General features: G+C 36.7%; 2 protein-coding genes across 4 annotated transcripts; one reads left to right on the top strand and one right to left on the bottom strand.

Moving 5' to 3' along the window:
• Positions 1-2,302: 2,302 nt before the first annotated feature.
• On the top strand, positions 2,303-6,019 carry LOC137247179 (uncharacterized). Of its 2 annotated transcripts, XR_010951787.1 has the most exons (5): positions 2,303-2,520; positions 2,575-2,823; positions 2,884-3,001; positions 4,954-5,290; positions 5,376-6,019. XR_010951787.1 is itself a non-coding variant. In XM_067778277.1 (4 exons), exons 1-4 carry the CDS (start codon positions 2,439-2,441, stop codon positions 5,135-5,137), a joined length of 633 nt encoding a protein of 210 aa, XP_067634378.1. In that variant the 5' UTR covers positions 2,303-2,438; the 3' UTR covers positions 5,138-6,019. The 2 variants fall into 2 exon arrangements, 1 of the variants encoding a protein (XP_067634378.1); XM_067778277.1 differs by having other exon boundaries at positions 4,954-6,019.
• Positions 6,020-8,000: 1,981 nt separating this feature from the next.
• On the bottom strand, positions 8,001-227,569 carry LOC137247178 (uncharacterized). 2 transcript variants are annotated; one of them, XM_067778275.1, is made up of 5 exons: positions 227,407-227,569; positions 11,434-11,972; positions 11,201-11,372; positions 8,652-8,795; positions 8,001-8,562 (listed from the first exon to the last, which is right to left on the bottom strand). In XM_067778275.1, exons 1-5 carry the CDS (start codon positions 227,422-227,424, stop codon positions 8,215-8,217), a joined length of 1,221 nt encoding a protein of 406 aa, XP_067634376.1. In that variant the 5' UTR covers positions 227,425-227,569; the 3' UTR covers positions 8,001-8,214. The 2 variants fall into 2 exon arrangements, with proteins under 2 accessions (XP_067634376.1, XP_067634377.1); XM_067778276.1 differs by having other exon boundaries at positions 11,201-11,369.
• Between the last annotated feature and the right edge of the window lie 7,163 nt (positions 227,570-234,732).

Below are 234,732 nucleotides of genomic sequence, written 5' to 3'. Positions count from 1 at the left end.
GCAGCAACGATAGTTCGATGTTTCGATGACATTTTTACCATTCCATAATATCAGTTCTTATTTTGCAAGTTATAAACATACATAAAGCGCCAAATACACGACACGAACATTTCCGCGAACATTCCGCAATCTTGTTCGCAGCTTTGGCCATACACCATACGAACTTTTCGCCGAACATTAGTTCTCTTTCAGACAGCGATGAATACGGACAACAATTGTGCTGCAGCAATATTGCTCGCTGTGGCAATTAAGCGTAAAAAAAAAGAGAAGATCGCAAAAAAAGAATTTGGTGCAGAGAATGGTTTAAAAAACTAGCAGTTCTTGGACAAAGTGAGCTTATTAAAGAACTGGAATTCACGTCACAAAATGATTTTAAAAATTACGTTCGTATGAGCAAGGCAACATTTGACCAACTTTTCAAAAATTTTTTTAATTTTTCGATTAAAGTCGCATAATCTTTATTCTTTTTAATTCTATTACACTAATCTTTGCTTTTTACTTGCCACAATAATGGCAAAGATTTATACATTTCAATAAATTAACTCAGAAATTTTTTATTGTCCATTTTACTTTTCCGCGCACGTCTGTTCCGTTCAGAAATTACTACGATTATGAGCTATTTCGCCATACACGCACGAACAGTTCGCGCAAATGTTCGCCAAAAATTAAAATATTTTGATTTTTGGCGAACATTTGCGCGAACTGGCAAACACCACCATACACGACAGAAAAGGGATTCAAGGGGTTGTGTAGCGCAATATATAGCTTCTCCAACCCAATTGTCAACCTCACCTTCGAGCGGCGAATCCCGTTTCACTAACAGACGAGGCTCTGGCGACCCCAAGCTCCTCATTGAACTTGGTGGTGGGGAGGGAGGGATGGCCTGAAGGTTTAATGTGGCCATATAAATCGTTCCCGAGATGGTTGGGCCAGCACCTTAATGGTGCTGTGTTACCGGAGCGTATCGGATCTGTATCCGACAAAGGACCATCACATCGATAACACTCCCCAAAGCCTTCGGGGAGTAACCTAATCGCTACAACAACAACAACAGAAAAGGTCGCAGAAACATGACATAACGGTAATGTTCGTGGAAATATTCGTGTCGTGTATTTGGCGCTTAAGTATATATAAATGTATTGAGCAAATATCGAGTTGTGTACAAACATATCTGTCAACTGCCTCACAGGATGTTTAAGATGGGTACTTTTAAGTGTTTCGGCATCGTTTTGACAGGAAGTTCAATATAGCGGTACAGAGGGCTATCTTCGGCGGGTGATAGAAAGAGATACAGAATAGCTATCATCCGGTGGCAAAATCCGGAGCCAGATAAATAATTTTGCATGCAAATGCAACAACAGCCAGACTGAGCCAGATAAATGCAGATAGAAGTCTGGTTCAATTTGTGAGTCACATAATTTGTTAATTACTTCTTTTTAGGTTGGCAACGCGGCCTTTAATATACCTATTTTTTCAAAAATAGATGTCGCTGCTTAGCCTTTCGCCGTATGAGTTAAATGAAAAACAGCGGCGACATCTGCCTATCACATTTCACGTGTGCGAAAATTTCACGACATCTGCTTCTCAAGTTTCTCAATGATCCAGAGCATTCCCGTGAGAATTGAGCGTGAGCCGGAGCTGTAAAACTCACTGAAAGACAGCAAATGACACCAAGTTAGTCACTTAAAAATTAGGTGATCGGTTTTATTTGTAATTTCGACGTTTACGGAGAAGTATTGTTTTATCCACAATGAAATTTCGTTTTCAAGCATATGATATTGGCCAAGGCGAATCCATTCCAGGTGGTGGCAAGGCGAATTCAACCCATTCGCCGTACAGAAGAATCTCAAGTCAAAAGAAAATTTTAATTAATTTCAATTACCTGACATATGTTTATAGACCTATTGTTGTACAACGCTTTTATGCAAAATTAGCAAGAAGAAGCAGTCAGCTGTTGGGATAACAACACCTGGTACTGAATTCGCCTTGGGTAATGGCATTTTGCATTTTTAAATCAAGGCGAATCCATACAAGGTGGTGGCAAAGCGAATTCAACCAATTCGCCGTGCAGAAGAACGTCAAGTCAAAAGAAAATTTTCATAGATTTTGATTAACTGACAATTTGTTGTACAAGGCTTTGTATGGAAAATTATCAAGAAGAAGCAATCAGCGGATGGGATAACATCACCTGTAATGAATTCGCCTTTTTAAATGAAATTGGCAAAGTTTACTATATCGATGGAATAAATCGATCTTCACTAATACTATCGACATTTTATAAATTCTATGAATAGCTTCCATCCTTAATTTTACCGGCAATACATTTCATGTGTCCTGTTTGCTCTCATCTAAAATAAGTTAATACCATTAAATATAAATAGTTGCTGAATTCAAAAAATACAGTTTTCTTTTTACATAAAATACTTATCCTATAAATCATGACATCAATTCAGCGTGGAGCACTCATAGTCTTGGAGGGCTGTGACCGTAGTGGGAAGTCTTCACAAACACGTTTATTATGTAGGTTTTAATTAGAATAAAAAGTTTACTAAAAGTAATTCACATAATCTACAGACGACTTTTTATGTACTCACGGTGTGTCAGCTAAACACATGGTTTTCCCCAATCGAAATTCCGACATTGGTAGCTCAATAAATGCATACTTGAAAAATTGCAAAGACCTAAGCGATGAAGTGATACATCTTCTATTCACTGCTAATCGATGGGAGTACAAAAAGGAAATGGAAGATTTATTAAATAGTGGAACAACGCTAGTAGTCGATAGATATTCGTATTCCGGTGTAGCATATAGCGTCGCTAAAGGTAATATAATTTATTGTCATTGTATAAAATCATCCTGATTTTCTTCTATACCTATTTAAGGTTTAGACTTTGATTGGTGCATGGCACCCGAAAGAGGTCTCATACGGCCGGATGCAGTTTTCTATCTTAAGGCGCCATTTGAGCACTTGATGAATCGTGGTAATTTTGGCGGCGAAAGGTACATGTCGTTCTCAATACTTTGACAACCGACTGCCAAAATATGACCAAAAATTTTGGGAAATGTTTCGTAAAACGCGTTTCAAACATCGGTGTCAATTCTAGAGTGAATATTAAAAATTCTGTTTGTGCATTGACCGTCACTGTTCGTCCAATCTATATGTATATAAAAATCAAATTGTGTGTGTGTGTGTATTCGCTATGGAAACGTATATCCCACACTTCAATCATCACCACATTTTGGTTATAGGTTTCTTCGATCAACGGGAAGGTTTTAGGCTAAAAATAATTTCGATATATAAAAGGGATTGGCACCTCTGATATAGATGGAATCTTTGGTACTGCATAACTTTGAAGGTATACACGCCAGAACATTGAAATTCAGTAAGGAGTTATATGAGGTCAATCTCTAACACCACCAAGAAAAAGCGAAATGGAATATTTTGTACTGCATAACTTTGAAGGTATACATGCCAGAACATTGAAATTCAGTAAGGAGTTATATGAGGTCAATCCCGAACACCTCCAAGAAAATATGGAATTGGGAAAAAAGGAGCGTGGCACCTCCCATACAAATGGAATATATTATACTGCATATATCTGGATGTCGTAATGGTAGGATAAAGGAAATTGGTAAGGAGTTATGTGACGTATGGCTGCCGTACAAACTTAAGTTATTTTAACACCTAAAGTGTGACTGCATTGTTGAGTTTGGCTGTTATGCCTTTTGGATGTTTAGTAATCTACCGCCGTTAAAAAAATTGTTTAGCTTCAGTCTATCTACATCTTCTATAAATATGAAATTCTGTGTGTGTGTTCCCTATGAAAACGTGTTTGCCATACTTCAATCATCGCCAAATTTTGGCTCTAGGTTCCTTCGATCAAGACGAAAGTTTTTCATATTTCATATTTCAGAATTAAGAATTTTAAATTAGCTCCCAAAAATGATCATGTTAACAAAATCAATGATCGCATTGAAACCAATTTCCTGGTGAAGTGACGAAATATAAATCGATCGACACAGTTACAGATGAAGATAAAATTGTGAATTATCCAAATGAATTTCTAAACTTCTTAGAACCAAAAGGGATGCCTGCGCATATATCAACTTTGAACATTAGCTCACCAATCATGCTTCTTCGGAATTTAAACCCACCAAAATTATGCAATGGAACCAGATTTTGCATTTAGAAGTTAAGGCCGAATGTAACCGAAGCAACTATCATCAGCGGCAAAATCAAAGGTGAAGATGTGCTCATACCACGAATCTCAATGATTCCTGCAGATTTGCCATTCAATTTTAAGCGCTTACAGTTTCCTGTACGCCTTGCTTTTGCAACTACAATTAACAAAGCACAAGGACAATCGCTTGCTGTTGCAGGCTTAAATTTAGAGAGTTTGTGCTTTTCCCATGGCCTATATGTTGCTTGCTCTAGAGTTGGAACACCAAAAAAATTTGTTTATCTTTGCACCGAACGAATAAACCAAAACTATTATGCACCCACATGCATTACAATAAGATGCAAGAATAAAATGTTTTAACAGAAAGTTTCACCAAATATGCGTACAAAATTAAATTCCATAAATTAATAATAAAATAAATCAACAAACAAAACAGAAAAAATAACGCAACATTCATTCGATCTCGGGCGTTACAACGTACGACGGGTAAAGCTAGTAAAGAAATAACCATGGCTGGGTTAACACCGAATACGCTACTCACAGTGTTTTTATGCCTTTCTGCTTAGGCAGTCATAGTAAGTGTGCATTTACGATTACAGGAGATTGTAACTGCAGAAACAAACCTCTAAACCTATTATTTGCACCGAAGTAAAAACGCTTCTTTCGATACCACTCCCAACGTTTTTGGGCTTGTTGTAAATGCCGGCCAACGAAGTAAAAAAAGTAAATGGTTAAAGATAAAGAAAAATTATTACTATGCTCTCTTTTTAGATATGAAGTCAAAGACATGCAGTTAAAAGTAGCGAACGTATTTGATCATATTTCTGAGTCGCAAAAAGATTTTTGGCATATAATCGACGCTAGTCAAACGAAAGATGCAGTATTTGAGAATTTAAGCACAAAGGTTTTGGAAATTGTGGAGCAAATCAAGGAAACACCTCTAAGAAACCTCTAACAACTAACGAATTTAAGAATAAAGTTGGAAAATGTCTAGTGATTACAACTAATTTATTAAGGACAACAATTGGCTACTACTTTTAACCTTACACACGACTTTTGATTTCGCAATGACTCGGGTTATTTATTAATATGAAGAATGGTATACAAGGTATTGAGCATCAATATCGTCCGAGTGTATAATTATTATACCCTAAATTTGGTTTTTGTTCTGTTATTCCAAAATACGTCTGTAGATGTTCTCCATAGCTTCTGGAAATCGCAGTGACAGAGACGTAACTACACAAAATCATAGAAGAAACTTTTGGGGATCCAGGTTTAATATAACTGTTACAAGGTTGTCGGGTTTTGTATCATAAATGTATGACCTATCATATTATATAAATCCTCAGCACTGCAGCACTCTGGAAGGCTCACCCAAAAATCTGCAAGCAGCCATAAAATTATTTGTTTGCAGACAATGTCATAAATACCTTGTTACCTAAATAATAATTTTTCACACACAAGGCACAGTTTTGTAGGTGTTTACACCTTCACTGATAATACTTGGTAAAATCAGAATCATAAATCGTTGCATGATTTTAGGCGCAATTTAATGAAAGTCGTTCCCCAATATACATATCCATACGATATTCATACATCCGGACGACGATACATTCTAAATTACTTATAAATTTTAAATTTTTTGACTGTTCAAGTACCTAGAAGGCTTTACATTGCTTTGCATCTACTTTTAACTAGTTCTGTGAGGGTAGTGAAAAGTTGATAATGCTATTTTCAAAATTATAATTTAGAAAGTAAGTGAAAAAAACCTGACTTATGTATGTTTGTACAGTTTTTAATAAATAAACTCATTATAAATTTTTGTTAAATTGTACAATGCCCTGTCTTACTCAGATCAGACTTCTTAATAGTTCAATAGCTAGTGTCGAAAAATAGAAATAGTTTTCCGAAGAAGCTAAGCCGACGTACCGGAACTGCTCATGTTTTACTTTGCCAATATGCCGCTTTAAAGTTTCATGTTTCATTACCAAATTGTCACGCTCCATGATTTATATAACACACTGCCAACGATTAACATAAATGCTGAACAGCAAGAAGTATCAAACGACGGCATAGGAGCTCAAAGGCCCTGTAAGGTGTTGGTGAAGGGATAAAGGCACTTCTCGAGGGCGGTGTTATCGATGGACCTTTGTCGCATATAGATCTGGTACGTGGCGGTAACAGGCATCCTAATAGCTCATATGTGGGCCCCATCTAGAGTGCCCTTTATTCTTTTCGCACTTCTAGATGCTCCAGTAGGGTGTTTTCTGGCATAAAAGTCCGACGCCTGTTTGTGGGGTTCACTGAGGACCTGCTTGTGTTTTTTGGCTTCATACGGCTGAGTTCTCAGGTGCCGTATTTCCTCATAATGCTTACGGAGATGATTCCTTAAGCCCCTGCGCCGTGTTGGCTCATCAATGAGCCAGCAAGAGATTGCATGCTCACCAAAATGTAGATCCTGATCAAACGTCACACCCAAGATTTCGGGGTGTAGGACAGTCGGTAGCGTAGTGCCATCGACGTGGATGTTCAAAATGGTCGACATTTGGAACGTCCATGTTGTAAATAAGGTCGCGGAGGATTTAGTCGGTGATAATGCCAGGTTTCGCGAGGCGAAAAAAACGGGAGAGATCAGGGAGGTAGCCGTTTATTCTGTTGCAAAGCTCATCGATATGTGGGCCTGGGCCTGTGGCCAGGATATTGCCATTCTACCGTGTTTTTCTTCATCAGCGATTAGTGTATCGTGTTCGTCTAGCTGGCAATGAGAAGTGATTCCTCCACAACTTAAGTACATTATTAAAGTCAGTTGCCATAATCAGTCCTGCAGTTGTCATAATCATTCCGCCGGATTTCCTAGTAGAATTTTCGGGCGTTATTTTATGATGGCCACCGTGGTGTGATGGTAGCGTGCTCCGCCTACCACACCGCCCCAAGTTCACACCCCGGGCAAAGCAACATCAAACTTTTAGAAATAAGGTTTTTCAATTAGAAGAAAATTTGTCTAAGCGGGGTCGCCCCTCGGCAGTGATTGGCAAGCGCTCCGGCTGTATTTCTGCCATGAAAAGCTCTCAGTGAAAACTCATCTTCCTTGCAGATGAAGTTCGGAGTCGGCATAAAACATGTAGGTCCCGTCCGGCCAATTTGTAGGGAAAATCAAGAGCACGACGCAAATTGGAAGAGAAGATCGGCCTTAGATCTCTTCGGAGGTTATTGCGCCTTACATTTATTTATTTTTATTTATTTTATGAGCCACCGTCTAATGCTCCACGCAATCACATCGTCGATTTTCCAGCTTCGCCTCATGCTCCAATATAACGTGCGCTTTCGTGCCCGTAAGCAGAGTGGTCCTAAGAGCAGTGTCTTAAATGTTACATTGGACCAAAGAGGCCTTCATTGCCCACCATTGCGTTTAAGTCATCCAATGTCTCTTTTAGTCTCCCATAGGACTCCTTATTCTTGCCGAAAACGTTATGTATATTGAAAAAATCTCGTCTCTATGTGGAGCACGGAAAGTACTCGGCGGTTAAGTTGATTTCTTACCATAAAGCCAAGACATCGGCTGCGAACTGAGCGCTGGTTCAAATGGCCACAGCCCATGACCTTACATCCTTCAGCTTTGCCCTTTCCTGTATGGCGGTTATTAGCGATTATCGCTCAATGATCCGCTATTTACTGCCAACGACAGGTTTGATTAAGACCACTTACCTATGCTACTCCTCCAAATATTCATCGATCTAATAATAAAATCAGTACACAAATTTTCAATTATCTTTATTATTTCAATGTTCTATAGTTAGTATTAGTTCTTGCATAGTAAATTGCACTTGCAGCTCAGTTTTGTTTTCAAAAAAAATGCATTAAACTTATGATCTAAATGATCTCCGGTATTCAAGACCAATTTGCAAAATACTGTTACCAAAATATATTTATTTTTATTTTTTGTACCACATTCGTTATCACCATTGTCTGTAGAAGTTTGCCAGCGTTGTAAAATGAAGAGAAAGCCCGAAAAAATCTATATATGAATTTAAATTAATTGGGATATTCGAACACTTCAAAACCCACGCCATCAGCATTTTCATTGCGAGTCAAACCATTTACATCGTAAGGTTCGTTTTGTTGTGGTCGAATCTGCCGGTAGCCCTCACCTTCTTCATAATCAGAATTTGCTTGTTCATTGGCATAACCGCCAAAACGTTTCTGTAAACGATGATAAACCGTTATATCCCCATGATCATGTTTCGGCCACATACATTCGCAGCCCGACGGCACGATACGAATTTCCAATTCCCAACATTCACTGATTGCTAACTTATTACGTCGAATAAGATGTATGGTCCGATTCAATTGGATGCAAGAGAAACCCGCTTCGGAACAAACCTACAGATTATTAAATTAAAAATAGGAAAAAAATAATATATGTGCATTAGAGCATGATAAGAATTCATGAGTTCTTTGTTCATATTTACCCTATTTGGACTAAGATCGTAGGTGTTCGAATTCTTTTGATGTGCACATGTGACCTCGATGTATTGGTTGGGGCGGTATTCATAGCGCGATGTTTCCAACGGTATTGACGTACGTTTGGTGGGACACAGAGACTGATAGATAATCTGTGGATGAAATATAAAACATAAACTGGTTTTATTTAGCGTGACTTTTTCAAATTAAATTATTTTCGTTCATTGTTACATATGTATGTAATTTTATAATTGGACTGACGATACAAGAATCTCAGTATTATCAGAGAGACCTACATTCGGCTCGGAAAGCATTCCGAAATCTGCTCGTAAATTTTTTGTTTGTTTTGTCCTGTTTTCTGGCCAAAATATACGATTTAACGTCCACAAATTTGATTCCGACTTTGTGGGAATGAAGGGGTTGTTGAACGCAAGAGCTCCAAAGCCAATTGGCAACCTCACGTACGCTAGTCGAATTGTGTTATTAATATTGTAACGAATTTTTGGAAATTCCGTTTATTAGAAATCTTCTGTTAACGTTCGAATCGCTAAACTGTTGAATAAATCACTCCAATACTCTGTATTTCAAAATGTTCTTTATTAGCCTACTTTGGGAGTAGTACAATTATACTTCACTTCGCAACTGATAGCGTGACAAATCAAACTGATTGCGTGCGTTAAATCAAACTGATTACTGAATACTCAGCTTGCGCTGTTTTCATACTCTCCATTGCTTCATTCGCATATGTATTTATACTAAAGTATAGACGTTTCGCCTTCCAGAACTGCTGTATTTCCTGCTTGGTAATTGAGCTACATATATGCGTGTGTATGTGTAAGTAAGAACTTCGGCTGATGACTACATCTGTGTGTGTGAGGTATCTCTTTGTTGCCTTGTACATAAGAGTGGCTGCTTCATGTTTTTGTTGTTGCGTGATTATTAACTAGCCTAGTGATGTCGACATTCGCCACAATATGCAAATTTTATAACGACGTGGATGTTGGGGAAAACCAAGAAAGTTGGTTGGTCCTGAAACCTCTTGTCAGCACTAAGATATATATCATACCGGCTTTCGAGGATCTATACATGAGTGGTTCAAATCGTATCTTACTGGAAGAGTACAACGCGTTAAAGTTTGCGGAACCCTCATTAGCTCTAAACCAATTACAGTTGGCGTTCCACAAGGTTCTGTCCTCGGTTCTATTTTATTTCTGGTTTACGTAAATTCAATTTTCGATATGCCATTCTTGGGGAAGGCCACTGCATTTGCAGATGATCTAGCGATAGCTGATGGCTCATCAAATACGTTCGACTTGATCATGATGTGCATATTTTAAGAACGTGGTTCGCTAAACACAAGCTCATTGTTAGCAATAAAGCATCCTTCAACAAAATTCAGTCTATCCTAGTTTAAAAAAATTGGTTATTCGTAGAATATCTAATGTAAATCGACTGCATCCCTCAATAGAGCTTTTTAGAGGTCTAGAGATTCTTCCAATAAGAGACCTTTATTATTTTAAAGTTTTAAAAATCTTTTTCATTAGGTGTGGTTATCTGCATAGTATGAGGGCGGAAACTTATAACCTTAGGATAATCTTTCATCCTACAGTTATTGTACCTCCTTCCAGAACCACACATTCAACAAAGTTTTATACAATTGTATCCAGGAAACCCTTCAACATACTACCCTCCGAAATTCGTGCCATGAGGAAGATTCTACAATTTGCAAAATGTGTGAAATCCTTTCTTCCGAGTTTCTCATATAATGAAATCGAAGTTAAGCTACGAACTATTCAATAAGCAGCTTAACAGAGACCAAAAGAAAATAATAGTAGTAATTTTCTTTACTTTATTTTATATATGTACATACACCATTATTTCTTTCACTTACTTTTAGCTTTTCCAATAGTAGCATCTTGTAATTAGGCTAAAAATCATATGTACGTTTTAAAAAAATTATAACTTAATTTCAATATTTAGCAGTCACCCCACTGCACTAATGCACTAATGTTTTAATATTTTTGATAGATATGACATTTGTTACTATGTTAAGCTTAACATAAAAAATGTCTTACCTTTCTCTTACACGCAGTATTTCCAGATGTAAGACTGTCGGTAGCGTAATGCCAATTTAAAAAAAATGGAAAGAGTAGGGGCAAAGTCGTTGATTTTATAGTATAGCTCATCGATGGACGGGCCGAGACCTGTTGCTATAATGATGATGTTATCTAGTGCTACTTTGTTAGACAATTCGACACCTATGCGGACATCTAAACGGAAATTAAGGCATTGAGCTCGTCTTTTGTGCGATATACGCAAGTCTGTGAGTACCTGACCTCGATTTTTTAGGATTAAAACCATCTGGGTTTGGTGTCATCATAATATTTCGTGCAACTGTTACTGAAATGGGTAAAATTGAACCAGAAGGGGTTGGCTATGATGATGAGGTTACAAATAATGGTAATTATGAAATTTTTGGAGTTCCTCTGGCATGAATAGCAGACCAAAAAAGGTATTAAGTTGTTTCATGGTAGCCACATTTCTTCACGTTACATACCGATCTAGTAAAATCCAGGCCATGTCGCGAGTGGCGCTTGCGTACATTTTGTATGCCATAAGGTAAGTCCATGTCAAGCTCTTCAGCATCTTTGGATGCCGCAGAAATACCGTGCAATATGCTTGGTGGAGAACGACGAATTAAATTTACTTGATTCGGATTTTCTGCGCTGCTATTAATGAAGAAATGAATAAATTTGAGAACTAATTAAAAACAGAAAGTAAATGTCTTACTTGTGTTCCTGTGTGGGCTCAAAGTCTTTGGAAGGATTACGCAGTTCTGCTTTACCACATTTATCGCATACACCGTCATCAAAAGAACGTTTCCCTTCTTGAAAGCCAGCGAATATTTCAGTCAAATCCGAATGAATTTTGCTATGCACTTCGCTTGTCCTATATTCCTGTTGTGGGCGCTGAAGGTTTAGGACTGATTTATGCTTTGCAATAGCTTTTGATTTATCATCCTCCACTCTTACGAGTGAATTCTGTAAGTTTTGTTGTTGGAAGTATTTTTTGTACTTGGGGTTATTGTCATTGTCATTGTTGTTGTCATTTGAATTATAAGATTTTGTTGCTCTAAAATTGCCATCATAATTGATTGTTTCGAATCCTTGCTGATCGTCGTGTTGTTTTCGTTGTAGTTGCTGTTGTTGGCTGAGTCGTTGCCGCGCGGCGTAGTAAATATTTTTGTTGTTGACATCATTTGCTGCATCATATGCATCATTTATGGTATTTGATATGCAGATGGCTGTGGAGGCAATGAGGAACAATATCTGAGAGTAAAAAAATCCCATTATTTTAATCTTCCCAGCTTTTAACTCTTACAAATAAGAAAGTTTGTTGCTGAAGGCATACTATCTTCAAAGTTAGCGGTAATATGATAGCTTGAAGTGTTCTGTAAGGCAGATTATAAGAGATGTTAAACTCTCTATAGCAATTCATGTGAGACCATTTCAGATCTAAGACTAAAGTACTAAGTCTAATGCATCCGAGCTCCCGATAAGCAGTGCCAAAGGTTTGCAGAAGGGGGAATGAAAGTTTTACTTGAACGTTTATGTAGCGAGTCGCTTGATTCAAGATAGACGCCCACTTGCAGCCGCACCTTATGGTGATCACACGCTGCCAATGAAGGTCCCCAGCTAGCCACTAACCGTTTGTCGGTCCCGTGCGTGAAATCACGTTCGCTGTCGCTTGGGGTCAACATGACCCCAATGAATATTCAATACAAAATAAAGGAAATCTGTACAAATACTGGCCGTTTTAAATTTAAACTTGAACGGGGATTCCCCGAAATGTGACTTTTCTTCTTCTTATAATTCAGTAATTGCTACCGCCGGTATAGTAAAAAATGGAAGTTTTCAGTGAAGATGTGCCTCAAGATATTGAGGAAGTGTTTTCTGAGTGTGACGATTGCGATTATATTGAAGTGATACATTTCTCAGAGGTGGAAGAGGATGACACCCAAGAAGAAAAAGGTAATATATCTGCAATAGAAACTCATGCCGATCAGCTATATGGTAAGAATGGACGTGCTTGGAGTACTCGATGCAGCCCAGTGACTCAGTCAAGAATAGCAGATATCGTACGTGAAAAACAGTGAATACCCAGCCGATATGCTCAAGATATTCTGAATCCAGTAGATGCTTTTCAGCAAATAATCAGTTTCGATATAATTGATATTATTTATTGTACGCTCCACAAATCGCAAAGCCGTAGATTTTTTCGATCCTGTTTCTGGTTGCCGACCATAGAGGAACACAAATTCAACAGAGATGTATGCTTTTATTGGTTTGCTAATACAATAATACCTGTAAATCATGGGAAAATCGTTGCTTTTTGGAAGCCTGACAATCGTCCAATTTACCGAGCAACAATGTCTTGGAAGCGTTTCCAGCAGTTACTGCGATTTTTACGATTCGACGTTTTTCGCACATGACAAGAGAGACTTTCTTTCGATAAAATTGCTGCTGTTCGAGATATTTGGGATATGTTTCAGTCTCGGCTAAAGGACATATATAAACCTTCTGCCTATTTAAGACGGTTATGGTGAAGTGGCCTAACTAGGTTGTAACCTTCTCACGTTAGCTCACTACCAAACGGAAGTTCACCCTGGTCTGAGTGTATAATAGCCTCATGTTGTGGTTGCCATCTACCGGTTCAAGAAGGTACTTAGAATAAAGGGGTATGATTAAGATTTTTTTCTTCTAAGAATTCGCAACAGCGGCCATTACGTCGCAATTGTCATACAAAATTGGGACTAAATTCATTGATCCAGGTATCGTCCGTGCTCAAAAAACATGCAAAAAATTTTTATTGTCAGCAGTAAACTCTACGAGATTTGCTTATCAAATGCGACCAAACACCTTTCTTATATACAAGCCCAACGCTCCAGCTATTAGGGCGCAGAGTTGCCAGATCTCGAGGCAGCAATTAAATAATGGCCTAGAAAGCTTCTAATATTTGCAAGGAGAACGGATTTAATCTATTACATAAGTCCTGGCGCCTAACTGGGGTTCTTCCGTTTGATCTTCAAACAAATTCTGGTAGCACTATAGACACCATTCAGTATATGTGTCGTCTTTATTGACCAACCACTTCAAACTAACTTAACCTAATATTTTTTGTTCGATTATTTATTTTTCATCATATTTTTTTCCGAACGGACTGGAACGTCTACCGTCTACTTGGCGAGTTCTGCACCCTCCTTTGCCAGCTCATCAGCATTTTCGTCACTTTCTTTCTTCGCTGGAGCGAAGTATTTCCAATACTTCTTTGCATTCCAGAACACTTTTTGATGAAATATTGTGTGAGATAATTGCTTTTATCGCCGCCTGACTGTGGCTTAAGCACGCTTTTTCCAGAACTTCCGCTGCAGGCAGCCTGTGGGATCTATTTCCCACTTCCATTAGCTACTACTTCCGTTAATTGAGAACCATAGGTATACACGTGTTTAGTATGGTCTGCCATTTCTACACCTTGGCACCAATTCTTCTGATCAATTGTGGCCCCAAGATCTCTTTCGAAGCTCAGGCATAGGCCCATATAATCCGGTTGCCCGATATTGGATGGCGCTATACTATGGTCATATGGCCTGAACTCAAACTGCCCCGAGGCCTTAAGACTTGTTGCAGTTGGCGTGCATGTTTATGTTGGTGTAGTTCTTATGGCTCTCGTTATGCTAATTATTGATAAACCCCCTCAAGTTATTTGGTACATGTACCTTTTTGGTGTGGCTGTCCACCAAACAAGGACCATATATTATGGTATGGGTTTTTCAAAATACAAGACAAGATATCTCAAAAATTGAGAGATGAGTTTGTGTTCAAACAAGCAGAGGGACAAGGCTAAATCAACAGCTCGCCACGCTGATTATTATATACACTTGTTGGCGGATCTACCTCTTCTGCTCAAAGGACTTAGGATGCGGTAAGATTTCTGCACATGGTTGTTAAAAAAAAACATGTTTCAGTATTCAGAACCGCTAAAAATTACGAAATATAAAACCTGCTAGCTCCAACAAAAATATGAGGTCTGCCAAAGTCGTCGACAATATACCATTTAGCTTTCATGAAATGTAACAAGAGCCATGTCCGCAAGAAGGGGCTGAAAAAAAAAGGTTTTTTGCTGCTGTAAAATTTCAAATTTGTTGCTTAGGGCCTTTATGCAAATGAAAATGGTACGTTCTTTACTTAAATTAGTAGCTTGAAAGCTTATACTAAATCACATGAGCTTAGAGCTTGCTGTTCTGAAAAGCTCTACATTTTGGTTAAAGCTTCTAACACTGCTTGAATCAAGAGCTGTTAAACAGGATTATACGTGTAAAATATCTCTTGAATTCTTTTGAAGCTTTCAGGGGTGGGAACATTCAATCCAAGTAATGTAACCAAGTCACGATTTTGAAAAGTTTAAAACTACATTCGTGAGCAGAAATCTCGGCATTGAATCGGCCTTCAATCTTCTGATGAAGAATTTTTCATGGAATATATTGTCTCATGAACAGTTGTTACAATGTGCATAACTTTATTTCGACACATTTTCCTCAAATATTTCACATTATTTATCTTATCACTTTTTTGTGTGTTTGCAAGTTCAGTTTGTAAAGAGTTTGCTGTGCATAAAGTTTGTAAGAAAATAAAATCAAAGAAACAAAAAGTTTGGTAGCAATTGCCAGTTGAGTTTATGCTTTGAAGCTTTAAAAGCAATTCAAAGGAAATGTGCAAAGTGGGGAGCAACTATTTAAAAAAGAAGTTACATAAAAGATAAAGAACAAGTACAGTGTTCTTGGCAGTGAAAGAATTTGAAAGAAATCCGGAAAGTTCTTGCTATAATGATTAAAAAAAGAACAACAAATTTTAAAAAAATTCGTAAGAAAATCTAAGCTCCGGGTAACGCTGAATGTGTCTTTTTAGAAAATTTTATTATTTCAGCTCATTCGTCAGAGGAAGACCAAAGCCGTCATGGTGGAGCAGGGCGCTGAGTATAGATAAAAGAAATGTGAAAGTGAAGCGTGTAGGGACGAGTACAGGGATCTATTGCGGATCTACAAGCGTGAAATCGAGGGGACGAAAAGGCTCTCTTGGAAATATGTTAAGGAAAGTATTGGCTAGGGGAAATATAGCCCAGGGAACACTTACATCTGACTACGGTGCTTAAGACTGAATCATGTATTCTACTTCAGCGGCAGGTATGCCTATCGTAGGAGGCCAATAAAATAACCAAATAGTTCAAAGGGGCTGTGTAGCGAAATTTTAGTTTCTACAGCCCAATTGTCAATCTCACCTACCCGTGGCGAGTCCTGTTTCTTTAGCAGCCGAGGTTCTGGCGATACCATGGAAGTGGGATGTGGTTATATGAAATCGTTATTGAGATGATCGGGCTTGTACCTTAATGTTGCTTATTACAAGAGCGTATTGGATCTATGTCCATCTAAGGACCATAAACATCGATAACACTTCCCAAAACCTTCGTGGAGTGCTTTTATCGCTACAACAATAACAACAACAAATGCATCATGTACCCAACTCCTCGATAACAGCTCGTATCATCCCTTTGTATCCCAAAGACTAGAGATCCATTAGTTTAACGCCATTTCCATTCGAAACACTTAGAGGCTGATAGATTTGTATTTAATTGCCAATATGTATGGAAAATGTTTCTCAAAAACACAGGATGCGCATACCAAAGGCAGAAGTTGCCGGGGCTTTCAAAAATGTCTCTAAACCGGTCATGGGGGTATTGAGGTCATGAGGCCCCGAAATCGTTGGACAGACGAATGGCATTGGACAGGGAAATATCGCCTTTACTGCCGCCTGCTCAGGCTGTTCGAAGTGGAAATTTCCTTCAAACAATTGTTGATTTGGGATCAGGCGCTTCGGCATATACGTAATGTTACATCTAATGCTGGGTTAAGCGCTAACGCGGAGAAGACGGATAAAGTATTGTTTTCTAGGAGGTATAAGCTCCCGAATTGGTTTAGACCTAAGCTAGTAGGTGTAATTCTACACGAGAAACCTTCTAACAAATATGTTGGAATCATTCAAGACAGTAAGTTCACAACTCAGCGTATAATGAGTGTGTGAAGGTCTCGAAGGCACTGTAGGTTACTTAAAAGTATGCCGGGGTGACGTGATGACTATCTCTCTCGTTGAATAATTACAGCGATTGTTAAGGCAATCCTATACTATGGAGTCCTTGTTTGGTGGACCCAAAGAAAGGTGCCTTAAAAAATTTAAGAGGGTGTGCAGGCTATCTAAATGGGAGTCTTGAAACCAACCCCGACAGCTGCACTGTATGCACAACATAGCATTACAAACTTCAACGAGGGTCAGTGACTGCTTGATCGCAGGCGATATGGCCATGGTAATATATCGTCATCAATTACATTACGAACAGACTGCCTGATTCCGTATCTGCGCTTCGCGCTAAGCCAAAATAGGCGTTTTTGATAATAGCAAGGATGCCCAAAATGGCAGACGAGGCGATACATGTGTACACCGATGGTTAGAATTTAATGAAAGGAGTGGAGTCTGCGGTATAGAAGTTTGATTCGAAAATCAACACATTCTATGTACAAGCTGCCAGATCACTTTAGTATTTTTCAGGCGAAGGTAGTAGCAGAAGAATAAGTATAAACAACAGCCGGAACCAAGCGCGGGACTGTAAAGTGTGGATATCATGTGTAGGTCCTACAACAAGATCTAGAAGCAGCAAGTGGCAAGAGGCATAGTGGTCCTAGATAGCTTATAGTATTTGTCAAGAGGATGACGTTATTCTATAACATAGGTTTTTGATAGATTTTTCAGTTTGATCGTTAAAAAAACCTCAGGTAGGACTATGGACTCATTCAGTCAACATGAGGTCCTCTCGAACCAGCCAGTTCGACTTAGCATAACCTAATTGTCGAATTTGATCGTTGGCTGGCAAGCTAATGAATTCATATGTGTTTCACGATAGCTGAGCCAATTGAAAGCGCAAGGGCAGATCAAATCTGCCGCGTCCTATGTCTCACAGGACAGTGGGAACATTTTTTGGTGAAAGGAAGCAATATAAATCCTTCAGCTAATTCTTGTTCAGGCTAAGACCCGTACAACCTTGCCCCGACGCCTTCCGAACCGCACAACAGATTTGGTATTACTTTTTATTTGCTTCTCAGTCCAAAGTAGCATTTGTGGGCTAGACTGATTCAGTGCATACCACTGTGCAGCTCCTTAAAAATTGGTAACAAATATTTTGAGTGCAATTTGCATTTCCTGTTGTTTTTGTGCTGCATTCTAAGTTAACGAGCGTGTCACCTCGAAATATATACATACTTAGTGAATGACCAACTTTTGGAAGAGCATGAAAAGCCTAACATTTTTGAAAGTTCACGTCAATTTGTTTGCCCTTTCAAGTAGTTACACCTAGGTAAGCGTGACATGTCTCAAGTCCAGTTAATCCTTTTGCGTAGTATTTTACTTCAAAACATTTTATTTATTCAAAAATAAAAAAAACGTTGCGTGTTTTGCATTGTTTTAAAGTTCTTCTGGCAACATGAAAATTATCACTAAGACGTACTTACGTTTACAACTTTTAAATATTTATATTTTTAAACTTTTTTGATTTTTCTTGGCGCAGTCAAGCTGGCTTGAGCCATTTACTAGTTTGATATCTATTTGCACGTTCTTTTGCATTTTACCTTGTTTGACATTTTACAAATTATGATAATTAAAATGTTTAACATAATTTCAGTTTTCTGTACAGAATTATGAAAGTTAGTATAAATACGGCCCAATCAGAAATAGAAATTAAACTGGAAATTGGCCAAACCCAAAACCGGGACCGAAATGGGAATCGAATTTCAACCGATATCAGATCAATCCGGATATGAATCTGGATCTACAACGGTGAAAAAACCGAGCCTGGACCTGCACTCGAAATTCAAATCCAAAGTGGTATTGCAGACGTCATCAAATTCAAAACCTGAATCTGCCTGAAACTGAGGCCGGGTGAATGAAAACAAAGTGTGAATGGGAGTCGACCGCCCACCGAAACGATCGAAATCTGTCAGTCTTTGCCAAACTTAAATGTTAAGTCTGAATTGAATTAAACGTCATATACAAAGCCTCAACGCATAACAAAAAGTTTCGCTAAGGGGCGCACGGATTGTGATCTTTAAAAAAATCGTACGGAACAGAGGGAATCTTACAATCGATTTTTAAGTAACTTCTTATTGAGCTACAAATCTGAACATTTACAGATGGGTTAAGACACCGTGACAAATTAACAAAAGTTGGAAAAATTCCGTTAGGTGGCGCACGTATCGAAATAATTAGAGGAGAATTTGGAAATTTGAAACCGACTTTTAAGTAACTTCTCGATGAGCTAGAGACTTGAAATTTCAAACCGAATTCAGAGGCCGATGACTGTAAAACATAATACATTTAGAACAAGTAAGGACTGGACTGTGTTCGGCTGTGCCGAAAACTTCATACCTTTCATGAATGGGGCTAAACAATAATCTTATCCCATTCGTAATATCCAAATAATCGGATGTATAGATGTGAAATATATAGTGAACAGATGTACATACCTAACCGTTTTTTAAGATATACATATATAAAATAAAAAATAGTTAGGTAGTTTGTGTTAGGATGCAAAGTTTCACGTTTTTTGTGGTCTGCATAAAAAAGCTATTACAATGAATCACTTATTTCAACAATATATGACGTAAACGCTAGTATTTGATTAAATTTTGAAGCTTCTAGGCGTTAAAAAGGGGCAGAAATTACGAAAAGTTTCTTATTGAACAATCGGTTGTATGGGATATATATTATATATACCACCGATCTATACAATTTTTTCAGACAAAAAATGTGCAATATACGAATATATGTTGAAGTTTGAAGCTTCAATCTGATAAATTGAGGAAGATATGACAAAAATTCTCTTTTCTGAAAAATCGGTTGTATGGGGGATATATTCTATAGTGGGCCGATCGACCGGTTCCGACCAATGTCTAATCGGACATCTAAATATACCCGCTCACCAAATTTTATCAAGATGTCTCAAAAAGGGACTAGTTTGCATACAAACAGACAGACGGACATACGAAAATGGCTAAATCAACTCAGCTCTTCATCCTGATTGTTTCGGTATGCTTATTGGTAAGTCTATCTATTTTCCTTTAAGGACAAGGTTATATACCATTTCATTTTCATGAAATGTATAAAAATCGCACGAAACGGTGGCAATATCGCGATTAATTTTCAAGATACTTCCCATTGAGCCACAATCTTCATACTTAGTTGGGAAGTCGGTAACAATACATAAAAGGGGAGAAAAAATTCGATAAGTGGTGCACGGATCGAGATATTTAGAAATAACGTTCGAATTTGTAAAATTTTAATTGATGGTCTACCCTCAGCAAGAGTATGTCTTTTTTATACATGGACAAATTTTTCCCTGATTTAGTCCATTAAATAAAGGAAATGCTTAAATTTTTTTTCAATTTCAATTTAAATTTATTTATTTACCAACATAGTACAGAGTAAAACTAGATATAGTCTTTTAGAAGTACTTGAACTAAGTAATCAAACAAAAATTTTATATTCTTTTTATTTGTGTTTTTACTTTCGCTCCTAAACCATTCTGTAGCAGCCCAACACTGTTGATCTATTCTACGTTGTTGTAGCATATGGTGTATCGCGCCGTATGAGTAACATAGACAGCGGGAATTCATTATTAGCTGGGCTGCTCAAAAATTTTTGTATTGAAGTGCAAATACTAACACAACTACAAAAATTATAAGTGCACTGAGTAAAACTAAAATATTTTTTTTTAAATGGAATTATTTTTTTGTAAATAATATTGTAATACAGTTCAAGTAATTTTATGTACGTATAGATCTACATATAATAATACAACAAACATAGAACAGGTATTAAGTTAAATGGAATAAACGCAGTAACAAGTTCATAATGTATATGGGGTATTCCATCCCATTTCGACCAATTTTGAACCCGACCCCTTTAGAATTGGCTGAAAGTTTTTCTTCTTTTTCTAGCTTACGAAAGACGTTTTTCACAATTTTTTAAAATTTTTTCATCCAACTCAAAAAAAGTTATGAATTTTTAAAAAAACACCGTTTTTGTTTTCAAAATGCTATAACTTTTTCAAAAATTGACCGTTTGGGATCTTTTTTTTTTTTTTAATTAGTTTTTAAATGTACTTTTCGGAAAAAAATACAAAAAAATTTTTCAAGTTTTTTTTTTAATTTTTCAGTTTTTCGAGATTTTTCGAATTTCGCCATTTTTTTCTTATAAAAAACTTCAATCAATTCTGCAATCATCCCCACTAATCCTGGAGTTGGCCGATTTTTTTTTATATTTTTTTTTATTTAATTGAAAAAAAAATTTTCAAAAATAAAATTTTTTTTTTATCAATTTTATTTATATAACAAAAAAATGTATGAAAATGATTTTTAAGTATTCTTTTCTTTATATATGTTACATTCTTTTAGAAAACTTACATGTTTACTGTGTCAGTCATTAATCCTGGTTATTTTAATCGTAGATTACCATAACATATAAAGAAAAGAATACTTAAAAATCATTTTCTTACATTTTTTTGTTATATAATTAAAATTGATAAACAAAAATTTTTATTTTTGAATTTTTTTTTTCAATTAAATAAAAAATATATAAAAAAAAAAATCGGCCCACTCCGGGATTAGTGGGGATGATTGCAGAATTGATTGAAGTTTTTTAAGAAAAAAAAAAAATGGCGAAATTCGAAAAATCTCGAAAAACTGAAAAATTAAAAAAAAACTTAAAAAAAATTTTTTGTATTTTTTCCGAAAAGTACATTTAAAAACAAATTTTTTAAAAAAAACAGATCCCAAACGGTCAATTTTTGAAAAAGTTATAGCACGGTGTTTTTTTAGAAATTCATACCTTTTTTGAGTTGGATGAAAAAATTCTGAAAAACGTCTTTCGTAAGCTAGAAAAAGAAGAAAAACTTTCAGCCAATTCTAAAGGGGTCGGGTTCAAAATTGGTCGAAATGGGATGAAATACCCCATATAGTTAATATAATTATGTTGACTGTCACAACTTTATTTGAATATTTTGATAACATCTTCAATATATATTGTTGCACTATATGTGGATAATTGTATAACGGCTTCTAAATGGGCTTGGGTCACGGAGTTTCTTAGATTCGTTTTGATTAATTTAAGGCTGGAAAATGCTTTCTCACATACATATGTACTACTAAACATAAACAAGTATTTTAATATTTCATTTCTTAAAATCGGATACTTGTCTTTGCTCGTACTTTTCCAAAAATCAATGCCTTGTAATTTTGTTTCCTTAAGGAATAAATCAGTTTGTAAATTGCACAATTCCATCTGAAACATGGACTGTAAAGTCATGGGACTGTAAAAAATTGGTAAAATTTGTTTAATTCTGTCGAAATCTTTGATTCGGCTCTGAAAACTTATTTTCAAGCTTTCTAAGCTGCTTTTCATGTAACTAAAATCAAAGTCTATATTTTCATACTCATTCAAATTTGTCCTTAAACAAGCTAAATGGAACAATTTTTCTTTTTTGTAGGTCGGCCAAAAATATGTAAATTTTATATATAAATTCACTTATAAAATCGGCCATCTCAAATATAGTTTTATTTTTTCCTCGTAACGATAAGTTTAAAATGTTTAAGTGGTTGGTAGTATCTGCTAAAAATGCTAAATCAAACTTAAAATTTTCTGAAGATATAGCTTCTATTAAGTCCGGGTCTTTTAAATTTAATATAACGAAATCTAATATTTCATTTCTTATTTCAAAAAATCGTTATAAGCATTTTCCTCTGCTCAGCCACCTTACTTGTGTAAACATTACCAAATTACCATATTGACATTCGCATTCGTCTAGAAATTTCTTAAATTTTCTATGTGTAAGTGCGTTATTATCTCCTCTTATATTTTTTAAAATTTGTACTACCACATCCATAGTTTTAGTGGCATGCTTCCTTTGAACGCATAAGTTTTCTTGGTGGATTATGCAGTGATATGCAGGTACTTTTGATTAGTTGACCAAGAAGACCATTATTCTTACTAACCATGGCTGGTGCTCCGTCTGTACATAAAGCAGATAGTTTTGCTAAAGCAAGATTCTCTTTGAACTTTTTATAAATAGCGTTGAATATATCTATTCCTCAGGTATTTTCCAAAAGTGGCATGATATCTAATATCTCCTCGCTAATTTCAAACTCATCATCAATATGCGTATTCCTAAGCATTGATAAGTGAGATGTTAGTAAAAATATATTAGCTGGGTAAAATTTTCTGAAGTATATCAGATTTTTCCGATGGTGATTTTTTCTTTGTGGTTTAAAATATACATTTTTGCCAAACTTTCATTGATAAGTACCTATCAAGAGCTGGCTAGTATCTGCTACAGATACAGAGAAATTGAATGCATCCAGTTTCCCTCTCAATTTATTATTTAAATGTTGGTGCAAATTTTCAATTCGACGTGTTACTGTTGATCGGGATAGTTTTACCCTGTTTACTTCGCTTCCCATTGCCCTTCCATTTACTCCAAAACATGAAAGTATCTCCTGGCACATTTCCTTTATTTAAGGTCCATCGGAAAAGGGCTTCAAACTTATTGTTATATGTAAGCTTGTCGTGTACAACGCTTTCAGTGCGCACCTATAATAATTACCTTTGGTCTATAAAATTCCGACATGATTTGGAGGACCTTCGTCTTCAAAAACATCAAGTATTCTTTTCGCATCATACTTAAGAAATTCTTCTTTTAAGGCTTTTACCTTTTCTAGCCTTTCTTTATCCCCTTTGACCATTTCAAAAAAGTTTTGGTGACACGTGAAGAAATGTCGTTTCAACTGGTATTTCGAAATTTTTTTCGAACTCATGCTCCCATTTTTTATTAAAGGACATTTCTATTACTCGCTATTAATTCCAAAATTCGTACACACCAAGTATATGAAAAGTTTTTGTTATACAATTTTTTTTTCAGTGCTGTCACATTTTTTATATTTTTTTCATAGTAAATTTGTTTTTGTAAATTTTTGTATCATATCCAAGTGCTCGTTCCCCACTCAGCATTTAGGTGATTCAATTTTGAATTTCCCTACATATCAATACAATTTGATTACTTTTTCTGACTAAATAATGAGTTATCATACAATTGAACAAACGAAATAATCAAATATGAATACTTTTGATGATCAAAAACTGAATATAATTCGTCAGTCACATTTTGGAATCATATTTGAATCAAATGTGTTTACTTTAGGTGATCAAAAATTTTAATCATTTTTCATTCAGCTTTCTGAATCTTTTCTGACAATCTTTGTTGACTGAATAATGAATTTTATACTTGTTAAAATTTTACTGTTGATTGAAGACCTTATTTTTTCACACACACACATTTTTTCAATCATGAAGTTCAGAAACAATATATTAAAATTTTATTCTTCAAGACAAGAAATAATGTATACATATACTGCTCCTAACAAAAGATGTCCCCAACCATTTCTCCACCATCGGCTTCCCAGAAAATACAAATTATACCATTAGACAATACAAAAGTTGTGAGCTATTTGAACCCCAGGTAATTGAAACTCTCTTGACATATGTACCTGGATATGGGTTCAACATCCCCTACCATATCGTATTTTAAGATGTTGACGATCAAAGCTGATGCTGGCTGTTGTAGTCGCAGGTATATATTGGTCTAGTTTGTTTGCGAATTACCTTTTGTTCAATAGCTCACTTCCGCATGCGTTCTTCCCCTGATGAAATAAGATTACTATGTAGTATATTATTTTGTATGGGATATGAAGAATAAATGTATGATAATCGCATTCCAAAAATTATTCAAAAATCTCAACCAAAATGATTGAAATATGTTCACGAATATGATCAGAAAATTACTGTGAAAAGCATTCAAATATTACTATAAAACAATTAAAGCCCAATTTTATAACGATATCAAATATGAACAAAAAACCTTTCGAAATATGAATCATAAATGATTGCTCAAAAATAATCACATTTATGGTACATTTTTCTCCCGACAATACGTTAATTTTCGAACAGAAAATGCTTTTAAATTTGAACGTTTTTAATCATCTTGGGGTATGATATTTGAATAATTTTTGATCATATATAACATTGCAAATATGTACCTATGTACTTATATATGAACTCAGCCTTTACTTTTGCTTTTTGCACTGTCACTTGACCTCATCATTGATTTATTGCCACATGAATGGCGCCTGATAGCACTGAAAGCGAAATAGTGCAATGCAAACCTCTGGGTCCGTAATGTAGATATACATATCTATTTGTAAGTATGTATGTGCCTGTATAGTAACTGATTGACCGACTTGTTGATTTTTGCCACAAACTCAAGCCAAAGTAACAACAGCATCAACAGCCGCAGTAAACATTGGCAGAATTATACTTGTCACTGGCATCGACAGAATAGCGTTTCCTTAGTTGAGCAGATTCGTTGCCCAATCATCAGCTTCAAACATCAACAACTTGTCCAAAACTCAGGCGGCACATGACGGATTTGTGTGCTGATAGCACTTTTGTGCTCTCTCACTTTAGAGCCGATGTAATGCCCGCTAGCTGAGCGCGAGCTCTGTGCGACATTTTGTGGCCGGACAAACGAGCGTTGGGATTTGTTGGGTAGCATTAACATGTTAGCGAATGAGGCTCGAGGGTAATTGCTTGTTACCAGCTGCGGGCAAGATGAAGGGGTGAAAAAAAGAACAAATACATGGTAAAATATGATGTTCGAATTCGACTGCAGTTATGTGAGATAGCTTACAGATATTAATTACTCTTTGTAACAAGACATATTGCAATGTATTTTTTTAAATTGAAGTTATAGTTTTTTTGAAGCTGAAGCAACTAGTTTTCAAGTGTGAGTAACAGAAAATCATTCGGAGTGTTTGGCAAACCGCTGTTGAGGGACGATTTCGTCTAAGAAAACTTGTGTAAAATAAGTTGTTAGTATTATGGCGGAGTTCCCTTCAAGAGAGGGGTGACAAGGTGCACGTACGATTCCGAAATGGACTACGGTGTGGGAGCGGGTGTATTTTGTGAACATCTTAAATTGGTCAGCCCGCTTACACGATTTTTTTTTAGAATCTTTCAAGCAGAGGTACTGTGTATAGAAACGGAGTATACGCTATTGTCGGAGGATTCAGTGCAATGGCGCGAGAGGTGAGCACTTGTTCAGATAGCGCTTAACTTTCCCACCACTTACCCTAAGGCCATCAACAGCTGCAAGAGGCCGCTTGAAGCCGCAGCTAACTTCGCGAACATAATTCGGTATATAGGTACCTGGACACAGAAACATCGAGAGCAACGAGAAGGCAGACGAACTTGCAAAGATGCCTCTGTTCTGTTGGAAACGACGGAGGCGGTTGAGATGCATCATCAATTCTTTTTTTTGCGGGAGGGCTGAAAAATGCCTAATGCACCATAATTGCTCCCGTCGCAGCAACCGTGTGTCCGTAGACTACAAAACAGCCCCGTTTTGGAACCGTCGCCCACCCCCGTACCACTTTCACATTACTTCAGGGTGGCGTTCCATATTTCTCATTTTTTTTAACACCTACTGTTGTCCCTCCTTCCAGGTTCCCGCTATTTGCTCTGAGTGTCGATTTAATCGCCACTGCTTTGCCGGCGCATTCCTCCACGATCCCTCTCAGCATCCATCCCATCAGGCGTGTTATGACTATAAATGCCATTTTGCTCACTGTAGTTCAGCACTCTTTCCTATTGCACATTTGTGATACTAAATTTCTCGTGGTAGGTCCTTCCCAAAAACTCTATTTAAGGCGAGTCTTTCTTCGTGGAAATGGGGGCAGTGGAACATGACGTGCTCTGCATTTTCCAACTCCGTGGTACACATTGGGCACAGAGGCTCTTTCTCTATCCTACGCTTAAATAAATATTCTTTGAAACCGCCGTGTCCACTTCGTATTTGCGTGAGATGGTAGTTCAGTTCGCCGTGCTTCCGCTCATTCCACTGAGCTACATTCTAAACTAGCGTGAAGATCCAACGCCTTTTACTCGAGGCCTCCCACCGTTTTTGTTCTTTTCTTATCTTCTTCAGATGGTCGCTCGATATTAGTGTTATACACATCGGCCATTTCGCTTGCCATTAAGTCCACTGGGATTTTCCGGGTTAGAACCAGGATCGCGACGTCGCACAGTGGCGCCTTTTGAGTTTTTTCTTTGCAAAAATCAACATTTGAACCAATGAAGATATTTTAAAAATTTAAAATGCAAATGAAAGCTAATTATTTGAGGTTTTATTGTGTGAAAGCTCAGAATGTCACGTAATCAATAACTACCAAATACGATAGACGTATTGTTTCTTTTAAATGGCAATACTCTTATAAAACTCAAATGTCCGTTTACATTTTTTTTTTTTTATTTACAAACCAAATATGTATTTTATTAATAACTAAAAGTTATTGAAAGTGGTTCAAAGAAATTTTATTTGAGCTAAAGATTAAACAGCCAACAAATTTTGGAAAGTTTTGGAGTGGCACTGCCCATTTATGCTAAAAAGTTTGATCTTATTAACGGCTTTACCAATTTGTACCAAACTCGATAGACGTATTGATTTCTATAAAAAGTTAATACTCGTTTGAAGGCATAAGCTTTAAAATAAACTTGATAAACTTTGAAGAAATGCAATAACGAAAAGTATATATTTATAAATTACTAAATTAATTAATTCTTTTATTTGAAATAAAAAATTAACTTCTACATAGATATCTTATTTTTCAATAAAGTAACAAAATTTATTAGTAAATCTCTTTTTCATTGTTGTGATAAGAAATGAGAAACTTATTTTATCTTAACATAGTCATCGTCACTGGAACACATATCTAACAAAGCAACCATTTCTGAGCTATACGCATCAGTAAGATCTTTTTGTGTTCTTACATACCTCATAGATGATATGACTGGATCAGAAGAGATAGCTAACATGTTGAATAGGTCTTCGTTTTGTCTAACTCGTGATACTTTGCAGGTGTTCATTCACCTATATCTTTTGTAGTCATTGTTCTTAGATTCTTGAGCTTCTTCAGACAATTCTCCTAATGTTAAGCACTGGTACTCTATTAAATCTTTTCCATGTGCTAAAATTTTATGTGCCGTTGGTGTAAGTTTCTTATCAGGATACTTTTGATGCAGCAATTCTGTAGTTTTAGATGCATATTCTCCAAATTTGGGTCCATTAACTGATTCATGGCAGTTTAAAATATTTATAATTACTCCCAATCTTTTCACAATATCTCTATCAACTCCTGTTATGCGAGCAGTCACTTCAGCGTATCTTGTTGAGGAGTTACCATCATTTGTATTTCCGTATCCATACTTTGGACAGTCAACTCTAAGGCCAATCCCTTTACAGAATGCATCCTGAATTATTTTTTTTTCCTGTTTTGTTTCTCCTTACATGTTGTATTGTCGTCGAAAACTTCTCTTTGTTGTGGTAGTGTATAAGGCAGCTTCAAAACAAATTCCATACATCTTATCCTAGCATGCAAAGGAGATATTCCATACTCATAATTTATTTCGTCAGTTATTGAATCATCAAGATTTTCAAAGTCCTTTTGGCTCTTCTTACAAATTGGACATTTCATTGTAGATGTCGTATTTGTTATTAAGTTCAAAACTTTTCCATCGACCATTGTTAGAAGAAAATCATGCTTTATTGTAATGAAATTCCCCTCTTCAATTTCAATTATTGTTGGTTCAAATTTGGCAATTTGATTTTTTATATCACTCACTGTAGCTTTTATGAGTTCCGAAGACTCCTTCTCGTATTTAAATAATATCGGGCGGCACAATATAGTTGATGACGGACGTGGATTTTTCCAATATTCTGAAGCTTCATCTTTTAGTTGTAATGGAACAATAGAAGCCATAAACATATTACTACCGGTAATTGTTTCATCGTCTACATTTATTCTTTGATTATATGCGCTTTGTCCTGATGATCCATCACATCCCCACTTAGTTAACAATGCTAGCTCTTTTGGCAGTGATTTCAACTTTTCTTCAGTAAAACTTTGAAGGAGTCGTGTAGACGTATGATCCATTAGGTTTTGTAGCTCAATTTTAGCTGATACTTCGGGTATTTTGGAACTGCTTCTTTCTTGGCTTGAGTAATTTTTTTGTATCCAGGTAAAATATCGGCATTACGTTGCAATAATGACTAACGCAATATAATATATTTTTTCTTCGTTAAACCGAGATCTATAAACAGCGCCAAAGCTTCTTCGGGAGTGTATTTCCTAGGTAGCGCATTTGGTGGTGTGGCAATGCTGTTTTTGATCCTCATCAGTCGCACTGGACTTGCTGCCGCAACTGCTTCTCTTATATGAGACTTCACGTTTTCTTCGTCTTTTTTATATTTAATAGCCAGTGCTTCTGAAAGATGAGTCGTGGCCATAGCTTTTGTGGTATCAGACAGCTTCCTTTTCCTTGTTTATGTAGAACACTCTTCTATGGGTTTTGTTGGTCTCCCTCTAGTTGGATTGGTTGACGTGCTAGGCGTTTCTTCGTCCAAAAAAGTTTTGTCAGCTAGCCACTTTTCATGCTTACTTAGAAATTTTGAATTGTTACGATAGACGTCCTTCCATTTTCTTTCTATCATAATGCATTGTAAACCAATTTTTTCTTCCAGGCCTTCCTTTTCTTTGATACTTGTTTCACTCACTAATTCTCTCATAATAGCCTCAACGAAGTCCCGTCTTGACTTTGTACATTTAAACATCGCAAATAGTTTCGAGTTTTCTAGATACATATTAGAATTGGCTTCGAGTGTATCTGACTAAATATTAAACTCTGAACTATATTTAAAAATACTATTCACTTTATTTAAGTAAACAGAATACTTAGTTCCTTAATCTCCAAAAGACGAATGATAATGTGCATTGTATGATGGATAACTTTATATACCTACTCAAATTATTAAAATGAATTTCAGGTATACAATTGGTTACTAAAAAAATTTATGTTGTTAACAAATTCCAATAACAAAAACGACCTTACGGCCGTACTGAATTACATATACCTGCTCAGGCGCGTATTTATGCCCAAGGTTGTTTGAGTTTATTTGATGTAAAAAGTGAAGTTGCAGCTGGACGCAGGTAGACTTTATGAATTTAGGTAACTGAATATTTCACAAATAACTACTGTTAATTTGACGGATCACATATTTTAACATTTAAATTTTTCCCAATGTTGAAAATTGGTCAACTTTGAGCGGCTCTTCCTGGTAAACTATAATTTTCTGTGAAAAAACAGTTGTACATTCTTGATCCCTGGAAAATTCTCTATTATAAACATGTATTAGATTTTGCGAACGCCTTTATAATTTTTTTGATTTTTGCCATGCTTTAACTGCAGAGGCGCCACTGTGCGTCGGATACCGTCCGACAAGCACTTGCTATTCTTAAAGTTGCACGTCGGCACGCTGCTAATATATCTTTTTGATGGGTCCATTTAGATCCAAACTGTGGACAATAGCTGACGTATAGCTTCGCTCGGACCACCAATGTTACGCATCATTCGCATAAGTGCTCCATTAACTTTCGTAAATTTCTCTCCCGCCGCTCTGAAGTTCTCTTTGAAAGTCTACTTCGATCTAACGTGCACTCCTAAGTATTTTAGAGAGTCCTTTGAAGTGATTTGATGATGGCTTTCTAGAGTCAGCTGTAGTCGCTCGCTAATTATATGCTTGAAAATCTTCCCTAGGGAATCCAGCATACAAAGTGGCCTATATGAGAATGGTTGCTCCGGCTGTTTACCACGTTTCAGCAAAAGGACAGGTCTTTGTCGTTTCCACGGGCGAGGGAATACGCCTTCTTGCATGCGGGCATTAAAAAGATCAGTTAGTAATGTAGCCCTAGTTGTGATCGCGGCTTTAAGGGCTATTTTTGAATGTTTGGTACTCCATCGGATCCTGGGGGTTTGTTAGGAGCAACTATTTTTGCAGGATCCAGCACCTCTTGCTTTGTAATTTGCGGAATTTCCGTACTTTTGAGATCCTCGCTTGGATAAGTCCAGCGATCTTGCGGCGGTAAAAGTGTTTCAACAATAATATTAATTAGTATCGGGCACGTAGATTGCTGTAATATCGGTCTTTTAACTTTGGCCATCACAGTTTTGTAGCCCCAAGAATCTAGGTCGACATTATCTATCAGTTCCCTAAAGCACAACTTCTTCCTTTTTTTATGGCATTTTTAAGTGTCTTTATTTGTGCAACATAGGTGCTGTGTAACTCCGAATATCGTGGTGACAAGCGTGCCCTCTGCGCTTTTATTCGTGCTTTGTGACATGTCCTTCGCTCTTCCGCAATTTCGTCATTCCACCAATATACCAGAGTGCGCTGGGCTTTTCCGAGACTTCTGGGCATTGCAGTATCATATGCCATACATAGCGCCTTAGTCATTTGAACCGACTGCTATTCCGTATGCGACCCTCGTACTATGGCATCCTTCCAGATAATATCAAATATTTGTGTCTCGAAAAAGTGCTGTTTCCATTTCCTATTTTGTCGATGTTTTGCTGCTACCCTCTATGCATCATCCATTTACATCAATCTCTACACACCAGATTCAAGTAGGTAGCAGTGGCACTCCTCGGACACCTGCAAAATAGTCAAGTAAGCCTAGCAGGAATACGATAGTGGGAGAACAGAGAACCTACTAAACATGTCAAGGAAAGAAATCTTTAGGATCACTGCCACAATCACGCGACATTGGCCGCTTGGCCTGTGCGCCAAGAGAATGGGGATTCCTTTAAACAAGGTTTGCAGAAGCTCATGCACGAATGGCAACAATGAAACAGTGATGCACTACCTGTGCGAATGGCTAGCTCTAGCACACACTATATTTCCAACTTTGGGCAGTTATATATTTCCGGAACTTTCAGAAGCAGCTTAGTTCTCTGTACAAAATATTGGCAGGTTCATAATACGCAACAAATAGTTCAAACGGAGTACTGACTAGCCATACTTAAGGGCAGCAATTGGTTTCATGTGCATCAAAAAAGCGCCCCGTGCGCTGCTTGAATCTTTGGTGTCCAAGCGCCACAGTAACCAATCAACCAAGTATTTTAATGTTTTTTCGCTGGGTTACTGTTGTTGATGTAACCACAAAAAGACTGCCCGAAAGTTCAGAAACTGTTGCCGATTTGGCCAGTATTTTTCCCTTTCAATCTAGCTCGCTCCGGCATTGGCAATTTCTGGTACTAGCCTGATTGCCTTTAAACTTTTGGTCTGTGTATTTTTGTGGCTTCTTACGACGGATGTGCCCACTGTGAATATCCTTACCCCCTTAGCTCGCTGGAGCTAGCAAGCAATTCGAAGCTACGCTGCGAAATGTTACACGAAATGTTATACATAGGTATTAGCTAAACCTATCACTGCAGCGACATCTAGCGAAGAGATAATGAAAAAGGATCTTAAAAATGACTCTCGCACAAAAAATCCCATGTTTTTAATTAATTTTTTCAGAAATGTATCTAATTATGCAATTTCGTCTGCAAGGACTTGATTAAGGATTTCACCTTAGTTATCTATTATTCTTTATAATGTTAAATACGTAAATAAAATTATTCTGTCAGTACTCATTAAATTAATTTATTTTAATAAAGTTTTTGACGCTTTTCCCACACATGAATGTTAAATATCTTGCGCAGCACTTACGGACAAACTAACTGTAAAAGCACTCAAACAAAAAATGTGTATCTCTGACCTTTATCATAGCAAATAAATGTGTCAAAGGTATTTGCGAACAGCAATGATACCCCAAAGGTCAGTGAGTTGCCCAAAATGACAAATGAGTGTGAAAAAGGATAAAATTGCTATAAAGTGAAAATGTAAAAGTGAATACATATAAATATAAAGTGTGCTTAAAATAGAATAAATAAAATAATAAAAGGATTTATAAATAAATTTTGCCGGTTTTTGAATAATAAATAAGGAAAGTCTGAGCAATTTCTACGAATTTGATGTTATAAGCTGCAGGATGTGGACCATACACTTTCGGTATGGTAAATGGCCAACATCGAAGGAATGTTTCTAATCTTCGTAAGTTATTGTGTAAGATTAACCACTATAGGTTAGGTTAGGTTAGGTTAAGCTGGCCGGTCCATGAGGACTTCACTTAGACTGATTGAGTCCGTAGTGTTACCAGAAGTTTGTATTAACGACCAAACTGAAAAAATCTATCAAAAACCAGGACCTATGTTATAAAATAACTCCGTCCTCTTAGCAAAAACTAAAAGTTTTCTAGGACTTAAGCCACTTGCTGCTTCTAGATCTGACAGCTGTATCACTCTTAATAGCTGGAGTCTTAGCCTGGCAAGTGCAGGGCACGAGCACAGAACGTGCTCGATCGTTTCCTCCTCCAACCCGAACTTCCTACATCTGCTATCACTGGCCAAGCCTAATTTAAAGGCATTTGACGGCAGAAAGCAGTGTCCAGTCATAATACTCCAGTCTCCATACCCTGTCATGAATGAAGAGAAATATTCTTATCACATTTGTAATATAGTAAACAGAATAATCGCCTGAAAAATATATTGTGACGAATATTGCTGGTAGAAAATAATCACAACTACAAAAACAGCAAGCAGTCCCACTTATTAACCTGTATGCATTAAAGCAAGCAGCCACACGTATGTGCAAGGCATCAAAGAATATTCCATACACATAACCATCAGCTTGAACAGGGAGATTATTTCTATTACATATATGTAGCCGGCAGCTAAAATCAGAAGTTGTTACCCACACATACAAACGCATATGGCTAGAAGAAAAGCATAAACTGCAAATATACATGTATATAGCTAAATAACCAAGCATGAGATACAACAGTTCTAGAAGGCATGCTCGTGAAACGTCTAGACCTAAGGAGAAATGGGTTGACGAGGTAACCGAATGAATAAAAGCAGTTTGATTAAAACGCGCTATTAGTGAATCATAATTGTGATGTACTACTCCCAAAGTAGTCTAACAAAGACCAATTTGGTAATATTGAATATTGGAGTTACTTATTCGACAGTTCAGCTATTCGAACGTTAGCAGAAGGTGTATAATTATCAGGAATTCCCAAAATGCATTACAATATGTATAGTAACACATATGCAATTTTCAGGGGACAAAAAGCTTAGCGAACAAAAACCACAATGAACTGAATTGCTCGAGGTTGACAGGTTATTTCAAAATTTTGTTAAGCAAATAAAAGATGACGTCTTAAGACGACGATTGCTAAGTTTTAAGCGCATATGCTGTCACAGATGCTTACCTCTACGATTATGACTTATTTTCTTAAAAGAAATATGTCTTTCTCTTTATCATTCACCCAGCCGACGTGTCTCACTAGACAAGTTTACATTGAAGTTTATGTTGTCCCCTTCCTTAAGTATTCTAAGGTTTGGGGAGTCACGTTTAATAGAATGTTCTAAATTGCGACTTTGTAGGTCGCTGGACGTCTGGACTACAAACAACATATTCACTGATAGTGACAGCTTAGCAGACAACAGCAACGATTACTTTTCTTATGATATCATTTGTTAGAGCCTTAGAAAAAAAAAAAATGTAAGGCGCGAACTTCTCAGTGAAAAATCATCAGCCTTACAGATATCGTTCGGTGTCGGCTTAAACATGTAGGTCCCGTCCCGCCATCTTGTAGAAAAATTAAAAGGAGCATGACGCAAATTGGAAGAGAAGCTCGGCCTGACATCTCTTCGGATATTAATCGCACAAAATATTTATTTATTAAATTTTTGTTGAATTTCCAAAGACTTTAGCACACTGTGTATAAGTAATTTCTATTAACCAAAAATTAGGCGCTGACATAAGTTAGTGTAAGCTAACCGGACTACTCGAAAAAGCCCGAAATGCTCGAGTTCAAGTTCGATAATTTTCTAGTTATGAGCACTGAGAAGGTGCGCTATTTCCGTTGCTTCAATGGCCGGGCCGTTTGAAAATGTGTTCTCAAAATGAGATAGCTACGACGATGATTTAACAATCGGTTGTAAATATGTGATATATACTATTTATACAACCGATGTATACTATTTTCCCGACAACAATAAATGCCATATGCGAAAGCATTTAATGCAATTTTAAGCTTCTAGCTGTTAAGTTGCTTGTTGTTGAAGCTTCTTTCTGATTAGTTAAGTAAGATGTGACATAAAAACTCTTTGTGAAAAATTGATTTTAGGGCGTATATATGTTTTGATTGGGCCGATCCGGTCGATTGCGGTTGATATAACATAGCAGTTAAATAACCTTCCTACAGCAATCTTCCCCTAGCATCGATCTTTGTACAAATAAAAGATAAAATTTCACTTAAAATTTTATGAAAAAAAAAAATATATATATATATTTTCTATGCTCAGCACAGCTGGGTATAAAAATCAGTACATCAACATATACATACATTGTTGTTGTTGTCCAAAAACCTCAATATCAGCTATTCATATTTCCTTGGTCCGTTGCAATAAAAATATATAAATTTACTTAGTTCCAATATTCACTGAAGCCACAAGAGGTTGTTTACCCTTCCATGAAGTTATTAGCATCATATCCTGCATACGCCGCAAAATTCACAGAATTTTTCTAAGCCAGTATTGAGCAAACAACTATTTTTTTCTATTATTTTTGTTTAAATCTTGTGTAATATGTATGTAGTTGTGGATATGTGAACAGCGATGTTAAATTGTTTCAATAGTGTTTTTTTTTGTACAAATCAGTATACATCTAAGTGATGGAACTGTGGTATCCGAACGGAGAAGAAGAGTGTATGAAGGTACGGGGAAAAGACAGTTCAGTGCATCACTTAGAATTGTCCAATACCTAGGCGACAAACCACAAGAAGATGAAAAAGCCCATCCCATGAGGCAGGCCAGCCATATTTACAATGCAAGTCGATCTATAGTTGTGAGAAAGATGGATCCCAAAAGCGCGACAGTAAGTATCTCGAGAACAAGTCAGAGTGGAGGCGTGAATAGTGGTGGTTTGCTAATAATAGAAACTCCAACCTATGGATGTGTAGATGAGAAGTTATCAGCTTTACGCTCAACCTTCGATTCGAGGGGTAGGTAAAATGATGTTAAGGGTGTTAAGTTGATAGCGTGCGAAAAAATTGCGAACTTGAAGTGGCTGGAGGAGTGGTTTTCAACCTCAAAAAGCAAAACACAAGCGCGCCGATTTAGGTGTTATACTGATCACATATTCACACGATACCCAAGGTGAAAGTATGGATCCCATGCATAATGACGTCGGAGTATACGCCTAGCCTTTTCCGGAGTCAGAGTCAGAATAAACTGACATGGGATAGGAACGTAATTAATGTAACGAAGCAAGAAAGCAATCAGAGGATATGTTGCACCTGCGGCGTAGTAAAGTATTCCTTTGCATAGGCAGAATTTATACGAGACTGAAGAAAAGAAGTCCCAAGGATAACAATCCTAACACGACAGAAGCAGGCTGAAAGAGAACTTGACAGTCTTATAACAAGAATGCAGGAGGAGCACGCCGACGTCACAACGAGATTTTTGAGTAAGAAAAACAGTCAAATGGTGCTGCGAATCTTACTGTTGAAGGCCGAAGTATCACTCAGACAATCGAGGGTCAAGTAGAGGTTCCACAAACCTCCACCGAACAAAAATACTTCAATTATGTACCAAGTGCAAATACACATAATTACACGGCCTGAGGTGATAAGAGGGCAAGAGAGTGAGGAGCGAAGAGGCGAGTGGCCTGGCAGATGGGTCGGGGGCTACTTACACGGTGAGACGATAGGCGGTTGGACAACATTCATAGAAACGGGGATACGTACTTACATGGCACAAACGGTGGTATGGTAGAGGTCGCTCATGAGTCGTAGCACCGAGGCATCAGCACGGAAACGGCAGAACGGCGGTATGGCTGCGGTCGACTAACAATTTTAGCAACAAAGTGTATAGCGATGGCAGCAGTTGGACAACAGTAGGGAGCAGGCGGCTAACGAACGTATTGCAAAATTACCAGGATGGCAACACCTGCACGGCTGCATGCATGCCGTCCGCTGGCATCAACAGCGATAGTAAGGCGGAGACACGAAATTGTCGGTGATGAGGCGAGGACTACGGAGGTTTTAGCTTTGCCTTGTTATATTGAGATTTTAGAGTAATGAAGTGAAAACATTTCCTTTCACCTTGGCACTTCAGTGAATTTTACCGTTTGGTCATCACTTGTGGTGTATTTGCTGTTGTTGCCCAACTATGAGATATTTGCCCTGTTAAGTATTTAGGGCCGTTTTAACCATCTTCCATTAGTCACGAATCTGTAAGTTATCGAAATTTTCGTTTTCTCCATGCCAACTGAAGTTGCGAAATGTTATTGTGAAGTACTTTAATAAAGGCCATTTTTGCATTATTCGATATTAGAGTTATTTATTCAACAGTTTAGTGATTCGAACGTTAGTAGAAGATTTGGAAAAAGAGGAATTGCACTAAATACGTTACAATTGGTGTCAGAAGAGGAATTGTTGAAAAAATTCCGAGTGCAACAAGGACATGGCAAAGTGGAGTGAATTGAAGATCCAGCAACTGAAGAAGGAGTTGGAGAGCTGTGATTGAATACAACCGGCATTAAACTCGAACTTTAGGCACGACTACGGGAGGCAATGGGAGCAGAAGGAATCATCGTGGAAGAGTATGTCTTTCATCTTGATGCCGACGAGACAACAACAAAAATTGAAGAGAAAAACGAAACATCGCAGGCAGTTACGAGCACAGACTTGAACATGATTTTGGCTGCAACATCTGCTCAAACATCGACAATGGCATCCCAACTTGAATCACAGGAGACACGTAAAAAATCCAAGATGGAAACTCAACTTGAATCGCAGGAGACACGCAAAACATCGAAGATTGAAGCACAAGAAACGCGTATTTCAGAAATGTCGACACAGATTACATCAAAGATGGAAGCACAACTGAAAGAACAAGAGACACGCATAACAGCACAACTCGTAGCGCAAGAGGCGCGTATATCATCAAAACTCGAAGCGCGTATGGACAAGAAAATAACGCAGTTTGAGGAAAAAATCGAAGCCGAGGTGGATGCTTTGAGAGGTCGTATAAAGGAGTTGCAATTAAATCGCCCAGCTGTTTCAACAAGCAATCCAAAGGTAAAAACACCATCCTTTGACGGTTCTGTTCCTTTCCAGGTCTTTAAGATACCGTTTGAGAAGATCGCAGCAGTGAATAACTGGAATGCGGATGATAAAGTTGCTGCACTGTTTATGGCATTGAAAGGGCCTGCAGCTGCGATTTTACAAACCATTCCAGAGGGCGAACGGAACTGTTAAGAAGCATTGATGGCCGCTCTAGAGAGACGATACGGAACTGAGCATAGGAGACAGATATACCAAATGGAGTTACTGAACCGCTTCCAGAGGCCTGGTGACACATTGCAAGAGTTTGGGATGTTGAGTGGGATGTTGAAAGGCTGGCACATTTAGAGAATGCAGACGCACCCGTGGAATACACTGAAAAGGTAAAGATTCAGAGCTTTATAAATGGCATACGGGACGTCGAAACAAAGCGAGCTACATACGCAAACCCAAAGCCAACATTCGCAGGAACGGTTTCAAAAGCTCTGATTCAGGAAACAGCGTCGCTTCTGTGTAAGCCAGTTTTCAAAGCACGCCGTGTGGAAGTAGAAAGGCCAGAGTGGGTAGACGCAATATTGGAGGCGCTGAAAGGATCGCAAAAGCGGAGTGAGAGAGTTATCGAATGCTTCAAATGCGGGAAGCCCGGTCACATTGCACGTCATTGCGATCTTGATCCTATTGGTTGCAGCAGCATGAGTGGTTTTAATAACAAAGCTGGAGGGGATGAGCAAGAGCGAGTAAGATGTAGAGATCGAGAGCTATCTCCAGCTATTAAATGTCCTGTGATACCTGTGTCGCAAATTGGAAGAAAATCGAGCAGTCTTGCCGTCAAAGGAAAGCTGGATGGCAAGGAGCGTGTACTGACTGTAGATACGGGCGCATCTCATTCCTTGATTCGATCTGATTTAGCCAACAGGAGAGTAAAACCGTTACCTGGAGCAAGGTTGAGTACGGTCACAGGCGAGTATAACCAAGTCCAGGGAGAAGTGATATGTGAAGTCCTAATTGGGAAGATCATGGCTCTGCACAAATTCATTGTGGCGGAGATTGTTTATGAAGTCATATTGGGAGTGGACTTCTTAGTTGACCATGACATCAAGATCGATATGCAGAGAAGGGTTATGCGTTATGAGAACCAGGATGTACCACTTATCTTTAGTTTGGAGAAAGGGTTCAACAGTAATCGAGTACTGGTGCAGAAGACTCGACAAAGACCACGAAAGTCCCAGGTAAAGGTTGATGGATCGAATGGGCCAAATAAATCAAAACCAAAGGTACCTGCGAGAAAAACACTGGCATTGAAAAACCCTAATGGACGCACTTAAACGACTGAAAGAATTTTACAGAAAGAATGCAAGGGTGGTTTCAAGCCAGTGCGCACTACTGTTGTGAAACGTCAAGACGATACTGATGACGCAAAGTCAATCCGTCAATATCAAGCTCTGCGAAGTAGTTCTTCATTGTCCAAACAACAGAGTGTGAGGGAACGGCCCAGGGTAATGAGAAGTAAGATGAAACACAGGTACGACAAGAAAAATAATTCGGAAGGTTTCCGGGAGGAGATTTGGTACTGCTATACAACCCTCACCGGCGGAAAGGTGTTCCATCCGGATTTTGGTGCAGTTGGGAAGGCCCGTAAAGAGTTGCGAAGAGGATCAGTGATGTCATCTACCGCATACAAACCATTGGGAAACCACGAAATAGAAGGGTGGTTCATTTGGAGATGCTAGCGGCGTTCAGATCAAGAGATTTGTCTGATCGGGACGATCAGACTTAGGTGGAGGGCAGTGTTACGAATATTAGCAACACTAAGGGATACTGTCATCTCTAAGCCGATGCTAAGCAGTGACTTGTATGCACATCAATAATTCAATCATTATGTCTACACTTATGTACGTACCCGCAGTGGAGAAGGAACGCACAAACACATGCAGACAACTTATCTGAGATGCTCCAAAAAGTATGCAATTATAATTGTGGAAGTGTCGCTCACAAAAACACGCGCATATGAGAGCTACACACGTGCATCTGAAGTTATAATAATATACCAGTAACTAAGTAAATTCTGGAAGCGCCTAGAAGATGCAACGAGGAAATCACACAGTATAAAAGCAGCAACAGTAGAGGCGCGGCAATCAGTTTGGTTTAAGCAAGCAAGCTATTAGTTGCGAAGTGTTATTGTGAAAAACTGTAATAAAGACCATTTTTGCATTATTAAATATTGGAGTTATTTATTCAATAGTTTAGTGATTCGAACGTTAGTAGAAGATTTGGAAGAAGCGGAATTGCACTATATACGTTACAATATGCTTTTAGGCGCAGGTGAAGGAACTCGAGTTATCCTTGCTCTTTCTTAGACTTGAAATTTTGCAACTTTTACAAATTATAGAAATTTTCTTTAAAATTTACGGGATTTAGTTAGCTAAAGGTTCCCAAGTTAGCATGAAATGGCCTATTGAATTTGGAGTTGGAGTGACTAAAGCGTTTTGTTGGTAGGGTAAAACCATTTAAACTCTTAAAGGCCAAATACTTTAGTAAGTAATATATTTTAATAGATAAAAATTATACTAATTCACGTTAATGCAAAGAAGCAATAAAAAGCCAGTCCCCTTCGAACAAAATAAAAAACGCTACTCACTATGATAGTCGCTTAGTCATCAGCCATTGTTCCTTATAGTTGCTCATACGCCCCGTATGCTCAACTGTCATTCATGCATTGCTGCTGATTTCATTATATTACGGTTTATTTTTGTAGTAAATAAATTATGCATATTCTATATAACATCAAATACATACATAAATATGTACGTTGTCTGAACAGTGTTATAAGAAGATAGAGAATTGAAAATCTGTGAGATTTTTCTTCATGCCACATCTCCTATTATCCTAATTGACTATTTCAATAACACAAGGACCGCACATGTACATACATACATTTATGTGGGTGTATGTATACACAAACATATGTACGCCATCGTCGTTTACACTTTTCACACTCGCAAATGTTGCCGCAGTTGTTGCTGATTTTATTTGGAATGAAAATATTCTTGGCATTTATTAGATTTTTGTGACTAGGCAGCTTATACAACGCATCCAATTGCTTGCAGCTGGTACACATTTAACAAGCTTAGCATTCGCATAAGCACGTCTTATCCATTCACCAATACATATATACCGTTGTACATAATGCGTATGAGTAAATATTTTAAATTGCAGCTTCTTATTTTATACCTTTCATGAAAACTAAATGGCGTTTTTAGTTTCTCACGAATCTGAAAATTGTAAGTCCTTAAAAGAGAAGAGTTAGACCCACCAATAAGTATACCGAATTGATTAGGTTGACAATCTGGTTTGATTAAGCCATGTCCGTCTATCTGTTTGAGCACAAACTAGTCCTTCAATTATTGAGATATCTTGATGAAATTTTGTTAGTGGGTATATTTTGGTTTCGGATTTGTTGGTGGCCACCGTGGTGTGATGGTAGCGTGCTCCGCCTACCACACCGGATGCCCTGGGTTCAAACCCCGGGCAAAGCAACATCAAAATTTTTAGAAATAAGGGGTCGCCCCTCGGCAGTGTTTGGCAAGCGCTCCGGGTGTATTTCAGCCATGAAAAGCTCTCAGTGAAAACTCATCTGCCTTGGAGATGCCGTTCGGAGTCGGCATAAAATCATGTAGGTCCCATCCGGCCAATTTGTAGGGAAAATCAAGAGGAGCACGACGCAAATTGGAAGAGAAGCTTGGCCTTAGATCTCTTCGGAGGTTATCGCGCCTTACATTTATTTATTTATTTATTTATTTTTGTTGGAACCGACCGGATTAGAACACTTTAGCAACCGATTTTTCAGAAAACAGGTTTTTTTTAATATCTTCCTCAATTTATCAGTTCCTTCAAATTTAAACAAATGGTTTCATATATGACACATATTGTTGTCTGAAAGCCGCGTAGGGATTGGTTATATATAAAGCATATATCCCATACAACCGATTGTTCAGATAAGACAATTTTCGTAATTTCTTCCCCATTTTTTCATCTATAAGCTTCACATTTCACTGAATGCTTTTCTATAGGGCTTTTTTTGGTGTCCGACAAAATTGTAGAGATCGGTCATATATATATATTTATAATTAAAATTAATAAATAAATAATATTACGGCCAGTAAGTTTTTTTTATAAAATTTTTTTTTATTATTACAGTGTTTTATCTTATAGCTAAGGTTTTACAATATTCATATAATTTTGTTAAAGACCGTTATTTGGTTGCAGCTTTTTATATCCATAGGCAGATCATTGTAATTTTTAGACCCTTGTAGAAAATATCCTCTTGATCAATTTCAGTTCTAAATAAACGGCAATTTGAAATTATGTTTGTTCTTCGTATTTATGTTGTGAGTTTGCTCAACTAATGCTATATGTTTACTTAAATACGCAGATACATTTCCATGTTTGATATTAAATATTGTAACGAATTTACTACAATTCCCCTTATTTGCAATCTTCTGCTCACGTTCGTATCGCTAAACTGCTGAATAAATAACTCCAATATTGAATAATGGAAAAATTACCTTTATTAAAGTACTTCACAATAACACTTATACTTTGCAACTAGCTTGCTTAATAACCAAACTGACTGATAGCTTAAATGAAACTGATTCTCGCCTCTACTGTTGTCGCCTTTTTATACTGTCTGATTTCCTCGTTTTATATTTCTAGCCTTTTCTAATTCCAGAACTTACTAGTTAGTTATAAATTTCTCAGCTACAACTACAGATGTATAATTTGTATAGCTTCTCTCATACCCCATGCGCTTGTATGTGTGAGCGACACTTCCACAATTATAATTGCATACCTTGAGGAGCATCTCAGATAAGATATCTGCATGTGTTTGTGCATCTCTTCTCCTCTGCGTGTACGTACATAGGTGTAGACAAAATGATTAAATTATTGATGTGCATTCACGTCACTGCTTTAGCACTGTGTTGCTAACATTCGTAACAATATGAATTTCATGGAGTGGAAAAAAATCTTTTGTTTCACACTTAATCAGTCTAAAGTCCTCAACCTCCGTTCGTATATCTCTGGGTTTCTGAAGAATAAATCTCATACATCTATTTTGAAGCTTTTGGACGGGCAGTACACGAAGTGCGGTTCTATAATTGATTTATATAAAATTTGTTTGTACTTTTTTTGAATGAATTTAGTTATTCTCTGCATGACTCCTGTTTTATTAGCAACTTTTTCAAGTGTATAATTTATATCATCTTCAAATTTGAGTTTATTATCAATTATTATTCCTAAGTATTTTATACTGTTAACGCTTTGTATAATTTCATCATTTATTTTTAGCTCGGCTATATCATCCTCATTGATGTTCCTCCTTGTTATTATCATATATTTAGTTTTTTTAATATTAATTTTCAGTCTATTACCACACAACCATGTATACAAGTTATTTAGTTCATGTTGCACTTTGGCAAGTGCAATATTAATATTATTTTCACTGGTCATAATTAATCCATCATCCGCAAAAAATCTAATTTCACAACCTTCGATAGCATTGACTACATAATTTATGTATATAAGAAATAGTATAGGTGCCAATACTGTGCCTTGAGGTAACCCTATGGGTACTCCTAATTCATCAGACGTCACAGCATTTGTAACTATTCTCTGCTTTCTCTGTTTCAAATAGTGGCGAAACCATTTAAGTTCAATATCGGTTATGCCAATCGGCTTCATTTTTTATTAATATCTCTCTATCCAATGTTTCGAAAGATCTTTTGAGGTCGGTCAAGGAAAGCTGAAACCAATACTTTTTTTATTATGTATTTCCGACCAGTTCTTATTGAATCTGAAGGTATATTATTAGGCTTTTCCGGTCTAAGTTTTTGTTTTTAAGTGCGAAATAAAATTAAATGATTCCACTTTTCTAACCCAACGTTTCGCTAATAACTTTTTAGCATCATCAGGGGTATGTGTTTATTTGTTAAATCTGTTACAAACCACAAAATACAAAAATGTTAAATTACATACAATTCTATTGAGTTTGATAAATCCGTATGAAAAATCAACTAAAAACAGATAATAATACATGAAAAACCAACTTACAATATTGCACCTTGCCGAGGGGTTTTCCTCTTTTGAAATTATTTAAAACTATTGTCTTTGAACATACAACACTTTTGAAAAACATAAAAACATTGAACATTTATGGACAGTAAATCAATACCAACTTAACGCTATGGTAATCTCGTCAATACTAAAAACTATTTTCCTAAACACGTAATGTAAGCAGATGCTATATTGTCTGTATCTTCTTTCTTGTTAATCGTCTTTTCTCTTCTTTCCATGATTCTCAGGCTTTCTAAAGTGTATCTTGTTGTTTCTTTCCGTTCCCTGTCAATAATCTTCGCATTAGTAAAGTCAGCTGAGTGTCCACTTGATATTATGTGTTGTGATAACGCTTTACTGTTCTTTTGTTTTCTTATATCCGCTTCATGTTCGCCCAGTCTAACACCTAAGGGACGCTTTGTTGTGCCAATATATATTTTGCCGCATTCTTCGTTTGGTTTTCCTTTACAAGTAATTTCGTAAATAACGTTGTTTTGTTGATGGAGATCTACAGGACACTTTGTTCTTGTAAATATCGTTGACAAAGTGCGGTTTGACTTATAGGCAAGTGTTGTGTTAGTTGTTTTTATTATGCTGTGATCAATATTTTCGGTAAGCTTGGGTATGTATGTGACGCTGTAAAACTTTTTCGCTGCTTTCGTTTCTAAATTTGTTCTTATGTTAGGTTGGTTGCTGGATTTCATGATTTCTTGGTTTATTAGCTCTCGTATTAAATTATTAGGATAATTGTTGCTGCGTAAAATATTATAAATTTTTTGTATATTGGCATTATGAAAAGTTTTGTGGCTTAAGGTCAAAATTTTATGTATGAAATTTTTGCTGTATTAATCTTATATTTGGTCGGCTGCGAGGAAAGGTAGTTTATTGGGCTTCCTGAAGAGGTAGGTTTTGAATACCAGTCAAGAAAAAGGTTGTGTTTCTCCCTATGGATGCAGACATCAAGAAAAGGTATTTTGGAGTTGGCTTCTATTTCCATTGTAAATTGCAGTTTTTTGTGATATTTATTCAGAATATCTAGAATAATGTTCGCGTCGTTACGTTTAATTATCGCCAAGAGATCGTCTACATATTTACATATAAATTTTATGTCTATATCAAATCGTTTCTTAAGTTCCAAAATAGCATTGTCAAGTAAGTCATCCATAACAATGTCAGCTATTGTAGGTGAAATTGGATTGCCCATAGGCATTCCAAACGTTTGCGTATAAAGCTTATTATCAAACATAAAATAATTATTATCTTTAAGGCATTTTCCTAGAATTATTTTCGAGGCTAACATTGTTGGTATGTTAGTGAACAATGAAACGACATCAAAGGACACTAGAACTTCATCATCACATAACCTTATATTGGCTAATCTATCTTTTAGGTTGAACGAATTCTTAACATTGTATTTTTCCGATATTAAAGCTTGTAGAATATCTCCAACGTAATTTGACAATTTGTAGCAGGGGACCATAACTGAAGAAACAATAGGACGTAAAGGCATTTCAGGCTTATGTATTTTTGGCAATCCATATATTCTAGATGCCAAAGCCGCAGAGCAAGTGAGTTGTTGTTTCTCTCTATAATTGATATGTTTGTTTTTGTAAAGCTCGTCCACTATTCTGTTGTTTTTCTTTTGTAAAGTATTTGTAGGGTCAGTTCTTGTTGCTTTATAAGTGCTTTTGTCTTTGATTATCTTACTCAATTTCTCTATATACTCAGTTTTATACATTGCTACTGTTTTCTTTCCCTTGTCAGCCTCTGTTAAAACAATTTCGTTCTTGTATTTACCGACGAACGCTTTCGCCTTATAAAGTGCCGCTAATATAAATTTTTGGGCTTCATTATGCTTAATGTTACGCTTAAATTGAAGAATTCTATTGCCCACTTTGTTACGCGCAATTTCCTTATCCTTTTCGTTTTCTAATGATTGTATAATTTGTTCAATTTCAGCTATGATGTGTATAGGTGAAAAATTTGATTTTGTTGTTGGTACTGTGAATTTTTTACCAAGTGACAATATCCATTTAACTTCGTTAGGGAAATCAATCGTTGTTTTATTTACGAACCAGTTATCGTTTGTTGTTATGTTAAGCTTCTTCATTTTTTCGTTCTTAAGTTTATTTATTTTCGACGTAAGTATAGTTCTCTTTCTTTCTGCGATCCTGTGACTGAGGAAACTTTGCTTATTGACAAATGTGTTAAATTCTACCTCATTTAAAGTATATTTTAATTGCTGTTGAGCCTGATTTAATAGATCTTTTGTAAGCTTGATGTTAATGTTGGTTTGCGTAATTTCTAAATTTAATATTTTCATTAGAAAACTTTGTTTTGACTTATCAATCTGTTGTCTTATCTTTTCAGAAGTGGTGTTAATTTCAACGTGTCTGATTGAATTTGTTAGGTGATAAGGGATAAGACCGTATCGTTTGCATTCTAAGAGAAATTTTAGATCTTCTTTATGCTTAGATAGTTTCTGTATTTGTTTGCTGTTGTTCACTAACATACCAACAATGTTAGCCTCGAAAATAATTCTAGGAAAATGGAACCAAATAAAAGAAAAAACCAATATTCCAAAGCCGAAATTCCAGGAGATACTAGATTTCTGCCTTAAAGATAATAATTATTTTATGTTTGATAATAAGCTTTATACGCAAACGTTTGGAATGCCTGTGGGCAATCCAATTTCACCTACAATAGCTGACATTGTTATGGATGACTTACTTGACAATGCTATTTTGGAACTTAAGAAACGATTTGATATAGACATAAAATAATTAAACGTAACGACGCGAACATTATTCTAGATATTCTGAATAAATATCACAAAAAACTGCAATTTACAATGGAAATAGAAGCCAACTCCAAAATACCTTTTCTTGATGTCTGCATCCATAGGGAGAAACACAACCTTTTTCTTGACTGGTATTCAAAACCTACCTCTTCAGGACGCCTAATAAACTACCTTTCCTCGCAGCCGACCAAATGTAAGATTAATACAGCAAAAAATTTCATACATAAAATTTTGACCTTAAGCCACAAAACTTTTCATAATGCCAATATACAAAAAATTTATAATATTTTACGCAGCAACAATTATCCTAATAATTTAATACGAGAGCTAATAAACCAAGAAATCATGAAATCCAACAACCAACCTAACATAAGAACAAATTTAGAAACGAAAGCAGCGAAAAAGTTTTACAGCGTCACATACATACCCAAGCTTACCGAAAATATTGATCACAGCATAATAAAAACAACTAACACAACACTTGCCTATAAGTCAAACCGCACTTTGTCAACGATATTTACAAGAACAAAGTGTCCTGTAGATCTCCATCAACAAAACAACGTTATTTACGAAATTACTTGTAAAGGAAAACCAAACGAAGAATGCGGCAAAATATATATTGGCACAACAAAGCGTCCCTTAGGTGTTAGACTGGGCGAACATGAAGCGGATATAAGAAAACAAAAGAACAGTACAGCGTTATCACAACACATAATATCAAGTGGACACTCAGCTGACTTTACTAATGCGAAGATTATTGACAGGGAACGGAAAGAAACAACAAGATACACTTTAGAAAGCCTGAGAATCATGGAAAGAAGAGAAAAGACGATTAACAAGAAAGAAGATACAGACAATATAGCATCTGCTTACATTACGTGTTTAGGAAAATAGTTTTTAGTATTGACGAGATTACCATAGCGTTAAGTTGGTATTGATTTACTGTCCATAAATGTTCAATGTTTTTATGTTTTTCAAAAGTGTTGTATGTTCAAAGACAATAGATTTAAATAATTTCAGAAGAGGAAAACCCCTCGGCAAGGTGCAATATTGTAAGTTGGTTTTTCATGTATTATTATCTGTTTTTAGTTGATTTTTCATACGGATTTATCAAACTCAATAGAATTGTATGTAATTTAACATTTTTGTATTTTGTTGTTTGTAACAGATTTAACAAATAAACACATACCCCTGATGATGCTAAAAAGTTATTAGCGAAACGTTGGGTTAGAAAAGTGGAATCATTTAATTTTATTTCGCACTTAAAAACAAAAACTTAGACCGAAAAAGCCTAATAATATACCTTCAGATTCAATACTTTTTTTGTTGTTTAGCTCTTCTTTCCAATCAGATATCACCAAGTTCAGCGCTGTCTCGCAGGAATTTTTTTCCTAAATCCTGACTGTTGGTAGACTAGTATATTATTTACTTCAAGATGATTCACCAACTGATTCTTAACAACGACTTCGAGAATTTTAGCATCACTTGGCAGGGTACCTATGGGTCTAAGTTCTTCAAGTTGCATTGTCTTTTTAACTTTTACCACAGGTATTATTGTTGACGTTTTCAACATTTCAGGTACCACACCATCTTTTAAGCTATTATTGATTATTTCAGTATAAAATATACGATATATAGCATACATCCCATAAAACGGATTGTTCAGATAAGAAACATTTCGCAATTTCCACACCGTTTTAACTGCTATAAGCCTCAAATTTCAGCAAAAGATAACGTATATAGTATTTATTGCTGTCTTAAAAAATCGTAGAGACCGGTCATATATAAAGCATATATCCCATACAACCGATTGTTTAGAAAAGTAGCCTTTCGTAATTTTTCCCCCATTTTAACAGCTAGAAGATTTAAGCGAATGTGAAACTTTGTACCCTCACACAAAATACCGATCTATTTTTATACCTTTCATGAACATGAAATGGTATATTAACTTTGGTCCGATGTTTGTAACGTTGAGAAATATAGAAGATAGACTCACCATTAAGTATACCGAATTGATAAGGGCGACGAACTGAGTTGATATAGCCATGTCCGTCTGTCCGTCCGTCTGTCTGTTTGAACGCAAACTAGTCCCTCAAATTTTGAGATATCTTAATGAAATTTGGCACAAGGATGTATTTTTGTAATATATTAGACATTTGTCGGATCCGGTAGGATCGGACCACTATAAAATATATCTCCCATACAACCGATCGTTCAGATAAGACGATTTTGGTCATTCCTGCCGCAATTTAGGAAGCATAAACGTGAAACTCGGTGATATATATTCTAATATATCATAGAATATATCCTGAAAAAATCACTTTGATCAGAGCTATATCTAGCATATATCCCATTCAACCGATCGTTCAGATAGAAAGATTTTTGACAATTTCTCCCTTAATTTCCAATATAAAAACGTTAAACTTGGTGATATTTATTCTAATATGTCATAGAAGATTTCCTGTAAAAATCATTTTGATCGGAGCTATATATAATATATATCCCATATAACCGGTCGTTCAGATAAGGGGGTTTTTTGACATTTTTTATTTTATATTTATCTTAAAAATCGTTTAGGTATGTACATCTGTTCACTATATATTTCTTATCTTATACATCCGAGTATTTGGAGATTAGGAACGGGATAAGATTATTGTTCAGCGCCATTCATAAAAGGTATGAAGTCTTCGGCACAGCCGAAAACAGTCCCGTCCTTACTTATATATTTTGTATTTATCAAAAATGTTAATCAGGTGTGTACGTCTGTTTTCTATACATTACATATCTTATACAGCCGATTATTCAGGAGAGAAGATTATTGCTCAGCTCCATTTATGAAAGGTATGAAGACTTCGGCACAGCCGAAGATGGTCCCGTCCTTAGTTGTTTTCGTTAACTTTTACATGCGTCAGCTAACAAAAGGGGGTAAGAAATTATATGAAACCCTTGCGCGTGAATCCATCTATCCTTGTTAAGTTGCGCGTAAAATTGCTACAACAAAAATCAAACATAGTGCAAACACATGCAATGATACAGAGAAATGTGGTAAAGCAACTATTGCTAGTCGCTACCATAACAACAAATAAATAAACAAATACACCAACAGCAAACATATCACTAGCAAAATTGAAAAGAAAATGAAGTGTAAACCTTCATCAAGCATATTTCATACACAAATGCTCCTGCTGCACACATTCACATACAAACTCAAGCTAAAGGTACGAGCTGAATAGTAAAAAGTGTAAGTCACAGACGGAATTTCTATTGCTCCTTCCATTGGGCTGCTGACGCTGTCACTTCGTTGGCTTGTGACATGTGGCATTTAAATTGTATTGATGGCAAAAAATACTCTATGGGGAAATTCCTATAAAATGATTGTACTAAAGGTATGTAAAAGTTATTTTTTTATTTTTAGATTGGATACATATTATTCTAAGTAAAGAATTTCTTCGGCCAACGTCAATAACAACCTTTCATTTATATTTAATTGCACTTAAAGCAAAACGTTTTAGTACGAAAACCCTTTATGTCCCTTAAGTGCTCATTAGTGTCTCCGTTATTTAACAACATATTTTTTTGTCGTTGAACTTATATGTAGGTATGTTAAGAATATACAGGGTGATCAAGAATTTCTAAAATACTTCGTATAGGTATTTCTAGCACTAAGATGAACGAAGAAAGCAGCCACATTTTTTGAGTTTCATAAAACTTTTAAAGGGAACCCCACACAAAGCACTCATGCCTGCTGATTGCCAATCATAGCATCTGGGTCAATCGCGAGCGTGCTTTTCATCGTAGAAGAGCTAGGTTTAGCACGTTTGAAATATATGAACTTCCCCTTGATTTTTGATAAAACAAGAACACAAAAAATAAATGTTTGGCATTTTTTTGACATATGTACTTATGAAAACATAGATTTTTTCGCAAAGATAAGGTGAAGGTGAAGTGGCTGCGGTGGAAGTACACAAAAAATATACTATTACTTCTCATCTTTAAACCAACTCGAAGACTTAACAAATGCTACAAGGTCCTTGTTGTCATATTCAACGACCTGGCTAGGATTATTCAGAAAGCGAGCACTCAAAGTATCGACGACAGAGCATTGATAGCCTTACTGCATGCCTACCAATAAGTGTGAAAATTTTATTCCTACTTAGGGTATAGGCTTGATTATTAACGTTAACATTCCATTTTTGCCAGGTTTTCTTGGATGTCCAACACCCTGGAGATTGTAGACATCTATCGTTGGCTTGACAGTAAATGTACCGTTTTAAAGTAAGCTTCCATGTGGCTAAGGGTAAACATAAGCGTTTTTTTTTTTTTTAGGAAGAATCAGCTTTGCCCTGACCTACCTAGCAAATATGCTTTATACGGTTCAGCTGGACCAAATCCTGAAGAGTTATCCGATAAAAATAACAATTTCCCTGCTGGTAGTTTTCTCCAGTCCAAATCACGGCTTTCATGATAGTCGATACTTCCGCCTGGAGGAACAACGAATTTGTAGTCTGAAAGAGAGTTGGAGGTCTCAGTCCTTGAAAAGACCCCTCTTCCAACCTCGCTGTTTAACTAAGCACCATTGGGATATATATAAATGTTGCCGTCAGCAGCGAAGTACCGGCTTGACGCCTACCAATAATCCCTGCTAGGAATGTTTACTATAACTGTTGTGGTCGCATGGTGGTCTGTTCTTCTAAGAAGAACACTATAACTATTTAGAATGCGACTGCTAGACGGTTCTCTTAATCGTAGTGCTGACTTGCCGCTCCTTGGTATCCTGGTAGATCTAAAGGTACAATCCCGGAAATGATGTGAAGAACTTCATGTGGCGTTGATCTTAGAGCACCCCAGTAGTATGAGTCGAATGATCGCGGTATAATGCTGTCTGCATATATAAGGGACCAATACCAATTTTTTAAAAGGCTCTTTTACATTTCATAATGCAATGTACGCTTTATTTTGACGCTGAGTTACGTAATCCTTCTAGTGCGACTTTACTCAAAGCTACTTTTTGGAATTTGGCCATATCAGCAAGGTTAAGGCGCACACCGTTTAGGTTCAGTTGATTTAACAGTGGTATTTTGTATGGAATTGGTGCTGAGCTTGCATAAAGAGACCCAATAGTGGAAGTGAAAGTGAGAGTGGCAGCGGCAGTGATTGGTAGTTGGAGTGGCAGTGACAGTGAATGCGAATGGGTGTGGGAGTGGCAAGGGCAATGAATAAATGGGAGATAGTGGAATAACGGAGATACAGGAATAAGAGGGAGAAGTATAGATCAAATAAAATGGGTAGTGAAAGAGTTTTGTCACTTAAATCCTAGTGCAAATAAGCCTATTTAGTTATTCCACATATGAGGAAGTTGGGACGAGTGAGATTAAATGAGTTAGATTGGAAGTAAACCTAAGAGTCATAGTGGAAGTAGGAATGGGAGTGGGAGTAGGACTGGCAGTTTATATCAGATAAATACTTGAATTGGAAGTGAGAAAAGGGGGGAAAGTAGGAAGGCGGTGACTGTGAATGGAAGTGGTAATAGGATGGGGATTGGATATAGGGGAATAGTAGAAACAGGAATAAGAAAAGGGTAGGGAAAGGAATAAGAAGAAGAAATGGATGATAAAGTAAAAGAGTGTGGAAAGGGAGACCTGTCAATAATTTCCAAGTGTAGGTATGCCAATTTAAGCAAAATTTTCAAAGAATATTACTTTTTCGATTTCACATCCCCTCCAATATATACTGTCGTATTACTACTGTAATCAGTCGTGGTGGCTGAATGCTTATATTTAATGATATCTTTTTTTATATTTGAAGCCTAATTATGTACCCATATTATACGGTTTAAAACAGTTTTCATCCCGAATGCGGGAAAGCACTATGTGTAACTGTTAACAAACTTTTAGGCTCATAGAGATGTGAGCCATCAAGTGACAGTGTAACCGATGCTATTGTGAAGTAAGGTAATAAACTCATCGTAACTTAATGTAGGCGCCATTATACTTAAACATTATGCAATTTCATCTGAAAGTAAACTACGATATCTTAGCTGGAAAAAAAAATTTGCAAAGGCTTTTGCAACAAAGTCAAGTATCTGGGAGTCAGCTGACTAAAATAAAAAAATATTCTGAAGAGCCACTAAAGTAGGCAAGTGATGAACGCAAAATCTTCTTCAATCCCCTGTAAGAGAAAAATTAATACATCTTATAGAAAATGCATTGGCTTTGGCTCACGGGAACAAAATGAATATTGATTACTTCCTTAAGATACATAATTTGTTTTAAGTCCAAAAAAGAAACAAGTTATTATATATCAAGCACTCTAATAAACATGCAAGTGGAATGAGGGCGCCTAAAAATATGCAATCTGACATACCTTAACAGATGTACTGGGATTTTATTTGAACAACCATTATACATTTAGGTTTAATGGTCTCTGAATATTATTATTTCGAACCTTTTCTACGCCTAGTCTAATTCAGGCAGGAATTACTTTACTATAAAGTAAATATTGTGGATTACAAAGTCATTGGTGCGTTAAGTAAAGGATATATCCTTTTGCCATTTTTTGCTTCAAGTAGCGGACAAAATGTCGTTGTGTGAAATAAATTTTCATTGATTTCGGTTTAGCACCTAAAGTTCTAGTAAAGTTATGAGGCGAAACTAATATTTAATTTGCCTACATTTAGGGTCAAAGACCTTAAGATTAAATACTTTACAAGATAGTTTGGGTAATGTGATTGATTAACTAATTTCGATAAGTATGATTTGCTTACCATTTAGGCAATTTGTGATCTATCTATTTATACTTGGGAGAATAGAACGCCATTTGTTCTGTGCTGTAGTGGGGTTTATTCTGTTAAGGCCGCGATATGTTTTATGATACATGGTTTTTCACGACTTTAGCAGAGCTAAAACCTTAACATCTTTGTATTTTTCAGGACGAAAAAAGGAGATAGTAGCATCAGGGGCGAACGTATGTACTTTGGTGGTATAAAGCTAGATCGCATGTGCTATTGCACACTGAAAACTCCAGGGTTGGTGTCGGAGTACTTGGGTTCGATGGCTGCTTATTTTGACGCAGAAAATACATTTTTCAGGAAGTCACCGTTGCCGCTGCATACTATCAAGGAATATGGCATCGTTCAGGGCCTTAAGTGTTCTAAGCCGATCTCGCAGTCATATGCAATCTATAGTGGCTAACAGAGTACACATAGTGTGAGGAAGCAGTAGATTATTGGTATTCCTCTTTTTGCATTATGATACGAAAAATGCTTGCATTCGGTATATTTATTCTGTCGCAAGATTTCACAAATACGCAATGGGTTTTTAAAGCAAACTTGAGTTATTTTTTCTTATATTTTTCGTAAATTAAAAAAAAAGTTAATTGCATAAGTGAATTTCACAAGCGTTTTGGAAAAGATAAAAAGTCAACATGTTTGACAAAAAAAGAAGAATTACATAACGAAAGCTATGCAAAAAAAGTTCAGAAAAGTTTTCTCGAAAATTCGAGAAATCAAAAAAAAAAGCGAATAAGTTGTATAGAATTTCGAAAAAAATTCGAGAAAGTAAAAAAATTGAATGCTAAAACATTCTCAAAAAAATTCGAGAACTATAGCGAAAACTATATTAACAAATTTTAGAAAAATTTACGCAAAATATCGTGCAATTAAAAAAAATTGAATGAGTTAAATAGATAAAACTACGCAAACGAATGTGTAAAACAATTTCGAAAAAAGTTCGAGAAAGTAAAATAAAATTTTATATTAAAAAGTTGCAAAAATATTTTCGAAAAATTCAAAAACTATAACGAAAACTTTTTCAAACTCTTAAAGTAAAAATAAGGAATGAAATGCTTTCAAAACAAAAAAAGCGATTAGTTAACAAGGGTTCAAAGTTCAATAGCAAACCAAGAATTTGCGTAATCTTTTTGGATGCTCTTGTATCTCTACAAAAAATTTTGATGAAATACAAAACACAAAAAGAAACTAAAAACCAGTCAGCAGTAAAGAAAATAAAAGTCACAATGAGAACTCAATAATATATATATGAAGCGCTTAATAAATATATAAATTTGCAATTAGACATGTCGCGCTCGTTTTCACCCAAAAGGATACAAAATATGTAGCATAATAAATACAAGCAACCGGATTGTTAGGATAACATTGACTTAGGACAATTGAAGCGGAGCTGCGAATAACGTTGTAAATGACAAAATCGTTTTTTTTTTTACACTTATCAATTACCTGCGACAACTGCGATCGTATCATTTTGCGTGTAACTTACAACGTTCTTCCCGGACTGACTTCTTCTAATTGCTTTTTAATTGCACTTTAGTACGTAATTTTAACTTATTTTATGCTTTAGAGATGCAAGAAAGTAACAGTAACGGAAATCTGCAAAAAAACACGTTTTGCAAAAATTGACTTTTAAAACGTTATTCGTTGTAAAAACACAGTTGTTCTGAGGGACAAATTGGTAAAGAATAATAATACTCGAGTAGGCAAATTTAAAAAAAAATAGGTACCCAAGTTCTCAAATGTTTAACAATCGCATCAACCCCAGAAGTTATGCATGTGACAAAAGTCAACAAAAAAAAAATAAAAACTTCTTCATAAATATCTGAAGATTCTGATTTTGGTGGCCCAGACGGATTATCGCATGATACACAACATCAGACAAAAATACTGCTGGAGAATATGAGAAATGCTATAGAAAAGACATGAACAACTTTTTTTTCATCCACTGTACTTTCTTTTAACCATTGGTTTAACTACTTTCACTATCCAACTACCTTTTGCTCTTGCAACAACTGCATCTACTCGATTTACTCTATATATACACAGAAAATCTCACTTTTTATGACAATGTCAAATTTCATCCGATGATGACTTTTACTATCATCTTATTCTATATGTTTTAATTTTAGTTATTCTCAAATAAAAAATAAAAAAAAACAATACTGGATCTTTGTTTATAGTTAAGGTAAGGAAATCTACATCTCCTATGTTTAGTCGGTCATACGTTAGATAGCTTCTATATGGGGCCCGCAAAGTGGACAACACCGATAGGAAAAATAATATTAGTGTAATTCCCGGGAAAGTAGTAAATATCGATAGAAAAAATATTTTTACATTTACTCCTTATAAAATAAGACATCGATAAGGAAAATATTTTCATTAACTCCGTAGAGAAACAAAAAATATCAATAGGGAAAATAAAACATTAATTCCCTCTAGACTAGAAAACATTGATAAGAAAAAATACCTTTACATAAGTTTACATAACATAATATGTAAGCCTTTGGAGTAGAAAGTATTGATAAGAAAAATAATTTTACGTTAATTCCCTAAAGATTAGAATATGTGGTACTAGTAAAAAATGAAAGAGGACATAAGTTAGATAGCAAATACAAAGGATAATATAAAGTAGAAAATGTAGATAGTAAAAATAATTACACCTTAATCCCCTATAATGTAAAAAATATAAACGAAAATAAGAAAATAATAATTCATAAATGGGGGCTTAAACTACTATAAATTTAAAAAATAATAAAATAATTTAAATAGAAAAACTTATTACAATAGCACACATTTAAATAAATAGAAGCATTCCACTTTACTCATAATCTCCATTAAGTACTCATAACATAATATGGAAAAAAAAAAATTGTAAACAAATCAAAAAGGAACATGAAGAGTACATAAACAGATAAAGTTACGTTACAAATAAACATAATAACAATGTAAGTACAAACGGATTCAAAAGTTAATTGTGCCACTCCAGTAGCCATCCATAATTGGTGCAAGTATGTATGACTACTCTTTCAAAGGCGGATGGTGTAGCATTCATTCATTCACTCATTAATTTGTTTGTACAAACGTATAGTTTGACTCGTTTTGGTATGTCTTGAAATACGTTAACTCTTACATACATATTCATTCATTTGTACATACATATTCCGACACGCGTTACAACGGTCTACGTCTCGTAACTTGAGGCTTCTTCTATTTCAATTTAAAGCTGTCTAATTGCTCACCACAAACCTTGCCTGCACACAATTTATTCCCACGACTTGTTTACACTTAAAACTGCATTTTCCATACCCTATTCCGTTTTTGCTTATTATGCATTTCCAACATTTAAAAGCATTAACTAAAATGTAAAAGAATTTCATATAGGATTTGGAAAAATTTATGAATTTTGTTTACAATGTTAACCCATTTCAAGTACATTTTTGAAAAAATTCAGGATACCAAAAAAATTTATATGCATTATGTGACGAAAAATGCATAAGCCAATTTCAAAAATGTTTTCAAAAAATTCGAAATCTCAAGAATAAAAAAGAAACATCCCAAAAATATTTTCAAAAAATTCGAAAAAGGAAAAAAATTTGATTGAAAACAAATTTCAAAAACGTTTTCGAAAATTTCGAAAACTTAAATAAAATGAACGAAGAAATGTGATGAAAACTATGTAAATGCATTTCAAAAAGGTTTTCAAAAAATTCGAAATCTCAAGAATACAAAAAAACATTTCTAAACATTTTAAAAAAATTCGAGGAAGTAAAAAGTTTTTATTCTAAACAAATTTTAAATGCGTTTTCGGAAATTTCGAAGCCTTAAATAAAAAAACGAAGAAATGTGATGAAAACTATGTTAATGCGTTTCAAAAACGTTTTCAAAAATTCGAAATCTCAAGAATAAAAAAAAATGTCTAATCATTTTAAAAAAATTCGAGAGATTAAGAAACTTTGTTAAAAAATTTCAAAAAGGTTTTCGAAAAAATTGTAAACAAATTTCAAATGCGATTTGGTAAATTTTGAAAATATGAAAAGTTAAGAAAAATGTGTGGAACTTGAAGTGTGTTTGAGCATTAGAGAAGATCAAAATTTTGAATTACTTTAATAGAAAACTTTTCTATATATGATATTCTAACGGAAAATTAGAAAAATTAAGAGCTTAGGCTGTGTTCGAGTTGACCTAAATTTCTACCTAAATAGAAAAAAAACCAGTCACTGGAAACTGTCGGTAAGGCAGTGCAAAATAAAAATTTATAATTTTTATGAGCATACTTTTCAACCTAAATTCAAATGTCAAATTTCAAAAACAAAAATATTGATTTATCAATATGGTATATGCAAATAAATGGCTCTTGTCCATTCAATTTAAGTAAATCATAGATCATAGAGCGACGATCTCTGCTGCGATTAAGGTCCGATCGATTGTAGGTGATGGGGAGCTCAATTTTTGTTCAAACTGATGTTGGCGACACAAGAATTGTATCCTTCTCAAATATTAGCCGCAATCCGAACATATTTGGCAGCCAAGTGCACTAATTGGCCTAAACAAGTTATTGGAGGCGTACCAATATCACAGTATTGAATTCGAATTGTGGAAAAGGCCATTTGGCACCTGCTCCACTATGTCCGAAAAAAAGCCACTGCGTTTTCTTGAACTGCTATCTTGGGATAGGTACTTACAGCGGACCCTAATTGACCTCTGCCCTTTTTAAGCGTGAAAACGCATCAAAAATACCAAATTTCCTGTATTGTTATTATTTTCTTAGCAGAAATAAACAATTAAGGTTTTCGAATCAACTCGCACAGTTTTGACAGCTTTTTCAATAATTATTGCAGTGCTGGAAAGTTCCAGTGGAATATTAGTTCAGATACCTAAAATTTAGGCGAACTCGCACCCAGCCTTAAAATATCTAGTGAATGAAATAACGAAAACTATGTAAACTGATTTCAAAAAAAGTTCACCAAAATATTCGCAAATGAAAAAGAACTTCATAAATTTTATAATAAAAATTATATAAGGTAATTTCAAAAACCTTTCTAACCTCTTTAAAAATCGTTTATAGTCTCAGTACAATTTTTATTACAAAGTTTTTCCAGGAATTGTTATTGGTTCCTTAAATTTTGTTTTAAAATTGCAAAAATGAAATACTGATCGAATTTTTTCAACAAATTTGCTGCTATTTTTTTACTCGCAAGTGTATGTAAATCTGCTGCAAAAATTTTGATTTTAAATGCAAGCCTGCAGCGTTTCACCAAGTTGTTGAAAAGCAGTTAAAATTTGTGCAATTTAAGTTTTTCAATACTTCATATTTCAAGTTAAAGTTCTACGTTTGTTTCTTGGTTTCGATTGCTTTGTAAAACTTATATAGTATATATGTATTGACTACATACATATGTATGTATTTCGGAAAATATCTTTTTATTTTACGCTTGTTGCTGGCTTCGTTGGTCATATTATTTTTTATCGACATTTAACTTTGCAAGTGGCCACTTGTTTTATGTTATATTTCAAATTTGCACCCTATTTTAGTTGAAAGACAAATTTACACTACATAACTACTTCCAATTGCTATTGCAATTTCAATTTAAAAGCAGTGTCTTATTTCTTTTCGATACAGGTTTTTAACAAAAATTTAAACCATTATTTATCAGTAAATAATAAATCGCGACGATTACGATTAATGATCCATGAATTGGGTGAATCTCGATCTATCTATAAGACCTAGTTTAAATTTAATATGAAATAACGAGGTTGAATATGAAGGAATTTCTAAAACCTTATCGAAAAAGTTAGTAAACACGAAAAGTTAAAAAAATTACATCAACCTTATCTACATTTTTTTTGTACTTGACTTGTAAGCAGTACTGAAATAACTAGATTTCACCTATAATTTTTTCTTCCAATTTTCGCGTGAACCTTTCTAAAATAAATTAACAAAATCTTGCGAATTTTAGGAAATTCTTCATTATTCTGCACCAAGCGTTCCAAAAGCTGAACTGTTGAATAAATAACTCAAATTGTCAGTAGAGCAAAATGTTCTTTATCAACAACACTACTATGTTAGTAATACTTCACAATTGAATTACTCGTATACTTCACTTACAACGTTTTAAAATCAACTGATTGACTGACTGTTCCGTAGCTTGTGTTGCTTTAATGTTCACAGGTGCTTCGTTCACGTACCTTTGCCAGGATCCAGATTTTGTGAACAGCCTTCTCAAATAAATGCTTATTTATTTCTCATTTTCACTCTTGCCGTCTAGGTAAATGCGTGTATATGTGCGAGTAATAACTTCTGCGATTTTGCCTGTTGTTTAAAAGTATAAACGAAGCAGCTGTCACCTTGCCCGTCCTAATGTCACATTGTTTAATTTTTTCCGAAATTGTTAAATAAAATAAATTTAAAACAAGTAAGGAAGGCTACATACTCAGCTGAGAGCTTTGGAGACAAAATAAGGGAAAATCACCATGTAGGAAAATGAACCTAGGGTAACCCTGGAATATGTTTGTATGACATGGGTATCAAATGGAAGGTATTAAAGAAGGGCCATAGTTCTATAGGTGGACGCCATTTCGGGATATCGCCATAAAGGTGGACCAGGAGTGACTCTAGAATGTGTTTTTACGATATGGAAATGAAATGAAAGGTGCTAATGACTATTTTAAAACGTAGTGGGCCTTAGTTCTATAGGTGGACGCCTTTTCGAGATATCACAATAAGGGTGTACCAGGGGTGACTCTAGAGTGTGTTTGTACGATATGGGTATCAAATTAAAAGTATTAATAAGGGTTTTAAAAGGGAGTAGCCCTTAGTTGTATATGTGAAGGCGTTTTCGAGATATCGACCAAAATGTGGAACAGGGTGACCCAGAACATCATCTGTCGGGTACCGCTAATTTATTTATATATGTCATACCACAAACAGTATTCCTGCCAAGATTCCAAGGGCTTTTGATTTCGCCCACCAGAATTTTTTAATTTTTTTCTACTTAATATGGTAGGTGTCACACCCATTTTGCAAAGTTTTTTCTAAAGTTGTATTTTGCGTCAATAAACCAATCCAATTACCATGTTTCATCCCTTTTTTCGTATTTGGTATGGAATTATGCCATTTTTTTAATTTTTCGAAATTTTCGAAATCGAAAAAGTGGGCGTGGTCATAGGCGGATTTTGGCCATTTTTATACAAAGATAAAGTGAGTTCAGATAAGTACGTGAACTGAGTTTAGTAAAGATATATCGATTTTTGCTCAAGTTATCGTGTTAACGAGCGGAAGGACAGACGGTCGACTGTGTATAAAAACTGGTCGTGGCTTCAACCGACTTCGCCCATTTTCACAGAAAACCGTTATTGTCATAGAATCTATGCCCCTACCAAATTTCACAAGTATTGGTTAATTTTTCTTCGACTTATGGCATTAAAAGTATTCTAGACAAATTAAATGAAATAGGGCGGTGCCACGCCCATTTTGAAATTTTCTGTTATTTTTGTATTTTGTTGCACCATATCATTACTGGAGTTGAATGTTGATATTATATAAAGATATTACATTTTTTGTTATAATTTGACTTAAATATTTTTTTTTTTAAGTGGGCGTGTTCGTCTTCCGATTTTGCTAATTTTTATTTAACACACATATGGGAATAGGAGTAACGTTCTTGCCAAATTTCATCATGATATCTTCAACGACTGCCTGCTTGCAAAACTTTCAAATTACCTTCTTTCGAAAGTGGGCGGTGTGACGCCCATTGTCCAAAATTGTACTAGCTTTATATTCTACGTCACAAGGTCAACCCACCTACCTAGTTTCATCGCTTTATTCGTCTTTGGTAATGAATTATCGCACTTTTTGTGTTTTTTGAAATTCTCGATATCGAAAAAGTGGGCGTGGTTATAATCCGAGGTAGTCCATTTTAAATAACGATCTGAGATGAGTGCCCAGGAACCTACATACCAAATTTCATCACGATACCTCAAAATTTACTAAATTTATCGTATTTACGGACGGACGGATATGGCTATATAAATTTCTTTTTTCGCCCAGATCATTTTGATATATAGAAGTCTATAGCTATCTCGATTAGTTTATGACGTTACGGATTACCGTAATGCGAACAGCGAACAAAGTTAATATACTCTGTGAATTCTGCTCAGCTGAGTATAAAAAATGGCCGACAGAGAGATTTGAAAGCTAATAATATAGTTTGTGGGGATAGCACATATTCACTTTTATCAAAAAGGTATCGATTTAATAATGAAAAGTTACCGATTTGTTATTGATGTGAAAAATTGGTATTTTATCGGCATTTTATGGATTTTTATAAAGTCGCGATTTTCTATCGCCGTGATATCAGTTTATTATCAGCGTGTTATAGATTTGCTTTCGATTTGTAAACGAAAAGTTATCAATTTGTATTCATATATTTGTGAATCTGCCATTGAAAAGTCATGGATTCGCTATCAAAATATATCGATTTGCTATCGAAAATCTAATACTTTGTTATATGTATATGCATTAATAATTTGTTATTGAAAAGTTATCGAATTCTCAACAAAAAATTATCGATATTTTATCGTAAGGTTTCGATTTCTTATTGAAGTTGAAAGTTCAATATAAAATCGGTAATAGTATAAAATATCGATAATAATCTGATAAGAAACTAATAAAATGCCGACGACTCGGCGATAATAATCCGCTATCGATAATGTATCGATCATAAAAGAACAACTGGTGGCAGGTATCGGTTGTTAACGAAATTACTTGATTCTGATAAAGTTGCCTCTGTTTAACTTCGACCCCTAGCCGAACTCTAGCCAACTTAAAAATATTAGTTTTCTAGAGGCACACCTGCATGTTTAAACAACAAACTTCACGAGTACTTGGTACTAAGGCTTTTTCTTTTTATACATATGGAGCGAAAATGGAAACAAGGAAAATCGCTTTAAGTTCTTTTTCAAAACAATTACTCTCATTTGTATTCTAATACCAATACCAAAATGCAAAAATTAGCACAAATTGTTGTCAGTATAATGTGAGTGCAACAGGGGTATGTTAACACAGACATACATACATATGTACACATACACATCCGAAGAATCAAGGACATGAGCATTGAAGTGCTTGGCAATCATTGTGTGCATAGTTTGAAGTTTGCAACATTGTTACAATTTTTGTTGTCATTTATTCCACATTGTTTGTACTTATCTTCTATCGTACTTTTATTTTTACTTTTGGCTTTCTATGACAATATTTGTTTCAATGACTATTATTGTGTTTATTATATGGTTTTCTATTGTATAACATTGTAACGTATGTAACGTGTGAACGTAATGGCATGCAATAAAACTCCTTCCGTTTAGCAATTCTTTGTTCCATTAGCTTTGACCGGATACCTTTTTGAAACGTTTTTGTATGAGGAGTTTTTTAGAGGTATGTTTTATTTAAAGCTGTGTTTGTTTAGCAGTGTAAGAAACGTCGATTTAAGGTAATGGCTTAGTAGATTGGTGGTCTTTGCAATATAAGACTTTGTTATCGAAGCAAGGTAGGATAATGAAACTGTTTTTAAGACAATTAAATGCATTGTTTACAGTTAGTACCTGTCAAAGATAACTTGACCCCACGTTACTAGAAACAAAACGAGCCTAATTCGTGTAGATCGCCAACCCAATGAAAGCTGCATGCCATGTCAGACATTTCACACTCCATTTTTTCCAATAGATCGGTTAGGCATACGCAATATACGTTAGTAAAGCACAAGCCTACCTCAAACCTCTGTTATTTAATGGACAATGGCAGCAGGTTGCTCCACAACTCCACAGCAAGTCCCATAACTTTAAGATAATGTTTTACTGCGAACTTCTTCAAAAGTGAGCTCTTATCGTATTTGAGGTAAAACCATGCCACCAAGAAACATCCGTTCCCATAAACTGGAGAAGAAACCTGTATAAAAGGCAAGCATTGCCGTGGATAAACTCTAACTCCTATCCGAAGGGGGAATTATTTTTGAGACACTAACACTTAACTAGAATCTGTTAAGTCGTGAAAGCGGACAATGGTTTAATCATATCGAATTGATAAAGAAGATTTATTCATTAAGCTTACCCAAACCAATTGTAAAACTTACATAAGAGAAGCGAAACACTGCTACAAAGATGAAACTACTAGCTTTTTATTTATTTATTTATTTATTTAGTCTAGTAAATGAAAACATTAGCAAAAATAATTTATATTATTACAGATTAAGTAATTTTTTAGTTTAAGTTGGAAAGCGTATTTTGAGTCCGAGAAATCAATATCCAAAACATTTGAGAAGCAATTAATTTCTGATAGAGCTCTGCTAATAGGCGCTTCTACTCAGCCCTATGAAAAAGATTTCAAATCGGCGGAGGTTTCTACAGAGAGTATTTAAGCATAGTCTTTCAAGAAGCAACGCGCAGTCAATTTTGCCCGTGAAAAGATCGAATGTGAACAACGAGGCCCAAAGAATTGTGCGGCTGTTTAGGGATAGTAAGGATAATAGTTGGCATCGAGACTCATAGAACGGGATCGGTTCAGAGAATCGTAATGAAGTAAGCGCAAAGCGCATCAAGATTTTTTGAATCCGCTCCAGGCGGTTGATGTGAACAGCGTGGTAAGGGCGCCAAATGAAAGCAACATATTCAAGTTTGGACCGCACAAAGGACGTATATAAAACTTTGAGTGTGTATGGGTCAGAGAAGTTTGCCGAATGGCGTCTGACAAATGCAAGCATTGAAAGCGCATTAGAAATTGTGAAGCTGACGTGAGTGTTAAAATTAAACTTTGAGTCGAAGTATACACTCAAGTCTTTAATTTCAAGAGTCGTTCGAAGAAAAGTGTCTGCAATATGATAGGAGGTATGGAGTGGCCTCAGCAGCCAGCTATAATGCTTATTAATCTCAGATTGAAGAACAACGACATCGTTATAACAACTGATCTCAGAATAGATCTTGAGATCATCAGCATAAAGCAGAAATTTGGTAGATGAGAAGCAAGAACTAATGTCATTAATGAACAAGATAAATAGTAAAGGGCCCAGAATACTACCCTGAGGCACTCCAGAGGTGGCCCAAAATGGTTTCGAATGAGCACCGTCAATATTTACAACATTACTTCTGTTGTACAGGTAAGATTTAATCCACTGTAGAAACGTAGAGTGGAACCCATAACAAGCTAATTTCGCAATTAAAATTTTATGAGAAATTTTATCGAATGCCTTGGAGAAGTCTAAGTATATTGTATCAACCTGAAAACCCCGCTTAAGTGTCGCGAAGCAATCCTCAAAAAAGACAGCGAGGTTCATTATTGTGGATCTGGCCGGGACAAAACTATGTTGATTGGCGCAAATCAGGTGCTTAATACTAAAATAAAGCTTGTCTTTGACAACACATTCAAAAAGCTTCGAAGTTGTAGACAATTTAGAAATAGGCCTGTAATTAGAACAGTTACTTTTGTTGCCAGACTTAAAAATGGGAGTGACGGATGCTTGTTTCCAGTCACCAATAAAAATACCCGATGCCAATGATTTATTGAATATAATCATAAACGGTCCTACTAGCGAAGGACAATTTTTTAATAGAATAATTGAAAGATGGTCAACATCAGTTCTGGAGGAAATTTTAAGTTTAATAATCCCCTCAACTATGTCTGCCTCTGTGAGAGTAAGTGACCCAATATTATTAGCGGAGGGAGACTTAATTAACTTGTGTATGTTATCTGTATCTTCCACTGTTAAATCATTATCTGTTATAAAGTTTGCCGAAAAGAAGTCAGCAAAGAGATTAGCAGCATCATTAACAGAGTTGGCAATAATATTATTGTAGCATACTGATTTCGGTATGCTAGATACGCTCTTCATGGAGTTTATGTAATTCCAAAAGTGCTTCGGATTGCTCTTGATGTATACCTCAAAATTTCTAACGTATTTAGCATATAAAGAGTAATTAAGATCGTTAAATTTTTTCTTATGAACAATAAACAAATCATAAAATCGACGTTGATTAGTCTTAATATATACAAATCACGTGTCACTATGTTTGGCGCCAATGGACTCCTAAACTACTGAACCGATTTTGAATTTGTTTTGCACCCCGTATGTAGTTTGACCTAACTTGAAATATAGGATCAGTTATGTCTCAGTTTATAGTCGCAATATTATTTTATTGCAAATTTTTTTTATTTCTTTATACGTAATAATAAAATGTTACGTATACGCAACGGCACTCACATTTTCAGGGGTGCGGATATACTTCCGTGTAATTGGTTGGTGTTTAAATTAAACAACGTGCTTAGCAATAAAAAATATTACAGCGAATGATATCAAGTATAGCAAATCCCCTGCAGAGATGAGTCAGTCGATTTTGTTCAAACTTTCACACAAGTTGCGTAAACCTCACGCGGTGGTTACTACATAGCTTTGGTTGTGAGCGACGTACAGGGTCTCGAGATATAGGCCGAAGCGTGGACCCGAGTACCCCTAGAATGAGTTTATAGAATATGGATAACAAATGAAAGCTGTTGATGAGTGCTTTAGTAGAGGGTAATTTTCATACCCCTGGGTGACTAGAGTCTCGAGATATTGGCCAGAATTTGGGCCAGTGAATGCCTAGACAGTGTTTATACAATATGGATATCAATAGAAAGCTGTTGATGAGTGCTTTATTACAGAGTAATATATTATCCAGAGACGGACTGGGACTGGGATTAGGACTAGGACTGGGACTGGGACTCGGAGCGGGACTGGGAATGGGACTGGAATAAAATACATACAACCCTCTGGGACAGGCAATAAGGGATGCAGAAGAATGAGAAGGAATTGAGAGAAGAGAAAAGAGAGAAGGAGATTGAGAAAGAGATAGAATGAGTCGAAGATGGCGATAGATGAAGCGAAAAAGACGGAGGGAGGAGTGAATAAAAGGATTAGGAAAAGGTGAAGAGGGGAGAGAGAAGAGTCAGAGTCAGATGTATGCAGATAGGCCAAATTTAGGGCAGGACAACATCTGCCGGGTCTTCTAGTAAACTTATATTTTTTAAAGAACTTGTTTCTCAAATTTTTTAGATGCTTGAGCTCACTATTGTGCCAGGGAGATTTATAAATTTTCTTTTTATATACCAGCACGACTTTTTCGCAAATCTTATGAATTTCATTTTTAAATACATTGAAAGACTTTTATCCGCTCCTCCGTCTGCGCTAAGAAAACAAAAGAAAATAACTCGAACAACTCAAAAGGGAATTGGATTCGAACCCACACTTATGTGGCGATCGATCTGTTGACTCGACCAAATCTACATCATGTTGTCGTTTAAATTCGGCTTTATAAATTACACTTTCGAACAGAACGTAACTTTGCATATTTGTATGCACCAAAGCTATGCACTGTTGTTGGCAGTTTCTTTGTGAACAGCTTTTTACATTGTCTAGAAGTCATCGACATTGAGGATGCCTTCGACAACGTTCAAACGGATGCCTTCTGAAAACACTTATACGACATGGAACCCAAGATTCTCTAGTTGCATAGTTCGAATTCCTGCAAATAACTAGAGAGCGGCGTTTTGTGGCATTTCGCGATGGACACGGCAATATGGGGTGATGATAAATCCAATAGAAACGGAGCTTGCCCTGTTCACAAGATACAAGAAATTCCCTCCTGCAACTTACTCATGCTAAAGGGCACAACGTTAAATTTTCCTTTTGAAGCCAAATAGCTTCGATATTATTTGACTCCAAATTAAGTTGGAAAAGGAACGTTAAGGTGAAATCCAAAAAAATCTACAATATCACCATACACCTACAAATGGGATATCGGGATGAATTATCAGCGTATGTTATTATGGTAAATAAAACACAGCAATTCGACCGATACTAAAGTATGGAGTTATAGTCTAGTGGAATGCACTAGTCAAAAAGAGCGAACGGGGCTCGAAAGGGGCTTATCTTTAAATCGAGTATAGAACGTGGGGTCGAAAGGATGGTCAGCAGAAACAGGGATCTTAAACTCAAACTAATGATGGGGCTGTATACGCTGTGGCCGACCATGGGCAAACTGTACAACATTAAAAAGAGTACATCGAGCAGCCCTCGGAATGGTAATAGGCGCAATAAGGTCTTGTACAACTGACGCATTAAATGTACTACTAAATCAACTACCTCTGGAGCCTCACATATGTGGTACTACAACTTGTTCGGCTGTAGGACTTTGTGAGTCTAACAGTTGGAACTCGAGGCAGAATGGCCACAATAGTATCCTCAGAATACCCTTCCGGTAAAGCTCCGTCATCAGACTGTCACACGTCCTCGCTAAGTTTTTAAAAATGTCATAAGGCGAGTCAAGAGGAGACTGGAAGGTCGACGGGGTGCAATACCGACATTTGCAAAATAGAGAGGGCGTATACATTTTTACACTCCTGTCGGAGGACCCACTGGCGGGCGCGAGGTGTGCGTTTACTCAGATAGCCAAGCAGCGCTCATGGCGCTCAGCTCCCTCATGAATTCCTCTTGGGCCGTCAGCAGCGGCAAGAGAAAGCTTAAAGCCGTTGTCAATTTTGCAAACATAACCCTGTTATGGGTACTGTGGTCCCAGGCGCATCGAGGGTAACGAAAAGCAGACGAACTTGCAAGGGAGGGGCACGGCCGGAATCAGCAGACACGATTGAGATCATCCATTTACATACATCAATTAAAAGAAACATAAAAGGCAGATTCAAGAAGTAAGTAGTTTCTAACTGGTACTACTCAGACATCTGCAAGAAAACCAAACAAAGCTGGCCGTATTCAGATGGACGGAGAGCAGAGGAATTACTAGTTATATCGAGGAAAAAAACCTTTAGAATTACTGCTACTATCACGTGACACTAGCCGATTGGCCTGTACGCCGAGAAAATAAAGATCCCTTTTAACAGCATTTGCTGGAGCTGCGGGGAAGAGCGCAAAAGAGAAACAGTTGCGCACCACTTGTGTGCATGCCCAGCTCTAACGCAAAATAGGCTTCTAGCTATGGGAAGTTGTATACTGCCGGAACTTAAGAAAGTAGGTAAATGCTCTGTAAAGGATATCAACAGGTTTATTGTCAGCACCAAATGGCTCGAGTACCAACTAGCCATACTAAACAGCAATTCTTTTCAGAAGATATGTCAAAATATCGCCCCGTAAGCTACTTGGGCTCAGATCTTTGGTGGCGGCACAGCAACCAACCAACCAACCAGCCTCAATGCTTCTTAACACCAAAACAAGACGAATAACATGAAATCCTTAAAGAAAATCTCATCTTAAACTCTCATTGAACAAGCAACTATTTTGCCAAGTCTGTCAGCAAAAAATATTTATGAGGGAAATTGACTTCAAAATTAACCATGCAGGTAATAAATGCACATAAATCGACATAGAGGAAAATGCAATTTCGTATCTCATAACGGCGATAATTGATTGATGAGCGATGATCTTTTAATTTTTACACATTATGAGCATAAAATCTCAGACTTCGACGACCTCGAGAAGGGAAAGTATGCATACACGTCGCACAACTAGCTCAAAACAGCGATTAACTAAAAAAATGGCAATGTTCAGAAAATGCGAAAAACGGACTGCTTCTTCCACATGCGCCAATGCAATTTTAATTTTTTACAAAGCCTTTTCTCGCTGATTAGTTGAGTTATTAGTAAATTGAGTATGCATGTCGGTTAGTATTGAACTGGGAAGCCCAGTGGTATTCGTCACTTCAAAATTTAAGACTTTTGAGTTAGCTCGCTGTTGATCTCGGTGTGCGATATGTTCACAAAAACAGGAAATCGCATTCACATGCAAAACTGGCAGAGTGTAAACAGTTGTCCTGCAAGTAGTGGCAGTGCTATTTTCTCTCGTATTTATGGCAGAAAATGAAATCTGTAGCGGATAAGCTGATACGAAATTCTGCATCGATAAATAAATTTCAGGCGAGCGCTGTAAGTGATGCGATAGTAAAAAAAAAGTAATAGTGAACACAAGAGGTCACTCTCCAAAATAAAATGAAGTGTAAAATTTTCCCAATAAGAATAAGCAAAATATGTAAGGCAGTTTAAGTGAAGACCGAACATAATCTATCCCACTGTGGATCTTGGAAAAATTAAAGTGAAGGAAGGGAGTGAAGTTTTCGTGAACTTTATAATTCATTTTATTAAATTTGTGCGATGGATAAAAGTTTGCGAGAAATGAAAGAGCAGGACTGCTTCAAGTGTCTTGGCTACTAGTGTCGGTCGAGACATCGCATGGTATGAGCCTCCTCGGTTCTAGTATTCAATTCATTTTTCAGGCATGATAAAAATGGAAAGGGACGACTTGAAGACAAGCGCCAATGAATCATTCATCGCCAATGTTTTTTTTTTTAGCATCGGCAAGGCAATCCCGTCCCGTCCTACTGGCTTTTATGGTTAAGCACGTTTGATGGCTTCTTGAACCGCTTTGCCGGCGATAGCACGGGAGACAGTTTATGTTTATGTGCGCATCTTTCTCCTGTCATTTAGAGTTTGCCAACGGAGCTCGCCCATTTCTTTCCGGCCGTCAGAACGTTATAACCAGAGAATATAGATATTTTGTCATTGTGGTTAAGGCTCACCCATTAGATATTGCTCATGACCAGTGTATGCCCTGATTTGAGGGTCGCCAAGGTCACGTTCTCTTGTGAAGATTGCGGTATTCATATTTGATGAAATCGGCTTACCGTTGGAGCAAGAGAGGAGTATGTGTAGGGAGTCGGTTGAAAGGGTCAGTAGTGGCTGCCGAATAACACAGTTGATGAGTTCTTGGCTAAATTTTGATATGTCTAACTAGCTATAGCAATTTCCTTCAACACGCGATAGTATATCTCAGTTCTGCAAGCATCTCTCCTGTGCTGTCTGCTTGCAGTTTCGAGTGCCACCATTCGTTATGAGCATTCAAAACGCTTCTTCGACTGTGAATAGATCACTATTGTCATGGCGGCAGCAATTCGAGCAGCAGATGGGGATGCAGATATTTATGATTTCAAAATTTGACTCGTCTGAAGGGAGAGTCATTTGGCAGCACTTTGCAACAAAAGCACGTTTTGGAGAAGTACCGTTGCATCTAGCAAAGTGGCACCATTAGGGATACAAACTGCACTCGGTACTATTGACAAACGGTGCACATGGTGGTAGAGACGGCCCTTCTCGTGTAATGGTGCAGGAAATAAGAGAAAGACAAAATACCTCTCGATCTAAACATCCGTGACATCTCAGTGTGGTCGTTCTAAATATACATTTTTTCCGGCAAACGCAGCAAACAAATTCTCTTCTGCTGCAGTATTCGCCAAAAATTATAGGTTATTCTAACCTGCCGGCCCAGTTTCGGTTCATGTTTTTTGAATCTTCCATTTCATTATTTTATAATGTTTTTTGAAGTCTGTACCACAAAGAAGTAAAACAGCCACAAAAATCTTTTAAAACTTAATTTTTCAATTAAGCTAATGGAATGGATAACTCCAAGTGCCAACGCGAAACTGATTGTGGACGGATAAGCCTGATAAATATTTTGTTTAGTCTATTTTTACATAAATAAAAAACAAATAAATGTAAGGTACGATAACCTCCGAAGAGAGAGAGCTTCTGTTTCAATTGGTGTCGTGCTTCTTTTAATTTTTCATAAAATTTGATGGAAAGGGACCTATTTTACGCCCACTCCAAACGGCACCTGCAAGGCAGCTGAGTTTTCACTGAGAAGCTTTTCAATACAGAAATACACTCGGAATGCTTGTCAAATGCGATCGCGGGCCGGCTCCGCTTGAACAATTTGTTAAAATTGAAAAACTGGTTTCTAAAATTTTGATGTTGCTTTGCCCGGACGTAAACCCAGGATCTTCGGTGTGGTAGGCAGAGTACCGGTTAGATGAAAAAAGTTTATATACTCCTATATAATCACAAAGGAGTATATGTAGGAACATAATATTTTAAATACAATCAGAATTCCTCACAACGGATTGTATATAAAAGTGTATCGCATGAAAAAGAGGATGTAACCATAGAATCATTTCGAAAACGTATACATAAGAAAAGTACTACTCATTGTAATAAACTAAGCGTGGGTGATTGGCGAGGTTAAAGGATATGAAGGCGGTGACACAGACTGCACGCAGAGCACCGTAGATAAAAAAAGAAACAAAGCTTGTTGGTGAACAATTTTACCAGAAATTACTAAAGCATGAATTCAATTAAAATGTCACATGTGTGCAAAACACCAATACAGACGAAAAACATAAAACAAAGAAAAAAAAAATGACTAGGAATGAAAACGAAAAATATAGAAAGTTGGTAAGAATGAATCATATTCATGCATGTAGTAAATTTAAAGAGTAAGGCAAATATGGTCTACACACAGTGAGTCGGAGTAAAAAGTCAGTTTCGATAAGTCACACAGACATGACCCTGGCTGACTCCTGAAAATCAAAATGAGTTGGATTTTGATGGCCAGTCAACATTTACACAGATAATTCACGAGTTAGACTCTGCATGTGTAGACCCTATACAATTGGTAGATTCAGCGCAGCATTGAAGTAAGGATAGGTAAAAAATCTGAATAAAAAAGAAGGATATTTTATATTTTAAAAAAGTTTTAAAGTGAAAAAATCAAACCGCATATTTGTGGACAGAAGATGTGGGCTACCTAAGCAAGAAATCCTTATATGGGGTAAAGTATATCAACCGTTCCACTTAAAAAGCTTCATCGCTTCGATTTGAATAAAATTTGCTGAAATTGCTGTGATATATAGTAGTGTTAATTTCACTTAAGTTCGCTCCTAAATTTTGGGTGGTTACGGAGATATAAGCGTCTGAATTCTCAATTTTTTTTGTGGAAGCCCTTTTTCTATAAATCATAAGTCATGTAATTGGCTTTATAAGAAGAAATGAATAAAATGGCTTCTAAAGTATTTTTTCCATTCTTTTCGAATATAAATATAGAAAAATTTTTTAGACAAATTTTAGTAAAAATTTTATTAAAAAGATAAAGATATAGAAAAATCTTCAAGAACTGATCTTAAAGACATTTTAAAAATTATTGTATTAAAGAAATTTTCGCGTGCCAAAAAAAAAAAAGGTATCATTTTAAAGGAAATATATCAAGCTTTTATTTAAAAATAAAAATAGAATTACGAAAAATGCCCCTCTTTGAAAAAAAAAAAATTTTTTTTTTAATAAAATGTTTACTAAAATTTGTCTAAAAAATTTGTTTATATTTATATTCGAAAAGAATGGAAAAAATACTTTAGAAACCATTTTATTCATTTCTTCTTAGAAAGCCAATTACATGACTTATGATTTATAGAAAAAAGGCTTCCACAAAAAAAATTGAGAATTCAGACGCTTATATCTCCGTAACCATCCAAAATTTAGGAGTGAACTTAAGTGAAATTAACACTACTATATATCACAGCAATTTCAGCAAATTTCATTCAAATCGAAGCGATGAAGCTTTTTAAGTGGAACGGTTGATATACTTTACCCCATATGTTCAACTAGCAAAGACAAATCCTCGCTGCCCCTGAACTGATGTTAAGGCTATACTTGATGGCGTTGAAGCCAAACTAGCTAATGAAGGAGAATCAACGTCAAAACATTCAGCCTCCTAGATATGTCTTGTAATAGGTTGGTTAGCTACATTACCATATTCTAGCGCAAAAAGAACTAACAAGCTATAAACCTGTGGTGCCCAGATAAAAAAGGCAAAACCAAATTCATCACGTTTTGATTGAAGAATCGTTATCATTTTTCTGGCAAGATACATTCAACACGGCTCCAAGCTAAACGGTAGAGCTGGAGGTGGAGTATACTCAAGGGACCTTGACCTCCAGCTCTCCTTCAAACTACCCGACCACTGCCGTATATACCAGGCAGAAGAAGAGATGGTGCACCAGAACCGTGTACACCTCACATGTTTGAGGGAACTGCATTACAGATAAAATCGCTAGGCTGGGTACAACCGGGCAGAATTTTCCCGGCTAAGAACGCTTAGGTATGCCCCTGCCAACATGCAAGATAATGCCAAAAGAACACATCCGACGGTGGATGGCTACAAAATATGAAAAAAACTTTAAAAATTATAGATGAAAAAAATTCAAAAAAATGAAATTTCGCAGGCTCGAAAATTATTTTTTTGGGTATGTGTAGTGGAACTTTTTTTCCTGAGCTCAAATTTTATCGAAAAATCGATGGCGCGATACCGGTTAACTTTCGCCCATAAAAATCAACCCACCATAGTATGCATATAGTTGTACATCTAGAAAATGTATGTCTTTAAATTAACCAGTGATTGCACAGAGGTTGAAGTTTAACTACAAAAGAGGAAAATTTTGAAAGGAGGCAGTTATTTAGCACTTTCTTTAATGCTATTGTTTTACTATCGGCTTATTATATCGCCGAAATAACAGCTCCTCGTTAGTTTCTTATCGGCTTATCGTCAATGGATTACAGACATTAAACGGATATGATATATAAGTTTTATGTATTTCTGTTTTACAACAAACCAATATGAGCAACTTTGTGAAACTCATGTTGTGGGATTTACACATGATCTTCGAATCTTGGCAGCTCCGCCCTTTTGTCCTGATTGATTGGTTTCCTGCTTGCGATTCCTATTTCCGGATGATGATAAAGACAGTTTAATGATTTACGACGATTTTTCCTAAAATATCTTTATGTTGAACCTTCATTATACTAATTTAAGGCTTTGATAATAACTTCCCACTGAATATGTTTCAGAGATCTTTCCTTACTGCTGCTGCCCTCAGATTCCAGCTGTGCCGGTTTTGAATTTCCTCGAGGGTGCCTAGTATACGCAGAGACTTTCTGAATGAATATAGCACATGTGAACAAGTAACTGTCTGATGATCGAGGCAGGAAAAGTAATACGAATCATACGTGACAAATGCGCCCCTTTATATGTTGCCAGTATAATGTTGGATCAATGAATAGTATACCGATCTGTAATGGAACATTACGCTTCTATGTCTTAAGAGGAAAGCGTTGTTGTTGTAGCAGTGCTTCACCCCATCCAATATGTGTGAACTCCCACTAATTATCACTAAATGCCCTTTAATGGGAATCTGAGAAAATTTGCAGGCTCAGTAGTGTTAAAACAGAGAGATAGTGGTGTTAGAGGCGTTGGTTCCACATTGCAATTGAAAAGATGGTTGGAGTCATACATTGAGTTTGTCAGAATTGAACTTATTAGAGTATCCAGTTCGAAGTTGAGCTATTGACGCTCTCCCTACAGAGGGTGCTTTCCTCAATTGCGAATTTAGGGTATTTGTCTGAAGAATAGGGTTAGCTGGGCAATACGATACCTTTTTATGGAGGCTTATGGGGAACTTGTATTCCTTCTCTTTTTCAAAGGGCTGAATTTTGAAGTCCCGGATTTCTTCATTTTGCTAGCGGAGATGACGCTTTAAGTCCCTGGGAGGCTGGGGCTCTTCAATGAGATGTATGCCGGTATGACCAGGTTTCGGAGTATTCAATAGAACCTATTTGTTCACCATTATATTTCTCTCCTTTATTGGGAGTATTCTCCCTTCACTGTGAAAAAGATGTTCTGGTGGCATAATAAGAAATATCGTGGTAGTTCTGAGCGCGATGTTATGACCGGCCTGACATTTCCTCCAGCGTGTTTCTTTAAGGCTCGGCGACCACATTGGGGACGCACAATAACAAACGACTGGTAAATTGCTTTAAAGGTGGTTAACAGCGTTTCTTTATCTCTGCCCCAAGTACTGCCGGCAAGAGATTTGAGGGGTTTGTTACGACTCTAGATTTTAGTTACAATTGCGAATGTATGCTCGCCATAGTGCAGATCCTGATTGAACGTCACACAAAGTATTTTTGATTGTTAGACAAGCGGTAGCGTAGCCAACGACATGGATGCCCAATTTCGTTTACATTTGCCATTTGCATGTTGCACATGTGGTCGTCGTGTATGTGTTCGGTGACAATGTTAGATTTGACGAATGAGGTGAAAAAACTGGAAAGATATAGGAGATAGTTGTTGATTTGATAGCATTGTTGATAGATGGATGAGCCGGTAACTGTGGCTGTTACAGTGCAGGTGAGCGTGGGGAAAAATGGTACTTTCTTTTGGTGGGGAAGGGAGCTTTGCTGTTTAAAAGTTAGACAAAATTGGGAGTAGGACACCTCTCTGTGTCACCCCTTGTTTAATTATTCTGGGCTTAGATGTTACGTTCCTGACCTGTATCGATGCCTTGTGACCACACATATAACTGTTTAACTGTTTAAACTCCGCAAGCAATTACCATAGATTCTCTTTTTTTGACAGCAATTTGATTTGTCACACACCAACAAATTTCATGTTTTAAGTTTTTGGTTATCAAATTTGTTTCAAGGCGTTGTTCAAATTATTTATGCATACTCATAAATCACAAACATATACTTATCTGTTCATGTATGTTAATATTTAATTATTTATACATATGTATTTCAAAAATATAATCATTCAAATATGTTTTTGCATACTCATTCACCTATTTCTATTTTATAAATATGCAAATTGGACTGTGGAAGCAATAGCAGTACACCATGTCGTATACGTTACATATCTACAATCATTATTGATAATCGGCTAAGTCCCACGTAAAATCTTCGAAATTAGGCTGCTGTTGCTTGTTCCTACAGATAAATGTGTTATGCTAAATGATGACACATATTGATGCAAGAAGTTCACTATTGACAAAAGTAAGAATAAAATAATTTAAAAAATATTTTAAGTTAAACGGTTTTATTGAAAACAATACTTACATGAAGTAATAATAATACTAAAAGCTAGAAAATAATTAGGTAGGTCCTAGGTACTAGCCATCACACTCCTCATCAATCTAGGGCGTTGATCAGACAATTAAATGAAAGCGTTGGGCGCGTGAAATTTCTAAAAATGTGAGGCGTAGCATAACCTGAATAGAGTTCAGTTGGTCTTATATATGACTATCAATAGAAATTTGACGCGTCCAACGCTTTTATTTAGTTGTGTGATCGGCGCCCTAGCTGCAAATCGTCCAATAGGCATGGTCCGCATAACACCCTGGATTAGGGGGTCCGCAATTTGTTACAATATAAGTCCTCAATACATAATCCTTACAAAGACTTTACTCGACTCAGCTTCACGTAAGTATACTTGTCCCTCCTCCAACTCCAAAATATTTTGATGTCACTTCTACTGGACTGTATGTAATATTTGCTCCAAATATGAGCCAAATCGGACATCATAAGTTGCTTTCTATTCATGTATGTAATATGTGTTCCAAATATGGACCAAATCGGACCACAAATACGATTTTTGCGAATATCTCGATCCTTACGCCACCTAGCGGCGATTTTTTCATAGGTCGATTTCTATTCATGTATGTATTATGCGTTCCAAATATGAGCCAAATCGGACCACAAATACGATTTTTGTGAATATCTCGATACTTGCGCCGCCTAGCGGCGATCTTTTTCTTATTATTGCATTTTCATCGGATTCGGAACTATATTCCAAGTTTCAAGCTTGTAGCTTATCGGGAGGTAGGTGCTTAGGTTGAACTGGCCGGTCCATGAGCACCTCACATAGACCGATTGAGTCCGTGGAGTTACCAGAAGTTTGTTTTAACGACCAAACTGAAAAACCCTATCAAAAACCAGGACCTATGTTATAAAATAACTCCGTCCTCTTGGCAAATACTAGAAGCTTCCTAGGACTGAAGCCACTGTCTGCTTCTAGATCTGACAGCTGTATCAGCTGAAGATTTAGCCTGGCAAGTGCAGGGCACGAGCACAGAACGTGCTCGATCGTTTCCTCCTCCAACCCGCACTTTCTACATCTCCTATCACTGGCCAAGCCTAATTTAAAGGCATGTGATGCCAGAAGGCAGTGTCCAGTCAGAATACCCGGCATGAGTATACAGTCCTCTCTTTTAATGATAGGAGCAACTTTGTTAGTCTAAGGTTTTAAGACTTACACATAATCTTCGACACTTTAGACTCCCTAGCTTATCGGGAAGTTACTAAAATTTCAATTACAAAGTTCGTGCCAGCCATCCAACCAGCCAACCAGCCAGCCTGTCAAGTCAACCTAAATAAAACTGTTTAAAAAGACTGGCACCAAGGATTCACGTGATTAGTTGACAGAGGGAACGTGATCATATGATATCACTTTCTCTGAAGCCTTGTTTGATTCAATGACTTGAAGCCGTTCTTTCCAATACTGGGGACGGATAGGTGGAAAGAACGTATTGCTTGTGACTGTAGATAAATATGTTATGCTAGAAGTCACGTGATTAGTTGACAAAGAGGGGACTTGATCATACGATATCATCTTCTCTGAAACCTCGTTTGATCCAGCGACTTGAAAGCGTCCTTTCCGAAACTGAGGAGCGATAGGTGGAATCCAATATAATTTGACATAGTAATACAAGTTTGCAGGCCAGCAAGTAAAGGAATAGCAGCATTAAGAGAGCGTTTTTCGACCGTGAAAAGCTTATTGCTAATCAACAAAGGGATTGTGAGCGGCGATTTGTTCATATCATCAAAGTTTTTACCGAGATGTCCCTCTACCAGTCAGGGAGGCGCAGCAACATAACTAGATAAGTTGCCTGCTAGGGTGATCAGGTTAGCCGCAATTCAGCAGAAACTACCTGTTCAGTATGCAATTTTGCTTTTGAACATTGAGCATATCCTCCTCGCTGTGTAAGTCGTGCTCTGACGTCGTAGGGTAACATTATTTCTCTATGGAAGAGTCCGGATCCGTTACCATAATTATGCAAAGGTCTGTAGAAAGTAATTGTGACTCCTTCTAGTGGAGAAAATTGTTCGACATGCAGAGATGACGCAACGCATTTAATCCTCTATAATTTTGAGCTTAAAGAGTTTAGTAGTGGATACAGTTGAGCAGCAGCTGAGCTATGGCTTAAAAGAGGGATGCACTAGCTTAGCATCGGGGTGACCAACAGCGGCAAGGAGATGGCGGAAACCATCTAAATCAGTAGACCCAGATAGTATTGTTATGCCTAAAAACTTTGGCAATAAGGAATTCAAATAACTAGGGAATGTCTTCAAAGTGTCTTTGTTCACTTTCGCCATCCCCGAAAAATGAAAAATTGCGGAGTGGTAGTTTAGTAGCTCTACCACTCCGCATATCGCCCAATATCTCTGGTATCGCCAGTAGTCAATACACTCGAAGCCATTCTGCTTCCCTATTTTACCGCAAACATGAGACTAGCCAACTATCACCACGGCTTTCGAAAACAACACAGCACCACCACTGCGCTAAACGCCACCAACACACAGATAAATTGCGCATTGAATAGAGAGCCCTACCACAGAAGAGTACTGGTTGCGCTAGTCTTATCAAAAGCCTTTGAGACAGTAAATCTCGGAACGTTATTACAAGACCAAGGTCCACCTTTCCCCCTTGTCCCAAAACGTGACTGCAAATTATCTTTCTAGATGGTAGGCATTGACGCAATTCAGGAACGCAACATCTAAACACAAAATAATTAAACAAGGGGTTCCACAGGCTGGTGTCCCATCCCCTGTGTATTTAACTTCTATAAATCGAAGCTGCCTTTACCACCTGAAGGAGTTTCAATGTATCCTATGCCAATAACTGCACGATAATGGCTACAGGTCCCAGCCCACCATCGATGAGCAGTGTAATACAATAAACAGCTATCTACAAGATCTCTCTAGCTTTTTCGCCCCACAAAACCTAATATTGTCACCGCTCAAATCATGAGCGACTTTATTTGAACATGCCAAATGTCGAACATATTGGACATCCACGTCGATTATGCTATGCCGCTGCCACTTTCGCTTCTAGATCTGATAGCTGTATCACTCCTAATAGCTGGAGTCTGAGCCTGGCAGGCTCAGAACGTGCTCGATCGTTTCCTCCTTCAACCCGCACTTCCTACATCTGCTTTCACTGACCAAGCCTAATTTAAAGGCATGTGACTCCAGAAGGCAATGTCTAGTCAGAATAGCCTTCATGAGTCTACAGTCCTCTCTTTTTAATGATTAGAAGCAACTTTGTTAGTCTAAGGTTGTGAGACCTACACATAATCTTCGACAATTTACAGCCGCGCGCTTGAACCCACGCCTTTTCTGCTTAATCGATTATGTGCACCCTTCGCCTTCACTTAATCTCGTCCAGTCTAATTTGGACGTCTACGGAGCAAGCTTCAAGGGATGCGCCGTTTTTAGCGATTTCATCTGCTTTTCCATTCCCATCTATTCCCATATGTCCTGGGACCCAATATAGCTTCTCCCTGTTCCGATTCTCTCCAGTGACTGCTTACACTCGAATACGCATTTCGATGCTGTGCTATGCGAGATTATTGCCTTAATTGCTGCTTGACTGTCAATATAAAAGTTAACACGATTGCAGCTTAGGCTATTCTCTTCCACTCACAGTTTATTAAATATTGATTTTAATTAGCATATATAAACTTAATATGAATAATGAATATTTAAAATTTTCCAATAAATAGTTCCCCCATATTTATTCTACCAATTGTTGACTTGCTTAAAGTTAAATAAAGATATTGTTTATATTTAACTACATTAGGGTGGCCTCAGCGGGTTAGGGGATCAGAATATACCCGCGGTAGATATGCCTGTCGTAAGAGGCGACTAAAATACCAGATTCAAGGGGTTGTGTAACGCAACCCTTCAGGTTGCCAGCGCAGTATATAGCTTCTCCGAACCCAATTGTCAACCACACCTATCCGCGGCGAATCCCGTTTCACTAACAGACGAGGATCTGGCGACCACAAGCTCCTCATGGAACTTGGGGGTGGGGAGGGGGGAATGGCCTGAAGGTTTAATGTGACCACATAAATCGTTCCTGAGATGGTCGGGCTAGCACCTTAATGTTGCTGTGATACCGGAGCGTACCGGATCTTTATCCGGCAAAGGACAATAACATCGATAACACTCCCCAAAGCCTTCCGGGAGCAACCTTATCGCTACAACAACAACAACAAAAACAGGGTGGCCCTTCGTTTAATACATTTTTTTTTTGGATTTTCAATTTTACGCCCAGGAAAAGTGCAAATAGCTCTTATGCCAATCTATACAGACTTTGAGGTTGCGCAAGGTGGAACTTGAAGGCTTGAAAAAGGACGCATTTTAAATATTTCAAGCGTTCTTATACTTTTATCACAGAAACGTTTACTCTTTTTCAAAGCAATTGTTATGTCTTTAATTCCTTGTTTTTTTATAAATGACTACTATCTTAGAAATCGGCCCATTAATAACAGAGCTACATACTAAAATAAAATATAAATAAAAGCAGTTTTTCTTCATTCATTTAAAGAGAAAAGTACCAACGCCGGTCACGAAAAAAATTCTCAATATTGAATAGAAGTCGATAGCGTGTTGAAACTTGTTCGCCGTTAAAGTCAAATTGATGAACTACGAGCCTGCGTACTCGAAAAATTTCTAAAAATTCATAATAAAAAGTTGAAAAGCTCTGCGCGCAATTGAAATCTTGGCAACTCCTCTTTTTCAAACCTTTTTTATTCTTTGACAAATTTTTGTCATTTTAAATGCAATTGAAAGAAAAATCTGTCGAGCTTATAAATGAATTAGGCTAGATCAAAGATATGGAAAAATTCGGCCTTAACGATTTCAAGCTCCTTGCGCAACCTCTAAAATTTTCGCGTACAAACTTCAAGGCTACTTCAATACTTCTAGGGGGTGAGATCGAGAATCGGAACTCTTTGCAAAATAAGGGCCACCCTAATTTATATAATTCTGCATGGAAATAACGAATAAAGCATCGTCGCTATTATATACAATTGCCTATAAAATATACATTGTATTATTTAAAAAAATGTACCAACAAAGCTGCATTGATTTCAACGAGCGCCTTCGCTGGTTTTTGTAGCTTAAATTATTTTTAAATAAACTTATGACAAATAAATCATATTTTTAAAATCGTATAAATTTGTGCATAAAAAAATCTACATATTTATGTATGTATGACTATACGCAGTTAAATATGTGCACAGCATTTATCTACAAATTTTTTTTGTGAATTCATGAAATTTTTATAATCCTTTAAATTGTTGCGCGAACAATAATAGTTGAAAAAATAAGCTATTGCGAAAAAATTATTTAAAAATATTATGCAAATAAAATTACTGAAATTGGACCTACGCATTTGTATAGATATTCTATAAAAGTATTTAAAAATCCTTTTTTGTCTGATGTTAAATGTATAAGTGCCTGGCTTTAATAACAAAATCAATTATACATACAACAGAGGATACGAAAAACTAGTTACAAGTTTCCATCCAATTTCTTCAACTAAATACTTCTTATTATACCTTTCATGAACATGAAATGGTATATTAACTTTGGTCCGATGTTGGTAACGTTGAGAAATATAGAAGTAAGTATACCGAATTGATCAGGGCGACGAACTGAGTTGATATAGCCATGTCCGTCTGTCCGTCCGTCCGCCTGTCTGTTTGAACGCAAACTAATCCCTCAAATTTGGAGAAATCTCAGTGAAATTTGGCACAAGGATGTATTTTTGTATTATATTAGACATTTGTCGGATCCGGTAGGATCGGACTACTATAACATATATCTCCCATACAACCGATCATTCAGATAAGACGATTTTGGTCATTCCTGCCGCAATTTAGAAAGTATAAACGTGAAACTCGGTGACATATATTCTAATATATCATAGAAGATATCCTGAAAAAATCACTTTGATCGGAGCTATATGTATATAGTATATACCTATCCCATACAACCGATCGTTCAGATAGAAAAGATTTTTGGCAATTTCTCCCTTAATTTCCAATATAAAAACGTTAAACTTGGTGATATTTATTCTAATATACCATAGAAGATTTCCTGTAAAAATCATTTCGATTGGAGCTATATATAATATATATCCCATATAACCGATCGTTCAGGTAAGGGGGTTTTTAGCCATTTTTTATTTTATATTTATCTTACAAATCGTTTAAGTATGTACATCTGTTCACTATATATTTCTTATCTTATACATCCGATTATTTGGAGATTACGAACGGGATAAGATTATTGTTCAGCCCCATTCATGAAAGGTATGAAGTCTTCGGCACAGCCGAAGACGGTCCCGTCCTTACTTGTTTTTATTTTCAATAACTTTTAGGAATGTGTGAGAGTCAGGCCCTTTTGCAGAACGGCAGGTTTTTTTTTTTGCTCAGAATTAATTAAAAAATTTTACAAAAGGTTATGAATTTGACCCCTTGAGTGCAAGTGGACCTTACTATGCAAAGCAATCACAAAATGGTTTTCGAAAATTGTGAACTTTTTATTAAGAGTTTTCGAAATTTTAGCTATGCAGTTTTGAAGCCCAGTTCATTTTAGTCCAAAAAAGTACAAGCCATATATCTCTAAAATTTTAATTGATTTTTGATAATTTTTTCTCCGAAGTTCGTTCTGTACTTTCTTTTTTGTACGAGGGGCGGATAGCTTCTTTGTTTTTATTTTAATTACTTAAAAATTTTTCGCAAGATTCCACAATTCTAAATGAACTATTTAATACCTCTTAATGACTCAATCCATGTCCCATCAGGAAAACTCATTTATGTTAAATGAAGCTTTCGTTAAAAGCTTCATGGCTCTGCTTTATCTGGAAGCTCCTTTAAAAAACTTCCTATATATGGAACGTTTCTTCATCTCAAATTCTATAACCCAATAGAGCCCAAAGTTTCTTTTATAGTTTCAGGTCTCTAGGTTATCGGGAAGTTCTTTTGAATTTGGAGGCCAAATTTCCAAGTTAGGAAAACTTTTTATATTTTCACGGTCTCTGGACCACCTAGCGAAATTTTTCCTTTATGTTGTATTGTCATAGGGTTCTTTAGTAATTTCTGAGTTTCAAAGATCTAGCTCTATAGAAAGTTACTCAAATAGCGGTCGCTGGATTTCACATGCTGTAAATGGCTAAATATCTTTAAAAGTCTTTAGAAGTCTTTTATCCTTAATATACTAACTTTATAAAATACAAATTAAAGTAATTTTCAGGTTACTGGGTTATCGGGAAATTCATGAAAGCTCGAAAGAAAATCTTCCAAATTTCGACGATTTTTTAAATTTTGACCATCCCTGGATCCCCAGCAAGTATTTTTCCCTCATGTAATGGGGTTCAGAAGCATATTCTTAGTTGCATGAATCTGGCTCTACGGGAAGTTAATCATATAGCGGTCGCAAGATTACATATGCATTAATGGGTTTTCCAAATATCGCAACCCCGTCCCATCTAAACAGTTTTATCCTAATTTAATTTTATTGGGTTATCGCGAAGTTCCTCAAAACTAAAAAGCAAAATTTCCAAGCTCGGTCTTTTTTTAGAATTAGCACGATACCTGGACCACTAAGCTAAATTTTTTTCCATCATATTATATTGTCATCGGATTCCGAGGTGCGTTCTAAGCTTAAGGATTATAGCTCTCTGTATGAAAGTTGGCGGAAAACCACCAAACGAAGCTAATGTAAAGGAAGTAAAAAAAAACTTAGAAAACTCTTACTAAAAAGGTCCAAATTTTCGAAGGCTTGCCCCGATTTCTTCAATAACAAAATTAATTGACGCTTTTCTTGTATAATCGAAATATGGTGTCATGAACATGAAAATAGAAAATAAAAGATGTTAACTTAGTGAAAGGATTTTACAATACTCCAAACAACATTTTTGAAGGTTTTCAAATCGTTACTATTTATAATATGACTTAGGACTTCATTAAAACATTTTAATCCTTTATGAAATATATTTTCCTTGTCCAGTTCCTTTTTAAAGAAAAGGTAGTCTTTCGTTGACATAGATATTTCGATACTCGCCGCCGGTATCACGGACAGGATTATAAGTCTTCGGCAGAAATTTTCTCTAGAGAACTCTTCCATCGACACTGTCCATAATTCCGAGCCACACATCAAGTCAGGTATGATGAGTGACGATTTTTGTTCATCAAGAGAGGACTTACTTTTCAATTGCCTACTCAGTTCAAAGTAGCAATCTTTGGCAAGCATTATTCTCCGTTTGATTTCTAAGCTGATATTAGTATAACTGTTAATGCTAGTTCCCACATAGGCAAAATCCTTTATAGTCTTGAATTTTTCTTATTTTGCGATTGATTTTGTAACTTAACAATTGTAGGACGAAATGCCCAATTTTGACCAAACTACTAGATGTTAGTTTTGCTGTTCCCAGCACGCTAGTCGATATTTTTGTTTTGTTTCCTAGCTTTGTTTATACTTTCTTCACTTTTACTTCATTATTATCTTTAATTTCGCTGCTCAGATATATACATTTTTTACATTTTAAAAATGAACGAAGTCAAATAATTCAACAATATGTTCCCACAGATGATTAGCACGGGGTTTACGCCGATTTCTTTATAATTGTTTATCGGTAGAAAGGTAATTAATTATTTTTCTATATGAAATATAATATTAATTAAATTATAATTTCAGTTTTAAAGAAAATCTTTCAACTACATTATTAATCATAATTTTAAGTTTAAAAAATTGAGAAGAAAAACACTCAATACACAATTATATAAAGCGATGATTTACACAATATTTACTCCAGTTATTTGTTGAACAGCTCACATTTTATATACTTTTTTACAGCATTTTGTTCAAATGTATATATTTACTCTTCTGCCCTACCTACGCAGTTTTTTGTTATTTTTAAATTATTCCTATCTAGAGAGAACACAGTTGGCTTATTATTAAAGCAAATAAAGATTTGGCCCACAAAATTCGACTTATAAATTGCCCAGGACTTAAAAGTTTTTTAATTTCAGTTTTAGATTTGGTTTTTTTTATCTGTATTTCATTAGCGAGACATACTCATGCTTTATAAAATTATTTTTGTTATTGATATTAGAGAAAAATTACAATGTTACAAACCTCAAGGGTTACTAAGACATGTTTCTGAGTTTCACTTCTCATCAGCTAGGTTTTCGGGAGCTGAAAATTGAACTCGAAATCTCCTTTACTTGCTTCTTCTCAAGTACTGCTTATAAAAGATTTGCTATAAGTCCAATTTTACAAAGCTCTTGAGAGCGCGCCTAAAAGTATTCCACAAAATTTGGATTAAAAACATATAGAATTGTACCTAATACTAAGAGACCAATTGCCAAGCGAGAATCGTGGCATTCATATCTCTGCCCTTACACTAGTATAAAGTATGAATTTCGGAGGTTTTTGCTTTTTATTTTATTAGAGTACGCTAACAAAATTACAACACTAGCTCAACAATATCTTACAACAATAAGAACTTAAACTAAATGCTCACTTTAGTGAAGCTGTTACTTAAAAAAAGGCTGCACAAATACAGATATCTTCAGAAGAATTCTTTTATTTTTTTTTATATTTCGTTGGATATTTACATTGTTGCAAAAACTTCACAGCATGTACACTGCATGGAATAATTTCAGAGCGGCATCTTTCCGCAGGTATAGCAAAGCAGTTCTACTTCAATTTTTCAAAAATTTCGTCCAAATTTTTCGCATTTCTCTTGGCTTAATGTTCTTTTTAAGTTTGCCTAAATATGCACAACTTGATACCCCCTTAAGCATGTTAATGCTATTGTCCCTAAAAAAACTGCTTGGTTATCATAGCTGCATGATTCGGATCTTGTGGGGATTTGAAATAACTTGCATATTCTCTTCATAATAAAGAAGTGCAGTCAAAGTTTCGCGGATTCTGTGAATAGGCCTCACGGCATTCAAAGAAAAACATCTCTAAATTTTTATGAGTCATCAACCGTGCTTTACAAACGTTGATGGTTAAATTGGAAACATATCGTTTTGTACTGGGAGATCTCCAAATTCTTTACATACGTCGCTTCATAGCACAAACTGCCACTGACTCGCTGTCCGTTAAGCATGAGTGGCGCGATATCTATCGGTTAATATCAGAGGAAGCCAGGCGTGGGTGAGATCTTGACTGATGTTTTACGTGATCACTTTTTCCTTGGAATGACACCAGTGACCTTATTTTTCTTAAAATATTTAACGAACATGCTAACGACATAATAGCCTCGCATTGCAATCCGCAAATGGTTTCGCATTAGCTCCAAATTAGTCTTGAAATAATCCGCAAAAATATCCCAAAATTATCCCGCTCTCAAACATGTACAAATTGCGTTCAAAGCTCATATGTGAATGTCTGAATTTTTTTCTAGAGTGACCCATAACAGATCTGTCATCATATTCTTGTTGAGTGCCGACATCTAAAAAGCCATCACAGGTCTGCTACCATAGTGATTGTCCTCCAATGAAAACTGTGTGTTATATTTACGGGCTTTTCTCATTTCATACATACAAAGCTGTGATGGTTATTGGATTAAAAAAAATGCTTAAAAACTATTCGATTCTTGCCAGTGTGGATATCAAACCAAAGCTATTTTATTGATTTAATCTCGAAAGCCGTTTAACCGATTTGGACCAAATTCAAAATGTTGGTAGCATATCTATCTAGGTGTTGCCACTACGAATGAATTTACTAGGGCGCCACATGCATGGGTTAGTACGGGTATCAAACATTAGTAATTTTACTCAATACTTCAATAAGAATATTTGAAATTAGGCTTGCCAACTGAGGTCGCCAACTATTCCTTTTTATGCCCAATTCCATTTGAGAGACAGCTAACGCGATTTAGATAAAATTTTGTACACTTATTTTCAGGGACTTGAAAAGTCATCGCTATGAAATTAAAAATTCTCTTTAACTTTTGGAGATATTGATAGAAATCTTGTCCAAGTAGCGCTACAATTGTGTGAATAAAGGCATTGCATTCGGATAATTTCGCCCACAATGATGCAGTTGGTGCGGTGTAAATGTGATATAATGCTCGGCATGTGGCTCCGCATATTTCCTCACCAATTCCATACATTTTTTTTTATTTTAACCACATCGGTGCCGCTTTTTCATTGTTTCTTATAATTGGCTACATGCATTTCAAAATAACCTTTATCAACTTAACGACTGCACCCAAAACGAATTAGAATGCATCATTTATACCCAAATGTAGCTAAATGAGATCAACTGCGGACCACTCTCTTTGGCGATTAATCGATTTGTTGCAGGGTAAGTACGCATAGATATTTAAGGTTGCCATTTGTACACCTGTTCGTTTGTTGTTTGTTTGCCTAGCCTAGTATTAATAGCGGATTTAAATTAATTATACCAATATCAATGCACATTTATTCTTATTTCTATCAATTTACATATTTTCACTCTACTCGTGCTGCAGGTGAACTTTACCGTTACAGTTCAGCGCTTGTTGTTTCCTCTATGTACATATACGCGTATATGAATGTGTATGTATTCGTTCATTTTAAATGCGTATTCAAGCGTACCGCTTGGCCCATATTCATTTGTTGTTATTGTAATGTAATTTAATTAACTTTTGGTGCTTACGTATTAATTAAAAATGGCTCAATAAATAGATATTTGCCATCGTTTCTGTTATTATGCCAGCATATGACATACATGCATACATATGTACATCTGTTCCTACAACCAAAACCAAACCCAAACCCACCTTTTCGGTTTCATTTCCGTTACGCATAGTTAGCGTTCTTGTTCGTGCCTTTTCTTTAATTCGCTGTTGTGTGTTATGAATCAAAGGCAGATAATTGAATAAATGTCACGACACTTTTATTAACATTAATTAACATATTGTTTGGTAAGGCTTTAAAATTGGCTGTGTACTTTTCGTTGTCATTGTGTGCGTGAATTATTTATTTTATACAATTTTACTTTTTGTTTTGCTTTTATTGATTCAATAATTTCCTGCTGTTTGAGTTATTATTTAAAAGTAGCTGGCGTAATTAATTTCTATCATAACTTTTACCATAACTGAATAATTACTAATGAGTTGGGCATTAAGGGACTGTCGTTGATGTGATCATAGTTAAATGATGAGTAGAGATAAATTGATATGTAAATTCACAAACGCAATTAAATAATCTGAATTTGCATGATATGATAAGAGACTGATAAAGATAATTGTACAAAATATTATAAGAACGAGGGTGTATCACAATAGGAGATGTTCAAAATCCTCCAAAATGCTATGCACAAACACAAAGCTGTGGTACAGTGAAGTCAGCGCACGTTACGGCAAGACTCCACATTTCCGCCTAGTCTCAAAAGGTGAACTACAAATTACCTGTCTTAACGGCAGGCATCGTTGCAATTCAGGAACGTAACAATTCAATCCCAGAAGAATTTAACATTGGGTGCCACAGGGTGGTGTTATATCCCCGGCTTTGTCTACCTTCTATATATAAATAGTCTGGAATCCACGATATAAATTTCATGTAGATAGACTAGAGTCAATACAGAAGCAATTTTTACTTTTTTCTTTGAGGAATTTTCATTGGGAATCTGGGTATAATATTCCACGTTATACTAGTCGGTTAAAGGTTATCAATCTTCCAACTCTCGAAAGTCGTAGAGAAATGCTAGGCGTATTATTCATGGCTAAACTACTGAATGGACTGTTATCTAGCCCCTTTCTTTTGAACGAAGTAAACTTCAATATCCCATCACGAGCGTCAAGACATTACAAACCTCTTCTTTTGAGGAAGTACAGAACTAATTTCGAATTAAATGGACCTTTTCGGTGCTTGTGTCATGATTTTAACTCTCACTCGAACTCATTTGATATAACTGATTCAGTTTTTACTATAAAGAAAACTGTCCTATCCTATCTTAACTCCTAAAAAAAAAAAAAAAAAAAATTTAATAAAAATTTTAAAAAATATTAATATAAAATGTTCACTTATTTAACAATTAATTATATGTATTATTTTCAACTGTTGTGTATAATACACAGCTGGTGATTTTTATTCTGTAGCTGAGTAGTTCAAGATCTCGACGCTTAACAAACCTCCGCTTATCAACAACTCGGCAAAAACAAAATCCGTGCCTCATGCGGATGCGCCTCTCGTGTCGGTTGTTGAAGCTCACTTCGCCACCTGAAAGATTTACCACTGCATCCTACGCCGATGACCGGACAATAGCGGCAACAGGTTCCGGCCAACGTATTGATGAGTTACGCAATAACGTTTCCTAGTCTTCCCAGCTTCTTCGCCTTGCGAAACCTAACATTGATAACCACAAAATCCTAAGTGACCTTATTTACAACGTGGACAGGACCAATGAGATCCATATTGAACATCCACGTCGATGTCATTACTCAACCGAATAACTTACATTCAAAAATACTGTATGTTACGTTCGATCAGGATCTACATTTTGGCGTGAATGTATTCGCAATGGTACCTAAAATTCGGAGCCATAACAAAATCCTAAAATTTCTAGACGGCAGCAATTGGGGTAATGATAATTACCACTTTAAAAGCAAACAGCTGACTGCTTGCATGATAGACGTCCCCAAAATGGTCGCTGAGCTTATAGGATACATACTGAAAGAAACTAACAGCCAGGGAAAACAACGATCTCAACTGCTACAGGTAGTCTTCTTATGTACACAAACCATATACAAAGTAATGCGGGAGTAGTCTCCATAAGGGAGAGAACTGAAAGGCTAAAGAAACAGTTTTTGTGGAATAACCAGAATTCTGGGTTCTGATTGCAGATACCCCGCTAACTTCAGTCAAAAAGGTAAATGCAAATAGGCCCAAAGGACCCGCACCATTTATAGATAACAAATCTATCGTTAGTAACAAGACCGGTCTGAACTGGTAGATCCAAAGTGATATAACGCCATGACTAACGACCAAAAAAGCAGTCTGAGTATTTTATCAGGTGTGCTCACAATTAGATTCAGACTCGAAATCCACATGAATAAATTAGGCATATAATGCAGTAAATTCTGGCGGTTCTGCGAAAACGAGAATGGTACTATTGAGAATACCATACTCGGATTAAGACCTAAGTTCCTCGGATTAAAAAAAAAAATACTTGCCAAAGACGTACACTACTAGCTGAGGGTGATCGACCTTAATGAGGTGCTGTCAAGGCACAAGGGAATCGACCCCAATGAATTCTGCTTGACAGCAAGATCAGGAATAATAACATTGAATCAAAGAAGAATCTCTATACCCGAGTTAAGTTTCTGGAAGAACATTTTAAGGTAGTTCTCAAAATTGCCTCTCCAATCTCAAGGCGGAACAAAATGCTCCTTACAATGTGGGCTAAAAATCTGAGCACCCATACCCATAGTGAAATATTAGGAAGGCTTACAAACTCTAGAAGCGACTTTCAGTAGTATAAGACTTCCTTCAGGAAAACCCATACCCTTTGAAAAAACAAAACCCCAGAAAGATCATTGCGGCCTTGAAAGACTCAGCAGTCCTTGTAAAGATCTTTTACATGATGATTTGGCCTGAATTATCGCCCTGTACATTAGCTTTGTTGTTATTGTTGTTGTAGCAGTGCATCGCCCCATCCAATAGGTGCGACTGAACACAAATTGTCATCAATGTCATGTAATGGGAGTCCAAGGAACCTTTGTTGTTTCAACAGGGATCAACCATAATGAGAGGGGTGTTAGAAGCGTTGGTTCAACAATACAGTTAAAGAGATGGTTGGTGTCATGTGGGAACACATTACAAGCCGGATATATGTTTTGTAAGTCGGGGTTGATTCTGGAAAGATAAGAGTTTAACATGTTACAGTAAACAGACCGAAGTTGAGCTAGAGTGACGCACGTTTCCCTAGCGAAAATGCCTGTCTCTTCCGCTAGTTCTGGGTATTTTTATTTAAGTACTGGATTCGCCAGGCACTTCGCGGCATAGAGGTGCAAAGCCTGTTTGTGGATATAACTGAGGACCTGCTTGTGTTTTTTACTTCATACGGCTGTATTCTCAGGTACCGTATTTCCTCATAATGCTAACGGAGATGACCCCTTAAGCCCCTGGGAGGTGTAGCCTCATCAATCCAGTGTCAATTGTGATGACCAGGTTTCTGGGTGTTCAACAGAAACTGTTTGTTCAGCATTTAAGTTCCCTCCATAGTTGGGGATAGTATCGCCTCGTTGTGTAGATGGTGTTCTCGGGACATAGAAGACATCCCGTAGCGGTTCTGAGGGTACTATTTTGGCAGGCCTGTATTTTCTTCCAATGATTAACCACGGGCGACCATATCGGGTCGGTGACAATGTCAGGTTTCGGGATGCGAAGAAACTGGAGAGATAAACTTTGTCGTTTTTATTGTTACTGTAACATAAGGAGCCGGAGGTTTAGGACAATGTTACAAATATGGGCAGAACGTTGCGGAACCTATACTATCAACTTATGATGCCTACCGTCATTAAGATTTACATATATTCTTTACATACTAACCTCTCGAAGTTCTACCGAATTGACGCCAAAGTACTCTTGCGATAAATGGGTTTTAAATTAAAATCTATTTCAAAGAGTTACCACCAAAAATCTGTTGAAATTTTCAAATTAAAATTAACCATTTAATCTGCTGTTAATTGCCTGAACATACTCGAGTTCACATACTCGCAACCAAATCTGATGTATCATAATAAAAATGTCTTAAAAATCTCTTTATTACACAAATTCATTAACCAAAAACAGCAAATAAAACAAAAAAAAACAAAAAAGAATCACACAAAACATCAAATAATCTGTGTACAATTTATTCAAGTGAGAAATTACTCAATTCCGTTTTAAGAGGTTCCGAAAATTAAATGAGCACCGAAATGCATTTCAGTAATTAAAAGTGCCATACAGAAGCATAAACAACTTGAATATGAACCCCAAAACATAAATGTAAAGTGTCAAATGTGAGACCCACGCACACAAAGCCAGACACAAATTGGGAAATAAATTATGGAATCTAAATTAGTCTATGCATGCATGTGTGCGTGTAAATGGTTTTTGTCCACACATATAAATGTTATATATTAAAGAAGCGAATGTTCAAAATATTCATGTTTGTGCAGATGTGTGGGATGGCGTACTCCGTCAATGGTTTGACGTGGCGTATGCGTAATCTTAATTTGACATTGCCACTTCGGTACATACAACAACAATTAAAATGCTATAAAACCTCAAAACAAGCTAATATACATACATTCGTCCAAGTAGATTTAAAGCTGAAAAACAGTTTTACAAGGGAACTCGCAGAAGAGCAATCAGGATGTGTTTATATTAGACTGGTTTTCACAGTTCAAAAATTCATGCTTTGGAATACTTAAAACGAGGTATATATCTTCTAATTTTAATTGCCTTTGTATTGTGAGCTTTCTACCATTACTAAGATTCCATTTTCCATTATTCAAAGCTGGAAAAGTACAACTATCTTTAATTTTGTGTACCAATTCAACCAACTCAGTGAAAATCAGCTGTACTATCGAAGTGCGCACGATCCGACGACCTAACATCAGTTGAGATCACTATTTCGTCACGTTCAAAACATGCGTCGGCTTTCGTGACCGGTTATCAGCGAAAAACGGCTGGTACAATGAAGAATGCCGCGTTGCAACTGAAAGAAAAGACGCATCCTACAGTGCTAAGTTAAAAGCGAGTGCCAAAAAGAGAGTACCGAGAGAACGCTACCGCGGGTTAAAAAGGGAAGTGAGCCGCCTTTATAGGAAGAAAAAAGTAGAGGAAGAAAGGCGTGAGCACGAGGAGCTTGAGTTGGTATCCATCAAGAATACTGTTCGTACATTTCTCCGAAAAGTTCGGCATCAGACGGAAGATTTTAGGTACGGGGCAAACTTTTGTTAGAAAGAAAACGACGACCTTGTAACCGATGTATTGAGAGTACTTAGATTAGAGAGGGAACACTTTTCTACCCTCCTAAGTAAAGAAAATGGAAACAGCGACGTAACGCCCAAGGATGGTGACCTAAACCCCGCAATTAAAAATTATGAAATTGATGAAGTTGAAATAGCAATTACCAGATTAAAAAGCAACAAGGCCGCGGGCAGTGATAGGTTACCAGCTGAGCTATTCAAATATGGCTTCGAGGATTTGGTAGGGTGCATGCATCCGCTTCTTTGCAAAATATGGTCGGACGAGTACATGCCTGACGATTGTAATCTAGGTGTTCTTTGTCCAGTCCACATGAAAGGGGATACAACAAACTGCACCAACTATCGCGGAATCAGCCTTCTTAATATCGCACATAAGGTCCAGTCAAGTGTGTTGTACGAAATATTGAAGCCCACCGTGAATCGGCTGATTGGACCCTATCAGTGCGGCTTCAGACCTGGTAAATCTACCATCGACCAGATTTTCACAATGCGCCAAATCTTTGAAACTACCCGCGAAAAAAAGAATCGATATACATCACCTCTTCATCGATTTTAAAGTCGCCTTCGACAGCACGAAAAGGAGCTGCCTATATGCCGCTATATCTAAATTTGGTTTCACCGCAAAACTTATACAGCTGTGCAAAATGACGTTGGGCAACAACATCAGTCCAGTCAGAATTGGGGAAAACCTCTCCAAGTCGCTCGAAACTAAATGAGATTTCGAAAAGGGTGACCCCCTATCTTGCGATTTCTGGAGAAAATTATACAAGCTGCAGAACTTAACCGCTTAGTAACAATGCTCTATAAAAACGTTGAATTATTGACGTATACAGGCGACATTGATATCATCATTCTGAACACCGGCGCCGTAAGTTCTGCTTATTCCAATCTGGAAAAAGAAGCGGAAAAGATGGAGGTGGCGGTGAGTGAGGACAAAACGGAGGTACATGTTTTCATCAAGCAAAGAATCAACAACATTTGCGCTTTGGAAATCACGCCACTGTTGGCAGCCATATTTTTGAAATAGTAAAAGACTTCGTATATTTGGGAACTAGGGCCCGTATCGTGTGTTACGATCTCTAATTGGAAAGCAATTCTTAAACCACAATATCGCAGTGATGATGAATGGATGACCGTTTCATATATATCTTTTGCGTGGAAACGACTTTCGATCCCTGATCGTGAAACGCGATTCGGACCCAGAATTAGCAGCTTTTGATAATGGTGGTGGTTATATGCCCGTCAAAGGTGAGTCTACCATCTAAAGGTACACACGAAATATGAGTATAATGTGCATTGTCACCAAAAGGGTAGCTGTGTCTTACATCGGTGAAAGATACTAATAAGGAGGCAGTACGAACAGGAGCGTTAGAGACGGCGAGATGTATCATGACACGGAAAAGGGGATGGACGACATTTTGAAAATCACTCGCACAATAGAAGGATCAATGCTCTTGGAAAACGGATGAGAGAAATTGATCTTGATTGGGTAACCAGAAATCGAAAGGAACTTTTCAGTTTTGTGAAAATGAAATTGATCCCTAGGTAACGATTTGATCGATGTACGCAAGATTTTCAGAGCCTTAATACATTGCATTCCTATGGAAGCAAACACTCGTATTCGGAGAAGAGTTTGACTACAAAGAGCTGATGAGTCCAACCATCTCGCCTTCGGAAGGTGGGTGTGATCGGCAAAGTGCGATAAAATCAAAAAACCTTAATTGAATTTCCAATCGTAAAAACGCAACTGCTGTAAAATTTTGAGAGGTGGTCAGTAGCCGGGCCTTCTAGCTTGAATTTCTTGCCTGGAGTGGGCTGGAAAGGTGTGGGTTTGAATGTTACCACGCCACTCTAGCATTCCCTCGGGAGCTTTTGAGGCAAAACTACGAACAAATCTGTTCTAAAGAGCGTCGATCATAGCTTTGTGCCAAATGGTGCGATATTTTGTTCTGCGGGAGGCCGATAGATTAAGGAAAATAGATAGTTTGAGGTTTGCTTTACATACTCAAGGGAAGGGCAGTTTTATCCAGATCTTGAAGTTATCTAGAAAATGTTTCAGATCTTCGAAGTGCCAAAATGTTTGGCAGAAACAGGCAAAATTTTGTTCCGATATTAAAAATGTCATGGGACGAATTCCAAAATAGCGTTCGCTAACCACCATAACGTATGCACACACACATTCGAAGAGAAACATGTAAAACGTTTTGCATCATTTTCAATGTTTTAGAGCCAATTTCAGATTGTGCTCTTAACGAGAAATATCAACCATTCGAAAGAATTACAGCAGGGAAGCTAACAAGTGACAAACCGCGATGGTCGTGTCAATCTTAACTCGATACAAATATTGTGAATGCCACGAATGAAAGGACGTGCAGTGCGACAAAACAAAGTGCATGAAAGGGCAAAGTGAGTACTGCTTGTTAAAAGTTCAAAGTTGACACTGTTGATGATTGCCTGAATGAGTGACTGTTGCCGAAAGGAGTGTGTCGAATGAATGAATGTAACATTTGTAAAGTTGTTGTCGTTTTGTTATAAAAAAACACTTTGATGAATAACTCATAGTCACGCTTAACAGGGCAGCAAATTTAAAATTTTCGGCTGGTTGAATACAAAACCATGCCACACTGACACTTACATACACTGGCAGACAAGCGAGGCAGAGGCAGAGATGGACAGCTGTCGAGGATAGAATGCTTGTTTGCATGTTGTAATATTGTAACATGTTTGGTTGCTGCTTTTCTCTGCCAATTGCCTTGTGTTTTCGTGCGTATCTGTCTGTATGTTAATCACATTTTTGTTGTTGCGCAGTTGTTTGCTCGTATGTCCATTATATTCCAGAAACGGTATGTTTAATGTTAAAGTTTTTGCCACTGAATTTTTTAATGAAGTGCGTATGTGTACATAAATGATATTTATTAATGTATGAGTGTGTATGCTGCTATACGAACATATGTGCAATATTTGCATGCTTACGATGATGTACAAATCACTCAGCATACGTGTATGATCCTGTGGTGAATGTTGACATCACTATGCTGGTAGTAAATAGTTACAACAACAAAAACGGCAAGCAGCCACAATTATGCACAAGGCAACGAAGAACATTCTACACACAAAACTAGCAGCTTAAAGTAAAGAAATTATCTCACGTACACATATGTAGTCATCAGCTAAGAGAAGTTTTTACTCGCACATACCCACGCATATAGCTTCTTAACTAATTATGCGATACAACTGTTCCATCTTCGTGAAAAGTCCAGACCTAAGGAGAAATACGCGAACGAAGAAACAGAGAGTATAAAAGCAGCGAAAGCTGAGGAATAACTAATCAGTTTAATTTAAATACGCTTTTGTGAGGTACGTGATATTGAAGTATAATTGTACTACTCCTAAAGTAGTCCAAATAAAGACAATTTTGCAATTCCGAATATTGGAGTTATTTATTCGACAGTTGAGAGACAACGGTAAAATTTTTGCTGTTTGTTTACCAAAAATAATCTTAGTTTGGTTATGATTTATGATTCAGTGACAAGAGATTTGCTCGACTGACAAATTTTTGGCAATTGCATCCATTTTGCTCCCAAATTGAATTGACTCCGTTAATTTTGTTGTTTTTTTGTGATTTTTTGAAAAATATTAGTAGTAGAATATCCCAAATTAGCGGTTAATCCGGCACATTGTCATGAATACTTAAACGGAAAAGAGCTTTCCGAAATTCCAGAATAAAAAGGTGAGTACTCCTTGTGTAGCAGGACTGCACAAAAGCTTAATTCTTCTGTCAAAGTCAAGGCCGGAAAATAAAGATCGAAGAAAATAAGCCATTTTCTCTTATTTTTTTGTCATTGCGGGTGCTAAGTAGAGTATCACCCCATGTCGGCTGCCTGCTCAATATCGTCTTCTCTCAAAATATATTTTTAAAAATCTCCTATTTCAGGATTTGTCACAAAACACCCTATATTAGAATAAGATTGAAGAACGCCTTATCTCAGAATAGTTTTCATTAACTCCCTCTTTATACTCAGATAGGAAGATTTTGAAACAAATTTTTAGATACTATATTTTTGAATAAAATTCTAATGTAGGTTTTCAATTTGGAAGTGTCAGAGGGGAAACAAACTTCTAGTATTTGAATCATGTTTAAGATTGTGGGCTCTGTTTTTAATTTTTTACCATAAAAAATCATAGTAAAAAAAAAAAAGTATTTAACAAAAATTTTGAATTCAGAATACAGAAATGCATAAAAACATGTAGTAATTCTGCAGTGAATGCAGTTCTTGGTGATTTTCCCAGTGCTCTTGCCATTCTTTAATTTTTTTCTTGTTTTACGTGGTCAACTGACATCAAATATGAACGTCTTTTCCCCTTTCTTTATTGGCGCTTAAACGTTTAGCAGGTTTTTGACGACCATCAATTTGCACTAGCCACTTCTTTGCTGGGAAGCTTCTTTCGCGGAAGTAGACCAGACTATTCACTGTTCGATTTGTCTGAAATTTGGTATATAGCTAGCCTTTTGTCTAAAATAGTATTTATGACAATTTTTTCGGGAAATGGGACTTGGACTGGGACACTAAGGCACTGAGTGTCGTGGCAGTTGTTAACGCTATGTTCTTTACCAGTAGGTCTACAAGTGGAATGTGCAGGATAGCATACAGTGCAGCCGTGGGAGTTGTTTTCAAGGATCAGCATTTATGGCTGCCTGAATAAACTCTCTAGTTTATTGCGGTAGGTTCTCTTTTGTGTAGCTGTCCACTTAACAAGGATACCACAGTATAAGACAGGCTTAAAGTTCTATGAATGGCAATGAGAGGGAGAATGCAATGAGCCCCATGTACACCCAAGCATTCTTTTACATATATAAAGTGTATACACTTCTGTTTAAGTGAGTTGTGCTCCGTTCACCTAACCATCCATCTGTGACTTGCGATCACTTCACTAGTTATGACTTGCGATCATACAACCCTGACTGTAGAGTAGACTGGAGTTGCCATCCAGTGCTTCCAGTCAACATTGTTGGAGTTGCCTTCCAACAATCTTTTTCGTCCTATAAATATAAGTGCAACGCATTATCTCACTCACTTGTTTACGTGGACCGCTAAACACATATCATCAACCAATATCATTTAGCTTTATCAAATTTTCATCGGATCATCAATTATGGAGCGAGTACGAACCACATCACCTATGCCAACTCCAGGAAAAAAAAGGAAGTATTCACCCACAACCGTAAGTTATATCTTTAAATATAAAATCATCCGACGTAGCACTTGCGCTGCATTAATCCCCTAACTCAATCTAACCCTTGCGCGGTCACCAACATACTCGCGTGAGATTGGTTCTCGGATCCCACCTAGCCCTTGCGCGGTCGTAAGACGGATTGAATCCTGAGTTCCATTCTTCAACTTAACTAATCAAGTTTCATTGGATTAAATTTTCTTTCTATTGTGGAATTAATTATCTTTTAAATCATCATATTTGCTGTGTGAAGTATCAGCTTTGAATTTCCAATTGTCAGTTTTAAGTATTAAATTCAATAAAAGAATTAGAACTGAATTAAAATCCATTTGCAGCAACTCGTTAAACATTGGTCCTTGCGAGCCAAATTTGAAACAGTGGCAACGCAAAAACAAAGGCACAGCATCGCTAGCACAGTTCTCTTTTCTCATCCCTATACTTCTTCATTCGAACTTTTCTCCTTACGCGAGTGTGTGCACGAAATTTAAGCCTGATTTTTTATATTTCCAAAAAGTTATTTCAAAGTGAAAATCAGTGAATGTAAGAAGGCAAAAGAATCTCCCGAATTTTAAAGCGGTTTACAGTGAATTGCTATCAACGTACACCAAATAAGGCAATAAAAAATGTACAAAGGAAAAATTGTCTTCCCAAGCAGTTCGGCATTTTGAAAAATAACCATTTAAGGTGAACAAAGTGATCTTTCGGATTTTTATAATGCGAATTGAACAAATTATGAACAAGTAAGGAAGGCTAAGGCTAACATTACATACTCAGTTGAGAGCTATGGAGACAAAATAAGGGAAAACCACCTCGTAGTAAAATGAACCTAGGGTAACCCTGGCATGTGTTTGTATGACATGTGTATCAAATGGAAAGTATTAAAGAGTATTTTAAGAGGGTATGGACCATAGTTCTATAGATAGACGCCATTTAGGGATATCGCCATAAAGGTGGATCAGGGTTGACTCTAGAATGCGTTTGTACGATATGGGTATCAAATGAAAGGCGTTAATGAGTATTTTAAAAGGGAGTAATCCTTAGTTCCATAGGTGGATGCCGTTTCGAGATATCGCCATAAAGGTGGGCCACGGGTGACCCTAGAATTTGTTTGTACAATATGGGCATCAAACGAATGGTGTTAATGAGTATTTTAAAAGGGAGTGGGCCTTAGTTCTATAGGAGACACTCCAATCATGCCTACTTCAATAGAAATCATGTCAAAATTTATCTTCGACTCCAACAATGTGGTGAAATTTTGCACCAATTTTTAAAAAGAAGATCCTGATGACCAAACGGAGTCTTTATTGGATGTCAAGTTAGAAGACCTCAACGGTCGCTGGGCTTCGTTAAAAAACGCCTATGAAAATGTCTGCATAGCTGATGACAGCGGAGTTTCTGGAGAGTTTAAAGAGGAAGCCCACAACAAATTTCAGCTTTGTGCTGACTTTTTCTACATCTGTAAATCACATATATTGGATCAATTAAAAATCCTCCGTGGGAATTCAACGGAGTCAGGCAATAACTCCCGTCAGTCTCTGACTTTCGATCCCAGCTCGGTGTCGTGTCTCAAGGTGGCTCCGTGTGATACAGAAACCTTTTATGGTAACTATGAGGAGTGGCCATCCTTTTGTGATATGTTCACGGCCGTTTATCTCAACCATCTCAAACTGACTCCCGTACAGAAACTCTATCACTTGCGAAATAAGACTCGAGGAAAGGCAGGCGCGGTCGTAAAGCAGTACCCTTTTCCGATGACAATTTTTCATTAGCATGGGAAACGCTAAAAGCGGGATTCGAAAACAAACAAATCTTAATAGATAAACAACTGAAATTGCTTTCAACATTCCTCAAGCTACCTCGGAAAGTAGCGAAGGAATTCAAAAGATACAGAACACCACCAATGATTGTCTTGTGATCCTAAAGACGCAAGGAATTTCTGTGTCCGAGTGGGACCCCACTTTAATTTATTTATGTTCCTCAAAGCTACCGGAGGAAACGCCGTATCTGTGGGAAAAGTCCCTTGAATCTAGGAAGGAACTTCCTAACTGGTCCCAGATGAACCAGTTTCTGACCAAGCGTTACGAAGTGGTTGAAAGGCTACATGAATATAAAGGCACTTAATATTGTACTTGTAAATTGTGCAACGACAGTCATCCCTTGAAATATTGCCCCGAATTCCGAAAACTAAACGTACCAGAGCGTACCAAATTTGTGAAAGATATCCGGTTTTGCACGAATTGCTTCGCTTACAACCATTCATCTACCAACTGTCTAAGTGCCTTCCGATGTCTGCACTGTAAGAAAAACCATCACACCATGTTATACCCTCCCTTAACCAACCAGCCCGAATCAAAGGCTGCGCCTAGCACATCTGCAAAAAAGGCAACCAACCTATTACACACCGAATCTTCCCAAGAGTCCAGTTATCCCATCCTCAACCTAACCGAGGGCAATTGGGAAGAGTCTCCTTCTCCCAAAAAGCCTGACTCCGAAGTTCAGGCTAATTTCTCCACTAACAACGAGAAAGCGCTCCTTCCCACAGCTCTTGTGAGCATCGAACACAGGGATTCTACCTTCACGCTACGAGCACTCAACGATCAAGGTTCACAAAAAACCCTCGTGTTCGAAAAAATACAACACTGTTTAAAACTACCTACCTATAAAGAAAACTTCTCAGTCTCTGGGATGGGCGGAAAAGTAGTAGAAAATGCTAATCGTGTCTGTCAACTCACGTTAGTATCGAAACTCAATCACACTCCTATCCATACAAACGCCATCGTCTTAAAACAGCTGACCAGTTTTCTTCCCTCCTTTAAACTATCAAAACCAAATCTTTCGGAAATTTAGGACTTAGATCTTGCGGATCCATACTTTTACACACCCGGTCCCATTGACCTTGTCATTGGCAGTGACCTTATACCCCAGGTCCTCCTACAGGGAATAAGACATGGAGTTTTTGGAAGTTTGCTTGCGCAAAATACCGTTTTTGGTTGGTATTTGAGCGGACCACTAACCTCCACCCAATGTTCTACCTTTCATACTCATACCATGTTACATCCTCCAGTGACGAGAAAGCCCGGATCAAAGGCTACATCAATCACACTTTTTACAAGTACCACCAACCTATTGCGGACCGAATCCTCTCTGCATAGCAGACATCCCATCCTCCATCTAACCCAAAGCAATTGCAAAGAGTCATCGTCTTCCAAAAAGTTTGAAATTCGGGCAAATGTTCCAACAAAAAGCAAGAAATTTATACTCTCTACCCCTAGAGAAAAAACAACATTTATTAGCGAAAAGTTGCAATCTATCGCCAAACAGTCACCACCCAAGGGCACCACTTGTATTACATTTTCGGGAGGAAATACAGAAAGGAAAAAACAAATAATTTCCACGTATTCGAATTTCCTTGGCCCCGCAGGATTGCTATCGCCATTAAAAAGTTATACTAGAATATTTATATTGTATATATATACATGCTGGAACTGTGCATATATATATTGGAACTGTGTGGAGTTTTTCTAACGGCTCACAGCATCAAACATTTATATAATCTTCCCATCTCAAAACCAAATCTACTCTCCCGAGTGAAAAATCCTCCAAACATATGGAGAATGCAGTTATCTAACGTTATTTCTACAAACATACGAAATATTGGAATCCCCAAATCTCCCAACCACAGACCACGGACCTCACATGAATCAACACTCCAGTTCCTTCGGAATCCAGCATGTCTCCATTTGAACGAGAAATATCTTCTCAACATTTTTTTCATTTTGGTTTTGTCAAGCCTCTTGCGAGAAGTACGATAAAAATCCCGTTTGATCTCTAAATAAAATCGTATCATATACAGTCCACTTTCGAAAACCATCTATCATCGAGCTGTGGTGCAGACCCGGAAATAAATAATCGGGATATAACGCAGCTAATGAAACACATTACTGAGTTCAACAACATCGTATTAAAATCTATCTATCAGAAGCGGCATCGCATCAGGAAGCCAGCATACTAGTTCCTTCTCGAAACTATTTTCGGGAATCAATTATCATCATCCACAAAATCATATCGGCTGGAATGGAAATTCAGCCATCAGAAATTCATCATTCAACCATCGATTTCTTCAAAGTTGTACAAACTACAACAATCAATCAAAGATATTATTCAACAGTTTAGCCTTGCACATATGCAAGGGTCCGGCATGTTTAAGTAAGTTGTGCTTACTTAAATAGCAAATGATATTCCTGTTCTTAATTGACCTTTTGTCACCTAACCCCACCTGTGACTTGCGTTCACCTAACCATCCATCTGCGACTTGCGATCACTTCACTAGTTATGACTTGCGTTCATACAACCCTGGCTGTAGAGTAAGACTGGAGTTGCCACCCAGAGCTTCCAGTCAACATTGTTGGAGTTGCCTTCCATCAATCTTTTTCGTCCTATAAATACAAGTGCGATGCATTATCTCACCCTCTTGTTTACGTGGAACGCTAAACACATATCATCAGCCAATATCATTTAGCTTTATCAAATTTTCATCGGATCATCAATTATGGAGCGAGTACGAACCACATCACCTACGCCAACTCCAGGAAAAAAAAGGAAGTATTCACCCACAACCGTAAGTTATATCTTTAAATATAAAATCATCCGACGTAGCACTTGCGCTGCATTAATCCCCTAACTCAATCTAACCCTTGCGCGGTCACCAACATACTCGCGTGAGATTGGTTCTCGAATCCCACCTAGCCCTTGCGCGGTCGTAAGACGGATTAAATCCCGAGTTCCATTCTTCAACTTAACTAATCAAGTTTCATTGGATTAAATTTTCTTTCCATTGTGGAATTAATTATCTTTTAAATCATCATATTTGCTGTGTGAAGTATCAGCTTTGAATTTCCAATTGTCAGTTTTAAGTATTAAATTCAATAAAAGAATTAAAATTGAATTAAAATCCATTTGCATCAGTGCGTTAAACAACTTCCCAACAAAAATTATATTATATATTATGGCGATACCAACGCAAAGCAATTCGTTTTTATATATATCTACGCAAGGGTGTGGCTGGAACTATAGTATTAAATACGACTTTTTCACAGAGACCTTTATTTGTTAATAACTTTTTGTAAAATTTCCTAAATATGTATATGAAAAATATTATCCTCTAATACATTATCAAGGATATCAAAAAGCATTGAAATCTTTTGACGTAGAAATAGTGAACTTAAGTCAAAAAATGTCTGGCTGAACCCATCAGTACAAATGAGGTTTAACGGCTCAACACAAATCTTTTTTAACAATGATAGCAAATCAAATACATAATATTATTGCGATTGATTTCATTCGGTGAACAGAAAAAAACAAAATATGCACAAACGAACAAGTTCAAATTTGAACTGAAACCCAAAAGTGCGAAATCACGCTTAAATAGCACAACCCAAAACAATAAACCCAGTTACACATCGCACATCGAGTTCAAAAGAGCTATCAACTAAAAACAAGCCAAAGTGCGGAAAACGCGAAAAACTGACTGCTACCCTCATATGTGCCAAAGCAATTTTTATTTCTTACAAAGCTATTTCTCGTTTATTAGTGGAGATTTTAATAAATCGAGTTTACAATTCATTTGGTATTGATCTGGGAAAACCGGTGGTACTCATAACTTCGAAAATTCAGATTTTTGAGTTAGCCTCTTTTTGATCTGGTATGCGATATGTACATGCATACCTATATATCTTTGTGAAAAAGGGGGGGGGGCACTTTGCCTACAAAGCAAAACAATGAAGAAAAGTGAACAAAGCAATATCTGGCTTTTAATAACAATCGCAGTTGATCCTCTGAAATGAAGAGAAATGGCTAAAGTTATAATTTTGAAAAAAATAAACTGAAACTTATTTAGTTAGGAAGCCTGAAGTTTTGCGTTATGGTTGGAGTGACATAAAATAAACTTGGTCTATTGACAATATTCCCTAAGGGTACATAAATAACATTCATTTCTAATCATAATAAAATTGACAAACCGTTTCGCAGTATGGCGCACCCGAAATCGAATAAAAACAAACACGAAACAATAATAACAAAAAAATTTACGCAAGAAATACAAAAAGCCTTGAATGTGCTTCTGCTTAGAAAAAAATTTAACTTCTAAAGCGCTAAAACCACAACTTATCTAAATCAAAATCAAAAGCAACTAAGCACAGTTATAGTGGGGGCAACAACACTCACTTTGATCGATGAACGAACAATAACATATATCCAAATGAAAAAAAAAACGTAATTTTGTTTTATTCTTTCTTGCGCATGCTGTCCACTCAATCGCAAAGCATTAATCCCACGCGTCAGCTGGAATTTACCAAAAATAACACAAAAATGGATAAATGATAAAAATGTCAACACCCAAAAGCCGCGTTAATAAGATAGAAATGAAATGTTGAATGAAGAAACAAGAATTTATTGTTTTATTCAAGAAAATGTGCTTATTGCTTGGCAACAACTTGAGGGTGGGGCAGTGGCAGCATGTTACGCTCTCACGACCATACTAACTTACAGTCACTCAAAATTGAGACAGAAAAAGCGGAAAAGTTATTTATAATAATCAAGATAAAAAGAACAACACAAAACATTGTACATATTATTATTAGAAATTATTGCCGATGTGTTTGACCTATGCCGTACATAAATCCTATTTTGAGCTTTAAATGTCATATGTATGTGCGTGGGTAATTTTTCTTCTTCCTGATTGAAGAGCTTAATAAAGTAGGCCTGTGATTTTTTCATACCTTTCATGAAAACGAAATGGTATATTAATGTTGTTACGAATCTCAATCTAAGTCCTCAAAGGAACAGATGGACACACCAATAAGTACAACGAAATGATCAGGATGAAGAGCTGAGTGGATTTAGCCATGCCCGTCTGTCCGTCTGTCTGTTTGTATGGAAACTAGTACCAAAATTTTTGAGATATCTTGATAAAATATGGTGAGCGGACGTAGACATTTGTTGGAACCGGTCGGGTCGGACCGTTATAGCATAAATCCACCGATTTGACAAAAAAAAGAGGATTTTTGTTATATCTTCCTCAATTGGTCAGATTGAAGCTTCAAACTTCACCATATGCTTTCCTATATTGCACATAATGATGTCTGAGAAAATGGATGATATCGGTCATATATATAGCTTATATCTCCCACAACCGATTGTTCAGATAAGAAGCTTTTCGTTTACTTCCACATTTTAACAGCTAGAGGCTTCCAATTTCACCGAATGCTTGCGTATAGAGCATTGATTGATGCCTGAAAAAATTGTGTAGATCGGTGGTATATATAATATATATTCCATATAAGCGATTGTTCAGATAAGAAACTTTTAACAGTTTCTGCCCCATTTTAAGAGCTAGAAGCTTCAAATTTCACCAAATTCTTACGTATGTATATAGCATATATTGCTGTTTGAAAAACTCGTAGAGATCGGTGGTATATATATATGTATATATATTAGGGCGGGTCGATCTCTGTGAAAATCGTATTCTAGGGATCAAAATAAGAAACTTTGCCGAAGGAACCATACCTCTAAAACGAATTCTGATGTCCCCCCCTTCGGGTCGAACTTTTGGGTAGGGGCAATTTCAATTCTACCTGCTGTGTCTTGTGGTGGCTTAAAAAACAACACAAGCAATTTTACGATATGCAATTGTGTCACAGTGATACCTTCATTTTTTAAAACGGTTGAATAAAAAAACCACACAACTATGTTTACGACATGCAAATGCATCACAGTGATGCCTTGGTTTTAAAAGGGGGTTGCAAAAACGCTAATTTCTAATAATTTTTTTTAATTTCTTTTCTATTACTAAGTTAAATTTATGTTTTCATTTACATATGTTCTGACTAAATAAATTTCTAAAGAGAAAAATAAACTCCAAAAAGAAAAAACATAGGCATTTCAAAGTGGGATTTTTCAAAATTGCCCCTACGACCCAAAGGAGGGACATCAGAATTCGTTTTAGAGGTATGGTTCCTTCGGCAAAGTTTCTTATTTTGATCCCTAGAATATGATTTTCACAGAGCAATGGGCAATTTTTTTGCCTCCCCACAGATTGACCCGGCCTAATATATATATATATATATATATATATATATATATATATATATATATTTAGTACATACCCTATATAAACTGTAATTTCTGCCCCCTTTTTATATGGTTTTATATGGTCATATTTTTTTCATGCAGACCACAAAAACGTGAAATTTTGCATCCTCACAAAAAGTACCTACCTATATTTTTTTGTATTTTATATTTATCTAAAAAATCGCTTAATTGTGTACATCTGTTCACTATATATTTCTTATCTTATATAGCCGATTATGTGGATATTACGAATGGAATAAATTTATTCTCAATCCCCATTCATGAAAGGTATGAAGTCTTCGGCATAGTCAGTTCAGAAGACAGTCCCATTCTTAATTGTTTCTTCTCTTAATTTTAATAAGTAAATGTTAGAAATAAAACATAATCATATGGTTAAACTTCTGTGCAATAACAATTTTATTATACATCAATAATATTCCTTAATGTGGTACAAAGATATTAGAATTTGAATCTTTTATATGACATTCCTTATACACCATTATATGAATGTGTACGCGGCTGTGATTTATTTATAAACTTTTTGGTAAACATGTTCTGCACACTTTACATAAATATATTTCTTTAGAGCCTTTTCTGCCGGAATTGGTACTTGATGAAGTGTTCGCCAAGGACTTTACTTCAGGATGAGATGTAGATAATTTTATCTATGTAAAGTGCCAAAATATCCTTTATCAGATTTGGACAATGCAAAATTAGAGTAACTCAGCGTGCTCTACCCCTTCACACGATTATCATACGCAATTTATTTGTCAGCCCTCTTAAATTCATGAAATGCAGCATCACATACGATCTAAGAGCTTTTATTCGCAAGCTACCAAAATACGTTAATAATAAATCTCTACTTAGTCATTTTCAATCCTAATAATATTATTTACCAAAATCAGTGATGCGATAGACCTAATAAGCAATGAGTAAGCAGATTTTACATGTCTAGACAGAAGACGCATGTTGCAGGTTATTTTTTTTGTATTAAATAACTTATGATTTCTTTACAAATTGGGCTAAAGCATAACACATCTTTTCACTATTCCTTATACACGCACGTACGTCAATTACATACACACACACAAATGGCAAAGAGCACATTTATGCTCTGTTGATTGAAATTTATTACGCTTCACCAACCCTCACACAACAGGTGATATATTTGTGTTAGTAAATTACGACTATAATCAGGATAATTGCTGTAAATAATTTGACTAAAACTCTTGAGGTGAAGCAAAAAAAAAAAAACTAATTATAAGACACGGAAGTTAATTTAGCATACTGACGGATTGCCTTTTTTTATTAATTAACCAATTGCATTAATGTATTTCATTGTACGCATTTAGGCGATTATTAATAAAAATTTTATATTTCATCCTGCCTTTAAAAAGACATTGGATGTTAGGCTACTCGCAGATGGGTTATAAGTAAGGCTAAGTACAATAATCTTCCGTGTTACCGCAAGTAAGAAGAAATCAATAAATAAAGGCAAACGTGATTGCAAAGAACAACAAATTTTACGGGCATCTTGCGCAGTGTTCTGCAGGATTGTCTGCCTACTGTGGCTAGGTTGGCTGAATTATGTGTACTGGCAGTCAACCCGGGAAAAGCGGAATTGGTTTTGGATTTCAGTGATATCGTTGGTAATTTCTGATATGCTTAAATATTTGGGAATTTTTTTGGGCAAAAAACTGTTCTAAAGACCTTATCTGGAAGATCGGGCCAGGAAGACCGTGGTTGCTTTGTACTGCTGATGGGAGGATGTCGGTAAGATATGGGGCTCTCGCTAAGAGTAGTAGACTGGCTTTATAAGATGGTAGTCAAACCGATTCTGCTCTATGGGGTGCTGGTCTGGTGGAATGCACTGAAACTATTATTTCAGTAAAACGGACGGCGCTGGTTAGGATCAGCGGCGCTCTTAGTACAACACCTGCATTTACATTTAATGTCATTCTGAACATACATCCAGTAGATATTGCGGGAAAAGCGGCCGCGGCAAGATCGTTCGTCAGGCTTCGTGTTATATGCTGTGGGCTTTCCGACTTCGGGTACTCTAGAGTGCGGAAGGAACTAATAAGATGCAGGGGATAACTGGTCCCAGATGGGTCGAAGATGGAAGAAAAAGTTGGTGGGAAGGTCTTTTGTCAAGAGATAAATATAAGTCGCATTTTTAAGTTGGCTGATCACTGCAGATTCATCCAAGCGGAAGTTGCCGCGGGTAATTATGCTAGCCAAGCGGCTGTGAAGGCTGAGGGTGGTATGCGAGTGCTTGACCTCACTTGTGATTTAATCGAACTATTTTAAGATTAATATTTTCTAAGCAGCGGGCCATAGTGACATCCCAGGCAACTGTAAAGCGGATATCTTAACCCGTATCGGTACAATTGAACCGGATGAAGATGGCTGAAGGGGGGACTCCGCTAGCCGGCTGTGGTCCTACATAGATGGTTTCGAGTCAGCTCAGCAAACGTTGGGAAGACACCATCTCTTGCAGGGCAGTAAGATCTTTCTGGCCAGTGGATGACAACAGCTCTGCCGAAATAATTTGGTTCGGTAAGGCTCACGTATTAATAGTTTGACGGGGCACTGCCAAATGGGAATCCATGTGGTATGTTTCAATGTGCTGGAAACCCCATTCTGGTCTAGCTGTATGGAGGATGATGAGATGGAATCATCAAATCACTTGATGATTGATTAACAGAAATAGGCGAAAGAAATTCAGTCGAGACTCACTTTGGTCTCTGTAGGTTTTACCCAAGGTTGAGACCGGTTTAATGTGAAACTACATATATCGTTGCTACGTAACTTTACTCTTAGTAGCCAAAGCTACGTCACAGTTATTTTTTTAAATTGTGATGTGGTATCGCAACGGATATCACCCGGCCCGCGAAACATCCGCTAGACTTAAGTTAGGTAGGCAGTGCAATGTATAAACTACTCTTAAAAAGTCAGAGGGCCGGGTTTAAGGCAGATCACAGAGTAGACAAAGCTCTGAAACCTGGCCTCGAGCAGCTACGTGCGCAATATGGGGATATTTGTAACCAGGAAAATTGGGGTCACATGGCTCCTGCTTAATATCGCATATGAGGTTTTATGATGCGTACTGTACTTAAGCCTATAGGTCACCTTCAATTGAATAACTGATTGCGATTTTTAAAACGGAGATACATGGTGAGGAAATCAACACTCAACATCTTTTTATCGGTGTCAAATCAGCTTATGAAAATGCAGCCACCTAAAAGTCTTTACCAAATGTCGTTGAGCACCAAAATCAGCTCGGACAGTATTTGGAAGGATACATCATGCTGCCGCTATACAGTTTTTATTGACGCAAGCGATGTAGGTGCTCGCATTGGTCCCTTTCGATAGCATATGAAGAGATTTACGACTGAGCTTCACTTCCAATTTGCGTCGCACAGTGGCATTTTTGCGTGGTTTAGACGCGAAAAAATATAAATTTTCAAGCAATTTTTTTTTTTTGAAATTTGAATGCAGTTTGTTTTTAAACTGTGTACAATATATAACGTTAATTATCATATATTATAATTATTGCTCTTCATTGCTATCAAACTGTGAGTTGTTGAGATGACGCGCTAAGTATTCAATTTACAGAAGTGAAATAAAGCGAGGTTTAAAATTAAATAAAATTTTGTGGTGAACAAAAAAGATGAAATATTTTTGGTTATTTAAAATCTACACGTAATTATATTATTTGACAAGTGTTCAAAAGTTTTTTGGTTGAGTATTTTTTTTACGAAATTATGAGTTTTTTAATGTGTATTATTTTTGTGCTGAAAATATATAAAACAGTGAAAAGAAAAGCCTGCCAAAAGCTTGAACCACGCTGTACCACAATAATTTTTGAATTTCTACAATAACTCCACTTTAGTGCATATAATTCAAATGATTCTCCATCCCCGCAGGTCCCCCTTTTGATATAATGACGATCACAAAGGGGGAGTTGTATGAGGTGGGGGTTGCAGAACGTGGCCAAAAGCAAAAGGATAAAGTCGTTTTAGACCACGTGTGTACTGTTTTAGGGAGGGAGTACATAGAGACGACGGATTGTATGATGAATGCTGCAGTAAAGTTCGAATTTTTTTATCGAACTTTGTATGAGAGGGAGTCAAGTGAATTACACCAAAGTTTATTTTCTTGGAAAGTTTGCTTCATGGTTTGAAGAAGATAAGAAATCTAAATATAGGAATGTTCAGTTGTGAACAAAAGAACAAGATAAGGCTATAAGAAAATTTTTGTTTGGGGTAAATTCTAAATTTTTGGAGGGAGTCCAACCCCCCAAACCCCCCACCCCTTCGCCGGTCCTCACTGAAGGGAGGTAATGCATACAAACATATACACTTGGTTTGAATGAAATATTTTCATTTTTCAGTGAGTTATTAATTTTTCGCGTCTAAATCATGCAAAAATGCCACTGTGCGTCGTGCTCCTCTTAATTTTTCCTACAAATTAGCAGGACGGGACCCACATGTTTTATGGCGCCTCCGTACGGCATTTGCAAGGCAGATGAGTTTTCATTCTATCTTCAAATTGAAAAAACTTGTATTTTTAATGATGCTTTGCATGGGGCGAGAACCCAGGATCTTAGGCTTGTAGACCGAGCACGCTACCACTACACCACGCACGGTATGGCTACCGCGGGTATATTTTAATCCTCTAGCCGCAGGGAGATTAGACTAGGAAAATAAGAAGTCCTAGCTGTTATCGATAAAATAATCCGGGCATTTGTGCCTTGTCAGCTACAATTTTATTGACAGATACAGTCACAGCCAGCGAAGTACTGAAATAAAAGGAAATTTCGTGGTTTAAAAATATGTTCGTAAAGGAATTTAAAATGATAAAATGTGAAAGAAGGAACATTTTTTAGGAAGCAAGCATTCAATAGTGTAACTAAACGCCTCAATCCACAACGAAACTTAAAGAGAGTAACTGATTAGGTTTATGCAACGGGCAAAAACTCTTTGGAGATCCAGAGTCAATTCATTCCGATGTTGTACTGGAGAACACTCTATCTAAGAATTTTTCTAGAAAATGTCATATCAAAGTGAATGATTAGAGAACGCCCTACAACTTAAACTTCTTTCCGCCAAATTCTGGCTTAAAGCTAGTCATTTGTTAAATGGTATCCACGGCGTATACGTAACTTTCTCATTGTACATACATACATATTTTCCAATATTTAAATCTTGTTTTATACACTTCCCACAATAATATAACATTTATCGTTTACTTTAAGTCATTTTGTAAAGCAAAAGTATATTTCACTTAAACTTTTAAATTGTAAACGCTCAAGGCAAAGGGCCGCAGCTTTAAAATAAATCACAGCAAAGTTATTTATGTCGCAACATTCAGGCATTTTACCAGATTTACGCAATAACGCCAATGAAAAATTACGACAACTCCACAAACCACTTTACTTAAATTAAACTCAATTTACTTGCAGGCATAAACAAATTATGAATGTGGACAAAGGCAACGAAAAATAGGGAACGAGGTAGAGAATTGTGTGGAGCAAACAAAAGTACGAAGTTAAATGAATAAGGGCAATTTATTTACTTGCTAAATACGCTTACACATACATACATAGACGGAAAAAGCCTAAATACTAAAATAATTTAAATGTTGTTTTATTGTTGTTTTGTGGGAAAATGAAAAGTTTTTATCTGATTAGAAATTGTTTCAACAATTTTTGTTGTTATATCGGCCTACTGATTTTAATATCGCGGGTTCGAATCGAGCTCAAGGCCTAACAATAATTTTTTATCATTATTATTGTTATGATAAATTTTTTCTTAATTGAAAAAATTTTTAAATTAGAATAGAAGAAAGAAAAAATTCAGACAACTGCCAAAGCTCGTTGTATAGATCCATTTCGGGAACTGCTAAATTCCTTCATCGGCAACGTTTAGGCGCCGCTGCTATAACCATTCAGCCATCACAGCGGTTTTTTTTTTTTTTTTTTGTTTGTCTTCATTAATCCTACTTCTATTCTGGTTCGTGCCAATTGATATTCACAACACTGCGACATCTGTTGCAGAATGGCTGTGAAAATTGGACTTATTTGTTGGCAATGCTGCCATAGTGTCATATTTTTATTGACACTTTTTTCCCCGTGCTCTGGGATGTATTAACAATTTTTGTTGTTATATCGGCCTACTGATTTTAATATCGCGGGTTCGAATCGAGCTCAAGGCCTAACAATAATTTTTTATCATTATTATTGTTATGATAAATTTTTTCTTAATTGAAAAAATTTTTAAATTAGAATAGAAGAAAGAAAAAATTCAGACAACTGCCAAAGCTCGTTGTATAGATCCATTTCGGGAACTGCTAAATTCCTTCATCGGCAACGTTTAGGCGCCGCTGCTATAACCATTCAGCCATCACAGCGGTTTTTTTTTTTGTTTGTCTTCATTAATCCTACTTCTATTCTGGTTCGTGCCAATTGATATTCACAACACTGCGACATCTGTTGCAGAATGGCTGTGAAAATTGGACTTATTTGTTGGCAATGCTGCCATAGTGTCATATTTTTATTGACACTTTTTTCCCCGTGCTCTGGGATGTATTAACAATTTTTGTTGTTATATCGGCCTACTGATTTTAATATCGCGGGTTCGAATCGAGCTCAAGGCCTAACAATAATTTTTTATCATTATTATTGTTATGATAAATTTTTTCTTAATTGAAAAAATTTTTAAATTAGAATAGAAGAAAGAAAAAATTCAGACAACTGCCAAAGCTCGTTGTATAGATCCATTTCGGGAACTGCTAAATTCCTTCATCGGCAACGTTTAGGCGCCGCTGCTATAACCATTCAGCCATCACAGCGGTTTTTTTTTTTGTTTGTCTTCATTAATCCTACTTCTATTCTGGTTCGTGCCAATTGATATTCACAACACTGCGACATCTGTTGCAGAATGGCTGTGAAAATTGGACTTATTTGTTGGCAATGCTGCCATAGTGTCATATTTTTATTGACACTTTTTTCCCCGTGCTCTGGGATGTATTAACAATTTTTGTTGTTATATCGGCCTACTGATTTTAATATCGCGGGTTCGAATCGAGCTCAAGGCCTAACAATAATTTTTTATCATTATTATTGTTATGATAAATTTTTTCTTAATTGAAAAAATTTTTAAATTAGAATAGAAGAAAGAAAAAATTCAGACAACTGCCAAAGCTCGTTGTATAGATCCATTTCGGGAACTGCTAAATTCCTTCATCGGCAACGTTTAGGCGCCGCTGCTATAACCATTCAGCCATCACAGCGGTTTTTTTTTTTGTTTGTCTTCATTAATCCTACTTCTATTCTGGTTCGTGCCAATTGATATTCACAACACTGCGACATCTGTTGCAGAATGGCTGTGAAAATTGGGCTTATTTGTTGGCAATGCTGCCATAGTGTCATATTTTTATTGACACTTTTTTCCCCGTGCTCTGGGATGTATTAACAATTTTTGTTGTTATATCGGCCTACTGATTTTAATATCGCGGGTTCGAATCGAGCTCAAGGCCTAACAATAATTTTTTATCATTATTATTGTTATGATAAATTTTTTCTTAATTGAAAAAATTTTTAAATTAGAATAGAAGAAAGAAAAAAATTCAGACAACTGCCAAAGCTCGTTGTATAGATCCATTTCGGGAACTGCTAAATTCCTTCATCGGCAACGTTTAGGCGCCGCTGCTATAACCATTCAGCCATCACAGCGGTTTTTTTTTTTTTTTTTTGTTTGTCTTCATTAATCCTACTTCTATTCTGGTTCGTGCCAATTGATATTCACAACACTGCGACATCTGTTGCAGAATGGCTGTGAAAATTGGACTTATTTGTTGGCAATGCTGCCATAGTGTCATATTTTTATTGACACTTTTTTCCCCGTGCTCTGGGATGTATTAACAATTTTTGTTGTTATATCGGCCTACTGATTTTAATATCGCGGGTTCGAATCGAGCTCAAGGCCTAACAATAATTTTTTATCATTATTATTGTTATGATAAATTTTTTCTTAATTGAAAAATTTTTTAAATTAGAATAGAAGAAAGAAAAAATTCAGACAACTGCCAAAGCTCGTTGTATAGATCCATTTCGGGAACTGCTAAATTCCTTCATCGGCAACGTTTAGGCGCCGCTGCTATAACCATTCAGCCATCACAGCGGTTTTTTTTTTTTGTTTGTCTTCATTAATCCTACTTCTATTCTGGTTCGTGCCAATTGATATTCACAACACTGCGACATCTGTTGCAGAATGGCTGTGAAAATTGGACTTATTTGTTGGCAATGCTGCCATAGTGTCATATTTTTATTGACACTTTTTTCCCCGTGCTCTGGGATGTATTAACAATTTTTGTTGTTATATCGGCCTACTGATTTTAATATCGCGGGTTCGAATCGAGCTCAAGGCCTAACAATAATTTTTTATCATTATTATTGTTATGATAAATTTTTTCTTAATTGAAAAAATTTTTAAATTAGAATAGAAGAAAGAAAAAATTCAGACAACTGCCAAAGCTCGTTGTATAGATCCATTTCGGGAACTGCTAAATTCCTTCATCGGCAACGTTTAGGCGCCGCTGCTATAACCATTCAGCCATCACAGCGGTTTTTTTTTTTGTTTGTCTTCATTAATCCTACTTCTATTCTGGTTCGTGCCAATTGATATTCACAACACTGCGACATCTGTTGCAGAATGGCTGTGAAAATTGGACTTATTTGTTGGCAATGCTGCCATAGTGTCATATTTTTATTGACACTTTTTTCCCCGTGCTCTGGGATGTATTAACAATTTTTGTTGTTATATCGGCCTACTGATTTTAATATCGCGGGTTCGAATCGAGCTCAAGGCCTAACAATAATTTTTTATCATTATTATTGTTATGATAAATTTTTTCTTAATTGAAAAAATTTTTAAATTAGAATAGAAGAAAGAAAAAATTCAGACAACTGCCAAAGCTCGTTGTATAGATCCATTTCGGGAACTGCTAAATTCCTTCATCGGCAACGTTTAGGCGCCGCTGCTATAACCATTCAGCCATCACAGCGGTTTTTTTTTTTGTTTGTCTTCATTAATCCTACTTCTATTCTGGTTCGTGCCAATTGATATTCACAACACTGCGACATCTGTTGCAGAATGGCTGTGAAAATTGGACTTATTTGTTGGCAATGCTGCCATAGTGTCATATTTTTATTGACACTTTTTTCCCCGTGCTCTGGGATGTATTAACAATTTTTGTTGTTATATCGGCCTACTGATTTTAATATCGCGGGTTCGAATCGAGCTCAAGGCCTAACAATAATTTTTTATCATTATTATTGTTATGATAAATTTTTTCTTAATTGAAAAAATTTTTAAATTAGAATAGAAGAAAGAAAAAATTCAGACAACTGCCAAAGCTCGTTGTATAGATCCATTTCGGGAACTGCTAAATTCCTTCATCGGCAACGTTTAGGCGCCGCTGCTATAACCATTCAGCCATCACAGCGGTTTTTTTTTTTTTTTTTTGTTTGTCTTCATTAATCCTACTTCTATTCTGGTTCGTGCCAATTGATATTCACAACACTGCGACATCTGTTGCAGAATGGCTGTGAAAATTGGGCTTATTTGTTGGCAATGCTGCCATAGTGTCATATTTTTATTGACACTTTTTTCCCCGTGCTCTGGGATGTATTAACAATTTTTGTTGTTATATCGGCCTACTGATTTTAATATCGCGGGTTCGAATCGAGCTCAAGGCCTAACAATAATTTTTTATCATTATTATTGTTATGATAAATTTTTTCTTAATTGAAAAAATTTTTAAATTAGAATAGAAGAAAGAAAAAATTCAGACAACTGCCAAAGCTCGTTGTATAGATCCATTTCGGGAACTGCTAAATTCCTTCATCGGCAACGTTTAGGCGCCGCTGCTATAACCATTCAGCCATCACAGCGGTTTTTTTTTTTTGTTTGTCTTCATTAATCCTACTTCTATTCTGGTTCGTGCCAATTGATATTCACAACACTGCGACATCTGTTGCAGAATGGCTGTGAAAATTGGACTTATTTGTTGGCAATGCTGCCATAGTGTCATATTTTTATTGACACTTTTTTCCCCGTGCTCTGGGATGTATTAACAATTTTTGTTGTTATATCGGCCTACTGATTTTAATATCGCGGGTTCGAATCGAGCTCAAGGCCTAACAATAATTTTTTATCATTATTATTGTTATGATAAATTTTTTCTTAATTGAAAAAATTTTTAAATTAGAATAGAAGAAAGAAAAAATTCAGACAACTGCCAAAGCTCGTTGTATAGATCCATTTCGGGAACTGCTAAATTCCTTCATCGGCAACGTTTAGGCGCCGCTGCTATAACCATTCAGCCATCACAGCGGTTTTTTTTTTTGTTTGTCTTCATTAATCCTACTTCTATTCTGGTTCGTGCCAATTGATATTCACAACACTGCGACATCTGTTGCAGAATGGCTGTGAAAATTGGGCTTATTTGTTGGCAATGCTGCCATAGTGTCATATTTTTATTGACACTTTTTTCCCCGTGCTCTGGGATGTATTAACAATTTTTGTTGTTATATCGGCCTACTGATTTTAATATCGCGGGTTCGAATCGAGCTCAAGGCCTAACAATAATTTTTTATCATTATTATTGTTATGATAAATTTTTTCTTAATTGAAAAAATTTTTAAATTAGAATAGAAGAAAGAAAAAATTCAGACAACTGCCAAAGCTCGTTGTATAGATCCATTTCGGGAACTGCTAAATTCCTTCATCGGCAACGTTTAGGCGCCGCTGCTATAACCATTCAGCCATCACAGCGGTTTTTTTTTTTTTTGTTTGTCTTCATTAATCCTACTTCTATTCTGGTTCGTGCCAATTGATATTCACAACACTGCGACATCTGTTGCAGAATGGCTGTGAAAATTGGACTTATTTGTTGGCAATGCTGCCATAGTGTCATATTTTTATTGACACTTTTTTCCCCGTGCTCTGGGATGTATTAACAATTTTTGTTGTTATATCGGCCTACTGATTTTAATATCGCGGGTTCGAATCGAGCTCAAGGCCTAACAATAATTTTTTATCATTATTATTGTTATGATAAATTTTTTCTTAATTGAAAAAATTTTTAAATTAGAATAGAAGAAAGAAAAAATTCAGACAACTGCCAAAGCTCGTTGTATAGATCCATTTCGGGAACTGCTAAATTCCTTCATCGGCAACGTTTAGGCGCCGCTGCTATAACCATTCAGCCATCACAGCGGTTTTTTTTTTTGTTTGTCTTCATTAATCCTACTTCTATTCTGGTTCGTGCCAATTGTTTCGTTATACCATGAAAAATATGTCAATTTAGTGCATTTATGTATGTTTGTATAATTTTGTGTCTGTCTGCATGTATGTATGTTTCTTTGCCTATATTGTGGACGTGCTGAATAAAATGCGTACTACAAACAAAAAACTTTGTATTTTAGCGTCATAGCAGAAGATAAAGATGAACAGGTTTAAGTAGCACTTTCGGTATATGTCGTCTTGTATAATCAACAAGCTAAGATGTTTGAATTAGTATGTGCATTAGATGGGATCGAAAGAAAAGTTTCAAAAGACAACTCTTTACTTAATAATTTGGGAAAAATTTAAACAGCGTGACATCAGGGCGGACAAGGCCACAGCTGTTTCGATTATACCTTATAAATCACTTCAAAGCCTTTTCTCCCGGGAGTGGGAGTCGAACCCCCACTCCTACGATAGTTGAAATGGTTACAAACGCATTCAGCTACGTCATGCCTTAGTTGTTGTAAACTCTTTACTTTTGAGCATTAGTTGAGAGCATCTCGGAATATATACATATATGTATATATGTGACCCGGTCTATGAAAAGGTGGCTTATGACTCAAAAAAGAAATTGCGAGAAACAGCTGTTAAAGATATACAATGCATTTCTTCAGTCTTTGCCCAAAAGGCAAAGCGCAAATCAGTTTCTGACCGATATTTTGGCTCCATTGCCATCGAAAAAAATGCTATCAAACAAATCTGGGGATGCTTCACCAGCCACCAAAGTGGCATCGAAGGAACCAAAGGCTTCATCGTCTTTCATTTGTGCACTTGCTTACAAGTATACTAAAAATGTAGAGAAAGAAAATCACAAATGAAAGACGATGAAGCCTTTGGTTCATTCGAAGCCACTTTGGCGGCTGGTGAAGCATCCTCAGATTTTTTTGATAGCATTTTTTTCGATGACTCAAAAAAAATTCTTCCACTTTTTTCTAGTTTTTTCCCACTTTTTTTCTGTTAACAGCTGTTTCTCGAAATTTCTTTTTTGACTCATAAGCCACCTTTTCATAGACCGGGTCATATATAATTTTTACTCTCATAATCACTTGTTTTTTATGTGTAAATAACTTTGATTGCGTAAGGTAATGATAAAAAAATTAATTTTTAAAAAAATTAAAAAAAAAAAAAAAAATTAAAATATTTAGGAAATCGCGGATTCTTCAAAAAATTTCAGAAGTAGCTCCTTGTGGCAATCTTTGAACCTAACCCATGTCTTAGTGACTGATACTGCTGCGTCTGCCAAAAAAGATGGTAACACTTTTGTCTGTATGTCCCATGTAAAGCGTAGTTTCACCAAAGGAGATGTTCTGGGCTTATACACGTTGGCGACTTACAGCCGCTATTAATAGTCTATTAACAGTCATGATTCTCATGGCACAGTTTTAGCGAATGAATATTGGCATATTGTTGCTCGCGCCAGAAAGCGCCTCTGGGTTTTTCAGCGGTTTTAAAGAGCTACAACTTCCGATGTGCGATTCCGCACCAATCCCGGCTACCAGTCGCTACCATGCCTCCTGAACCTCGCACCATATGCCAGCACCGAAGCTATAGGGCTGCGACTTCAAACTCATAAATTCGCCGACTTCACTTTCCTAGAAGCTCTAGGTGTAGTTCCGAAGACTTTCCGACGGATATTTTTGTCGCGCTGTACTGCCGAAATTCACCAAAAAAACATCTTGTAACGTTAGGGAGTAACTATTCGGCCAAAGATGTCGCCCTAGAAATCATAAGCTGAATAAGTAGATATCATTGCGTAAGTCATGGGGGAAAATGGTTCTTCTGCGCATTTACATAATTTCAAATTTGCAGACATTTGTGTGCAAAACAAAAATATGACCGGTACACTTTACTTTGAATTAAACACAACAGCTTGCTAAAATGGTTGACATCAGTGCTCACAAGTTACAATTATGTATTTCGTTTAATCGAACAGAGATGCCAGATAGTCTGAGTTACTTTGTACTAAAACTTTATACTCTGTTCTACTACAAAACATTGATTTCAATATTCTTCGTTAAACCAAAGTGATACTTTAGAACGAAAGTCGACCGACTTTGGATTCTTATAACTGGCAGTGATGCGCATCTGCTGATACCCATTTCGAACATGTCGGACCAATTTTCGATATGAACAATAAACGGCCAAACAGTCTTTAATGAGTGGAAAATATAGAAAAGAGCCGAACTCCACCGCCGCCGCACCAATATATTTGAAATTCGTCGTCGGCGTGCCAAAAATGATTAAAATCGGCGGCGGCGACGTTTGTCGGAGGCGTATATCTCTAATATGCACGAGTAACAAAGGCGGCCGAGTTGTATGACAATCAACACAAAAGCGTATGTTGGATGACTTTTTCTACAACAACGATAAGATGAGGCCCGAAGACAGTCATATTAGTCTCTACACAAAATTAAGAGGCGGTATTTTGCACCTGTTTTTATTTCTATACTATATGGAGACCGACCCCTGCTAATGTCGGTCGGCTTGTGTGTGTGTGTGTGATATTAGTGATAGCAAGAGTATCACTTGCAAAATACGAAGAAACCGGTTGTTAGGGTTTAAACAGGAAATGAACTCGAGTCAACCGCACGTTACGCAAAAGTTACAGCGAACAAATACAAAGTGATGTATATGTAAGTAAGAAAATCTCTAAACGTTGTACTTCTTGTGCAATTTTGTGGCAAAATAAAAAAAAAGAAATGAAATTCTCACAAGCATACTAATAAAGTACGGAATTGCTATAAGAAGAAACTATTCTGGTGTAGAGTATCATGCCAAAATTCCGCCGCTAAATTGGAGTGAAAAGTTTGAAAGCAACGCCTACATAAACAAGATAAATAACACTAAACTCCAACAAAAATGGAAACAATGAAACGCACATCTCTGTAAACTTAAACTCATCACACTCAAGCAACCACAAGAATCATGACAACGAGAATGTAAAACTTGAAGTTTGGTCTAGAAATTGGCCAAGCTGTAATCTTAGTTAAGAAATGAAAAAAAAACAACAACAAGGACGCATGATTTAGTTGCAAAATAAAAAGTGATAGCTTAGCCGTGAACATTAGCTAGAAGAGCGTAAGAGGGAGAGAGAGAGAGAGAGAGAGAGAGCGAGCGGGTCAATATTTAGACAAAATGCGAAGCAAATGCCCTAGGGTATATTTAAATTGCATTGCTACTATTGCAATACAAAACATTGAAAATGGAAACGGAAGCAACTCAAATTTTCTTTTACATTTTATTTCACTCAAAAATAAAATATGGCCCGACAAAACTTTTATGTCCTTTCAAGGATTATTGTTATATTAAGGCTGCAATGATAAGTAAATTTGGAGAAAAACAAATAAGGAAGGCTAAGTTCGGGTGTAACCGAACATTACGTTCTCAGATGAGAGCTTTGGAGACAAAATAAGGGAAAATCAACATTTAGAAAAATGAACCTAGTGCAACCCTGGAAAACTTTTGTATGACATGGGTTTCAACTGGAAGGTATTAGGGAGTATTTTAAAAGGGAGAACGCCATAGTTCTATAGGTGGACGCCTTTTCGAGATATCGCCATAAAGGTGGACCAGAGGTGACTCTACAATGTGTTTGTACGATATGGGTATCAGATTAAAGGTATTAAGGAGGGTTTTAAGAGCAAGCGGCCCTTAATTGTATATGAGAAGGCGTTTTCGAGATATCGACCAAAATGTGGATCAGGGCGACCCAGAACATCATCTGTCAGGTACCGCAAGTTTATTTATATACGTCATACCACGAACAGTATTTGTGTTATGATCCTAAGGGCTTTGGATTTCGCCCTGCAGAACTTTTTCATTTTCTTCTACTTAATATGGTAGGTGTCACACCCATTTTACAAAGTTTTTTCTAAAGTTATATTTTGCGTCAACAAACCAATCCAATTACCATGTTTCATCTCTTTTTTCATATTTGGTACAGAATTATTGCTTTTTTCATTTTTCGTAATTTTCGGTATCGAAAAAGTGGGCGTGGTCATAGTCGGATTTCGGCTATTTTTTATAGCAAGATAAAGTGAGTTCAGATAAGTACGTGAACTAAGTTTAGTAATGATATATCGATTTTTGCTCAAGTTATCGTGTTAACGGCCAAGTAGAAGGACAGACGGTCGACTGTGTATAAAAACTGGGCGTGGCTTCAACCGATTTCGCCCATTTTCATAGAAAACAGTTATCGTCACAGTACCTATGCACCTACAAAATTTTACAATGATTGGTAAATTTTTGTTCGACTTATGGCCTTAAAATTATTCTAGACGAATTAGATGAAAAAGGGCGGAGCCACGCCCATTTTGAAATTTTTTTATTTTTGTATTTTTTTGCATCATGTCATAACTTGAGTTGAGTGTTGACATAATTTACTTATAAACTGTAAAGATATTAAATTTTTTGTTAAAATTTTACATAAAAAAAATTTTGTTTTAAAAGTGGGCGTGTTCGTCATCCGATTTTGCCAATTTTTATTTAGCACACATATAGTAATAGGAGTAACGTGCCTGCCTAATTGCGTCATGATATCTTCAATGGCTGCGAAATTACAGCTTGCAAAACTTTTAAATTACCTTCTTTTAAAAGTGGGCGGTGCCACGCCCGTTGTCCAAAATTTTACTAATTTTCTATTTTGCGTCATAAGGTAGACGCCCCTACCAACTTGCATCGCTTTATCCGTCTTTGGCAATGAATTATTGCACTTTTTTGGTCTTTCGAAATTTTCGATATCGAAAAAGTGGGCGTGATTGTAGTCCGATTTCGTTCATTTTAAATGACGATCTCAGATGAGCGCCCGGGAACCTACATACCAAATTTCATCAAGATACCTCAAAATACCTCAAGTTATCGTGTTTACGGACGGACGGACAGACGGACGGACGGACATAGAGACATGGCATGAATTTCTTTTTTCGCCCAGATCATTTTGATATATAGAAGTCTATATTTATCTCGATTAGTTTATGCCGTTACGGATTACCGTTATGCCAACAGCTGAGTATAAAAACGAAGGGTGGACTGACGTCAGCACATGTATGAAGTAACTTCAATTCTTTCTAAAGTACAGGTTCCGGTACTAGGTCCCGTTGGAACATATCTTACGACATTCTTCTTCGATTGGACATCGCAGCAGCTTCCTCGTTGCTTTTGCAGAAGACGTGGCGAAGCTGCGAGCTGGCACAGCTAAAATTAAACAAGGGTATGCGTAATGTAAATCAGTGGATGGCTGAGCACGATTTCCAGTTAGCAACAGCAAAAACGGAGATCGTCATCCTCACAAAGAGACGGATTCCCACTACCAGGAATATGACTGTTGGGGACCAGCCAATAGAAACATTCCCTTCAGCAAAATATGTGAGACTGAGGTTAGACAGCCAACTCACCTTCTCGGATTACATACGTGAGCCTGCGAAAGAGCTGCGCGCACAATAGCGAATTTGAGCAGATTAATGGCAAACACAGGTGGTCGAAAGCCATGCACAAAAAGCTGCTTGCATCAGCCTCAGATTCTATACTCTTACACGGTGAAGAAATCCGGGCGAACGCAATGAAATACCGGAAGAAACGAGCCGCCCAAATCTCGGTTCAACTCAGAGGGGCGCTACGAATATACGAATATACGAATGAAGTTGTCCTGGTCGTTGCGGAGCCATACCAATATATATCTTCTCGCTGAGGAAAGAAAAGCAATATACGGCAACGGGTCGCAAGCAAGTAGAGCTGCTATTGCTGTGCAGGCGCGAGAAGAATCGATTCGATGCGGGCAAGAACATTGGAGCAACAGCATCGTACAATGGACTAGGGAACTAATGTCTGAACTGAATCCATGGTTGAAGCGACCACACGGAGGGGTAGACTTTTACCTGACCCAGTTTCTAACCGGACACGGTTACTTCCGAAAACGGCTGCACAAAATGGGCAAGGTTGTTAATCCGAACTGCCTGAACTGTGGGAAAATAGATGATGTACGCCACACCTTCTTCGAATACGATAACTTCTCCGATCAGCGAACGATGGTAGAAGAGGTACTTGGCGACCTATCTCCGGGAAGGGTCATCAATAACATTACCTGCCGAAGAGACAGATGGGATACGGTCAGCATATATGTGAGGCATATACGTATCAGTAAACGAAAGAATGGCGTGATAGTAGCCATAGAGCTCAAGTAGCGCGCCACCGCACCCGAAGTAATGCTAAATGCGGTCCCAGTTACGTAGATTTGGGTAGTCCTTCATGGAAGATGGGAGTCCTACACTCGGAGAGTCTCGCAGTGAGACTTAAATATCCTGGCCGCGGGGAGGCTGGCACTGCCTACTTTTTCATAATCCTTAGACGTCAGTATTTATGCCCTAGATACCAAACGCTATTAGTCTAGCTCAAATCTGAGAATAAATTTAAAGGAGATAGTATCTAAGAAAATGTTAACTTGGTGGCTTAGAAAATATCTTGATAAGTTGTCACTTTTGAAAAAATTTGTTTATCAATTGAAAAAAAAAATTTTTACACTGAGTGATGAAGTACGAGCGAATTTTATTTTGAAGAAATCGTGAGTATAAAGAAATTTGTCAAGTTATAAAATGGAAAATGTTTCCATTAATTTTTCAGAAAATAGTATTCAACGCACAATCGATGAAATATAAATTAATTTAATTAATTTATCGCGAGTTTTTCTGCTAAATGCCATAGTCCATCCTAGGAAACAAAGTTATACTACTTGATGCAATGGACCTACGCTCATGGGCTCAAGAAATTTTGGGGCATCCATTATGGAAAAACGTTTGTGAAAAAGGGAATCCTTACACCAAACCTAATTCAGAGGTTTAGTTCACTGATGAATCACAAAAAAAACGGAGCTGGTATCTATGGGATACTTCGGTGACGTGTAATATTGTCAATAAATAAAAGGTAATAACGTCAAATAACATGAAATCGCTTTTGAAAAAGAATTAATGTCAATCCGAAAGAGAACTAATATCAGAATCATGTTGAAATCGACGTCGTTGAAATTAATTCTTTTCGCAAAAGCGAATGAATGTCGAAACTTCTTATGAACACCATCACCGAATTTTGAAATAAAAAACCGTTCAAATTTTAATGACAAAGATTAAATAAATAAATAAATAAATGTAAAGAGCGATAACCTCCGAAGAGATTTTAGGCCGAGCTTCTCTTCCAATTTGCGTCGTGCTCCTTTTTAATTTTTCTTACAAATTGGCGGGACGGGACCTATTTATTTTATGCTGACTCCGAGCGGCATATGCAAGGCAGATGAGTTTTCACTGAGAGCAATTCATGGCAGAAATACACTCGGAGTGCTTGCCGAACATTGCCGAGGTGCGACCCCGCTTAGGAGAATTTTCTTCTAATTGAAAAAGCTTGTTTTTAAAATTTTAATGTTGCTTTGCCCGGTGTGTGAACCCAAGGTCTTCGGTGCGGTAGGCGGAGCACGCTACCATCACACCACGGCGGCCAAAGATTGGCCGTTTACTAAGATACGATTTAAAACGATATTCAGAAATCCGCGCCATAGAATTTTGTGACATGAATGTCTGCGTCTTACCCTCTGGGAGTAGCCTATTTATGGCCGTCGGCCTGGCAGCATATGACGCTGGCGAATGCCAGCTTTTTTCACCATTCGATTTAAGTCAACATGTATATATATATATGTGACTCATAATGTGATGTGGTGAGAGTCCCACTCAAAGCAAGTATGCTTGTACAGTTCACAGCGAACAAACACACGAACTGCATTTTTAACCTCTTAATTTTGTGGTACATCTTAAAATTACACTCTCATTATTTTTTCATAACTCAAAGAAATATAACTTCAAAAACACCAAATCCAACTATCAAACTAGAGTCAAACTGTGGGAATCACATCGTAGAAAAAAATAAATGGTTCCCAGCAAACATCTATAGCACAGTCAATGTGTTTCATATGCAGGCAGGAGGCCGACATCTGAAGGCACTCGAAAACATGAAAACTTACAAAAAAAAAAACATTCAACGGTAGAATAACAAATGAACAGGCATATCGTTAGATTAATGTATTCAGTCACTTTTTTGAAGAATATTATTTTAATGCAGTTTTAAAACTGAATTCAAAATACATCGATCACAAAAAAAAAAAATATTTTAATTATCCATTTTTACGTGCTGTGGGCAATGATGTGTAAATGTGCTAAGTCAGCTGTTAAAAGGATGTGCTAAGTCATCCTGTGCGCGCATTTTATTTATTTTTTTAATTCATTCAGTCTAAAAGTACATGCTTTGTTGTTGTTGTTGTGTTGTTATTGTATTAACGATAAACACACTCCCCGAAGGCTTTGGGAAGTGTTATCGATGTTGATGGTCCCTTGCCGGATATAGATCTGGTACGTTTCGGTAACAAAGCACTATTAAGGTACTAGCCCTACCATCTCGGGAATTTATATGACCACATTTAACTTTCTAGGCCATCCCGCCCTCCCAACCCCTATTGCAACTAAGGTATCCTCATTCACAGTTTTTATTATTTCAAAAATTATTCATTTTTTTCGTCTCCTGTACAATTCGTAAAAAGTGACTTAGCACATTTTTATATTAAACTAGCGATATGTACACTATATCTGCACTTTTAGAACTTGTTTACAAAATATTTTAATTTAAATTTTATCAAAATATTGAATGCATGAAAATGAATGTCAATTATCGCCCCTTTTCGCTTTCTTGACTGTAAAATACAAATTAATCTTTATAAAGTGCTTAACAAGCATGCAAGCTGTAAAAAAAGTCCTTAACTTAAACGCATTGAGCTTTTCCGTTTCCGTTCTTGAAGCTTCTTATCATCTCATTTTTGTTGTTTCCACTCTGTTCATCAATATCTTTTTTCGTTAAAATCGTATTTTATAAACTATTTTTATACCTTTCATGAACATGAAATGGTATATTAAGTTTGGTCCGATGTTTGTAACGTTGAGAAATATAGATGATAGACTCACCATTAAGTATACCGAATTGATCAAGGCGACGAACTGAGTTGATATAGCAATGTCCGTCCGTCCGTCCGTCTGTCTGTTTGAACGCAAACTAGTCCCTCAAATTTTGAGATATCTCAATAAAATTTGGCACAAGGATGTATTTTTGTATTATATTAGACATTTGTCGGATCCGGTAGGATCGGACCACTATAACATATATCTCCCATACAACCGATCGTTCAGATAGAAAGGATTTTGCAATTTCTCCCTTAATTTCCAATATAAAAACGTTAAACTTGGTGATATTTATTCTAATATATCATAGAAGATTTCATGAAAAAATAATTTCGATCGGAGCTATATAATATATATCCCATACAACCGATCGTTCAAATAGAAAAATGTTTGGCCATTTCTCCCTTAATTTAGGAAGTATAAACGTGAAACTTGGTGATATATATTTTAATATATCATAGATTTTCTGAAAAAATCACTTTGATCTGAGCTATATATAGTATATATCCCATACAACCGATCGTTCAGATTAAAAGGATTTTGCAATTTCTCCCTTAATTTCCAATATAAAAACGTTAAACTTGGTGATATTTATTCTAATATATCTTAGAAGATTTCAAGAAAAAATCATTCCGATCGGAGCTATATACATATAATATATATCCCATGCAACCGATCGTTCAGATAGAAAGATTTTTAGCCATTTCTCCCTTAATTTCCAATATAAAAACGTTAAACTTGGTGATATTTATTCTAATATATCATAGAAGATTTCCTGAAAAAATCATTTTGATTGGAGCTATATGTACATAGTATCTACCTATCCCATACAACCGATCGTTCAGATAAGGGGGTTTTTGTCATTTTTTATTTCATATTTATCTTAAAAATCGTTTAGGTATGTACATCTGTTCACTATATATTTCTTATCTTATACATCCGATTATTTGGAGATTACGAACGGGATATGATTATTGTTCAGCGCCATTCATAAAAGGTATGAAGTCTTCGGCACAGCCGAGGACAGTCCCGTCCTTACTTGTTTTTATATAAGAACGTTTTCCACTTTAACGCCTTTGACTTGCTGATGTCCGGCTTCGGTCACGGTCCGATCCGGTCGATGCCGGATTATTATTTTTTCGTCTGACTTTTGTGGTAGTGGCCATGGGTGTAATTGGCGCAATATTTTCTTTTCCTGCTGTATGAAGCTTACAAAATTTCTTGTTTTCAATCAACTCAATGTATTTTTAAGTCAATTTTATCTTTTTTATATGTTATATATGTACGTGCATATACAGTTAACAGCGCTGAGTCTTTGCCACGCACATATGTATGTGTATAAATGGTATATGTGCCAATATTAGGGTGCTTAACTTTCAGGTGTAATTTCTTTTCTTGACCTTATTGAATTTCTTAGGTCTCCTTTTACCTCGACAATCAAGTTAAGATATCGTTAAAAAAGTTTCATGTTCGGAGCGTCTTGAAACGCTCAATGCTAAAGTATGCAAGATCTAGGCGTTTGGGACAAGCCACTGTTGGAAAATAACACCCGAAAAAGACAGAAAGTAGTTGAAAGTCGCTAAAATTAATAGCCAGAAGCAGAAGTGAGTGGTGCATCAACGCGCACGCTCGACACGGACGGAAAATTTTGGGAAAAGGCTCTAAAAATCACGTATACTGCAGTCGCCATACCCCGATCTGAAGCACTGTATTCCAAGCGGTGTGGCTCCGTACCTGGGTGCTTAGAGTGACGATCACGAATCCTATTCCATCTACAGCGCGTTATCAGAAGCCCCAGAGTGCCCATGAATGTAAGTCACATGCGGAGCAGAGGAGGGTAGAATACGCAGCTTGATCTATTGAACGTCTGCTACGATAGTCAATCTTGATAAGCCCGATGAACGATTATAGTCGTATAAGTTGAAAAATCTTGCAAAAAGGCGTATTCGGTAGCACTACAATTATTCACATCCCTAATCGATATACTACTTCCATACTCGTATATATAAAGGCTCGGCAATAAAAAGGGCATTTCATCATCATTAATTGTCGTTTAACTGTCTAAACGTTTTTTTTTTTGCTATTTCGTAACAAATAAAGACAGCAATCCTTGTCTCACGAAAGCGACATCATTTTAGAAATTACATCGAGACTATTGCGGAATGCATTTAGAACAGGTTCAGTATCACTTCGGTATTTTTAGTATCATTTCGGTACAACTTCGAAGAGTATCGAAATTATTTAGATGATACTTAAATCAATCACAACGTGATTCTAAAACTGTCTCTAAACTATCTTGAAATAGTTTCAAAATGATCTTGTAGTTATCTCGAAATTATACCCAAAGTAATCTCGAGGTTGTTTCAAATTAGATCCAAAATAGCCCCAAAATAATTGCGACAATTGCCCGAAGTGCTCCTGAAGTTATCTTGTAACTATCCGAACGGTGTTAAAAATAATATCACAATAAGCCAGAAGGTGACTTGAAAGTACACCTTATATAATCTCTACGCGATCCCGCGACAGTCCTAAAATGATTTTGAAATAGCCTCAAAATGATCCTGGCGTTGTCCCGAAATGATACCTAAAATAATCCGAAGGCTAAACTGAAATTACTAAAAGTTTGTTCCGAATTAATTCAAAAAAAAAAAAAAAAAAAACGAAGTGATCCTGAAACGATCATGTAACTGCTTCGGAATAAGTTCTAAATTGTTTTGAAATGAACCTGAATGTTTTCCAAATAAGCCCCCAAATAGTCTCCAGATAATTCCTAAAATAATACCGAAGTGGTACGGAAACTATTCTCTAACTGTTTCGTCTCGAAATTTTCAAGATGTTGTCCCGAAATGGTACCAACATCGATACCACTCCCCAAAACCTTCGGGGACTGTTTTATCATTAATACAACAACAACAAAAACAACACCAACAAGTGATCCTGAAATGAACTCGAAATAGCTTCGGAATCAACCAAAAGTTATGATGCCTTAAATAGTCCCAATATAATCCTGGTCCATAAATGCATCGAAGTAATTTCGACATAAGCCCTAAAATATTCTGACAGTGTAACTGAAGTCATTGCGAAATATTTACGAAACAGTCCCAAAGTAGTAGAAACAGGTCCCGAGAACATATTGTAACGAGTTTTTAAAATTTCTGATTATTATGCACCTTCTGTTAACGTTCGAATCGCTGAACTGTCGAATAAATAACTACAATAATCAATACGGCAAAATGGTTTTTTATTTACCACTCTACTTCACAACTACAATAATCGCGTACTTCACCGATAGCGTGTTTAAATAAAACTGATTGATAATTCCTCAGATCGTGCTGCTTTTATACTCTCTGTTGCCTCGTTCGCATAAATCTCCAAGGGTGTGAGCGCATGAGAATCCGATTATACTTGAATGGATATACAGAATTTTACCGGCCGTAATGATCGTAAAGACTTAAGTCCAAATTAAATTCGATCTTTTCTGTAGGCAGTTTTTCCACGGCAAACTTTCACTGCCATGCTGTAATCAAGGAAATAATGGTCAGAGTTAATATGTGGATCTCTTGGTGTGTGCAAGCTAAGGACACTGCTGCTTTGCCTGTCGTTAAACACGACATGCCTCAATCTATTGGTAGATAGTGGATTGTGGAATCTGAGGATTTCGCCAAACATATTTGTTTGTGCTCCTTGGCTTTGCAGATGCTAAACGTGATTTGAGCGATCAAGGCGGGCGCAGCATACCACCAAATTGCAGTCACAAAGCTCAAGCTTCTCATTCGCAATATATGAGTTTGGAAGCCTGTCGAAGGTCACAACTTTTTTTGCTAAGGTCCATATACCTCATCATATATCCGTATAAACTCCACAGTCTTCCTTTGATCAATATTTGATGAAGCAAAAAGGTCTTTAAGAAGAAAAGCGCGACGTTTCGTTACCTCTTGAAAGGTTCTCGAGTATGGATTTTCTCCCAACGTTTCCTATAGGATCTGAATATTTGTGAAAAAATAGAGGTCAGAAAAATATTACTACATCGTCCTCCCAAACGCGTTTCTTGCTTCAAAATAATTGTGTAAATTTCAGGTGAATTCCACACTGTGTTAATTTTGTCCAGCATCCAATTGTAAAAATCTGTTAAGCAGTCAACCGGCCAGAATTACACTCATCCAACCTTAGTAGTTATTTGCCAGTGCGAAAACAGATTAGCAAGCTTCCGGTGACAGCAAAATAAACATTCTAGCGAAGCAGCAAACGATGGCCCTTGAGCAATCATCAGATTCTCGTTTTCGGCCTTAACACACTCTAATGTATATATGTACATGAGCACGAAAGCTGAAGTAGTAGTGGGTTTATCAAAATTGTTCTTTAATTTTTTTCATTCAATATTTTCAACGCACAGCTTTGCCGACCAAAGCTTCATATCGGTAAGAGTTCGCTTATTCATGACTTAAAGCTAAAGCAGCACTTTGGTCACACTTTTAATGTACATACATACATACAAATTCGCATGCATTCATACTTACCTAAAAATAACAGCTATCAACATGAGTTTTGCGTGAATAAGTGACCACGATTCTGGCATCATCTCCCATTATTATCGTTTTCCGCTAGTCAAGCTGATGCATTGTCAGCAGCTTGCTTGTGTCAGCTTCCAATCAAAAACAAACACACAGCTCAGACATGCCCAAGTACACATATTGAGTGCACTGCCACCGTTGACAAGCGGTTGTCATTGCGTTGTGGCTACTGTCGCCAGCTGCTGCGGTGCGAAAACCACAAAAACAGGAGCACATACATAATCGGATCAGTATATTCCCAACAGGGTTGGGCATTTTGGCACTTTCACTAAAATGCATTGAATAGCTCCTTCGGAGATCCTAATGAGCGGAACAGCTACCTTGTCTGAAGCCTCATTTAGTTTCGAATGGCTCGGAGAGGTCTCTCCAAATTCTGACTGAGGTGAGGAAGCAATCACTTAATATCATATTGTACATCCGTATAAATTTTGCGGGGATCAAAAATTTTAAGTAAACAGGACTGCAGCCGCACTGAAAAGGTCTAAGTAATTGGTAGATTTACGGTGGGCTGCGATCTTCTGAAAATACGCTTGACAGGAACTTAAATGCAACATAAATAAGCATGATTCTGCTAAAATTGGCGCAGTTTGCAGGATCCCTCTTCTTGCAAACTTGAAAAAGAACGCTTAGATGCCAATCATCGGGCATGCACTCGTCTGGCATATTTTGCAAATAAGCTGATGCATGCCGCGGTCTTGTTGGTTCTTTATCTGGTAATTGCTATTATCGTCATATTTGGGTAGGGGGATATTATTTCCATCATCATCGACTGCGGGATTGTGTTCGTTAGACCTGAGCGGTACGTCGCTGTCTCTATTTTCTTCGTTTAAGCGAGCAGAGAAGTGATCTCTTCATAATCAAAGAACTCGCCGGTTACAAGGTCGACTTTTTCGATCTTGCAGGAATTTTCCCAAAAGAATACCTTCTTACCAATACCGAATTGTTTTGATTAATTTGCGAGCGTTATTCCTGACGGCTCAAGCTCCTTGCAGTCACGCCTTTTTGCCTCTGCTTTTTTCTTCCTGTAATGGTGTCTCGCCTGCCTTTTAAAGTTGCGGCAGCATATTTTATTTCGACTGCATCGTAGATTTCTTCATTTTATCAATTATTTTCTGTGGTCGCCGGTAACCAATTTTTTCCTCGGCGGCAGGTCGAAGTGCACTAGAAATATGTTCCCACTGGTCCTGCATTACGTCGAGTTGACTTGTGCTCTCGGTATGTTATTGTGACTAACTGAAGACGTTCGTCCACAGGCGTGAAGGTATGTACTTGGCGACAAAGTCTCTCTTCCGCCATAAATCTGACGCCGGAACTGTTTTTATTAGCATGGTGGAGTGTCACAATTTTATATTTTCTTCTAACCATGCTTCATCCGACTCATTTCTTGGATATATGTGATGTCGGATATTGCCTTCACTGGGACACCAACCAGACAGGTGCATGCCCTCAATTCATAAGCCTTTAAACGTTTGCATGAGCTTTCATATCCAAGGCCTTGTACTTTTTTTTCATTGAAGTGTAGTTTTATGTGGCGGATTCTAAGCCTAGCGCACAACCCGCTCAATAGGGATGAAAGTATTACTTGCACGTTTATATAATGAGCAGCTTGATCCAAGACAAGCGTTCGCTTGCAGCCACACCTTATGGTGATCAGACGTTGTTGCTGAAGTACAAAACGAAGTAATGCAGCGTATAAAATACGTTGTTAATTTGGACGCCAGCGTTAATACAAGCAACAAACTTAGCTCAAAAATCCAGGGTAGAATCAGTATTACCAATAAATGCTACTCGGTAGGCAATTGAAAAGTAAAGTCCTCTCTCGGCAAAAAAAATCATGCTTTAACCACCGTACCCGTCCTGGACCATGAAAACATCAGAGGAAGCGGCTCTGGGAGTGCTCGAGAGAAAAGCTCTTCGAAAGATTTACGGACCTCTTTGCGTAAGCGATAACGAGTGCCGAAGAAAATTTAATGATAAGCTATACGATCTTAACGCACACATCAACATAGTCCAGCAAATAAGAACGCAACGCTACGCTGGATAGGCCATGTTATGCGAATGAGCAATGATGCTCTGGCTAAGAAAGTATCTTTATATTAAGCCGTCCATGGATGCAGAGAAAGAGAGCGTCCCGCACTCAGCTGGAAGAACCAGGTGGAAAACTATTTTAGTTCTCTTAATGTGACCTTTTGGCGCAAGTTAGCCAAGCGAATAAGCGACTGGCGCGCCTTGTTGGACAGTCATAATCGTTTAAACGGTTAAGCGCCAATTATGTAAGTATGTAAAGGTGACTACGAATTGTATTTGAAGCTAATGACCTTTTAGTGGTACAATTTTAAAGCTCCTATAAAGAGAAACTACTTAAAGTTTTAGTCAAACTCGAGTCATACTGGGCCAGTCGTCACTATAGAACGCTTCTTCTGTACTTCACTTAGATATGATCTGTGTGAAGGTGTGTGTCAGAAAATTGTTAATATATTCCAAGATATTTTGTAAAAAACCCATCTAAGCTCCGCTTTCTAACGTAAGGCTTTCAAATTCCATGACATAATAAAAATATACCCACTGTAAACACAACCGGGTATAGATATCTAAAAAAAGTATATGTAAGTGTATAGTGAAAAGCCAAAAAAGGTGAACAAAATCACCTACAATTACCATAAACAATCGGTTGTTTTAAGTGTGGTTTTCAACTCAATGGCATTGTACCGTTTGGTAGCCAAAAACAGTTTACAACGCGTCGGTTAAAGCTTAAACGCCTGCTTGTATGCTATAATTTGCCTTAACACAATAAGTATTCAACGCGCGCTGGCGTACGATTTTTGCCATTAAGCCCTTAGTACACTTTTTGTTTTATGTTCTATCAAAGTTGGCTATATAATGTATATTGTAGTTGTACGTGTTTTTTTGTTTTTTTTTTGTTTTTTTAAATTTGGCTTTCAAGCTTTGAGCAAAACGCAGGCTCTACCGCATGAAGCCAACAAATGTGTGGTTGCTTATGTAAAGCTGTTGGCCGTTGGCTGTAGCGTGTCGTGTCGTATGCTCGCACCGCGATGAGTATGGAAACTAAATGTAAGCAATTTTTGCTCTTACATCAATATTTTTGTGCAGCTATTGTTGTAAAGTGTTGTTGAATATTAACCTTTTTCACGGTTTTACATTTTTCATTCACACGCATCACAAAATTTCGAGCCATCAGCTTATCTGTCTAGCGTTTGGCAGTTCCATAAAAATTAATGCACTCGCAACAATCGATAATGTTTGTCATATCTTATTTAATGTATGAAATCTATAATTTGTTGTTTTTGTTGTCATTTCGTTATTTCGTTAGCGACCAACTGTTACTACAATATTTAAACGAGTGTTTAAATAAAAATATGCTGAGGAAATTCCATAAGGCATACTCAAAGCTATTGTGCATACTTATCTACTGCTTCTGTGTGTGTGTGCAATTATAGCTATTTACAGTTGCGACCACTGAAATAGTAGGGCGCATGTGCGAAATGCATAGTTCTAATAATACCGGAAATTATCATATATATTATTTCTAATTGCTGTTTTTATGTGCAGGTCCCTTTTGCAATAATGCAAACACCATGATGCAAAAAAGAAGGTAGTTCCACTCAAAATTATTTGACGTATTTGGGGATTTTTGAAGTTTCATAATGTTTGTTGTTTTGCCAGAAGCGCTGCCATACTGTTATAGTTTAAGGCGAACTTGTGGTTTTTCAGGATGGAAATTTCCTTTATGATGAAAACGCAATGTTCATCTGAGACAATAATAATATGCTTTAGCACGATTTATGTTCATATATGTCGATTGAGAACACAGTAAAACATGCAATTTTATGGAAAAATAGTGGTTAACGACTCATATCTTTATGGCAGCTTGACCCCAAGACAGAAAAAAAATACACGAAAAATCCTGTTGTTCTAGCATGGCCCTATTATCATGCCCCTGCAGTGGATATTTCTCAAGACGTGTTGAGAACGAGTGTACTTCCGAAGTCTGCACATCTATGTCAATGCTAAAACGGCACAGAATGTGTATAGGTGGGGCTGTCCCAAGGGGATCCCTGGCACAACGGACAAAAACACTCTCCTAACTAGTGGCTAACCTGCAAAGCTAAAGGGTAATGTTCTCCCTAAAAATGGTTTAACAATTCCATCCTAAAGCGCAACCCTTGAATTATACAAAAAATAAAGAAATAAAAAATGTGGACTAGTAACCAATTTTGCGATGTCGGTTTATAAGGACCTCCTTTGAGCAAGCACTTGACAAACATGTATGTTTTGTCAACATATTCGGAGCAAACTTTATTAAAATAACTATGTAAGTAATTTAGTCGTTTTCGTTGATATGAAATCCATCAAAATTAGAAAAATTCGTAAAATTTTTCAATCTGGTAAATTGTTTTTGGTGAAATTGTCATTGTCCCCGCAAAAGTCAAGTGCCTAACGTCACACTAAATGGAACTACCTCCATTTTTTGTATCATGGCTAACACGGCATTACCGGCAGTTGCTAACATTCCCCAAATGACAGCGCAAGCGCAAGTAGCTTTTATTGATAGATGACTGATTGTTAGAACAGCTGATTTCTGTTGATATTTGATATGAGACTTTTATATTTGTTGCGCAAGTTGCGCAAGGGGCCGGCTAGTGTTTTTAATTATTACACCTTGATATGCTTTAACACGGTGCAAAATATAAACTGTTCAATAGTAACGGTTTAACATTTAAAGAAGCAATCTCTGTTGTGAATGGCATTTCGGGTGAGCAGTGAAACAGTAGCGCAGAAAAAATAGCAAGGAGTTCAGAGTTTTGTGTATTGGCGTTGGAAACGTTGCTTTAGCAAATATAAGCTACGGATCGTGAGCAAATTTTTTCATTTGAAATTTTCTCTTTGCACTTTTTGTTATGTTTGACAGTTGATGATTTGATATTAGATATTGAAAAACTAAACTTTGTTAGTGTACTGTAAAAAAAAACGCTACGAAAGTTTGCAATGCAATGATGATAGGCCATCAGCACAAAATCCTGAACTTCCTTAGTGTCACAAAATTTAAGTTCTAATAGAAATAGTTAATTTTTCGCATTAGGAAGTAAGTCTGAACTATTTATTTATAATATATTAATATATTTAGCCGGAATAGACAGTGAAATTTTATTATAACTTTTAGTGGGCGAGGTGGGATAAAGGGTGAGGTCACACAAAACGCGAAATTATTAAAACCTAAAACGCGATTACATATTAAAATAAATTGGAAGAGGGCGGGGGGGGGGGGGGGGGGGGAATAAATTATCAACGAATACCGTACGCCAAATTATTTAGTACTGTGGGATGACAATGTTAGCTGTCGAAACTTTAGACGACCTAAAGTTATCATGTAGTGTGCATAACGTGTTGAGAAGCGGGTTCCGTGCTGAATTCCACGTATGGTACCGCTTTAAAAAAAATCCTGTTGTCCGTAGACAAGATTTTGCCAAAAAATACCTGGATTGGCCGATTTCGAAGTGGATGCATATTTTATGAAGGGATGAGCCAAAGGTTGTTTTGTACGGTGTTAAAGGCTCTCGGTGGTTTGTTATATGCCCACTAAATATAGAATATCATCCAAGATAAACTGTAAAGACGTTGAGGCATGGAAGATCCAATACTATGGTATGGGGATAGTTCTCATATCATGGTGTTGGGCGAATATTTTGTATAAAACCCATAAAGACCAAAATGAGTGGGTTAAAGTTATAAAACATGTTATGCTCCCATTCCCAAAGAAAAACATGTAAGGAAGGCTAAGTTCGGGTGTAACCGAACATTACATACTCAGCTGAGGGCTATGGAGACAAAATAATGGAAAATCACCATGTAGGAAAATGAAGCTAACGTAACCCTGGAATGTGTTGGTATGACATGTGTATCAAATGGATGGTATTAAAGAGTATTTTAATAGGGAGTGGGCCATAGTTCTATAGGTGGACGCCATTTAGGGATATCGCCATAAAGGTGGACCAGGGCTGACTCTAGAATTTGTTTGTACGATGGGGGTATCAAATGAAAGGTGTTAATGAGTATTTTAAAAGCGTGTGGGCCTTAGTTCTATAGGTGGGCGCCTATTCGGGATATCGCAATAAAGGTGGACCAGGGGTGAATCTAGAAGTCGTTTCTACGATATGGGTATCAAATGAAAGGTGTTAATGAGTATTTTAAAAGCGTATGGGCCTTAGTTCTATAGGTGGACGCCTTTTTGAGATATCGCCATAAAGGTGGACCAAGGGTGACTCTAGAATTTGTTTGTACGATATGGGTATCAAATGGATGGCATTAAAGAGTATTTTAATAGGGAGTAGGCCATAGTTCTGTAGGTGGACGCCATTTAGGGATATCGCGATAAAGGTGGACCAGGGGTGACTCTAGAATATGTTTGCATGATATGGGTATCAAATGAAAGGTGTTAATGATTATTTTAGAAGGGAGTGGTCCTTAGTTCTATAGGTGGACGCCTTTTCCAGATATCGCCATAATAGTGGGCCAGAGGTGACTCTATAATGTGTTTGCACGATATGGGTATCAAATTAAAGGTATTAATGAGGGCTTTAAAAGGGATTGGTGGTAGTTGTTAATGTGAAGGCCTTTTCGAGATATCGACCAAAATGTGGACCAGAGTGACCCAGAACATCATCTCCCGGGCATCGCTAATTCATTTATATATGTAATACCACGTACAGTCATAGTCGGATTTCGGCCATTTTTTATACCAATACAAAGTGACTTCCGATAAGTACGTGAACTAAGTTTAGTAAAGATATATCGATTTTTGCTCAAGTTATCGTGTTAACGGCCGAGCGGAAGGGCAGACGGCCGACTGTGTATAAAAACTGGGCGTGGCTTCAACCGATTCCACCCTTTTTCACAGAAAACAGTTATCGCCCTAGAGTCTAAGCTCCTACCAAATTTCACAAGGATTGGTAAATTTGAGTTCGACTTATGGCTTTAAAAGTATCCTAGACATATTAAATGCAAAAGGGCGGAGCCACGCCCATTTTGAAATTTTCTTTTATTTTTGTATTTTGTTGCACCATATCATTATTGGAGTTGAATGTTGACATAGTTTATTTATATACAGTAAAGATATTAATTTTTTTGTTAAAATTTGACTTAACATTTTTTTTTAAAGTGAGCGTAGTCGTTCTCCAATTTTGCTAATTTTTATTAAGCATACATATAGTAATAGGAGTACCGTACCTGCCAAATTTCATCATGATATCTTCAACGACTGCCAAATTACAGCTTGCAAAACTTTTAAATTACCTTATTTTAAAAGTGGGCGGTGCCACCCCCATTGTCCAAAATTTTACTAATTTTCTATTCTGCGTCATAAGTTCAACTCACCTACCAAGTTTCATCGCTTTATTAGTCTTTGGTTATCAATTATTGCATTTTTGTGTTTTTCGAAATTTTCGATATCGAAAAAGTGTTTATATTCCGATTTCGTTCATTTTAAATAGCGATCTGAGATGAGTGCCCAGGAACCTACATACCAAATTTCATCAAGGTACCTCAAAATTTACTCAAGTTATCGTGTTAACGGGCGGACGGACGGGCATGGCTCAATCAAATTTTCTTTCGATACTGATGATTTTGATATATGGAAGTCTATATTATCTCGATTCCTTTTTACCTGTACAACCAACCGTTATCCAATCAAAATTATTATACTCTGTGAGCTCTGCTAAACTGAGTATAAAAAGAAATGCCACTCAAATCGGAACTATAGCGTGACAACGACCTGAAACATACAAGCAAGTTGGCAAAGTTGTGGCTTTGCGACAATGGAATTGAGGTCATGGAGTGGCCAGCTCAATCTTCTTGAAAACCTTTGGACAGACCTTAAAAAAAGCTGTATCGAATGAAAATTTTAAACAAAATGTTAGCCATAGGTGCATACTACTATTTCAGTGCTCGCAGCTGTATAGATATATATTTATTTATTTTTTTCTGCATAACTATGCTTCTTTATATATCAGCGAAACACATTGTACTTAAATACACTCACAAAGATGGACATATTTATTTTTATAGCTTGCCCAACTTAATCACTTCCCCAGGCGACTCCGGCACGTTTTCTGCTGTTTTTTTTCTTCAGTTTTATGAATATTCAGCAATCGCTCTTAGTCGTTCGTGTGATTAATATGTAAATGTATGATAGTGCTTTAAAATTAATTTATCTAATTTATCAACATTAAGCTGCTGCTGAAATGCTCAAGTATTCATAATGGAATTGGTGCTAAGAATATTTTAGGAATTTTGAGGAATTCTGCTTCTCGCGCCGTCGAACGTTAGCGAATTTCTGACCTGTCGAATAAATAACTCCAATATGAAGAATTGCAAAATGGTCTTTATTTAGACTACTATGGGAATAGTACTTCACAATTATACTTCACTATTAGCGTGTTTAAACGAAACAGTGTATCTCATACTTGGTAATTTAGCTATATGCGTGTGTATGTGTGAGTAAGAACTTCTTCTCTTAGCTGATGACTACATATGTTTATGTGATATAATCTCCTCACTTCGAGTTGGTGATTATGTGTGTGGAATATTCTTCGTTGCCTTATACATAATTGTGTCTGCTTGCTTTAATGTGTACACGTACATAAGTGTGACTGCTTGTTTTTTTTTGTTGTTGTCATTATTTACTAAATTATAGTGATGCTAATATTTGTTACAATATTAAACATCTTGTTCGACTTCTTCTTGTAGCGATAAGGAGAATTTTCGAAGGTTGTATGGAGTTTTAGCAATGACAAAAGTCCTTTGTCGGATATGGATTCGGCACGTTTCGGAAAAAAGCACCATTAGGGTACTAGCCCGACCATCGGTAGAATTATTTGATACGACCACGTTGAAACTTCTAAGTCATCCAACTACTTTACCTAGAGGTTACGATACTCTTGGTAAAACTAAGACAATCTTTTCGATAAATCGCGCTTGGCTTAAAATCTTCACTTTAAATATAAAAGAGCTGCTAATATAATGAAGCCCGTAACTAGAACTGAAACGTCTCTTGTTCAATTTAGAATGCTTAAGTGACCAGCCCAGAAACGCTTCAATCCATCCAAAATTTTTTATTGTGTAGCTGCAAGTGAGCCTTTAAAATAAACTAATCGTATCTCTTTCCTTACATTTTCTTATTTCTGCCAAACAGATACAAACACAAGTGTGTACATAAATATTGCTTGTTAGCTTGTTGTTTGATTTGTTGCTTTCATAAACGCTTCAATTCGTTTAGATTTGCACGTGGAGCGCTGGCGCTCCGGCAACTTAAGCAGTAACTGCTACAACAATGACTATACATCAGCTGCTACAAAATAAATTGGGATATTGTTTGTTACCAGTGCAGTCAAGTGGTATCTCTGCACAACAGTGAACTCGACAAAATGTGTCTGGAAATTTCCTACACATATGTAAGTGTATTGCTCCATGTATTCCGTATATCCTTTTAGCGATTTTTGATAAACTACTGTAAATCCACGATTTGCAATGGCAAATGTAGAGGGTGATCAAGAAAAATTTCTATCTTTAACATAACTTTTATTTGAGTGTGCATTTCGACCGTTCTGCGCCAACACTCGCATGTGGTCATGCGAACTGGAGTTTTGGCTGGCAGTGAATGCTAAGGAAGTGCATACAACCAAAGATAGGTACGTACATACGGGTATACTAGAATGGGTCTGTTTACATGTGGTGATTACAAAGTAAGGCTCTGCATTCCATATAAATATTTTGTCATAACTCCGTAGGCGAACATGCAGTCACTTTTATATTTAGGGGCATGAACCAGAATTCGTATGATATAAGAAATTTCATTCCCCTCAGTGATTGAAAGTAAACCTGGTTTCCTATGTGGAATTTTTGGTATTATATAGGTGTTAATATGAATGCCAGTGACTGCGACACTAAGTTTCATGGCGTCACACATAATTTGGCCCTTAGAGACCCATGACTTAAGGCCCCATTACTGATACTTAGCATAGACTTGACTTGACTTGGCGTAAACTTGGCAACTTAGCCTTGATTATACTCCACTTAGCGCATACAATCTGGCATCATAATCAATAAATGTCAATTTGTATGACAAAATGTCAAAATGAAATGGAAACAAACAAATGGCATCTCAAAATGTAAACGTCACTTAGAACTTACAAAGAAAACCAAAATTTAACAGACTTCTAAGTCAAGTTAAGTGTTGCTAAGTTTTGAGTAATCAGTAACATGCAATGTTCATTTAACAGAACTGTAAGTGGCAGTTCTCAAACCAAGTCAAGTCTATGCTAAGTATCAGTAATGGGGCCTTAAGAGTACAATAAGTTGTCATCCTGGGCAAGTTGCAACAGTCAACATTTTCTATTAAGTTTTCTATTAGTTCAGGAACGACACTAATTAGTAACGAATATTTTTTTGTTGCGGTGACGTTGACCTGTCCCAAAACTGTAGATCATCCTCTTCTCACCCTGTATACCATACTTGTGTACTTTTTCCATATCTGCTTCTTAGTCTTGTCGTCAGGGCCGTGGGAGGGGGGCAGCATGCTAATTGCCTTCGGGCCCGGCAAAGCAAAGCAGTATTGACAGTACTCTAACTAGGATTTCATAGATACATACATATTTTGTTGGTATAAAAAATTGTTTTAAAATTGAAAATCTCTAAACTAAGATCATAAGCATCCAATCAAATAATATGGGGCATAGTCATAGTCGAAATAAAATGTGATTTTAAGTTAGGTAAACTTTTTTGACACAATTTCATAAGCGCTATCTGTCAAGAATGCTTCAACTAACTTAAAATCACATTTTATTTCGACTATAACTATGCCCCTATCGGTTTGGTCGTATTGCTTTTTCATTTTTGTAAAAACCAGCGACATCTGTAAATACAGGCTGATAATAAACTTAAGCGTTAATTTGAAAAAATTAGTACACTTGACTTGTTTTGCGAAGCGCAAATTTGTGCAAACATATGAGTATGCCGTGGATAAGCTTATATAGGTCAGTTTCGCGTTAATTGTTGCAAGCTTCGTATTTCTTTTGTCAGTGGAGCAATTATTGGTAAATATTTAAAGTCCAGAAGTCATCACATTTTTCGGTATTATGTAGAAATTCTATAATATCTTTAGCGCAAGCCCTCAGAGATGGGAAATTCTCAAGGAAAAACTTTGCACAGCATGTCGTGTGGATAGTGCGAAACCTTTCGCAACTCACATTTCCCAAATATTGAAAGCTGTAGATGAAATCAAGGTTTTGAATCTGAGTTCAGAAACAGTGACGGATTTGAAAGGTATTGGAGCATATATGGGAAAATTTTAGTGTATCCTCTTAGCCTCCATTTGGCTCAAAGTGTTGACAGTAGTCAACCATCGAAATCTGGCACTGCAAGCTAGAAATGCCACACTGGACGTGGAAACAGAAAATATACGCAAGTTAGTGCAACAGAAAATACACTACTGTACCGATAACATCATCCCATGTATGATATAGAATCAGTAGTTTACATAAAAAGTATGGTCCTCTTTAGGCATTGTCTATCTATCTATTAACCATTATCAGAAACCAAAACATTGTAAGCAAAGATAAGATTTCTATTTAAACATAAACCAAATACAAACGTAAACAAAACATAAACAAAACCAAATAAAATATTATCAGCGAACAAAAGATTCCTATTCAACCATTGTAAGCATAGATAAGATTTCTACTTAAACATTATCAGCAAGATCCTTTTTTGAACATTATCAGCAGCCACTAAACAAAAGAAACCAGAGCATATAAATAGACGATTAAGCATAGAAATAGGTTAGTCTTCTATTACACTGAAGCATATGAACTTCAGTTTAGAATTCATTAAAGTACATATAGATACAAATAAAGTATATTGTTTTATTTAAAATCGAAAGTACATACTTAACTCGCAGCCTAATTGATGAGTAGAAGAAATTAGGGATCAATGGTCGATCATACTTCAAGAATGTAAGGTTCTGGCACGGAGTATAGGAGTTGTGAATACCTTCGCAGAGAAAGAAGGAAGATAACAAAGCGCCTGTTCGATGAATTACCTGGCGAATCACCTGAGTGTGATACCGAAACTCAATTCAACAAAGTGGACTGCTTGATTGGTAACATGACAAGACGTTTCGAAGTCGTAAATGACATTGCGATTAAATTTAGTTTTTTGTGGAAGTATCAGGATCTGACGGAAGAAGAGCTCAGAGAAAAGGCAGCGGCATTCTGCACGATTTATGGCATCGATATTTCTACGGATCTAGTAGATGAAATTATTCATCTCAAAGCCATCCACTTATCAAATTTGGGATGTGATTCGCTGCCACCATTTCAACTTCTGACCAAATTTCATGACTTGAAAATGGAAGTATTATTTCCTAACATCTGCATAGCATTAAAAATATTTTGCACACTTCCAGTCAGTGTGGTTGAAGGAGAGCGTTCTTTTAGTCTATTGTCTCGCGTGAAAAATTTTTTACGTTCTACTATGAGCCAACAGTTCAACCTAACCTAACCTACTATGAGCCAAAATCGCTTGACAAGCCTTGGAACATTGGCGTTGGAGTCCAGCCTTGCTCGCAGCAGTAGTTTTGAATCGGTAATTTCCAGATTCGCAGACCAAAAAGCACGGAAGGTTTTCCTTGGCTGATTCAAGCTCTTAAAATGTACATATTTAGAAAAAGTTGATGTAAACAAATCAAAACAATGAAATTTAACATTTCATTTATTTAAGTGCTCCAGTAAATCTTATTTTATATGAAATAAAATTGAAAATGTGAATTGAGAAATGTATGTATGTTATGTTAATTTTTTTACTGGGTAGAGTTTATTTTTTAGGGGGAGGGGGGGGGCGTAAATGCGAACTGTCCCAGGGGCCCGGCTCGGCTCTCTGCGGCCCTGCTTGTCGTTCCCATATTATCTTTATCTTCGACTTATTCTATTCTATTCCCACTCACACTCCTACTCCTACTCTCTCTCCCACTCACTACCACTCCCTCTCCCTCCTGAATATGTTTATTGTGGAGGCTATATACCAAATGTTAGATACCATATTCAAACAGTTACGGAGATATAGCGACTTTAATGTTTGGGTTCAATCCCGTTTGCTGTGTTTCTATATCCTTCATTTCCATTCCCTTCTTCATTCCAACTCCCACTCCCATTCCCAATACAACTCAAACTCCCAGTCCCACTTCCACTGCTACTTCCACTCCCTCTACTTAAACTCCCACTGCCACTTTGTTGATGTCAGTTTAACGGACAGTACTGGTGACACTAGTATCATTAAGAACAACGTCGGTTAGGCTTTATTATAGGCGAGATAGTTTGTGGATCGGTGAAAGGTGGAAGGGAAGGGCGGTGGCAAGCTTTTCTGCCAGAAACCGCAAATGTAAGCTACCCCATCACTAAAGCATTTTCTGGTGGATGCTATTGTTGCTGTTGTCGCAAACGAGTGTTACATATATGAGTCGTCCTTTGACGGATATGAATCCGACACGCTCTGGTAGTAGCACCTTAGTGTACTAAGCCAAGTTCCACGGGGAAGATTTTTTAGGCTCTTACCTTCATGCCTCAGGATTTTGGTCATAATTGATTGCGAAAGTCTCTGTGATTAACATGCGGTGTATGGAATAATAAATTTAAAACAAAATATGATAACCAAGCGGCAACAAGGGCCCTGAGCTCAGAGATCTCAGTTGTGTCACTAGCAAATTATATAATTATATCAAAATAAAGGCAAGTTTTTTGTCCCGAATGGCTACAATTGACCCAGATGTAGTATACTGCAGAGAGTTCCTAGTTCCGCTGCAGCCTGCTCCTTTACAGACTTAATATGGGAAACGCTGGGCAGATGCTTCCTCTTGCAGAATAACGTAATCAGTATTTACAGCAACCATCCCGTTATTTTATGTAATGCTACACCGGACTAATACTCAACCTTGTCTATTACTTCTTGGTATAAAACTTAGTATGTAACGGGCGTGGTTTACTGTTGTCTAAGCACTGACATTTTCGAGTCTATGCTCGATCCTGCGGAAATGGTATCCAAATTGTGGGGTAGCGTATATACCAAGCCAGATATAGGGAAGGCAGTTTAGAAGTCACCTCCGGTATAATCTGCTTAAAGGCATGCTGAAGTTTGTAGCTGCTGTTCACCTAGCGCTACTTACGTAAGCGTACACTTATCAGTAAATCTTGTTCTAGCATTTAAACAACATTATGTAGTAATCCACTCAGACCGTTTCTTTTTTGAAGACCACTACAACAAAATTTTAATTTGGAATAAAGAGAAAAAGTCTCGCAATCGCTTTACTTAAAATGTGATGGACAGGGAAATGCGCTTGGTTTTGCATAGTCTACGACAGGTGCCAAGTAAAGCTATGTTGAGTCTTTGAATGTGTAAGGATGAAAGACACTTAGCATCCAAATATTATCGTTTACGCCTATAGTAGAGCCTTTTAAAACGATAAGAAACACAAACAACATATATTTTCTGAGATCGCAAAGCTTCGCGGTGCGAATTATCAGAAAGCACCTGTTAAATACACGGGCGACGACCGTCAACGTGGATTAAAATCCCTAAAGTCTTCGCTTATGTAGCAGTTTACTGCGACATATAATATTACTTAGGCGCAGTACAGTCACAGGTTTATTGGTTCATATTATCGTAGATAATTCTGTGACTAGAGCTGTAAATAAGTCTGTTGGTACCTTTGTTGGTAAAAGTGCTGCCGCAGCCAGTCGATCACGGGGATTTTTCGAGGCTATCACTGGTCTTTATGCCCTTGAAAGAAATCACTCAGTTATTCATATTGTCTACGGAGAGCTGTGATTGGGTCTCTTTTTAAGATAGACGATAAGTGTGATTTTTAAAAGCGATTCAAATCAGATTTCTCTGTTTCCACTGATAAGTTACAGTCACAGATAAAACCCACTTCAATTAAGAAGACACAGCCACATATCTCGTGTTTCCTCAAAAAACGTGGCAAACCTTTCTTTCCCTAATTTGTGCTGTGCAAGCGCTGTGGTGTTCCAAAATACTTAAAGATATGACAATTAAGATAACGAAAGTAAGATTCGTTGAAAAAATGGCTCTGAGTACACAGTTGCGTCGTGTATGATAACGGTGACCGAAAAAATCAGGGCCCGTGTCGTGGAATCAGAATGTACTTACTACTTTGCTTTAACATCACTACGGTGACTTTCACGATAAACGCAGCCTTACACAAAACTTTCTTAAGACATATTGAGCCAACCTGGTACTTGCCGCGGATCCTGTACATATATTTTTAACTCATATACCTAGCAATGTAGTCTCACTTTAACGGATCACACAATTTATGTTGCATTTCTCGCAAAATAGTGATTTCACTCCTTTCTTTACGCCAACAAAGCAATTGCAAAACTTCCGCAGAGTTTCCACAAAGATGTGCTGAGACGGCATAAAAGGCGGACAATTGCTGTTGCGAATACAACGAATATTTATTGCAATAAACATAAGTTGTTGTTACAGTTGTTGCCGTAGTTGTAGCTCTTGTGTTTCCTGCTCCTTTCGTTTATTGTCGGTGGTTTTTATAAATTTAAGTGTGACTGCAATTGCGTTTATTGCTATTGTTGTTGTTATTTTTACAAAAGGCACTTCCTTGAAGTAATTGCAACAATTCTGTTTGAACGAGAACATTTTATGAAAGATTGAAGTGCACTGAAATCCTTATTTCCTATAAAAAGTATTGCGGCAAGCCTTTTCTACGGCTAAAGTAATGAATGAAATAGGGCTCGTACATACTGAATATTGATAAGATGAGTAAAGACAACTACATACACCTAGACTTCGTAAAATTACATTAAGTACTTAAGACAAATATGCTCATAATTTTATTAAAAGAAGACTACCTTACTTTTCGTATTTATAATAAGAATGTGAAGGTTTAGATATTTAGAAGTGTTGATGGCTGAAATTTGGAAATAGACAGATAATAATTTAGAAGGGTGAACAGGGAATATGTTTTTGAAAAAATGGTGATTTGGTTCGTCTTTGTTACTCAATCATGTCAAGATGACTGCTCGACATTTGATACACAGATAGAAAATAGCCTGAACAAAGTCATGACCTTTTTGAGCTTTGATTTCCAAATTTATATGGAACAACTGAAAAATTTGTAGGAGGAAAACAATATAAAGATGGAGCGCACATTGCTGAACTTAGGTTAAGATTATATCGAAAGTTTATATACTGTACTCCACCTTTCTACACCTTTTTCAGTTTATATTCTGAAAGTTGCAATTAATATTCAGAAAGTTACAACTGATATTCCGAATTTTCATTTCACATTCAGAAAATACCAATTCATATTTAGAAAATCTATTTCATATTCGGAAAATTACAATTGATATTCAGAAAATTACAATACATATTCAGAATTTCATTTAATATTCAGAAAATTACAATTAATATTCAGAAAATCTATTGCATATTCGGAAAATTAAATATGATGTTCAGAAAATTACAATTCATATTCAGAATTTAACTTTATATGCAGAAAATTACAACCGATATTCAGAAAGATGCAATTGATATTAAGAAAGTTACATTTCATATTCAGAACTTCCATATAATATTGAGAACTTCCGTTTCATATTCAGAAACTTACAATTAATATTCTGAAAATTAAAAATCATATTCAGAAATTTCCAACTGTTATTCAGAAAGTTACAACTCATATTCAGAAAAAATTTGTAAGCGTTTTTTTTTTATCTCACATTCAATGGACTGTTGACATTGAGCACTGAGAACCGAGTGCAGGTCCTTAACAATCTTAAAATGCAAGGGACCCCAATGGAAATCAGTGTCATTAAAGGTAAAGGAGGCTTTCTAGTGTCGTAATTTTTGCAGGGATAGTGAGAGTAGGAGGATGAGGGAGGAATAGGAGAAAGATTAAGGAGGGACAACCCCACTTAGAAAAACTGTTTTCTTAATTTTTGATGTCACTATACCCGAGGCTTCAACCCAGCATCACGGCGGCGGCATATTCTCATTATATCTCATTGCTCTGCATAAATCCTTAGATTTCTTTCACTGCCTACACTTTCATATACCATACATTTATTTATTCATATTTTTCTCAAATGAGCAACATATGCATAGAACAAAGACGTCATAATTACTGTGTCGCTTTTTTTCATCAGCTTGCTAAGAGCCTTATTTACGTCATTCATTATGTACGAATAATGTATGGAGAATAATTGAATTTGCATCGGATTTTTTTCTCTCTTGTTTCTTTTTTTCTTTTGTGAAAAAAAAAAAATAAAGTAAATTGTAAGTGTAAAATAAAAACAGCGTGCCACAATCTGTCGTCACACATATTTAAATATATACACTAAGCTGTTCGTTACAAAAAAAAGAACAGGGCTCGAATTGTGAGTTCAGCAATCGAATCGACAACCGTTTGGAAAAAATTTAGGTTACTGATCGTATGACAGCAATATTGGTATTGAGACATCGATCGGTTCATTATGGTATCGTAATTTTTGAAATATTGTAATAGATTCGATGAGTTTGTAATAGAAAAAATTTCATTTTTTTTTTATTTACAAACATAAAAAATATTCAAAATGTTACCTGGACATATGTACTTAAATAGTATACCTCCGAAGAAGCCATTTATCAGGGAACGAAACTGTTATTCATTTTATAATATAATTCATTGCAAAACTATTAATTTTGGTCATTTAATATATTTGGATCAAGATAAAAATTATTTTCGGATTTTTATTTTTTTAGTCCGATAGAACTAGCTAAACTCGGACTTTTAAAAATCAAAGTCCCGAAATAAAAGTTAAATCAAGACTTTTATTTTTTATGCATGATTCGACATTATATTGCTATAGGGATACCTAGGAACTCTAACATTTTCACCTAGGACAATTTTTTGACCAGAACTTTTTCGACTCCGAAAAAAAATTATTATTTTCGTCCCTGCCATTTATGGCTCCATATATCCCTCTAAGATAGCGAGAAGTTTACATTCCCTCCCATTCGCTTGATGGATGATCGTTCCTAACTGGCGGAGGAACAAAGTATTGTTGTCATTAGTGTTGAGCCAGAACTTGCTAGTTATTATGCAATTTGGTTCGAAAGTCTTTATAGAGTTCAACTGCTTAATGAAGTCGAATGCAGCCAGTGGCGTCGATTTACCCATGTTCTTCTGGCTATATTATATGGAAGCCACCGTAGCGTGGTGGTAGCGTGCTGCTCCTGGATTAAATTCCCGACAAAGCAACATAAGAAATTAAGAAACAAGTTTTTTCAATTAGAAAAAAGTTTTTCTAAGCAGTATCGCCCCTCGGCAGTGATGTGATAATCACTCCAAGTGTATTTATGTCATTAAAAGTTTCTAAATGGAGCTCACCTGTCCTCCCGAGGATTTTGGACTAGAGGGTTGTTTAATTGATATATGTATGTAAGGGTCACTCCAGAAAAGAATACGCGGTGGGTACCTTTCTTGACATCAAAGGGGTCTCCTAATTTGACTTGTGGTCGTAAAAAACTCCTGCAAGATACCTGGGTATAGTGGCTAAGTACTTCTTTTCAAGATCCAAGTCATCAGCCCACCCTCCGTTGACGGAATGTAACTGGCACTATCCAATAGGGTAAAGTACTTTGGCATCATACTTGAAAAGTCGCCTCTATCAATTTTGCCGTAAATGTGATGCCTTTCCGTGCGTCATGTGTTAGGGAGGTTAACGGACGGACAGTCTGGTCTGCGGCTATCAAAGCGCTGAGCTCCAATAAAGTTTACATGGTTACAATGGTATAATAATATCGATGGAAACTGTCAAGCGGATCGAATTGCATCGGCGCAGATAGGGCAGCTGTCTGAAAATTTCTATCTTCTCGCCCAAATTAAATAATGATGTGGCGAATATTAGCATTTTCGATACGTCACTATGCTGCTAGAAAATTTATAAATAACAACAGAAAAGCAAGCAGCCACACATACATGTAAACAGAAAAGCTAAGAGCAAAGAATAAAGAGAAACAATCACACATATATATTATCAGCAAAAAGCGATGATGACATTACTCACACGTATACCTGTATAAAGCTAAGTACCCACTATGAGATACAGAAACGAAAAATATATATGCAACTATTCGAGAGGGCTGTTTGTGAAAAGTCTAGGCGAAAAGGAGTGCGGGTTGGAGCAGCAAACAATCGAGCACGTTTTGTGCTAGTACCCTGCGTTTGCGAGAAGTGATACAGATGTCAGCACCAGAAGCTGAAATTGACATAGATCCTAGAAAGCTTCTAGTAATTTTCACGAGGACGTAGTCATTTTATAACATACGTCTTTTTTTTTTGATAAGATTTTTCAGTTTGGTCGTTAAACAAACTTAACACTAAAGACTCATTCAATCTATGTGAGGTCCTCATAGCCGGCCTGTTCAACCTAACCTATCAAACCTAGGAACTTTTGTTTCGTTTGTAGTTTTTCTCTACTTAAACTTAAAATTTCAGCAAATTATGCAAACACATATCGATATTTTATTATAAGTATCTGAGTGTATCATTCTCAGTTCAAGTTGCTGGTCACGAGCCTTTTTAGACGATGAAAAATATTTCGAACTTTTTTTTAAACAGTCTTATGTACTTACCTACTTTTATGCGTAAGACTCCATAAATGTTTAAATCCTGTGCATACACATTATTTGTTTTTGTGTCTGTCTCCATATATATCAACTAAAGAGCTTAATATTGCGATGTTTGGGCAGTGGAAATTGTTCGCGTTATTAAATTGATTTTTTTCTTACAAGTATATTGACATAAATTACTATATTTGTTTGTACATATGTACTAACGCTTATTAAATCGGTTAAAATATATGTTTGTAATGAGAGATGCATGCTTGAAGGGCTTAAAGAAAATACAAGCTTCTTACTTGTTGGAAACTTAAACTGCTAGAAGCGATTGCGTTATGAAGAACCAAGATTACTTTGTAAACGTATTTGTCATTCAACTTGATTTCAATTTTTAAGTTATGGAATAAAAGGCAATCAAAAAAGGCGTGGATGCCAAGTGGACGTGAATTAAATAAATTAACTAAAGCCCAAGACACTTTAACAAAACAGTTTTGGCCATTATCAGAAGCGCTTCGGTGACTTATTATCGATATCAAATTATTATCGTCGAGTAAAATGGGATGTTATGGGCTTGATAGCGGCTTTTTGTCGCCGCATCATCATGGTTGTAGATGGGTAGCAAATGTGTCATCGATTTTATATTGAAGTTTTATCGGTATCTTATTCACAAACAAGTTGATAAGTTGTCGCCGGCAAATAACACGCCCATAAGAAATTGGTAACTCTTCGATAAAAAATTGATAATTATTCAAATTATAGACAAAGTTTTGAAAAAAGGCCATAACTTTCGTTGAAAAGCCGACAGATTTACTGTTTACTATTAATTCTTAGTAGCAGATCGATAAAACGCCAATAACGAAAAATAGACAGAAGAAAAAAATCCAAAACTTTTCGATAACCGATTGATATCATTTCGATAACAAAGCAATAACCAGTTGATAGAAAGTCCATAAAAGATCGATGGCCTCTGCTATCTATAGCAAATTTATAACAGCTTGATAACAAATAAATACCTCGTCAATACAATGTACATAGCACACCTTTTCCTCTTTCTTGACTTAATTTGCCGTTCGGCCGCCGTAGTGCAGTGGTGAAAGACTCCGCCTGACACACCGAAGGTTAAGTTAGGCTGCCCAAGCGGAGACTCGCGTATGCCACATTGACCCGTTGTGATACCACAAAGGAGCCCTAGTTTCCCTTGTGTAGAACGTGGTTCATACACTCGGGCCAATAGCATAAATAGTGCTCTAAGTTATGTATCTCTTCCTCGTCCCTGCAGCTGCAGCAAACGTCATTTGTTTGCAGGCCCATACGAGCCCCATGGGCGCCCATAAGTATGCCACTAATGGGCTTACAGAGAGGCGATTCAGAAGCGTGACGGTTTGCGATCTCTTTTCGTCCAGCTTGGGCCAGATTTGCCTGGACACCCTCTATGTTGGTTCCGTGGTTCTTCTCTTATTAGTTTGTTTCGTAAACTGAGATTTCAACCAGTGCTTTGAAGTTTTCAGAGAGGGATTTACTCAGCCAGCAGAAGTGATTTGCAAGACGGTGCTTTCCCTTTGCAAGCTCATCAGCACCGCAGTTTCGCGAGGTGTAACTGTGGCCTGATAACCATATTATGCTCCGGTTACAATTATCAGCTAGCTTTTTTAGAGCTTAATTGCACTCAAGGTCACTGCTCCATCTGAAACCGGCGATTTTAACTTGGCAACAGTTTTTATTGCCCATTTAATTTTTCGATGTTTTCACCAATTCTTGTACTTTGTGCTCACTTTAAGTTCCCCTTTAAATCACACAGTTCTTGAATTCGAGTCTGCCGCGACATTGGCGAAGGGGATGAGAAGAGAGGGAAATAGTACAGTAGTAGCCGTACCCTCATGTCTTTTAAAGTTTTTCTTGCTATTTCTTTCTCAGCCTACTTGCATGCTATTTTTTGTTTCACACTTGCTTCCAAGAAAAATTGATAAAAGTAAACGCGAGTTAAAAGACAAAAAAGGAGTAAAGAAGTTGCTACATAACTCTTACGCGTCATCTTTTGATGGGAAGTGTGTGTTAAGTAGTGCCTCAAGGGACTGTTCACTACTGCGTAACCGTTGAACGTCGTTCTTTTTTATCAGTCCCTGGTCTGCATTCGCCTTAGGCATGATTCTTCTCAGTCTCGCGGTTCCGCTGAAGAATTCTTTTTTCTCACGCATTTTTTTTTTTAGTGGCGATGCATCACTATACTGCAAGGATTTTACGGCAGCTTGTCTGTCGGAAAGAATGGAAACAGAGTTAGTCACCGGCAGGTCAAAGCTCTGTTGTTCAGTACAGAGCCGTTCGTGAAGACGAAGATTTTTTGGTTTACCGGTTCCGGGTAAAGCTGCATCAAAAACCTAAAAACATATTTTTTTTAAATTTGAAAAATTGTATTTTGTTTTTGGAATAGTAAGTAGAAAATTTTTCCCTTACTTACTTACTATTGCAAAAACAAAATACAATTTTTCAAATTTAGAAAAATTAAAAAATAACAATAATTATCATTAGCAAAAAAAAAAAAATTATTGTTCTGGCCTTGAGCTCGAATCGAACCTTGAATCATTTATCAATAGGCCGATAAAAACAAAAACAATTGTCATATTTTTTCGATTATAAAAAGTTTTTCTAAGAGGGGACGCCCCTCGCAACACTGCAAGTGTAATATCTGACATGTAATGCTTTTCAGTGAAATCTCATATGCCTCGCAGATGCCGGTCGGTGTAGGCACAAAAAATGTAGGTCCCTTCCCGTCAATTTGCAGGAAAAATTAAAAGGAGAACGACGCAAGTTTGAAGAAAAGCTAGGCCTAAATCTCTTCGTAGGGATATCATGCCATGTGTTTACTTGTTTGCGACTATGCTTACGCTTACATTCTGGATTCCTCATACTGTGGGAAAGGATACTTATACATAAATAATTTTGATATAATAAGCTTGACATGTAAAACGCAAACAACGGTTAGGTTAGAGTGTCCACCGATGCGAGCACCAGCGCACTTAGGGCCATAAAGGTCCGGTTTTGATACCACGTGAATTTCTCCCCTATTCAAACCACCAGGTCGATTTAGCAATCATCAGAAATTTCTTAGGTTCCAACTTAGCCAGATCACAAAGATCGCTATAGAAAGGAGATCCCAGAATTTTTTTCCTCTTGTGCCAAAGCGCAGGACAATCGCATAGAAAATGCGTGTCTGTTCCTATCTCCTCTTCGTATTTACAGCTCCCGCAGTAATCATTATAGGAAGCACCCAGCCGTTGTGCACGCCTTCCGATTGCTACGTGGCCGGTTATAAGTCCAACCACCAGAGATATGATCCCCCTTCCAAAAAGAAGGAGACTTCTCGTGCGTCCTGCATCCAATTCAGGCCACACGGGCTTAGTGTGGCAATATTATACAAGATTGCCCTTTCTCACACCCGCTTCCCTAAGGAAAATACCTCTCGAAATTGGCTTACAGCTAGCGAGCGGCATGCTCAATCCCTTCCAGGACGACGAAAGCGGAATGGATGTGCCCCCCCTCTTGCAATTTCGTCAGCCATCTCATTGCATGGTATATCCGACTGTCCAGGTACCTATACCAGACTAAAGGAAGTTTGCTTAGCGATCGCGGTAAGAGATTTGAGGAATTTCTTTACTGTCCTGGACTTACATGAGACCTATCCAAGTGCCCTCAGGGTAGCCTGGTTCAGATATATAATTTTAATATAATAAGATTGACATGTAAAAAGCAAACAACGGTTAGGTTAGAGTGTCCACCGATGCGAGCACCAGTGCACTTAGGGCCATAAAGGTCCGGTTGTGATACCACGTGAATTTCTCCCCTATTCAAACCAACAGGTCGATTTAGCAAACATCAGAAATTTCTTAGGTTCCAACTTAGCCAGATCACATAGATCACCATAGAAAGGAGATCCCAGAAATTTCTTCCTCTTGTGCCAAAGCGCAGGACAATCGCATAGAAAATGCTTGTCGGTTTCTATCTCCTCTTCGTATTTACAGCTCCCGCAGTAATCATTATAGGAAGTACCCAGCCATTGTGCATGCCTTCCGATTGCTATGTGGCCGGTTATAAGTCCAACCACCAGAGGAGAAGAAGACTTCTCGTGCATCTTGCATCCCATTCAGGCCACAAGAGCTTAGTGTGGCAATAGTATACAAGATTGCTCCTTCTCACACCCGCTTCCCTAAGGAAAATACCTCTCGAAATTGGCTTACAGCTAGCGAGCGGCATGATCAATCCCTTCCAGGACGACGAAGGCGGAATAGATGTGCCCCCCTCTTGCAATTTCGTCAGCCATCTCATTGCATGGTATATCCGACTGTCCAGGTACCCATACCAGACTAAAGGAAGTTTGCTTAGCGATCGCGGTAAGAGATTTGAGGAATTTCTTTACTGTCCTGGACTTACATGAGACCTATTCAAGTGATTTTGGGCAGCCTCGTTTAGAGTAAATACAAATTTATTTATAGCCGTAAACACCCTTTCTCAGGTGCTCAACGATCTAGATAATAGCAGCCACATCCGCCTGAAAGACGCTGCAATGATCGGGTAGGCCAAAGGACAGATTCCACTCCAGTTGAGGTGCAAAGACACCGCTACCCACCATATTATCCAGTTAAGAGCTATCAGTATATATCTGCAGCCTATCGCTCAGGTCTGGCGGATCCTTCAACCCGTAATACCTTTCCGGGATAATAACATCATACTTGACATCGAAAAATACAGTCGGAGCGCAATAGTCCGATGAAGGCGAATCCGTATTCTAAAGGATGGCCATCCACATTGTATCTCCAGCTGGCACATTGCTTGGCTATTAAATCAATTGGCAACATATTAAAAAGAGTGTCCAGGGCCTCCGCAAAGTCCCTCAGTGTAAGAGTAATACTCGCTAGCGCCGGCAGCTGCAACGTAAATAAAAGGGTATATAAAATTTATTTTCCGTGCCATGGAGTATTTCCTTGTGTCCTAAAATCATCTCCTCTCCTCGCTTTTTCCAACATTTTTTTTTTTAATTTTAATTTAAAAATTCTTGGTCTTAATATATCCATTTTAGATGGGAAACTAAATTTAATAAATTGTACAATACCTTAACAACTTCAAAGTTAATTAAAGCAATCACGTGAAACTAAGTTAAACGCCAGCAGCAATTACATAAAGTAGCCAAGTTTAAAGTGCACAAAAGGCAAAAGGCAGCCAACGTACGAGTTGCAACTCTCAATTGCAGGCAAACATCAATTTCGGTTCAAACATATCTTTTGCTCTCCCAAATGACTGTCGCATTCTCCTAAAGTTATGCCATTAAAAAGGATTTCACACTTTATTTGCAATACATTGACTGCTGCGTACTGACACTGAGACTCCACCTGTGCCGCTAGCAGAACATTCCGTGTCAGTATATAATTTAAAAGTCATCACGTTATCACTCCAGGCAATAATGCATACAAATGCGTAAATGGAGACTCACACGCAGCACCAGAACATGCACCACTGCAGCATGCAAATGGGTACCGTAGCATATGGGCACACGGCCAATGCTCCGTCGGCTACGGAGACAATAAACATTGTTTTAATTTCTTTATTTCTCTTTTGTGATTTCGATATTTGACTTCATGCATATAGTTCATATTTTTCAAGCATAACGAGTAGTATGGCATGCGCTTTTTTTGGAATGAAGTGTTTTTATACCCAGCAAAGAATGTAAAACTCTTCAGGTCATTCGAAATCAAACAAAGCTTCAGGCAAGGTAACTTGCTATCGTGCCACTTCTTCTTCCTTTAGCCTTTAGCACTAGCAATAGATCTAAACCGCGATGGAACAATGTATAATGTAGCGTACAAGACGAAGGACTTGCTATCATCCGAGAAGGAATCAGTGCACTCGTGCGTTGGAAGTTATGTTTCTAAGGAATTTCGTCTCTTTGGGAACCAACATTAACAGCAAAATCAATGTGAGTTAAGAAATCAAACACCTTAAGTGTCTAAGCATTTAAGCGCTAATTGATTAAACGGCACCTAGAGCTTTAACTCAGGCCAAGGGTAACATATCCATAAAGACAAAATTCGGTAAAATGTTAAGACTGATGTTAAGTCTTAATTAAGGTACACTGGAACTAAAGATTTTGATACATATGTTTGTTAAAGAATGGTGAGTGTGATATTTTATAATCTTAGTAATAGCTTGATGTCTGCCTCCACCCCTTCAAAACCATTGCAGGCCTTGTTGTACATTCAAAGTGTGACATCATTAAGCTGTTGGTGCGCGTTCGATTGGTATCCTCACTATTTACGCTGATTTGGATTTGAACGTACAGGCCATCTGCCTTCCCACAAACATCTACGTGATCATTCAAGCTGAAAGAAGAAATGGTTTCCAACCCATATATAGGGCGAAAACTGTCTCATTATCCAAAAGCCCATTGAGCAACGGCGAGTAGGGAAAAATATTTCGTTAACTGAGGTGACAAAATCGAAGGGAGTGGAAGTCGAAGCGTACAAAAAGCGCCTTTAGTTTCTGCAAGAGCAAGACAGGAGGTTCAAACAGGCACCTCTATATTAAGTGTCCTTATTAAGAAAGCAGTGGCAAACCTTCAACATCTTCAGTCATCGGAAGAGATCATAGGCTGAATGCCTTGTGAAAATAATATTTCTAAATCAGGGAAATCGATCGATTATTTGATTGAACTATTTTAAGGGCAGAATAATATTTACGAGAATATTAGGAGCTTGGCCTCTATAATTATGGTGTCGTACATGGCGTCATAATCGGTCCTGAAGTTGAAGGAATTAAAGCAAAATCAGTTTTCAACGATATGGCTACGGAGATAAGCCCCAGGATAGATACCGAGGCATAGCTCGTACTCGATGAATGAAAATCAAGTTGTCGTCAAAGGATCTTACGCCAGGGCACAAGAAGAGTTAAAAGATTCGGAGAAGTACAATGCTCTGCAAAACAAGTAAGGAAAGCTAGGTTCGGGTGTAACCAAACTTTACATACTCAACTGAGCGCTTTGGAGACAAAATAAGGAAAATCACCATTTAGGAAAATGAACTTAGGGTAACCCTGGAATATGTTTGTATGACAAGGGTATCAAATGGAAGATATTAAAGAGTATTTTAAAGGGAGTGGGCCATAGTTCTATAGGTAGACGCCTTTTTGAGATGTCGCCATAAAGTTGGACCAGGGGTGACTCTATAATGTGTTTGTACGATATGGGTATCAAATTAAAGGTATTAATGAGGTTTTTAAAAGGGAGTGGCTCTCATTTGTATATGTGAAAACGTTTTCGAGATATCGATCAAAATGTGGATCAGGGTGACCCAGAACATCATCTGTTGGATACCGCCAATTTATTTATATATGTAATACCTGCCAAGATTTCAAGGGTTTTTTATTTCGCCATGCAGAACTTTTTCATTTTCTTCTACTTAATATGGTAGGTGTCACACCCATTTTACAAAGTTTTTTCTAAAGTTATATTTTGCGTCAAAAAACCAATCCAATCATTCCATTCCTTTTTTCTCATTTGGTATAAAATTATGGCATTTTCTCTATTTTTCGATATCGAAAAAGTTGGCGTGGTCATTGTCTGGTTTCGCCCATTTTTAATACCAAGATAAAGTGAGTCCAATACATGAACGCTGTGGGCTCTGCTCAGCTGAGTATAAAAATTTATAACAGAGCAAATAATAATAGTTCTTTTTACACTCAGCTGAACCGAGCTCACAGAGTATATTAATTTTGTTCGCATAACGGTACCCCGTAACGCCATAAACTAATCGAGGTATATATAGACTTCTATATATCAAAATGATCTGGGCGAAAAAAGAAATTAATTAAGTAGTAATTAAGTAAACATGATAACTTGAGTAAATTTTTGGGTATCTTAATGAAATTTGGTACTTAAGTTGCTGGGAACTCATTTCAGATCGCTATTTAAAATGAACGAAATCGGATAACCACGCCCACTTTTTCGATATCGAAAATTTCGAAAAAGCAAAAAAGTGCGATAATTCATTACCGAAGACGGATAAAGGGATGAAACTTGGTAGGTGGAATATAAAATTAGTCAAATTTTGGAAAATGGGTGTAACACCACCTACTTTTAAAAGAAGGTCATTTAAAAGTTTTACAAGCTGTAATTTGGCAGCTGAGTATGTAATGTTCGGTTAGACCCGAATTTAGCCTTCTTTACTTGGTTTTTTGTTTTTTTTGTCGACGCTCCGCTATAATAGCATTTCATTTGAATTTTTTTATTCAGCTATTTGCTCCGTACTAAAGCACCACAGAATATGAAGTGCTATCACTTTTTCATGATACGACTCTGCTCTATGCTCTCCCTGAAGGGAAGTCAGTAGATAGTGATACAAATTTCTGGTTTGAAACTTTCCAATCGGTTTGGAACTACCGAAAAAGTGGATAATATCGTACTAGAAGTAACATGTAGAATTTCGGTGCAGTGCGAAGTCAACAAATTATTACCAAGAAAAGAACTAGATCTAAACTGTAAATTTTTACACTAGTTCGGAACCATCTTAAAAGTACCAATTATGGAGTATAAAATATATATATAATTTGCGAAATTGATAACAGAACGTAGCAAGCTTCGGATCCCTATGCCAACTCTGCTGCGTAATGGTAATACTTTTGTGTATGCATGTATGTAAATTTGATTGTCTTTATAGCAAAACAATAAAGAGTTTCATGCCGGAGTTGTGCCAAGTAGAGCAACACACACCTTCATGTTGGCGGAAATATAGTTTGCTCGTTATTTTGTCAATGAAGGGCTCTCTTTTGCAGCTGAAAGCAATGTTTGGCAAAAAATTAACGCATCCAAGTGAATGCACCCGTTGAAAGAACGTCAACGTAGGTCAACGAACTCTCATCCGATAGGGAATACGTATCTTGTTCACGCGTTATGGTACTCTTTATGGCAGATGCACAGCAGGCATTACCAAAGTACATACATTCTCACACACACACAATCATTTAATATTGTAACACTAACACACACACACGAGTGGTTATATACACTTACTTACCTTTTGCTCTCGATAGTCTTTAATGGTTGAACTTTACACTTTAATATTGCATTCAAATAAATTCGAATTATTCGTCCGCCATCCTTACATCAGCGAGAAGCTTCCAAGCTATGTAATAGAAGCAGCTTGCAACATTGCATGCATTTCACAATGGTGTAAGAGCAGCAGCTAAATTGCATTCAGATTCATGCCATTAGCATACTAAAACAATTAATAGTGTAAACTCAGTTGGCCTCAGAAACGCATCCAATGAACCGCATGAAAACTCCAACTGTGGCGACCAAAGCACACATTGTTAATGGTGGCAAATACTCTGGTCTATTTTAATTTGTTGGGAAAATCGTACATTATTTGGTCGCATAATGACAGAGCATGAGACCGCGTCTCTACTCATACTCATTGATTATGCGCTCAGCGGTGTAAATTGTAATCTGTGTGCGTGTATTGTAAGGTATGCAACGCTTGTGGCATGTCAGCATTTCAAATGCGAAAGGAAAGTGCGAAATTTTTAATGTTTGGCACGGATACTTGCGGTAAAGCGTTGTAAAGCGAATGATGTGGTAGTTTGAAGCTGTGTACAATTTTTAGATGAGAAGCGACCGAAGTAACACATACGGCGGCCACTGTGGTATTTCCATATGTAAGTAGAGTTTTGGTTTACTATGCCAAAAGTCCCAGCTGCAAGTGCTTAGGAAACTTAGATTTCAAATATTATGGATAAGTTTTTCTAAATGCAATCAAAGTACTTTACTTTATCAAATTTGTAGGAAAGGTTATTGACAGGAGCTGCTGGGATGTTCACGAGGATTATTGCCCTTCCTCCCGTAATATGCTAGGTCAAGTTAAATTGCCCGGTGCGTGAGGAGATTATTGTTACCTCCATCCTCTTGGCAAATACAAGAAACTTTCAGGGAACTATCCCACTTACTGGTAGATCTTACAGCTGTGTCATTCCTAAAAGCGGTACACTTATCCTGCAAGCGCTTGATACGAGCTTAGAATGTGCTGTATTGTTTTCCTTTGTAACCCGCAATTTTGTCTGCTGTTATCATTGACGAGGACTAATTTAAGCGCATACGACGCTCGAAAGCAGCGACTAGTGAGAATACGTAATACGAGGTTACAAGCCCTCTTTTTAACACGCTTTGATAGGCCTTACTTGTATGCCTGTACGTAACTCTCTTTCGGACTAAGAGCTAGTTACTTAGTATTGTTAGTACATTATTCGCACTAATGCATACGCTGGCCGAATATCTTACTCGGCTATAAAAAGTACCCGGATCTAAAAAATCAATTCGTTCTCAAAAAGTAGATGGTTTTTAAAAAGTGGCGCCTTTGTGTGGTGGTAAAGTGCTCCGCCTACATCCCGACCGAAAAAGCAATATCAAAAATTTATCTTAATTTATAAAAAACACGTGTCACCAAATTTTTGGCCGCGATGGACTCCTAAACTACTGAACCGATTTTAAATTTGTTTTGCACCCCGTGTGTAGTTTGATCTAACTTGAAAGATAGGATAGGTTATATCTTAGTTTATAGTCGCAATATTATTTTATTGCAATTTGTTTTAATTTGTTTTAACGTAATAATAAAATGTTAAGTATACGCAGTGGTACTCATATTTTCAGGTGGTGCGGATATACTTCCGTGTAATTACTTGGTGTTTAATTAAACAACCTGCTTATCAATAAAAAATATTATAGCGAATGATATCAAGTATAGCACATCACCAGGCCCGTCGAGAGGGTGGGGGTGGGTTTCTGAGGGGGCTTATACAATATGGATATCAAATGAAAGCTGTTGATGAGTGCTTTAGTAGAGAGTAATATATTATCCAGAGACGGACTGGGACTGGGATTAGGACTAGGATTGGGACTGAGACTCGGAGTGGGACTGGGACTGGGACTGGAATAAAATACATACCACCCTCTGGGACAGGCAATAAGGGATGCAGAAGGATGAGAAGGAATTGAGAGAAGAAAAAAGAGAGAAGGAGATTGAGAAAGAGATAGAATGAGACGAAGATGGAGAAAGATGAAGCGAAAAGGAGGGAGAGTGAACAAAAGGAAAAAAGTGGGGAGAGGGGAGGGCAGAGTCAGACGAAAACAGCTTATTAAAATGTATGCAGATAAGCCAAATTTAGGGCAGGACAACGTCTGCCGGGTGTTCTAGTAAATAATAAAATTTTTTATTGGAAAAAAGTTTTTCTAAGCCCTTCGGCAGAAGTTTGGCAAATACTTCGAGTATATTTGTTCAAGTACATCCTTGCGGATTAAAAAGTAAAAAAAAATAAATAAATGTAAGTTGCGATAACCTCCGAAGAGATCTAAGGCCGAGCTTCTCTTCCAATTTGCGTCGGGCTCCTCTTGATTTTCCCTACAAATTGGCCGGACGGGGGATTAAAAAGTACGCTGTTCAAAAAAGTACACGGTTCTAAAAAAGACCTGGTTCTGAAAAATAAGCGGCATTGATTAACTACCCGCTTAAAAAAATCATGGCTCTATAAAAGTACCCGTTTCTAAAAACTGTCCAGTTCTAAAAAGGCACCTGTTTCCAAAAAGTAACCGATCCTCAAAAGGTATCCAGCTCAAAAGATACTCAGTTCATAACAAAATCGCGGTTCCAGAAATAACCGGGTTCTAAAATGTTCAAAAAAATACCCGGTACTTGTTTTACAATAATAGTATTTGTCTTTCATTATTGTTTAATCTTAAATATTATTCTTCACTTTTTACTTCGATGTGCTTTAAATGAGTTTTGTTTAGTTAAACTAAAGGTCGGAAAACCACACTGATCTTCCATACAAGGCGAACTCGATGAAATATACAATCAATGGTTTTTGCGTGTGTAATTTTCACAAATCTTATATATTGTTCCTAATTGCTGTTTTTATGTCCCTTTTTTCGCTCGTATTTGGAACCCAAATCTATAAATAAAGTTTTGGTTGTAAAGATGGGGATTCGTGCTATTATTTAGCTTTGCACATTATTAGTCGTAGTGCTTTTGTTTAGCTATATTTTATTAAAATAACTTGTTAAAAAGTAACGATTGTGAGCACACAAAGAAATCTATTTGTACTATGGCACTATTGTGAATCTTTGATTAGAACTAACACTGCATTACCGGCAGTTGCTAACATTCGTCAGATGGCAGCGCAAGCGCATGTAAGTTTTTGATTGGATGATTGATAGAACAGCTGATTGCTGTTGATATTTGAAATGAGAATTTTGCATTTTGCTGCACAAGATGTACACGGGCCCGGCTAGTTCTTATAAAAAGTGATCCAAGCTTTTGGCCAAAACCATCGATCGATATGTATTTCGAAACGCTGAAAGCAATTTCATCATTAATAATTGTTTCAATCTTCATTGATTCTTCAGTGTGAGTTCCGAGGGCGAGGCTGAGTTGGAAACATTGATATATTGTTACTGTCAGTGGAAGACGCGATGGGGGATGTATAGTGAGAAAAAATGGAGAAGTATTAGATTTAGGGAGAGAGAACCCTACTCTATTGGAACGAATTTTTTGTGTGCCGATTTTGATGCCTAATCCAGCATAATTGCGACGGTTGCGGCAACCATTTATTCGTGGACCAAAATCTGTCCATTTTGGAGCCGTCGCTCACACCGGAGCATCTTTCACATTGATTCAGGGTGGCGTGCCATATACGTATATAGTTTTTGTAGGAGCCTTCTGTCGTGCCTGCACGCATGGTTCGCTTTTTTGCTCTGTTTGTGGTTTCTACAAATTTTCTGACTTGTTGCCACTCCTCTAAGCCACTCAGCATTAGTATTTGAGTACTAAACAGATTTATTTCGACTTATATAAGTAGCATTCTAACAAGTCCATTATGATCACTCGATTCAGATATACATAATTACAAACTATTTGTTCAACTCAATCTTTAATATGCAAGAAAATTGCCAATTTAAAGTCATATTAAGAATACAATTCAAGTAAATATTTTTGTTGACTGCCTTCACAAGAGGAAACGTAATTTAACAAATTCCATATTACCATATCAGTGCAATTAGAATTGATATCAAAAGAATGGCTAAAGATGCAATAAAATGAAATTGCAAAAACTGGTAATTGGACACAACGAAACAAGTGAATATTTCCTAGAACGATGGACATCGAAAACGTAGAGACAACAACATGTGCAACGAGCAAGTAAAACTCACATAATGTATATGTAAATGTACATATATGAGAAAACAGCAGAGAACAGAGAACAACAAAAATGCATCTGAAATGCGAAGTAAATTTGAGGAGAACGTTCTAGCTTTAATATTTTACTAGCAGGGTACCCGGCGTTGCTCGGGTTCGGCAGATACTAATCTAAATAAGAAGGTGTATTTTAACGCATTCCTTCCCGAAACTCAAAGTCAAGTAATCAGCATATAAGATTTAATTGGTCTTCTTCAAAATGTATCTCTCAATTTTTCTCATTCTTACACTTTATAATTTCCTTATTTATCCCTCTTCTTTTTATACTCAGTTGAACAGAGCTCACAGAGTATAATAACATTGATTGGATAACGGTTGGTTGTACAGGTATAAAGGAATCGAGATAGATATAGACTTCCATATATCAAAATCATCAGTATCGAAGTAAATTTGACTGAGCCATGTCCGTCCGTCCGTCGGTCCATCCGTCCGTCCGCCCGTTAACGGGATAACTTTAGTAAATTTTGAGGTATCTTAATGAAATTTGGTATGTAGGTTCCTGGGCACTTATCTCAGATATCTATTTAAAATGAACAAAATCGGACTATAACCACGCCCACTTTTTCGATATCGAAAACTTCGAAAAACACAAAAAGTGCAATAATTCTTTACCAAAGACGGCTAAAGCGATGTAACTTGGTACGTGAGTTGAACTTATGACGCAGAATAGAAAATTAGTAAAATTTTTCATTTAATTTGTCTAGGATACTTTTAATGTCATAAGTCTGAACTCACTTTGTATTGGTGTAAAAAATGGCCGAAATCCGACTATGACCACGCCCACTTTTTCGATTTCGAAAATTACGATAAATTAAAAAAATGCCATAATTCTATACCAAATATGAAAAAAGGAATGAAACATGGTAATCGGATTGGTTTTTTGAAGCAAAATATAACTTTAGAAAAAAACTTTGTAAAATGGGTGTGACACCTGCCATATTAAGTAGAAGAAAAAAAGTTCTGAAGGACGAAATCAAAAGCCCTTGGAATCATGGCAGGAATACTGTTCGTGGTATTACATATATAAATAAATTAGCGATATCCGGCAGATGATGTTCTGGGTCACCCTGATCCACATTTTGGCCGATATCTCGAAAACGCCTTTACATATACAATTAAGGGCTACTCCCTTTTAAAACCCTCATTAATACCTTTAATTTGATACCCATATGGTACAAAGATATTATAGATTCACCCCTGGTCCAACTTTATGGCGATATCTGGAAAAGGCATCCACCTATAGAACTAAGGCCCACTCCTTTTTAAAATACTCATTATCACCTTTCTTTTGATACCCATATTGTACAAACGCATTCTAGAGTCAACCCTGGTCCACCTTTATAACGATATCTCGAAAAGGTGTCCACCTATAGAACTAAGGCCCACTCCCTTTTAAAATACCCATTAACACCTTTCAATTGACACCCATATCGTACAAACAAATTCTAGAATCACCCCTGGTCCACCTTTATGGCGATAACTCGAAAAGGCGTCCACCTATAGAACTAAGCCCAAGCCTTTAAAAATTCTCATTAACATCTTTCATTTGATACCCATATCGTACAAACAAATTCTAGAGTCAGCCCTTGTCCCACCCATAGAACTATGGCCTACTCCCTCTTAAAATACTCTTTAATACCTTGCATTTGATACACATGTCATACAAACACATTCCAGAGTTACCCTAGATTCATTTTCTTACATGGTGATTTTCCCTTATTTTGTCTCGATAGATCTCAGCTGAGTAGTAATGTTCGGTTACACCCAAACTTTGCCTTCCTTACTTGTTTTACAATCTCTTCCTCTCTCCTTCTTTTTTCTTAAATCCCTCATTCCTCTAATTTATCTTTCTTTGCTTTATTTTTCAAATTTTTTTCAATTCATACTCAAAATCTCATAACTTAATCATAATATTTTAGCTCTACAATGTTTGTCCATCTCATATAGACAGCTGTTTTTACAGAGGAATGCTTAAATTGATAAAAACTTTTAAATCACTCAATGCAATCGCTTCAACTTTTTGTGAATTCAATGTTATGACCAAACAAAAGTTCTGCACTTATGTACGCATATGGCGTATGAGCAACTTTTGCTGACATACAAAATTTGTCGCACCACCCAGTGGCGCACGTGAAATTAAAAAAAATATTTTAATTTATAATTCTTAGTTCTGAAATATGAAAACCCTTCGTCTTGATCGAAGCAACCTATAAATTTGGTGATGATTAAAGAGTGGAAAACACGTTTCAATAGGGAACACGCACACACACACAAAATTTGATTTTTATATATATACCAGCAGACCCGTCAGACGTTGTTCTACCCTAAATTTGGTATATCTGCATACATTTTAATATACTTTTACCGTCTAGCTCGTCCGTCTAATGCGTACTTTTAAAGGTTTAAACGTTTAAAGGGACATACGGACAGAAAAAGCGACTTTGTTTTATACTATGTAGTGATGTATATCCATACATACCTATAAACCTACGCCCGAAATTAAATAACGCAGCGAATGCTATATATGTACGTATATGTCGCATCGTGCCTCACTCAAGAGCAATTTGCGCGCACAGTTGACATCGAACAACCACACGCAAGTATTTTTTGGTAAAAATTTTACTTTTGTTTAAACAATTTGGCTGATATAAGAAAGGAATCAAGTATTTTTTATGCAGAACGAAGGTAAATATTTCAAAGTTTTACTGAAAAGTAGAATTTTTTAAATCCATCCATCCGTTTATGAGTTATAGCAGTGTAAACAAAAATTTTATGATTTTTTACTACGTTTTGGAAATTTGCCACGACCCTATAATATATACCTTCAAATTGTATTAACTGTACCCTCTCACGTAGCTAAGCTTTCAAATGCAAAAAACCGTTTTAAAATCTGAGCATTCTGTGTGAAGTTATGTGCGTACATGGCATTTAGCGACTTTATTTTATAAGATTTATAGATAGATAGATACTACCAAGCTCCATGTCATAAGTTTGTAACCAATAATATAATGGATTGTTTGTTGTTGTATCATACAGCAAGAGAGTTGTCCTGTTGCACTATCTGCAGATTATCTCATGACTTTCCGGTTTGTTTTGGGGTCGCTTTGAGGCTATTTCTGGATCACTATGGCGGTTATTTAGAATCATTCTTGGCTCATTTTTGGCCAATTATAATAAGAACCAAGAAACTGGTCGGAAACAGTCCCAAACAAATCCCAATCACAATTCCTAAATGGTTCTGGAAGAGCCTTAAAATGATTGTGAAATAGCTTTTAATAAATCCTCAATGCTCCCGGCTACTTCAATACTTTTATAGATAAATTGTAAATAGTCCTATTTCTGGTTCGTTTGATAATTGTGATAGAGATTTTTTCGGAATTATTTCAGATCAGTTTCTTAGTTATTTTGGTTTAATCTAGGTCTAGTTTCGGGATTATTTACGAGATTATTTGTGAACGTTTCGAGATTTGTGGATTACAGATTTTTAAAGAAGTCCATAACTTCGTCATATATTCCAAAGACGTTAATATTTTTAGACGGACTAAACTCTTCAGATTTTATGCTCAAGTTAGTTTATCAAAATGCAAAGTTACGTACTTAGCATATAACGATTTTATCATTTCATGTTAAATAATTTTTCATGTCGAAACAAAAGTATGCAACTTGCGCGATACTATAACAAACTATTTTTATTTTATCCCTGCAATTGTTTGGGAAAGGTGTGGCTGTCCCCATAACAAGGACTCTATATTAAAGGATTGGGTTGACAATCGCTGTAAATGTCCAATAAGAAAGAGAAGGCGACAGACCAAACGTGCCCGGAAGGTGCCCAACCTTCTTTCACAAGTGACATCGAGGTATCTTTCGAGATTGACGCTTCCATGACAACTTACTGTCAAGAATTATTCCTAGATATTTCTACTGCAGGCTTACTTCTCCTAGCTTGAGCCAGGTCCAATTTCGGAGGTTGTGCTTCTAAGTAAGTAAGACTATATCCGTTTTATCGGTCTTGGTGGTCAACCCGTAAGTTTGACAATTCCCTCATAGAACTGGTTGGTTGATGACCAGCGTCAGCACAGCTGAGGTGGAAATATACCTCCCTGCGGTGTACCATTGTGCACGAATTTCATGGCCTCATACAAACCCTCTGTAAAGTAATCTTCCTTCAAGACGACATGCAGCCAATCTATCTGTTTTAAAAGGCCCTCAAAGACCTTCTCTATGTTTATAACCACTCTATGCAGTGCCGTGTCTACCGACTTGGTTTTGGTGTACGCACGTTGCGTTTTAGAGAACAAGTTGAGCTTTATGTACTTTACTGTCAGCCTCTAAAAGAGTTTGAGCAGAAATGATGTTAAGGTAATGAACCTTCAGTCTTTGGGATAGATATGACCGATCTTCTCCGCCTTTAATAGGAAAACTACACTAGCAGTTCTCCAAGAGTACAGTACAAGATTCACGCTTATACAACCATTGAAAGCCATTCCACGATTGCTCTATTTGAAATTTGTAGTATGGGAGGAAATATACCATCTGGGCCCGGTAATTTTAACTTAGATAAAGTCTTCGCCGCCCATTCCATCTTGGTATCAGATACCAAGCCCGACACTACCCGCACCGCGATCGAAATGTAAGTGCTGTCTGTTGGTCTTTTGAACCATCTTCCGACGGAAAAGCGCCTGTTGTTGTTGTAGCGATAAGGTTTTTCCCGAAGGCATTGGGGAGTGCCGGATACAAATCCGGTGCGCTCCGGTAACACAGCACCATTAAGATGCTAGCCCGACCATCTCGGGAACGATTTGTGTGGCCACATTAAACCTTCAGGCCATCCCTCCCTCCCCACCCCCAAGTTCAATGAGGAGCTTGGGGTCGCCAGAGTCTCGTCTGTTAGTGAAACAGGATTAGCCGCGGATAGGTGAGGTTGACAATTGGGTTTGGAGAAGCTATATATTACGCTGGCAACCTGAAGGGTTGCGCTACACAGCCCCTCTCATCTGGTATTTTAGTTGCCTCTTACGATAGGCATACCTACCGCGGGTATATTCTGACCCCCTAACCGCGCCTCAGGATACCCGTCACTATTACGTGACCATTCTCCGGGCTCGTATTTGAGAAAATGTCCGGACATTTTGAGATCATGGCGGAACTACGTCCAGATGATTTCGGAATTGCATAAAAAAGTCATAGGGAATACTTCGATATCATCTTGGGATTTTATGCGGTTCGGGACTAATATTTAGATGATTTGGAGACGATTTCAAGACAGTTAGATATAGGATTATTAAGGGACTGTTACGGGAATTGATTACAAGATTATGTCAAGATTATCTATCATTTTGCAGTTATTTGGTATGCTTGTTTTCTGTAATGTGACAATATTGTTAAAGATAAGGAGGGGTTATATAGGGTTCATTTTACAATAGCCTTTGGCGTTTAGGTCTGGCATAAGTCCGCACTTTTTAGAGAAGCGGGAAATGCGAATGAAGCCGTAGGTAAATAAATAAATATATACAAAATCTATATATAACGCATGCAAGGGACAGGAGTATCATTTTTACATAAGTTCCATTATATTTTCCAAACATATTTATCTTCAGGATAGTTTGTTTGGTTTCTTTTCCAAGCTTGTGGAAATAAAACTGTAAGTAGATCGCACTGCATAGTTGAGTTTTAAATGGGTAATTCCAGCCTATAGTACAAGGGATTGACAATTTGAGTGAAATCGAGAACTAAGTTATTTAGGTCGAGTATCTTCACACGCCGAATTATTAATTTCAAAAATTTTTTTAGTTATACACTATGAAAGTCTCATAATTTTATTACATTCCAAAAATTTGTAAATTTCACGAATGACAATTATCAGTTATGACAACTATCATACAACTATCATAATGACAACTATCATAATACTTTGCAAGAATAGCTTGCTTTATAACCAAACTGATTGACAGCTCAAATGAAACTCTACTATTCAAAATAATACTGCTATAGCTCGCTAGATAGCGCTTAATCCAAATCTCAAATCAAACTGAATTACTTCTTACTCGCCTGCCCCGCTTTTATAGTTTACGCTGCATACTTCTAGGCTCTTCGATTTCCAGAAGTTACTAGTTAGTTCGGCTACAAAATCGCCAGCCACAACTACGTGCACAAATTATTGCTCTCTCTTGTGACAACTAAGATAAGATATATGCATGTATTTGTGCATTGCCGCTCAGATGTTCGTATACGTACATATGTGTGGACGCAATTATTTATTCGTTTATGTACATACATAATGATTGAATTATTGATGTGCATTCATGTCGCTGGCTAGCATCGGCTTAGAGACGATAGCATCGCTCAGTGCTGCTAACATTCGTTACAACATGCTTCTAGTGTTCAGCGGTAGCAAATTACCATGGTGAGATATCTTTTTGCTATGGTGAGAAACCTTTCTAATAGTAATCTGTGAGAAATTATTCATTTCATATTTGCCAAAAATATGCATTTAAATATATTTTGCTAGATTTTGCCACGGTGCCTTGATATTTCATTTAAATTTTTTTAGCGTGTGTGAAATTAAGAAAATTAAGTCGAATCACGTGTAAGATTTTTTACGAAAGATTTTTAACTTTAATGTTCTCCTTTAAAGCTTTAATAGAATATGAGTAAGTAGGGTACTATTTCGTCTAACTACCCCAACTTTAAATGGCAACCCTACTCAAAAATACCACTATTGTAATGCGGAGTGAAATACATTTCGTTTGATACCCATATCGGCATATTTCATGCAATTTTTTTTTATTTCGAATGGGTGGCAATCCTAAATGGCAACCTTATTCAAAAATGTCCCTATTGTAATGCGGAGTGAAATACCTTTCGTGTGATACCCATATCGGCATATCTCATGCAATTCTTTTTAATTTCGAATAGGTGGCAAGCCTAAACGGCAACCCTACTCAAAAATGTCGCTATTGTAATGCGGAGTGAAATATCTTTCGTTTGATACCCGTATCGGCATATATCATGCAATTTTTTTTAATTTCGAATAGGTGGCAACCCTAAAAGGCAACCCTACACAAAAATTACCCCATTGTAATGCGGAGTGAAGTACCTTTCATTTGATACCCATATCGGCATCTATCATGCAATTTATTTTAATTTCGAATAGGTGGCAACCCTAAATGCAACCCTACTCAAAAATGTCCCTATTGTAATGCGGAGTGAAATACCTTTCGTGTGATACCCATATCGGCGTATCTCATGCAATTATTTTCAATTTCGAATAGGTGGCAACCCTAAATGCAACCCTACTCAAAAATGTCGCTATTGTAATGCGGAGTGAAATATCTTTCGTATGATACCCATATCGGCGTATATCATGCAATTTTTCTTTAATTTCGAATAGGTGGCAACCTTGTGAAACATTATGAGGGCAACACCTGGGTAGAAAGTCTTAGAAGGTGATACATTATCTTTGTGCCAAATTTCATTTATATCGGTTGAGCCGTTCCCGAGATCGTTCGGCTATAAAAACATGCAAATATACAAGAATTGCTCGTTTGAAGTTATAAGATAAATAAATACAACGGGCGAAAATCACAAGGAGTGTTTTCCAAATCAATACCGAAGGACGACTCTTTTCTAATTAAAGAAATGTGTTCCCAAATTTTTGATATTGCTTTGCCAGGAAGTTGATCTCGGATCTTCGGTGTTGTAAGCGGAGCATGCTACCACCACACCACGGCAACCGCTTCGCTGAGAATATTGACCTGTCTGAATTTTGTGTGGAAAAGATCTCTGAAATTTGTCTGAACTAAGTTTTGTGGGAATTCAGAAAGTAACCATTGTTTACTTGTTTGTTTTTACTTGCTTAACACTCATGCACTTCTCTGAAAAATACAAAGTGAAACAGCATTTGTTTGTGTAAAAATACAAGCATATGTTTGTACATATAAAATCAAATAAATATATGAAAAGCCGCAAATTGCCTGCAGAATAAACTTTGTTAGACTAACAAATACAATAAAAAGCAAAATAACAAAACAAAATAGACTGGCAACACTTAAATACTTGAAATAATAAATAAAAAAAAACAAGTAAGGAAGGCTAAGTTCGGGTGTAACCGAACATTACATACTCAGTTGAGAGATATGGAGACAAAATAAGGGAAAATCACCATTTAGCAAAATGAACCTAGGGTAATCCTGGAATGTGTTTGTATGTCATTTGTATCAAATGAAAGGTATTAAAGAGTATTTTATGAGGGAGTGGGCCATAGTTCTATAGGTGAACGCTATTTAGGGATATCGCCATAAAGGTGGACCAGGGCTGACTCTAGAATTTGTTTGTACGATATGGGTATCAAATGAAAGCTGTAAATGAGTATTTTAAAATGGAGTGGGCCTTAGTTCTATAGGTGGACGCCTTTTCGAGGTATCGCCATAACGGTGGACCAGGGGTGACTCTAGAATTTGTTTGTACGATATGGGTATCAAATGAAAGCTGTAAATGAGTATTTTAAAATGGAGTGGGCCTTAGTTATATAGGTGGACGCCTTTTCGAGGTATCGCCATAACGGTGGACCAGGGGGACTCTATAATGTGTTTGTACGATATGGGTATCAAATTAGAGGTATTAATGAGGGTTTTAAAAGCGAGTGGTGGTAGTTGTATATGTGACGGCGTTTTCGAGATATCGACCAAAATGTGGACCAGGGTGATCCAGACCATCATCTGTCGGGTACCGCTGATTCATTTATATATGTAATACCACGAACAGTATTCCTGCCAAAATTCCAAGGGATTTGATTTTTCATTTTCTTCTACTTAATATGGTAGGTGTCACACCCATTTTACAAAGTTTTTTTCTAAAGTTATATTCTGCGTCAATAAACCAATCAAATTACCATGTTTGATCCCTTTTTTCGTATTTCGTATAGAATTATGGCATTTTTTTAATTTTTCGTAATTTTCGATATCGAAAAAGTGGGCGTGGTCATGGTCGGATTTCGGCCATTTTTTATACCAATACAAAGTGAGTTCAGATAAGTACGTGAACTGAGTTTAGTAAAGATATATCGATTTTTGCTCAAGTTATCGTGTTAACGGCCGAGCGGAAGGACATACAGCCGACTGTGTATAAAAACTGGGCGTGGCTTAAACCGATTTCGCCCTTTTTCACAGAAAACAGTTATCGTCCTAGAATCTAAGCCCCTACCAAATTTCACAAGGATTGGTAAATTTTTGTTCGGCTTATGGCATTAAAAGTATCCTAGACAAATTAAACGAAAAAAGGCGGAGCCACGCCCATTTTGAAATTTTCTTCTATTTTTGTATTTTGTTGCACCATATCATTACTGGAGTTGAATGTTGACATAATTTACTTATATACTGTAAAGATATTAAATTTTTTGTTAAAATTTGAATTTAAAAGTTTTTTTTTAAAGTGGGCGTGGTCGTGCTCCGATTTTACTAATTTATATGAAGCATACGTATAGTAATAGGATTAACGTTCCTGCCAAATTTCATCATGATATCTTCAACGACTGCCAAATAACAGCTTGCAAAACTTCTAAATTACCTTCTTTTAAAAGTGGGCGGTGCCACGCCCATTGTCCAAAATTTTACTAATTTTCTATTGTGCGTCATAAGTTCAACTCACCTACCAAGTTTCATCGCTTTATCCGTTGAGCTCTGCTCAACTGAGTATAAAAACGAACAGCAACGCAATACCAATATGCTGTATGTATGTATGAAGTGAGAATGAGCTCAAGTGTTTGACCTATTGAGTGGTTTTGGAAAATGGCCAAGTAGCAAATATTAGAAAAGCAGAGTGTATATATATGGTGGAGGAGGAGAAGAGAGAGCTAGAGGCATAGAGATATGCAAACAACAGTTAAAAGATAAACGATAATCTGTACAAGCGTAATATTAACGGACATACATATACTTCGCCTATGCCAAACATATACTTGAGTGGGTGCTATTGAATAGACTTGTTCTGCCTCCCCTGTCCTCTGTTTGAACAGCAAAGTAGAAATTATTGTTGATACTTTTGCTTCTGGCCATTTATTTGTATTTCAGTTTGTTATTGTTTTTATGTTTTCAACTTCGCTTTTTGTCGTATTTCTACCTGCTGGAATGGACTATTTTTTGTCGCTTTAGCAGACATTATTGGATTAAATTGAAAATAAGCAGTGTAAATGCTAGGAGGGAAAAGTGGCTAGCTTAGAAAAAATGATAAACCCAAAGCAAAACAAATAACCTCAACAAAATAGTAGAATTGAGAAAAGATTGTTGAAGTTGCTGAAAAAAAGTTCATGCATTAGCAGCTAAGTTGAAAAGTTAAAGTTCGAGTGGCTGGGTTTGGTATGTAATGTAGTACTGTAGGACTATGAGACCGTTAATTTGCGAAATAAAGTACTGCAGACAAATGTATCCACCAACTTCAAGCTAAATAAGTAAGCAAGTAGAAACTGAAACCGCAATTTTTTTTTTGCAAGTTACACGTGAATGCCCAAGGCTATCTTACAAAGCTACTTATTTGGCGCTTTGTCGTTTGAATGGTTTTTGTTGCCCTACCAATCGCGACATACTGTCCAAAGTAGCGTTTGTTGGCAAGAGTAACACTGTGATGAGTTTCTAGGGTAACAATTTTGTTTGCGTTATTGTTGGTTTTCATATAAACGAAGTCGTTAAGAGCCGTATTTTTTTTATACGTAAACGTCTATACGCTTATACTTTATATCGACTGCTAAGCGTCAAACTTTAAATACACCTCTGAAGCTGCTGCGCATAAAATGTGTATTACTAAATTTTAATACGCATTATACTCAGGTGTAACTGAAATGTGTGTTTTTGTTTCACCCTCTACACTAATTCTATGTATTCTATGTGTGTCCACAATTTATATGATTTAGCTATATGTTATACACAGGCATACAACAGAGGGTTGTGTCTCCACTTTTCGGTACACCCTGTTACTGTAGCTAGTTGTTTAACCACTGCCGCTAGATGGGTCTCCAAAGCATTATCTAAGCGAGGATAGGCATTTTTTTCACGCGCAAACGTAAACGTATACGCCTGTATAAAAAAACACGGCTAATATTTCGCAATTGTGACGGCCAACGGGAGATGATATGGAAGACGAAAAAGTGATGAATTTATTGATGAAACAAGAAAACTAATATCTTCTACTTCTTAGCGTTCTATTTACCTCAAATTATTGCTTGTAAATGAAACAAGCGATTTTTTTCAGTGCGACCCCTTTAAGACACATACACTTTGGTCCTGATAGAAAACGGCTAAGATGTGTCGTACTGGGATCAAATCAAAGATTTCTTTATGGAGGATGAAACAATATAAATTGACTCTTTTATTACCTAATCGATAATAAAATAATAGTCCTGATTGGAAACGGTAAAGACAGCTTTTAATATACCCTTTGGTTTACAGGGTCAGACGGTGGGTCATAGGACAGCATTAACACAAGCACAATAATGCGCCTTTCACCATAATAGCCAAAGAAGAACCATCGATGGAGCGAAGCTCTGAAAATCAGTAGGCTCAGATAGCATACCCATATCGGTGTAATGGAAGCGAAAGAATTTTAATAAATATTTCAACTTGCCACTCTCTTTTTATCATTCCTGAAAAGTGCAACAGTCCTTTTAAAGACTGAAAAACCGGTTTAATATGTAGGATCACAGGGAGAAATCTCTTGTTGCCAGTAGCAAAGGCACTTGAGACAATTCTGCTCCCCTATTATAATGCATGGAGTTAATACTTTCAATAGCTTGCCAACGCAATTTATATAGCCTCTTTAACACAATTGGAAACCTCACCGACCCGTAGCGAATCCTGTTTATTTATTAGGTGAGGCCGTGGTAACCCCAAGTTTTCTGCGTAAATAGGGTGTTAGACGATCGAGAGGGTACAAATCGGTCAGATCGAAAGGCTCCCTAGATGGCTGGTTTATCAGCTTATTACTGTTATTTTCACCTGACTGAATGGTGTGGCGTAGAAATGGATGCTTTTTGGGATTTTTATACATATATACAAATATTTCAATAACAGGTTTCTTTCTTAGTAAGAAATGTACCAAACAATATTAATGCACTTAGTACTATACCTGAAAAAGTTAAGGATTTTCTTTAGTCAAGTTCTAAAAATGAAAAAAAAAAAAAAAGTTTACGATTTGTCTCGTACCAGCCGTTGAATACCCCAGTAGCACTTATTGTGAAGATCAGGCTGAACATTATCATCTTCCGTTCTTCATCCATTTAAGATGACGTGAACGACATCCCTCCTAAACTGGTTACCAAGTCGCCCTTTTCGTTCTGGCTGAAATTTGAACAGAACTTGAAACCTTCTCTTTTCGGCAAACTTTTTAAAAGTTTCCTATACTCCGTGCCATATTTTTTGATCAGGCGACTATCATTTACCTTTATGGACCTTTTATTTTCTAAACATAAAGTTGGATATGATATTGAAACGAATTTAGGGAAACTCCGCTTATTTGAGACATTCTGCTAACATTCGAATCGCTAAACTGTTGAATAAATCACTCCAATATTCAGTATTGCAATATTTAGTCTACTTGGGAGTAGTACAATTATACTTCAATATCACGTGCTGCACAACAGCGTGTTCAAATCAAACTGACTAGTTATTACTCAGCTTGCGTTGCTTTTATACTCTCTGTTGCTTCGTCCGCATATTTCTCCAAAGGTCTAGACGTTTCATCTTCTAGAATTCTTGTATCACCTGCTTGGTAATTAGTTATATGCATGTGTATGTGTGAGTAAGAACTTCGGCTGATGATTACATTTGTGTGTGTGAAATAGCTCTTCGTCGCCTTCTATATAAGTGTTGCCAGTTTTAATGTGCACATGTACATAAGAGTGGCTGCTTCATATTATTGTTATTGCGTGATTATTTACTAACAGCTTAGTGATGCTAAGATACGCCACAATATGGTTCGGCCAAATGCATGGAAAAATGCGGTAGATGCTACAGGTTTCGAATTTGTATGTGTGTTCTGTAAGTGTTCATTTCTATATAGTATGAAGTGGGCTTGGTAAGTAATCGGTTTTATAATTCTTGCCTAGGGTAATTCTATATTGAAAAGGAACAGCGATTGAATAGGAATAGGATTCCCAAATATTTCGAGGGGTTTTAGTATGCTCCTTTTTTTCAATATATTTAAATAGAGTTTTTCAGTGAACCTTTCAAAATTAACTATATAATAATTTAGCATTGTAGCTTTACAAATGGCAGAAATATCCCGTTAAGTATAGTGTTAAGCAAGCTTGAGATTTTGTAAGGATCTCAAATCGTAAATTGCCAAATATCAAAAGTAAATTTGTGGCCTTTACCGCTGGTGGGGGGAACTAGAGATTACTTTAAAGAAGCAAAAGAATGTTTGTAATAAGAAGCTATTGCGTTCTCAAATCTTAAAAAAGTGCCATTACCTCTGGTGGGGTTCATTTGTTATGTGTGTGTGTGTGAATGTCTTATCCTATATTTATTTACATATATTTGTTTTGTTGATATGAGCGACCTCGTATGCATTATCTTATCTTTGTTTGTGTAGGTCGCTCACATTTACAGAGGTTCATTTGCTACATCTGCATATATAAAAATTCTGTGTGTGTGTGTTTTACCTATGGAAACGTATTTCCCACACTTCAATCATCACCAAATTTTGGCTATATGTTCCTTCGATTACCGGGAAGGGTTTAGGCTAAAAATAATTTGGATATATAAAAGGGGCGTGGCACCTCCCATACAAATGAAATCTTTGGTACTGCATAACTCTGAAGGTATAAATCCCATAACATTGAAATTCAGTAAGGAATTATATGAGGTTAATGCCTAACACCTCCTAGAAAATGTGGAATTAGGAAAAAGGGGGCGTGGCACCTCCCATACAAATCTATATATATAAAAGAAAGTCGTGTTAGTTATACTACGCATAACTCAAGAACGGATGAAGCAATTTGGCTGAAAATTGGTGGAGAGGTAGCTTAATGTAATAAAATTCGAAAAATCCCGACACTATTGGCATAGAAAAAATTATATAATGAGCCTACTCTAAACAATAAAATTGTATTCTGAAATTTTTGTAAGAAATGATTTTGGATGTACCAAATAATATTTTAATTATATCAATTGAGAATTTTTATTTGACCCACCCTACTGTATATTCACTTCAAAAATATTTTTCCGCTTTGAAAGGACTTAACAAATAATTGAAATTTATGCATAAAATTCGCGGAAAATCCTGTCATGCTTAACAACTTTCCACCGGAAGTTACAAACGAATTTTGCCTAAAGAAAAAACAACTTGTTTATTTTTAGTACGCACACATTTACATCTACCCTCAATTGTCTGGTACTAGTTCCCAATAAGCAAGCAAACAAAGGCTTAATTGCCACGAGATGCCGTACAATTTCTATATAAATAAATTTTCAAAGGAAAGAAAAGAAATTAAGTTAATGATGCTGCCAAACGGCAATAGCAAAACAACGGCTTGTAAACGTGCAAGAAACTAATTATAATTTCTAAGAATTGTTTAAACCACATTTATTTTATCAAAAAGCAAATACCGCGGCAATGCCCGATGTATTAAGGCCCAGTCGGTGCGGCTTCAATAAAGCTGCGACCTGCTATATCTACAATTATCATGAATAGATGACGTCTTGTTAACCCTAATGGGTCCGCCGAGCGCCTGGAGTCAACAGCGCCACAGAAAGATTTCGTCGGTCCTAGCGCAGCGTTTGCCCACCTGGCTCGAGGTCTAACTGCTCAAAAGCAGAAAGCAACGGGCCACAACTGTCCAGCGTTGTCCCAAAGTCTCCACTAACCGACACAATCAGTTTGCCAGTGCGTGGCCGTGCTAAAAGATCGCCTTGAAAATAGGAAGAGATCTCCATATGATCTTTCATTGAAATTATTTTCTTTTAAAAATTAAATGTGGCATCTGCGAATGTGAGATAAAACAATACCTTACATCCTTCCATCTCACGGTAGCGGAGCAGTACTTTCAAAGCCAATTAAGCAAGCAAGTAATCTTGTCGATCACATAATATTTATCTCTTCATCTGCTTTTTCCTTTTTCGTAGCTTTTCTTTTGGTCTTTCTGTCATTATTCTTCTTCGTTTTATTTTGTCTCTTCTTCCTTTATCTGACGTTATGTCTCGTTCTTGTCCGCTCTCTTTCAGTCATCGCTTTCTCCCTCTTTCTTTTCATTTGTGCAATCTATTTACTACTCTTTCTACTTTCTCAACGGTCCTTTTAGTTTTCCAGTTTCTCTCTGCTACTTCTTTCTTTTACATTTATTTCACCTTTCCCATCGCTTCATCTTGCTTTCTTACTGCCACCGCCTCCCTTCTTACGTTATCTCTTCTTTGAGGTTATTTTAAATATGCATCTCCTTCGATTTTTCTTTGCGATATCATTCCCAAAGTTTTAGTCCTCGTAATGTTTCATGCGCTTTCCTCCCACTTATAGAACGGCCTTCCTTTCACTTTTCCTCCTTTTTATCCTCTTGCTTTCTCCTTATTAAACCCTTTTCTTTCTCATTAATTTTTAATTTGATTCTTTCCCCTTTTACTTTACCTTCTCCCACCCCCCTCTTTGAGGCTTTCTTCTCTTTTTTGATCTTTCTTCTATCCAATTACCCAACAATTCTCCTTCCTGTTTCTATATCTTTCCTTTCCTTTCCTTCTCCTTTTTTTTCTCACTTTTCCACTGCCTTTTCCTTCTCATGTCCATGAAATACGTGATCACTATACGCGTCCGCCTTGGTATGGAGGTCAAGTGCTCCGATTATCACACCTAAGGTCCTGGGAAAGCCACATCAAAAATCCAGAAACAATTTTTTCACTGAGAAAAAGGTTTTCAACGCCCTTCGACAGTGGTTTGGCAAACACTCCGAGTGTATTTTTGCCATGAAAAGCTTCTCAGTGAATCATTTCACTTGCGGCTATTTTAAGAGGTTTGCATAAAACACATAGGTGACTTCCTTCCAATTCAGGAAAAGGTCTAGCTTACTCTTTTCGGAGCTTTAGCGATCCGAAAGTTAATTAATTTAATAAACAATATTGCAAACATTTTTGGCGGTTTCACGATGCGCCCATTTCCTACCTATCAAAGAAAAATGCTTGCCAAAATCTTTACACTCACTTTGAAAGAGTAAACCCTAAACTCATTAATTTAGGCAGATTGGACTTGCGAGTCCTTCCGGGACGCAATTTAGCACATTGAATTATATACATGCTTTTGTTAAAGTAATTTTAATATATTCTCAATGCTTGCACGAAAAAAAACACATACCCTTAGAAACAGAGTCTTTTCTACATAATTCCAAGTTAATTGCGACCGTGATATAATAAATGCATAGTTTCAGCAAACTAGCTTTTACTTAGAGTCCTTATAATACTAAGAAGCTTATCTTTTATTCAGATAGTTCGTGGACCAAAAATGGTTTCGCTGGAAAAAATTATTTCAATACTAACAGTCATCTAAAAATAGTTTCAGAAGGAAATGAATAAAACAGCGCTTTGTATCACTGACCTATGTATCTCAAATTCAACATGTGCCCTCACAAGCAGCAATTGGGTAAACCAAGCAATAATTTAATTTGTGGATATTACAATTACCTTTTAAAGCATTCACTAAATAAAGTAGCACACACACGAAAATACTACCAAGAAAGGACGACAGGAAGCTAATTAGCGAAGGCCAGTTTCTTTACAAAATCATCCCATTGTATTGCTCTCTTGTTTATGAAACAACAATTACTTGTTTAAATAATGTACACAAAAAATACCGAATCTCCGATACGAAAATACCAGCAAAATTCATAAATCTAAGCGCACATGCTTGCTTGTTCTCTTATACTCATTAAGTATGTCGATCTTGCTTATGAGTGAAAAAGTGAATAACTGTTGAGCTAGCCGCGAGCAAGGACTAAATCCAAACGTGGATGTGAAAGAAAATTAGAAGCTACGTGGGAATACGTTTTTGGCTTTGAAGACATTTATTAAGTCTACCCATGCACATAATAAATTCATACACTTTTTAATTAAGAATTGTTGTTGTTTTGTCACGAAAAATTTATATTGTTGAATATTTACCATTTATGTCCCGCGGTGCTGGTTAAATATGAGAGTTCTGGGAATAATTAAAGTCTTAAATTAAATTTGTTCAAAATATTTTCACTAAGCAAAAGAAAAATGTTAATAAAATAAGACCGAATTACAGAACGGCTAGTTACCTTTTCAACGCAAAGCTAATTAAATAAATTTGTCAAAAATGTATTATTTTAACCCCCCATGTCAGGTTAACTCTGAGTTATAAAACAATTTGCAGTTCTACAAGTTGGCCTAAGGGGCATATTATGTATATAGCAATGGGTCATATTTTCTCGTTTAACTCAGAGCTCATTCACTCCAGTTAGTGTCTTTGTGAAAATTTTGGTATTGTATAGTAGTGAATGCGAACTTGAGTGACTGCGGCGCAAAGTGTGACGGCGTTATACATAATCTGGCCTTAAATATTTAATATATAAAATTCTCGTGTCACTGTGTTCATGGTTCATGAAATTTTGTGAGCATATTGAGAAGGTCTGGGAATCGTCCAGCATCTATTTTTCAATCCTATAAATGTATACCCTTTAATTATTTTTGTTTAACTTATTATTTTATTTATATTGGAACTGGGACTGGGACTTGAAATAAGAGATGGAGACGAATAAGAAGAGCTAGAGTAGTAATAACATGGAAGGAAAAAGAGAATAAGGGGATAAGGGATGGAGAAGAATAAAGAGAGCTAGAGGGAAGTAAAAGACTGAAGGAAAAAGTGACTGAGAAAGAAAGAGAGTAAGACGAAGATAGAGAGATAGCGGTAGATGGAGCAGGAGCGGGACAGAGAGCTAGCCAGAGAAGAAGTGAGGGAAAAGAAGTAGAGGGAAAAAGAGACGCTGAGAAGTAGGCAAGGTTCATATATGAATTGAATACTGACATGTAAAAAGGGTGCATAAAGTGTAAACCACAATCCAGGGAGTTAAAATTCATTGAAGTGTCCTATTGTCGCTGTGACATACAAAAAAGACAGGTGCAATTTCCTGCTTAAGTGATGTCCTGTAACATGAGTCTTTGAGCTTGCACGAAAAGTTCAACTAAAATAAAATAAATATAATTATTTGCTGCCTGGACCTGCAATCCTGGAATGGCTGAGATATTCTGGCTACCACCTTAATCGTGCTGCTTACCGCAACGTACCAGATCTATATCCGGCAAAGAACCATTAACATCGATAACACATCCTAGCGATTCAGTGGATTGACAAGCGCAGTTCACAGCTTCCCCAACAACATTGCCAATCTTACCTATGCGAGGCGAATCCTTTTTCAAATATGAATGTATGATACATATATTTAGGAGGCGAGGCTCCGTCGATCCCAAGTTTATCTTTGAATTATAGGGTGTGGGGCGGGATGGCCCAGAAAGTTCAATGTGGTCGTATTAACCTGTGCCCGAGGTGGTATTTTTTTTATCGAAACGTATCGGATCTATATCCGCAAACTACCATCAATATCGATTACACTCCCAAAAAAATTTCATAAATTTCAGTTACAGGATTATATTAAGATTGAAAAGAATCTTACTAAGTATTTTCCTCCCATTTAAAATTTAATTGCCTTCAGATAGGCTGTTGTGCAATTTTGTTGGTGGGTGGCTTTGCCTAAAGTATCTACGATAACTATTTATATTTTGAATGTTTACAAAAATTCATGCGCCTACGTATAATTAGTACATAACATTGCATTTGTATGCTAATAAATTTATATAATTAATGGTATAAAGCAAAATAAGCCACAAATATGTGACACAAGCGAACATAATCAACTTAATAGCGGATATACAGCAATAAAATAACCACATTAACAAGTTACATAACACGTGCGCTACCCATTAAGAATCTATGAATGATTCTCAATGAGTATGAAGTATTCTCGTAGATAATTACAAATTTAATTGTTTTCAAGGGGCATATTATGTTTAAAGCAACGAGTTCTCGTGTGAACCAAAATTGCTATCATATAAGGGCATTCATTCACGTCAGTGAGTGACAGTGAACTTGAATGCCTTACGAAATTTTCATAGTGGTCATTGGGAAGCCCTTATTAGTCTTGCTGTCCGATAACACGATTCTACAAAAAAAAATTTTTTCTTTGTCCCAAAGTTTATTTCATGATATTCTGTTTTATTATAAACAAAAACGAAAAGAAAATACCCTTTTTCGGTATAAAATTTGCTTTCGTAATAGTTATAGTAATAATTCTCATGGCGCTAGAGTGATAACTAAACAACGATCAGGTGTTTTGTACAAATCTAGAATAACCTAAAATGACGTCGCGAAAGTGCAAATATGAAGCTTTTTGTTATATATGTGGGCAATTTATTAAAGTTCGAATCGATCTCTCATCCTCAGTGAATCAATACAAGACATGGGCTCCACACGTTGCTTGCAGTTATTGTAAAAGGTGTTTGGAAGGTAAGCAAATTTTATTTAAATAGTAAATTAAATAAAGTAGATATATTCATTTCTTTTGCTATATTTTAAGTTGGTATCGAGGTGAGAAAAGATATATGAAATTTGCAACACCAAGAATCTGGCGAGAACCAAATCCGTGTAAAGACGTAGAGGTAAAAATGCAAAAACTTATCGAATATCCTGATCTTGAATCTTCTTCTGCTCCAGTTGCACACGATCTGACAGGACCAGTACCAGAGCCACCGGAAAAAATATCGCAGAGAAGTGGATCATCTTTTAGGTTTTATAAAAGCAATGCCGATAAGGAGTTTTTACAGACACTGGAATAACCAAAACATCATTTCATCACTACTGAAGATTTTAATGATTTGATTAGAGATTTAAATTTAACAAGAAGTAAAGCAGAGCTTTTAGGCTTTTCTTCGAACAATATAATGTAAACATGATTGGGGCCTATATTTGGGGTTTATTGAGGGATAGTACCTGTGAACATAAAAGAAAAAGTAAAGGTGTACACTCTTAAATCATTTTACACTTTTTTGTATGTTATTTCGATATTAAAACTTAATAAAAATATTTATTTGAATTTTTTCATTTTCGAGCAAAAATTAAAACCACAGATTTTGAAAAATTTCTTTCAAGCGGTTTCCTAAATAGGAAAGCAAACTTTTGCATGCTACACATTTATTTTTCGTCAAATTACGACCTAAAGAATTTAAATTTAATGCTTTGAAGTCAAGGTCAAATTTTGTGTTGACCCGTGTAACCTTTGTTAAATGTGTAAATTTTTTAACAAAGCGACATTCTTATTGCGTGAGCTTAATGAAAATTTGATACATTTTTATGACTACTACCGACAAGTTATTATTTTATTATCGGCTTATTACCGATCGTGAGTTTATACCGTCAACTTATAAGTTTGTAATCAGCTTATCATCTTCAAGGCATCGGCTTCTTATTGATTTTCTTCGTCTTGTAAACAACGGGTTACAAAGGTGTCATCGATTTTGCATTGAAGTTTTGTCTGTATTTGTTTCATATCAAACTAAGTAGTGATAGATAACAAATCGATATATACGTCGGAAAATCGATAACTTTTCGATAACATATCGATAACTTTTTGGACAAATTTTCGATGGAAATTCGATAAAAGATCAATTACTTTCAAATAAAATATCGATAATCAATAAAAATTCATCAATTCAATCGATAGAACTCCCTTGTAAAATCCATAACGCCGATAACATTATGGTGACAGTCATTTAAAAAATCGATTACTTTGGAATACCTAGTCGATTGATCTTATATCAAATTGTAATAACTTCTCGATATTCAATCTATGACAATGAATCAATTTAATCGATATTCAATTGCTAACAAACCGATAATCGATAACTCCGGTGAAAAATTGCTAACACTCCGATAGCAAATCGATAAAAAAGATCGATTACTTTCAAATAAAAAATCAATAATCAAGTAAGCGACTGAATGGCGAAATTCGAAAAATCTCGAAAAACTGAAAAATTAAAAAAAAAAAACTTTAAAAATTTTTTTGTACTTTTTCCGAAAAGTACATTTAAAAACAAATTAAAAAAAAAAAGATCCCAAACGGTCAATTTTTGAAAAAGTTATAGCATTTTGAAAACAAAAACGGTGTTTTTTTTTAAAATTCATAACTTTTTTTGAGTTGGATGAAAAAATTTAAAAAAATTCTGAAAAACGTCTTTCGTAAGCTAGAAAAAGACGAAAAACTTTCAGCCAATACTAAAGGGGTCGGGTTCAAAATTGGTCGAAATGGGATGGAATACCTCATATATATTATTTCTAATTGCTGTTTTTATGTACCGGTCCCTTTTTCGCTCTTATTTCGAATACAATTCTATAAAAAGTTTTGGTTGTAAAGATAGAGATCCGGGCTATTAGCGAGCTATGGGCAGTTTTGGTCGTAGTGCTTTTGTTTAGCTATTTTTTATTAAAATAATTTGTTAAAAATAAACGATTGTGAGCGCACAAGGATTTCTGTTTGTATTATGGCACTATTGTGAATTTTTGCACTGCATTACCGGCAGTTGCTACCATACGTTAGATGGCAGCGCAAGCTCTAAGTTTTAATTGATTGATAGAACATCTGATTTCTGTTGTATTTGATAACAGACTTTTATATGGTTGCGCAAGATGCGCACGGGTCCGGCTCGTAAGGTTTTAATTATGTTAAGGATGATGTGACGGAAACCTGCAAGATGTGACCAGCATCATTTAGTCAGAAATTTTATATATCCCAAAGGGATGAGGTTGGTCGACACCGGCTTGAATCGACATGATGTCATCAGTGAATCCTGGATTCAGCATGAAAAAATAGAGGAATCTTTCTGTTTGAGGATCAAATACCTCAGAATCCAAATATCTCTATGCCGTCAGCCTTATTAATTGAAATTTTTTTCTAAGCGAGCAGAAAAAATTTTGAAGTTTTAGAAAAACACAACAAACTAAACCGAAAGCTAAGGAGATCGAGGCAATTTGAAAACGCTACAATCAAAGCCATATTTATGATATTATTGAGCATTCATAGAAGCAAGCATGTTATGATTTTATTTTCCTTCAAGGTAGTTATTTAATGCCCTGATACGAAAAGGGTGGTCCTAAATAATTTTTGTTTCAAAAGTCATACAACTATAATAAAAATCAGGTTTGCTTAATATTTTTTGTTTTGTATTTATAAGAAAAGTTAAGAATTATCCATTTCGATTTCTCGTTTAAGAAGCATTTTTTAACTAAGTATTCCAAGAACCATTTTCATAGGCAAAATGGCCGACCAAACGGATCAACATGTTAAATATTGCCTGCAGATGGTAGCACAATAGCCTATCTGACTTGTATCCCACAGAGTACAATGCTCATAGGCAAAACTCTTTAAAACCAACATGGAGTTTAATTGTTGTTGAAACTACAACAGAATAGCAACAAATGCTTATACGCATAAACACAAACTATAAAATGTAACACCCTTTATTTCGTTATGCAGCCCAAAATATGATATCACGCTCCCATTATAACATTTGTTTAAAGAACAGCATGCGCTTGTAGTTCTTGTTGTATTAGTTACGGTTGTTTATTTTGCAACTGAGACTGCATTTTATCTGATGTTATATGCTATGGAATATTTTAATAAAATAAAATCAACAGAACAAATTTGTAATTTTCAAATACGTACATGCACTTCTATGCGTAACATGCGTGGCTCATGAGTTTTTGAATGTAAATATTTTAATTAGGTTTTTGCCATATAGCTTACCCATCGAACGACCAAGTAAGGTGGTCTCTTTGTTGGTTATTTTTGGTGTTGAATTTGATTTGGTATAATTTATAAATTGATTTCTATTTAATTAGTATTTTAGCATTTAATTCAAAACAATAATTTGATTGAAATAGAAAACCAAAGCAGATGAAAAAGATATACGTTTTAATTGTATTGAAATTCATAGGCCCGTAATCATAGTCGCTGACTAAAATACTTTTTAGTTAAAATCATGCCTAAATTAAATATGGAATTTAAAATTTTGGTCTGTCATAGACATATTAAACACAGTTTTTGGCTAAAATAAGCATGGACAGGGTATCCGCATGAAAAAAAGGTATTGATTGGCGCTATGAAGAAATTTTAACAACTTCCCTGTCCCCATACAAAGCGCTTTGAGAATGCCCCACGCCCATTATTTTTTTGTATTGCTTAATTGAATAATATGAATATATATTATAAAATATTTTTATAACTAATTTGATATATATTTACCTTTTTTTTGGCTATTTTATTTTGTGAGACAAATATGACTCCCGAACGTAGCAAAAACAATTTTGTTTACCACGTTCAATGAGTCACATGTGAACACATAGGACCATAAGAAATAATTTAAGTTTTCGAATCACAATAACGGTAATATGATATATAAATGTCAAAAGTGTGTATTAGTGTGCTTTTTTGTTTAATTGAAGTTAGAAGTATATACAAAAATTGAAGAAAATGAGAAAAAGGTTTCAGAAAAAAAATTTTGATATTTTCTTTAATTTCCCTAAAGTTTAGGTCTTTTGATATACGCTCACATAGAATTCACAAATAAATAACGACACGTTCATACCAAGAAAGCGTCTTTAATTTGTATAAAGAAATGAGTCACATGTGACTCATGAACTTATTTCAATACACTCTTGTGTTTCACATGCGACTCATGAACCTATTTCAATACGCTCTTGTTAGTCACATGTGAATCATTGAACAGGGAAGTTGTTAAAAGTTCACCCTGTTTCTTACAACCGTGGGTGCTTAACTCCACGTATAAAAAATAGCAATTTTTTATTTGAAGAAAATTTACTTAATTTCGTTCTTAAAAAATTATTTAAATCTCGCAACATAAACGATTAAGTAGTTAAAGCGGATTTGGGTTCCGGAAAGCAAAGGAAGCAACAAGGCTATCCACTCATACACTCGTATTCATGTTGAATAGTTTATATAGTTTGTAAGAATGTTGTTAAGAAAAGCTGTTTGCATCAAGACAGATGTAACGGCCAAAATGATGCAAACATTAAATGTTAGGTGGCCCTAACCGTTAAAGCCGTTTAATTTAATAGACCCCAAACCGAATAGGGATATTTCTAACCTCTACTAGTAAGTATGAAGGACATTCAATGGTAATCAGGTTAAATCAAATTTAGGTTTGTCTTCGGAAAGGCAGCATAAATAAAAGGAGTTTAGTAAGAAAATCATTGAAATCGAGTCGATCATGATATAGACTAAGAGTGTGATAAAGAGGGCAAGTAGTTCAGCAGCACCCGTACCAAGCAGTTCTTAAAATTTTTGTTGCTAATTCTTGTTGTATTCCGTGTTTTATTTCACGCTTTCTTTTGAGAGGAATTGGCAAATGTAAAGGGGAGTAGAAGACACAAAAGGAAATGCCAGCAGAATTGAATTCAAGAATTCTGTAATGTAATTCAATAACCAGAAGTCGGAAATAAGCAATTGTTCTTTTTTATTAATAGATATTCCCAAAAAACCGAATAATTACCCTCAAACGGCTGCGAAACTGGTGAAAATTGTATAAGCGCAAAACGCCCTTTTGTCAATTCTTTTCTGTGTACAAAAATATTACGTAGACGTCCCAATTAGACTGGGCGAGATTAAGCGAAGGCGAGAGTTGCACATGATCGACCAAGGGGAGAAGGGTTCAAGCGCGGGGCTGTAAAGTGTCGAAGGTTATGTGTAGGTCTTACAATCTTAGACTAACAAAGTTGCTTCTATTATTAAAAAGATAGGACTGTAGACTCATGACGGGTATTCTGACTGGACACTGCCTTCTGGCGTCACATGCCTTTAAATTAGGCCTGATCAGTGATAGCAGATGTAGGAAGTGCGGGTTGGAGAAGGAAACGATCGAGCACGTTCTGTGCTCGTGCCCTGCACTTGCCAGGCTAAGACTCCAGCTATTAGGAGTGATACAGCTGTCAGATTTAGAAGCAGCACGTGGCTTAATTTCTAGGATGCTTCTAGTATTTGCCAAGAGGACGGAGTTATTTTATAATATAGGTTCTGCTTTTTGATAGGGTTTTTCAGTTTGGTCGTTAAAACAAACTTCTGGTAACACTACGGCTCAATCAGTCTATGCTAGGTCCTCATGGACCGGCCAGTTCAAGCTAGCCTAACAACAATATTACCAAAATTACATCAACCACATGAAAGTCTTAAACTTTTTTTTTGCAAAATTATCTTGACAGAGTAAAAGTATTACTTTGCCGCCTACGGACTATTGCTTCCGAAATTAAAACGCGTCATTTGACACCTCTCCCGAAATTTTTTGACATGTATTAAAAATCGACGCCTGTGGAAAATAATTCAGTATAGGATGCTACTTTTTCCTCAAAAGATACTAAAATATCAAAACTCACAAATATCTTTGAATGCGGAATAGTCTTAATTAAAGATTTGGCATATGTGCAGCCAGGTAACTATCCCACATTTTAAAGTTGTGTAATTTTCGTCACAAACACATTAATACGCATTCTAGGTATAGTAATTTAGCTCCTGACGTATATTTGCTTGTCGGGGAAGCCTTTTTTCATTTCCAATTAAGTTCATCGCGTTTAAAAAGCAAATTGTTTAATTTCTCGCAACTTTTGACAACAGACCACCAACTTAAAACCTATTTTAAAAAATTAAAATCGGGCTCATGTCATTTTAATTTTAAAAACTTTTTTAGAGATAACAAGTAAGGAAGGTTTAGTTCGGGTGTAACCGATCAGTTTCTCTTAGAAAAAACGTAATAATTGAAATTCAATTATTATAAGCCGGTGTTAAGCCCATGAATTCTTAAATATAAGTATAAACTGAACACACCATTAAACAAACATACACAAATTACATACTCAGTTGAGGGCTTTGGAGACAAAATAAGGGAAAATAACCATGTAGGAAAATGAACCGAGGGAAACCCTGGAATGTGTTTGTATGACATGTGTATTAAATGAAAGGCATTAAAGAGTATTTTATGAGGGAGTGGGCCATAGTTCTATAGGTGGACGCCATTTAGGGATATCGCCATAAAGGTGGATCAGGAGTGACTCTCGAATTTGTTTGTACGATATGGGTATAAAAAGAAAGGTATTAATGAGTATTTTAAGAGGTAGTGATCCTTAGTTCCTTAGTTCCCAACGGCATGGATGCCGTTTCGAGATATCGCCATAAAGGTGGACCAGGGGTGACTCTAGAATACGTTTGTTCAATATGGGTATCAAACGAAAGGTGATAATGAGTATTTTAAAAGGGAGTGGGCCTTAGTTCTATAGGTGGACGCCTTTTCGAGGTGTCGAAATAAAGGTGGACCAGGGGTGACTCTAGACTTTGTTTGTGCGATATTGGTGTCAAATTAAAGGTATTAATGAGAGTTTTAAAAGCGAGTGGTGGTAGTTGTATATGTGAAGGTGTTTTCCAGATATCGACCAAAATGTGGACCAATTTGACCCAGAACATCATCTGTTGGATACCGATAATTTATTTATATATGTAATATCTGCCAAGATTTCAAGGGTTTTTTATTACGCCCGGCAGAACTTTTTCATTTTCTTCTACTTAATATGGTAAGTGTCACACCCATTTTACAAAGTTTTTTCTAAAGTTATATTTCGCGTCATTAAACCAATCCAATTACCATATTTCATCCCTTTTTTCGTATTTGGTATAGAATTATGACATTTTTTTCATTTTTGCAATTTTCGATATCGAACAAGTGGGCGTGGTCATAGTCGGATTTCGTTCATTTTTTATATCAAGATAAAGTGAGTTCAGATAAGTACGTGGAGTAAGTTCAGTAAAGATATGTCGATTTTTGCTCAAGTTATCATGTTAACGGCCATGCGGAAGGACAGACGAACGACTGTGTATAAAAACTGGGCGTGGCTTCAACTGATTTCGCCCATTTTCACAGAAAACAGTTAACGTCATAAAATCTATGCCCCTATTTCAAAAGGATTGGTACATTTTTTTTCGACTTATGGCATTAAAAGTATCCTAGACAAATTAAATTAAAAAGGGCGGAGCCACGCCCATTTTGAAATTTTCTTTTATTTTTGTATTTTGTTGCACCATATCATTACTGGAGTGGAATGTTGACATAATTTACTTATATACTGTAAAGATTTTGAATTTTTTGTTAAAATTTTACTTTAAAAAAATTTTTTTTTAAAAGTGGGCGTGGTCCTTCTCCGATTCTGCTAATTTTTATTGAGCGCACATATAGTAAAAGGAGTAACCTTCCTGTTAAATTTCATCATGATATCTTCAACGACTGCCAAATTACAGCTTGCAAAAGTTTTAAATTACCTTCTTTTAAAAGTGGGCGGTGCCACGCCGATTATCCAAAATTTTACAAATTTTCTATTCTGCGTCATAAGTTCAACTCACCTACCAAGTTTCATCGCTTTATCTGTCTTTGGTAATGAATTATTGCACTTTTTCTGTTTTTCGAAATTTTCGATATCGAAAAGTGGGCGTGGTTATAGTCCGATATCGTTCTTTTTAAACAGCGATCTGAGATGAGTGCTCAGGAACCTACAAACCAAATTTCATTAAGATACCTCAAAATTTACTCAAGTTATCGTGTTAACGGACGGACGGACGGACGGACATGGCTCAATCAAATTTTTTTTCGATCCTGATGATTTTGATATATGGAAGTCTATATCTATCTCGATTCCCTTATACCTGAACAACCAATCGTTATCCAATCAAACTTAATATACTCTGTGAGCTCTGCTCAACTGAGTATAAAAATAGTGTTTAAGTGGACTATAACAGACTTAAAATGATATTTATTTTATAACCATGTTTAAACCAATAAAACTATATTTTATTTCGACTATGATTACGTGCCATAGCCTTTTGAAGCTGTTACAATAACCCACATTATGTTGATACCTGATACCGTTAATGGAAATATAGCAAAAATATTTGAAACTAAGCCGTTAGGTTTATATGAGGGACAAAAGTTCAGTGTACTAAATTTTAGTTGAATATTTATTTCAAAGCTAAAAGATCACAATTTTTATATTCAGCTGAGCAGAGCTCAAAAAGTGTACTAAATTTACATTCCCTAACTGCACCTCGTAATAACATAAACGAATCGAGGTATATATAGAACTCCTTAAATAAAAACACCTGTGGTGAAAACAGAAATTGTTTAAGCCATGTTCGTCTGTCCGAATGTCTGTGAGCACCGTAACTTGCTTATATTTTGAAATTTAAAATTAGTTTGAGGGTACCTGATATTAATTTAGCGTGAGTTGAAAAATCAATCTCTAATCACAATTTTTGCAAGTTTTGTAAAATGGTGCCACGCTCCTTCTGGTATAAAAAATTTTTCGAGCTTTCACCCTTTTCACAAAACTTGTGCCTAAAAAAATTGGATGGAATTGGTTAAGTACCACTCTCACTCACTTGTATATTAAGGGCCACATACTAATACCATTGGCAATATTCGAACGAAAAATAACTTTATATAATTATAACAGAGTACCCGGCAGATTTTGTTATGCTCAATAATAGGTTTTCCTTCACTTAAAAAGTGGCACCACGCTTCAACTTTTCCACGCTTTTTCTGCCTCATACATGGAATCTATATCGAATACATTCTTCAGAGAACCAACCGATCTCGAAATTATCGTTTTTTATAAAGAATTACGAAACTGTATAATAAACGATAATATTCCTCCATGCGACATATCTACTCTACCAGAAAACAGAGGCATTCGTCATTATACACCTTCTGTAAAGAAAAAGTTTTTTATCTTCTTCCCTCTCCTCTTCTTTTCCATGTTGGATTCTTGTCTTTCCTTCGTATCTTCTCTCTTCCACTTTCTCGATTTTCTCTTCTCTTCTCTTACCTTTTTTCCTCATCTTCTCTTTTTTTCTACAAATAATACACTTTTCGGGGATAACCCCCTGTACTAAATTTAAAGCAAATCATAGCAAAAATAAGAGTTTTTTTAAGTATTGCTTGTCAACGAAGTACCCCTGTACCATGTTTCAAGAAAATCGCATCATTAACATGACTTATAACAACGGCCCTTCCGGCTTCTTACCGGAATGAAAAATTTCTCAAATACTTGCTATATATTTTTTGGAAGAGGTAGGCCTTTCGCCCTCTTCCAGGGAAGAAAAGCTTCTGAAATATTAGGCTTGCCAAGCAAATGCAACTCAAATAATTTTCTCCGCTTTTCGAATAAATAGGGTAGTCAAAAAAGTACCCCAGTAGGAAATTTCAAGCAAATCGCACCATAAATAATATTTTTTTTAGAATAGGTTGACCCTGGTTCACTTTCAAGAAAAATAAGAAAGAAATGGAGTAAACTGTGAATCTAAAATAGGGTTAATGTTAACTTGAGCCTAAATAGACGAATATTTAGAAAAACATCACGAAGGCGGTCACGGTAGTCTGTTATGCTTTGCTGGCCGAAAATGAAGATCCACAGGGAACCATTAATCTCAAGGAGCTAACCAAGGTATTTGAGGGAAACAGACACCACATTTATCCTTAAAAAGGGGTGCATATTAATTATGCTTCGCAATTTGGGTCCCCCGCGCTTGTGTAATGAGACAAGGTTTATCACCACAAATCTTTCACCGAATATCATTGAAGCAATGTCATTTTGGAAAATTTCAAAAACAACTAAGTTTTTATGCCAAGAATTCCGTTGACACCCAAAAATATGCCTTTCCTTTTTTAAACGCCTCCAATTTACTAATGGGTTGGCTTTGGCAATGCCCATCAATAAAGCTCATGAAAACTCATTAGCTGTGTTAGGAGTCAATCTAGCCAACACATATTTTACCGATATTTATTTAGACATCAAATGATATTACAAAATATATGGTTTTCAACCACACCTAAATTCGAAAATACATAACCTTAAAAAAATTTTAAAATTTGTTTTATTTATTTTACATATTGGAGATCTGGCGTGAAATTCATGGGTATAAGCTAGTATTAAAATGTAAACCATCTTCTACTTATATTTTTTAAGAATTCATGAGCTTAACACCGGCTTATAATAATTGAATTTCAATTATTATGTTTTTTCTAAGAGAACCTGAAAAGAAAGAAACATTTACTGGCATATTGCGATGGACCATTTCGAAAACCGCCAACGTAATCATCATCAGGCAATTTTGTAATGTTATCAAAGGTTTCACCGGGATTCGAACCGTGAATCACATGGTGAAACTGCAGTAGCCTTTAACCACTAGGCCATCCTGCTGGTATTTGTTTTCATGCTTAATTCAGGTTTTCTCATTTCTACACTAACAACACAATTGAGACATTCTGTCTCTATATTGATTTGTGTGCCATGTAGATTTGTTTTTGTAAAGTTCTTCTTCGTTGCGAATGAGAAGCTTTGTCAACTCGGGCTCAGTTGTACACATTTATGTATGTTTGTTTAATGGTGTGTTCAGTTTATACTTATATTTTTTTAAGAATTCATGAGCTTAACACCGGCTTATAATAATTGAATTTCAATTATTATGTTTTTTCTAAGAGAACCTGAAAAGAAAGAAACATTTACTGGCATATTGCGATGGACCATTTCGAAAACCGCCAACGTAATCATCATCAGGCAATTTTGTAATGTTATCAAAGGTTTCACCGGGATTCGAACCGTGAATCACATGGTGAAACTGCAGTAGCCTTTAACCACTAGGCCATCCTGCTGGTATTTGTTTTCATGCTTAATTCAGGTTTTCTCATTTCTACACTAACAACACAATTGAGACATTCTGTCTCTATATTGATTTGTGTGCCATGTAGATTTGTTTTTGTAAAGTTCTTCTTCGTTGCGAATGAGAAGCTTTGTCAACTCGGGCTCAGTTGTACACATTTATGTATGTTTGTTTAATGGTGTGTTCAGTTTATACTTATATTTTTTAAGAATTCATGAGCTTAACACCGGCTTATAATAATTGAATTTCAATTATTATGTTTTTTCTAAGAGAACCTGAAAAGAAAGAAACATTTACTGGCATATTGCGATGGACCATTTCGAAAACCGCCAACGTAATCATCATCAGGCAATTTTGTAATGTTATCAAAGGTTTCACCGGGATTCGAACCGTGAATCACATGGTGAAACTGCAGTAGCCTTTAACCACTAGGCCATCCTGCTGGTATTTGTTTTCATGCTTAATTCAGGTTTTCTCATTTCTACACTAACAACACAATTGAGACATTCTGTCTCTATATTGATTTGTGTGCCATGTAGATTTGTTTTTGTAAAGTTCTTCTTCGTTGCGAATGAGAAGCTTTGTCTGTTTGTATGTTTGTTTAATGGTGTGTTCAGTTTATACTTATATTTTTTAAGAATTCATGAGCTTAACACCGGCTTATAATAATTGAATTTCAATTATTATGTTTTTTCTAAGAGAACCTGAAAAGAAAGAAACATTTACTGGCATATTGCGATGGACCATTTCGAAAACCGCCAACGTAATCATCATCAGGCAATTTTGTAATGTTATCATCTTCATTTGATACCTTAAAGTTTTTTTGTGTTAAGAACGTAGCACTTTTTCAAGGACTGGATACTTTTTGTATCGGAGTATGTTTTCAGAACTAGACAAATTGCAAGATCCGGGTATTTTTGGGACCAAGTACTTTTACGGAGCAGGTGTATTTTCGGAACAGGTTACTTTTAACGGTTATTTCTCTGTATATGGATATCTTATTGGAAACGAGTACCGTTTCGGATCCGATTACATTTTCCAAACCGGTTACTTTCTCCAAACCGAGTACTTTTTCGATTATAGGCTACTTCTTTTGAGCTGGGTACATTTTTGGATTCAGTTACAAGTTCAGAACTGGATATTTTTTTGGATCTGGGTATGTTTTTGGAACTAGATTAAAGGGAAGATCTGGGTATTTTTGTGACCGAGTACTTTTCCGTGGATATGGATATCTCATTGGAACTGAGTACTGTTTTGGATCCGGTTACATTTTCGAAACCGGTCACTTATTCAAAACCGAGTACTTTTTCAAATTCAGGCTAAGTCTTTTGAGCTGGGTACATTTTAGGATTCAGTTACAATTTCAGAACTGGATATTTTTGTTTAAGCCGGGTATTTTTCTGGAACGAGCGCACTTATAATATTGGTAACAAGAAATGAGCCATTAGCTTCAATCCTAAAGAAGCGTTACATACATACTTACAAAGAAACGAGTGAAACTCATAAAAGCGTGTTAAAAAGCTATCTCGATCTAATAAGTTGACAGGGTTGAGGCACCCATATGGCAATCCGCTGAATCAGGATCAGAAATCTTTGATTCGTAAAACAATGATGAAATGATCCCTAAAATACTTGGTAAACCATGTGTATGATGACATATTGCGAGCTGGGATTATTTGCGAATTTAATAAGTGCAATCCTATTGACTGAGAGTATCGAGTAATGATGAGCTGTATGAGTTTTACGCAGAGATGACGATAGTGCAGCGAATAAAAACCCGAAGGTTTTGCTCGCAGGGTCATGTTATGCGAATGAACGAAGACGCTCTTGACGGCCATTAAAGTATTTCAGTCGAAAAGGCAGTTTGTAAGCCGAGGAAGGGATGGAGCGCCACTGACATGGAAGAGGCATATGGGGGAAGACTTGACCTCCCAATTGGCGTCAATTAAGGTGAAAAAGAGATAACTGGCGTGACTTGCGACAAAATGGCCAAAATCCCTTAGGCGGTTAAGCGCCAATTAATGGTGATGATGATTCCAAGACCACAAACATGTTTAACAATAATGTTGTGCTAATAAAACGTTAAGTGCAGAAGGTCAAGTTGGTGTAACCCAAACTACGTTATCTCTATGTGATGCGAAAAATTTATTTCTTGCCACCGCACTTGGCTTGAAGATGGAATCAACCATTATAAATTTATTCAAAGAATATTCATTTCATACCGGTATTATGCATACCGATTTTATAAAGCATTGGCAAAGTTATTCCAGTTTTCACTTCCCACCGTAACTTTAATTTTTTCCCTTTACAGTGGTTCTGTAAATGATTCGTTAACGGAAAAGCTAACGGGGGTCCCGTAATTACTTGAAAGCCTGAACACCAACAACACAATATGGCCCCCTAATTTTACTAATATAGTAAAAAAATGTACTTCGAATAAAATGTACTTGTCATTCCCTTTAAAAATGATTACGCGCACCAATGCGTGGATGCGTGTGATAAACAAGCAATTGAAAGAGTAACAAAAAAGCATTTGTGTTCCAGTTAAACAGTACTTCTACTGAATTCCCTATTTAATGTAGAACTGTTTTTGTGCACCATTTTCTTCCGTTTCGTTGCGCAGCACCGCATCACACCCAGCTAAATTCATGAAATTGTAAATAACGAAGGATAAATTCACTTGCGCGCACCTCTCATCTACACGCACACACATGTACAAACCTATGTATATATGGGTATACATTCCCAGGTGTAAACTGTTATAAAAATAGCGTGTGCCAGAATTTAACGCGTTTAATTGCCTTGGTTTGGTTTAGATGGCAAATGCCTTCGACTACCAAAATATCCAAAGAATCTAGATCCGTACATTTTCGTTTACATTTATATACATGGATATATATTTATGTACGTACTGCATCTATTTGTTAAAATATTTCCATTTCCACAATCCTAAAGTAATATTGGTCACAGTGGTTTTAACGTGTGCAATGCTTTCTATTTGTTTGACTACTTGCCAGCTCTGCTTGTAAAATAAATCACAAAATAATTGTGAAACGGCTAAACAAAGTTTAATTTGTAGTTGCTTACATGCAAGTGTAAATAAACAGAGTGCGCAGAGAAACGGCAATTTTCGAATAAAAAAAATATTATTGCAATTGTTGTTGTTGTAGCAGTGATTCACCCCATCCAATAGGTGCGACTACTCACAAATTGTCATCAATATTGTAACGAATTTTAGTGCAATTCCTCTTATTTGCAACCTTATACTAACGTTCGAATCCCTAAACTGTTGAATAAATAACTCCAATATTCGACAATGCAAATTGGCCTTTATTAAAGTACTTCACAATAACACTTATACTTCGCAACTGATAGCTTGCTTAAATCAAACTGATTGTCGTGCCTCTACTGTTGCTGCTTTTATACTTTTTGGTTTCCTCGTTGACATATTTCTAGGCGTTTCTATTTCTAGAATTTGCTACCAACTATAAAATTCCCAGATATAACATAACTACAGATGCACGTTATAGCTTCTCATATGCGCGTGTGTATATGTGAGTGATACTTCCACAGATAATTGCCTACTTTTGGGAGCATCTCAGATAAGTTATATGCATGTGTTTGTGCGTCTCTCTCCGTTCCGTGTACGTATATATGTGTAGACATAATGATTGATTCATTTATGTAGAAACAAATGACTGCCTGCTTTATTGTTGTTGTGGCTTCATTTACTTAGCATCAGACTAGTGATGTGAGTATCACTTAGTGTCACTAATATTCGTCACAATATCATATTCACTAACGGGAGTCCAAGGAAGCTTGCAGTTTCAACATGTTTTCGACCAGATTGAGAGAGCGATGGTTCTACATTTCAATTAAAGAGATGGTTGTTGTCATGTGGGGACTCATTTCAAACAGGACATACATTATAAATGTCGGGGTTGGTTCTAGAAAGGTAAAAGTTTAACCTGTTATAATATCCAGATCGGAATTTAGCTAGAGTGCATCTCCCTAGAAATAATGTTTTCTTCTTTTTTCTTTAAGAGGGTGGCTCGCCGGGAAATTCCCGACATAGAGATACGACGCATTTTTTGCCGATATCACTTAGGACCTGTTTGTGTTCTTAGGTGCCGTATATCCTCATAATGGTGACGCAGATGACTTCTTAGGCCCTGGGAGGTGGGGCCTCTTGAATCTGAGGTGTGGTCGAATGCCCAGATCTTTTGGTATTCAACAGAAACTGTTTGCTCAGCATTTCATTTCTCTCACTAATGGGGACTACTCTAGCCTCACTGTGTAAGTGGTGTTCTGAGGACATAAGACAACAGCTTGTAGCGATTCTGAGATCAGTATTTTGGCATGCCTGTATTTCAGTGAGTAATCCTTAGGCTTGGCAACCATTTCGCGTAGCATGCAAGCGGCCAACAAATTGCTTTGTAAATGATAATGAACGTCACTCTGTCTTCACCCCTAGTGATGCCGGCAAGAGATTTGAGGATTTGATTATGTCTCTGGATTTCGAGTACGGTTGCATATTTGCCAAAATGACGTTGATGTTGATAATTTGCCTTGCCCATGTTGTGAATAAAGTCATCGATACTTTGGTCGATGAATGTCAGGTTTCGCGAGGCGAAAGAAACTGGAGAGATCTTTGAGATTTTTGTTTATTTGTTTTCATAGCTCAACGGTGGGTGGGCCGTTATCTGTAGCCATTATCGTGCATCTATCGGCGTAGGATACAATGGTGACTCCTTCTGGTGGCCAAGGGAGCTTCAATATGTAGAAGTGAAACAAAAGGCAGGGATAGGTATTATCCAAATTTGAACACGAGTCAACGCGATCCTATTTAGCTTCTTATAAGCCGCGTTCTTCAATTGAATACAAATTAACAAAAGTTTTTGGCTGCCTACATAAATACTGAATAGTACGATACCTAAACATTTTGGAAACTTTTGAGACTGGTTGTTCTGTCCGTACAATATTTACTAAATAAAGGGCCATTGGAAAAACATTTTGCACACTCTGCGTAGCAAAATACGAAAGAGCGCGTGAGATGAATCGGATATATTCTCTTTTTGTGTCAAGCAAATATTTAATTGTGCTTTATTTTATGGGAACTCAGCCACCAAGGTTGGTAGGTATGTATGTGAGTTCGCATTCTATTTGCTGCTCTTTGTTGGTTACGCTTGTTTTGTGTTATGTTGAATTTGCCCAAACAAGACCACATATTGTAAAACTGACAAAAAAAAAAAAAAAAATTCGAAGGTACCAACGTAAAATAAGGACCGACTTAACCAACAACAAAAGCAACACCATCAACACAGCACTAACGTTCATGTTTGCGCATAAATTAATAAATAACAGCAATCGCCAAGTACAAATGTACCTGTCCAGTTAAAAACAAAACTGCATTCATACATATGTACATACATGTCAAGCAAGTGCTCCAACTACATCAACACATACGCCTACATGCCTTTGTGCATAATTACTGAATTGCTCTTTTTGTTGTTGTTATTATTATTGCATAAATTTGTAAAGGTTATTATCACTTTTGGTTTAAATTTCATATGTTAAATTTCATATTATGCACTTTTGCATGTAAGTATGTATGCATGTGTGCGTGTGCATTTGAAAATCATGTTAAAAATATCACTCATACGCCATGCAGGGCAATCGAAACCCTTGCGGATGTTAGGAGATTTACATATTATTTGTTATTAATTTAATGTTTGTTAAGTATAACAAGTTAGCATGTTTACATTTAAATAGTTATAGGCTTATATGTTTAGCAATTAAACAAATAAAATATAAACAATGAAATAATTAATTCAAAATAACAAAGCGGTTTCGGTTTAATAATTTAATTCCAATTCGATTTTGCAATGTGTGTGCAAATTATGTAATGTGTGTCAGTTCTATGCTTTTTGATGTTTAACCAACTTTGCTCACGGTATGGGGGAATTCAGAATGTAAGCTTAAGTGTAGATAGGGTAATGCGGGAACAATATATAGGGAGGAGTTGATATGAGCAAACAGCAAAGACATCAAGGCAAGGAAAGGGATGGAAAAGAATGGAAAGGTGTTTATAAGGTAAGGACGAGTTTTTATTTGTTGCCCAAATCTAATATATGTATTTGTTATCGATAACAAACGTTATCGATGAGTTGTAGATTATCGGCTCATTTTCAATGCTTCTGATGAGTAAATTTTGAGGTATCTTGATGAAATTTGGTATGTAGGTTCCTAGGAACTCCTCTCAGATCATTATTTAAAATGAACGGAATCGAACTATAACCACGCCCACTTTTTCCATATCGAAAATTTCGAAAAACGGAGAAAGAGCTATAATTCATTACCGAAGGTGAATAAAGCGATGAAACTTAGTAGGTTGGTTGACCTTATGACGAGGAATAGAAAATTAGTAAAATTTGGGCCAATGGGGGTGGCACCGCCCACTTTTAAAGGAAGGTAATTTAAAAGTTTTGCACGCTGAAATTTAGCAGTCATTAAAGATTTCATTATGATATCTGGCAGGAGCGTTACTCCTATTACTATATGAATGCTAAATAAAAATTAGCAAAATCGGATAAAGAACACGACCACTTTTAAAAAAAATTTTTTTAAAGGCAAATTTTAACAAAAAATTGAATATCTTTACAGTGTATAAGTAAATTATGTCAACATTCAACTCCAGTAATGATATGGTGCAACAAAATACAAAAATAAAAGAAAACTTCAAAAAGGGCGTGTCTCCGCCCTTTTTATTTAATTGATGTAGACTACTTTTAATGCCATAATTACCAATCCTTGTGAAATTTGGTAAGGGTACAGCTCCTATGACGATAACTGTTTTCTGTGAAAATGGGCGAAATCGGTTAAAGCCACGCCCAGTTTTTATACACAGTCGACTGACTGTCTTTCCGCTCTACCGTTAACACGATAACTTGAGCAAAAATCGATATATCTTTACTAAACTTAGTTCTTATCTGAACTCACTTTATCTTGGTATTAAAAATGGGCGAAATCCGACTATGACCACGCCCACTTTTTCGATATCGAAAATTACGAAAAATGAAAAAAGTTGTGTGGCGAAATTAAAAGCCCTTGGAATCTTGGCAGGAATACTGTTCGTGGTATTACATATATAAATAAATTAGCGGTCCCGACAGATGATGTTCTGGATTACCCTGGTTCACATATTGGTCACATATACAACTAAAGGCCACCCCCTTTTAAAACCCTCATTAATACCTTTAATTTGATACCCATATCGTACAAACACATTCTAGAGTCACCTCTGGTCCACCTTTATTGCGATATCTGGAAAAGGCTTCCACTTATGGAACTAAGGCCCACTCCCTTTTAAATGACCACTAACACCTTTCATTTGGTACCCATATCCTACAAACGCATTCTAGAGTCACCTCTAGTCCACCTTTACGGCGATATCTGGAAAAGGCTTCCACCTATAGAACTAAGGATCACTCCCTTTTAAAATACTCATTACCACCTTTTATTTGAATCCCATATCGTACAAACACGTTCTAGTGTCACCCCTGATCCACCTTTATGGCGATATCTGGAAAAGGCTTCCACCTATAGAACTAAGGCCCACTCCCTACTAAAATACTTTTTAATACCCTCCATTTGATATCCATGTCATACAAACACATTCCAAGGTTACCCTAGGTGCATTTTCCTATATTGTGATTTTCCCTTATTTTGTCTCCAAAGCTGTCAGCTGAGTATGTAATGTTCGGTTACACCCTTCCTTACTTGTTTCTCGTAAAGTTACTAATTTATTATCAAAAAAATTATCGATTATTTATCGAATAGTAATCGATATGTTATTAAAAAATTATCCAGTTGAGGTTGTTCTGGTTGTTGTAGTGATAAGCACATTCCTTTATCGGTTCCCGATCCGATATCCGGTACGTTCCGGTAACAATCACCTTCAACAAGAATCCGACCATCCCGGGAATGATTTGGTTTGACCACATGAACGTTCTGGGCCCTATCGCCTTCCCAACCACTAGACTCATGAGGAATTTGGGGTCGCCAGAGCCTCGGCTGTTAAAGAAGCAGGATTCGTCATGGGTAGGTGAGGTTGCAAATTGGGTTGGAGAAGATGTATATTGCGCTGGCAACCCTTAGAACGGGTTGCGTTAGACAACCACTGGACACCATTTGGTATTTTAGTCGCCTTTAAAGTATATTCTAAGCCTGTTGAAGTGGAATAATTCAACCAATTTATACTCACCTGTCTATTCTTTCTAAAGATGAGGTTATAGTATCTCGGTCGGGACGTATTTGATCAAGTTCGGTACACATCGACAATGGTCGTTGACAAACAGAGATTCGCTAAACAACCGGAAGCCAGTTACACTGTTAGAGTATGTGGTTAAACAACGAACAAGTCCAACGTGAACTGTCCTTTAACTGGTTAACTGCCACCATCTAACGTAACCAAGATTCCTAGTAGTATATGGGATCGGCTCTCATGTGATTGCATTCACCGATTGGGAGTCAATATTTGGATTCCGTATATTACGCTGCAGCTATGAATGCAGGACCTCGTTTTAAGTTTTTTATTTAACAGCAAAGGAAGAGAGTGTATTCGATCTTCTTTTGATGCATGCTTGAACTGCGCACACACTGTTTGAAGACACAAAGCGTTGATCAATATCTTACTACTTTTAGGTTTTACTTTGTGAATTCAAAGAATTTTCTTCATAGGCTTTTGCATAAAAAAGTGCCGCAAAGTATTAATATTATTATAAAAAGCTGTAACTTATAATTAAAATTACAAGGTAAGAAAAATCTTAAGAGCTATGGCTACGGTGGCCTTAAGCTAATTTCAATTTTACATATACTTATGCATTTATATATTTTTCATTTTGTAATTGAGAGCTTGGTTGTTGTAAATATAAAAGGATATTTTTTTTAATTTGAAAATAAAGTCTTGTATTTTTCAGGAATTTTATAACTATATATTTTGTATGGAGGGATTATTAAGGAAGTGGGTTGGATTAAGGCATTGGAAAGTCTGGCTTCTAGAATGATGAAAGGACGGGCATTCGAGGAAGAGGTGTGTTATTGTGAGAGGGGTGTTATTTCTACAGTAAGTACAGGTGTTGGGAAGGTTGTTGTTGAGTATGTATTGATGGGGGATCTTTGTGTGTCCGAGTCGTAGTCTGATGTATTTTGTGATGTTTAATCGGGATAGGGTTTGATGGGTATTTGTGTTTGGGAACTGGGTTACGTTAGTTTTGCTTGTGTTATTTAATTTGTACCATGTGGATGTTCGGTTTCAGATTAATAGTGTAGTCTTTTGATTAAATTAACTTTTTTGGAATTTGTACACGTCGTTTTGGTTTAGGTTTGTATTGTATGTACTGGTGAAGTTGCAGCTAGTTTGGCGACTTCGCCTGCGTATTCGTTACCGGGTATGTTTGTGTGTCCAAGGATCCTTACTTACTTACTTAATTGGCGCTTAACCGTCTAAACGGTTATGGCCGTCCAACAAGGCGCGCCAGTCGCTCCTTCGCTCCGCCAACCGGCGCCAATTGGTCACACCAAGGGAGTTTAAATCGTTTTCCACCTGGTCCTTCCAACGGAGTGGGGGCCGCCCTCTACCTCTGCTTCCATAGGCGGGTTCCGATAGAAACACTTTCTTGGACGGAGCATCATCTTTCATTCGCATAACATGGCCTAGCCAGCGCAGCCGCTGCGTTTTAATTCGCTGGACTATGTTGATGTCTGCGTATAGCTCGTACAGCTCATCATTAAATCTTCTTCGGTACTCGCCATCGCCAAGGATCCAAGGATCCAAATTAGATAATTTCGGAAATAAGTCTATGAGTATACTTCTAATATGTTTGGGGTAGAATTCGTTGTTGTTTATATTTTGGATGGCTTTTAAAGATGAGAGGGAGTCAGAGCAGATGGCGTGTTTTCCTCTCTTTTCCTTTGTGTAATTTAGCGCTGATAAAATTGCAAGCATTTCAGCTGTGTATACCGTTGTGTATGCTGGACAGTTTGCTATTAGTATTGTGGACGTGTTTGTGGTGACACTTATTCCTATGCTGGCGAATTTTGGCAGATTTTTTCCATTTTACAGATTTTTGCTATATGACCGTATGTATCTAAGGCAATTTTTGCATCGTAATGATAAGGGGATGTAGTGTCTTACTGGTATTTTTTCGTAGCCTACTCTGATGTCGGAGGGCAGATTTGTAGAGCTAAAGTGATGGTTATGAGACCTGTTTTGACAAGTTCTTCTTTAAATTTCTTTAATATTTTTTTAACTTCTGTCACATTTTGGTTTTCCAATTCTGCACAAATATAGGTTTCTGGAAGACCTCTAATTGCGTTGCTATAAATTACACCTTTTATTTGGTTAAGGGTTTTGTGTTCGGAAATTTCGACTGTTGTGTCGTCGTCTAGGGCTATTAGTGAAGTTAGTTTGTTGGCTTGCAGATTGTTTTTAGTTTTAATTAATATTTGACCACTTCGCGTTTTTTTACACTCCTCTATTTCACTGCCGCATGTAGCATCGATAGCTTTTTTTACAAGTAAAGGTGAAATATTTGCCAGTTTCGTGCTGTTTGTTCTGATCATAATTAAGTATATGGGGCCATTGTTCATGAATTGGGAATTTTTCGTTTTATCCCACGTAAAGTTTGCGGTATTTGAATAAGTTTTTTCCGAATTGGATGGGTAGCCCATTTTATATTCCTGGTATATTGCTTCAATAATTGTGTGTGTTCGCGTATTTATTTATGTACACGATGAGCGGATATAGCACAAAAGAGTAATCGTGTATTGACTTTTTTTGCTTTGAGTGTTATTCGAAGAGTGTGCTTCAAAGTAATTTTCGTTGAGAGCCTGCTAACCAATGAGTTTCTAGGTCAGCTGGTGCCATTGAAACTATTTTATTTGTGATTAGTGGTGAATCTTTACTTCATTTATTTATTGCTTCTTGAACATGGCAGCAAGCTGATCGAATGAGAAAATCGGATCTATTGTCATTGATCATCCAGAGGTATGGGTGTATAAATCGTGTCTCATCTTATTTCAAAAAAGGGAAATACTAAACAAGGTGCCGGTGATAAATGCAACACTAACTTTAAAATCAATGAAGTGATCGCCTCAGAAATTTCTATTTAAACGCAACATTTTTCCAGTCAAAACTATGCTAAAATCTTATCAAAATTTTATCTAAGTAGTTATATACACAAATGTCAAATTACAAAACAAAAAGCATTGAGTTCAGTATTTCAAATCTCCTTTTTAATTTAACCAATATTTGTATAGGTCAAATACATCAAACATTCACCCTAATACTCATTAACCCAAATTAAAGAGTTTACAGCCACTTATTCGCGCTTCCGTCGTTGCCGTCATTATTTGATTGCATTGTGTGCAAATTATAAGTTTCGTTAATTGCGTGACTTTTGGCTTTCAGTGTGCAAACTTTTCAACGTAATTTAATTTTTCTTTAAGTAAGGCGCCCGACAACTTAACGCTTATGCACTTCCTCGCTCATTAGTCAACACAACCCTTTGTCAAGCTCACCATAGCAGTATATGCTTACATACATAAGCTGCAGTCTTATGCAGTCAACTTGAAAAAATGTTAAAATCTGCATTAGGCTAAGAGTTCTATGGGGTTATATCACTCTCTTGAATGAAAGCTTAATAGAACGGCATATTTTCAATTTTGCTCGCGACATTCTTCATATTATTGAATACAAAAGTGAAGCCAAACTGGTAGCACTGTCAAGATAAAGGCATCAAATGATTGCGTTATAGCTTTACGAAAACCTCTTATCCCAACGTTAAACTTTCAAAGGCAGAGTTGGAATCCTACACCAGTAGAACCAGTAGAATTCAAGTGGTATGATTTTGCCGAGAAATAAATAAAATTCGAGAACTTAGTTCATTGTGATGGTTGTAAAACACTGTCAAGGAAGAAGTTGGGTCAACTCATTGGCATTGAGGCATTTTTATTTTATTTTATTTTATTTAATTAAATTTTATTTTATTTAATGTCAATAACAGAAACAACGCGGCCGACTATTAAAAATAATATAATTCGATATGAAATATTTGTAAATGTAAAATCTAACATTAAGATTAAGTAAATAAGAACTTTAAGATTTAAATTCAACTCTAAACAAAAAGAGAATTTAATTTTTAATTACATTTTTATTGATATGAGAGTATTGAATTATGCAAAGCAGTAAAAGAGCAAAGCAGCGAAGAGGAGTCTATCTCACCGATGATAAGCTTGAGAAGGAACATTACCCCAAGTAATACTCTTCGGTTTTCCGAGGTTGGCAAACTAATAAGAAGCAGCCTATTTTTGTATGGTGGTAGATGAAGTTTAGGATCCCAGTTAAGGCCACGGAGTGCGAAAATTAAAAATTGTTTCTGAACCGACTCAATTCGCTGTATACATATAATTTTGTCACCGCGGGCACCAGAAGAGGAGCTTAGTGAGATATGGATCATTAAACTCTTTAAAATATAGATTTTTTTATACTGGTAATTTGATACCTGTGATTTAGTTTCTGTAGCTGATGACCTTTCTAAAGCCCTAGCGCTTTTGAGCAATGGATTTTCTCGTTAGTAAGTTTTTGTATTATGGGACTTTTTCTGCTGGTTATATTTTTGAACCATAACTTTTTTTCTAGCATAAACTTTTCCAAAATAACAACACTAGTAATTTCTTAGGGCCTCTGAGTATCTGAATGTAATTTTTTGAACCATTAGTATCTTTGAGCAAATGATTTTTCTCCAGTTAGATTTAACTGAATGATTCTTTTTGATAGGTGACTTCTTCTTAGTGGTGACTTTGAAGGATGTATTAATTTTTTTAAATTGTAATTTTTTCAAAATGGTGACACTAGTGATTTTTTAAATCATGTGACTTAGTTTGAGTATGGGAATTTTTCCGTCGCCAATAACTTTTTTGATTCAGTGAATTTTTTGATCAAATAATTTTTGTTGCTACTGAGTTTTAGAAGTATGGTTTTTAGCATGGTACTTTTTTTTGCTTCTGAGTTTTGAGGATCAAATGACTTTTTGAAACAGGAACGTGTTTTAAGCCGGTTGTCATTTGTTCGTAATGTGTTATGAAAAAGTTATCGATTTGTTAACAAAAAGTTATTGGTATGCTTATCTGAGTGTTAAAACTTTGTTGTCGGCTAGCAATCGATTTGCTGTCGAGAAAATATTGGTATGTTTTCGAAAACTTACCGCTTTTTAACGAATAGTTGAGGATTACTTTTTTTGTGGTTATCAAAGGGTTATCGATTTTTCCTCGCAAAGTAACCGGAGTGTCATGGGAGTGTTTCCTATTTGCTCTCGGTCTTTTATCGAATTGCGTTAGAAATATTTTAATTTCTTATAGGAAAGTAATCGATATTTTATCAAAATATTATCAATTTGCTATCGACAAATTATCGGAATGTAACCAATTTGTCATCAGCGTGTAAGCGATTTGTACGGTTTATCGGTTTGTTCTGGCGCAGCTCCCGATATGCGTCAATACCAACACCACAAGGAATCAACAACGAGCTGATTGACTTTGCGATAAATTTTGTTTCTGGTAAATCTAACTTTGTTAACTTAGAAATATTAGTTTTCTAGACATGCCATTGTATGATTGCACATCAAATTTCAGGAGCGCTTTATACTCACCCCTTTTTTACAATTCGGTGACAAAAGGTTACGCCTATACATAAATCGACTAGCTGCTATGGCAGTTTGTAAATTTTCAATTTGCACTTTTGTATGCCACTGCCAAGAAGTCACATCATGACGATGACGCCACAGCCGCGAGCGCTAAAAGCAAAGACACGGCACGCCACCATGCAAAACTAAGTCGCGCCAGCTGTCATATGCTGCTGCATGCCACTTTTGGAAGGTTGTCGCCTTTTTGCCACAAAAAGCACACCAACAGCCCAACAGGGGTGCGCGTGTATGAAGTGGGAAAAGGAGGAGGAACATAAGACATATCGGAAAGCGAAAAGGCAAACAAAAATTAAAATAATATCAAGTAGAAATGATAACAAAAACAACATTGTCGCGTCGAGTTGCAGAGCGTGCTTTGCATTGAAAACAATTTACATACACACATTTTATACATACACAGTCACTAATATATGTACAAACATAAAAATGCCAAAATTCCATTTTGAGTGCATCGTTTATTTGTGTTTTCATATATTTGTACCTTCGTTTGTTCGTTTATGCGCTAACATAAGTATTTGAGTTTGTATGTAAATGTGATTGTTGATTGCGATTGTATGTGTTTTCGAAGTTCAAAATTTGTGCTGAGTGCAAACTGCAAATATTTGCAGCAACTTTGATTGCAACCGACTGCGGCAAATTGTTGACATTTTACCATATTTCACTTGCCGCACACTTTTGCGCTCAATTGTGCAATGCCATGCAATAGTTTTGGGTTTTTGCGGAACCTTTTTTGTGGCTGTTGTCGCTGGGTCGTTGTTTAGTGTTTTTTTTTTTCGCTTATTGGTTTAGTAAGTTTTTGTTTTTTAGTTATTTCTATTGCCTTGCTATTTTCACCACGTATTTAATATTACTTGTTTTTACTTATGTGCTGATATTTTGTGTTGATTTTATATATTCGTTTATGTATTTTTATACTCAGCATGCTTTGCAGACATAGTATATTAACTTTGATTGGATAATGATTGGTTGTACCGGTATAAAGGAATCGAGATATATCAAAATTATCAGTGTCGAAAAAAAAATTTGATTGAGCCATGTCTGTCCGTCCGTCCGTCTGTCCGTTAACACTTGAGTAAATATTGAGATATCTTCACCAAATTTGTTACACGAGTTTACCTGGACCCAGAATAGATTGGTATTGAAAATGCCCGAAATCGGATGATAACCACGCCCACTTTTTATATATATAACATTTTGGAAAACACAAAAAACCTGATTATTTAGTAAATAATACACCTAGAATGTTGAAATTTGCCGCGTGGACTGATATTGATACTCTTAATAAGAATTGAAAAAGTTTTTTAAAATGGGCGTGGCACTGCCCACTTGTGATAAAATCAATTTTTCAAATATTATTAATCATAAATCAAAAATGGTTAAACCTATCATAACAAAATTCTGCAGAGAGGTTGCTTTTACTATAGGGAATACTTTGAAGAAAAATTAACGAAATCGGTTAAGGACCACGCCCACTTTTAAATAAAAGATTTTTCCAAAGGTCGTGGACGAATAAAATAAGCTATATCTTTGCAAAAAACAGATTTATATCAATGGTATTTCATTTCCCAAGTGGATTTATAACAATAAACAGGAAAAACTTCAAATAAAAAAAAACTGGGCGTGGCATCGCCCCTTTTATGACTAAACAATTTTCTATTTTTGGAAGAAAAATTAACGGATCGCAATAAAATTGGGTACACAAAGTTGCTCTATGGTAGAAAATATTTCTAGTAAAAATGATTAAAGACCACGGCAACTTAGATATAAAACAAGTTAAAAGGGGTCGTAGACTAGAATAAAAGCTATAACATAGCAACAAATAGTTTTGAATCAATGATATTTCACTTATCAAGTTTTATTGTAAGAGGAAACGGGGTGAAATTTTTTTAAACGGGCGGAGCTACGTGTAATTTGGACAAGTAATTTATCTGGAATGAAATGTACAATTGAAGCTCACGCTGAGTATATAATGTTCGGTTACACCCGAATTTAGACAACTTTACTTGTTTGGTTTAAAAAGTTTGTGCAAATATTCAAAAAGATAAGTTGTGTGTGGTTTTAAAAATATTTAATTTATCAATTGCAATTGTTTTTTTGTAATTTGATTTAGCTTTAAAGCAATCTAATATATAAAATTCTTCTGTCACGGTGTTAGAGGCTTAACTCCTCCGAAACGGCTGAACCGATTCTCATGAAATTTTGAGAGCATATTGGGTAGCTCTGAGAATCGGCGAACGTCTACCTTTTTTTTCGCTATGAGCCTAGGGTCTTGAGATCAAAACGTGGACCCGGGTACCCCTGAAATGTGTTTATACAATATGGATATCAAATGCAAGCTGTTGATGAGTGCTATAGTACAGGATAATTTTCATACCCCTGGGTGACTAGGGTCTCAAGATATAGCCCAAAACGTGGACCCGGGTACTCCTAGAATATGTTTATATAATATGGATATCAAATGAAAGCTGTTGATGAGTGCTATAGTACAGGATAATTTTCATAACCCTGGGTGACTAGGGTCTCGAGATATAGCCCAAAACATGGACCCGGGTACCCATAGAATGTGTTTATACAATATGGATATCAAATGCAAGCTGTTGATGAGTGCTATAGTATGGATAATTTTCATACAACTGGGAGGCTAGGGTCTCGATATATAGCCCGAAATATGGACCCGGGTACACCTAGAATATGTTTATACAATATGGATATCAAATGCAAGCTGTTGATGAGTGCTATAGTAAGGATAATTTTCATACACTGGGAGGCTAGGGTCTCGAGATATAGCCCAATACGCGGACCCGGGTAGCTCTAGAATGTGTTTATACAATATGGACATCAAATGAAAGCTGTTAATGAGTGTTATAGTACAGGATAATTTCCATACCCCTGGGTGACTAGGCTCTCAAGATGTAGCCCAAAACGTGGAGCCGGGTACCCCTAGAATATGTTTATATAATATGGATATCAAATGAAAGCTGTTGATGAGTGCTATGGTACAGGATAATTTTCATACAACTGGGAGGCTAGGGTCTCGAGATATAGGCCAAAACATGGAGGCTGAGACACCAGCTATTAGAAGTGATAAAGCAGTCAGATATAAATGAAGGAAGAGGCATTGTTCCTACAAAAGCTTTTAGTATTTGTCAAATGACGCAGTTGTTTTCTAATATAGGTACTGGCTTGTGATATAGATTTTCAATTTTGAAGCTAAACAAACTTCTGATATCACTATGGACTCATTCAGTCTATGTAAGGTCCTCACGGACCAGGCAGCTCATCCTCATCAATACATTAGAGCGTTACTGCAACAGAAAACCTATTTTAACCTAATTCCATCTATTTTGTTACAATGCATTATTAATACTTTCCTTTCTCCCACTTACTTCAATACCCCCTCTCCTTGGTTTTTGTTTCACTTGGTACTAGGAATTTTTAGGTCAGGAAATCATTAGGCAGGGCGTACCCCGCGGGACCTTGTCACCTCTACAGCGAAATTGGTTGTTGGCTTATTGCTCAAAATAGTTCAGGATCTGGCGGGACTAAGTAAACTGACGAAGGAAGGGTGGAACAATATAGGATAATCTGGTTATATCAAGTATATGAAAAGGGATGGGGGAAGTAGGTCTAGGAACTTCGACCTTAGCGTAGATGATTTTGATGTGGCAACATTCCCTTCCTTGTTTGTTCATTTGCTATGCCCAAAGGATAAAGTATTTTGTCAGAGTCAATCCCGAAGTATGGTAAAATCGTGAGCTGTATTAATGGAGGAGAATCTTGGCTCCAATTAAAGTTGACTAGAGTTTAACCATGCCACTTCGGCCGCTTAAACTGAGACGAGCAGCAAAAATTTATCTTATCGATCAAAATGGCAAGGTTAAACTCGAGTCAACTTACACTGGAGTTTGAATTCGCTCTGATAAAGCGGACATTTTCTTTTCCTTTCCTTTCCTTGCCTTTCCATTTGTTTCCTTTCTTTTCCTTTCCTTTCCTTTTTATACTCAGTTGAGCAGAGCTCACAGAGTATATTAAGTTTGATTGGATAACGGTTGGTTGTACATATATAAAGGAATCGAGATATATATAGACTTCCTTATATAAAAATAATCAGGATCGAAAAAAAAATTGATTGAGCCAATCCCGTCCGTCCGTCCGTCCGTCCGTTAACACGATAACTTGAGTAAATTTTGAGGTATCTTGATGAAATTTGGTATGTAGGTTCCTGAGTACACATCTTAGATCGCTATTTAAAATTAACGATATCGAACTATAACCACGCCCACTTTTTCGATATCGAAAATTTCGAAAAACCGAAAAAGTGCGATAATTCATTACAAAAGACAGCTAAAGCGACGAAACTTGGTAGGTGAGTTGATCTTATGACGCAGAACAGAAAATTAGTAAAATTTTGGATAATGGGCGTGGCACCGCCCACTTTTAAAAGAAGGTAATTTAAAACTTTTGCAAACTGTAATTTGGCAGTCGTTGAAGATATCATGATGAAATTTGGCAGGAACGTTACTCATATTACTATATGTACGCTTAAAAAAAATTAGCCAAATCGGAGAAGGATCACGCCCACTTTAAAAAAAAAATATTTTTTAAGTAAAATTTTAACCAAAAATTTAATATCTTTACAGTATATAAGTAAATTATGTCAACATTCAACTACAGTAATGATATGGTGCAACAAAATACAAAAATAAAAGAAACATTCAAAATGGGCGTGGCTCCGCCCTTTTTCATTTAATTTGTCTAGGATACTTTTAACGTCATAAGTCGAACAAAAATTAACCAGTGCTTTTGAAATTTGGTAGGGGCATAGATTTTATGACGCTAACTGTTTTCTGTGAAAATGGGCGAAATCGGTTGATGCCACGCCCAGTTTTTATACACAGTCGTCCGCCTGTCCTTCCGCATGGCCGTTAACACGATAAATTGAGCAAAAATCGACATATCTTTAATGAACTTAGTTCACGTGCTTACTTGAACCCACTTTATCTTGGTATGAAAAATGAACGAAATCCGACTATGACCACGCCCACTTTTTCGATATCGAAAATTACGAAAAATGAAAAAATAATTCTATACCAAATACGAACAAAGGGATGAAACATGGTAACTGGATTGGTTTATTGACGCAAAATATAACTTTGGAAAAAACTTTGTAAAATGGGTGTGACACTTACAATATTAAGTAGAAGAAAATGAAAAAGTTCTGCAGGGCGAAATAAAAAACCCTTAAAATCTTGGCAGGTATTACATATATAAATAAATTAGCGGTATTCAACAGATGATGTTCTGGGTCACCCTGGTCCACATTTTGGTCGATATCTGGAAAACGCCTTCACACCACTCCCTTTTAAAACTCTCATTAATACATTTAATTTGATACCCATATCGTACAAACTCATTCTAGAGTCACCCCTGATCCACCTTTATGGCGATACCTCGAAAAGGCGTCCACCTATAGAACTAAGGCCCACTCCCTTTTAAAATACTCATTAACTCCTTTCGTTTGATACCCATATTGCACAAACAAATTCTAGAGTCACCCCTGGCCCACCTTTATGGCGATATCTAGAAACGGCGTCCACCTATGGAACTAAGGATTACTCCCTTTTAAAATACTCATTAACACATTTCTTTTGATACCCATATTATATAAACAAATTCTATGGTCACCCCTGGCCCAACTTTATGGCGATATCTCGAAATTGCGACCACCTATAAAACAACCACCACTCCCTTTTAAAATCCTCATTAATACCTTTAATTTGATACCCATATCGTACAAACATATTCTAGAGTCACCCCTGGTCCACCTTTATGACGATATTTCGAAACGGCGTCCACCTATAGAACTAAGGCCCACTCCCTTTTAAAATACTCATTAACTCCTTTCGTTTGATACCCATATTGCACAAACAAATTCTAGAGTCACCCCTGGCCCACCTTTATGGCGATATCTAGAAACGGCGTCCACCTATGGAACTAAGGATTACTCCCTTTTAAAATACTCATTAACACATTTCTTTTGATACCCATATTATATAAACAAATTCTATGGTCACCCCTGGCCCAACTTTATGGCGATATCTCGAAATTGCGACCACCTATAAAACAACCACCACTCCCTTTTAAAATCCTCATTAATACCTTTAATTTGATACCCATATCGTACAAACGCATTCTAGAGTCAACCCTGATCCACCTTTATGGCGATATCCCTAAATGGCGTCCATCTATAGAACTATGGCCCACTCCTTCATAAAATACTCTTTAATGCCTTTCATTTGATACACATGTCATACAAACACATTCCAGGGTTTCCCTCGGTTCATTTTCCTACATGGTTATTTTCTCTTATGTTGTCACCATAGCTCTCAACTGAGTATGTAATGTTCGGTTACACCCGAACTTAACCTTCCTTACTTGTTTTTCCTTTCCTTCCTTTTCCTCTAATAAACAAAGTAGTTTTAGTGAGAGTGAATATGTGTTTAACAAGAATAACTCAAGCATGTGTGTGAAATTTGAAAATTAATTAATATTTGTCAATTAGTTTTGATAAGATTAATTTTGATCAGATATATCACCACAAAACACCGATGGCATTCTCAGCTGATTTTGCCTTAAATTACACACATTTACTAATTAATTCACTTAATTACCTCAGTGTATATTGTACAACGTACTTACATACTTACACATACTGCCTGTTAGCACTCCTAGGGGATACTGACGTAAATACCTTTGGGCTTTAGTGCTCATTGGGCCGGCTACATTTTGTTAAACTGCTTTCAATAGCATTTTTAGTGACTGTTATATGAATCATTAGACCGCATATGAGGCCAAAGTTTAATTTTTTTCAAACGGCTAAGTTTTTTTGCGCCGGATTACTTTACAGTGATTCGCGGCGATTACGGAGATTGAGAGCGTCACTTGAGGTCAATTCTTCCTGCACGATGTCTCCTTTGCCGTCTGCTCTCCATCTGCGGGCTTGCACGGCCAAAAATATTTAGCTCCAAGATATATACGAGCTGCTGACTGTTGTTGATGTTGTAGTAGAGTTTCGCCCCATTCAATAGATGCGATGACACACAAACTGTCATCAATAACCTCTAATGGGTGTCTGCCATTTCAACAGGGTTAGACCAAAGAGATAAACGTGTTAGAGGTGCATTCGGATATTACAATTGAATAGATAGTTCGCACCATGTGGAGACACGTCACAATGGTGACACGTTACAATGGAGATATACATTAGTTGTAGCGGATGACTCTGGATACAAAAATAAATGTAAATAGTCTCCGAAGAGATTTAAGACCGAGCTTTTTTGCAATTTCCGTCTTTCTCCCTCCAGATTTTCCTACCAATTCGCAGAACGGACTACATGTTTGATACTGACATCGAACGGCATCTGTAAGGCATACGAGTTTTTACTGAGAAACTTTTCATGGCAGGAATACACTCGGAGTGCTTGTAAAATCACGTCGAGGGACATCTGGTGCCGAAATTCTTCAAAGTGCTTACAGAGATGGTTTCTGGGTATTCAACATCAATTTTTTGTTCAGGATATGATTTATCTCCTTTATGAGGAGTATTCTCGCTTCACGACACGAAGTTTTGGGAAGTGAGGTCTGATGTGTGAAAAGTAAACAATTGTGGGAAAAGGACGAAACCCTCAATTCCCATGGCAGCCGGTTCTATATACCGGAGCGACTTTGGACTAATTCTGACCATTTCGGTTCAACCCCATTTAGTTTGTTGCGTCCCTTCCACAGATTGTCATCCTCGGAGCTAATATTACTCCGGGCGTTGAACTTAGGTATGTATCTCTCATGTTAGTGTGGAGAATTTATCACCTCTGCGCGACGCACTTCTATCAACTTCAAAAGAGAAGAGTATGTCGCATGTTAAGTATATATAGACAATCTATTTTCTACTCTTCCTGGCCCGTCTTATGTCCGCCAAGAGGTACGTGCTTTGCGCGAGATCAGTGAATCTGTGTCGGTGCGAAATACCCATTAGACAGCATTTGGACATATACAAGCAGGCGAAATGAGAGGAACATCTAGAGAACTTTGGCCTGTCTACTGATGTCTCTCAAACCGAACTAAGCGCAATGAATGAATATCCATTGGCGATAAAGTGCTATCGAACTGGAAAAAATGCGCGAGCGCTTTATGCCCGCGGTACGTAATGCATTCCTCGCCTGACAAATCCAGACGCACATTACCACCACCAGCCTAGAAACCAGCTAACGTAGGAGATTCACATGATCCGGCAACTCTCCTTTCGCCAGCAATCAAGACCTTCAAAAATTACATAGCCTACCACCACGATAGACAACACTAACATACAAAATAATTTAGGCAGGGATCGGCTAGTTCAGAACGTAACATCAAAACCCAGAAGAATTTAACAATACCTATTGTTTCATACCAGCATTGCCATATTTGATTAATTTTTATGTCACCTCAAATAACTGGGAGCCTCACAAATGTATCTAAAGCAACAATACCTAGCTAAGGGAGCTAAGCATAACGGAAACTTCTGGAGTGTAATTTAATAAAACCGAACAGGTTAAATGTTCCCGTGCCTGAGCTTCGTAAGAAATCTTAGATAAAAATAGAAATGGTGGCTTGCGAAAAGGTATGGCAACTCTCACTGTGCCGATACAGAAATCAGCTGATCATTTAGACTGCCCGACCACAGAAATGCTGGAGGAAGAATTCCTCAGCTGCGGTTGGATTTGTATCTATATATATATATATATATATATAGCCAGGCGCCCATTAAGACAGTAATCTCACACAGAACTTCATACAGAAGTGAAGGAGTGCAAACAAGCATAAGTGAAGAGTTGATGGAACTTGAGCCTGTACCTACACTCGGTTAACAGGGAATGAATGTAACAGAAGTGCCATATGAATTGACAGAGTCATTCTGTGTTTATTGGCTTAATTGGCGTTCAAACGGTAATGGCCGTCCAACAAGGCGCACCAGTCGCTTCATTGCTGTGCTACTTGGCCCCAATTGGAAATACCAAGGGAGATTGATGATGGTAAAACGGTTGATCAGTATGAACAAGTTCAGACTATAACGTAACGTTACAATAACGTAACTCCCCCTGCATTTCCTTATTCACCTAAACCTGAACCTCCCTGTACTTATTTTGCTATAGCATAGCCAACAACCACTTCTTTTATATTCAACAACCAACTAAATTGCGAACCAATGAAAATCACAATAATGGTGCGTTGAATTCTCAACCAGTTTGCGTCACCACCCATATAAACACTGAATTTGCATTTTAGCAATTCAGTCCTCGCAGGTGAGCCAGCGGGAGTGGATGTCTTTTTAAAGACATATTTTTCCCTCCTGCTAGCTGGCTGAGTGGAAGGGGCGCCGTCATGGCGCGGGTCACCCTTCACTTAGGTAAGGACGACGGGGAGGATGCCTTGTGCTACTTTGCCCCCCGCGCCCTCCTAGGTGTTGAGTGGCCCGACGCCTTCATGGCCATTTAACCCCTCCCCCTCAGTTCTAGCTTGGGCTGGCTGAGTGGAAGGGGCGCTGTCATGGCGCGGGTCACCCTTCACTTAGGTAAGGACGACGGGGAGGATGCCTTGTGCTACTTTGCCCCCCGCGCCCTCCTAGGTGTTGTGTGGCCCCATGCCTTAATGACCATACAACCCCTCCCCCTCAGTCCTAGCTTTGGCTGGCTGAGTGGTAGGGGCGCCGTCATGGCGCGGGTCACCCTTCACTTAGGTAAGGACGACGGGGAGGATGCCTTGTGCTACTTTGCCCCCCGCGCCCTCCTAGGTGTTGAGCGCAGCCGCTGTCCAGGTAAACCCCGTCGCCGGCCTATTTTCTCTCTCTCTCGGTCCTGGTACGCGCTCCGTAGCCCACCGCCGCTGCCGTCGCCCCCCTGGTGCCGCCGCTGCTACGACGACCGTTGGCCGTTCGCCATCCTACCGCCGTTGAGCCGCTGCATCCGTCACGCCGCTGCTACGACGACCGTTGGCCGCACGCCATCCTACCGCCGTTAAGCCGCTGCACCCGTCACGTCGCTGCTACAACAACCGTTGGCCGCTCGCCATCCTACCGCCGTTAAGCCGCTGCATCACCGTCCATCCAGTTCGCTGGTGCCGTCACTTCGTCTATACCGCTACACCCATCCGTCCTCCTATACTGTCCGCCGTCCATCCACTGCGCTCATACTACTGTACCAATCCGTCCGCTAATACTGTCCGCCGTCCGGCCGCCGCGCTGATCCCGCCACTGCTCCCGGACAACCGTACCATCCCGCCCGCTACTGCACCGCCGCTAAACAACCGTACCGACCTCTCCGCTACTACTACGCCTATTAGCCACCGCCTCCATCTTTGCACGGAAAGCTGCTGTCCGCCTAATATCCCCAGCCGTGTGTGCGTGTGTTCGTAACACATAAATATCGTGTATTTATTCAGTAGGGGTTTGTGGGACCTTTACTCGACTCTGGATTGACTGAGTGTTACCCCAGCCTTAGAAAAAACCCACCTCATAAGACTACTTATTGATCCACCCGTTCAACTCTGCCTAGTCTTGCAAGAAATTGTGTTTTTCCAAAGAAAATTGGTGATAAAATACCATTGTCAGAAAACTACTTCTTAAGATTTATTAAAGTATTTATATGAGACAATTTTATGCTCATTCTGTCTTCATTTCAAAACTATTTACTCACTTTTAGCATTTTTTAAGGTTTGTTGTCACAAACTTTCTGTGACGAATGCTTACATTTTGAGTGCCACATTTCCTTTTTTCTTTTGCCATTTAACTTTCTTTGTATACATACACAGGAATCTTTTATTGTTTTATATCCTAGAGCCTTGCGTAACTTATTCTACACACATGTGTAATTTATCATAGTATGAGTGGAAAGCAACGAAAACAAACTAGCATGAATACAAAAACAACAATGTAGCAAACGTGTGCTTGTTAAAGTTCGAAGTCATGTGTAAGCAACACTTCAGCTGTTAAGTATTTTCTTTTTCTTTTTGATTTTTCTCATTTTTTTGTTACTCTAAGGTGACGTCGACACTTGCCTTTCTTTTTGAAGTTTTTATAAAAATGTCTGTCTGCTGCTTGACGCATTCATTCAACCGCCAGCGGGGGTCGATATGCCAATCAGTTGTACTCAGCTGATATCTACGTGCTTGCTTGCATAGAGGTTTTTTAATGTGAAATTGCAGGTGCGACACTTTCGAGCATAACAGTTTAAGGTTATTCACAAACAAATTTTTTAAACACTGTCAATACTTTTTACCGATGTTGCCAGAATTACGTCAAAAACTATAGTACGAAAATAACTGCCGTTGGGCTGAGTTGTGGAACACACCGACTTTATTATGTCTTTTATTTTATTCTTGTTTGCTTAAATTTCAAACGTGAGCCTCGCGTCACTTGTTCGCTGTCTATTCCATTCTCTTCTACTTTATCTTTCATTTGTCTCTCCCATATTCTGTTCGCAGCCACACCTATTCCACTTACACTCGCCTCAACTTCTTCATATATGGAATCCCTTTACCAAATATGGAACATGCGACCTACCGGTTTCAATATCTTTGGTTTTATAAACCACTACGAAATTATATGAAGCTTATGCAAATAAAATTTTCAATATCGCAGTCATTTCTATATATATATAAGTAAGATTTATAAATTTGAGACGCTCTCCTGTCCGATAACCTTCTTCCCCGCGAAGTGTCTACTTTCTCAGTAAATCGTCATATTGTAGCTTCTGCAAAAAAACGAAAAAAGGCCTCCTTTCCATGTTTTATCCCTGTCTCGTCGCCATGTTACTTTCTCCATTTTTCCTCTCCCACTTCCACTTAACCCTTCCCTCATAATCTCACTATATTCTTTTCATCCCCATGCTTCCTCTAAGTTCATCTCTTCCTAAATTCCCTTCGATAAAGTCACCATTTTTATATCAATGTCCTACTCCCACTTTCGTTCCTCTCCCTCTCCCTCTCTCTACTTTACTTCATCTCACCTAGTCTTTCTCTCCGTCTACAATTCTCACTTCTATCTCATTTTTACCTTCTCCCCATATTGTGACAACAAATTTTGTAAATATTCTGGTCCAGATTTTGATATATATTTATCTCAGAAAGCGGTTCGCATATGGAACGTAACCTCTCTTATTAGCTAATTACGAAACTTTACGCATCTAATGCAGTTATGATTTTTTAAATTAGTTCATCCGATATTGAGTAATAAATATACCAACAGATCGCCCAAATAATAAGTTTCAAATAAATCGGATCCTCCTGGTCCATTTCCTGAAAATAAAGGGTCCAACTATGGATACACTATGAAACAGGGAATCCCTATAATGACCCTGACTCAGAGGTCTGGTTCAAGAATGGATCGAAATTCTATGACGGAAGAACGGGAGCTGGTATCTATAAGTCGAATTTCAAGAAATCGATATCAATGGGATGCTACCCCACGATATTTCAGGCAGAAATCCATGCAATAAAAGTCTCGGGAGAGGCTCATCCTCGCAGAGCATCTACATTATTTTGGACAGCCAGGCGGCCCTGCGTTCCTTGCAATCGTTCACAGCTAAATCTAAGCTAGTGGATGATTGCTTTCAAATTCTTAATGACATGGGAGCCAAAAACAAGGTTTTGTTAGGATGGGTTCCCGGACATCAGGGACATGAAGGTAATGAACATGCAGATTACCTAGCAAAGCCGGGTGCTATAGCAGCATTCTATGGTCCAGAGTCCTTTTATGGACTAACAAAAGCACACACCAGGGAAACGATATGTAACTGGAAAACAAAACAATTCAGACGTCACTGGACTCATCGCCCAGGGCAAAGACAGCCAAACTGTTTATACTTCCGACAACGAAAGTATAAGCCTAACTTATTAATCTAAACAGGGTGGTATGACTCTTAGTTCCTATGTGATATCGATTAAAAAGCCTGAAGAGGTGTTTAGATACATCAAAAGCCTCCTAATACAAAATTAGCCTGAAGGGTCATGTACAATAGATCTCCACAAAGGTCACAGTGCTTTCAGGTCTAATGATAATAATAATAATAATAATAATAATAATAATAATGATAATAATAATAATAATAATAATAATAATAATAATAATAATAATAATAATAAATGATGAATATGATGGAAAGCTTCCTTAAACAACGGCTGATAGCAGCCATTGAAGATGGAGGAGGTCTGTCCCATCGGCAGCATGGGTTCCGGAAAGGTCACTCCATAATAGACGCCATAGCCGAGGTTACAAATGTGGTAAGGAAACCCGAAACCGCGTGCCACCAAGCTAGACCGGTTGTCTTACTGGTCACGCTGGACGTGAAAAATGCTTCAATTCCGTCAGGTGGGACGACAAGCACGATGCGCTGAAACACTCTTTCAAGGTACCTCCTTATCTACTAGCCATATTAAGGGACTACCTAAAAGATCGCTGGCTCACGTACGAAACAAATCAATGTCAGGGAAAGGTGAGGATAATAGGTGGAGCAGCCCAGGAATCGGTGTTAGGTCCCGACTTATGGAATGCTTCGTATGACAGCCTCCTTCGCTTGCATATGCCAGAAAGTGTTTTTTTTGTCGCTTTCGCAGACGACGTGGCTGCCGTAATTACAGCACGGAACTGCGAGCTCGCGCAGCTTAAATTAACCCAAGTAATGCGCAGTGACTGAGATCGTCACGAAGAGACGAATTGCCACCATTAACAATATGATGGTTGCAGAACAACAAGTACAAACACGCAGCTAAACGAAATACTTTGGTGTGCGGCTAGATAGCAAGTTAACCTTCTAGAAACACTTTCAAGGATCCTGCGAGAAAGCTGCACAGACCATAGGATACTTAAGTCGATTAATGGCAAACATAGGTGGGCCAAGGGCATGTATAAGGAAGATGCTTGCTTCCGCTTCAGATTCTATACTCTTGTACGGTGCAGATATTTGGGCGGATGAAATGAAATTCCGAAAGTACCGAGCAGCTATTACTTATGTCCAACGCAGAGGGGCGCTACGAATTGCCTTAGCTTACCGCACGGTATCCGCAGACGCAGTTCTTGTTATTGCGAGAACCATACCGATACATCTTCTCGATGAGGAGAGGAAATCAATTTACCACCTCCGAGGAGAAGTATGCAGAGATGTTGCTGCCGCGCAGGCGCGAAAAGATTCTATCCGACGCTGGCAAAAGCAATGGAGCTGCACTACTGCAGGAAAGTGGACCAGGGAACTGATTCCCGAGCGGGAGGCATGGTTAGAACGGCCACAGTTTTTAAGTGGCACGGCTACTTCCGGGAATACCTCCACAGGATGGGCAAGGTTGAAAATCCGAATTGCTTATACTGTGGGCTCATAGACGACGTACGCCACACTTTTTTCCAATGCGATCACTTCGCACAGCAACGAAGAAGAGTGGAAGTAACACTAGTCGACCTATCCCCGGGCAGTGTCATCCATAAAATGACCTGCGGAAATGACAGATGGGACATGGTCAGCAGATATGCAAGGAATATTCTCCTCGCTAAACGGCAAGATGGTTGTTTGCCCCAATAACGTGAGAGTACACTGAAAGAAAAATACTGGTAAAATCCACAGAAATACGGGTCAATTCAACAGAAATTTCTGTCAATTTTTGTCCATCGCAACAAGGTGTTGAATCAACTGCGCACAAATCGTTGATTCGTAATTGACCGTTTTAGTAGTCAAATGAACAAAAAAAAGTTGTTCCGACAGCTTTGTACGAAAGTACCTATGTTGCCATATACATGCAAACGTAAATATGTGAATACATAAATATGCATGCTTGCTATATATACATATATATGTACGCAATAAACTAACCGAACTTCAATTGGGCTTACATCAAATATGCTGGCACATATTAAACATTATACAAACAAACAACATCAAAATTAAAAAAGGATGTTTTTTATTATCTTATTAGATTCGTTCGCGTGAGTGAAAATTCGTAAAAACTTGAACAAAATGTTACTAACTTTGTAAAAATTCTGTTCGTTCAAACAAAACTTTTGCAACAAGAGTGCGCAATTTTGCATTTAGCTGGGAGGAGAAGTTGCAAAATTGTACCCGATAAATAGGTGTCCCGGTATCTCATAATGTTTTGCACAGTAAATTCAAAAAAGGGTTTTTCTTTTTGTATTGATAACTGAAAAACTAGATTTGTGTTGTTTTCCCATTTTGTGTGTTTTTTCGATTTGGTGGTTTTCTTATTTTGGTGTTTTTTTTTTTAAGAAGTGTCACCATCGTCATAAGTACAAAGTAGAGAGTGCGGTGAGCGTAAAATTTTCTTTGAAATTTGCTCATGTATTGACTGTTGATCGCTGTTGAAATGACCAGTGAGATCAGTTGTGTTAACAGAAAAATCAGTTAGATTGATTAGGAATCTGCCAGTTTTACAGAATTTTGTTAACTTAAAAGCGACGATTTCTCTTCTGTTGAAATGACTAAACTAATTTGTTCGCTTGACAAAGAACTCGGTCGAATTAATTATAATTCGATCAATTTCACCGAATCTCCGTTAAGTCAAGAACAACAAAACCGATTTGTTGATTTTACTAGCACCATTTCTTTCAGTGTAGCCTAAGAGCTCACGTAGCGCGCTTCCGTACCCGAAGATATGCTAAACGCGGTCCCAGGTGTGGAAAAAGCGCGGGCCGTGGGAGGTTAGGTTTTAGTGGGTAGCCCATGAAGAAAAAAAGGGAGTCCTACACTCGGAGACGATCGCTGCTACAGAGAGTAGCACCGAGGCCTAACAACCCGGTTAGTGCGTAAAGTATTTCCTCGTTCCACTATAATAATAATAATAATAATAAGCTTGTCGAAAAGGAATAAATAAAATTAGCTACGAAAAATTGCAAAAACGGCGTCTCGTACCAAATTCTCGTCCATACTTGCGTTCTTATTTTAACTAAAGATCACGTGTTTACCATTAAATATAAAGGAAAATTATTAAAAATGAATAAACTATGCCCATTGCCTTACTTAATTTTCAGGCTAGGCATTCCCAAACTTATTTCGAGATAAATAAAAATGTCTCCTTCGGATTGAAAGAGTTAAAGATAATATACTCTGAAAATTCTCAATGAAGATCGGACCTTCTTATATCAAAACTGGATTTTTGTAGCAGAACTTGTTTATGAAAAATGAAAAAAATGTTTGTTTGCGTTTTGCTCCACTTCTTCGATTGTTCCAATTTGGTACGCTGTCAGTCAGGTTTTTTGTTTTGGCGTGTCCTTTGAAGCATGCAGTGATTTTCCCTTCCCTCTTTTACCTGTCATTGCACTGACGAATCCTCAGTGCGCGTTAAATCACAAGTTCTCACTTGTTTATATTGTTCGACATGTCACTCTGAATTTTACTCAGATGCACTTTTTGTAAACCGTCTCGTGTGTTTTTCCTTTTTTTAACATAACGTATCAACATTAAGTTTTTTTATGTATGTATGTGCATGTATTCACGATTTGCTTATGAGTTTTAGATTTCTCACTTTTTATTCGATTTTATTTTGCACTGATGCACAAATAGCGAAGAACATAAAATGCTCATAATCGTCACGGACATCATTTCATAGTTTCGTCTAATTTTGACGTTTTCCTTAAAAAAAAAAAAAACTTTGTAGTAAGAGGTTTTCACATTCAATATTTGATATATTAATAAGCTTAGAGGGTATGACAGATTCATTCAAAGTGAATGCATAGTTGGCCTTCGTATATTTCAAGGATAGTAAAAACATCAATTTTTAAGATACCTGTAAAGTACTGAGTATCTATATAATAGTGTTCCATTTAGTGTGACGTTAGCAACTTGACTTTTGCTGGGACAATGACAATTTCACCAAAAACAAGCTACCAGATTGAAAAATGTTACGAATTTTTCTAATTTTGATAGATTTCATATTATCGGATATGACTAAATTACTTTCATAGTTATTTGAAATAAAAAAAAAAGAAAAAAAATTATCCGCATGCGTTGGAAATATTTTAATATGAAATATCAGCCTAGAAAAGAAGTTTTTTAATAAGTTTTTAGAACACCCGAAAATTCCTTTGGTGGAAGAAACATGGATCGAAGTATACACAGCAAGGGAATATAGCCTTCTTAAGGGTCCGTACGTTTGCTCATAAACGTTTGTCAACTGATTGCCCAAAGGAGATGCTTAAAAAGCATCACCGCAATTTCTAAAGAGTTTAGCATAGCTAAACCCGATTTTTATGAAATTGAATAGTGATAAATTGGCAACAAGTCCACATTTTTATTTATTGTGTAATTCAAGCGTAGCTCTTGAGGGGGGGATTGTTAAACCATTTTTTAGGGGGAATATTGCCCTGTAGGTCTGCAGGTTAGCCACTAGTTATGGGAGTTCTTTTGCCCGTTGTAAAGGGGGGCACCTTGGGGGCAAGCCCCACCTATACACATTCTGTGCCCTTTTAGCTTTGACATGGATGCGGCGTCCCACAAATGTAACAAATTAAACAGCTACCACCCACTGCAGACTTTGGAGGTACACCTTTTCTCAACATGCCTTGAGAAATATTCACTGTGGAGGTATGCTATTAGGGTCTTGCTAGAACAACAGGATTTTTCATGTATTTTTTTCTGTCTAGGGGTCAAGCTACCATAAAGATAAAATTGCATGCTTTGCTGTATTCTTAATCGATACTTATGCACATAAATCGTGCTAAATCATATTATTATTGTCTCAGATGACCAATTTCGCCTTAAACAGAAAGGGTATGGCAACGCTTCTAGCAAACCAACAAACATTATGAAACTTCAAAAATCCCCAAGTACGTCAAAAAATTTTTAGTGGAACTAACTTCTTTTCTATAGCATGGTCTTAGTAACAAAATTCATATAAATCTTTTTTAAAAACATCGAAAATAAAAAAATAAAATTTTAAGTTAATAAATTTCAAAAAAGTTTAAGCGGTTATTGGAATTCAAATGCTCATGTTTAAAAGTGTATCGCCTTAAATAGAAATTATTAATATTTTAAGCAAGCATAAGTCGAAATATTATTCCCCACGCCCCACATATATTCGATACATACATATGTACAAACATCTTTAACATATCATTTCATACAAATTGGAATTGTACTTACATAACTCTGCGCCAACATTTTCCTTAATTAAAATTTATGCGTCGCACTCGATTTGGAATTAAAAGTAAATAAATATACTTTGCAATTAAAGTGTTTACTTGAATGATCGAAAAAACGTAGACCCACAAAAAAAAAATAAATTGTTTGCCGATTTTATTTTTTTTATTTTCCTTTTATGTGTTATACTGAAAAGTGCTATATTAATTTAATTTTAACGCCACTGAATTATAAATGGAACAAATTTTTTAGTAAATGCCAAATTGTTCTATTTCGTTTTTTGTGTTTTTTTTCTGCTGCACAGTTTGTCTATTGTTTTAGAGCTGCATCAACATCGCACCCTCGCTGTTTTTGATAAATGTTGCACGAAATGGGTTAATATGGGTTTAGACTTTTTCAATTTTTATTTTAATTGCGATTTCTAAAGTTTGTAAAAAATAAAATATATTTTTTAATAAAAACAAGTAAGGAAGACTAAGTTCGGGTGTAACCGAACATTACATACTCAGCTGAGAGCTTTGGAGACAAAATAAGGGAAAATCACCATTTAGCAAAATTAACCTAGGGTAACCCTGGAATGTGTTTGTATGATATGGGTATCAAATGAAAGGTGTTAATGATTATTTAAAAAGTAATGGGCCTTAGTTCTATAGGTGGAGGCCTTTTCGAGATATCGCCATAAAGGTGGAACAGGGGTGACTCTAGAATGTGTTTGTACGATATGGGTATCAAAGTAAAGGTATTAATGAGGGTTTTAAAAGGTAGTGGCCCTTAATTGTATATGTGAAGGCATTTTCGAGATATCGACCAAAATGTGGACCAGGGTGACCCAGAACATCTTCTACTTAATATGGTAGGTGTTACACCCATTTTACAAAGTTTTTTCTAAAGTTATATTTTGCGTCAATAAACCAATCCAATTACCATGTTTTATCTCTTTTTTCATATTTGGTATAGAATTATGGCATTTTTTTAATTTTTCGTAATTTTCGAAATCGAAAAAGTTGGCGTGGTCATAGTTGGATTTCGGCCATTTTTTATACCAAGATAAAATGCGTTCATATAAGTACGTGAATTAAGTTTAGTAAAGATATGATTTTTGCTCAAGTTATCGTGTTAACGGCCGAGCGGAAGGACGGACAGTTGACCGTGTGTAAAAACTGGCGTGGCTTCAACTGATTTCACAGAAAACAGTTATCGTCCTAGAATCAGGCCCCTACCAAATTCCACAAGGATTGGTAAATTTTTGTTCGACTTATGGCATTAAAAGTATTCTAGACTAATTAAATGAAAAAGGGCGGAGCCACGCCCATTTTGAAAATTTCTTATAGTTTCGTATTTAGTTGCACCATATCATTACTGGAGTTGAATGTTGACATAATTTACCTATATACTGTAAAGATATAAATTTTTTTGTTAAAATTTGACTTAAAAAAATTTTTTTTAAAAGGGTGCGTATTTGTAATCCGATTTTGCTAATTTTTATTTAGCGAAAATATAGTAACATGAGTAACGTTTTTGCCAAACTTTATCAAGATATCTTTAACGAGTGCCAAATTACAGCTTGCAAAACCTTTAGATTACCTTATTTTAAAAGTGGGCGGTGCCACGCCCGTTGTCCAAAATTTTACAAATTTTCTATTCTGCGTCATAAGGTCAACCCACCTACTAAGTTTCATCGCTTTATCCGTCTTTGGTAATGAATTATCGCAGTTTTTCTGTTTTTCGAAATTTTCGATATCGAAAAAGTGGGCGTGGTTGCAGTCCGATTTCGTTCATTTTAAATAGCGATCTGAGATGAGCGCCCAGGAACCCACATACTAAATTCCATCAAGATAGCTCAAAATTTACTGAAGTTATCCTGTTTACGGACAGGCGGACATGGCTAAATGAATTTCTTTTTTCACCCTGATCATTTTGATATATAGAAGTCTATATCTATCTCGATTAGTTTATCCCGTTACGGATTGCCGTTATGCGAACAAAGTTAATATACTCTGTGAGCTCTGCTCAGCTGAGTATAAAAACAAAATATTTTATTTAATAAAAAAATGATTGCGAAATAAAATAAAAACACACACACACGCACACATACACGTAACAGTTAAATGCAGAATAACTAGAAAGTTTGCAATTTATGCGCGCCAGTGCGGAAATTTTCAAATGCATGAAATCGCTGTAACTCGTATTTGTGTGTGTGCTTTAAAACTGCAAACGAACTACAGCTAAAGTTAATAACCATTGTCATTGCTTTTTTGGGAATATAAAATGCATTAATATATCCATATAGGTTCGTGTGTGGATGTGTATTTTATAATTAGGGCAACCAAAAAATTGCTTTAAAAAATCTTATGCCACACCAGACTCTTGACTCTAAATAACCAATGTCATACTGTGACATTTTCCGATATATTGGATTTCGATTCCAGAAGGAGAAGCTTACAAGCTAATAATAAATTAATTTCCACGATAAAAGCTTCGTCTCAGAAAAATTTTATCTAGTTTAACTATTTGAAAACTTTTTAGGGTATTTACTTCTAATTAACTGCAAAAAGTCAGGTATGAAATAATTGGAAAGCCATGAAACGTTGCCATGGCAACCACAGTAACAGATAAATTTAAAATATCAATCCGAAGCAAGACGCAATGTAGCCAAGCAGATGATTTCAGAAGTACAATAACAAAATTTATGTCCTTCATAATCCGGTCATGCATTTTAAAGTATTAGGAAGGGAAAACTTTTGGTACTATTTCGCTACTTTTTTTTTGTAATTTAGCAATGTAATGAGCGAAAAAGAGTAAACATCGATATAGCTCACACATTAGAAACAGGAACATGGCATAAAAGTTATGAGAAAACAGAGGCAATAGGAATAAAAAGTAGAGTAAGCGTGGACATAAGTTGGAAAAGTAAATAGAATGAGAGTAAAAGTTGTAATAAGAGTAATGGTTTGAAAAAAAATTTATAAAAAGGGGTTAACAGGAAGATTAAGAATAATATGACTTAGACTTGGAGAACAGCGAAAGCAGGAGAGTAGGAGAAAAAATTGGAAGATTTACGGAAGAATGAAAGGGGTGGGAATATTGAATTGACCGATTAAAATAAACTAGAAAATGCAGAGTTGAGAGGAAATTAAAGAGGACGAAAAGAGTTAGTCAGAGGAGAGGCAGGTGGATAGACAGAGAAAGTCGGACCATGTCTGTCGGGGCTGATCATATGGCTTTTTTATGTTTGTCTAAACATTTCCAGGATCAGCCAGAGCTGTTTAAAATAAAGTTTTGATGGGCCATACATTCCTTTTTGCCATCAGTGAATTTCTATAAGCTCTGAGTTTTTTAAGTATCGTTGCTGTAGAATCTCTGCCGCTTTATACATTTACGCCAGTCGCGATTTTCGCCCAAGAACCTACCTCTTAACGCTCCGTTTACATAGCTAAATGTTGGGTCTCGGGACCTTGAGTGACTGTGAACTAGTTTGGATTACTCTAATTGAAACAAGTAAGGACGGTACTGTCTTCTGTGCCGAAGACTTCATACCTTTCATGAATGAGGCTGAACAATAATATTATCCCGTTCGTAATCTCCAAATAATCGGATGTATAAGATAAGAAATATATAGTGAATATATGTACATACCTAAACGATTTTTATGATAAATACAAAATAAGAAAGCCTTGATATGTATAAATTAAATAGAATTGGGGATACGACCTATCCTGCGCCTCCTTTTTTAATTTTGCAAGGTTGAAGATTTCGCCCTTAAATTGAAGCGACTTTCGTCGACACTCAGATAATTTGCGGTTCATCTTTTTAGGCAAGCGTTGAATCGTCTATATGTGGGTGTAGTGCGCGGTGCTTGACTGTATCGAAGGTTTTTGAAAGTCAAGTGCCACCACCGTCCTATGTTAGAGTTTTTGGTGTTTAATTCCGTAGTTTATCTGGGTGTTAATGGTGTTAAGCGCGGTGGTGGCGATATGAATTTTACGTAAGCCATGCTGATGGTTGGCTAACCGAATATTTGCGTTTAAATTAGGGAAGCAAAAAAGTTCCATACTGGCTAAAGGAATGATACCTATAGATTCCAGGTTTTGCTAGTGGGGTTATCCTTGTTATACCTTAGAATTCCGAAATGACAAAGGCTAAAACGATAAGTAGAAAAACTGCATCTTTTAGCATTGGCATAGCTATTCCGTCTGGGCCTATTGATTTTGTAGGTTTGGCCCTTTTTAATGGCTTATTTCATCTGCAGAAGTAACGCTGCGGTGTTATGTGATCGTGTTTGTGTAAATGTGCACGGTGCACGTATGCATTGCACATTTTCAGCAGAAAACGTTAGCGCATTACGTTGAGTCCAACAGACACTATTCTATGAATAACTCCACAAGTTCTAGTCATGAACTACATTGTTCGCTGACTATTTTGGCTTTTGATTGCAGGGAATGCATATGAAATTAAGTGGCGCATTCATATGGCTGAACGGATAGAGGCATCTGCCCTTACACGACTACGAATTTAGCTCCCGAAAAGCTAGCTGAAATTAAAAAACATGTCCCAGTAAACAGCATTGTATGCAAATTGTGTAATTATACTCAGTTGAGCAGAGCTCACAGAGTATATTAACTTTGATTGGATAACGGTTGGTTGTACAGGTATAAAGGAATCGAGATAGATATAGATTCCATATATCAAAATCATCAGTATAGAAAAAAAAATTTGATTGAACCATGTCCGTCCGTCCGTCCGTCTGTCCGTTAACACGATAAATTGAGTAAATTTCGAGGTATCTTGATGAAAATTGGTATATAGGTTCTTGGGCACTCACCTCAGATCGCTATTTAAAATGAACGATATCGGACTATAACCACGCCCACTTCTTCGATATCAAAAATTACGAAAATCGAAAAAGTGCCATAATTCATTACCAAAGACGGATAAAGCGATAAAACTAGGTAGGTGGGTTGACCTTATGACGCAGAATAGAAAATTAGTAACATTTTGGAGAATAGGCGTGGCACCGCCCACCTTTAAAAGAATGTAATTTAAAAGTTTTGCAAGCTGTAATTAGGTTCTGTGACGATAACTGTTTTCTGTGAAAATGGGCGTAATCGGTTGAAGCCACGCCCAGTTTTTATACACAGTCGATCGTCTGTCCTTCCACTCGGCCGTTTACACGATAACTTGAGTAAAAATCGATATATCTTTACTAAACTCTGTTCACTTCTGAACTCACTTTGTATTGGTGTAAAAATGGCCGAAATCCGACTATGACCACGCCCACTTTTTCGATATCGAAAGAACTGAAGAAATCTAACGTTATTTACAGAATTCCTTGCAACGGCGACGGGTCTCACGTATGCGAGAAAGTATAAGTGGGACAACAAAATTGAAACTCAAGACAAGGATTTCCGCTTATAGATCTAACATTAAATTAGGGAATAATGCTTCGGACAACAAGACGGCTTTAACATCCCACTACAAAAACACAGGGCACTTCCCCGACTTCGATAATGTAACTATACTGGGCAATGAAAAACATTACAGCAAACGATACACTTTAGAAATGCTACATATTTTGAACACCCCTAATGAAAAAAGAATGAACTTCAAAATAGACACAGACAATTGTACGCAGTCTTACAGGAATTTAATTTTGAAGCAACAACACCACAAGGCGGTCATTTGAAATATTGTCAAATAGTTAAATGGGATGAAATATGTACATACATACGTACATATGTGTTAAGCCAAGTCTAGTTGTCATATCAAAGTTGTTATTGTATACATGATTTTTGTTTACCCTTACTGTTCATGAAAATTGTTTATTTTTACGGGAATTTTCCAAATTGTTTATATTTTGATTTCTTCTTTTGTTTTTCTCGACCTCTTTGTAATTTTTTGGTCATATACCCAGTCAGTCGATCATACATGTCCATATGTGTAAGTCATATTTTGTTATTCATGTGTTCATATGTATGTTCTGTGTAATTAACTATTGTTATTGTTTTGTCTTCAGCCCTGATGATGACTTCAGATTGAAGTCGAAATATCGACCAAAATTAAAATTTATGAATACAAAACAAACCAAAAGGAAGTTTTATTCATTAACCGCGGCCTTTCAGCTCAACTAATTTACATAATTAATTGAAAGATACGAAAAATGAAAAAAATGCCATAATTCTATACCAAATACGAAAAAAGGGACGAAACGTGGTAATTGGATTGGTTTATTGACGCAAAATATAACATTAGAAAAAAACTTTGAAAAATAGGTGTGACTTCTACCATATTAAGTAGAAGAAAATGAAAAAGTTCTGCAGGGCGAATTCAAAAGCCCTTGGAATCTTGGCAGGAATACTGTTCGCGGTATTACATATATAAATAAATTAGCGGTACCCGACAGATGATGTTCTGGGTCACCCTGGTCAACATTTTGGTCGATATCTCGAAAACGCCTTCACATATACAACTACCACCATTCCCTTTTAAAACCCTCATTAATACGTTTAATTTGATGCCCATATCGTACAAACAAATTCTAGAGTCAGCCCTGGTCCACCTTTATGGCGATATCTCTAAATGGCGTCCACCAATAGAACTATGGCCTACTCCCTCTTAAAATACTCTTTAATACCTTCCATTTGATACACATGTCATACAAACACATTCCAGGGTTACCCTAGGTTCATTTTCCTACATGGTGATTTTGCCTTATTTTGTCTCCATAGCTCTCAGCTGAGTATGTAATGTTCGGTTACACCCGAACTTAGCCTTCCTTACTTGTTTTTATCTAACATCAATAGCAGAATTAATTTCGATTTACATCCGTTCTCTTTTGAAAACGAAAGAAGTCAGTGACATTGATTCGCAGGGCCAAAGAGGTCAGAATGTCAGAATCGCATGGGAATTTACATCATTCACATTGGTTCAGAAACACTTTTCAACACGACAAAACGGAAAATTTTGAATACGAAATTGTCTGACTTTTAATTTCCAATTTTTATTTTATATTATGGTACGATTTGTACTCTGTACACTGTTTTAGTGCTATAACTTATATGAATCAATGTGTGTTTCGAATCAGTAAATACCATTAAAATTATGGACAAATAAAAGTAAATGCAAATTTGTGGTTGCCCTATTTCTATAATATCTATTTCATATGAAAATAGTTTATGCTGTCCCCGTCACAGCAGGCATTTTCTATGCACTTTTTAGCACTCACAAATATAAATGTATATATATATAGATACGGTTTAATTAAACAGTTCGCGCATAAAAGATTATTAAAATTCATGATAGAAATCCAAAATCCACGAATATGATTCTATT

The sequence above is a fragment of the Eurosta solidaginis genome, chromosome 3 (assembly GCF_040869045.1).
Source record: "Eurosta solidaginis isolate ZX-2024a chromosome 3, ASM4086904v1, whole genome shotgun sequence".
Classification (NCBI taxonomy): domain Eukaryota; kingdom Metazoa; phylum Arthropoda; class Insecta; order Diptera; family Tephritidae; genus Eurosta; species Eurosta solidaginis.
Note: the sequence above shows the minus strand (reverse complement) of the source record. Positions and strands in the feature narration are given on the sequence as shown.

What these genes read in the sequence shown, in the direction of transcription:
- LOC137247179 (XM_067778277.1), top strand. Translation starts at nt 2,439, where the DNA reads ATGACATCAATTCAGCGTGGAGCACTCATAGTCTTGGAGGGCTGTGAC. An exon ending in TTCACAAACACGTTTATTAT is followed by an intron (nt 2,521 to 2,574) that starts GTAGGTTTTAAT and finishes CATAATCTACAG; the next exon opens with ACGACTTTTTATGTACTCAC. An exon ending in AGCATATAGCGTCGCTAAAG is followed by an intron (nt 2,824 to 2,883) that starts GTAATATAATTT and finishes TACCTATTTAAG; the next exon opens with GTTTAGACTTTGATTGGTGC.
- LOC137247178 (XM_067778275.1), bottom strand. An exon ending in GAGCCCACACAGGAACACAA is followed by an intron (nt 11,373 to 11,433) that starts GTAAGACATTTA and finishes CTTCATTAATAG; the next exon opens with CAGCGCAGAAAATCCGAATC. An exon ending in GCCTGGATTTTACTAGATCG is followed by an intron (nt 8,796 to 11,200) that starts GTATGTAACGTG and finishes TTTCATCCACAG; the next exon opens with ATTATCTATCAGTCTCTGTG.